Genomic DNA, 288,358 nt, shown 5'->3' on the forward strand with positions numbered 1-288,358 from the left:
ATAATGAAAATTTAATGGTCATAATAATATTTGTATATGAAGTTAACTTTTATTTTATTATTAGGATTGACTTAGCTAGTTTTGAAACCAACCCTCCTTTGAATAGGATATACTTATGATCCTTATAATAAACTAAGAAACTTGAAGTAGTTTACACTAATAGATTTGAAATTTAGATCTCATTATCACCTAATAAAAGAATTGAATCGTACCTCAATTGATATGTTTTATTGGAGGCTTTTCATTTATCAAACATTTATTTATTGTCATAGTGGTAATAACATATTTTATTCATGAACTATTTATAATTATATATTTGCAAATTACATGGATAAGTTTGAATTGATCCAATGATTATTATTATTACATTGCCTCCTTTTGTTCTTAGTAATTAAGAGTTTTTATAGGTTCCTAAAGTTTGCATGGATAAAAATTGAAGATACTAGGTACAAGGATATAACCCCTAAAACTTTTCTTACTATCACTTGTATTAATTGGCCCTTATTCTCTCATAGTTTATATTATATTATAGAAGCCTATGAGTTGATATTGAAACTTAGTTTATTACCATCTTGATAATTTACTTGTCATCCCTAGTGTTTAAGCCTCAATTTAATGGCTCTATTGTAATTTTAGTTTTGACATAATTGAATTTTTTGGCTACATGCTTGATATTTGTCTACGATAACATGTAAGAGTGTTAATCGCATGTAACGTAATTTTAGTTTGGACATAATTGATTTTATTTTCTAATTTTATCTTTTGACAATGGATCTCAAGTTTGAATTAGAGAGACATTAGCATGCACAACTTTATATTTCATGGGATTGCAAGGGAAACTAAAGCATGCACAACATGATTACACATGACTATTTACAATGCACACCATACAAGATTAGCATGTATGACACCTTCTAGATTTTTAGCAAGAATTCTCATTTTTTGGTACTTTGTACATTTTTTCTTCACACAGTTCTTGTCTTTTGTGTACTAAATATTGTCTCCCTTACATTATGTTTGGTGATGGGTGTCACTGGTTTGAGAAATCTTATTTTTTTCTTTCCTTATGTAAGCTTTGTAATTTTAAGGATATTTTGGAAATAATTAAATGCCTTGCATGGTCACTCAAGGATTTTCTCTAAAATAGAATCATTTTCATACTAAGTAGTCGGTTTGCATTAAAAAATTAGATAACATGAACGAAGGTTCTTTTTTCTCTCCCAATATGAACATCATATGCACATAAGATACATAATATTTTTATTAGTTAAAGGGCACTAGCTCAATGGAAGAGTGCCTGCTTGACAAGTAGGAGGATGGTGGTTTGATTCCATCGTGCCCTAATATGGATAAATTAATGATTAAATAAACTACCAAATATACTACCAAATATAATAACCAATATATTACCAAATATACTAACAAATATACTATCAAATATACTGACAAATATACTACCAAATAAACTACCAAACAAACCACCAAATTAACTACCAAAATTATCAAATAAACTACTAGGTAACAACAATAAACAACCAAATCAATGATTAAAATAGTTTAGTCATAAATTTGGTTGGGAGATAAATGTTTGGAAATAAACTACCTTTGGTCACATGATCAAAATTAGTCATATATCTATGATTTGTAGTAGTTTATTTAATCATATATTGTTATTTTTGTACTAGTGTGTACAATCATGTTGAACTAGAGTATGAGCAATATCACATGTTGTTTTATTGTCACAATATACTTGAATTGGTCACCTAGGTAGACAACCCAAATCTCTCAAGAGAAGTCTTAGCCACAACGCTTCACATACTCTAAGTGTCGTAACTTTAAACTCTGCCTCCACACTTGATCGTGCAACAACATTCTATTTTTTGCTTCTCCATGTAATGAGATTACCTCCTACAAAGGTGAAATAACCTGAAGTAGAACACTTGTCATCTACTGCTCCAGCCCAATCAACATCAATATATACATCCACACTTTGATAATCTGCATTTTTAGTGAATAAAATTCCTTTTCTTGGAGCAGACTTCAGATACCTCAAAATACGCATAACTGCATTCATATGTTGCTCTCCAAGATTGTGCATAACTTGGCTAACAATACTTAATGCATAGGCAAGGTTTGGCCTTGTCTGTGCTAAATACATCAATCTTCCTATGAGTCTCTGGTATCTTCCTTTATCAACTGGTACCTAATTAGACTCAAAATATAACTTCAATCCTTCTTCCATGGTTGTATCAGTGGGTTGACATGCTGACATATCGATTTCCCATAACAATTCAAAGGCATACTTTCTTTGAGACAAAATGATCCCTTTATCAGATTGAGACACTTTGATCCCAAAGAAATATTTCAAGGTACCAAGGTCTTTCATTTCTAATTCTCTGAACAAGTAATCCTATAGAGCCCTCCTTTCTTCAGGATTATTTCCTGTAACCACATACACAATAAGTGTAGTGATCTTACCCTATTGATTCTTTATGAATAAAGTATGGTCTAAATTTCTCTGATGGTAACCAAAGGCTTTCATGGACTTTGTGAATCTTTTGAACCATGCCCTCGGAGAATATTTCAACCCATATAGTGACTTCTTTAATCTACACACCTTCAAACTATGTTTGGGTGGAAGTTCCATGTAGACTTCTTCGGATAACTCTCCATGTAGAAAGGCATTCTTCACATCAAACTATTATAATGGCCAATCCAAATTCGTAGCTATAGACAACAAGACTCGTATTGTATTAATTTTAGCTATAGGTGCAAATGCCTCTATATAATCAATCCCATAGGTTTGGATGTACCCTTTTGCCACCAGTCTCACCTTGAAGCATTCAATTGTACCATTTTCTTTGTACTTATAGTATAAACCCATTGACATCCAACTGGTTTCTTTCTTGGTGGACGGTCAACAAGTTCCCAGGTATTATTTTCGTGTAATGATTTCATCTCCTCATTCATATCGACTTTCCACCTTGGATTAGCTAAGACTTCCAACACGTTGTTAGGAATAGATACAATAGATAATTGATTTACAAATGACTGATTTGATTCTGACAAACAATGGTTAGACACATAATGACTCGTAGGATATTTAACTTTACTAGAAAGTTTAGGTTCATATGTGGATTTAGGGATACCTCTAGTGAGACGCTGAGGTAGCTATTTTCTAGAGGGTTCAGGAACATCCTTGGGAAGCGATTGGTGTGGTGTGAGGGACTTGGATAGAGGTGGACCCACAACTTTAGTTTTTGGGTGTTCATCACTACTTTGATCCAAAGTTTCACCTACTTCTTGATTAACAGTTTCAAAGAGTTCCCCTTCTGAGCAGAGATATCCAAGCTACCCACATCTTCATGGATGTGAACATCCACATCTTCAATGGTGTTATCCACATCTTTAGAGATGTGATCATCATATTCTAGAATCTGAATTTCCTTCTGGCACTCCTCCTGAAGTCTGGGCTCAGAGGAAAAATACATCAAGTCTTCATGAAAAACTAAATACAATGTAATAAACATTCATTGGGTTCGAGGATCATAGCATCGTCACCTCTTTTGATAAGTAGCATATCCTAAAAAGATACATCACAACGGTCGAGGAGATAACTTGTTGTGTTGATGCTCATGGAGGTGTACAAAAGCTACACAACCAAAGACACAAGGAGGAAAATTTGGGATAGTTGGAGCAACAACCACCTCAGTGAGAGCCTGGGATGGTGTTTGGAAATCAATAGTGCTAGAGGGTACCCAGTTGATCAAATATGTTGCAAAGGTAAGTGCTTTGTCCCAATAGGATAATGGCATATGGGCTTCTATTAGAGAAGCACAGACAACCTCCAACAAGTGACAATTTTTTCTCTCGACTACCCCATTCTATTGAGGTGTATTGGAAAAAGTAGTTTGATGAATATAGTTCCATGTGCTTTTCGATATTGCTGAAATTCAGAACTCAAATGTTTGCCTCCATTGTCACTATGAAGAACTTGAACTTGTGCATTGTACTGAGTAAGAATCATGTTATAGAGTTTTTGAAATAACAAGTTCACATCACTTTTAAACTTCATTAAGCATACCCAAGTCATCCTAGTACAATCATCAATAAAAGTAACAAACCAATGTGATCCACCCAAGGTAGTGACTTTGGATGGACCTCAAACATCAAAATGTATGATCATTAACGGACTCCGAACATCAAAATGTATGATCATAAATGGAACATCATTTGCCTCGTTTGGATGTACTTAAACACACATAAATTAGGCCGAAAAATTACAATACAAAGTAAAGTAGTGGTGATTTGGGAAACACACAAAAAATTGTAATCCAAAGATGGAACCACTAAAATAGAATCTAGATTCAAAGTATTAGTGAGAGGTAAGGATCCTTCTCCAATAATTAGGGCCGGAGAGCCATTGGCAGTGGAAACAATTTTTTGTGAGGACGATTTAAGGGATGAGACCTATCTAGAATCAAACACCATATGATCCGTAGCACTGGAATCAATTATCCATGCACTATTAGAAACATGTATCAACATATTTAAAGACTTACCACCATTACCTGTCGCTACTGCTAATGCCTAGATCTATCCAACAATATTCTACTCTATCTTTGTTTCAACAAACATTGCACTAGAGGTTTTCTTGGAATTCTTCTTCTGTGAACTATAGCTACGATCCCACCATTCTAGATACCCAACAAGTTTAAAGAAGTGACTTTTGGTATTACCAGTTTGATTGCAATGGGTGCATTTGTAGGTGGATTTATTAGCACCATTAGTGATCTTAGGTAGGTTTTGAGGAGGCCCATTCTAATTAAATCAATTTCAAGTCACCATGGCTGAAGCTTCAGTCTTTTATGGTCTCCAATCATTGTTGTGCATCAAATAGATTTGTAGTGGACCAATGCATAACATGCTTCTAATTCAGGAATAGGATCGTTTCTCAAAATTTCACCATAAACTTGTTCGAAGTCACCATATAATCTAGCAAGAAAAATATGCACCCTTTTTCGCTTAACTAATTTCAATAATATTCAACATCGTTCTCACTTTCCATGATCACTTTATCACAATGATCCAACTCACCAAAAATCTCGGTTAATTCTCCATGATACACAAAGAGTGTTCTACCATTCCGTTTGGCAGAGAAAACCCTCTGATTCAAGACAAACACCTACAATTCATTTGCTCCATCATAAAAAGCGTTAGAAAGAGCTTTCCAAATATCTTGAGTAGTAGGTAAGTGAATGTATCACTTCATAATTTCTAGGGACATAGATATCAACAGCTATCTTTTGACCTTTTGATTGTTTGCATACCACTTCTCATATCCATCATCTTTCTTGGTAGGTGGCTATGAGTTACCATGAATGAAAGAGAATTTCTCCTTCTCAACAATATGCATCTCCATGATTTGAGACCACAAATCATAGTTTGTTTCATCGAGTGTAATCCTTGCCTTGAACAATGAACCTTCGGATTGAATAATAATGGGAGCAGATTTGCTCTCAAATACTTCTGAATCTAAATCAGCCATGGTTTAATGAAGGGATACAAATGATTCAAGCTTCAAAGCTTTGATATCAACTTGAAAATCAGAAATCAAGAAGAATATTTTCCATTCATATATTCACATAAAATTGTACAAGTACATATATAGTTGTGTGTCAAATGCATAAAGTTATAGGAAAGGAAACAACTACATGAAAGAAAAGAATCAATTTAGGAAAGAATAGTTTAGAAAAGAATCAGTTCAATATTAGAAACAATCCAATATTGCAACAAACCTAAATGTTATGTAGAGGAATTCGACCTTGGAAGCTGTTATTCCTCAAAGCAAGCACTCTAAGAAAGGAGAGGTTCCCAAGGAAAGGAGAGGTTCCCAAGGAAAGGAGAGATCAGTCCCATCAAAGACATATGAGTGAGATTCAAAGAGAGTACACACTCATGGCGAGAGGCACAAAAAACCCCAGTCCAATTGCAAAAGGAGTGACGAGGAGACCAATCCAGCAATGAATTGTATGGGTCGAGGGAGAGGGAGTGCTTGAAACTCAGCAATGCTTCTTCATCGGTATAATATGAAGGAGAAGAGGACGAATGGGGAAACAAAGGCATTGCAGAAAGAAAGAAGAAGAGAAGCATAGCCATAATTGTCATCTCTATTCCACTCACAAACAACTAATTTGCTGAATACCCAAGTCTCTCTCTATGTCATGTGTTGTACTCTGCAAGATGTGGTTATTATAAAGCTGTGAAGTGGTCGAAGTTAGACTGGTCAATGGTCATGAAGAAAAATGGGAGAGAAGTCGGTTTGCAACAGACAGAAACATCTTCATCCTTCACTTAATGCGCGTCAAATTGGTTTTTTGTCTCTTGTTTTTAAGTGAACAAAAATCTACGCTTGTGAATACCCAGAGATATACTGGTCAATAATCAATAAGAAAAAAGACAGAAAAAATGGGGGAAGTCGGGTTGCAATAGACTTAAATATCATCTTCTTTCGCTTAATAAGTCTATTGTTGTTTGGGCAATCAAAGTCTACGCTGGCAAATGATGAATATATTTTCGTGCACGTAAGACAAAATGTGGCGAAATTTGGTTACAAAGACACAAGATATTTATTACATCGATCTTTATATGGGAATATGAAAGAAAAGTTACAGGAAATAAAGCATGTTAATTTAGATTTACCAGCAATAACAGAGATTATGTTGTAATAATCAGGTTTTAATGGCAGGCTGGTAAATTGAGGATTAGATTTCAAAAATAAGAAAATACAATGAATTTTTTTGAAAATTTCAGCATTTGATCTTCATGATTTATGATTTGTATATTTTGTATGAAAACAACAATTTTTTTGAAAAAATTTTGCTCATATTTGACTTTTTTTTTTGTCTTTCGTGCAAAATTTATTTATATGAATATCTACATTTGTTTTTTATTGAATTGTGATATTTGTCTATATTAAAAATTAAAAACATTTTAGATTGTAAACTGGGTATTTTTAAATTAAGAATATAGATTTTAATGTTGGTAAATGAATGGTTTGTTTAAGGGGAAAAAATGGGGAATTAGTTAATATAATAGACAGAGATCTTTATCTCGAAAATGAAAAGAAAGGAAGGAGAAATTAGTAATTTAGATTAATAAGTAAATAGAATTTAAATTGTAGTTGATTTTAAGATGTTATGGAGAGCTTTCAAAGTGTTAAATTTTTTGTAGTTAATTTAAATTGTTAGAATATCTTTATATTTTTTTATTAAATTATAATATTATTCATTTATTTTTAAAGTTATTTTAGATTTACAAATCAATTCTTTTTGGGATTTGAGAATTTGAATTTTAATACTAAAAAATAATCAATAAAACATATTTTCCATTTAAAATTGTTATTAATAATATATTTAATTATAAATAGTTATGATTATTAAGAAATACTCATAGTAGTGAAAAAATCTATTAAGCTTCTTGATATGAATAATTCAAACATCTATAAACAATAAATAAATTAAGTGTGAGATGTTTTATATTTTCATGATACAATCAAAATGTTAAAGAACACTTAAATTTGTTTAGGATCACACATAACATATATAAATTATGAATAAAATAATTATGAGATATTTTCCACAAGTTAATTTTTTTGATATTACTATCAAGATTCATTTGTGTGGTGTTTTGAGTAAAACTCATTGACCCGTGTTTCATAAGTAATGGTCCAAATGAACCCGTCTCTCATGAGAATAAATGGGACACTTAGCACTCACCGCATCTAGGTGATGCTCAAAGGTGAAGCATTAGGACTTCCCAAGAGGTCACCCATCCCAGTACTACTCCAACTTGAGCACTCTTAACTATGGAGCTTCCTCTATGATTAAACCCACTCTAGTTGCAACCTCATTTGCAATACCTACAACAAGTGTTGTGCCTTACAGACCACTTAGTAGAAATCCTCTTAGGCTCATCAATTGATAAGTAGGAGATATTTCCCATAGCAAGTCAAGTTGTGATATTGCTATCAGGATTCAATTGTATAGGTTTGTGAGTCAAAGTCATTGACCCATGTGTCATGAGTAGTGGTTCACATGAACCCATCTCTCACGAGAATAAATGGAACACTTAATTGTTTATTGCATCTAGGTGGTTTCTCAGTTATTTTCTCACTCTCAACATGTTCTTCACTTTCATCATGTTCACTAATAATAGGTGTGGAAGTTGTCTCAAGTTACTTATCACTTATCCCAATACTCTTTTTGACTAGTGTGGAAGGGAGTTCCATTGATTTAACTCTGCATTTTGATTTGCTTCCTTCACCACTTCCAAACTTGGCTTCCAAATCTGAAATAATTTTCCTCTTTCTCCTTTGTATCTTAGGATTCTTATTGTCTAGGGTGATTCTTTTATATATTCTTCTTTAGAATTCCCAAATATCTTAGCATATTTATCGTTAGAAAACCTTAATTGGTAATCAAAATTCATGATTATTACATTTTCTCCTACTTCAGAACCTATTGATTGTACCCATGAGTTTCTAGGCTCTACGAAAATCTACAAGTGTTGATATGTACTAGAAAGAAAATGGTGTCTTTGTATGTTTTAACCATAGATGGGGGAATCCTAAATGTCTTATGCATTATAACTTGGAATTACTTGAAATAACTCCACATAATTGTGATAAACACTTCTCCTATATGCTCAATGAATTCATTAATCAATGCAAGTCTATTCGTATTCCAGACTACTAGACCTATGTCATGAAAGACATTTTGTACATTAAAAAATAAACATACCAGCATAGAGCTATATTTGATGTCTTGTTTATGATTGATGAGCCCCAATTTTGGCATAGTTAGGCTTATAGATAGGATACTTTTCATATACTTTCAAGAACCTTTTTAAGACCTTTTGTGCTATTAACCACACTTTATTATGAACAACATGTGGACTTTTATAATTAAGTATTATATGCTAATATGAATATGTCTTTCTATAATGCCATGGTTGAATGCTTGTTATTTTAAAGATCGTATGGAAAATATTTTGAAATCACGTGCCTAATTAGTTCATGTAGTCATTGTTATTATGAGTCCTACAACCACTATAGGAATTACTTCTTTAACTCTATTTAATGTTGAATAAATATGCGGATGGAATGATGAATCATGTTTAAGGTTTTATGTTGAGCTAACCCATAGTTGTAGGGTTATCATTTAGATCATGCAGGTACCATAAAATGAGGAGAAGATATAGTTGTCATTTAAAGAATCGTACATGATCATGCCAAATAAGGACTCTTCAACAACACATAAGAAAGTAGTTGATAGATTGGCTACCACTTCGTGGGATGCATTGAAGTTGCTAAGGAAGACTTGCAGTTCACCATGAATCTAGAAGTAGTGCTCCTTTATGGTCCATCAATCTAGGATGATGATTCATCAACTCCTCCAACTGCTCTGACTACTTCTCCTTCTCATGTTTATCATTCTTCATTATAAAGAGATAAAACTATTTGATTACTCCCCATTCCTTGGGAAGAGTTAGTTAGTTAAGATTTTATGAATAAAAGGGTCTTGTTCATTCTTAGAAGAACAACAATGATAGATTAATATGCATTGTATTTATAATTAAGTTTATGAGCAAGTTGTTGTACTGCTAAATTTCTTATCACTAAAGTTATGAAGCTTTTCTCTAAATATGTTGTGTTAATTTGAACACTACCTAAGGGGGTCCACTCAGGGAATTGTCTTCATTCATTTTTAGTAAGTAAGCTAACTATCAATATTTTCAGTTATGCTTTCTATATTGTTTTCATAAGAAACTTAGTGTGACTGCTCCTACAACCAATAGAAACAAAAAGCTATCTGTTGTTCCTGAAGACACTAGGAACATAATGATATTTGTTTTAAAAGTTGTGTAGGTTTATTCTTAGCAATATAAATTAGAATAATTTCATTATCAACATTTACAATCCAAGTATGATAGTTCTAGGTAGGATCTATGCCTAAAAAAGAAACTTATTGCATATACTCTGCTAACTCATTTTAAGTTTAACGTCCTTGGGTTGATGATTAAATGGTGTCTTCGGTTGTAATTTGACTACCAATTGAGATACACAACTCCTGAGTGAAATAATATCTATTCCTAGTCATAAACCATATCTTGGCCACTACATTTTTCGATGTTATTGCCAGGGATGGTCTTGAACTAAGAGCCTCTCTCATACATAATAGTTGCAATGTTCTTCTTAGGTTTACCTATTTTAGTTTCTTTGTTTTTAGTGTTTGTCTATGTTTTTCCTAGTTGATGCTTAATGATGGGTTGTATCTTTATGGTGATGGTTTGTTAGATAGTTTCTAGTTCTCTTCAAAACATTCTTTGCACTTTTTGAAAAATAAATGGAATATTGTAGCTAGTGATTTTACACAAAAACTCTTATCCAACTTCAATTGTTTTAGTGTACTCTTTTCCATCTCAACAATGGACATATTCTTCCTTGTTGCATTGGTTTAGAGTGAATATAGTAGTCAAATCTCTTGATTTCATTTTTTTAACAAAAAACTAAGAAACACTCACTTTGAACTCTTCGTTATATGATATTACTACTTTTAGGTAGCCTTCATTTTTTAACTAAATATCCAAGTTTAACAACTTTAACAAATATTTATTATCTATTAGGAAAACAACATGCCAAGGTTTTTTCGAATGTAACAACTTAAAAAATATTCTGTGTATTGCAATAATATATTCTTCACAAAACCTTATTTTTTTTATAAAGGACAATTGCCGACATCTATTTTAATTTTTAAACCAAAAATAAATCTCTAAAATTAAAATGCCCTTATCTTTGTTCCCATTACCATTTTTCATTCATTTTATTTAAGGCTTGGTTTCTTTGAGTAAAATAAAGGAAAAAGATTATCATGTTTGCATTTACACAACTACATTCGTGCGTGATTTTCCTCCAATTATACATGCATCTTTATAACAAATACTTGATAATTTTCTTCTATAGATTTGTTTCAAACCAAAAAACCTAGACTATTATACATATGCTTTATCTCAGCATGTTCAAAAACAACTACATTAACATCTTTTCTTTTGGTTCCACAAGACTTATTATTCCCAAACACCTTTGTGTTATTATACTTCCATAGAAATATACTTCTAAGTTGTTATAATAAGAGCACCTTGAAGCAATGAATCCCATGTTATCTTCACTAACATTTATGTTAAAGCGAGAAATGGTCAATTTTTAGTATCTTAAATTGCATAATGAGAAACTTATTTATTTCGACACTTTGATTCATAGTGAGAAATTTGTTGCAATGAAAAAACTTAAACACTTATTGTAGCTATTCTCTATGATCTCTTCTATTATTCACACTTCTTTAGTATTATAATCCCTTATTTGGTGTTGGGCCTAAATGCATATCATTTAAAATGATTATATTCTTATCCATCGTATTATAACTGTTAAGATGGTAAGTAGTGTTGCTTGAAGGAAAAGTAGTAGAGATGTATCATACCACAAAGCACGTAATTTCCCATGAGATTTATCTCTTATAAAAAGCTATTTCTATAAATGTAATTTACACATTATATAGTGACTCATTAGGTATGCCCCTATTAGAATATATGTCCATTTAGAATTGGACTTCTACTCCAAGATTAAATGATCTCAGAAAAATTGTTTTAAGAAATGTACACATTATATACCTAGAAATACATGTGTTTCCCCTAGTCTCATAGAAATACATGTGTGTCCCCTAGACATTATATACCTAGAAATACATGCACCTCCATAACCATAACCAACCTTTTTTTCCGCTACTATAAAAGGTAAGAGGATTATTACATTTGTCCAAGTTTTTTTTGTAGGTCACTCTTTTTATCATTCGAATTACTAGTATATATTATGTTATCTTAGCCCTTCTTACCACATACCTCCAAATAGTAAAATATAATTATTGAATATCAAACTATCCTCACTTCTACTGAAATCCCATAAGCATGGTTTCACTCCTCTAGAATAATTATCTCAATATCTAGTTTTTTATTCTATGTAAGCACAAGCTTAGCATTTTTTAAACGTGTTTGATTGATCACTACTTGATTTAGATTTCACATGTTACTTTGGAAAAATAACATTTGTATCATTGCCATTCTTTCTTTCCTTCTTGAAACCTAAAAGATGTCTTACATAGATGTCCACTTTAACATTTGGCACTTTCTTCTATCCTAGCTATGTCATTTACTACTACTATTGTTCTCTCTATTGATACCTCACCATGTAATACAAAATTCCACTTTTGTTTTCATATTTCTTTGTGCTTATCATTTTTTGTATTTCTACTTAATGCAAACTTTATCACAATCTCAAATACCATATACTGTCATAAGCTAAACAAATCTAACAAATTTAACAAAGTTATTCTTGCAAAAATATGTATTTAATACTAACACAAAGGCTCTAAATTATAACATAATGAATAGCTAATAGACTCACTATACAAATTTGGCTTCTAAGGAAATCCTAGTGAATATAGAGTAGGGAGATCTTACATCTTGTTAAATGTTGGTGATTTTGAATGCCTTGATAATATGAATAATGATTCACACCAGGGGCTATTCCTTTTGTTTCCAAGAGACCAAGCCAATAGTTGACACATCTAGAGATTTCATCGCAATGGCCAAAGCAATATCTAAGTAATCCACTCCTTATTACTATCAAACCATATTAGTTAAGTGATCACACGTCCACCTTTATTCCAAACCTCGCTAAATTAGGAGGCATGCATAGTTGCTACTCAATTAGAGGACATATATAGTTGCTTCCTAACTAAATATTGAAACACATTATTCCAAACATAAGCATTCCCAATTTAAAAAGACTCAAACTTAACAAATCATTGTGTCTTACTTGGTACTATAATAAAAAGGGTTGTTGACCTAAATGAACATTACCGTTGCAAATTGGAAACTTCACTGCTCATTTTTTAGTACGTTAAATCTTTCAAATTTATATATATCAAAAGTTACAATAAATGAAATTGCAAATGTTAGTTACCTACCTAATAAAATGTGCACAACAAAGGTCAAGCCTATCTTACAATGTCAAACTTGAGCCACTTCAGATTGATCCATATAAATTTTTATATCTATTATGATGATTGCACGACACATCGAGAGCATCACTTTTTAGGCTATAGTAAATTAATTATTTGCATATCTAGCAATCACAATCCTTCATGTGATTGAGATTAATTATACCATTTTAATTTTTCAAATATTTATAAATTGATTTAGCTAATATCCTCAATAAAATTTGGGTCAAATGTGTTAAAAGCATTAGCTGAATTAATCTAGATTTTATGTAAATAACATTTTATTCTTTTTCCTTCAAATAAAATTACAATTTTATTTATTGATTTTGTACAATAAAATATAATATGAACCATTACTTGTTGAAAAGTTTGATCAATAGAAAAAGAGTTGTAAGATGAAAGTTCAAAATAATTAATAATATTTAATGTTTTCTTATACTAATAAATAATTTAAAATCCCTAAATGTAAAATGAGTTTCATCGTACTTGTTACCAATATAAATAAAGAAAATTTGACTTAAATATATTCAATGCTTATTAAAATTACCTTAAAAAACAGAACATTCACACAATTTAAATTCCACAATAATAACATACAATGAAAACCTTGCCTACGAGAACTTTATATAGAGAAATATTATCTTGTTAATAAATTTACGTTCTTATAGACAAAAATAAGCGTGGCACTGGAACATGCACATAATTTAATTTACCTTTGATACAAGGAATTCCAAAAGCAACGATTGATAAAGATGTCAATGTATACCATGAACGAAAACTCTCTTAAACAAAATATAGAAATCATGAACATTCGGGAATATTACAAATTAATAAATATATTCCAAATATATAATCTATGTGTCCTTCAAGTTTTCTCACAATAATGATCTAGCTTTCGAACCTTTTTGTACACGAAAATAACTGTTAAGATTTCAACATTCTTGTACACCAAAATATTCCTGACACTGCACCATGTACATAATTCATATAGCTTTGGTACAAGGAATACCATAAGCAGCGACTGATAAAGATGCCAATATATCTGATGAATATAAACTCTCTTCATAATATAAATTATGAATGTTCAGGGAATATTGCAAATTACAAAATTTAATTAAACGTTGAAATAGCCTTTTTTCCCGCATCCTAAATTTGCTATGGTTGAGACCTTCGAGTTTGCTCACAAACATGATTTAGTTTTTGAGCGTGATGCACGCTATGGTGTTGAGTTCTACAGCCATGTCCCCACCAACAGTTCTCTCTTCCTGCTGCATCTGGGGGAAGCTCCTGAATGTTAAGAGCAATAAACATAGATCACAAAGATCCTTTTCATGCCCCTTGTTGGATTGAATATAAAAATAGCATTTGAATATCTCAACGTGAAAAAATACCCGAATAAAGCAAAAATCAGTCCATCACTTACACTTTTTGGCACTGAGAGTCGAAACCAGTGCAAAATATGAGCACTCACCACTTTGGTACATGAACTGTGTACACTTCAAGATATTAGAACATTGAATTTTCATAGCATCTCATACCAGAAAACACAGATCCTTAGCTGGGCCATTATTTTGCAACTTTGCTTTCATCTTATGTACTTGAATTAGGATTTACGTCTCTTTTCACATTAAACAAGAGTGCTACATTTTATTTGATCATACTAACCCATTCTTATATGAGCAATTTTGAAAAACATCAGCACATATGACATACACCAACATAAAGCTTTGTCAAACACACGAAAAGCTTACGTTTTAGAATAATGGATATTGGATGGTATTGTTATAAGTCTGGAGGTCTGGTATGTTTTGTTTTGTTGTTTCTTAACAGTAAAGTCTCTACTCCAAGGGATTGAGCTTAATTTGTTAAAGCCCAAATCCTAACAGATATCTAATACGGAATTCTAAATTGTAACTCTCGGTCTTCTAAATTGGCTTATAATGTGGATTTCTAAGTTGACTCTTGGTCTTCCATAGGTAGTTTGCCATATGGTTGCTCGAAAAGAACAAATCATATCATTGCGTGCTCGCAAGAGCAAAGTTTATTAAACAATTAGAATAGCCAAGTCTCCAGACTATTTCATCAAGAGATTAGAACTATACCCTTCTCCCTTTCTGCACATTTTTTATATATACACATATAGTACAGGTTTACTCATGGTGCATGGATGCTCTTGAAATTATGTAGAGCAGATGTCATTAGAGTGAATGCTAAAAAGTGAAATATTTCTGTAACTTTACAAAATAAAACACATATTTATGCAAATAAAATCAACAAGGACTTGACCTTATATGTTTTATTTTTCAAATAGCTATGTTAATTGTATGGTATATCCATAACAGCTGGCTATAATTAAACAGCAAAGACTAGAAAACCATGAATGCGATGAATAGAGCAGTGATGAACAATGAACGGGAATGATGCTCTGTGGATCCTCAACACAGCGCATAAAATGTGCAGGCTAAAAAATCTCTCTAGATAGATTGAGAGGAGAGAAAGGAAATTTAGTTTTATAAGAACAACTGAAATCTCAATGAGAAACTAACAGCTTCCATGTAACTGATGAATGATGAATATTGAAGCAGTATCTGATGAATGGTGAATATTGAAGCAGTATTGTCATTGGTGTCAAAGAGGTTCATGAGCAAGAAGCTATGAAGAAGTCCTCATTTAAATAATGACGGACATAAGATTTGACACTATACTGAAGAGAAATAAAAGACAAGTGATAAAAATATACTCATACATAGATGATGAATGAATGATTAAAAGAACAAAAACAAGCGTAAATAATTGGCAAACTGGAAAAGATCATAAAGCGGTACATTAAAGACATGCTGGAGTCAGTAATATAAGCAAAGGCATATATAACCGATGTCAAGAGTTTCCATGTCATTAAACAGAGATAGAAACTGTGAAGTTATTTAAAAGAAAGCGGCAATGATATGGAGTTTAAAGCAACAAATATCCTAGACATGTCAGCATGAAAGAAATGACGGGTCAAATTAATGGTGACTATGGTGAAGGTTTCAATCAGCGATAACAGCTAATATAAAGCAATTGAAGGACATGTTCGACAGTGTAACTTATCCATGGGCAATCAAATGCCAACAAAGACTATGCAGCGATCAATATATGTACTATAGCGATATTATTCAGAATGGTTTATGGTTTTGAAGAAGAGCCATCGGGTTTTAAATAATAAACACTATAGCGGTAAAGTCACACAATGATCAGATTGATTGAAGGCAATGATGTTTTATAATATCCAGGTCAGCGACAACAAGGATCTGAAGCACGATGAAAGGAAGACACAGGTGCTGTCGGTTCGGTCACGACAAATCTATCGGGAGTTTCAGTCTGCGTGAGCAAAAAGAAAGAAATGATTGCAAGGATTACAGTACACTCGAACAGTACTCAGAGCAGCGATTAGAAGCAGCCACGTTATATTGGAAAAGTACGTATGAGAAAAATTGTCATCGATAATAACAATACAAAGCCAGCGGATATAATACAAGGGTGCGATTATTTTGAGACCAAGGCAAACGCTAGACCAAACAGCATAAGAAAAATTGTCATCGATAAGAACAATACAAAGCCAGCGGATATAATACAAGGGTGCGATTATTTTGAGACCAAGGCACACGCTAGACAAATTAGTTAATAAAGGTTGCATTGATCTTTTGGAATAGTGCGATGTTTCATATTGAAGGGTCAAATGGAAGATATACAATTGAAAAAGTCAATTTTCAAAATATGAGTAGAGATGTATGAATAATAAGAAAAAAATCAGTAGTGCTGAGCAGAGGAAAGGATAAAAGATAATGAAGAAAGAATGAAGATATATATATATATATTGATAAAGAACAAATAGAAGATATATGAGAGGGTGAAGTATTGAGAATTAGCAAGTGGAGCAAAAAAAAAAGTTGTGAATAGAGATATCCTAATAAAAGAAAATATATCAGAATATTAAGTTGAAATATATAAATAAAGAGTATTAAGTTGTGAATAAAAATCAGATAAGGAAAGGTGTGAATGTGGAAAGAAGAATAGATATTATTGGTGATTAATTCAGACTAACAATGTATGATTATGATGATAGCATTGATTTTATTCATCTTCTCCTTGACAAAGGTGACTCTTCTTTAGTTGTTGTGAGGGAACCTTCTGGCCCTCTTCTTCCTTCTCTACATAGTCATTCTTCACAGATTGATATGAGTTTGGATACATTTGCACAACATTTTGAGGAGATCTATTTGCCTTTTGAGGTGAAAAATGTGTTTTTTGATTATGTTCTACAACAGTTTCTAAAAGATTATAGCCATTTTAAGATCTATACAGAGACCATGGAGCAGTTGTTAGAGGCATCATACATTTTGAGATTTCTTCCTACATATTCCTTTAAGGATTGGGGAGACTTCATTCATACATCTTCAGTTATGTTTCTTCGTAAAGGGAAGAATGTTGTTCGAAGATCATGGACCACCTTCTGCACACAGTGTCGAGCATCTACCATTCATTACACACCATGAAGGCATCTATCTTCTCTTCCATTTCACTCTCTTGGAGATCTTGGGGTCAAAGAAATTGTAGAATGGTAGTTTTATTGCTTTATTAGCATCTATTTTGAGGGGGGATTTATTCCTACTGGGTTTTTCCTCTTTCCTCTTCTTAGATTTTTTTTTCTCCTTAGTTAGAATTAAGGGGGGGTGTTGGTGATTAATTCAAACTAACAACTCATTAATTCAAACTAACAACTCATTACATTTGTTGGTGATTAATTCAAACTAACAGCTCATACTCCTCTAAATCTTAATTTCTAGTTTGGACGGTGAAACTGAACTATTTCCATGCTGCATTATGTTAGTTGGAGATAAAACTTACGTGTGTCGATTATTGCTGGGTATTTGACCGTGATTTTCTATTCTATGGGGTGATTGGTTTTGCATAAATACTCACATATTGTAATTGATACACAATGAATGAATTATAGAATTTCATTATTAACCAGCTTCATTTTTCTTCTATTTTTGTAATTTTTTGCTTTTATCTTTCGGCAAGATCATGCTTTAAATTTCAGATTTAGTATGAGTAGAGAACTCTACAAACAACTCATTACATCTGTTGGTGATTAATTCAAACTAACAGCTCATACTCCTCTAAATCTTAACTTCTAGTTTGGACGGTGAAATTGGACTATTTTCATGCTGCATTATGTTAGTTGGAGATAAAACTTACATGTGTCAGTTATTGCTAGGTATTTGACCCCGATTTCCTATTCTATGGGGTGATTGGTTTTGCATAAATGCTCATGTTTTGTAATTGATACACAATGAATGAATAATAGAATTTCTTTATTAACCAGCTCTATTTTTCTTCTATTTCTGTAATGTTTTTATTTTATCTTTCAACAAGATCGTTCTTTAAATTTCAGATTTAGCATGAGTAGAAAATTCTACATGGTATCAGAGCCTAGTTGGCTGGAAGAAGAAGTATTATTTTTGTTGCAGGTATTGCAGATTAGAGCTTGTTTAAAATGAAAAATTTTCATTACATTGGGGGTTGCTAATGTGTTTCTATTTGTAATTTGGAATTGAGAAAAAGTTCCATTTTGGGGGAGATCAATGATGTCTAGTATGTATTTTCATCCATCTGTTCTCAAGCTAACCTTAGAAAAATATTTGTCTTGGAAAAAAGGGATAAAGGATCATTGCATTGAGCAAGATCTAATGCCCTATCTCCTTGGACATATTTCTAAGCCAAGTGAGTATGAACAGAAAATTGCATGGTTTAACAGTAATGATATTGTCTATGGACTAATTTGTCTTACTATTTTTGAGGATATTTTATATCATATAGAGCACACAGAGTGCCTTTCATTGCTTGGACCATCATCCAGTAGTTGTATGGAGACGTTGATTCTTCATCTGAAAGTGATGATTCCTTGGATAACCAGAATTCTATGGGTGATACTAAGATTTCAAGTGCCTCATCTTGTGTGAACACATCATTTGTGGATGATCAGTTTATTGATGACCTTGGTGCCTCTGTTGTTTCTTTAGAGATTACAGTTGCTTCATCGAAAGCATCCATTGTTTCTTTGCAACAGGATCATTTGTGTCTTCCGGATCCAGTTCATTGGGATAAATTTCTACCAGAAATATCATTCTTATTTGTAGAATCCCTCATTTTGGATCTAGATGATAGCATTGATTTTATTCATCTTCTATTTGACGAAGGTGACACTTCTTTAGTTGTTGTGAGGGAGCCTCCTAGCCCTCTTCTTCCTTCTCTACATAGTCATTCTTCACAGATTGGTACGAGTTTGGATACATTTGCACAACATTCTGAGGAGATCTATTTGCCTTTTGAGGTGAAAAATGAGTCTTTTGATTATGTTCTACAACAATTTCTAAAAGATTATAACAATTTTAAGATCTATACAGAGACCATGGAGCAGTTGTTAGAGGCATCATACATCTTGAGATTTCTTCCTACATATTCCTTTCAGGATTGGGGAGATTTCATTCATACATCTTCAGTTATGTTTCTTCCTAAAGGGAAGAATGTTCTTCGAAGATCATGGACCACCTTATGCACAGTGTCGAGCATCTACCTTTCACTACACACCATGGAGGCATCTATCTTCTCTTCCATTTCACTTTCTTGGAGATCTTCTTGGGGTCAGAGAAATTGTAGTATGGTAGTTTTATTGCTTTATTAGCATCTATTTTGAGAGGGGGTTTTATTCCAACTAGGTTTTTCCTCTTTCCTCTTCTTAGATTTTTCTTTTCTCCTTAGCTAGAATTAAGGGGGGTGTTGGTGATTAATTCAAACTAACAACTCATTACATCTATTGGCGATTAATTCAAACTAAAAGTTCATACTCCTCTAAATCTTAACTTCTAGTTTGGATGGTGAAACTGGACTATTTCCATGCTGCATTATGTTAGTTGGAGATAAAACTTACATATGTCAATTATTGTTGGGTATTTGACCGTCATTTCCTATTCTATGGGATGATTGGTTTTGCATAAATGCTCACGTTTTGTAATTGATACACAATGAATGAATAATAGAATTTCATTATTAACCAGCTCTGTTTTTCTTCTATTTCTGTAATTTTTTGCTTTTATCTTTCAGCAAGATCGTTCGTTAAATTTCAGATTTAGCATGAGTAGAAAATTCTATAGATATAAGGCAGATTGGTCAACAATTGAATTGCATCGATTTACTATATATATATATATATATATATATATATGTTGGAGCACTGACATATTAAAAAGGAAGGTTACTGCTTTATTGTGAAAGATACAAAGGAAGGTAGCTGTTTTGTTGACACAGTTATAAGCACATATATATATTAGATTGAAGAAAAGTGAAAAAGATATTAAAAGCAAAGAAGAACAGTTGGAGTTTCCAGTAGGTGGGAACCTATAAAGTGTGGGAGTTCGATCTTCCAGTGAGTTGGTGCTCATAAACATAGGGGTTGGAGTCTCTAGTAGGTCGAAACCTACAATTCATTGTAAAAGAATAAAGTTCATATAAAAGTATTTATTGTCGTGGTTTTCTCCTGCATTAGGTTTCCACGTAAATCTTTTTGTTATTGTGTTCATGTGCATTACTGTCCATTTCAGCATTTGAAGTTAATTGTTTGGATAAAAATTTATATATTGGCAAAGTTGTTATTATACTGATTCACCGCGCCCCCCTCCTCCTCTGTATAGTTGGGAGCCTTTCATTAACTATCAACTAATAACAAACTATTAAGTATAAGAAAAAAATAAAACCACCCCATAATGAACATTGGGAAGAATTTTAAAACAATCTTCAAATTTCTTGAAACCAATCACAATGTCAATGTAAGGGGCTTTGTGAAAATATTGACCCTCTGATAATTTGTAAGGCATTAAACAATCTCAGCAAATTCTAGTTAAACTAACTCTTTGATATAGTGATGCCAAATTTCCATCTGCTCAGCCCTGCTACAAAACACTGGTTTCTTATAAATATGTATAGTACTTTGGGTATCACCATATAATATTGTGGGGACATCGTGCATTGAGTACATATCCTCTAAACATTTTCCTTAGGCATACTTCCCAATTGACAATTTCCTTAGTCATACTTCCTAATTGACAATTTCCTTAGTCATACTGCCCAATAGGGACCATTAGGCATTTAGTTCTAGTTTTGATGAAATATTCAAGGTCCTCTTATAGTTGATTTAGATTGGAGTGGTTCTTGACTAAGATACTGGGTTTGCTGGTCCCGGCCCCTAGTGGCAGTCCCATTCACACTGTGTCTCCGTCCTGGACCGATCCGCCTGTGGGTACAGCCAAGGTCCATTCCGAGGGTGAGCAGTTCATCTAAGGCAAACTTGGGTTGGACCCAAGCAAATCCAGATGGACCAACGACAAATCAGGCAGAAAAAGTCAACTGACAATTTTTTGGCAATTTAATTGTTTTTAGGAGTCCTAATACCTACAAAGATTATGCTGAAAGACTACAGTTCAGTTTTATTTTGGCTCATTTGTTGTGCAAATAGCTTGTTTTCTCTTGAGGTAGAGTAAAAATTTCTTTTCATTGGTAGTTGAGCAAAAGGGAGTTAGAAGATCAATTTTTGAAGCTTGATAAGTGTTTGACCTTCAATCCCACTCCTTTGCAAACTTCTATTGACTGAAACAGGTTTCTTTTTCATTTTATTTTGTTTTCATTTAATTTTGTCTTCATTTCTCTTTAATCATCCATAAGACCTACCTATTTACATTTTATCCATTTTCTTGTTTTTGCTTTCAATGTGTATAGAATTTCCTGGCATAAGAACTCAAATGGCATCAACCTCTTCCTGCCTGGAACAAGTGAACAATGCAAAACAAATCCAAATTTTGATTCTCCTACATCAAAAAAATGCTGATAATATAAAGTGCTCCCAAGAGGAGGGGGTTTCCATTGGAAATGTTTGGAATGTGATGTAGATCAGAATAGTTCATATTCTTTGATTGTAAGCCATTTGTGTGTATTTCTAGGACAAGAAGTCAAAAAATGCCCTACAAAGAAAACTTCTCGCATAGCAAATGATATAATTTTAAATATATTATGGAGCATGACGAGGCTGGAGAGAGAAAAGCACATAAACAAAATTTTCTCACCAATATCAAAGGAAATGAAAGCCCCTTCTTTGAATATTGAGGTAGAAGAATGCCAACTTTTACTACCACAGCTGAGCTTGAAACTATAAGTGAAGCACCCATTCCATGCAAAAGAAAGCTACCTTTGGAAACTTCATTTCAAAATGATAGTAGAGACATTGTCAACCTGAATATGGAAACATGCATATATGCAAATTGGTTGTCTTTCATTGTTGTTCCCTCCCCATACTAGAAAAAGATGTCGAAAAGTGTCAATAAAGCGCCAAGAGGGTATAAGGCCCCGATTATGGAAACTTCACTTGAAAATGATAGTAGAGACATTGTCAATCTGGATATAAAAAACATGCATATGTGCAAATTGGTTGTTTCTCAATGTTGTTCCCTCCCCATACTAGAAGCAGATGTTGAAAAGAGTCAATGAAGCTCCAAGAGGGTATAAGGCCCGGATTATAAGAAGACACTCAACACCGGGGTGGAGGATGCATTTCAGTCCATAACGGATTCATGGATTGAGACATGCATATCCATTGTTTCAAATAGGTGAAAAGATTCAAGAAATCGTCCCTTGATCAATGTCATAGCTGTGACCCCTAAAGGAACAATGTTTTTAAAAGCCATTGATTGTGAGAAGCAAGTAAAAGAAGGGTAATTTATGTTGATTCTCTCAAATGTGTAACAAGTATATTTAAGAGGAAGATTTGATCTTCTTTTAAATATATTGGCAGTGGCCGTTTACAAAGGGACACCACTCTTGTCTATTAATTAATTTAATTATTATAATAAATATATTATTATAAAAATAGTTATCATTAGTATAATTATATCACAATAATATTATAATTATATTATCTTAATGATTATACTATTAATATAATACATATAATATAATATTAATATAGTTATTATATTATCAATAATTATATTCACACAACCTTTATGTTAACTATGTTGGCCTAAAGGAATCTAACCATAACTACAATAACATTACCACTCCCTCTTAGCTAGGGAGGCTTCCATATTAGGTTGAGTCATAATGAACATATCATTATGATTCACCATAAACATCAAAATGAATTTTAGATATCTCCATGTAACATATCATCAGATATCACCTCATGCGATAAGGTCATTTTGGATATATCTATAATATGGTACGTCCTTAGATATCACCTTATTGTTGGCCCTGACCGCTACTGAGAGGGGGAGTGAATCAATTTGCACTTCTCAACCAGTTACAACAGCAACCTTCTCTATAAACCTTGTTACAAGTCCTTTAATAATCAACCCAATAATCAATGCAATAAAGTAGAACCATAAAAGATCACATATAAAAGCACACATCAATATCATAGATATTGTTATGTGGAAACCCCCACTGTGAGAGTGAAAACCACAATGGGAGTAATAAACCCACTAGCCTTTCCTTACAAGTAAAAGGGTGCCCTATTAAAAGCTTACATCTGTTCCTTCTAAGAATCATCCTGTTAGGAGTGAACATAGTTTGTTAGGATTACAACAGCTTGTTAAGGCAACCTTTTTAGAGAATTTTAATCCATTTCTGAGACACACCTTGTTAGAGGATTTCAAGACTTATTACAAGTCCGCCCTATTAAAGGCTTACAATAGTTGTAATGGTACAAAAGCAAACTAAAGATTAGATATGAAGACGTGGCACAACTTGCCTTGTAGATCCACTGTGATACTCCACGAAGATTCTTCGATCTCCTTCCTCTATTCTAGCTTTGTTGAATGAACAACCTCTGTTCACTACTTTTTTCATGTGCTTGAGCATGGGTCTGCTTTTACTTAGTATTCTCTTTGATCTTGTCTACCTCCCACATATCTCTAACCATAAAACTATTAATAACAGCAACTTCAAAATGAAGGAGTGTCCTTAGATCCACTCGACCAATCTTGGTGTCAAAATGCTAAAATTATCCCGCTCAAATCATCTATTCAAAATTTGAAATACGTAAGCAAGCATAGTCACAAAATACATATGACTCCCTATACGTAGGTGCCTATTCCTGTAGGCTTGTTTGTTTGTTTGTGAGTCTACATCTAGACTTGTGTCCTTGTTTTCTTTTGTTGCTTCGGCCACTTTTCTCTATGAGCATGTCGCATAGCTATCAGACTCTCTCATAGTCTTGTCACATCAATGGTGACTCAATTGTGACCATCTAACATCTACACCTGTCTACTTCTTGTTGGTGTAAATAAGTATTTACTATTTACACTTTACTTAAGTTTACTTAGGTTAATGCATTATTTTGTCATTTATTAGTTTGACACCTAGGAGTATGCGTACTCATATGAGTTGTCTTGTTGACAACACAGGAGTTAGCAACTCTTTTACGCACATTGTGTCTACAACACAGGAGTTAGCATCTAATTTAAGCACATGGTGTCGACAACATCTCTATAAGGGATACACCTTGTCATACTTATCCTCACATTGATACATGTATATTCCTGCACAATAGAGAATAATCCACTTCTGGTGGATGTGTGCTTAGTTGTTGAGCTTATCTCTTCACTAACTCCTAGACATTCTAGAAGCATTCTAGAGGCCTATATATACAGGCACCTCTAGTGTGTATGGACATTATTCATTTTCACATCGATATTATGATCATACATCATTTGGTCCATATTGTGCTATGTCTTGCGCTTCTTGATCTTGGCATCATTTTGCCCTAAGGCAACTTCTTTCACGGTATTAGAGCTATACCAAATTCTTCACTTGTTATAGGCTTGGCTGCATCTTTTATTTTGTTGTGACTGGTATGCCAATCTAGCGTTGGTTGTACTACCTTGCAACGCTTTAGTTTTCTTATTAACCAGTTGCTAATCAATGACAACACTACTATACTTAATGCTTGAGTCCTTGTGATGCTACAACTTAGTCATCACCATTTTGTCGGTCAAACAAGTCGTTCTGATTAGTTAAGTCCAACAATCTCCCCCTTTGGCATTGATGGGAAAACCTCTTTATTAAGAATAAATGTTTGGTTAAGAAGATGTATATCTTTGTACAAGTTAAGCATTCCTGTCTCTTTGCTCATAAGTCTCCATTATGCCTATCTATGGCCTTAGACTTTATTTGAGCTCCTTGTTTTGTACCTTTATATTTCATTTTTTGCATGAACAATCTCCCCCTCTCTCTTTTGATTTTTTATTATGTCCCCCCCTTTCTATATGCTCTCAATGGTTCATTTTCTCTCTCACAATACTCTCCTCTATTAAGAACCTTTTCCTTTCTCTTATTGTTCTCCCCCTTATAGTATTCCTTGTTGCATGACTCTCCCCCTTTACATTACTCTCCCCTTTTATTATTAATTTCCACCTTTTTGTCATCAAGGACAAAGTGTATATAGGGCTTATTCTCCCTATTTTACATTGCTCTCCCCCATTGAACACATTAAGCTAACAAAAGGTATGGGGTTTAAGGGGCTAACAGCTTCTCAAAGATGCCCTAGTAATGCTTCCTTGTTGTTTTCAATTGAGTCTCCATGACTCCTTTAGGTGAATGAAAGTGAGTGTTTCACTCCTGAGCTCTACTAGTTGCCTATCAATACCTTCTTGCATTTTTGTAGGTGGCTTGGCTATTTGAGATTTTATATCCTTAAGATGTTCACTGACGATCCCTATCAGTGGGGATAAGAGACATTGAAGTTCGATTAGTCGATTTTCTCTTTTATCTTCTTCTTCTCTCGATTGATGTACCAAGTACATGGTATTCTGAATCTTTATTGTGTTTTCAAATAAGCCTCCATGACTCCTTTAGATGAATGAAAGTGTGTGCTTTGCTCTTGAGCTCTGTCAGTTTCCTCTCAATACCTTGTTTTGTTTCTACTGATGGCTTGGCTATTTTAGCTTCTGCATCCTTTAGATATTCATAGGTGATCCCTATAAGTGGAGATAAGCGACATTTAAGTTCCATCAATCGATTTGCTCTTCTCTTCTTCTCCTCTTAGCTAATAACCAAGTAAATGGAATTTTGAATCTTTGTTGCATGCTTTGAGGCTGGTCTTGTTAATAGATTGTAAGTCTAGGCAACTTCATCAAGCTCCTATTGAGCTTTCTCTCTTCTCTACTCCAAATCTCTTGTTATGGAGTGTGATGTGCATGGCTTCTGAAATACAAGGGTTATGTCTTTCAATGTTTTTGACATTTCATCCTTTAGAGATGCTAGTTCCCCTTTCTCGTCTTGAATAAGACTTATTTGCTTTTCTATGTTTGTCATTGAAACTCGTTGTTCCAAGGCTTGTGTTATCTTGTCTACCTTATCATAGAGATGATCTACAAAAACTTTGATCTAGCTTATCAGATCATCTTCCTTATTGTATGTGACTTCTACTGCCAGTGCCTTCACCACTGTGCTCACCATCTCATATGTCTCTTGCTAGATAATTTCATTATCTTGTATTTTTCCACGAAATCAGTATATTTTGATAATTCTTTATTACTGAGCTTACTGAGACGCTTTCCCATCGCATCTACCTTTTCAGAGAGAATTTTCATTTTCTCTGCTTCTTCTACATTTGCATCCTATAATTCTCCCTTATCCTCTAATGTGGATTATAAGATTTGTTCTGGGGATTCATATCTCCCTCTACTCTTCTTCTTCTTGTCTGATTCTCCTAAATCTCACTTTCTTTTGTCTTCCCCTTTCTTTGGCTTCCTTATGCTCCTCTATCCTTTCAACTGTGTCCCAGACGGTCAGGTCTTTATAGGAGTCTTTTCCTTCTAAGACGATGGCGAATCAAGTTGCCTCTATTCTTGCTCAGTTTCTCTTGTCGATTCTTCCTCTTGTGTGGCATGTTCCATTGTGTTTTCAAGGATCTCTATTATAGGCATTTGTTGTTCTTCATCCACAACATCTGTCTCCTTTTATTTGGCCTTCTCTCCTTCCTCCTCGCCTTCATGTACTCCTTTTGAGGCACTAGTCACATCATGACCTTTCTCCTTTTTTGAATCTTTCAAACTTGAGTCCATCATAGTGACATCAATAATTTATGGCTGACTTCCATCTATATGTGGGCTATCTTCATGCTATGCTTCCACCTTTGGTGGTGCTGTTGTAAATTGTTCCTGTTGAACTTCGTGCTTTCCTTGGGTTCCTTATTCAAGTCTTGTGTCATTTGAGTCCTTTGCTTGGCTGGTGCATTGGGCTATCCTATTGACATCTTCTTCAAACCTTGTGGTTCTGCAGTCTTGGCTACTTCTTTCTTCTTTGCCTTCTCCTATGGTGCTTGTTTTAGGTCAAGCTTCTATTTCAAGATAGGTTCCTCTTGACTTTACATTTTCTACCAAAATTTCTTTGCATTAAAAAATGCCTCTCTTTTCAGACTTGTTATTATCAGTGCTAAATTTGTTGGCATATCAAAATTCTTTTTGCATGAGTCGACTAGTTCGACTCTTTAATCATCATATGGGTTAGGTCTTATTTTGGCTAAAGCATCATTTAGCATGTTCTTGCACTCGAGTATACCTTTCGTCTATATTTCTCCAATCATTGTATAAAGCTTACTAGGTACTAGTGCTTTGATCGACACTGGTGTTCTATTGAACACTCTTAGACTTACCAACACATCATTTTTACAAATTTATCCTTGTTTGCCTTGGTGAACTTTGAAAATTTCTTTAATGTATTGTAGTTACCATTTATTTTACTATCATCAAGAATATTCTTAAAAGTAAGTTTCTCACCATCTTTCGATGATTTGAGACTCTCTGTCTATGTTTCCTCTTCAAATTCTTCTTCCTCCGGTGGTGTTGGAGGCTTTTTCTTGTCCTTCTCCAAGGGTTTCATTTTATACGTTTCTACTATTGGAGGTTTGATGGTCGTGGGGATTTTCTTACTTGTGAACTTTAAAAATCTATTCTTTAATGTATTGTAGTTACCATTTATTTAAATATCATCAAGAATATTCTTCAAAATAAGTTTCTCACCATCTTTCAATGATTTGAGACTCTCTGTCTCTGTTTCCTCTTCAAATTCTTCTTCCTCTAGTGGAGTTGCAGGCTTTTTCTTGTCCTTCTCCAAGGGTTTCCTTTTATACGTTTCTACTGTAGGAGGTTTGATGGTTGTGGGGATCTTCTTACTCGTGGCCTCCTCTTCCAACTCTAGCTCTCCTCATCTTCTTGCACTCTTTCTATTTCAGCCGGTTGAATAGTTTGATGTGTGCTCTTTCTTCTTTGGCCTTTTTTCTCCAATAACTACTTCTTGTTGCTACTTAAGCTCTTTCATCTTCTCCTTGGTTGTTTCGAACCTTCATTTTTCTTGATCGATTGGCATTGCTAGTAGCCATTCAATATGATTTCTTGTTGATTCTTCATCAACTTCATAGGGTAGTTCAGTCAACCATTGGGTTCATGGTTGACCCGTTTGTACTATTCACCAACCTATGCTTGCTAAGAAACAAATGTCTCTTTTGTAATCCATAATCAAATTTAGGGATATGCTCCTATGCATCTCTGACTGAAATTTATTGAAATATTTATCAAGTGAGTCATGGGTGCTGCTACCCAGTGTATTGTACATGTTTATGATTTGTGTTATACTGTGGTTCTTTGACTTTCAATGGAATTTCACCAATTTGGAAAATTCAACCTTAAGTAAAAGAATATACTAATCAATATTGCACCATATTTGAATGTGTGTACTATTGTCCCTCTTGATTTTTCACAGATTCTCCATCATCTGGATGTGTAGCCACCCACTTAGGTTAAGTGTGATGTGCTCAGCTATTATTTGGTGCGCTACATACACTATTGCTCCTACTCAAGTGACAAAGCCGGTGAGAAATCACCATTGCTGCAAATTTTACCTTTTCATTTTTTATGTCTTTCAGCAAACACATTATGTCCTCATGATGGCATCCACTAAGTTCTGCCACTTCAATTGGCTTGTATTTCTTTATGGTTAGATTTGCTCCAATTCTGTTGAACCCTAGAACTCTTTCAATCACCTGCTTTGTGATCTTAGAGGGTTTTTCAAGCCATATGTACTTGTCGTGCACCTTGCTGACTACGAATTTAACCCATTCATCCTTGAAGAAATTTGGGACATCAACTGCACGGGATAGGGTTGTGTCTTCCAGATCTTCAAAGCCTAATTTCCATTGATTGTCATGACAGAACTCATATTTTACCTGGATTTCCCTGTCACCTAACTTCGTTACCTTTTCCTTTAGATAGGTGCTCACATCTTCAACAAGTAATATATTGCCAAGGAGTGAGCATAGGGCTCCCGTCGTCTCTCTCATGTGCACTCTTCATGATAGGTTCATAGACTAGTGCATCATTCTCCTTTCCATCTACCAATTCAACATTATGCAGCTCGAAATATTGTTCCTTTGCCATTGTTGAATTGTAATGTTGATCTGACTCCTTTTGCACACTTAGCTTCTCTTGTCTGGTTCTAGGGTTGCTTAACACTTCTCGCTCAAATTCGCACAAAAGCCGCTCTTTTGATAGCTAGGGTTTCACGAATATGAAAGCTCTTGAGATCTTAGGTTTGCAAAGTGATATTCACTAAACGATGTGCCCATTTATAGATTTGGCAAAAAAAGTAACATTGAGGTTCTAATGGTAAACTCATCCCGTACCTACCTCTTGCTTTGTGCAATAAATGCTTTCTAACGAATGTGTCCAACGGTCAAGTTTTTGGGACAATCTATCCAATCTTCATAGGTTAAGCATTTTGCACCGATGACCACATTTCAGTCTTCTATAGGCATCACTCTTTGTGACCTACTAGTTTGAATGCGATGACCGGTGCAAGGCTTACTTTTCTTGCGTAAGCCCTTAAGCTTTTTTTGGCTTAACTTGATGGGGAAGTCTCACCATTCACTAGTGAGCTTACGACCACTCCAAGTATCGCTTTGATATCTTCTTATTTCTTTTTGGTCCATACCTTGGCAAAGTCTTTGCTGACTTGCTCAATATCAATGGCCTTTTTTTTCTTTTATTGCCACTGTGTTGTTGCTTGGGTTTTCGTTTGACCCAACAATTCTTGCCGACGTGACCAATCCTATGACATCTATAGCATGTCATACCTATATTTTTCCATGGTCCAGTTTTGTTCGTATGCCTTGTCCATAGCTTGCAGTGGAATACAGTATGACCACTGTTTCCATAGGTAGAGCAAACCTGTGTTCTACTTTTGATGTACCCAATGTATCTCTTTGTCTTTCGAGATGGCTGATATGATCGAACTTTTGATCTACACTACTTGATTTGTTATAATGGTAACAATAACCTTCTACTCTTTCCTCATTTGCAAGATCCCTGCATTCATGTGCTACCGGTGACAAATATTACAGTAGTCTCAATAGGTATGTTGAGTACCAGGCACTGTTTTCCTGTGCCAACAAACATTTGGTGGTGTCCTATTTCGCCACAACAATAACAAGTAGGCTTGTTGGATGGCATATCTCTTTGGTGTCTTCTTGTCCATTATGGTATTCAAGTCTTTCGTTCTTGAACATTCTCCTTTCTCAATTGTGCTAATTCCTTTGAATCCTAGAACGGTTGTGCTTGCAGTCTTTCTTTGAGACTTGAGTTGCTCCTCCAGCTTCTTGCTGCTTTCATTAGATTTCACCAATCTCTCATTTTTATCTTTTGTGTCTTTTCAATTCATCCATCAGTTGACAAACTCAATCTTCCAACTTCTTGGCTTCTGCATTTAGAACTTCTGATTGCTCAACTTTGTCATGATAGTGCTCTTGTAAGATATTGTTTTCTTGCTTGATATATCGGTGTTCTTCCATCATGGCCATTTCTTCTTTGTTAATTTCCAGCAATTCTTCAACTTGATGTTTTGCTTCCTGAGCTATTCTGAGTTCTTCATAAGCTTGATCTCTTTCAAGGATGGCATTTGCTTTCTCGTTCTGTGTTTTGCTCATTCTTACTGGTACATGTTCTTGTTCCTTTTTCATTGTCCTGATCCTTCTAGTTAACTTTTCATTTTCATCCATGAGTTCTTTGGTTCTCACTGTCTTTGGGTTCGGATTGATCATCATATTGATAGTGGGGAGTGAATCTATATGCTTTGTACTTTAAGGGAGGTGGAGAATAAGACTCATTATCTTTTTCGAGGAAGATTCTTCTATCTGTTCTGGGAGTGCTTTTCTCTCTATGATTTTTTCAGCTATTATGAGCAGAGATGCCTTGCACTTTATCTTTGTGAGGCTACCACGCTCCAAGATAGCATGATCCAGTCACTGCTTCCTCACTGGCACTCGGTGTAAAAAGGCCTTCCAACTCTATTCAATCTAACGGGCTTTCCAGATGTGTCAGATCTCGTTTTGGCTATTTGCACCAGCGGCACTCCTCTGTGAGTGGCCAGAGACAGTACAATGCCTCTACACATCGCCATGTGTATCATTCAGTGATTGATTTCTTTTCGTCCAAGAAAGACTCCTAGCACTTTCTCTGTCTTTGTTCTTTGTTTGTTGTTATTGTTTTGGTTGTATTCATTTATTTTTGGACACCTTTGTGTACTCCTATTGGTGTCAGCCTAACTGTTGTAATCATTCAGTCCCATAGACCTCTTTTTGGTCTTTTGTTGGACATTAATATCACTATCTTATCTTATCTTATCTAAGATTGCTTCCTCTGATTCTTCTCATCCACTTTTCTCTTGTAGCTTCTCTATTATCTCTTAGGTTTCACCTAACTTCTTCATCAGTTTCTTTGTTTTTCCTAGGGATTCCCTCAACTTGTCTTTCAAGTCTTCAACAACATCCAGGGCTTTGTTAAGATGACTCTGAAGTCTAGTGGTTTTCATTTGATCTTCCCTCAAGCTGCCAAGCTTACCAATACCAGGGAGTGTGCTCTAATAACAATTGTTGGTCCTGACCAGTACAGAGAGGGTGGGAGGTGAATCAATATGCACTTTTCAACCACTTACACAACAACCTTCTCTATAAACCTTGTTACTATTCCTTTAATAATCAACACAATAATGAATGCAATATAGTAGAACCATAAAAGATTACACAGAAAAGCATACATCAATAACACAAGTAGTTTTACATGGGAACCGTTAGGGTGAAACCACGGTGGGAGTATTATACCCACTAGTCTTTCTTTGCAAGTAATAGGGTATCTTGTTAAAGGCCTACATTTGTTCCTTCTGAGAACTCATCCTCTTAGGAATGAACATAATCTATTAGGATTACAACAGCATGTTAAGGCTACCTCGTTACAAAATATTGATCCCATTCTGAGAAATACCTTGTTACAGAATTTCAAAGACTTTTTACAAGTCTGCCCTGTTAGAGGCTTAAAATAGTTGCAATGGTAAGAATGAAAACTAATGATTAGATCTAAAGATGTGGCACAACTTGCCTTGTAGATCCACTATGATACTCCATGAAGATTCTCCAATCTCCTTCCTTTGTTTTGGCTTTGTTCAGTGAATGACCTCTGTTCACTACTTTCACGTGCTTGAGCACCAGTCTGCTGTTACTCAGTCTTCTCTATGTTCTTGTCTACCTCCCACATATCTTTGATCATGAAACCCATAACAACAACTTTAAAATGAAGTTTGAGTGTCTTTAAATCCACTTGACCAATCTGGTTGTCGAAACGCTAAAATTATCCCGCTCAAATCATCTATTCAAAATTTGAAATACATAAGCAAGCATAGTCACAAACTACCCGTAACTCCTTATTCGTAGGTGCATATTCATGTAGGTATGTCTGTCTGCCTGTAAGTCTACATCTAGACTCGTGTCCTTGCTTTCTTTTGTCACTTTGATCGCTTTTCTCTGTGACCATGTCAAATCACTATCAAACTCTCTCATATTCTTGTCACACCAGTGGTGACTCAGCTGCGTCCATCTAACATCTACACCTGTCTGCCTATCAAAGGCTTGGCTGCATTTTTTCTTCTATTGTGACCAGTGCACTACCTTGCAATGCTTTAGTCTTCTTGTTAACCAGTTGCCAAGCAATGACAACACTGCGATACTTACTCAATGCTGAAGTCCTTGTGATGCTACAACGTAGTCATTGTCATTTTGCCGGTCAAACATATCGTTGTGATTACTTAATTCCAACACTTATGTGATATCTACCATAGTGGACTTGGAAGATTACCTTTATGACATATCCTCAGATAACACCAAATGCACTATGCACCATAAAGGATTTTAAGATATCTACTATAATATCCTTAGATACCACCACATGTGTTATCATCAATACTGGATCTTGGATATCAACAATTATGGCATGTCCTTGGGTACCAATACATGTGTTACCCACCATAATGGAATTTAGAAAATTACCTTTATGGCATGTCCTCGGATACCATCACATGTGCTATTTACTATAAAGGATTTTAAGATATCTAGCATTATGTCCTTGGATACCACCACAAGCGCTATCCTCCATACTAGATTTAGGATGTCTACGATTATAGCATGTCCTAGGTACCACCAAATGCACTACCCACCATAATGGATTTTAGAAAATTACCTTTATGGCATGTCCTCGAATAACACCACATGTACTATCCACCATTAAGGATTTTAAGATATCTACCATTATGTCCTTGGATATCACCACATGCGCTATCCTTCATAATGGATTTATGATATCTACCATTATGGTGTGTCCTTGGGTACCACCTCATGCACTACCCACCACAATGGATTTTAAAATATTATTGTGTAATGAATATCCATTACTTTATGGGATATCAACCATCATTATGAGATCATCACTTCACAATGAAGGTAGTAGTGTAGAAGTGTCTTATCATTGGGAGCTAATCACCTCACAAAGATATTCATATCACGAGTGCAAGGAAATTCTCCACAAATTCTTTCATGTGATGTGGTCATGATGTCACACACATGACATCCACCATGAACCATATCAGAGAGTGGATCCACCAAAGCTACCGTAAGAAGGTACAAGTGATATCACCTAGAGCTTCTCCCTCATAGAGAGGAACTCATTAACGAGGGATTGCACCTCAAACTTCCTCAAAGAGAATCATTAAGAAGATATCAACCTTTTGACGTCCTTGTCCAAGGTTACTTCTGATAAACTATCAAACTCCCTTTGAATGGAAGACTCCCTCTCAACAAGGGCAGCATTCTCACTGCTTGACTATCATAACAAAATAGAGCTGATTCCAAAGTTGGCCAGGCAAGGAGCTAGATGAACTACATTGTCAAACAAGCTTGTGATATTAAACACAAGGATTTGACACTCTCCCTCTATTGCTCAAGATCCCACTAATTGTCCTATCCCCCTCTCGAAAGAAATTTATCACAATATAAATCATCTTGACATGGTCTACTCCCTCTAAGCCAATATGACCATAATCTACTAACTTATTGAAAACCAAAATATCATCTTAATGCACAATAATCCCATAAATTCCTCCAATACCTCATTCATGAGCTGCATAAAGGTGCTCGGTGCATTGGTTAGCCCAAAGGGCATGACTAACCGATCATATAGACCTTGATTTTGAATGTAGTCTTCCATTTATCATAACTTAGCTTAATTAGACCATGTTGTCTATTATATCTTTTAGTATTTGTAGATTCCAGTGATCCTGTTATGAATCTTTCACAAGATAGCCACCATGACTCTTCAATCAAACTCTTATCTTCTTATGTCTCTGAGTGATCCCAATCAGTCATATCTCATTAACTCATCACCTCCTAATGTATCAATGACTCATGTTTTATGGTTCTTGTACACAGAGTGGATAGCACTCATGCACCAAATATTGCCCCGACCCATTGCTAATCACTCCGAAGGTCTTATGTCCAGAATTTTCATATAGTCTTGCAATCAGATAGAAAAGATAGGACCTCATGTAAAATTGCTTTTGAATTTGTATTGTCCTTAGTTGCAACTCTAAATTTTCACTTCTAATTCTAGCGCAATCAAATTTTCTCTTTCCATTTTCAATTTCATCAATAAAAGAGTACATCTAGTTCTCGAATTTCATACCTTGAGCAACACCCATGATTCAGCTAAGAAGCACAATAAGGTCGTCGTATTTCGATTTGAAATCCAACTTGGTGAGCTTTGATGACTTGGTAACTCCCTTCTTGCCTTTGTGTAACCAGTTTTGCTTTAAATGAATGAAGTAGGCCTCCTGATTATCCTAAAAGAACTTGGTTGTTTGATCCATCATTACCACTGTCATGCTTTTATGCTGGGGAATATTGAATACTTCTTCAACCACTTGTCCATTGATGTTAGTCAACACTCTCTTCCCTTCATCAAAAATGATGGACTTGGTCACAATATCAAAGCGGGATACACTCCATTACCAATTCCGGAGAAGGCAAGGTAGGAGGGAAAGCCACCACGTGTACAATTTCGCTCTTATAGATCTTCGTCATTGGGGATTTTGCTTCCTTCAATCTATCCTTCAACTGTACCACATTCACAATGTTGATATTGGTGTCACTTATTCACTTCACTTTCGAGAAAAAGGTGGTCTTAGGCATCATGTCTTCCTTATCTTTTTTGGTATTTGTACCCTTTGGATTCTTGCTTGTACTAACATCCACCATCCTAAACACTTATTTATGCCTCTTCATTCTAAATGATATGGACTACACTTATCAATCTCCAAACTTCTTTCTATCAATGGAATCTAGCTTATTTCTACCTCTCCAAATCCTATCTCTACACTTATCAATCTCCAAACTTTTATCCTAGGGCTGGGACTACCACTTTTTTTTGCCTCTTTGTTACTCTAGGATGGACCACTTATATCTCCCAACTTAAATCCTAGGGTGGTCTAGCTTATTTCTACCTCTCCAAGTGTCCTATCATGAAATCTACACTTATATCTCCCAACTTCAGCCTATCAATGGAAATGATGAAGTGGTGGATGAAAAGTGCAAAAAGAAGATAAGGGAAATGAACCAAGCAAGAACAAGGAATAAAATCCGCCTTTAAAACCAATCTTCACCTCAAGATAAATAAAAATCTTACCTTAAATCTGCCTTCTACCAACAATAGGGCCCCTTCAAATTCAAATCTGATCTCAAAAACTTCAGTCCTCCAAAATATGATGCCCTAGCAAATGAATTATTTGCAAACATCTGCTCCTTTCACTAAATTTCGACCACCTTGCCAAAATCGCCCAACTCGAAGGAAAATTGCGGCCCTAGTGCAAAAAATTCTGTTCCAAATCAGAATTTCGACTTACTAACTTCGCCCACAATTGCAAAATATCAGATCTCAAATCACCTTGCCTCTCCACCAAACAAAATCGCTATAGCTGGAGAAAAAAATCGCTGCCCTAGGAGGAAAATCAGACCTCCAAAATCACTAAATTCTTGTAAAAATCAGATCTTCACCTCCAAATTCGCCTTATGGAAAAAATCACCCATGATTTTAGGAAGAAATCGCTGCCTTAGGAGGAAAATCAAACCCTCAAAAATCGTAGCCAAGGAGAAACTCGCCCAGCTGGAGGAAAAAATCGCTCAACCAAGCAAGAGGGGTGGAAATGAATGAGAAAATAAGAGAGGGGAAGCCCCTTCTTAAATCCTCCTATTGACCTCTAGAGTGGGCCAACTTGCCTAGAGGGAAACAAAAACTTAAGTTAAACCCCCAAAGATGGCCCAGTTTTAAAGAAAACACTAAAATAATTAAGCCTCAGTGAAATTGACCCTTTCAATTGCCAATCTGACCCGGAATTGCAAAATAGAAATAAGGTAAGTCTAGGAGGTGTCAAAATTTTCATTTAACAACAATTTGGCAATTAAAATATCATTAAAATCGAATCTAGCAAACCAAAATCAATTTTCAATTCCAAATTACCAATTCCTTTAACATTTATAAAATCTTCTAAGCAAAATTTCAACCAAATTAATGAGATTTTGCAATTTAATCCAATTTCAATTTTGCAATACACATTCAATTTTTTAACAAAATAAATCCTTTTCTTGGCAATCGAAATTCAAACTCTAAATTCAATTTCACTATCAAAATTTCTTTTCACTGAAAAATTTTCAAGATTTTCCATAACGACTAAGTCCACAAATTCATTTTGAAAATGCTCAAGCTTATACAATTATATCAAATTTTCAAAAATCCATCTAAGTCCAAAATTTGCAAATTTGTCCTACCAAATATTATTTTAACCATCGAAAAAAATTGTTGAATTTTGCTTGGCCTAAGAAAAAAATACATGCTCCAGAAAAACAAGTTTCACACGGGTTAAAACAAATCAAATCCCCTCCTAGCCCGAAGGCATCCAAGGTGTAAAATCACCAATTCAAAAACCTCTGGACAGCTCCAAATTTTGCTAAGTCAACCGAAAAATTTCCAAAATCCACAAAAATTCCCAACGCTTGCCCGAAAAAGGGGTTCCCAAAAAATTTTAGGGTGATGGTGTGAAAACCTCACAACAATATGTCCCATATCCAACAACTCCTTAACATCTTTTTCTATTTCATCTCTAAAAGCCTTAGGATGTCTATATGAAGTAGTGAAAATTGGCTTAGCCCCTTCTTCTAGTTCAATAGTATGTTCAAACCTTCTATTAGGAGGTACTCGAGGAGGTATATGACTAAAAACCAAACTATGTGAATCTAAAATCTGCAATAAATCATCTTGATAATGTTCAGATTCAAAACATGTTACCTTAATGGAGATAAAACATTGCGTTGACCAGGTAGCATCACCATGACGAAAAATAGCCTACATCCTGTTAGCAGAGACAATCCTAGGTCCAACATTTGACATGCCCCTAAGAATTACCTTTTTCGCATCAACCCTAAAAGAAAACTCCATGCACTTGAAACTCTACAAATACTTATCCAAAGTCTCCATCCATTGAATTCCCAAAATAACATTAGTATTAGCCAAATCAACCACATAAAAATCATCTGTTGCTGTATAATTATCAAGAGCAATACTTAATTAAGGAACCTTGTGTGCTTACTAAATTAGTACCACCTGCTACTCGAACATCAAATCCTTAATGTTTCTTTGTATGTAAGCCACATTTTTTAACAAAAATCAATGAAATTATGTGTAGCTCCACTATGTAGCATAATAATTACCCGTTGTCCCTATAAAACCCCTCTTAGTCTAAAAATCTTGTAATGCGGAGTCCCTGCATAGATGCTATTTCACCTTTCCCGCCTTTATGTTCCTGAACTTGTTCTGCAACTTTATAACTTTGTTCTTGGTTTGGATCTATATTTTTCTCATCTTCACTATCTAATACTACCTCAATGTAATGAATTTTCCCTTTTCCCAAATATCCATGACCCGATGCACATGCCTCTTTACAACTGAAACATGGCTTTTTCCTTCTAAGTTCATCATGCTCCTCTTCATCCAACTTGATTCTAGGAGACATGTCTTTGCTGAAAGGTTTTTTGTTGTTATCTGGTTTTGGTAGTGGTCCTTTAAAGGTTTTCCCTTTCGAAGAAGGTTCCAATTTCCTTTCTTTTTTAATGGTTTTCTATGAGGAAGCAGGATTTAGGGATTCGACCCAACCTTTGAAAGCATCAGATAACCCGTCTATAAATATAACAATATCCTGTCTCTTAGTAATCTCGGTTACTAGTAATAGTAACTTCTCAAATTCATAAATGTATTGTTCCACTATCCCTGTTTGTTTAAGTTGAGATAAATCTTTAAGATGAAGTTCAGGGACCTTAGAATGAAACCTGTATATGAGTCTCTTGGTGAAAGTAGCATATGTACTAATCTGGTTATGAACCAAGGTTATTTTCCCATGGTGCCACCATTCGTGTGCCACCCCTTCTAAATGCAAAGCTACATATTTGATTGCTTCATCTTCCATCATAGGATTTAATTGAAAGTAAGTGTCAAGTCTTTCTACCCAAGCTTTGGCAATTGCTTTTCCTAATCCATCAAAATAAAGGATAGACATCTTACCAATTTTTCTCTGTAATTCATTGTTGTAACCCTGTTGTCCTTTAGGCCTATGTTTCATCTTGACATCGAAGTATTCTCTGAAAGTCTTCGATTATCTAAATTCGTCCCTTGACTATAACCAATCCTAGTATATTTCTTCTTGCAATTCTATAATAAAGGGTTCTCTTTCAGGCTGTGGTTTCCTAGGGGTGAAGGTAGGCATAGAAGGACTTGAGGTTGTAGAACCCTCAGGTTGGTTATTTACTGAATGATCCTCTCGACCACCATTTCTCCTTGCATTATTTTGATTTTGATTAAGATTGTGGGCTATAAACTGAGTCATCAAATTATCATACGATTAACATTGTTCTACATATCATGTTGACTCCTAAGAAATACTGCTATAAGATCCCTAGTGTCATCTGCTTCCTCCATGTTATTATTTTGTTCAAAAATTATTTCTTTGTTTGATTTTGTATGACTATCTTCGATATCAACCTGTATGGACGAACTAGTGACTCTATTGGAATGTCATTATCCTTAATTTATCTGACTTGGGTATTACGAATATTAAAGAGCCCTTGTTGCATATGTCTGATCTATGATAATTTCCAACTGGCTGGCTGGCAGAATGGCTCCGATACCAGTGTAAAATTCCAGGTTTATACAATCTAATTCTGAATGTAAATTCTTGAATTTATCCCAACAGTTACAAAATTTGAACACAGATTTGATTCAATTGTAAACAATTTATGAACACAATATATGCTGAATTTATTATACACAGAATACTAGTAATTAATTATTATAAATAAATGTGCACTTGGGATACGTCTAGATAACTTCTTTAATCCTAACTTTAATTACAACCGTTTGGTTTCTTGTCAGATCTGCAACCAATGTTCAGAATTATTATAAAATGAAAGCAATAATTCAAGGAATTGCTCCACGATGGCACAACACTTGTTTTGCCTTCACACGAATGAGTTCTAATCCTGAGACTCTTATAGTGGCTCAATGCTTTCTTTGTCTTCACACGACTAGACTCTAACGTGTCTATGATTTCCTCCTTTACTGGATTTAAACGTCAACACTGCTGGAAGTATTATGAAGGCCTGTTGTCTTTTCTGCTGCTAACTATAATCAATATCATTCATACTCTGTCGTCGTACACAAACAAAAATCGAACCTTTGTCTTTTCCAATAACATGTCCATACAATATTTTGTCAGCGTTTATGTTTTCAATCCACGGTCTCGAGCCTCCTTTGATAATTGCCTTCCAATCATATGCTCAGTCAAATAAAATAATTTGAGTTCCAGATAATTTCATAGCCACCCACCAAAGGTTATACCAATCTCCAGTAGTTCTACCCAATGGAAAGATTTATGCTGCGTTAGTCCTGACATGGCTCTTCAGGGAAAATATTTAATGTTATTTATGTGATGTGATTCCTTCTACGCCGACAATCTTGTCCCTTGCCTGACTAGGGTTGCCACATTCCAGTAGACTTGTCTTATTGTGCCCATGTTATGAACCCCTCTACATCCGCAGTGATTGGATTTGATTCTTGAATTTGGTGTCGTTTACAAACACAGGCAGCTGCTATTGTGAATGAGACAATCACTTCTAGACCACATAATGACAAACAAGTCTACATTTTATTCTCCCGGCTATCTCCAATAGGCCAGTCACCAAGAACTGACAAAAGGACAATGCTCCTCCTTCGTTATGTAATAAATTACTTGATAAAATGATTATTTCCCCTTGTCTCTTCATCAAAGCAAACACTAATTCAAAGGTTCCAATTCTTCCTGTGCACAACTTATTTTTAATTAAGAAACTTATTTTTAATTAATACTTTTATCAACTATTAATATTTTATTTTCACTAAGTCTTTATTTAATATGAGCTTATAGAAGAAAATATTAAATAATTACTACTTTATTATAGATATTTATATTGTGTTTAAAAAGACAAACCTAGAGAATATGGAGGAACATTACAAATACTTAGGTATACTGCTAAAAGGCAACAAGAATTAGTAAATTATGGGGTCCGGTTGATCATAAGTTAGATAAGATGGAAAGCTAGAAGATTAAGTGGTTCACTAATGCTGGTAGGACCACAATGATTAAAGCAATTTTAATACCAATTCCTTCTTATTAGATGTTTTGTATCCCACTCTCACAAGTGGTCTTAAATAATATAAATAGTAAACTTTGGAAAAAAAATTGCAAAGTTTTTCAAAAATCAAGAATTTGGCACCAATAAAATGAGACAATATATGTAAACCAAAAAAGGAAGGGAGATTGGCTATTAAAAATTTGCACTAGCAGAATAAGGTGTTGGGTGCCAAACTAGTGTAGCACATGTTCTATGAGCCAGATAGAAAGTGGGCTAAAATTCTTTTCCATAAATACCTTAATAGCACAAATCCTCTTCAGCTATTCAAAGTTAGAAATCCTCTAAGGGGATCAAGAATCTATGATTTCATGTTGGACCTCTAATTTCAGATATGCTAACTTGGGATATTGGGGATGGGCAAAAAGCATTGTTCTGGCAAGATTCTTGAGATAGATTACCATCAATAGATAGTCACAAACTATCACCAAGAATCAAGGAAGTTTTTATAAGCTCTCGGGGGGAATATGTTAATGACTACATATCCTCTAAAATTAACAATATTGAGAATGGTTGGCGATGGAAGTCCTTAGAAGAATCTGCCCTTTCAAAATCAGAAAAGAGGGAAATGCATGAGGTTTTAGAGTCTAGATACATTGATTTTGAGAAAAGACAAGATAGATTGATTTGGGGTGGGTCAAAATCTGGCATATATAGTGTAAAGAGTGGTTATGAAGTTCTCAATAACTCTCAAGAATGGAAAAAGGTGAATCTCCCCCCAATCTATGTTGGGATTCAGCTTGTCTACCCAAAGCCAAGATGATTTTATGGGTTGCCCTCCAAAAAAGAATTCTTATGGCTAAATGGTTTTAAAAGATAGATTTTGGAGGGCCCTCATGATGTCCTTTATGTGTGCATATGGAGAAACTGTGAATCAAAATCTGGTGTATATAGTGTAAAGAGTGGTTATTAAGTTCTCAATAACTCTCAAGAATGGAAAAAGGTGAATCTCCCCCCAATCTATGTTGGGATTCAGCTTGTCTACCCAAAGCCAAGATGTTTTTATGGGCCGCCCTCCGAAAAAGAATTCTTATGGCTGAATGGTTTAAAAAGATAGATTTTGGAGGGCCCTCATGATGTCCTTTATGTGTGCATATGGAGAAACTGTGAATCAAAATCTGGCGTACATAGTGTAAAGATTGGTTATGAAATTCTCAATAACTCTCAAGAATGGCAAAAGGTGAATCTCCCCCCAATCTATGTTGGGATTCAGCTTGTCTATCCAAAGACAAGATGTTTTTATAAGCTGCCCTCAGAAAAAGAATTTTTATGGCTGAATGGTTTAAAAAGATAGATTTCAAGGGGCCCTCATGATGTCCTTTATGTGTGCGTCATGAAGAAACTGTGAATCACATTCTCTTTACTTGCCCCTTCACAACAAGATGTTGGAAATGGATATGCAATAAACTTAACTAGCATTCATCCTTTTCTAATGACCTTCTCGATCATCTTAAAGCTTGGCCAAAAGGATCAGAAAATCTTTATAAAATCCTCTAGTCTCCTTAATAGTAGTAAGGGAATTGTGGAAGAAGCAAAACTGAAGAATTTTCCCAAACAAAAAGACGGGCACTCCGGCTCTAACAAATAAAATGGAAGCCAGTAGGGTAGAAGTTATTAATACTAGACTCAGAAGCACTAACCATACAGAAGGTATTGTTTCATCTTGGAATGTCAAGATGAGAAAGAATTGGTTTAACCTTATAATTCTTGCAAACTGTGGGGAAATTAATATGAATAAGAAACAAATGACTTTGACAGGGAATGGTTTCTGGATTTAATTTATATCATTCAATCAAGTTAAAATATATAAAGCATAAATCATAATATTTGTCTTGGATGTGGGAAGATCCTTCCTTATTTTTCTGTGCTAAATGAAACTCACTACATTGGGAGAAAAAAGATTAAATTCAGACAAAGAATTCCACTTATACTAGTTTTTAACATGAAAATGTATTAGTGAGTATTTGTTATGTCCAGCTCAAAATTAGACAACTAAAAAGAACCAAAATAAAATGCTCTTCTAAGTGCTACTTTAAGTTTTTGATCTTGTGTGCCCCTCCACTATCTCAATGTTTCCTTTTTGCTGACTATTAAGTTTGTACATTTTATTGGGCCTTTTGGAGTTTGAATGAGACAAAGGTTAATATCTGAATGGAAAAGATATTCTATAACATTATTCTTGTTTAGAAGAGGAAAGAGTGGGGCAATGCAACAAACTTGCAAAGTGGAGTTGCTGATGTAATTTGGTCCGTTGGATTTGCTGGTAGTCTTGGTTGATCTGCAGTCAGGTAGAAAACAAACTTTCATATTTCCAAATCACTTTAGCAGAATGCATTGTTTTCCTAATTACATTGCAAGCTTTGAAATTAAAATACAAACCATTGAAATAAAGGAAATTTTGGTCTTTGTTGCATTTTATATGCAAATTAAATTTCCTGCATTTTTCCTACAAAGGTCAAAAATCTATGCTTTTGAGCATGAACGTCATAGTCTGTGAGTGTCTACATTTAAGAAAAGATTTGATAAAGAAATAAGTATGCAAGGAATATTAAATTTTGTCAGAGCAATATCATTAACACATTATCATTCAATTTTAACACAGAAAGAAACACAATCAAATAAATTGATTATTAGAAAAATCATGGCTCTTTGTACTTATATGTTTTTCACCTTTTCTATTCTTTTTCAATTCTCCTATATGGGTCTCATTACAAATTTAGAACATCCTTGTAATTGAAAAATATCAGATAGCTTTTTAAGGAAATTTATAGCAATATATATTCTACACATTTGATCTATATGATAAATAGATAAGATACGATAAGCTAATACTATTAATGTTCAACAAAAAAAACCCATAACGGGTCTATGGTACCGAGCATACAAGACAGCCGAAAAGAGTAGGAGCACCAAATGATGTCCGAGAAGAAACAATACAATAAGCAAGAGTGGAAAAGTGAAGGCAAGAACTAGGGGTCCTTCCTTGGCAAAAAGAAATCGATCATAGAAGGGTATAACTACAGATGATCAATAGTCCTAGATCGTCGTTGAGAACCATTGAAGAGTGTCGCTGCCTAGAAAGACTAGTGAAATGTCTGACCGATCTAAAGTCAGTGATACTAGATGACCTTTTCATGCTCTGTGGTGGAGATAGGTGGGAGAAAAAGGCAATGATGAGCTGATTAGAGGTATGACACTGAAGTAGCAGTGACTGCAAGGTATGATCGCGCTGTTGGGTGGCCTCCTGAAAGTAAAGTGCAAGGCATTGTTGGTTAATGTAACTAAAGAATACTGAAAGAGAGAAGCAATCTTTGAATAGGCAATTGAATCTCCCTCTAATCACATAGTAGATGAGACAACAGAAAATAAAGGGAGTCTCAATCTTAACCTCCACCAAAATACACAGCCAGCAAATCCGGTCATCTCTATCCATATGGTGGTCAGTCTGGACCTGAAGATGGTGGGAGCCAACTCTAAAAGAGCCCAGAGAGAAACACAAGGCACGACTCCAACGCCAAGATAAATAGGCAAGGCAAACAATAATCCCTTCATGGGTCTCGAGAAAATGCTCACAATAGAAGGCCATCCTCGGACGTAATCCTACGGGAAGATTACACCAGGTAGTGGTAATGTATTGTGTGTAAATATCTAGTCTAACATACTCATTCAACTCCTAACATGAGGGAAGGTCATGAGTTAGAGCATCCAGCAAGAACTAATAAGGATGAAGGCGATCAATCTCAATCCCAATCGAACTAAAAGACAGGTAGCCTAGGCATACCAATAGTGAGATCTAGTGCTAGTATTGAATCTCATAACTGTAACAGAGGAACAATAGGCCAGGTAAGAATATCTGTGTCGATTGCCAGTAGAATCCGCAAAACCACGAAGGTGATGGAGAAACCAAATCAAATCAAATATGGCCACAAGTTTCAAGAGGTGAGCACCAAACTCGGCTAAGATAATGCTATGGGGGGTGAGTCTGTGACTTGTGATGATACATCATAGAAGCAAGGTCTGAACACACTCAATAGAGGCCCAATCCAGGACAAGAAGAGAAGGTCCCCAAACCACAGAACCATAAAGGATGATCGGCTGAACCAAGGAGTCTAGGAGGTATAGCTTGGATGAGATGCCCTGAAAACTAAAGTTGGGCCCCGAGAACTTCACCTTGAGATACATATAAGAAGTGATCTCAATCTCCTTTCCCTAAAAAAGAAATGAAGATGAGAGGTCTTTAAGCATTTAAAGATCATAACCCGAGTCTTACTCAAATTGACCACAAGCTGATGCTGATCACAAAAAGAAGCCAAACCATCTAGGAGTCTCTGTAAACTGTCAGGGGAAGAGGCCAGCAGGACCATATCATCTGCGAAAAGGAGAATGGAGATCAAAACTTGATGTAAATAGCGCCCATCACCAAGGTGCGAGGAGTTCATGAGGAAGTCCTCGAGCTCATCGATATATAGACCAAACAGAGTGGGCGAGAGGGGGTAACTTTGTTTGACCCCAATGATGCTTTGGATCAGAACAAAGAAGCCCTTAGGAGTCCTGAATCTACCAACCATAGATTCATAAAGTCTCATAATAGCAGTCAACAACATATCCAAAATCCCAATCTCACTATGCCTCTGGAATAGGATCATCCTAGGAATGAATCAAAAGCCTTCCGAAAGTCTACAAAATAATAGTAGACTTTCTTCGAACAATGCCTAGCCTCCTCGATAATAGCCCATAACATCAAGATGTGATCCATAGTCTAGTAGTCAGCACGAAAACCAGCCTGGCCCCTTGCTCTATAGCCTCTCCTGTCAAGCTCATTGGATAACATAGTATTCAGAGAAAGCATAAAGTTTGGCAAATGTATGCTCGATCATGATGGTCCTGTAGTTGTCGAGGTCAGACACAAGCCCGGACTTATGAATAGAATAAATCACATGCCTTGACCAATGATTAGGAAAACCAGTACAGACCAATCTATTAAAGAGTGTAGGGAGGTAGGAGCCAAGAACTAAGGCACCAAGCTTGAAAATTTTGGACTGGAAACCTTCCTTGTCAGCCACTTTGCTACATCTCATGGATCTAATGGACTCGTAAGCACTCGAGGGGGTGAGCAGATGGCAATAAGGAGGCGGAATGGGATAAAGAGATGGCTGATTGGGAATGTCATAAAGTGTAATGGTGTGAGAGGTCAGAGAGTTAAAATCAAGGATGGAGGAAGGGGGAAAACACCAAGGGAATAAGTTACGCCAAAAGATCTGGGGATTGTGAATAAGCTTGGACCAAAGGGATCTACACTGAGAAGAAGCAAAAGAACGTTTCCTACAATGAAGAAAACAGACGTAAGAATAATGCAGATGGGTGAAAGCAGGAGAATGAGTCTCAAAAGTGGAGCAAATGGAGCAATGGAAAGGTTTGCAGTCGACGTTGAACCATTGGTTCATAGAGCATGTATCCGAACGCATGGATCTGTAACAAAGGGGAAAGCGATGGGGAATAAAAAGGATAATGGACTCTCAAAAGGCATCAGCAAGTAAATCAAACATGGAGGAGGCCTCACACAAATCACTGAATCAAGCAAGTGTCAAGAGTCTCCTAAGATGGAAGGAAAAGAGCTCACCATCACCCTTGGGGAAGCAGAAGCAAGTAGTGGGGCGGGCAATGATAGACGAGATGCCAGGAGACTGGGAGAAGGCAATAGGTAGGGGGAAATGTGGAAAACAATGCTAAGAAGAGCATGGTCGACAAAGGGGAGACATGAAATGGTAAAGTTGTGAAAGGAAGGAATGAAGAAGGAAAAAGTGAGGTCATAGTCCACAACACTCGCGCCACCACCATTGAGCCAATAGGTAAAGAGCTCGGGCCCAGGGAAGGAAGTTAGATCGTTCAGAATCAACAAGCCAAAGGACTCACAAAGTTGGAGGAGGTAGCGACCATAACAAGAAAGCGGCCCAAGAGCATCATCTGAGGTATGCTGAAGTCCCAGACTAGTCGTCTCTATCTCTGAAGTGTAGATCGAATCAGAACCACGGTCATGTATAGGAGTCTAGAGATTCCTAGTTCGTGCATTGAAGTCCCCGAGAATGATGATGTCACCCAAAGCAGCAAACTTTCGGATACACACTCCTAAAGGTCATTGAATGAGTCCACATCTTCAGCCCCATGTATGGTATACAAAGAAGAGGTCAATGGATAATAGCACACAACAATAAAGATGTCCCTTTGTCAATGATTCCTACGACCAATATGGACCCACATGAATCTGGCAAAGGCGTTAGAGTGGACCACCGAGGTAGAACTGAAAATATCATCCTTAATCAAATAGGCAACACCCCCAGAACTACAGACACCACCAAAAGTACAAACCTCCTCTCGACATACTGACAGCCACTGGTACCCAGCATATCCAAGAAGAGGGCGCATCGGACTCTCGTGGGTCTCAGTGACAGCCAAAATATCAGTGGACCCCACCACATCATGAAAGAGACCAAGTAATGACCATAAAGAACCACTACCATTCCAGCAGTTGACAAGAATAGAGCAAGTAGAGGGTTCCTCTTGTCTACCCAACTGGCTCTCTAGTAGTGGCCCAATCCTAGCGCATCTTTGCAATCTCCACTCTTGGCCATCCGTGCTCCTCAAAACAGACTGAAAAGGTCGTTGGTCACACTACCTTCATGAAGGATACAACATGCTCCAGCTCCTTTACCACTGAATCCAAGCCAAGCGTCTATGCAAAGCCCACCACTTGGCGAGCACAAGTCGCTACATCAACGAGAAATATCTCGACAACCTTTCCCATCGCTGTCTGTCGCCCCTATATAGGCTGCTCGATACCCATGGCTGCCTTCACTACTTCCATCTGCTTAGTAGAGCTCTCCGTGGAGAACTATGGTATCCCATTGCTTTGTATAGGGCAACTCTCCTCCACTTGTGTCTGTAGAGGATCCCTTCTAGGGCTACTTCCCGCATAGGTGTGAAAATGCTTGTTGCTCGTGGGGCTAGTATACGGTTAAACCATGTACTCAAATACATGCTCAACCTTTGAGCTCTATTTTCTCTGTCTGACTCCTCAGGCGTTGCTAGCAATGTTGCATCTACCCTAACCACCGCGTCCGAGCCCACTACATCCAAATGAACATCGGAATCCTCAAACCCTCGCCTACCGCTATCTCCATCACCTCCTCCAGAGTGTCCATCTCCTCAACCAGTATAAGTATCTCAGCCCCTACCTCTGGTACGGCTAGCAAAGTCTCTCCGACAACCCCTTCAGGTAACCCCATGGCTACCTTCGATAAGGTTGTATCGACTAAAGCTCGGTAGTCGTTGAAGGTGCTAATACTATTGGCCATGTTGATGGCTGCGGTTCTGGTCATGCTACTAGTCCAGCTGCTATGGTGACCGGCGTCATGACAACAGGTTGCCTAAACTATCTGAACCTAGGAATGTGAATGCCTACGGGGACTAAGTGCGAGTAGGAGGTAGCTATAAGGGTCCTCGGAAATAGTAGTGGCGGTGTTGTAATAACTTCGACTTCCTCCTCATCATCCCTGTCCTCCACTTTCTCCTCTAAGTCGTCAGCATCCTCAAAAGATGTGTGTTGTCTCCCACAATTCGTGTTCCCGTGCAAAGGACTTTCTACCTCCTGTCATATCCTTTTCTGTCCAATGGCCTTCTGCCCTCCAGGAGTATCAAGATGCTTCCATTACATAATCAATAGCTCCTGTAGTTCTCTCAGACCTGGTTTGATCTCCAACCTATCGTTGGGTATCATCTATGCGGTAGCATCGAGGAATAGGCCGATGGCTTTAGTGTGGCATGTAAAAGGTTTTGTGTTGCAGTGACATGAACTCTTACATGCGCTCAGCGTTAAACTGCCAACTGCATGCTCAACCTTTGAGCTCTACTTTCTCTGTCCGACTCCTCAGGCATTGCTAGCAATGCTACATCTACCCTAACCACCGCGTCCAAGCCCACTACATCCAAATGAACACTAGGCGTCCTCAAACCCTCGCCTACAACTATCTCTATCACTCCCTCTTGAGTGTCCATCTCCTCATCCGGTATAAGTATCTCAGCCCCTACCTCTAGTACGGCTAGCAAAGTCTCTCCGACAACCCCTTCAGGTAACCCCATGGCTACCTCCAATAAGGCTGTATCAAGTACTGTTGTATCAACTGAACGCTCAGTAGTCCCTAAAGGTGCTAATACTGTTGGTCGTGTTGATCGTTGGGGTTCTTGCCGTACTGTTGGTCCGCCTGCTATGGTGACTGGTGTTATGACAACAAGTTGCCTAAACTGTCTGAACCTAGGAATGTGAATGCCTGCGGGGACTAAGTGCGAGTAGGAGGTAGTTGCAAGGGTCCTCGAAAATAGTAGTGGCGGTGTAATAACTTTGACTTCCTCCTCATCATCCCCGTCCTCCACTTCCTCTAAGTTGTCACTGTCCTTGAAAGATGTGCGTTGTCTCTCACAGTTCATGTTCTTGAGCGAAGGACTTTCTACCTCCTGCCATATCCTTTTCTGTCCAATGGCTATGTACCCTCCGGGAGTATCAAGATGCCTCCACTACATAATTGGTGACTTCCCTAGTTCCATTGGACCTGGCTTGATCTCCAACCTATTGTTGGGTATCATCCATGCAGTAGCATCGTGGAATAGGCCAATGACATAGTGTGGCATGTAAAAGCTTTTGTGTTGCAGCGACATGAACTCCTGCATGCACTCAGCCAGCATGGATGCCCAGTCATACACTATGCCACTCATGATACTGTTCATCATCGTCACCTACAAAAATGAAATAGCCTGCCCTACTCGAACTAGTGAGTCTTCTCTTCACTAAGTCCATCAGACAGCACCAATGTCCTTCCAGCACATCAGATTTCTTCAATCCCATTGCCTTCGATGAATCCATTAATGCTTCGCTTTCTGCCCCCAGTCGTTTCCCACATACTAATTCTACCAACTGCTTCTTGGTTCTCTGATCGAGTTTCTTTGGCTTATTATTGATTTTCCTTCCTCCCTATACATGACCTAGTATGCTGAATACGCCAGTGTAGTCTGCGGCTCTAAAAGATATCACCAAACTCTATCCCAAATAAGGAAATGATGTTTGCGAGAATGGTGTGAAGAAACCCCTCGAAGTCGTGAATGTAGATTACTATCCATTCCACCTATGCCCTCTGTATGTTGTCCTTTGCAAACTAATCATTCGAAATCTCCTGCCACCATTTCCTACACTCCAATATGTTCAAACCCTCAAATGCCACATTTTGAGGTGTGGGATGTGTTGTTACAGCCGGCTATGCCCTTGCTTTCTTTTTGCCTATATTGCCTACAATACATAAACTTGATGGTAAAGACAGAACATTCTTGTTCATTGTGCTACCTAATGAATCCTCTTCTAGTTTCTTCTTCCACGCTCTCTTTCTGCCTAAATGCATACTATTACTTGTGTTGTCCTTTTGCTTGTCAAAAAATGGTTGAAATGATTGCAACTGGTGAACTGGTTTCACAACTACTGTCTACTAATCTTTTGCCTGAGTCCAACCGTACATCGGTGATCCGTACTCCTGCTATGATGCTCTTTTCTATTTACTGCTATACATTTTAGACTTCCTGCAATGCTTTGCTTACTGCAAAACTGTGCTACTGTTTTCCAATTAACAAACACTATTTATTCTTCTAAGTCGTACGATACACACCTTGGCCTTCAAGTCTATACAGAATTTTTTGCTTATGGTTGTCTTATGACCTCTATGAAGGTCGTATGTCGATATTGTTTCCCGAATTTCCCCTCTTCATTTGGTAGCCTATGTCGTACTTAATTTTAATATGCTTATGATTGTACAACGATCTTTGCTTCCCATATTGGTGGTTGTATGGTGTGGTATGTGCTCCCTTTTCAACGCATGGTATCTTTAAACAATAAAACTAGAAGGTCGTACGGTGTACGGTGATAACATCTCCTTGATCTGTGCTCCCTTTGTCATATGGTAGTCACAAGTGGCTGTCTTTTGTCGTATGGTATATCTCTAATATGGTGTTCTCCCCAAGCTATACAGTGTCATCCCACTCAACAAACCGTACAATACTTCCTTTTGTCTGTACATTAATCTCAGATGACGTATGGTCTCTTTGGTTCTAAAGTTTCTCAGCCGTACAACAACCCAATGTATGATCCAATGCAAGAGGGTCGTACAGTAGTCCGTACAGTATCTATTCTGTCTGCAAGTAATCCTCTTTCGTATGGTGTGTTCTCCTCTGCTCAGCCTTCTGTACAATGTATATGTTTGTGTTCTTTACCAGCTTCCATGGTCATACGATAGTTTTCCTGCTGACAACCTCTTACCTATATGGTATACCCTTCAAGTTTCTTAGCTCTCTGTATCTTTGTGGTTATGGTCGTACGGCAGTACGGACCCTCTTAGCCGTATGGTGTATATTCTCCTGCTTACTATTCCAAGTCGTAGGGTATTAACAATAGGTGTTCTTTCTTGATACTGTATAGTAGTAATTACTCTCCTACTTCATGGTTCATCTTTTCTTGAAACTGTACGGTATTAATCACTCACATTTACAGTTGGTGTTCTCTCAATACTGTACGGTATTAAATACTCTCTTGCTTGCTATGATTTTGTCAATGCTCTATTATAATTTTCCCTTTTGACTTATTATTTTATTATAATTATTTATATTTACATATATACATCACTACTTTTTCTCATTTTATAGTCTCTAAAGTGTTAGTCCGCAGAGGCGCGTTATTTCTTTCATGACAGACTTTTAGTTTCGACCCATTCACTGCATCGGGCACTTCCTTTCCATTGAGTGTCCATAGTTTTATTGCTTCATTATTGCCAACTTCACAAATCTTGTATGGTCCTACCCATTTCACCTTGAATTTGCTTGGTCTGATCTCGTTGCACTTATTATACTTCAAAACTAATTGGCCTAGTTGAAATTTGTTCAATTTTAAATGCTTGTCATGTCATGCCTTACGCCTGTACTGTGTAACTTTTGTGGCCCATTGTCCATGCAATTGTCACTCATCAAGTATATTTAAACTATACAATCTTTCCCTCAGGCTTTCCATATCTCTTAGTTTGTTTTCAATCACGATCCTTAAACTTGGTACCATGAATTCCGTTAGTACCACGGCCTCCTATCTATAAATCAACTAAAACAAAGTGTGTCCCATAGTTACCTTGCATGAAGTATGGTATGCCCATAATGCTGATGGTAGCGTTTCTTCCCAATCCTCTCCTTCAACTGTGCAGGATTTATATATTACTCTGACTAAGATTTTATTAGTAGCTTCTGCTTGCCCATTGGCTCTTTGATAATACGGGCTCAATAGGGAATGGTATATCTTGAACTTTGTGGTGAGTAGTTCGATGACGTGATTGACGAAATGTCCCCCACGGTCGCTTGTCAACTATAGTGAGATTCTATACCTTCTAATGTTCTGTTCGTAAATGAATTTGGTCATGCTAACTACAGAGTTGTCTAGTATGGCACGCGCCTCTACCACTTGGTAAGGTACTGCATCGCTACCATAATGTACTTGCATCTCCTAGTTTTACTTACCTTGAGAGGTCCGACAAAGTCCAGCCCCCATCGTTCAAATAATTTCTATGTGTGTGAAGGGTTGAGAGGCATGAAATCCCTCTTCAATGGTTTCCCAGCTCTCTAACATGTATCGCACGCAATGACCTAGTCCCTAGTGTCATTGCGCACAGTTGGCCAACATAACCCTGCCAAAAGTATCTTCCGCATAGTTGTATCCGGCCCCATGTGTCCTCCTGCTCGTCCTTCACGTGCTTCCTTCAAGACCTTTGGTATTTCCTCTTCTAGAACACAGCGTCTTATAATTTTGTTGGGTCCCATCTTATACAACAACCCATTGATCAACTAAAATGTTTTCCTTCTTAGCACCAATTTCCTCCTCTCATTCAGTGGCATTTCCCTACGAAATTGTCCTGTTGAAAGATATTCCTCGATTCTTGCTTATCAAGATGGTAGTACAACAATCTAGAACAATTGTGCGTCAAGAAAATCGTCACTGACTCCTTCCGCTGGTTCTCCTATTTTGATCCTTGATAAATTGTCCGTGCTCATACTAGCTTTTCTCCTAGGCATCCATACTGTTGTAACTGCATCAAAAGTTTTGCTTCCCGGAAGATGGACCACTTTTCGAGAACTGCCTATTTCCACACGTACTTCTAATTTGAATTTCAAATCCTCTATTTTGGCACCCCACCACCAAATTCCTAATGTAAATTTCATTCTTCGCTTGAAACCTAAAACAACCTATTTAAGGCCCGTCTTGGCAATGAAAAGCTAATTTTGGGAGGGGGAACTGTGAAAAGGGTTTTTTCTCCAGAATCTGATAACATTGTAGCCCACAGGGGATGTAGTTGAGTTTGTTTAGATTGTAATGAATGTAATATTTTCTCATTTCAGATAATTGAAGTTTCCTTTACTGTTGTGTTCATTTGTGTCTGGAGTTGTGCCCTCATCAACTCTAAAGATCAATGACAACTCTCTTAAATACCTGAACTCATTTCAGCTAGCATTAATTCCTTTTGCAGAGTTATCCGTTTTTTGGTCACTTTGTCCCAACCATTAGGCTGAACCCCAGTTTACTTGTCATACTGTCCAAATTTAGGAGATCATCTTTGGATATCAATCTTGCATAGAAACTGTATCTTGATAATGCAAAACGAGTTTGTGTAGAAAAGGCCATTATCTCCTTTGCTGGGTTCAATTCAATAAACAAGTCAAATCTGAGTTTAATTTTGGATTAAAAGTACACACAGAATGATGCAGAAAGATTAAGCTTCACAAACAACAAATGAAAAACAAATAACAGCCATTTAAACATACAAAGCATCCTAGATTCCAACATTTATTTTAAACCTTATTCTACTACAATTTTGGAAATGAGATATGCTCCATCTGTGTAAAAAATTCTAAAGAAATTAGCATGGAAACCAAGCATAAAGTTTGTTATCTGCCTTACCAATTTCACCAGCATCAAGTTTCCGATTCCATTCTTGTACAACTTCGGATACTGTCTTACCTTGATCATGAATACACCTCCTTGTTATCTTCAGAAACAAATTGAAATCATCAATTTTCAATATCAATAATTGACAGAAAAACTAAGATGTGATTAATAGAAAGTCAGAAGATAATTCAAAACTGTTGAAATTACATCTTGTTCAACGGTATTGCCTCCATGGGTTTCTTCAGGAATGTCTGAAAATGTACGCCTTAAGATCTAGACAAAGAGGGAAGGTATATTAGAAAGTTCAAGGAATGTATTTTAAGCCAGAAAATGAAAACCCATTAGAACACTGATTATTTCACTCGTCCATTAACAATATACAAACAATACCATATTGAGCAAATAAAAGCCATTTTACATGATTCCCAAAAATATATATCAGTATTTTCAAAGACTCTATAGGAAACACTTTTGTTGAAAATATAAACTATAGAAAAGAAAATCGAACTCCAAAAGGAATCTTTTGAATTATTCAACACAAGCATATCTTGTTCATAAAAATTTCTGGATTTGATTATGTAAAAAAGTTATCATCAACGTTTCGCATCACACTACATGATCCTTCATCAGGTTGCAAGGAAGCATAAGAAGAAGAAAAATTGGAGATTGTAGAACTAGAAAAGTATAAGATGGGTAGTGGAGGGAAGGAGAGCAAGAGGGGAAATATCATGCAATCCAAGGTTGATAAGACCCCAAAGAACACACAGAAACTAAAAATAAAACACCTCAAAAATAAAAATAAAAATTCAAACCCAAAATCTAAAAAACAAAACACCTAAAAAAAACACAGGAAAGGCAAGGAAATAAGACTAAAAAATTATACAACCTAGGAGAAAAAGACAAAACACAAAAAAATAAAAAATGTATATTAATATCTAAAAATAAATATAAATATATATCTAAAATTAAGCATATATATAGAGACAAATGAAATACAAGAAATTATAAATATTTTAAAAACAAAAGAATTAGCCTATAAATTATATCTAATATATGAACACAGATAAATTATATATAGATTACAAATTAATATATAAAAAATATTATATATTATAAATAAATATATATTACAAATTATTATATATATATATATATATATATATATATATATATATATATATATATGAATACACATACAAACACCCATAAAAATATATGTGCAAAATTATACATAAAATATTATAAATACTGAAATAAATATACGCTCCCAATATTAAAACACAAAAATAAATAATTAACAGGAGAAGAAGAAAAAACATATAGAAAAAGGCAAAAAAGAGAGCAAGGAAAAGCAAGGCAAAAACTAAAAATCAAAAGAGCACAACAAACATAAAACTAAAAGAACCACAAACACAAATGAAAAGAAAAACCAAGAGCAAAAGTAAGGGAATGGGAAGGGATGAAGGGATAGGGCAGGGGCAGAAAGAGAGAACCCAAGAAAGGAAAACAAGCAAGAAAAAAGAAGACAACAACCATAGGAAGGCAAAAAAGAGCAAAGACATGCGCACAAGAACAAGGAAGTGAAGGAGCAATCCCAAAGGCAAAAAGACCGACAAAGAAAAGGGCATGGAGGAAAACGATAGGAAGGAGAGTGCAAAAGAGAATCAAAACACCAAAAAGGCACAAGAGCCTCAAAAAAGGCAAACAAGAAGCAAAAAGAAAGAGACAACACCACGAGAGAAAGAGACAACGAAAAACAACCGCATCCAAAGAGTAATATTCTTAGTCGTAATCTCCTATGGTTATGGGACATTTTACTCCAACTTCAACTGTCAGTCTTGTTGATGCGAGTTTTGTACCGCTTACATAACATATTAGGATTTGAATATTTGATACAGGATATCAAACATACAACTCTCTTGAAAAGTTAATGCTCATGAGACATGAGTATAACTCCAATGTTCCTTACACCGTTGGATACTCGCTCAGTTTTATCGATGTGATTTGTTGGTAATCACGTAGGCAGCCTTAACGCTATTCATTTACGGATGACTTGGACTTTGGTGGAATGAAAGTGATGGTGACTCGGTTTGTGAAATGTGCGGAGGCAGATAATGTTGATGGTCACGATGATGGAGGGTGTGTCTGCTGATGATGATGTTGATGGGAAAGCGATGGTTGTGGAAGGTGAATGGATGAGTTCTATCACTTGATCTACACTAACTTGCTTCTCTAAGCTTTGACTACCCAGCTACTTACTATTCTACTCCTACTCCTATGAATGGAAGGTTAGCAAATGGACGGGGATTGAACCTGATGAGAGCTGACCAGCGGCCTCACTTCCACAGGTGCAATGGTTCAAAGGAATAATAGACTAGTTTACCACACAAAGCTTCCCAACCAGCCGCTACGATGCTAGTGGCCTAGTATTGACCCCTATCAAACATTTACCAATGCTACCATACAACTATCCATCTACTCTACTCTTGCTTAAACAACTTGAAATGAAACAAATTTTAACAACTTGAAAGGAAATCTAACTAAGTGGAAGTAGAGAACATGCAATAACACCCAATGTTCTTGATCAACATGCCAATCGCAACAATGAAAAAGAGAGCAATTTTGGTATTATTTTCGCAACAATTTCTTCGACACTTTACAAATGAGAGCAAATGGCTTTTTATAGGGGCCAAAAATACAACGGACGATGGAGATTAAAACAAGATCAACGATCCAGATTAGATCCTCAAAACCCTAATTAGGGTTGCCACCCCATCGGCCACTGAGAAGCTGCCACCTCATCAATGGAACAATGAAAAAAGTGCAAAAAGTGGCAACCAATGAGAAGGCACCAAAATGGTGGCCAATCAAAAATAGACACTTGTCCTATTCTAGAAGAAAGGGAAATTGCCACTTGGGCTTACATCAAATGATCTTCTAATATAAATCTTCCCTTTTTTTTCATTTTCTTAGCTAAGGCAATGAACTTAGCTAGCCTTTCATTAACTTCTTCCATAGGAGGACAAGGTGTGTGCTTCGCCTTGAGTTCCGTTGTCTTTGCCACGCTGTTCGCTGCTTGTAGTATTTTTTCACGATCCTTCTCATATTCCTTTGCAAATCCAATAAAAGCGCTGAGAGAGGAAAGGGTGCCCAAATGCTTTTTCTTGATGGCAACCTTTCCCAACTCATCCAACCTCGATCCAAAATCTGTTTCATTGACATCCTCTTCTCTGATATCTTCAAAATCAAGGGCTACGCCGTTGTCGCTCATCATGGTCACAGTGGAAGTGTCGATGCCTAGGCCGTGATGTGCAACTGCCTTTTATATATCCTTTTATTGTACCACCATTGGTATTGGTTATTCACCTCATTTTCGAGAAGAAGGGAGTTTTGGGCATCATATCCTCTTTGTCTTTCTTAGTGTTCGCCCACTTGAGATTCTTACTTGCACCATCATCCTCCATGCTCGTCGCCCTATTACGGGATGGTAGAGTGGTGGACCAAAAGGCAAGAAGAATCAAGCGGAGCAATCCTTAGCCTAGAACGAAAGATGGATATCTCAGCTTAAGCACTCCTTGCAACTCTAGATGATGAAAATTCACCTTAACCGATAAACAAGGGGGATTGTCCTTCCTTCAGTCTGTCCCTCATCCGTATCATGTCCGCTATACAAATATTGGTGTCGCTTATTCACTTCATTTTCGAGAAGAAGGAAGTATTGGGCGTCATATCCTCTTTGTCTTTCTTAGTGTTCGCCCGCTTGGGATTCTTACTTGCACTATCATCCTCCATGCTCGTCGCCCTATTACGGGATGGTAGAGTGGTGGACCAAAAGGCAAGAAGAACCAAGCGGAGCAATCCTTAGCCTAGAACGAAAGATGGACATCTCAGCTTAAGCACTCCTTGCAACTCTAGATGATGAAAATTCACCTTAACCGATAAACTTACAGCGACTTTTTGGAACCTAGGATATGACTTTCAAGAAGTTCAAATCCCTTTGCAAATCAGGAATTTACCATGCAATTCACCTCCAAATAAAATTACCCAACCTAGGGCAAAAATTGCAGCCTCTTGAAAAAAATCAGAATTTTATCTTCCACAAATTTCGGCTCCCACAAAATTCGGCCCCACAAATTTCGCCTTCCACAAAATTCGGCTCCCACAAATTTCGCCCAAGTCTGGAAAAAATCTACTCCTCCACAAAATTCGCCCACATGGAGAAGAAGAAATGATTTGTGAAAATGAAATGGGGAGGAGACTCCCTTTATAGCCAATTTTCTTTCTCCATAAAGCTGGCCTACATGGCCTAGGAGAAAACAAAAAACAAAAATTAAATTCAAGTTAAGGCCCACAATTAAATACTTAGCTTTAAAAAATTAATTTTGCCAAAAGAAAATTGCACTTTTAAATTTACCAATTAGCTCCAATTGCAAAACAAAATTAAATGGCCTTGAGGGTGTTAAATATTTCTATTTAATGAGGGTTTAGTAATTAATACGTCATTAAATTTGGATTTTGGCTAACCAAAAGCCATTTTTTCAATATTAAATTACCAAATTCATTAAAAACTTAAAAGTTTTCCAGGCAATTAATCCGATTAACGCTAATTTTTTGTAATTTTCTACCAAATTGATTTTGCCAAGCTAAAATAAAAATAAAAAAATAAAATTGCATTTAGAACCAAAAATCGATTTTTTGCAATTTTCCACATTTCAACAAAATTAAAAATTTTCACCAAAGAAAAATTTGAGATTTTCCAAAAACTTAAGTCTAAAAGATTTCTCTTTTGAAAATTATCCAAATTTACAAAGTTAAAACCAAATTTTCAAAAGAAAACATCTAAGTACAAATTTCACAACTTTATCCTGCCAAGTTGAAATTAACTTAGAAAATTATTTGGCCTAGGGATAAAATTGATAGCTCTGGAAAATCAAGTTATGAAAACCGGGTGAAAATAAGCTAAGCCTCCCATATTTGTCCTGAAGGTGCCAAGGCGTGACATTTTCGAAACTCAAAAATTTTTGGGCAATCCAAAAATTTGCCAAGGTGATTAGAAAAAAGGGGGTCCCCAAAAATTTTGGGGCGATGGTGTGAAAACCTCACAACAAGTCTTTCTACAACCTTAACTTTTAAATTTTGAATAGCAACAATATGTCATTTGCAATATTTGAATTAATATCGCAATGACAATAGAAAGATCTTGGATTTGCAATGATTAATCTTGTATCCCATTGCCTTACCAAGCCTTGCCAAAATGTGATGGGAGTTTAAACTAGATATTTATTAATATGCAAAATCATCGAATGTATTATACTAATATTAGTGTGTTGCTCATGTATGAATCACTTTGATATATTTTTACTAAGTTTTTTATCTGAAGTATATGAACTCCTATAATCTGATTATGAGTCTCACGAGAGGGTCAGTGACTTTTATAACAAACACTTGTCATGACTCATTACTTCGACATGTTTTTATTAGGACTTAGTATGTTGTTTGACTTTTTGACTAAGACTATGTATGACTCAACTTGAGTCGAGTATCTTTATATTTTTGTGTAGACTTTACTAGTCGATGATATTAGATGGATAAATTTTACTTGTTGTCAATATGTGATGTTGTTTTATGTTCGATTTTATGGTTTGCGACATAATGGTTAAAAATTTTGGTATCATTGACATGTTTATATTTGATGATGTATGAATAATGTTTAAAAATTCATATTTAAGATGTTATTTATTTGTCATGATGATGACATTACTGACTCAATGGATGATGTAGAGTTTGTGAGTGTGCATGTACTGAAGGCGGAAGGGTGCTTGGGGTAGAGGAGTTTAGCTCCTCGGCAGGGTTGGTCCGGAATTTGTAGTGTAGTCACACACACACTTAGATAGTTTTATTTGAATTTAAAACATTTCTTTTAAATTTTAATTTATCAAGATGGATTAAAATCTTTGTTATAGTTATAGAAGTAGAATAATGAACGAAAGTAGTAGTTTTGTCTATTTGTGTTTGAGTTATTACAAGTTAGATTTTTAAAATAAAATACTTTGCTCTTAATTTATCAATTACTAATTATATGTTCAATTTGAAATGATGTTTGTTAAAAATGAAATTTATTACTATTAAATAAACTGGAGTGTGTAATTTATTATTATTAAATAAACTGAAGTGTGTAATTCCTAAGTGAAGTCAGCACTCCAAAACCGGTGGAGATTTATTTATTAACCAACAAACTCATTTAATATTTCCCCAATGTTCATTAGCGGATGGGAGAGAATCGACTGTATAAAATATAGCTTTCTTTTTGGAAAAAAAGGGAAGAATGGCATTGTTCAGCGGGAGGAGAAAAAGATTTTTAAAAGAAAAAAAAGGGTTTGGAGAAGAAGGAATGCAGACCTGGAGCAGGTGGACTTTAGAAGTGGTATTGTGAGTTTTTGGCTACAGTGTTTTCAGCCGGAAAGAACAGCCTCTGGTGATTCTTTTGGAGAATTTGGAGAGCAACAGCATTTGGAAGAAGAAGAAGAAGCGGCTTACAGAAACAACAAGACTTAAATCAGGTTTTTGCTATGCATTTTAAAGTAGACAGAACAGCCAGCTTGCTTAAATCATTCTAAAAGGGATTTTTCAAAAAAGTATTACTTGCTAAATTTTCCTGTGATTTTATAAACAAGAGTTGAGTTTAGATATGGTGTATATGTTTAAAGTGTATAAATATTGAATGCTGTATTAGGTGAATTATTGTGTCTGTACATCCATTCTTGTTTATCTATGGAAAATTTTAAATTAGTAACATAGATGTGACCAAGTAGAAGTTTCCTGATAAATTTTACTGAAGAGAGACCACTTATTCTTAGCATGTAGCTGAATGCCACTCTGCATTACAAGAGATTTTTAAAATATATTAGAAGGGAGAAGCCATGGAAAAGAGGGACATGTTTTCAAATGGGAGGAAGGAACAACATTTATGGAAGTTTTGTGGATTAATTGTTTATCTCTGCATTAACCTCTTAGATTGTGAATCTGAATGAGTTTAACATTCTAGAAATCAAACATAGAAAGTCATGATTGGAAAATTAAGTTATTTTACCGAATTAGACTTCAGTTTTCTGGGTGAACTGCAACACTTTGCTGCCAATTAGTCATTTATTGTGCACGTCCTCTGCCTCCTTTGAATAAATTCACACTTTCTTTTAAGTTTCCTTCTTTCGTTGGCTATTTAAGCCCAATAAAAGAATGCCAACTAGTTTATTTATAATTCCTAGTTGTTGAAATATTAGTTCTGTTACAACCGAATAAGTGATAAAAAGAATGTTGTGTGTGCCATCAAATAATGCTGCTGTTTTGTATGTATTTCCAGGTGCTGTTTTGTAGATATTAGTTGTATAGCTACTGTCAACAGCGGTTCAGTATGTATTGTCTAAAGAATGTTGTGTGTGCCATCAAATAATGCTGCTGTTTTGTATGTATTTCCGGCTGCTGTTTTGTAGTTATTAGTTGTATAGTTACTGTCAACAGTGGTTGAGTTAAATTCACTTTGTCTTTCTTACATTTTCTATCTAATTTGTGAAAAATGTGACATGATCATTAGGACCTCACTCATTTATTTCAAAACAATACCGTTCCTGAATCTTCAATTAAAGTTTATAGTTTAAATAAAAACCTTCTCATACAGTAACAATCTGGCACTTATACATGTTTCTAAATTAAGAACTTTTCATTTCATGAAAAGTTGTAATATGGTTTTTATTTACTTGCCGTAATAGAGTTTTAAGCATAAAATTTAGTAGGTATATTGTTAGTTTAATGTGAATGTAACCTTTACTTTACTTTTGTATAATATTTTGATAAGAGAGATATAGGGTGTTTTGGAAGTATTGTTCTAATCTTGTTAATTTCCTCGTACTTGAGATCATTGAAGTATAAAGCTCCTTGGGAGTAATTAAGTTTTTATTTAATTGTCTTTAGTCACTCGTGAATATAAAAGATGTGTTAAGTATATGAAGCTTTATAGTCATCATATTATCAAGTTTTTTTTTTAAGAAGTTTCCTTTTGAGAAACATGTTTAATGGAGTAGATGACGTTGTTTTAGGAATTAAATTTTTTTCATGTTTGGGACGGGTGCTGAATGTGGGATAAAAGAGGAGGGTAATTACGGAAACTTGTGTTAGTTTTCCTTGTATTACCTACCAGTCTTTTACACTAATTGGTTCATGAAGCTTGGCCAAGCTCGGTAAAACTTTTGTGCATATGATTGAAATGCATTTGGTTATTTTTACATTGTTTTCCCTTTTCCACATGCTTGTGTATGTTTCCACTAGACATATGTGTAAGTAGATTAGGCACAAAGGCTGCACTAAATCTTTCCAATCCAATTGTGCCGAGTTGCTAGCCTTCACGTGTCAGGTTTGGGTAGTTCTCCTTAACCGGAGAACCTCGGAGAGCTAACCACTCCATGGTTGGGCGGTAAAAGCGCTTGGACCACTCTTCCATCTCATGATAGCTGATGGACATTGTTTTGATGGCTCAGAGACAAGATTACATGCAAATGGACACTAACGTTCGATGGCATGTTATTTTATATGTTTTATGTTATATATGCTTTATATCGTATGATGTACTAAAGATACATTCATGTTCGACATGCAGCTCGACATAGTTTTGACAAAAGATGTCATTTTCATATGATTCATTTCCAAGATTTGTACTTTGCTTTGTAAATGGTATCAATATGTGGATCGACTTTGCATTATCAAGTGTATTTAGAGAAATTTGTCATATGTAATAATGATTGGGATTCCAATTATTCTTGACTATTTGTCGATGTGTATAGACTTTCCTTCTAGAAATGGACATTGAATTATATAGTTATGTGAATAAACCGACTTTTGACTTTTCAAATTTTATATATTTCCACATCTTGAGGTTGTTTGCATATGTGGCAAATGTTGTGGATTTCAGTCTTTACAACACTTATCTCCTTTTCCTCAAGCCTGGAAAATTTGATTTAATAAAAGTCCACCCCCAATTCTGGACACATGTAATTGATATATTCTTTACTTCACACATTCCCCCTATACCAATTTGGTGATATATATCAACTGGTTGAAATGCAAGTGAAATTTTTCCATGATCCATTTGAATGAATTTGATCTTCCTTTTATGCAATGCTAGATAGAAGGGTTGCATCTCTTTGTTAATGAAAGGGCATATTCTTCCAAATTATATTTCTTCACAACTCAAACAAATCGCATGTCTTCTTACATTTAGTCAATCTTATCTAATCACACCTTTCCATAGTATTAGTTTAATCATTTCATAATCATCCATTAGTCTACTTACTAATTTTCGTCTTTCTAATAATTGGTCATTGTCATTAACAATATAGACCGTTCTGTATCCATTCAATGACAATTATTAATTGATCTCATTAATATCTTTATGTCATTATCAGCACTTTAGCAATAACAACAATTGCTGACTATAATGGTGCTGTGATGACCTCATTGCTATGGCCATATGAATGTAATTATCTGTTTTTATATATTTTAAGGTTTTACGTAAGATTTCTCTAATGCATAATGAAATGGCAAGGGCTTTTAATTTCATATCCCCAAGATTAAAGGAAAGAAGCATTTCACAGCGATGTGATACTTTCTTTCATTACTGAGCCATTTTATATTGATCGTTAAGAATTCTAATCACACTATTTCTTTAATGATGAAATTGTTCTCTACAATATACTATATTCTTGTTAGGATGGTTGAATGGTTTATGAACACCAATCTTCATTTCCCTTGGCCTGAATGATGCTCGCTCGGAAGACAGTAAGAACTTTATACATGATATACACTGTACATTATATAATTAGTCATCAACTACTAGGGTGGAGTTGAGGCTTTTAGGGTTGGGGACTCTCCACCCACTTGGAAGGGAATAAATTCCACTAAGTTTATGATATGTCCACAAGAAGCTAGCTCATCCAGTGGGTCGACAATAGTCAATGATTGCTTCTAGCTTTTAATTAAAAATATTAATAACATATACTATTGATGAATATATATTAGTTTATCCAATTTTAATTAGTTTATTGTAATGTCCCCTTTCTAGTGTTCACAACACAATGTTGTTGTTAGCCTATTTTCCCTTGGTCCCTTAGGCCACAAAGGGCAAAGAAGGGACTTAAGGCCAAATGGGCTAGGAAATTTTGGTTGCAAGTCATTTTGAGCTGATGTGAGGCAGTTTGTGGACACTTTCTATTTCTAGTAAGTCATTATGGGCATGTTGGACTTCTAGTTGCAATGGCACGTCAATGGCAAATTCGTCATATCACCAAGGCCATTTATTTATCATTAATATAATTTATTAAGCATTAATAAAGTTTATAAATAACTTTATTAATGCATAATAAATTATATTATTTAGCTTTATTAATGCATAGACTATAGTTTGTGGAAAATATTTAATTAAATGGCCCTCTTATTCTATAATACATTACAAACATAAATAAAAGTTATTGGGATCTTAAGTGAAGGCAAATCATGTTACATAGCATTGAAATATTTTTAAAAAGCAATCAAGATAAAATAGGGGTCAAAAAAGAAGCCACAAAAAAATACATGCGAAAAAGGGAAAAAATTGAAATTATAGGAAAGAGCAAAAAAGTGAGTTTGTTTATCCCACATTGTCAAGATGAGAAGTTGAGCTCTTAGAAAGCACTATAAAAGAGATGCAAGTGCCTGTTACAAATGTAAATGGTGGAATACTTGAATGAATTAATCAGAGATCAAACTGATCCATATATACAAAGAGGAGAGTCGAATAGAATAAAAACATTCTATTCTAGACTACACCTAAATATTATAAACATTCTAATATTTGCAGAGATATAATAAGATGCAATAGTGAGCATTAAAAAGAAACATGAAGGTTATTTATTTTAATACCCCCCCTTAATGCTCAATCTATTTACTACACCAATAGATCCCCTAAATTTAACAAACTTGTCAGGACCAAGGGGTTTTGTGAAAATATCTGCTAATTGCTCTGAGGTAGGGACATAGCATAACTAAATAGATCCATCTTCTACTAATTGTCAGATGTAATGGCAATGAAGCTCTATGTGCTTGGTTCGTTCATGAAACACTGGGTTCTTGGCAAGTTTGAGTACGCCTTGATTGTCTGAAAACAAAGAAGTCGGACCTGCTTGAGGAATATGCATATCTGCAAGCATCTGCCGGAGCCAAACTGCTTCACAAGTTGCCTTGACAGCTCCTCTATATTCTGCTTATGTAGAGGAGAGTGCATGTTCCTGTTGCTTCTTACTAGTCCAAGTAACTACTGCAGATCCAATACTAAACACATAGCCAGAAGTAGATTTCTTGTCATCAACTGAGCCGGCCCAATCAGAATCGATGAATCCACTGAGCTGAGGAGTAGTACTCCTTTTGTAAAGAAGACCATAATCTGAAGTACCATGTACATAGCATAACACACGTTTTGCTGCAATCCAATGATCAGTCTTGGGGTTTGTCATGAACCGTGAGATGTAGCTGATTGCAAAACTGAGATCAGGTCTAGTAGTAGTAAGGTAGATGAGACTACCTACTAGCTGCCTGAAGAGTGTTTCATCTACAGGAGGAGAAACAGATTGTGCGGACAATTTCAGACCAGTCTCCATAGGAGTGGAGGCAAATTTGCAATCCTGCATTCGAAACCTATCCAGAAAACTTCTGGCATACTTGGACTGAGACAAAAAAATACTGTTGTCAGTCTGCCAAACCTTAGTACCTAAACAATAATGAAGCAATCCGAGATCTGTCATATCAAAAGTTCTGCATAGATCCTATTTGATTTCTGAAATCAAATGTTCTGAATTTCCAGTAATGATCAAATCATCCACATAGAGAACAAGAAAAAGAATGTCATTACTAGAGTGTTTAATATACAGATTACTGTCTGATGGACTACGCTAAAATCCTTGAGCAACCAAGTAATGATCAATCTTTATGTACCAAGCCCTAGGGGCCTGTTTAAGACCATAGAGGGCCTTCTGGAGTCTACATACTTTGTGTTCTGAACCGGCAACCTTAAAACCTGGGGGCTGCGTCATGTAGACTTCTTCCTGTAATTCACCATTGAGAAAGGCGCTCTTCACATCCATCTGATGAACTTTCCAACCATACTGAGCTGCAATTGCAAGAAGAATGCGAATAGTGCTCATCTTGGCTTTCAGAGCAAATGTCTCCTCATAATCAATGCCTTCGCGTTGGGTGAATCCTCAAGCAACAAGTCTAGCTTTGTATTTGTCCAAGGTACCATCTGCATGGTACTTGACCTTATAGACCCATTTACAACTAATGGGTTTCTTCCTAGGAGGGAGATCTGAAAGAACTCAGGTGTGGTTCTTTTGAAGACTCTTAAGCTCAGCATCCATTGCTTGTTCCCATTCTGGAATTCCTTTGGCCTCTGCATATATCTGGGGCTCAAGGATACTATGGATGTTGGCCATAAGAGCTATATTAACTGTGTTGTGTTGAAGGCTCTTATTTCTAGAGGTTCTACCCTCAATGAGTTCATCAGAACGAAGATCACTAATCGTTTGAGCCCACCATTTTGGCCGAAGAGTCGAGGAGCCAATATCAGATGCTGTCGGAATAGCTGGATGAGAAGCCGGAGCAGGAGTTGTATTATCTAGAAGTGACTGAGGTGGTGTATCAGTAGCATCAAATGACTCATATAAAATAGAAGAACCCAAGTCAGAGATTGCTGAAGACTGAATCTCGAAATGTGGTGGGGAGTCAGAGAGCGGAAATGGTCCGAGTTCCTCATCAAACACAACATCACGACTGAAGATTAAACGATCAGTATTTACATCAATCAATCTGTAGGCCTTATGTGTGTGACTGTATCCTGTAAACATAAGTTTCTAGCTTTTGGAATCCAACTTAGTGCGTTTGGCATCAAGAATCCATACATATGCCAAAGAGCCAAAAACTTTCAAATGGTTGATCCTAGGTTTGCAACCAGACCAGGCTTCCTCAAGAGTCTTATGATTAACTGCAAGGGTGGGTGACCGGTTAAGAAGGTGGACAGTTGTGGATACTGCTTCTGCCCAATATTTTTTGGGAACATTTCTATGTTCTAGCATAGCCCTAGCCATTTCTGTGATGGTATGGTTTTGACGCTCTACAACACCATTTTGCTGAGGGGTGTGAGGTGTGGTGAACTGACATCTAATGCCATGAGTAGTACAGAAGGCAGAGAAAGCAGAAGAACAGAATTCCCCCCAATTATCAGTCCTAAGAGTACGGATGGAGGAACCAGACTCTTTTTCTACTAGAGCTTTAAACTGCTGAAATACAAGAAAGGCATCTGATTTTTGCTTAAGAAAATATACCCACATTTTGCGACTGAAATCATCCACAAAGAGTAAAAAATACCTATTCCCAGTAATAGGAGTATTCATAGGACCACATACATCAGCATGGACCAACTGGAGTACTCTAGATGCCCGCTATGATTCACCATTCTTAAATGGTGTCCTATGTTGCTTCCCTGCTTGGCAAGCTTCACAAACACGATGATTCTGGGTCTGAATATTAGGTAGGCCATGGACTAAATTATCCCGAGCAAGTTGTGCTAGATATTGAATGTTCAGATGACCGTATCGCTAATGCTAGAGACTGCTGAGAGCAGATGATTCGGCGATGAAGGCATGCTCAAGGGAATCGCCTGAATCTACAAGCCTATAAATACCATGATCCTCAAGACCGAAAGCAAGGGTAGTGCAAGAAGCATGATCAATAATCGAACACTTATTTCCACTGAAAATGACATCCAACTGAGGAGAGTGCTTCATAATCTGACTAACAGACAAAAGATTATGTTTCATGCCAGGAACATAACATACATTGAGAAACATGAGTTTTCTTCCTCCAGACTGAATCTGAACATTGCCCTTGCTGACAATATTGTATTCTTCGCCGCCTCCAAAGATTACTGAGTCAGAATAGGGAGTGAATTCAACAAACCAATCACGCCTATGAGTGAAATGTCGGGAGGCACCAGAATCGATGTACCAAGCAGAAGATTTCACATGATTTGCAAGTATGCTAGCCATAAAGGCATGGTAGATAGATTCTTTCTGCTCTGAGTGTTGGGCAGCATTGGCTTGCTGTTTAATTGAGTCTGACTTCTGATGCTGCTGATACAGATGCTTATAATATGTGAATATTTCAAATGGCACAAACTTCAAGGTGAGAAAATGAAAGACCCATAAAAATTGGAGTACCCAAAAAAGAGCTCGAAAAACCCAGAAATAAAATGTTGTCGCAATCCGGATCCGATGGCTCAAAAATTGAGGCACAAAAAACAAGGCACCCACAAAAATTTGATGAAGACCCATTTGAGATTTCGAAAAACCCATCAAGAATATGTGATCAAAAAAAATTTCTGAAGTCAAAAAACTAGGGTTTCGAGCAGAATAACGGTCGGCGGCCAAAGAGGTCAAAAAAGGCAGAAATATGATGTTTGCAGGTAAAAAAAACAACAAAACCCAGCAACAGAAACGCGAGCAGAATATCCAACAGGGATAGACAGTCCCGTTAATGAAAAAAAAACCAAAAAATCCCACTTTTTGAGATCTGGGTGTGAACAGATTTGAAAAAACGACCTCCACAGTTGAAAAAAATGACCTTCAGATTTGTGATTTACAGACTAAGCCACGGGTTTCCAAGAAAAAAAATTGGCAGAAAACAACTCCACGATTTTCCAAGAACGCCAGTAGCTGAAGACAATTTTTCAGTCGATTTGCACATAGGGTTTAAATCCTAGCTCTGATACCAATGTTACAAATGTAAATGGCGGAATACTTGAATGAATTAATCAAAGCTCAAACTGGTCTATATATACAAAGAGGAGAGTCGAATAGAATAGAAACATTCTATTCTAGACTACACCTAAATATTAGAAACATTCTAATATTTACAGAGATATAATAAGATACAATAGTGAGCATTAAAAAGAAACATGAAGGTTATTTATTTTAATAGTGCCTTCTTCTAGCATGCTTGAATAATATATGAAAATTGGTGGCATTGTGGAGATCGTCTCTCTAGGTGTTGAGGGCAAAATCACTTTATGCTGGCATTCTTCTCATTGTTGCAAGACACGGTCAGGAGAGTGTGTGATTGAGTTCCAAAGTTAAAAAAATTCCTCTATTGGTCAACTTTGTTATTACTAGGAAGGGTTCAATTTGTAGTTTGGAAGTTGGAAGTGATGTGCCAAGTGATAAATCTGATCTGCTGTTAGATTTTTGAGTCATTAGTAATTCTAAGGCTACTGTCCATGTTCATAATCACTGAGGAAGCTTTCATGTGAAGAACCATATCTGCCGAAAGTATTAGACAGGTCTAGAGCAGGTCATGCAAGCTCGAAGTTGCTGTTCACAATCAAGTTCTGGCAGTGTATACATAACTGAAGTTGTGTCACCAATCATTGCAAGCTATGTACCATCTATAATGGTAGTGTCACTTTCCAAGTTCATTGTGTATCACTTAGAAGATTGTTGAATGTAATTTAAGGTCGTCAATAGCTGGTATTATCTGCTACAGGAAGTCATCTTATATAAGCGTTTAAGTCTAATTGTCACATAATTGGCAGAGCAACAGCTACTTCAACGGGCAGAACTTGTCTTTTCAGGTCACCAACGGTGATGGGAAGACAATTACCTCCTACAATATCGCTTCAAACGGATGGAAATTTGGCCAGAGTTTTAGCAGCACCCAGATTCACTAATTAGTGCTGCAGCTTCAAATTTTACTGGAATCGCCATTCTCTAGTATTTATTCACTCACCCATGCAGCCAAGTAGGCAGCCAAAATAGGTTTAGGCCTTTTTATATGTAGGTAATGTTGATTTATTGGTGTGCTGGTTATGGAAGGCAGCGGCAGCAGTAGCAGTTGGTCTCATGGGACCATTGCTATGATTTAGGTAGTGTATTTACTATTGGGCTTAAGCCCCTGGCAGAGGTGGACTAGTGAGTCGCTGACACCTACCCTTCTGCAAGGTAATTTTATATAATTGCAACCTTCCTCTGTATTTCCACAGAATTAGTTAGAATAGGGGCATTCCTTATCATAGTCTTCACATTGTAAATATCTCCAACTATTCAGTGTTGACATCTATATCTATATATATGTAAGTAATAATTGCCCATTTTGAACTTCTAGTGCCACACTTTACATTCTTCCATTATTGTGGGTGCTGTAAAAAGTAGGTATATGATATGTCGACAAAATTGTACGATGGGCCATTCAGATTACCTTGCAAGCTTATTATTATGAAATTAGACAAATGATTGCTTTAGTTCTTCACTGTTGCAAAGCATGAAGGAAAGGGGAAAAGTGAAAACCAGAATATATTCTTTATTGCGGTGAACTTCCCTGAACCTTTTTTTCTTTCCGACTGTCAATAGATGTAGATATTTGTCTTGTTGTCGAAGGCTTCCTCTTCCTAATTTAACATTTGGCAGCGAATGGTGAGTAGGTATTCCAAGTGCCGAAGAAAAGATGTGTAAGAATTTACAACAAATCATTTTATAAAGCAAAATGATTATACACTGCCAAATAAGAAAAATGGGTTTAAAGAGGGCTAGTGTGATAATGGATTACATGCGTATAGAGGAGACACAAGTTCATATTGCCACACAATGTTGAGATTGCATACAGCCCAGAGGCCACCATCAAAGCCATGACTAATAATGCGACCAATGTAAATGCAACTTGCACACACCTAAAAATGGGACCCATGTATGTGTCCCTGGCCTATGCAAGATTTCCAGAGTTACAAACCAAAAAAGAAATTACTACTGAATAATACTGGTGAAGTGAAATAAGTATAAGATATTTAGTTTACAAACCATGTACACAATTTCAATAGTTCAGTAGCAAACTGAAAGGAAAATAGCATACCTCGAGTTAAAATTAATCAAGATGAATAAACACCTAAATTGGAATTACAAAGGAACAAAGATATATACCGGCAGAAGTGCATCGTTGTTGCACTGAATATTAAATTGAGATCCATTATTTCCAGCTTTTTGCGACTCCCAATAGGCGTTACAGAGTACTTTCCCACACCCTAAACCTGTCAATGTTAAAAAATTAAGGCTTTCAAATTTCTCCTAGAGATTAAATTTATAAGGACAAAAAAATTAAAAGATTTCCACAATCCATACAAATGTTCATAAGCACTTTCGGATTCGATTGTGTAAAGTATTTTACCATCAACGTTTTGAATCACACTACACGATCCATCATCTTTTCTTTCCTTGTACTCTCTTGCACCCTAACGATGGATCATGTAGTGTGATTTGGAATGCTGATGGTAAAAAAAAAAATTACATAATCATATCCAGAAACTCTTATGAACAAAAAAAATCATAACTGCTTCATACTAGTTGATTTTATATCATCTGAAAAGAAAACTACATCAGACCCTATTTCCCATGTTCTCCGAAATGAGTTGAATCTTTAACAATGAAAAATTAAACTCTAGATGGCAATCACAATATTGGTACAAGGATAGTGACATGTAATCTTATTATTTAATTCAGCCAATCTTCCTGTAGGAAAAAGAAATGACAAATATCAGATTTTCTTCCACAGATTTGTCAACAAGAATGATTGTGTTCAATAAAAGAAACTATTAAGGTATGTTTTGCACAGAGGTATTTCCTGGATTCATATTCAACTTGTTATTAAATATTCAACTTAATTATGCAAAGTTTAAACACACAAAGAAAATATAAACCATTATCATTTATCTCTCCCGTGACTTCCAAGAATTCTCTCTATTCTCAACCATTTAATAAATTAACATTTTACAGTTATAAATTTATAATTAAGAACTTCAAATTTTACAACTAAACTTATTCCACCATATTATTCTGTTTGATAATGGAATCCAACTAGTATCTACTCATATATTTGGAACAATGTTTCCAAGTCTTATCTTCACAATATCAGTAAACGGTGCTTTTCATTTTTCCATGTAATTATATCTTAAAAACTAGCATTTCCAATCACAGATACATAGATTTTCATTCCTAACTATTGTTAATATAAAAGCACAACTTGTATTTAACCTCTTTGAGAACCCCCTGTCTCAATTTACAAATACTTAAATCAAAATTACAGAAGACATTTGATGTATGTTCTTTCATTATCCATAAAAATCCATTTTCATTTTTACTAACGATGGCACATCACCAATATTAGTGTTCTACATCAGAAGGCCACCTTGATTGTTGTAATGAGATTCAACGAAACTAATATTTCAGCTAACTAGTTCTAATGCTCCAAGCAGCTCAATTCACACATACTTGCACATGAAAGAAATACACCTAGATGATTGTGTGTGCTAGTGTCCTAACAAAAATTTAGGACTTTTTTATCTGATGAGGTTAAAACAAGAGAATTTTTCGTAAGCCCCAATCCATTATGCTTCAAAATTTAGCCCATAATGTCCCCTTTTTGGCATGACCACGATAAGAATGGATTTAGCCTATTAATAGGCCCTTGTCGAGTAATACTAGTGATTAGAGGACACTGTTGAGAATTATGGCTCCCTTTGGTAGCGCTTAATATTTATAGTAAGTCAATGGATGGTTCTGATGACGTTAGATGAGTTAGAGGAGTTGAATATGCTCTCAGTTTTAATTTTGGCTTCAAGTTTGGGCTACAAGAATCTTGGAGGGAGTGTCTATTTTTAGTAAGTCACCCCGTCAAGTTCATTCAATGTCTTTTGTCTTCAAGATCATTCATGTGTTGTCAAATTTTGATTCTGATGCTTTTCCAGTCCTTTTTGCAAGATAGGTAAATTATGATTGTTATTTAATTAAATACGTTGAGGTTGTTATTTTTGTTGGTATTGTATATTGGTCACCTTAGTGCCATAGCTCGTTGGAACTAGGTTGAAGAGTTTTAAATCTTGGGCACAAGAAACAATGACCTTGTGTGTCACAGCATCATAATATTGTTGAAAAGAACATTTTTGGAGCCAAAGGGGGTTAAGAAATTATATTATTCAAATATGTGCCTAAGTATAAAGCAATAGGATTCTAAGTGAAAGGTGCATCTAAGAAGCTACATGGCATTTGGTGTGATGGTGTTTGGCTTTTAAATGTTATTAAAAAGCACTCCATGAGTAGGAATTCATTATTCATGTTGCTTATGCTTTTTAATAAGTTTGTTTGGAGAAGAGTTTGAAACAAGGATTTCAGCAATGTTGGAGAATTGTGAATTCTTCACTATTTGAGCACTTTGAAATTGTGAAGCACCAGGTGAATTGTATTTTGTCTACTAAGCATTTGATTTGCATTCTTTTTGATAACTGAATGGTGTTCATGTATATCATTCAATCATATCTACTGTTGCATTGGAGGTAGAAGGGTTTTAATTCAGCATGGGTATTTATCTACAAACATACCATAATTTTGGTGTTCTTTTGAAGAGCTTTGCTAACACAGGGCTAGATGTAGAATTTGGGCTCGAGGTACACCTAACTGTCCAACTACCTTGTTGAATAAACACAACTAAAACAAAACACAGAGAACAACACCAAGGAGAGAGAGAGAGAAAGAGAGAGACAACAATATCTTATTGATTCATCAAATAATCTACAAACATGCTCGGTTGTGAGGCCTTCTAGGTTATGGACAATACAATGATCAGAATTGCATCAAAATGCATCCAACATGATATAGCTACGACCAGATATCCCGATTCTAAATCGCTAATTATACAATTCTTCTACTTAATCTCATTCTTTTTCACACCCTCTAAACCTAAACCTGAACTCGTCACTTATACTTGCTAAAACGACATACAGAAGATTCTAGATCTTTACATAAGAGAAGGCCAACCTTTTAACCGTCTACATGCATCCCAATGCACAATTATTACATTAAATTCATAGCTCAAATTAAATGAACAAATTCTCTCACTAGGAACCAATCACAGGAAAACTCAGTCAAAGAAGGCTCTGAGTACCAAAAGAAAAAACCACCAAGCTCACTCGGCACATGAAGGAACTTGGCGATCACAGGAGCTAGGCGATACCGGAGCTCAACAATACTGGCACTCGACAACAACTACAACTCGGCAACAACTAACAGGATGAAAAAAGATGAGCAAGAAAGAAAGGTAACCTAGGATGGTCCTGCGTTAGACAACCAGGGTTGAAAGAAATGATTCTCCTAAATCATGAAGGTATCAAAACCCGAGCTGAATCCAACTCGGATTGAGAAATCCAAGTAGCATCATCAATTGGTTTGTGCTTCCATCTCACCAAATATTCATAGTAATTTTTTCCTTTTGTGCTCTTACCAACTCTCTGATCCAATACTATTCAATCCACTTTTTAGGATAATCACTTGGTGCAACAACTTCATATTCTAACTCATGATGCTCATACAAATCAGCAACATTGAATATAGGAGATATATCCATGTCATCAGGTAACTCAACTTCATAAGCATTACCACTGTCAAACTTTCTCAAGATTCTACAAGGGCCAAACTTCTTCATTTTCAGCTTACTGTATTTTCCAATACGAAATCAACCTTTCTTCAAATTAACCATCACCTCGTCACCAACTTCGAAAACATGGTATCTTCTAGACTTGTCTGCATTCTCCTTATACTTCTAATTACTTTGTTCCAACCTCAACTTCATTTCCTCGTACAAAGACTTCATAACATCAGCAAATACTTCACCTTCAGCACATCTCTTCTCTTCACCAGCAATATCCCTTAACTTTGATATACTTCTAGGCTGCATTCCAATAACAATCTCAAATGATGTTTTCCCAATACTCCTATTTACAAAATTATTATATGCAAACTTAGATTGTGCCAATACCATCTCCCAATTACTCAGCTTATCTATATCTAAACATCTCAACAAATTACCCAAGCTTCTATTCAAAATCTCTTTCTGTGCATCTGTCTATGGATGGAATGTAAAACTAAACTTCAATTCAATATCCATCTCCTTCAACAAAGTCTTCCAAAAATAGCCAAGAAACTCATTGTCTCGGCCAAAGATAATACTCCTCGGCAACCCATGCAATCTAACAATCTCTTTAAAGAAAAGCTCCACAACATGCACTACATCAGATGTCTTCTTGCATGGTATGAAATGTGTCATCTTAGAAAATCTATCCACAACAACAAATATAGAATCATACCCTCTTGTTGTCTTAGGTAAGCCAAGAACAAAATCCATACTAATGTCACTCCAAGATTTCTTAGGAACAAAAATAGGTGTATACAATCCAATATTTTGACTTACTCCTTTTGCAGCTTGACAAATTCCACAACTACTTACAAACTTCTAAACATCCTTACACATCTATGGCCAATAATACTTGTCTTTAAGCAAACTTAATGTCTTATCAATTCCAAAGTGTCCAACCAATCCACCACAATCTTTTTCCTTATTTAAATTAACTCTCATAGAACCTCTTGGTATACACAATTGAATCCCTTTGAACAACATACCTTCTTGAATGAAATAATCATCATACTTACTTGATTGATCTGATAGATTCGGTGCTCTGCACTCTCTCCACGCCTTAGAAAAATTAGGGTCAATGTCATCCAACTCCATCTCATCAAAGCCAAGAACTTCAATTTTCATCTCGATCAACAAAGAACGTCTTCTGCTCAACTCCATGTGTCCACTTGAAATCCTCTTTATCTCCTCTCATTGATTCAATCATGGCATTACAAACAGAACTGAAATTCCTTAAAATTAGCAAAACCGTGAAATGATCTGTAATGTCCCCATTTCCAAAATTAATCTAATAATAATAATAAAACACTATGATATCATAATATTTATCTCTAAATTGAATATTGATTCAGTCAATACATAACGAATAAACATCAAATATCCAGTAACACCATCAAGCATATTCATCGTCAAACTCTATCAATCAATTATAATAAGTCAATAATTATCAATAGAGTTGACTTCATAATACATTGGAAATATCTTGCAGATATAATACAAAAATAAAGGAATTGATAGAATCAATATCAATAAATGATGAGTCTATCATCCCTTCAAATTGATAGCAAATAATAATACGAGGAACTTATGACAAGGTTCTGATTAATTAATGAGATTAAGACAATGAATTCTACATCGATAGAATTATGGCAACATATGTAATCTAACTTAGATCATTCGACTCAACATCATCGCCCAGCGTTGTTCGTTGCACACATACTTGTCATGACGGAAATCCAATGTCTTCCAAATGATAGATATTATAGAGTGATTAAAAATAATCAATGATGGTTATGAAGAAGTGTGAACAAAGAGAAGAGACATATCTCTCAAATCACACCCACTACCATCGCACGAGATATAAGGCAAACCAATCCCACTGTATTGGAAGGGACGAGGAACAATCAATGCAAGTCAGCGAAAAATAAACGATATCAAGTAGGGAAAAGGAAGCATGCACATTTGAAATCTACAGGGAAAAGGAGTTCGAGTTAGCTTTGTTACAAGCTAGAGTTGTCGTTGCACCAAAAGATCGACCTGTTGATGCCTGATACAACCACTAGACTTATGGAACACAGGAGGCAGTTAAGCCATGTCACGAATCCCGAAGGGGAAGGCTGGCAGTTAGTCCAACAAGGTTGTCACTTTATTCAAAGTTATTCAAATAGGGAACATTACATGATCTTAACTCAGCCAAATTCTCAAGTGTAGGCCACTCCAAAATTGCTTTAACCTTCTTAAGGTCCATTTTCAAACCATCAGCTGAAATCACAAATCCCAAATACACAATCTCCTCTTACATAAAAGAACACTTCTTTAAATTAATCAGCAACTTCTCTTTTAGCCTTATCTTTGTTGCCCTATCTTTTATGAATTCAGAGGGAGATTTTATTGTCTGCTCTGGGACTATTTTTCTCTTTCAGCTTTCTTCAGTTTTAGTGATCAGCCGTGTCTCGTGCTTTATCTTCAAGAGGCCACCTTGCTCTACAATAGTATTTTACAGTCACTACTTCCTTACCGACATACCTCTGATCAGCTCATTACTGCCTTTTTCTAACCCTTATCTCCTTTACATGGTGAGAAAAGGTCGTTCAGTTCTATCGGCCATTCTAGGTCTGTCAGACTCCACAACAGTTTCTTACGTTAGCGACACTATTCCAGGAGCTCACAGACACGAATCAGGGCTCATGTCCACCCGCAGTCTTATCCTTCTATGACTGATTTCTTTTCGCCATTGAAGGACTCCTAGTCTTTGTCTTGGCCTTTCTCTATGCCTTTCTTTCCCTCTTCTTGCTTCTTGTTGTTCACTTTCTCGGAGATCGTTTGGTGCTCATGTTGTTGTCTTGTTGTAAACTCTCAATCCCATAGACCTTTTGTGGTCTTTTGTTGGACATTAATATTAGTATCTTATCTTTCAGCCTCTGCAACACTTGCCTAATATGCTCAAGATGTTCTTCCTTAGGCTTACTAAATACTAAATATCATCCAAGTATACATTTACAAATTTACCCAAGAACTTCTTTAGGACTTCAATCATCAACTTCATGAAAGTACTCGGTGCATTAGTCAAACCAAAAGGCATTACCAACCATTCATAAAAACCATCCTTTGTTTTGAAACCAGTCTTCCACTCATCACCCTCTCTGATTCTGATCGGATGATAGCCACTCTTCAAATCAATCTCGGTAAAGTATTTTTCTCCACTCAAACAATCCATGACATCATCCATCATCAGCATCGAAAACCTATATTTTACTGTTATCATGTTAATAGCTCTGGAATCAGTTCACATTCTCCATTCTCCACTCTTCTTAGGTGCCAATACACCAGGTATAGCACATGGACTCAAGCTTTCTCTGATCAAGCCTTTTTGCAACAACTCCTACACTTGTTTGTTAAGTTCTTCATATGGTGCTTATTCAGAAAACTAGCTCCAGGAATCAAATCCATACAATGACTTATACTTCTTACTAGTGGTAAACCATCAAGTATATCTTCTGTGACAATCGCCTTGTATTTACTAAGCAAATTTTCAATTTTTGCTAGTACTCGGCTATTACTGTCATCTTTTGCAATCACTCAACCTCTACTATCTTCTATCACTCAGCCATTTCTAATTTCTGTCACTCGGCCATTACTATCACAACTCGGTCCTCTAGCAATCACAACAAAAAAGACTTGGTTCTTCTTCATGTTCTCAAATTGTTTCCCGTTAACCATACTAACTCTAACAGTAGTACAATTTACCTCATCTAGAACTTCAACCAAAGGCAACAACATTTTCCTCACTTCATTCACCAAAAGATTATATTGATTCAATCTATCATCATGCACAACATGCCTATCATACTACCAAGGTCTACCTAATGGAATATGACAACAACCCATAGGCATAATATCACAGAAGACTTCATCAAAGTAGTTTCCAATCTTGAATTTCACAACGCATTGCTCACTTACCAACAACTTATGCTCATCCTTCATCCATGATACATGATAGGGTTTACAATGTTTCAACCTTAGCAACTGCAACTTTGTAACCAGCTCCTCTAATGCCAAATTTGCTAAACTGCCACTGTCAACAATCACTTTGCGACATTTTTCTGCCATCTTACATTTGGTTTTGAAAAGACTTTTCCTCGGGACAGATTCTTCATCAACTCTTTCACTACACAAAGTTCTTACCATCAGGTTTTCTCCAACCTCAAGTTCAGTCAGTGAACCCTCAAGGTTTTCTTCAATCACAGCATTTCAGCCACTACTACCTTCATTCTTCCTTCTAGAATGTTTACATTCAAAGGCTCAATGTCTTTCTTCACCGCATTTAAAGCAGTTACCACTAAATCCTCATCCATAACTGCCTTGGTAATAATTACCTCTTCCTCGGTAAGAACTACTACCTTTCCACTCGGTCTTGCCTTTCTCATCACTTTCCCATTCAAATTTGCCTTTATCTGGGACTATATTGTCAGATCTGCCACTCTCTCCATTAGATCTACCTCTGCCTCTATGAAATCTACCACCTCTACCTCTTTGTCTTTGTTCATGCTTCTTTGTCAAGATCTTCTCAGCTTTCAAGGCATATTGATATGCCTCTTCCACATTATCCAATTTCACAAAACTTATTTCATCTTGAATTCTAGATCTCAATCCATTTAGGTATCTTGTAACTTTCTCAACCTCATCAACAACATGTCCTGATCTAATGTCCAATCTATAGAATTCCTTGGTGTACTCCTTCACAGTCATTTCCTCGTCTCAAATTTTGCATCTCCATCAACAAGCTAACTTGGTAATCGGTAGGAAGGAACTTCTTCTTCACCTTGTTCATCATTTTCAATTAGGTTCTAATCTTTTCTTTTCTTCTTTGTCTATCAGTTTGCAAATGCTCCCATCACAGTGAGGCATGACCTTTCAACCTAGTGACTGCAATTCTCACCTTCCTATTATCAAGAGTGCTTTCAAACTCAAAGAACTTCTCCATATCAGATATCCAATCCAACACAACATTGGTGTCCAATTTGCCATCATAACGAACAACTTTGACAGTAGGCTTTGAAAGTGCCTTACACAAAACTTTCAATAGTCTTTCCTCATCTTGATCTTCCTCAAGCTCAGGAGTAAGGTTTGGTGCCTTTGCTTCATCATCACTCACATCATCAAGATGCGCTCCTCTCTTCTAGGTTGTCTCCATAGCATCTAATCTGGTTGCAATCTATCTCAACATGTCCATTATGGCATTATCAGCATTTCCTCTTCCTCGAACCATCTTGATAAACAGGTTCCCACAAGATCATAACCCTCTGCAAGCTATAGGTCAAATCCTCAAATTTGTCATCCTACAACCAAGATCTAGGGTTCCACATGATCCAATCCCACAAACAACTGTGCTCTGATACCACCTAATGCAAGGATGGATGGAGAATTAGGGCTAGAGGAAAACCTATCTGTCCAACCACCTTGTTAAGTAAACACAATGGAAGAAAAACACATAGAACAACACCAAGGAGAGAGAGAGAGAGAGAGAGAGAGAGAGAGAGAGAGAGAGAGAAACAACAATATCTTATTGGTTCATCAAATGATCTGCAAACATGCTTGACTGTGAGACCTTCCAGGTTATGGCCAATACAATGACCAGATATACATCAAAATGCATCCAAGATGATACAACTGCAATCAGATATCCTAGTTCTAGCTCGCTAATTCTACAATTCTTCTACTTGATCTCATTCTTTTACATGCCTCTTAATTTGAACCTAGACTCGCTACTTATACTTGCCAAAACACTTACAAAAGATTCTAGATCTTTACATAAGCGAAGGCCAACCTCATAACGGTTTGCACGCATCCCAATGCATGATCATTACATTAAATTCACAGCTCAAATTAAATGAACAAGTCAGCTCTCACTAAGAACCAATCACAAGCAAACTCAGTCAAAGAAGGAACCTAATATCAAAAGAAACTACGAAGCTCACTCGGCAAATGAAGGAACTCGGTGATCATAGCAGCTCAACCATCATAGGAACTCGGATGATACCAGAGCACGGTAATACTGGCACTTGGCAACAACTGCAACTCGGCAACAACTGAAAGGATAAACAAAGATGAGTAGGAAAGAAAGGCAATCCAGGATGCTCTTGCATCATTTGCAGTGGCAGCGATCTGCAATAAATAGTTGTGATTTCATACCTTGGACCTACGTTCCAAGTCTATCTATTGTGTTTGGGTTTGCTGGCAACGTTCATCATTTACTGGTTGCATATTTCCTATTGTTGTAGCAACATTTCATGCATTGGATCTGAATTCTTCACAATAAGGAGGACATGCTATATTCTGAGGCCATGGTTAATAATGTCGGAGTGACATTACAGCTGGAGACTATATTAATTATTGCAAATCATTTCCAGCCTTCAAGTTGAATCTCCTATGTCATCCAAGTTCTCTAAATAATTAATGTATGAGCCTTGTCAAAATTTGTTGATGATCAATTGCAAATTAAAGTTTGGAAACATTGTTATCAGTTTCTTCCATTCACATTTATGTATTTATCTTTATTTGAAAAAATAAAACAATTGCAAATTTCAAAACCTCAAAACACAACAAAATCGATTCTTCAGCATAAATTTGAAGTGAGCCAGCAGGGCTGATGACCCAGCCCTATGCTGTCATTTGATGATGACTTATTACAGCAGATTGCCCTTATCTTCAGTTATAACATCAGCCTGTTCTATCATTGAAACAATCGGCCCCTATTTTGTAATACATTATGGTATAGAAGGTTACTTTATTCCAAATGTCCCTAAATCTTAAATTTAGTAACACAAGTGATATAAATTTCCACATACTATTTGAATTTTTAGGTTATGTCAGGTCCCACTTAGTTTTCCTTCTCCTGGAGAAGGTCCACAAGAGCTAAATTACTTATAAATTCTATGTTTATTTTATTCCCAAATACACGTAGTTGAACTCAATTGAATTCCCAAAATTAAATTTTCTTGCTCAAGAAATATTACATAACATTCAAATTTATACATTAACCAAAGTGTATGTAAGTATGTATATATGTATGCGTATAGTATTTCAAGAATTATTTTTTCTCGTAGAAGAGATTTCAAAGCATTTACATTTAGGCATTCGACAAAAAATATATCAAGAAGCTTTTATGCAACTGGCATCAAGTGCGGTCCAAATGGTCACTGCTTCTGTTTGGAAGTTAGTTGGCTCTATAAAATGATTTTCTGAGACTTTGTATCGCACTTTGTTGCAGAACAGAAGATCTTCCCTATTCTATGATCACAATTTCGGTGGCTCACAACCACCCTATTGGCCTGGTTTTTCACATGTTAAAAATCCCTTAAAATTATGTTGTGAAAATTCCAGTTATCCTTGCATAAGTAGGGTTTTTTTCTTTTGATTAATTTGTGCCCTAGAAAATCCCTAATTCCATTGCCCTAGTATCAATTGTGCCCTAGGTTCTTTTTAAAAAAATTGTTAACATTGTTCGCATTTTCAAATGTGCACGGGATTCTAATTAGAACCTTAATACCCTTCAAAGAATTTCTTGTTGTACGGTTTTTATGCAATCTTTTGAAATTTTTCACTAGGTCTCAGTTTAACTGCAACACGTAACTCTTCCTTAATCCAAGGTCATCTTGTGGTTAGCTCGTGTATTATTTTTGCCTTGTTCAAGACCTTTTCGATGAGTTACTTCAAGATCTTTCGTGATCGTTGGTCATATTAAGATCGACGATCGTCGCTTTCTCGCATTTACAAGATGCATGGAGTTTAGCCAAAGCGAGAATGAGATATCTTGACACCTATCCCTAGGGGGCCCCCTTTTTGTTTTCAAACAATATATAAACAAGCATCTTTCGTGATCATTGATCAAGTGAAGATCGACGATCGTCGCTTTCTCGCATTTGATGTTGCTTGAACTTTAGCCAAAGCGAGAAAGCAACAAGCTAACATGTGGAATTTGTGGGGCCAGACTAATTTGCAAGCAACAAAAGGATGTTCCCAGTGTACTTTTCCAAATGGCATACTTTAATTGGCCATAGATGCTAACTGTTAAGGATATTCATTTCTAGAAGCCATTAGATCTTGTTTGATCGATGGTTGTCGCATTCTCGCATTATGAAGTGTGAAGTTTAGCCAAAGCGAGAACGCGAGGAGCCACATGTCCATGTGGGCCACACAATATATACTACCACAAGCAAAAATCTTAATCGTCTATTTAATAAGGATCAACGGATGTTGCTTTCTAGCTTTATGAAGTTGCATGATGTTTAGCCAAAGCGAGAATACGATGTGTTGACATGTCTCAGTGGGCCCAAATTTTAAAAGGAATGTAGTGACAACTAGGATATTTCGTGATCGTTGATCAAATGAAGATCGACGATCGTCGCTTTCTTGCATTTTGAAGTTGCTTGAACTTTAGCCAAAGCGAGAGAACGACGAATTGACACATATCCAACTTGCCAAAAAGGTAACAAAATCAATAAAGTTTAAAACAGCACCATTCGATCGTGCCAAGATCGATGGCCAAATTTCAAATTTTTGGCATAACATTCATGATTTGACTCTTGGAGCATTGACAGTGAATCAAGGCAAATTTGCGCGGGGCAAATTTGCATAAAAATTATAATTCAATGCAGAATCAATTACAAAGTGAACGGGAATTCAAGTGCAGAGAACCAAAGCTCAAAGTGCGATTTTCTTGAACAATGAATTGTTGCGAACTGAGTTTTCAATTGAAGAAACTTGTGGCAAGTACCAAAAAACTTATGATCATCAAAGGAATTGCAGTTTGAATTGAATTTTATAGATAAAATGCCTCCACGAAGAGATTTCTTTGGAAAAGTGAATTACCAGCAAAGGAATGTGCACGACGATTTCCTAGAACAATTGCCCTTTTCCACCAATGAGACAACCAAAGGGAAGGAGTTAGTCCCCAAAAACCCTAGATTGTTGGTTAGCGAAGATTCTTACGATAAGGCAAACTGACTGAGAGATGCTAAGACATCTACTGGTGGTTTGGAGTTGTTTCGAAAATGGTTTTCTGAGAGAAAGTATGATACTCCTTTGAGCAATGTGTGGCAATTTGACATTGGAAAATTGATTGTTCATGGTGTCTTCTTTGACGATAATTTATTAACAATAATAGCAAAGAGGTACGATCCAGTGCTGAGGGTAGTCAAGAATCATGCAGGAGAAAACCTCTTTAGGGTCACACTTGAGGTAATTAGGGAAGTCTTCATGCTAAACCCTAACCATCCATTGCATGAAAAGATTGACCTAAATGACTTATAGGCACAGTATGATGCTCAGAGGGTATACCTAAGGAGAGGGCCACTGCAAGAGCATTTTGTGAAGATAGGTCACCTACCATTAGTAACAGCTAATACCCCAAAGCCATTATTGAGAAAATATTTCAATCCAAGGGTACAGGAACTTTACTTCTCCATCTACAGATGTTTTGGGATGGATGAGCAAGATCACATCCAAGGATCCCTAGTTTTCATTATTGCTCAGACCCTGCACTATTATATGAGTTCCATTTTTGACTTTGCAACATACCTTGCAGAGGAAATCCATAATGGATTAATCGGCACCAACAAGGCCAAAGTTGAGAAACACTTTTGTTGGTATTCACTGCTGATGTACATATGTTTGAACAGAGTGGATTCTACTTTCTCTAAGGAGATGAAGCTGGAGTTGGACAAGGATGAAGAGAAGCTACCTATTCAGCTGTGGAGTGATGACATGACATGGGAGGTAACTGATACCAGCTTTGTTAGATTTGATAGGCATGTTGCCTCAAAGTTGAGGATTCTGTTAACTTGAAACAACCCTAGAATACCCCAACCCTTGCTAGAATTGATCAGGCCCAAAGATCATGCCAAGGGACTAAAAGTAAGCCATAACTCAGGAGACATCATCCCATACTCTGTCTCTACTGTCTTCAAAGTGTATGGTTTCCAAAGGAAGCCCCATGTCCTTCCATATCAAGTGCCACTGAAAGTTGGAATTGCAGAATTCTTATGGCAGATAGAACTAGAAGAGAAGGGGCTGATGGGCAGATCTAAAGGTACAATTTCACTCATTTCACTGTCATCCACAAGTTTGTATTCACTAAGGGAGGATGGAGGCATTTAGGTAAGTTTTTGGATAGATACCAGATGGCCCAATCTCATTCACGTTTCATTGATCCTGAGGGTTTTTATGATATTTTTAGATAGGATTAAAGGAAAATTGTATGAGCATTTTGTTTATTTTCCTAAGGATATAATTAGGAATGAGTTTTCATTACAAGAGCAGGAAGTTAGAAAAGAGAAATGGAAATTTTACAGTAGAGTTCTTGAGTTTATTAATGCATTAGATAAAAAGTATGATACTCTAGCTGATATAAAATATTGGGGAGACAAATTTAATAAACTTATGAACAATTTTGTTGGGTTTATGCAAACCCCAAATGAGAAGAATGCAATTTTGATACAAGCCTACCCAAACCAGGACGATGAAAGTGAGATAAGATTGGCAAGCAGAGTAATCATAAGCCCGGGTCAGTATACATTGCAGAAGAAGGCAAGGTATGTTGTGGCAAAAAATATAAATATACAACCTATGCCTCTGTATAAAAGACAACTTTTAGAAAGCCCTCCTTCAACACCTACTGCTAAGAGGCAGAAGTTAGAACAAGGATCATCATCTAGAGAGCTGAGGAGTACTCCCCCTCACAGACCCCCATTTGCATTGATGATGAAAACTCCTTTAGGGAGCAGCTAAAACAAATGGGAGGCCAAGGGGATATTATGATAACTGCAGCAGAGGTGCAAGGAGGAGCACTTGAGCCCTCAATGCCACTCCTAGCCCTCACAATAGAGGATCTCAAAGGGAAGGAAATTGATCCTATGGTAGAGCAGGCAACAAAAAAGTTCCTAGATGATGAAAATTTTGTATAATCTAGGGCATTTACTCAACTTTTGTGGAGGAGAAAGAATGAGAGTTTTGAGACAAAGTGCAAGAAAATAAAAGCTAAGCAACCTTCTAGACAGGACTCAGATATTGAAGAAGAGGTTAAAGCCAACCTCATGGAAGAGTTTAATCAAATAACCCCTGTAGGGGGGAGATAGCTTTTGAAAGATTCAGGAGTCGTGATATTGTCCGAGTGGGAAATTGCTAATGCAATGATTTTTGATGCAGTGAGAAAGGAGAAAGACACTAAATTCGGGAATGAAAAGGAAGTGATACAAGCCCATAAAGGGGTAAAGTACAGTGATGACCATAAAGCCCTAGTTATGTGGTCCATACAAAAAAGAGATAAAGCCAGAATCCAGGAGGTTTCAGATTCTGAGCACACAGGGAGCCTCGTGGTGTACAGAGTAGAGAAAGTAGACAGTGAAAAGGTGGCTCTGATAAATAAGGAAGTAGCAGATTTTGGGGTGGTGATTGCTGCTAAATATAAAAATAAATTCTTAGAATTGAATGAGAAATTTGAAAAGGTGTTGGAGGCCTCTGATGAAAGGGGCAGGAAAATTTACCAATTGGAGAACAAAATTGCATATATGGAGAAACAATTTGGGAAAAGAAAAGTAGGTAGGCAGTCTAGCCAGCTTAGAATTACAGCTGGTCCTGTCCCCTTGCCACCTTTTAGTCCTGGTCCTATTGTGGAAATTCCGAGCACTCCTCAACAACCAGAGTTCTATACAATTGATGAGCTAAATGAGGAAAAGGTCAAAATCTGGTCATTACATGTGAAATTAGGCATCCAGCATGAACATGGGATCAGAGACACAATTTTGCATTTAGTGGATAGGTAGGCCGGTCCCTATTCTACCGAGAATTATCAAAGTTGGTGGAAATATGGAAGAAATTAAATAATAATGAAACCACCTTAAGGCCAATTTTGAATAAATGAATCAACAGAGATGATGCCATCACTGCTCTCTGTTGCTCTGTCATAGACAATTCTTATGATCAAATTGAAAAAACTTTTGACCAAACACAAAATTTGCTAACTGTTGATCATAAGAGGGATGTACCACGGAGAGGATTGAAAGTTTGCCTCTTAAGATATCTTAGCAAAGATTTTGATTAATTTCCCCATGCTCTAAAAAGCCTAGATTGTATAAAAGACAAAGAGGAATGGAGTAATGAGCTGAAGTTGCTATTAAGTGTTAGGATGGATGAAGTAGTGAACAAAGAGAACTATATCTGGTTTGTAAGAACCACAGAAGAAATAGTTCACACCCAATTATTCTTTGATTCTTTCAAGTAGGATTTTGTTGAGCAAAAGAAATTGGGAAAAGAAGTTTTTAAGAGGGAGAAAGAAATTTTGAGTTTTAACTGGTCAGATGACACACTTTTCAATAAGTGGATGGTAGACTACTCTCCAGCAATACAGCTATTGCAGATGGCAGCTGAAGAGAAAGTCGTGGACAAGGAAACTATCACAGAAGAAGTATAATTGGTTGATGAAGCAGTTCAAAGAGATAATAGAGAGAAAAATCAACAAACTGCAATAGTGGATATAGCCACCCAAACTGATGATTTGGCAGATAACCAACCAGTCACAATGAATATCCAGATATCAAACCCTGGCACAACAAACGAAGAGAATGTGGTCCCACAACCTGAAGAAAAGAAAAAGGAGCAAGATCAATCATCGGGTGCAGTGGATGTGCAAGAAACTGCTACAACAGAATTGGCCCCACCATAAAGCGACCAATGAAGAAGCCATTTTGTTAACAAGATAAAAGATCATGAGTTTTTGTCTCCTCTCGTGCAAGTTTTGTGACAGTTTTCTCCTTTTGTAAATCTTTTTGTTCTCAGGACAGCTTTCCTTTTCCCTCCATGCTTAAAGCTTGTTCCAACTCGCACTATATAACTAAGTTTCCAAGGCTAGAGGATGGTCCGAATTTCTTTCATTGCATGAGTCTTTGTAATTTTTGAGTCAGTCCATGCATACTATAAAGCAGTTCCAAAATTGAATATAAAAGTTACAGTTGCTGGTCTATTTGTGTTATTTTTCTAATAGAGATGATCAATTGTATACACTTGCAAAGAAATTAATATAAATATAGAGAGTTGATTTCATCCCAGATCTTGTCTCTTTTCTTATTTCTATATTGTTTTCTGAGATTTAATAGCAAAGTTTATTAAAGTTTCAGTTGTAATTCGTTCTGAATTATATTTCAATTTGCTTTTGCTAATAATCTAATGGATTATAAATGGTTAATGTGAATTGGAAGAACAATATGGTTTAAGCAAAGATATGATAAGTATGAGATCTGAAAATGAATACAAATAAATCCTAACACAGTGTGTTAAGGTAGGATCCAGAAGTGACTGTGTGATCTCTGAGTTATAGCCCAAATGGATAAGGCACTGGCCATCCTTGTAAATTGATCTGATTGGAATGTTTTGCACAATGCAGAAAACTTATAATCAATCAATCTTTTAAACGTTTTGATGTTTGAGTAATGATTGTCAGACAGTAATTAAATCATGGTGTCTAGGGTTTGGTAAAATAGCTAGTTATCATCTCTTTATTACCACTGAATTAGAAGAGAGAAAGCTAAATAATCTGTTATTCCTGGAATTCATGTTGTAAACATTAATTTTGAAGTAAGTATGATTGAATTCCCAAGGTAAACCCACATAAATCTTGCAGAGTTCAAAGTGGACAATACTCAAATGTCTTATTAGTTGGTCCTTTTATTATGTTTTCAGAACACCCACCTTGGTTTCTAGCTAATTCCTAGGTTTTCTGATATCTTAAAAGGTAGTTTAAATTCTGTCAAATCAGGAGCCAACATATCATAGTCTGTTGTTAGAAATTTCATTCCAATATTTAACATTGTGCATCAAGTTTGGGAAAGTCTTCATTTGAAGATAGATCTGCATTTGCTCAGCTCTTGTCCAATATTATTGTAATCTAAACTGCTATCATTATTAATACAAGGTTCCTTTGAAAGATGTATTTTCTATTCATATTTAGATTATTTAATGTTCTTGGCAATCTAATTTCAATTGCATCTGTACAACGACATAGTCTTCAAATGATGGAGGGAGTTGTTGCTGCACAACAAAGTTTTACATCTAAGGATTGTCACCATACGAACTTGGTCATACGACATCTAAACGAACAACACTGAAGCCAATTCATGACAATAGCATCGTACAACCATACATGGAGAGCAATGCATCCATATGACGTTGAGGAAGGAGGGCTTGTATGCTATGTAGGAGTGACATACGGATGGGGGGTCGATCCACTGTACATAGGGCTAATACCACCACCGGCTTACCAAAACCACCATTAGTAACAACAATTTGACCATACGCTCACTATTGGGCACAATATTCAATCTCGGCATAGGGATGTGCAATTGACTCTGTCAACCAGTACATCACACAATCGCCCAAATAGATTCTTATTTTTGTGCTGCAGAACACAAGAGTTACTTCCTTGATTGCAGAGGCTCCTTTTTACCAAGAAATATCCACAGTAAATCGATCATGCAAGGATGCAAGTGTTTACCATTTCTGACTGGCAATATGGATATCAATGGTGGACCAAAGATACAGATATTTACGAATAGAAACTATAAACAATACAGAAACTCCATGTTGTTATTCCCTAAAGGAAACCTCTCGTTCCCTCTCTTCCTGAATACTAACAATCTCTTAGAAAGTCCAACTGAAGAATCTCTGTGTTTCCTCCAAGACATCTAGAGAAGATCTCTCACTGCTGAATGTGGAACTCTCAGACACATCCCAGAAACAATTTTTGAGATACTTCCCAAATCAAACTGAAGATAATATTAAATCACATTAAATAACATTGACTTCAGTTCACTTGTTAAATACTTCAATTATTTTCCTAAAGTGACGTAAATTGTTTAATATTTACATATTTGGAAATAATATTAAACAATTAACTTAAATCCTTTCTTTTGATTTATTATAATATTGAGGAATTGAATAATATTTTGATTGTCAAAATTGGCACATTACATAGAAGGGCAGAAGTGCATAAAGAGCAAGCTCAATATTGCAGAGTCCAGATCTGCATACGCTATATTAAGGATATCAAGCTAGTCAACCTGGTGTTTATCGCTTGTTATGAGCTAGCAGTCATCGTGCCTCCCCTTCTCATCAACAACATGAAAGAAACCTGATATCCCTCATTTATTTTATGTTCTCCAAATATTTTGTTGGCAGGAGTTGCATAATGACTAATATGCTTGGACAACCACTCTATAGCAATATCAAATTAAGTGGCATCAACCCATACATTCTATGTGTCATAAATCTGCAAGCTCTTCAGTTGTTTAGACAGTCACATCTTCGTTGAAGAGATCAACGTAAGTTGTAACAATAAAGAAGTGGGCAGCCTGTCCAAGGCTTTTCTCTTTTGCAATGGATTAGAACTGGATGATTCCTTCTGTCAAGAAAAAATTTTAGGTTTTAGAGGAATATACGTACAATTACCAGCAACTCAAAATCACATTCCCTCTTTTCTGCTCTAATACCATGTAAAAAGATTGTACAGAATAATATAAGCAAATGATATTGCGCTTCTATACATTTTTCGTTCAATAAATATTACATATATAGGACTGTTAAATCCTATATTATGGGAGGATTGTTAGAACTCCAATAGCCACCCCTCTATATTTATGAGTTGTTTTAAACTCTAATTAATATTTATTTTGCTACAGGAATGATATACTAATCCCGGCACTCCTCTAGAATCTGTCATTTGTCTTAAACTCTGAACCAAGAACTGTATGAAACCCAGCTTCCAACTTAGTTGTCTATAGATAAGCCCATTTCCCAACTGAAGGATGGCAATTAACGTCACAATACATATGGGGCAAAGAATATCATGCTCATGCTATGTACTATACCTTCCGACCTTCCACAATTCTATATTCATGCATTTATCGAGGATTGAGTCATTTGGGTTTTTGCAATAGCTACAGATTCTGCATGTTATTGAATAAAGGAATGGAGAAATTTTAATAATGTCCCCAAGACCAGAAGTTTGAGCATTTTATTGTAACTCAAGGTTGAGAAGAAGAACTGTAGCTGGAATGATACATGATGGATGTCAGATATTACTTACCAAATCTGTGTAAACAAGCAGGACTAAATGAACATTTATCCAAATATATTTAAAGAGAAACAAAAGCATAGCAGTTTCAATCGAGTTCAATGAGCATAAATAAATAATCCATATCTAAAGCTATAGAGGATGAAGATTATTACACATCTGAGGAACAGATATATCAGTTCTCAAAGGCATCAGACCCCAGCATGACTGGCAAGTCAAATGACCACTCTCCCGCACACAATGAAAACCTTCTCCAACAGAACCTACAGTTGTAACATGACCACATTAAATACACTATTTCAATACTACAGCCAAAGCTAGTTTAAATTTGAGATCTTAATCCAATCTCGACTTCATGTTTGATCCTTCCATCCTCAGGCTGTTTATCAAAAAACTATTCAAAGCAGTTTTGAGTACAAAATTTCATCATACAGATACATAAACCTAACTGGCATTATGGCTTATTTCTCATTATGAAAAATTCAAACAGTTGTATGAGCAAGAGACACTTTCTGCTGCATGCTTTATAATACAATGATATAAGAAATTTGAGCTTTAGTTGTATGGTAAGAGAGTTTCATAAATGCTCCTGAGAAATCTGGATATGAATCTATCTTTAATAAACATCAATACAAAGAGAATTCCTGGCCTATTTTATGTGCTGGAATATGTAACTCTGACTCTCCATTTAGTTGGAATCCGGAACTGCTATTGTAAAAGATGATTCCAGACAACCAAAATTTTGACCCGAAATGCAGAAAAAAGTGGACCAAACATGTTAATCTTTGCTGAAGACGAAAACAAATAAATGTGCTCCAATTGCTCAATAAGATTTGAAAATAAATTGAGTGAATAATCAACAGTGTGAGTTCATGAGCAGGGTTCCATAAACTAGAGAAAATGAAAATATGCAGTGTTTCTCCAAGTTTCCGGGAGAGGAATACGGAGATGTGGGACCACAGGGGTCATGTTTTCAGGAACAACCAAATTTTTTTTTTCAAATATTGGGAATGGCAATTTAAATATAACTTAAAGTCTTAAACAAAATAGAAGCAGCTAAAATTCCTAAAAGCAATACTAATCTGTTCAATTTGCAAAGATTATCCTTCCCCTATTACCTTTTCAGGGAGTTCGACCAGTTTTTTTCCTTAAAGTTCCTCTATTCCTATTTAAATGCACCAAACTGAGCAGGCTGTCCAATTCTCAAAGCAGGAGGGCATCCGCTCAAATTTCTCAAGGACCTAGGACATCAGTTGTACCCCCAAGGACATGTCCCCATATAAGTGGCAATGAAGAAAGTCTTCTTTTAATAAAGTCATCATTACATGGTGGGAGTCTGCAAACATGGACAGCTCACATACATTCTCAACTACCTCTCTAGCAAACTCAGAGGAGGAAGATGTAATGTCCCCTTCCTTATCAATTTGGGTTAGCCTATTTTATTGATTTCCATAGGCTAATGAATTGGGGTTAGGGATTTGCAGTGGCACTTGATACAGTGGGTTGTCAATAATGTGTGTTTTTGAGTTCTGGTATTTATGGCGAATGTAATGCCCCTTTTTGGAGTCATTTTTGGGTATATTCTTGTTTATCGTACAGGGTAAACGGTTTATTAATGCATTCAAACAATAGACAAGAACATGTAACACAAAAGTATTCCTTTTATTATTCACATGTATACAGGAGATACTACAATTTTCAATATGATTGGTTGATTGCCATCATTATTCCAAAGTCCCTTCCAGATGGTGTACACTTACTTTCCCGAAGGGGTGACTCAAACGTCACGCGCCCGTTCGGATACTATTCTACCCATCGGTTACAATATAGAATTTGCCGACAACATCATCCCCCCAAAAGAAAAGTCATCTCCCGACGACAATTACAAAATCTTCGAGATAGATTAAAAAAATATAATTCACTAACTATGACTAACTGTAACAGGATAAATCTTTTTCTGTCACACCACTTTCACATTCGTCCTGTACCTGTACCAAACTGGTCTCCAAACACGTTGCATCTGTAGCCTCTGCTAACACAATATTGTTTCCTTAGCCAAGTTGACCTTGATAGCCACCCACGCCGCCTTCTTTGCTTCCACTCCTCGGTATGCTAAGCCAAGTGTCGCTCTATTGCCTCCAACTAGATGATCAGCTCCTCTCGAGCTCTCTATGCATCCACCAAGACAGCCTCACATCCAACATCTACTCCGAGTGCCTCAAAGCGTAGCATCCTTCTCGAAAAGCTTGCTCTAGTGCTCTCTCCACCTCTGGCAGAGAGACACTCTATGCCTATAGCAGTTTCAAGTCTCATCAATTGATTACACTTCCCATGACTGATAACTGCACTAACTAGGGGTCTAGGGGGCAACACCACCAGCAGGGTCTAAGGGTAGCGCCCCTGTCACCAAGACCAAATTAGCACTCTCAAACCCACACAAAAGTCCATTGGACACACCATTTTTTGTGATTTTCTTCTAATCCCATTCTCTCTCTACCAATTGCTTATGTTTTACTGCCTATTTATGTCTTTCCCTTCCCTTCGGTATCACATGTTCTTTATTATGGATTGTTTTGATTTATCATCATTTTTTTTTTTACTGCTCTTGCTTCTTGAAGAGTACGGCTCCTTCCTTTGTTAAGTACGGTCCTTACTTCCAACAACTCCTATCCAATTGATATAGCTTGTCCTTTCACCAACTGTACTTACTCGTCCATACGGCTGTACTTTCACATCTCATACTACCTCTATGCCTCTAGGTCGTACATCATCTTAGGAAGCCGTACGGTTTCCAGTTTCCTCTTTATGAAGGTCGTACGGACTTCACTTGTTATCACTGGCAATATGGACTTCACCTATTATTAGTGTCATACATGTTGGTCACACGGTATCAGCTCTGTCAGTTAGCAACCGCACTTCCTTTTGCCGTACGATTTGAGCTCGTTTTTACTGTTAGTATGGTCTACTTTGCTATTCGTACAATCTTGTTCCCATTATACCCTTTTCTACGACAATTGGATGCCCTCCTGATGTGAGGGCTAGCAACATTGGGTCTATTGCGCTTGTTTAGCTTTCCTTCTCCTTCCTATGTTCTTGTAGTTTAGCAGCTGAAGCCATGTTTGTGAGTGTCGTTCATAGTTGGGGAATTGTGAGGATCAGATCATTTAATTTTACTGGCACTTCAATTTGTAATCTCTACCTTATGATGTTCTGTTCTGTGTAGTTCCTCATTGAGGTACCCGCAGTGTCCCCCTTCTCCGTTTTTGATTTCTCTGTCTGCATCCCCCTTTCAATTTTTTCCCATGCGTCTTCCAATCTCTTCTTTTCTTCTGTCAAGTCTGGATACAATTTTGCCTGTTTACGTGTAATTGCCAGGACTTCTTCTTCATCTGTTCCTAATTTTTTGTTGATCAAATTCACTCCTAATTTCGATTTCGGGCACTCGGCATCTTCATGGTTTCCAGGACCACACCATTTGCATAACAACTGCGGTGTGTTCGTCGTTGTACAGTTTCATGCAAAGTGGCCCCACAAGTTGCTTGCCGACATTGAACCATCGATTGACCATTCGCATCATACTGAATCCGATTGCGGCCCCCATTATTATTGTTATTATTGTTGTTGTTGGTGTTGTTGATTTGTCCCCTTCTATTGTTTCTGTACCCACCCGCGGTGGCACCGTCATTGTTTGTGTTTCCATTCCCTCCTAGTGTGGATGCTTCCTGTGTCAAGAGCACTTGTTAATGCCCACTTGTTTTCATATTGAACGGGTATTCCTTTGTGGAATGTCTCGCAATTTGGTAGATATCACAGAACTGATTCTTCAGATAGGATCCCTTAATATGACCTTTTCTCTTGCATTCTGTGCACCATAGCTCCTTTCTTTGGTCTGGCTATTCCCTTTCTGCATATTCTTAAACTCTTTCATCATCCTAATCATATCCTTCTGGAGGGCTCGGACCTTCTTACTACTCTTTCCATCACTATTGCTATCCTTAGAAGTAGATTCATCCGAGTCGGATGATCTACTTTTCTTCTTCTTTTTTGTTTTCTGTTCACTATCTAAGTCCATCGCTTGATTGTATGCTTCAGTGTACGATGATGGCGATACAATCTTCATTTTCCTTTTTAACTCCAGGCGTAGTCCTTCTATGAACCACCTTTTTTTCAGCCCGACTGTTGGCTTACTTTCCATTTTATTTACTAATTCTTTTAGTTTTCTGGCATATACACGGGCTGTTTCATTTTTTCCTTGTTTTGTGTTGTAGATTTCTGCTACTATCTTGTTGTCGTCTCATAACAGTTGAAACTCTGTAATAAATTCCTTCTTTATGTTTTCCCATGTGGTTAGCTTTGTTGGATTGGTGTTTGAAAACCAACCGATTGCTACACCTCATAAGGTAGCTGGAAATTGTCTTGCCTATTCGTCATGGTCATTTTCTCCATTCGCTGTCCAAATCGTTTCGCAAGTTTTGCAATGTCTAATTGGATTAGCCATGCCATTCCCGTTGAACTTTGGTAACTTTTCCTTTGGACTGGCCATCGGTACCCTTTCTTTCATTTGTTGTGCATTGTTGTCGGTACCTGCGTTGTTCTGTACTCCCGTACCACTCTGCACACCCACATTACGGACACCTACATTCTCTAGTGGTGTGAAGGCTTCCTCAAGGACTTGGTTGTTTCGACCAAACTATATTTTCCCGTCAAGTGTATGAAGGACGAAGAGTTCAACCCACGCTCGCATTCCATCAACACTCTAAGCTGTGCTGGTCCTTTCCCTTCCGTCCGAATTCCCCCTTGGCGTACACCAGTTTGCCAATGCTTCCTTTGTTTCTTCAATCACCCTTCGCCTTTCTCGGGCTTCTTCTATCAACCTCTCCCTTGATCGACTTGGAGACTGCACTCTATTCGTCAAAACTCCCATGATACCGTGGTCACCTATGACACCACTGCCATACCCTTCGGTGAGTTGTTGGAGTTTGTGCCTCCGGTCACTTTGCTATGTGCGGTTTAATATTTCCCATGCCACACGTATGTTATCTTCTAGATTCTTATTTCTATCTTTATTCAATGTGTTTGGCATTCATAGCACCCGGTCTTTATGGGCAACGGCGCCAAATGTTTACTGTACAGGGTAAACAGTTTATTAATGCATTTAGACAATAGACAAGAACATGTAACACAGAAGTATTTCTTTTATTATGCACATGTATACAGAAGATACTACAATTTTCGATATGATTGATTGATTACCATCATTATTCCAAAGTCCCTTCCAGATGGTGTACACTTACTTCCCGAAGGGGTGACTCAACTATCACGTACTATTCTACCTGTCGGCTACAATATAGAATTTACCAACAACAATTCTCCCATACTATTTTTCAGCAAGTCATATAGCAGCATTTCTGCTTTTAGTACTGTAAATAGATTCAGTTTTGATGATTATCTCAATATTTTATAGTCTAGTGGTTTTAAATAGAATAATGATAAGTTTTAATTAAGCTTTAAATTTATTTATTAAATGAAAGGACCGTAGAGACCAATTATTCAATTATAGGTGATTTATTTTAAGAGATGGGCCTGCATTGAGAGATTAAAGATGAGATCAAATAAGATCTATTAATATCCAACAAATCACCAAAAATGGGTCAAAGGGACTGGGAAGACAAGAGTTCTGAAACCCAACAGCAGGAGCACCAAACCGTGACCAGAAACAACAAGAAAAGAGAGAAGGAACGAAGCAAAGACTCCAAAAGGCTAGGGGGTGGAAGGGGCGAGAAGGCAACCCCTCGACACCAACAAAACTAAACTAGGGAGTTGAGGAGATAGAGAAAAGTCCCTGAACAGAAGGATAATCCATAGATCTGGTAGTGGGGCGATCTCGATGTCGATGGAGCAGCTGCCTCTGTTTCTGGATGTGTCTCATACTAGATGAGGTGATAGAGTTGGAAATGGATCTCTGTGAATAGGATCTCCTAGGCCTAATGGATCTAGGTAAGGAAGGCGGATCAAAGTGCCTTTTGGTGCCAAGGACCATCCAGGAGAAGAAAGAGGAAATGAGTTGATCTAACAAGGGGCACAGGGGGCACTGAAAGGTATGGCCTCATAAGCAAGTAGCCTCCTAAAGATAGAGGGCCACATAGTGCTGATCCGTGTATCCTCAATTTTGATAGTTATGACTACATGATAATTTGGGATCCTTGTAACGACATGTTTAGTGCATTAATTCAATGGGATTTTGATGATAAATTTCACAATTCCAAGCAAGGTGTTATAAATATCAGAGCAGCACAGTGGATTGGCGAAGCAATATTCTTGAGGTTGATATGGGATCTGAGCGTTTGGTTACAACATGCAAATACAGAACACTTGAGAAAAAGCAATCTCAAAGAAGGTTAGACTGTAGTGTCCCCTTTTGGGAACATTAGAAGTCAATTAAATAATTAAATTTAAAGTTTGTCAAATTATATAAAATTAAATGACAATTTAGTTTAATCATTTCATAAACTACTAAAATGACTTTATGGAGTCTATTAAAAAATTAATAAAGTCATTTTAAGTTAAAAAGGGAAAATAAAGATGCAAGAAAAACAATATGAAGAGACACAAGTTGTCTTTTAAAAGAACATTTAGAGGCTCATTATCGAGATGCTTGGTATATGTTTGGTTATAATTTCTCTTATGATGAATCCTGGGAACCTTTCGCTTTCAGTGGGTTTCAGTGTGGAAAAACTCAAGCTTGGAAGTAGTGGATGGAAACCCATTGTTTATTGGAGATATCACTCAAGCGTCGCACTTTGTGCTTCAAAATAATAATTCTAGTTATCCATTCTGAATATAAGTTTTGTGGATATGATTCGATGCTTTTTACTGTTGTTCTACTAAAGATTTTAAGGCAATATTTGTATATCATTTCAAAATGTTTGTTTCAGTTGATATTTTATAATCATCAGTATAATGTGCTAGATAAATTGAAACCAATTGCGTGCAAAATATTTGTATTATTTTCTATGGTAAAATCTGGAACAAATATCCTGGGGGATACTACCAAGTGCATAAAGAACAAAGAGTTTTGCTACCAATAAAGCATCCGAGCCATCTAGCCAAGTGATATTCCTCTAAGCTTCATTCCCATAAAAAATATGTAGAAAGTTGCACACAACCCTTCACTTGATACCAAAATACAAAAGTCATGAAAACCTACTCAGCAGGACTTGTGAATTTAAGTGTAAAGAGACTATCAAAGATGCAAAAGGACTTGGGAGAAATTTATTACAACGAATCATATACATGGAAACCAATTTACAGAAAGTTCTATCCATTTTCATATTTTTATGAGAAAACATATACCATGTAGTGCACCTAAATTACATGCTATATCTATAAGTATATGCAGACTGACAACAAGATTTTAAATGCAATATAGATTCCATTGATCATTATCTAAACTTAATTATTGTCTTCCAATAGCACAAAAGTAACAGCAAGAAACTTTGATTTCAGAAAACACCTTGAGAAGGAACACACTGTGGACATTGAGCTCCTATCCCATAATCGAAACTCTCGTCATCACTTTCACTACTTTCAAAGAACTCTGATAGATTCAAATGAAAGCCAACCCTGCGACCAATTATCGTCTGAAACACAAGAAACTTGAGTTATGTATTGCCAAAAATGAATCTTCTAAATCGCAGTAAACTCGACGTACCATTTAAATGTAGGCACATTAAATCATTATGACATACACATGCTCACTACTAAAGTAACATTGTGACACACACGAAACATCTGATCAAGCTACTTGGCACACGAATTCAAAACTCGGAGCACAACAAATATAAATTTGCACACAGAAATTTAACTAGAAAATAAATAACCTCAGAAATTCGTTGGCAGCAAACACAAAGCAAAACAAGTCTTTTATGGAAAACAAAATGTCATATGCTAAATTTGTTTAAATCTAGTCAACTTAAAGAACATTGACTTAGGTTTCAAATTTGAGCCCCCAACTAAAATTACATCTCTATGGAATCAAAACCAAGCACATAGAATCAAATAACACAATAAAATAGTAGATAGAATCAACCTATTGATTAACTTATCATACTGAGACAACTTTTTAGCAGTGCTATTATATATTTTACTTCTTTGTAGATTTTAAGAAGGCCTTCAACTATGTTCCAATAATCTTGTGTTCTAAACATTGCATGCTATTTATTGGTATCATAGTGTCTTTATTACTATCTCCATGATGCTCCATATGTATACAATGGTGTTGGTGTGCGTTTTATAATCCACCGGGCATAGAATAGAATATCTCGGGGCACTCTACTCTCTTGAACAAAATCACTTTGTGCTAAGATTGCATGAAGAAAACACAGCGACTCCGAGGTTTATATGTGCAAACAAGCAACTTTGTGTTGGATAGCTTCCTTGATAATGTTTGTTGAAACATGCAAGGGACTTATGCTCAACTGATATGATTCACAAGCTAGGAGTTAGACTTGCCAATAAATTTCGTTCTTTAGGGGCACTTTTCAAATTTTGAACCTCAAAGAACACACAAAGGGAGAAGGGTTTGAGAAGTAAATGAAATGCCAATATCAATCCAAGAACAACGATCAAGATTTATAACATAACAACCCTAATTAGGGTTTCCCAAAATAACAATAAGAGCAAATGGATGGAAGACAAGTGGCAAAAGGAGCTATCTTCTAGGAAGTTGCATCTTCAGTCTTTTCTATAGCAGAATGTTTAATGAACATGGACACAAGAAGGGTGACCTCTTCCATCACAACATTTGGCAGCATATTCAACTTGAGTTCAACTCTATCCAAATCATACACGCACATGGCAAAAGAATTATCCCACTCTGATGTACAAAAAAAAGGCATCTCGAATGCACAAGAAATTCAATGCCTTAGTAGTCAAATTTTGTTTCAGGATTGTTAGTGATGGAAAATGTTCATCGTACGGCTCTATACGGCCCTCACTCTATGTTTCGTGTACAGCTTCTTCCTTGCCATTTCTATCTACTGTACGGCTGTAGTCTTTTCTCCTTCTGAGATTGTACAGATGTTGATTTCTCTTGAAATTTTAAGTGTTTCAGAGAACACAAGGTCTGGTACTCTCCTCCTATAATCCTCTTAGCCGTACAGGCAATTGAAGATGTGGCTCCCTGTTTTGGCATCTAGAATGGCTTCCTTTCCTGTTCTGAGTTCTCCAATTGCTGATGTTATATGTTCCCTATTCTGTTTCTTCCAAGCCATACCGCCTCCTTGCTACCTATTACTGTACGGTATGGTGCTTGCAGTCACCCAACCTCTAACCTCCGGGCAATCTGACCGTACATTCGTGCTATGTACTTGCGGGCCTCTCCCTCTGGCTTCCATTGTACAGCGTGTACTGATTAATGTTTATGCCTTGCGTATGCTTCCTCAATGCTGTACAGCACTTTCCTCTACTTTCTACTAGTCGTATGGTGCCTCTTCCAATCCTCTCTTGCCATACTATTGTCCATACAGTGTATTGATGCTTTCCCAATGTCGTACACCATATTCTTGCCTTTTATAAGTGCTTTGATGGGTCGTACAGTGTTCTAAATGGGTCATACAACATTCTCCAAGGCCACCGTACAGTGCTAACTTCCCTCCTTGACCATATGTCATACGGTATTTAGATTTCACTTTCCCCAATTTGTATGGTGTAGTTTTAACAATCCTTTGTTTGTAATTGCTCACCGTACAGTGTTATCTCCCCTTGGTCGTACGATAGTGAATTCTATGCTTGCTTCCTCTAAGCCGTGCAGTCAAATATTTCTCCCTTTAGTGGTCGTATGGTTCCTTAATTGACTACTCCATTTAATTTAATAAGCTTGTTCTTCATTTATTACTTTCGCACTCCTTTATTTTAATAATCCAATCTCTTGTTACTTTATTATTGTCTTTTATTTCTTTATTACTTCCACACTCAGAAAATATGTTCCACTTTGCATTTTATCTATATCTACTTATCTTACATATATACAATGTTTCCTATCGTTCTTCTCTCAATTGTTCGTCGGCAAGGGAACACTTCTTTCATGATATATTTTTAACTTCGACCCATCACCGCATCTGGTACTTCTTTCTCGTCTAGCGTCCATAACTTGAGTGCCCCATTATTGCCAACTTCTCGTATCTTGTATGGTCTAACCCATTTAACTTTGAACTTCCTTGGCCTGATCTCATTCCTCCTGTTATACTTCAAAACTACCTGACTTGGTTGAAACTTATTTAATTTTAAATGCTTATCATGCCATGCCTTCTGCCTGTTTTGTGTGGCTTCCATGGCCCACTGTTCCTGCAGTCGCCACTCATCCAGTTTGTTTAGGTTGTACAATCTCTCCCTTAGGCTTTCCATGTCGCTTAGCTTGTTCTCGATTGCTATCCTCAAACTTGCTACCATGAATTCTATCGGCACCACTGCCTCTTGTCCATACATCAACTAGAACGAAGTATGTCCAATAGTTACTTTATATGACATACAGTACGCCCATAAAGCTGATGGTAACTTTTCTTCCCAATCTTCTCCCTCAACTGCATAGAATTTATAAATTACTCTAACCAGGATCTTGTTTGTGGCTTCGGCTTGTCCATTGGCTCTCGGATAGTACGAGCTCGACAATGAATGATAGATTTTAAATTCAGTAGTGAGCAGTCGGATGACATGATTAACAAAGTGTCCTCCCCAGTCACTTGTCAACTGCAATGGAATCCTGTACCTAGTGATGATTTGCTCATATATAAATCTTGTTGTGCTCACCACCGAGTTCTCTGGTATTTCGTGTGCCTCCACCCACTTGGTCAGGTACTTTGTCGCTACCACGATGTATCGGCACCTTTCGGTTTTGCTTAGCTTCAGGGGTTTGACAAAGTCCAATCCCCATCTTTCAGAAAGCCCCTGTGCATGCGAAGGATTCAGAGACATAAAGTCCCTCTTCAATGGTTTTCCAACTCGCTGACATGTATCACATGCAATGACCCACTCTCTGGCGTCGTCGTGTAGGGTCGGCCACCATAATCCTGACAACAGTATCTTTCATGCAGTTGTGTCTGGCCCCATGTGTCCTCTTGCTGGTCCTTCATGCGGTTCCTTTAGTACTTTTAGAATTTCCTCCTCTAGGATGCACCGCCTTAGAATCTAATCAGGTCGGATTTTGTATAGTAGCCCATTGATTAATTGAAACATCCGACTCCTCAGCACCAATTTCCTTCTCTCATTGGTGGCATCTCACTCGAGAACTGTCCCATAGATAGATATTCTCCAATATGTACATACCAGGGTTGTAGTACTATGACGTGAAATAGTTGCGCGTCAGGAATATCATCATTAACTCCCTCCAGTGGTTCCCTTGATTTTATTCTCAACAAATGGTTTGCATTTACATGACTTTTCCCTAGCCGCACCACAATCTTAAATGTGAACTCCTGCAATAATAGTAACCATTAACTTATCCTTCCTTGAATAATCAGCTTATTCACCAAGTATAGCAGTGCGTGATGATCTATATAGAATACAAATGACGTCGCCAACAAATAATGTCTGAATTTTTGTACTGCGTACACCATCCCTAGTGCCTCTTGCTCCGTCGTACTATAGTTTTTCTCTGCCTTAGATAACAATCTACTTGCAAAATACACCAAATGGTCCAATCCATGGTCACCTGTCTGTCCCAGTGTTGCTCCAATGGCATAATTTGATGCATCTACATGAACATGAAATCCTTTGTCCCTGTTCGTATAGGCTAGAACCAGTGTCGTGGCCAGCCTTGTCTTCAATCCCTTGAAAGCTTCATTCTGTTCGGCTTCCTATTTGTAAGGTTCACCCTTGCAGATGAGTTTGTCCAGTGGATAGGACACCTTCGCAAAGTTCTTAATGAATCTCCGGTAATACCCGATGTGCCCTTGAAATGACTTCACTTCAGAGACAGCCATCGATGGTGGCATCTCCAAGCTTTCCCTGTGGCACCATTAATCTGCATTTCTTCAGATTTAGTGTCAATCTTGCTTGTCTGCACCTCTCCATGCATTCTCTACATGTCGTTATGTGTTTATCCTTTGTGCTAAAGATTGACCAGTCATCTAGGAATGCTTTAAAACTTCCGATAGACATTTTATAAAATATTTGCAGGATAATCCTCTGGAATGGCGTCGGGGAATTGCACAGTCCGAACAACATCCTGTTGTATGTGTATACTCCATCTTCCACAATGAATGTTCCTTTTAATTTGTCTTCTTTAACGATGGATATTTGGTTGTACTCCAAAAATCCGTCCATGAATGAATAAATCTCATGCCCCGTTGCTTCCTCCAGGATGCTATCCGTAAATGGTATCAGTAACGGATCTTTAATCGTTACCGCGTTTAGGCATCGGAAATCTATGAATATTCTTATCTGTGTGGTGTCCTTTTTCAAAGATATCACGATTGGTGATACCCGCTCACTCGTCTGCACTTTAAAAATAATTCTTGCTACGAGCATTCAATCGATTTCTTCCGTGACCCATGCCGCAAAATTTTTATTCATTCAGTACGGCCACTTCCGTACGGGTATTGCGCCTTCAATCAACGGTATTCGGTGGACACAACTCCGGTGGCACTCCATTAAATCTTTAAACGTCCAAGCGAAGACGTCCTTGTACTCCATAAATATTTTGAATGTTGTTGCCTTCAAAACTGGGTTCCAATCATCTCCTACAAGAATATTTTTCAGATTTGCCTCATCTCCCAAGTTCATTGTTTTCACCGTAGGCTCTTCATACTTTATCGGTTTATCCTCACTGAATGTATGGGCCGCTGTCTCATCCACCTGCACTTCTCCCTCCTTTATTTCACTGTACTTCTTCGAAAACTCGTTTCCTTCTTTTTCTTCCTCGACACCCAACATGTTGCAGCTTGGAAAGAGCTCGTAATCCTCCATCTACCACTATAATAGTCTATTCACCGAGTCTAGGTCGTCATCAGTCAACTCTCCTGCTAATCTCAATACCCGTTCCTCTGGTTCCATTCTCTTTCCTCCATCATCACTCTCGCCTTCACCTTCTAAGTCTGACGATGCTACCTCTTCCCCTACCATTTGTGTATGTAAGTCAATTATGGATCTTTTGCCTCCGCATTCCATGGATAGAGTGTTTCGTTTCCAGTCATGTTTTACTTTTGCTTGCACCAACCAACCCCATACAAGGATAGCATCATACCCTCTTCTTTTTAGTGGAATGACCACAAAATCTAGAAAAAATGGTTGCGTTCCAATGGTTGCCAGCTGAGCCATCAAAGTTACCAATGGTTTGAGCCCGTGTTAATCCACCGTGAGTAACTGAAATGTAGGTGGCCACAACGTGGGTTGTCCATAACCTTTTCCATATATCTTCCAATAACACATTCATGCTTGACCCTCTGTCCACAATTGTGTTTGTCAGTACAGTTCCTAGCATGCCCATCTCGAATATTGTCAGATGCCTTCCTGTAGTAAGTGTCAGTAGCATGGGGTTTGTTGTCGTTGTTCCACTACCATCCCTTCCAATTTCCTCCATCACTCTTGAGAGTGGTGTCATATGTCCGCAACTATGGCATTGTTAGAAGGTCATTTAATTTAATAGGAACTTTTGTTTGCATTATCTGCCTCGTCACTTTTTGTTCAGCGAAGTTCCTTTTTGAGGTATCAGCAATGTCTTTTACTTGTAACTTCCCTGTTATCATTTGTCTTTCCAGCTCTATTCGTACTTGTTATAACCTTTCCTTTTCTTCTTCTACATCAGGGTATTTTGCCTTCTTCGCTTGCTCACGTGTAATGGCTAGTACCTTCTCATCACACGTTTCAATGCTTAATAGATTTACCCCTTGCTTCGAGCATTTTTGAATCTTCGTGATCTCCCGGACCACACCATCTGCATAGTAGCTGCGACGTCTTCTTCATGGTACAATCTCTGGCAAAGTGGCCCCAGAGATTGCACACACGAAACTGTATCATTGGTCGTCTACTCACGTCATACTGTATCCAACTTCGGCCTCCATTGTTATTATTGTTATTATTGCCCACCCCTTCTGCGTCGATTATTGTTGCAATATCCTCCTAAAGTTGCATCATTGTTTGTGCTTGTTCTGACAGACACTTCCTGCGTTAGTCATACTTGCTGGTGTCCTTTTGACTTCATGTTAAACGGGCACTCCTTTATGGAATGTCCCACCACCTAGCAAATATCACATAACAGTTTCTTCAGGCATGTGCCCTTTGTGTGGTCATCTTCTTTACAGTTCGTGCACCACAATTCTCCCTTCACTGAGTTCCAATTCTTTTTGAAATTCTTAAACTCTTTCATCATTCGTGGTATATCTTTCTGTAACGCTCAAACTTTCTTGTTTGATTCTTCGTCACTACTACTACTTTCGGACAATGAATCGTCTAAATTTGACAATTTATGCTTCTTCTTCTTACTTGTTTTCTGTTCGCTTTCCAGATCCATCGTGCGATTATATGCATCTACATACGATGTTGGTGGTACAATCTTCATCATTTTTTTTTGAGTCGGTCGTAGCCCCTCAACAAACCATTGTTTCTTCAATCGTCAGCTAGTTGACTCTCCATCTTCCCAACCAGCTCTTTTAGCCGTCTTGCATAAGCACGGATTCCTTCATTCTTTCCTTACTTTGTGTTGTATATCTCTGCTACAATTTCATTATCATCTCGTAGCAGTCGGAACTCCACTATAAACTCCTTTCTGACATCCACCTATGTAGTCAATTTCTGAGGGTTGACATCCGCAAACCAATCAATTGCCACACTCCATAGGGTTGCTGGAAATTGCCAAACCCAATCATCTTTATCTGTTACACCGTTTTCTGTCCATATTGTTTCACATGTCTTGCATTGTTTGATCGGTCGTTCCATCACCATTAAACTTTGGCAATTTCTGCTTGGGTCCTACCATCGCTACTTTCTTTTGATTCTATAGCACTTGTGTACTTGTGTTGTTCTGAGCACCCGTGCCGTTTTGAGCACCTGCATTGTTCTACATAGCCGCGTTGTTTCAGACAACCACTACTTCCGACAACTACATTACCTGGTGAAAGAAGATCTTCCTCAAGTGAAGTTGTTCGATTCTTTGCCTGTATCCATTCGTCAGGTGTATCGAGAACGAAGAGTTCACTCCGTGCTTGTGCTCCCTCGGCACTTCAAGCCGTGCAAGTTGCTTCTCTTTCGTTCGGATGCTCTACCCTCAGCGTATACAAGTTAAGGAACTCCTCCCTTGTTTCTTCCACTAAATTCAATCACTATTGAGTCTCTTCCAACAATTCCTCGGCACTCTTTGCCTTGCTAGGTGAATGCACTCCCACCGTCTATGCCCCTTCACCCCCTCGGTGTCTATCGTCAATCTGCTGAAGCTTTTTTCTGCACTCCGCCTACTATGCTAAAATTAAAACTTCTTGTGTTGTCTATATTTCATCCTTATCTTTTATCTTATTTCTATCCTTGTTAAGAAAATTCGGCATTAATCTTCATAACATTTCCTTGGTTTGACTAGCAATGGCGCTAGATGCTTACCGTACAGGGTAAATGATACTTAACGCATGTAGTATAGCAAGATATAACACAGAACAGATACTTTATTCATATATGCAATATGTGCTCAATGCTTACAATCCGATTACAATGATGATGCGTACAAAGTCCATTTGGGACGGTGTACATATAACTTCCCGAAGGGGTGACTCAACAGTCACACGCCCGTTTGGATACAATTCTACCCGTCGGCTACAATATAGATTTTACCGACAACGGCGAGTTCTATGATTTAGATTTTCCACTTGCATATCATTTTCTTAAATAGTCTCTTTCCCAAGTCTATGAATAGCTATAAGGAGAATGCTGTTCTAAACCTATCCAATTCGCTACTCAACTTTGATACTATCAGCCTTCACCTTTTCCAAGACCTCACCTCATGTAATTAATGCCCAATAACATGTGTTGAAATCATAGATAGACCCTACTACAATCACTCTCCTAATATCATGATCTTCCCATTTTTTTGACATGTTTGCAATTTTGAAGAGCAAAGAAGAAGTTTGGCCATATGTCAACATCAACTTTTCCACAAATGTGGCAGCTTGTTCACTGTTACCTACCATCCATTCATTGGCTTTTCTTGTAGTTACCTTTCCATCCTTAAAAACTCCAATTGCTTCCTATCAAATATTCAAAAGTGGTGGAGCTTTTTGTGTAGGAGAAAATAATGCACCCCCTAAAGACCAATTAAAGTCTCAAACGGATACACGACTCCCTTCTAAACACCTCACTTAGCCGACCAAGAGTGTCGAGAAGATACAATTGAACGTTGATGTTTAGAGTGCATGTATGTGATGTCAATTAACCAACCGTGAAATTAGATTAATTTATTTACACAAACTATGTGAAGGTTAATTGATGAGTGATTAAAATGCCTAAGTGGTGTGAGTGTAGTTTTAGTTTGTTTCAGTGTATAACTATGAATTTAAGGCACTACTGGACAAATAGTAATATTCTAATCATAGAGGACGAAAAGTCAAGCTTAAGGGATTAAACCCTGAAACTGGTTAGCTCTTTGTTGTAGACAAAAGCACGAGTCCAAAAGACTATAGTGCATCTCGAGGACACTAGCATGAGACATTAGCATCCCATACAGATAGTGTTCTTAAGTCACAGATGGAGATCGGAAAACAAGGAGAGTAAGCCCAGAATGCTAAAACAACACAAAAAGTAATCAATTACTGAGACAACAAAATAAAATAACACTACCAAGATGATATATAAATGATGAAATTAATAGTTGTGGATTTGTTAAGATAATCTAGTGAAAAAGATGAAACTAATGAAAAGGATAAGAAGCATACACTTGGTTCGACGGATGATAATGAAATCCTCATGATTAGTCAAGAAAGCCGAAAGGACTCAAACATGTACACAAGCAAGAAAGGAAAATTGTTGGGGTCATTTGAGAGGCTTGGCTCAGTCAAACCCCCATTTTGGTGTTTCCACCTTTGCGGATGGCCAAAGAGATATGGGTATGATAACCAGTGATACATGACCAGATTAAAAATGACACAAACACTAAATGTAAATGCTCTAATGTGAAGAGAAATGATATGACAGTATGATATGGTCAAACACAGTTAGATGTGCAAAAAGGAAGATAGAGAGACAGAGGGAGGGAGAGAGACAGAGAGAGAGGGAGAAAGAGTGAGAGTCGGCAAATGCCAAGGAGGGCGTGGATACGAGGCATGGTGAATCCAAATGGAGAGCTTGGGCATACATAATGAAGTTGAACCTACAATAAACAGGTTTATTGAGTGCAAAGATGCCTATGGAATGAGAGAGATTGTAAATGGAGCTCAATAAATGAAAGGTTCATGAGTGATTTTACAACTAGAGAACTTGAAATTGAACAAATAGAGCACTAAAATGATCTCCATCAAGCGTTTTTATCAAACCCCGAATGGAATCTGTGCAGGAAGCCATCATTTGGGCATTACGAACTACAGGGTGACAGGTTTGTAATGCTTACTCAAATCTCTGCATATCTGTAGATTCATGGACACAAGCTTGCTGCACGAATGTCTCCGTGGCACGCATGTGTCCATGGTCGCCAGGGCTTGCTTACGTGGATTTTTGGCTAATGTTCGCATTAACTTATGGCATAAATTGATAAATGCTTTGAAATTGGGTCTTAGGCTAAAGGGGAACATGATGTGTAAATGGCCCACCCATGGAGGTGTAGATTTTAAGCCATTACACTACCGCATCATAATGATCAAGAGGTTGTAGAATATACTTCTTCAAGAACTCAATTTCTTTCTTGTATTCTTGTTTCTTCCTATCTCTTTTCCTAGTCTCACCTTGATGGAAGAGACTCAATTGTTCAAGTCTTCAACCTCTTGACCCTTGGTGCTCCAACTAATGTTGATCGTCATAATTTCATACTCCTGAGGTATAATGTCCTCTTTTTCCCTATCAACTTTTGACACATCAATCTAAACTAAACGGCAACCCATTTCATCCCTCTAAATTGTGGCAAACCTTTTGGTTGTCTTCGTTATTGCCACCTTGTCTAATGTAGCCAAAAAAACAGTTGTGTCATCTTCTTCCTAAACTGCCATAGGCACTTTCACCATCATTCTTTCTTTTAACCAATCAGGAACTATAGGTTGTTCAATATTGTCTTCTTCCTGCTTACTTTCTTCAAATGGAAAATCCTAGGATCCCCTAAGAGCTAAACAATTACTCACATGAAATTCCTCGTCCAAGATATCCATCTTATTCTCTAATTTCAATTAGCTTTGTGTTTGAAGGAGATGAGGGCTCTAGATCCTCCTTCTAAATTGATTTAATATTCTCCTCATTGATTTGAGAAGGAACCCTTACCTCAGCTAGTGATTCTCCACAAGAATCAATATGTTATCCTATATCCTATGTGTAGCAGAATGGGAGGGGCCTAATTTTTGCCTCTCTTTAGTAGGTTCTTCAATCACACTTTTTTTCGCATTTTACCTTGTAGAGTCATCAACTACTCCCTTCCTTTTCCTTGAATTGATTCTTTCAATTGGCTCGATACTTTGGGACACTCCCTCGTTAGAAGAATCTGATTCTATTATGCCCATCAAGTTATAAGTGAAAGTCATATTCTTTTGCTTCAACTCTTGGACACGTTGCTTAACCCACCACTATTAATACTTAAAAATCGGGTGCACCAAGGTGGTTAAATCAAGGACCTCTAATTTTGACCATTTCACAGGAGAGTTTTTTATTCTTATAAAAGCACAGCTGAGCATATTCTTCATCATCTTCTAGAGGGTCAAATATATGGAAAAGCCTAGTTGTTATGACCAAACATACACAGAACTCAGACTAAAGTCTTTTCCTAACATCAAATTCATCCACAGTATTTTACCAAAAGTCCTCAAGGTCTACTCTATAATTGTACTTTTCTCCATTCATTTATCCAAATACAGTTGTGAGGATCAAAATCAGCCTTGGACCACTAAAATATGAATGGATACCACTACATCTTTAGCCTAGGCCTATGTCGACAGGCAAGTTTCAATCATGTTTCCAATGAAAAATGGAAAGGAAATGGTCATTTTTTCCTTACTCTTTGGAAGTACTCATATCTTTCCAATCGCCTTAACTTCGAGCAATATCATTCCATTGGTAGGATAAATTTGAAGTCGATAAGGACATCTGGTAAATCTATGAACTCTTCTATATGTGAATCTCGGATACTGGATGAAAAAAGATACATACTTTCTTTTCAAGCTCTTTGCTTCTAGAGTGAGCCTCTGATGAGTTTGTCTTGTATTGTCCTAGTGATGTACATAAAAAATGCACTCCTCACTCCTTTGAAATGGGAATTTGCATGAAGTTGCATCTATGGGTAATGGTCACATTCCTTGAAATCATTCTCACCATTGCCTACCACACCTTTGCAAATCAGTCGTGTGTATTTGTAATTTACAGCAATTTTGAAAAATAAGAAATACTCACTCTCATATTACCAGCGATTGAAGTTTTAATATATACATTCAACAAGGATTGAAGTTTTTATACAGCAATGAGGAGCATAAGGAAGATGTTAAGAAGTTGGGCAATAAGACAAAAAGGTCACACGCATAGAGACAAATGCTGATTCCACAATTTATAGGGAGCAAATGGGCCCATCACAAACAGCGATACGAAGCCAGAGATGTTACCGTCAATGATAATGTTAAAGTTATACAAGTCAAATTAACAATTACAAATGTGCGGTCTAAGAAGATGTAGCGGTTGGATAGTTAAAAATAATTAATATTGATTATAGTTAAAAGAATTGTAATTTATTTTTGAAGAGAAGTATCTCTTCAAATTGAAGAGTCACATCTCCCTACTACCAAATTATAAACATGGAAATATATTATTTGAAGAAGCAAGTTAGCATGTAAAAAATAAGAAAGGAAGAAGAGTAATAAAAAGAAATATATTATCAGATTTTTTATCTGATTTATATATTTATTGAAGAGAAATAGAAAGTGTGAATTCTAAAAGGAGAGGAATATATACATCTAGCAGAGTAAAAGTGTGGACAAAAGAATTTATGTAATCAGATTTTTACCTGATATACAAATAGATCTTTACGTAAAGGAGAGTGAAGAGTGTAAAGTTGACTGTTATTGGTTGACTTCAAGAAGAGAGAAGAGTATATAAATTTATATAAAGATAAGAAAAGAATAGTGCGCAATATAAGTATCCATCATCAGTTGAAGATAGCAACATTGATAAGGTGGAAAAATAGATTGTGTGCAGTGGGTTAGTGCTCACAAAGACAGAAGTGGGAGTTGGTGCTTCCAATAGGTCAATACCTGCAAATTGTGGGAGTTGGAGCTTCCAGTGAGTCTGTGCTCATAAACACAGGGGTTGGAGCCTACAAATCATTGTAAAAGAACAAGTTTAAATAAAAGCAATTATTTGTTGAGGTTTTTTCCTGCATTGGGTTTCCAAATAAAAGCGGTCTTTGTGTTCATGTAGATAATTGTTGATTTCAGCATTTAAAGTTATTATAGCAATTGTTTAGATTAAAAGTTTTAAATTGACAAAGTTGAAAATTATACTGAATCACCTCCCCTCTTACTATAATCGTGTGCTCTTCAAGGGATTCAAACTTTTCAAGAAAACATTATCAAACTCCTAAAAATCCCCAACCACTTGTAATCTCCAAAAATCCTCTACATGGGTGAAATCTAGAAATTCCTTGCTCATGCTAAATATCCCAAAACTCCTATGTTTGAAAAGTCCTCGACTATAGAAAAAGTTTGAAGTTCCTTGAAGAGCCTAATCGCCAAAACGTATCACAAAGGGAATAAAATCCATGAATTAGGAAAATCCCTGACTTAGTCCAAAGACCAAAATTCTAAAACTCAAATTCCACAACTTGGGCAAACCATCAACGCCATAAAAACTTTGAATTTCCTTGACTTGGTAGGATTTCCAAAAATCCTCTACCTAGTAATATCTTTGAAACGTAAATAATTAAAACTTTCGAAAGTTTTTCCTTGCCAAGGTCAAAACTCCAAAAATCCGAAAGGACCTTTTCCAAAGGCTTCATTAATTCACCAACTTCCCAGTGATAATTTCCAAAATCCCTGTTGGGTCCAAAATTCCAAAATTTCCCAAAAAGCCTAGAAACACCAAAATGTTACAAACTTGTGAATTCCCCATAATCATGATTTTTGCAAAAATTAGTTAAAGTGCTAAAATAAAACATCTGCGCACAGAAATAAAGTCACAATGAAGTGAGTGTATTTTATTTTGGTATCCATTAGAGTTGTTTTCATCCAACATTAGAAAAGAGAAGCACGGTAAGACAAGAGAAGAATGAGAATGGTAAGACTCACAAGCACGTCAAAGCCTCTTGTTGGCAAGATAAAAATTATTCTCAAATCTTTAACAAAAATGCAAATCGACATTCTCTGGTGAAGCTCAGTGTAGGTTGGGGAATTTCTCGACATTTCTAAGTTTAAGTTGCAATTTGTCCCTAGAATTTTAGCACTAGGGTTGAATTTTTTTGTTTTTGCTCCAAAATTTTCAGAGCAATCGTGAGCACATTCTAGGCACTATGATTTAATCAAAGACATCAAAAATAATTAAAATCTCCAAACTATTCAAATGTAGGTCATAATAAAACAATAATGTAATTAAAGATAGATAGTAGTGGGTTTGGGTAGTTAGGTAGCGAGAAGATGTGTCTGTTGGTCTCCCTAACCAATTGAGCACTATTTAAGAACAATTAAACATGAATGATGTATTTGTTTTTTTTGGTAATGAATAAAAGGATACTATTTCCCCTCACACATATTTGCTAGGAATATCATTGGTAATAATTGCATATATTGATAATGGTAATATTGAATTCATGTTTTGATATATTGTACTAAAACCATTCTATATTTTGGCGTTGTTGCCTAAGTTCAAACCTAGAGGTCATATCATAAACGAGATGGATTAATGAGCAAACCATTCCTGCCACAAGTACGAATCACAAACAATGATGAGGAAGAGGAAGAAATAACAAGTGAAGATCAAGTAACAAAAGGTTTGGTGGAGGCATGGGAAGTCTCAGTTGCCCAGTACGTGCAAAAGGAAGCCCAGGAGAGAGCAATTCCTGAGAGCACGGTATGTGATGAGATTTTAGTTCCACAAGTTCTGTATGATCTTCTTGGACAGACATTCCGGTCGCTAGCAAGAAGCTTGGTGCGAGTGGAGGAAGAACGAGCTGAAGTGCAAAGCGAGCAAAGAAGGCAACAAGTACTCCAGCAGTTTGCAGAAAGAGGCAAATGTGAACTCCAAGTAAGGGACAATCGAAGGACACCCATACAAAAAACTAATCCATGCCCCTAATTCCAAATAAGAAAACGAGGTGAGTAACAAAAGAACAAACTGAGGGGTAAACTACCCTACAGCGGATTCTACGCAATAGGGAGCAGGAAGAAAGACATCGTCATCTAAGAGGGTTAATTAACCAATCCCAAGTGCCAGACCAAATAGAAGAGAATTTGTTTGAAAACACCATAAGGGGAATAGCCAATTTGGCAATCTCAGAAGGCCCGAGAAGGAAGGAGGGGTGGAGAAACCCCGAAAACCCAGCACGGAGAGAGCATCGTCCTATCCAATAACAGAACTCTAATCACACAGAGGGGGAACTACAAGGAGAAGGACAAGTAACTAAGCTAGGGACCAGTGCTCAAGGAGTAATCCTGCCAAAGACCAATACTCAAGGAGCAATCTTGTCAGGAATTGATACTTAAGAAGTAATCTCGTCAAGAACAAACACTCAAGGGAAGAGTGGGAGAACCAAGATGTCTACAGACAAGTAAAGACTTCTTTAATTCATAGGAGACCGATTAGACGATCCAGCACGATACAGTAAAAGGTTCATAAACATATGGCAAGCAAACGGGGAGAACAATGAGGATGAGTGGTTAATGGCTACCCTAAGGGGGATTGCCATTGACCGATACACAGATTTAGAGGCCGAGAAGACAGCTACATGGAAGGATCTCCACACAAGTTTTGAGCAAGAATTTAGACTCTTACAAAATGATGATGAGATAACAACAAAAATACAAGACAAGGGAAGAATGAATCTATAAGAGCCTATAGTAGAAGGATGAAAGAATTAATCAAGAAATTAGAAAATAAACCCCCAAGTGGTTTAAAGAAAAGATGGTTTATTGAGGGCTAAACATTCTCCCTACGTAGGAAAATGAAAGTAGTACTACCATCCATAGTTTAAAATATTGGCGATTAATCACAAAAAACGCAATATTTCGTGAAACACCATAAATACTGGCCCTGAAATTTCCAAAAAAATGCAGCGATTCTTAGTCAAGAAATTGCCACTATCCGCGGGTTTTGGGGCGAAAAAACATTAAACAACGTTGATTTTTTGTATCAAATCTATATTCAAAATTTCCATTTGCATTTTAGGGCACTTAGGGCTTTCAGTCACTCATTGTTTTTGATGTGCTCGAATCTCTGCATTCAACCTTCCAGTTATGACATTCAGACTTTTCGTTTTTTCCAAACTTCCAGTTGGATTATAAGGTATGTTGATGTTCATTGTTTTTTGTAAAATTTTAAGTAAATTTGATTATAACTTTATGTAAATCTGAATATAATTATATATTTAATTTCATCAATAAATTTTGTTAAAAAATTAATTTATTTGTTTTGATAAAAGATTAAAATTTACATTACAGTATTATTAAAAAATTTAAATTTAAAAGATTTACATTAAATTTAATTTTCTTTAAGTTTTAAATATAGTAAATTTAATGTATTTATTTAAATTTAAAATAGTAAATAGTAATACAGTAAATTTAAAGTATTTACAGTTTTAAACACGAAAGTAATTTATGTTTACTGTAATTTAAATTTAAAATATACATTAATATTGTTTTATTTTCATTTTTAAAAACTAATAATTTGTAGTAGGCTAGTAGCGATATATTTTACAGATAATTATTAAATAATAGATTTATATTATGATATATAATATATTAGTAGATTTATAATAGATTTAAATAGATTTATAGTAGATTTTAGACTTTAGTAGATTCATAATAATTGCTAAGAATATTTCAAGAAATTGTATATTTTCAAATGTTTGATAAAAGTGCCAATTTTTTGCCAATTCCGAGTTTTCCAAAAAAATTGGGCAGGCCCAAATATTGCCGATATTGAGTTTTTAAACTATGCCACCATCATCCTTCGCGGATGCCTGCACATGTACTATGGATGTAGAAAGTGAAGGCAAAACCACAAAAGGGAGGAGGCAAAGAAGCAAGAGCGAGAGCTTAGAAGGAAGCCAAGATGAATCCAAAACAATCTAGGCACTATGGAAGGATATGATGAGGATGATGAAAGAAATGGCCACCAACAAGGAAGGACAAAAAGAGGGGAAGGACTTATCGTGTACGGACAGTGAGAAAGGACACACCACAACCAGTTGCCCAAGAAAACCATTTTGTGATATGTGCTAGGTGTTAGGACATTCCATTAAGAAATGTCCTTATAACCTAAAGGGACGGAGCACTCATGTATTTTCTACACATGGAGAACCATCCACTCCACCTTCTACACGCCACAGAACACAAACATGGAGGCATCATCGGGTGGATACAGTAATAACAGAAGGGGGAACATTAACAATACACCTCGGAACCAAATCCAATATGACAGAAAAGGACGTCCCATGATACAATGCAAAAGGTGCAATGAAAGGGGACATTTTGCTTGGGATTGTCAAAGCAGAGGACAAAATGAAGGAATACTTTGTAAGTGTTGTGGACCTAGTAACCACAAGGATGCCAACTATCCCAGATAGAAAAGTGTGAACATGCTGGAAATTTCAGAACCACCAAATGAAGTCCTAGACATCACAAGGATGCAAGTCAGGAAACTCACATACCCTAATGCAAGCGTGGAGGAGATGTTTGAGGAAGCTAGGAGAGACATCCAAGATGCCATAGAAAAGGAAGGACAAGTGCCCCCTTCCCTTAGGTCAATATCCGAAACTAACATTATGCACCAAGTACTAGAGGCCACCGTACCAGTGAGGGTTGTCAATTTTTCAGAAACATTACCTCAGCTAAGGGTGGCTATAACACAAGGCGGAAGTTCCAAGGAAGAAAAACCCAAGGAAGATGGAAGGAGGACGCAAAGGTAGGGAAGGACACCAATACTTTATTTACAATAGGGGTAGGAAGAACACCTGTTGTGATGGAAATGGAGATAATGGGATGTAAGTTGACAAATACTATTGTGGATGGAGGCTCAAGTGTTAATGTCCTCCCTAAAAAAACTTGGAAGGCTCTAGAGAAGCCAACTCTCTTGTCACCCACATTCCAGCTAGTAAGAGTGGATCAACAACGAATCAAGCCCATTGGGACATTGATGGGACAAAAAGTAGTTATCGGCATACAACAGTTCTTCGTGGATTTTGTAGTGATTACCTTGGAAAAGAAAGGGTATGACGTACACTTGAGAAGAGGATGGTAGGTTACAGCCAAGGGAAATCACAATTGGGAAAAGAATATTCTTTCCAAAGTATGTAATTGACCTTTGAAACCATTCTACATCAGATCCTTACTTGCATAGGGAGACAATTGTAGCTAAAACACCAGGATACCCATACTTAAAAATGTCAAGTTGAACTCCTTTTAAAAAATTACAACAGATCAAATGCATATATCTTGAAACAATGGTGAAATTTCTAAACCCTATAGAATACTGCAAAGTATCAAAACCTAGTTAGAGATCTCTGCAGTTTGGAAACAAAACACTCAAGGAAAACCACAACACCCAAAATCCCCGACAGGATATGAATTCTTCTTTAGAAGAGAAAATTGGAGAACGCAATAGGCACTAGAAATCCTAGACAGACCTAAAATTCCCAAATTCCTTGACAAGTCTAGATTTTTAAAACCCTAACATGCCAAAAGATCCCAAAATTCACAGGATGAATAGAATCTCCAAAATTCCTAATTGACTAAAAAGTTTTGAAATTCCTTGATATGGTAATACTTTTGAAATTCCCCAACACGATTCAACTTTTGAAATTGTTTAGAAGAGGAAAAACTATAAGAAACCCTAGAAGGCTTAAATCCATAAAATTTCTATGAAGATGACAAAATTCCAAAAGTTCAATGGCTTCACGAAAGTCCCGCAAGTCCTTGTCTTTGAAGTGTTAATTAGTGATTCCAATAGTGGTATGTTATGATGGTTAAATTGACATCATGATGTTTTCCCTATCAAGGTTCAAATCCCATTGGAATGAGGTACCCCATTTGTGGCCTCACCGGTTGATAGCTCTAGGTCAAAGCGTTAAACCATCTTTAAAAGAAAATGTGTTAATGAGTGATGAAATAGGAAAGAGACGAGATCAAGGAAAATCCAAATAATCCTTATTGAAATCCATGATTGGCTTATGTCTCTAAAATCCAAAATTGAAATATTCTCCTAAAATCAAAAATTGATCAAAAGTCTTGAGTCTTGATCAATTTGAACTTCTGAAAATCCAAAGGTGGGCTAATTTCCAAAATCACATGGAGATTTAGATTTCAATATGAGATGAATATATAATTCAAATTTAAAATCATATTCTTTTAGAAGGGTGGTGCTAAATGCTTATATGTCATGGACTTTAGGACAAGCATTCATTACGTATGTTAATTACTGATGAGATAAGTTGTTTCCACCTTTTGGGTTAAATGCAGCCTGCTAAAGTGGGAAATTTGTCAAGGATTGCCAAAATGAAGTATGACTGTAAAGGTATGGTCCCACAATCAAAGATTGCCTCACGTTGGATGATGGTTGGAGACACCAACCTTGGATAGATTGATGGCAATGAAAATGGTAAATAATAGATTTGTGCAAGCAGCAGGTTGCCTTTTTCTGTCCAACACTACGAATTTGTGGTGGATGTGCTAAAGTGGGAAATTTGTCAAGGATTGCCAAAATGAAGTATGACTGCAAAAGTACGCTCCCAAAATCAAAGATTGCCTCGTGTTGGATGATGGTTGGAGACACCAACCTTGGATAGATTGATGGCAATGAAAATGGTAAATAATGGAATTGTGCAAGCAGCAGGTTGCCTTTTTCTGTCCAACACTATGAATTTGTGGTGGATGTGCTAAGCTATATATACCTGATCAGAGAATAATGGCCCCAGATTAGAGAATTTTGATGAATCTGATTGAGGAGGCAACCCCTTTCAACATTCCAGCTTGCTAGGTCATGTCCTATGTTCAAAAGAATCAAGCCAAAAAGATATATCATTAGTGACCTAACTAGTGTTTAGAGGTCATGAATGCTCATTAGCAAGCTAAGCCAAGACCCCATTACTCAAAAATGCCTAAAACACTCCATAGGTCTGATTTTTACAATGAATATGGAGACCTTGTCACCTTCTGAGTGGTGAAATGGACTGCCCACAAGCATCTACTTTTGAAGAGTATATGTTCTATCGTATAGAAGGGATCTCTATAGGAAAGAAGATGATTCATTAGGCGAGGATAACCAGTGACAACTTAGATGCTGAATTGAAGAACTTAGAGAAAACCTGCAGATTCACCATGATCTCATATCTTGTGTATATGCTGGCCAAAAGTTTCAGATATAAACATTGACATGTCTTCAAGCTGTTGACAATCAAGAAGAGCAGTACAAGGTCTATGAATGCTATCCTTAGTTGCACCTTCATAACACTATTCATTTTAAGAGGGTGAAAGATGCTTTTATGATGCATATAACCAGAGTTGGTGTTTCGAAGAGGGTTGATGCTCTCTGTGAGTTGGTGTTCACATACGTAATCTGGGTTGGTGCCCATTTTGTTATTGAAAGTTACTGCATGCCATGGTTTTTTGCCATAAGGGTTTTCCATGAGAAGTTTGGTGTCTGTGTCTTAATGGTTGCTCTTTTTCTGTTTTATGCACTTAAAATTTTAAAAAATCTGAAATACTGATTCACACCCACCACCACCCACTATTTCCCCGTGTGCTCTTCAGTCTCTGCACGGTGGCTGTGAAATTTCCTATTGTGCTAGTGGAGCTTGATTTTGTATTTTGGAAGCCATTATGTTCCTCCTAAAGAATATTATAGTATCCTTGGATTTTCTTTCTTTTCTGGTTCCTGGACATAAACTGGATTATATATAGCAAAAAAGAAACTTCTTTTATTTTATATGTTTATTCACATTTGCCCCTTTTGTCAATCACTGTTATGGCAATTTCTGTTGTAACCTTTCAAGTAGTGCATCAATCCTAGCCCACATATATGTCAAATGCCAACAAAAGAGTCAGAAAAAACCACAGTTTACTAGCACGTATATTTATCTGATGAATAATTTATTGATACAGTTTTGCCAATTGAATGGATTTGTTTTGGGTTTAACCAACAGGATTTTGCAGATGCATGAGGAACGACAGAAAGACAGAATACTCATTCAAAAACAGTAATATATATGGCCACTGCATCAAAGTCCCCCATAAATAAGATATATGTTACAGTTGACTATAAAACAAGTGATTCCTGAAATATTTCAACACTAAAATACATTAATACTAATAAATTATATGTATTGCATTTTCTTTTTCAATTATTCAAGAGGGATTTCTCTATCTGCAAACTCATTACACCTATTGATGGTGCCAGTGTTAGTTATCATATTTTTAAGCAATATAAAATGTGATTCTCGAAAAGTGATTAGAATGAACTGCTTACATTGTTTGATTGGAAAATTGCATGTTTATCCAGCTGACTGCTTTCTTCTGCTGAGCACTGTGATGATGAATAGTCTTTCAGGATATCCTGTTTCAAACACTAAAATCCATACCATTGTCATCCCTACATGAATGCATGTTTAACATTCTGCAAGCTACTAACAATTATAAAAGTAATTTATGTAGTCAAGGAAATAACAGTTCACTTCCTAATAGAAAATGCAACTAAAGGAATCCCAGGTAGGTAGATAAGATGAGAGAAGAAAAATATAAATTTAGTAGTGTCCAACAAAAGACCACAAAGATGGTCCAAGGGACTGAAAACAAGTAGCAGAAAGCCAGCCAACAACAGGAACAACAAACGGTGCCCGAGGAAAGAGAACAAGAAAACCAAAACAAGAAGCAGAAGCAAACAAGTAGAATATTTTGAGAAATCAATAAAATATCAAATGTATGAAAAGCATGAAGTGGGAACTGATATATAATATACTAAAAGGGAACAATGAGGGAGAGGTATAGTTAATGACGACAAATACAGATAACATGTATAATCAAGCTAAATACTTTCTTTCTTTTGTGTATCCTAATTAGGTCCGTGTGTTCTTTTCTATAATTGATATGAATCCTTACACTAAAATGAGAGTTTTTTTTTCTAATTTCTGTTCAGCATAGCAACAACAATATCCCATGTAATTTAGCCTCTACAATAATGAAAATATACAACTTGCATGTCAAACTCTGTCTAATGCAATCTATATATTTTATGACTAAGTGTGAAAAAAAATCTACCTCAACAATATTTCGTAAAGAATGGTTACAGCCCACAGAATAAATATCTGATCGGCATTGAGGACAAATGCATTTTATTCCCTTTTGTTCAGATCTTTTATACCATGCAGAAAGGCATGTATTACTGGAAGTGAGTTCAATAGTTAGTCACGGTTTCAATAAGATACAAATTACAAGAAACCCTTAAATTAATATGTCAAGCAGCATATGCCAAAGAACACTTACCAGAAATTATGCAGGCATGGTGTGATAGATACAACATCACACCATATGTTTAAGCAAATACCACACTTCATGTTGTCAACAAGTGATGATACCTGACCACAAGCAATAAGACGCAATGTTATAATAATATTGTCATTGATACCATCCAAAACTTGATATGCATATCATTAGTCATACAAGTTACCTTTTCACTTTTTCCCTGCTGATCTCCACGAGTTAAATTAAAATGGTAAGTGGGACGACCTGAAAAAGGCCAAGATAAGAATCTCCTTTACATCAGTATGACATAAATAAAAATTTGTGCTCTATATTATTTTTCCAATTCTACCCTACTATGAGCATGCTCACAGACTACAAATTGTTCACCATTTATATATAATAGAGATTCGCACAAAATATCTCCTTAAATGATTATGGATGGTCACTGATGAACTCTTATCATTTTTAACAAAACAGGAAGCAATTTCCACTGTCCACTTTGCATGCAAACACATAATGATGAAGGAAAAGTTATCCAAGGATGAAGGTAAGCAAATGTAAGAATCAACTTCAATAATTTTTCGTGAAGCGTAAACTCATTGATGGATCTGCTGGTTCAATCTTCACAAACAAACTTTATTAAGACGATTTTGGGCTTCAGATATGGTGTATCAAGATAACCAAAATGATATTAAAAGTTTCATTTCATATAAAATTAGATTTTCAGAAGTGTAATCCTGTGGAGCAACATATGGGGCTCAAGTAATCCTACACACCAAAATCATCATCCAGTCAGTTCTGCTTTTCTTCCAATTTTGTTGTGTGTTTGCAGAACCTGTTTCATTTCTTAGATTCTCCTAGCTATGTGTGGAATCTTTGAGGGGCATAAATAAAGTGATCATTTAAATTGATGACTAGGCAAAACTGTGACCACCCCTTCCTGGTGCTTATGTTATGTGGCAGAAGCTGTAAACTTTCTATGATTGATTTTTGCTGAGAGCACCAACTTAAGTTAGTTTCAGGAACAGGAAGAACAAAATTGGTTCCTTTTGTTGGGAATTGGTTTTCCTGATGAATCCCACTCAGTCAAATGTTTTCTACTGCCTATTTTTTATCTGTGACCCACTTATTTTATGTGCTAGAAAAAGAAAATTGCTTCTGCTGGGTGTTGAAAGTCAGAAAATGTTGCTCAAAATTGGCATGTGCCTGTGTGCCTTTTTATTATGTTCTCTATTTTGTTTCCTCTTGGTTATGCATATCTGTTTGGTCCAGCCAAGCCTTTCTATTTTTTTTATGTTTATCCACTAAGTTGACGGTTCGGGTTCTGGTTCGGATTCAGGTTCGACATTCGAGTTCAAAATTCACTCAAATATTTTTTTGGACTGGGTTCGGATTCGTTTTGGGTTTGTCTATACAAGATTTTTTTTTTTTTTTTTTTAAATTATATATATGTAAAAATATGCTGCAGCAAATTAGTTCCTACACCACTATGATAATATTAAAGTAAGTTAGCAAAATACACCACCACATAGATTAACGATTTAGTTCGAATGGCATGACAAAATGTCAAAATACACCACCATAGCAATGTTTCAGTTAAAAAACAGTAATGTCAACATTATTAATCAGTTATATGTAATCAAATATCATCAAAAATCATAAAGAAGTCGTCATCATGAGGCAGTTGCTCCTAATGCCCGGATAAAAGCTTCTAATGCCTGTGCTTTTGTCTGGTGTTTCTGAGAAACAACTCCAATGATTGCCATCATTTCTGTAAGTGCCTGAGCTTTGCCTGCCAAAACTTGAGCCTGCAGACTTCTGTGGGTCATTTTTCAGAGTTTACTAAGCCCGCATCATCTTTTGCTGAGCCTGCTGTGTATTTTTCAATGTCATATTTTTTAGTTTAGGTTTAACATTTAAAACTTTAAGACAAAAAACATATTAAAACTTGGTGACTTTAGGTTGGGTGACCAAAGAAAATATTAAAAAACTTTACTAGAAATCGCGTCACCATCATGGGAAAGTCGGTCAACATTTGCTAAAAATCAGAGAAAATCATTTCCAACTCTGTCGGATTAATCTAAATTAGGTCAAATTCACTTCCCATTCGAGCAGGGTCCTGCACATCACTTTTTCAGAGAATCTATCAGTAAAAAACAAATCTGCTATGAATTCAAACCGAATTCGAATGTCGAGCGAATCGATTTTCATTTTTGGTGGTCCAACAGCGAATACAGTAACTTAGTATATCCATGTTGACGAATCACAGCTTATAGATTGTGGATCAACCTTCTTCCGTCAGTCTTTTAGGAGGCATGGACAATAAACTCCTTCGCTAGTGGCTATGGTTTTGAGTGGGCTAATTCCACTCTAAAGTTCATTACAGGTATCACAACTAACAGGTCAAGGATGTTTTTTCCTTGTGGATTTTATGAAAAACTTACTGATATCTGCATATTCCTATGCAATAGCTATCAATCTTCTAGTCTTCTAATCATCATATTACTACCAACATGTGTAATCTCCCTATTCAATTCCTAAAGCCAGATGATCAAGGATAATGCAATCATCCCAAGGCATGGAAAACATGGTCATTACAAACATTAAATAGAAAAGATCGAGGTTATCACTGTCCAAGATGAAGGAAATAAGATTGACCAAGAGTTGTGTTATTGCTATCAGGATTTAACTGTGTATTTTTTGAGTCAAACTCATTGACTCATGTTTCATGAGTTGTGATTCACAAGAATCCATCTCTCATGACAATAAAAGGAACACTTAAGCACCGGATGAAGCTCGCAGAGGTGAAGCACCGGATGAAGCTCATAGAGGTGAAGCACCGAGACCTCCTGGGAGGTCACCCATCCCAATACTACCCCAGCTCAAGCGCACTTAACTCCAGAGTTTCCTTCATGGTTGAACCCACTCTGCTTACAATCCCATTTGCAAACCTTGACCAAGAGTTGTTCCTTATAAACCATTCATTAGGAAAGCCACTTAAGCTCATCAATTGATAAGTAGGAGATATTTTTCCATCTCAAGTCAAATTGTGATATTCCTATCAAGATTTAACTATGTAGTTTTTGAGTCAAACACATTGACTCACGTTTCATGAGTAGTGATTTACAATAATCCATCCCTCATGACAATAAATGGAACACTTAGCACTGATCTAGGTGATGCTCACAGAGGTGAAGCACCGGGACATCCTGGGAGGTCACCATCCCAATACTACCCCAGCTCAAGCGCGCTTAACTATGGAGTGATGATCAAGAGTTATTAATTCATTAAATGATGGTGTGAGTAAACAAGGATGTGGTTCAATCAATGACATAATTAAATATTTGCAAGAAACATGGCTGTTGTGAGATACTGTCCCCTTTTCGCTAACTTGGAAAGGAGGGGCAATTAAATAACTTCTCCTTTTTACTCTGTCAAATGATTGCAATTGAGCCAAGTAATGGAAGTTATCAACTGCTATTTCTAATATAAAGATACAGAAGTACACAAGGTGACATAGAATCAATAGCAATAAGTGATTTACAAATATGAAATATGCTATGAATGAAATTACTTTAACACTTACAGTGATAATATCACGATGCTATACCTGACATAAATATTAGATTTATGCAATCAGTTTATATTGCTTTCAGCAATGGTTTGCTATATCTGATATATCAATTTGATTATGCAAATATATAGCTATCATTATAAGCGAAATGTTGCTGTTTTAGACTGCTATTTGAGTACTTAAAACCTGATACTGGATGTTGTTCCTGATTTGCAATCTTTAATACTTGCAATCCCTTGATGCCATCTCTGATTTGTACTACTATTGCTTGCAAACAATAATGCCAATGGCCCTTGCTCTTACAGAGCAGGTCCATATCTTGATTAATAAAGAGAAATAAATGTCTAGTGATGTTTCAATGAGAGGGATTGACTCGCTTATTATGCTTTGTTCGATAAAATGATGCTTCTTAAGACATGTCAATGTCTCTTCAAAAAAACCCTTCCCTTCAATTGCAGCCTTCCATAACAGTAATTGATTTCATGATCATTGTCATTCTTAGAGTTTGTTTGATGAAGTGATGCTTCTGAAGAGACATGTCATCGTCTCTTTATAACAACCTCTCCCTTCAACTGCGCCCTTCCACAACACAATCAGTTTTATCATGGTAGTAACAACTGCCACTAAATCATGCCTCATATTCGATTTAGAATTATAAAATAATATTGATTATGGTTTTGGTAATCAATGGTTAGTAATGTCAATATTATGGTTGACCATTTTATTAAGAGATGTTATGCTGTTAACGTACAAGCTATGATCCACTACATGACATTGTTCTTCTCTCTTAATAAATGCTTATTAGATTGACTTAGTCAAGCTACTTGAAAGGATATTTATTTTCTGTATAACATCATCTTTGATAAGGAGTCTCCTTACACCATCAATATTGTCCATAATTGATATTCACAGTATTTGCTGTTCATTATTATCAATCGATGCTTACTAGATTACATTGATATCACTGCTTCCTTTTACCGTATATGCCTTAATAATTCACTGATCATGTTACATCCCCTATTTATGTTGATTTTGAAAATTTATTTAACCGTTGATATTTCGAGCTACTTTATTTTGTGATTGCAGATGTAGAATCCTGAGGATACTTTAGATTTTGTGATTGCAGATATAGAATCCTGAGGATATTCACGAGTGTTTGTTGGAACCACACACGTTTGGGAAATTGATAAAGGAAGTTATTGGATTCTGATGATTGGCAAAGGAAGCTGTGAAGAACAGTGGAGAACAATCAGTTAGATTTTTGATTGGTGATATGAAGTCTGTTTGTGGAATTGATCGGTATTGAAAGGATAAATGATGTGTCAAAACTGACATGGAAAGTTAGTGTTGATGCGAGTTTTGTATCACTTACATAACATATTAGCAATTGAACATTTGATACGAAGTATAAAACATACAATTCCTCTCTTGAAAAGTTATTGCTCATGGGATATCAGAATAACTCCAATGTTCCTTACTCTTGTAGATACTCGTTCAGTTTTATCAATGTGATTTGCTGATAATCACGTAGGCGGCCTTACGCTATTCATTCGAGGATGATTTGGACTTTGGTGGAATGATGGAGATGATGATGGGTTTGTGAAATATGCAAGTGGCAGATAATGTTGATGGTGGTGGTGATGAAGGATGTGTCTGCCAGGGATGATGTTGATGGGAAAGCGATGGTTATGGAAGGTGAATGGATTTGCTCTAATACTTAACTTACTCCTCTAACTTGCTTCTCTAAGCTTCGACTACCCAGCTACTTACTATTCTACTCCTACTCCTATGAATGGAAGGTTAGCAAATGGATGGGGATCGAAACTAATGAGAGCTGACCAGCGGCCTCACTTCCACAAGTGCAATGATTCAAAGGAACAATAAACTAGCTTACCACACAAAGCTTCCCAACTAGCTGCTAGGATGCTAGTGGTCTAGTATTGATTCCTATCAAACATTTACCAATGCTACCATACAACTATCCATCTACTTCACTCCTACTTAGCAACTTGAAATGAAACCAACTTTAACAACTTGAAAGGAAATCTAAGTGGGAGTAGAAAACATGCAATAATACCCAATGTTCTTAATCAACATGCAAATCGCAACAATGAAAAAGAGAGCAATTTTGGTATTATCTTTGCAACAATTTCTCCAACCACTTTACAAATGAGAGCAAATGGCCTTTTATAGGGGCTAGAAATACAACGGAGGGTGGAGATCAAAACAAGATGAATGATCCAGATTGGATCCTCAAAACCCTAATTAGGGTTGCCACCCCATCGGCCAATGAGAAGCTGCCATCTCATCAATGGACCAATGAAAAATGTGCAAAAAGTGGCAACCAATGAGAAGGCACCAAAATGGTGGCCAATCAGAAATAGACACTTGTCCTATTCTAGAAGAAAGGGAGAAATTGCCACTTGGGCTTACATCAAATGATCTTCTAATATAACTCTTCCCTTTTCTTTCATTTTCTTAGCCAAGGCAATGCACTTAGCTAGCCTTTCATTAACTTCTTCCATAGGAGGACAAAGTGTGTGCTTTGCCCTGAGTTCCGCTGACTTCACCACGCTGCTTGTAGCATCTTTTCAGTATCCTTCTCATATTCCTTCACAAATCCGATAAAAGCACTGAGAAAGGAAAGGGTGCCCAAATGCTTCTTCCTGATGGCAACCTTTCCCAGCTCATCCAATCTCGATCCAAAATCTGTCTCATTGATATCCTCTTTGCCAAGGGGGATTGTCCTTCCTTCAGTCTTTCCCTCATCCATATCATGTCCACTGTACCAATATTGGTGTCGGTTATTCTCTTCATTTTTGAGAAAAAGAGAGTTTTGGGCATCATATCCTCTTTGTCTTTTTTAGTGTTTGCCCACTTGGGATTCTTACTTGCACTAACATCCTCCATGCTCGTCGCCCTATTACGGGATGGTAGAGTGGTGGACCAGAAGGCAAGAAGAACCAAGAGGAGCAATCCTTAGACTAGAATGAAAGAAGGATGTCAGCTTAAGGACCCCTTGCAACTCTAGATGATGAAAATTCACCTTAACCAATAATCTTACAGCGAATTTTCGGAATTAGGACTTGACCTTAAGAACTTCAAATCCCTTGCAAATCAGAAATTTATCATGCAGTTCACCTCCAAATAAAATTACCCAACCTAGGGAAAAAATAGCAGCCTCTTGAAAAAATCAGAATTTTATCTTCCACAAATTTCGGCTCTCACAAATTTCGTCCTCCACAAAATTCAGCTCCCACAAATTTCGCCAAGCAAGAAGAGTGCAAATATGCTCTTGCAAAATCACCAACACCTTGAGAAGGAGAAGTGAGAAGTGAGGAAGAAATGGGAGAGAGGCCTCCTCTTATACCCAACTTTCTTATTCCCCCCAAGTTGGCCGACTTGGACCCTGGGAGAAAGAAAAACAATAATTAATGCAAAATTATGACCCACAATTAAATACTTAGCTAAATATTAATTTTGCCAAAATGAAAATTGCCTTTTGAAATTGCTAATTAGTTCTAAATTGCAAAAAGAAATTAAATGGTGCCTTGGAGATGTTAAATATTTTCATTTAATGAGGATTTAGTAATCAATACGTCATTAAAATTAGATTTTGGCTAACCAAAAGCCATTTTTCAATATTAAATTACCAATTTCATTAAAGGCAAAAAGTTTTCAAGGCAATTTTAATCTATTAAAGCCATTTTTTTGCAATTTTTAACCAAATCGATTTTGCTATGCCAAAAAAAAAGAATTTCTTCTAGAGCCAAAAATTGATTTTGCAATTTTATTTCACCACCACAAAAATTAATTTTCTTCACCCAAAAAAATAATCAAGATTTTCCAAAAGACCAAATTTAACAAAATTTTCATTTTTGAAAATTATCCAAATTTTCAAAAGAAAATGTCTAAGTACAAAATTTACAATTTTATCCCGCCATGTTGGGATTAACTTTGAAATTTGTTCGGCCTAAGGATAGAATTGGTGGTTTTGGAAAATCAAGCAAAAAGAAAATCGAGTGAAAATAAACTAAGTCTCTCCCATTGGCCCAAAAGTGTCCAAGGCTCAAAATTTTCGAAAAATCAAAATTGTTGTACAATCCAAAAATTTGTCGAGGCGATCAAAAAAAAGGGGGGTCCCCAAAATTTTGGGGCGATGGTGTGAAAACCTCACAACAGTTAGGTATCACTTGTTTTGGTTGAGCTGATCTAAGATTCAAGAAGAGGTGCATGAACTTAGGGAAATGTAGCACGTTTTGACTTTCTTGTCAAATCGATGTGCGATTGGATTGTATTGTTAATGCAATCTGGAGATCGTTTCAAGCTTGTTTGGAGGACTTGTAAGGAGGGAAATTTGAATTTATTACGAATTGTTAAGACAGTGGAAAACCCTAATTAAGGGAATATATTAACAGCAGTTTGTGCATGGAAGAAAAAAGATAGAGGATAGAAAAGAGAAATAGAGAAATCTTGTGTGCAATAGAGATAGATTGGAATCAAGGAGTGTGGTTCAAGACAAGAATCAGTTTGCATGTGACGAGGCAGTGTGAGCCTAATTGGATCTGTTCAAGTAGAGTAATCCCGCTATTTTTCAAATCATTCTACTTGTTTTATCCTAACAATTGCAGGAACGTAGATCCTTTAATAGGGTCATACTTAACAGTATGAGCAGGATCTTTAACAAGATTTGAGGATCAAATCCTTTAACACGGTGACACATTTACTTGTGTTGTAAATCTCTTAGCAGAGTAGTTGTCAATACGACTTTCTAGCTCCTAATAGAGCTAGGATACTCCTAATAGGGTATGCTTTTAAAAAGGTGATTGTAATTGGTCCTAACAGGTCATATTTTATAGAGTTCAATGAAATATTGTGGGTTCCATCCCCATCATGGTTTTTCCCTCTAATCAGGGTTTCCACAATACCAAAATCTTGGTGTCCTGTGTCAAATTGTATGGATGTTGGATGTTGGAATGTTCTATTTATTTTCGGTTTTGCATGTTGGTTATTTTGAAAGCTCATAAGTTCACTAATAAGTTTTGTTGTTGCACAAATTCATCCTTGCCTTCAGCGCATATTCAACCTAACATAGAGTATGGTAGGGAGCCTCTCTTTCTACACTTCTTGTTCTACTCTACATGTCTTGTACAAAATAGACACTAACACTTTATTTGTTGATTCAACTTGCTCATTCACTCTTGGGTAGTATAAACTTGACAAGTTGTAGAATATCCTAAACTCTAATGTCGTCGTTCAAATCACTTGGTTTACAAAATGCAACCCTCAGTCAATTATGATTTGGATTGGTACACCGAATCAGGTCACAATTTGTTCACGCAAGACCCTCGTAGTACTAAGTGCAATATTATCAAGTATTCTCCTTGCATCTATCCATTCTGTGAGGTACTTCGTAGCCACCACAATATGCAAACATCAATGCACGTTGGCTGCCTTTAATGGTCCTATAAATCAAGACCCCATCTCTCGAATAGTTCTTGTTGTTGTGAAGGAAATAAGGGAAGGAAATTATGTTTTTAAGGGTTTGCATGCCCTCTGGGAGGTATTGCAACCTAGTGCCCACTCGTGGGCATCTGTGTGCAAGTTCAGCCACCAAAGTATTGCCAGTAGTACCTTGCATGTAGTGTCATTTGGCCCCATGTGGCCTCCTACCAACCCTTCGGGTTATTCCTTCATCACACTCGATATCTTTTCCTTTTTTACACATCTTCAAAGAAGTTGGTTCGGCCACATCTTGTACAACATGTTGATGAGTTGGAAAGTCCTGCTTTTCAGGACTAGCTTCCTACTTTCGCTTGATAGTATGTGTTACATCCCAATCTTTGACCTAATTTAAAATGTTCATACAGTCGTTGAGGTTAACTTGAAGTCAATTGACAGTTAAATCTGTTATAATCCTACGAAATGATAAGGTGGTTGGTCATTATAATTTCATATAAAGATAACATGCTAGTTGATTATTTATCACGAATTCATGGAATTGAAAAGGCGGTTAGCCGTGATGATTAATTATGATTGATAACTTGTTATGGTAATATGATTTAACTGCGGAATTTCCTTGTAGAGAGCACGTCAAAGGGGTGGAAACATTGTCAAAAAAGAATTGGGCACAGGAGCATCACCATCACTGGGAAAATGGGTATGAATCGTGAATCAACATGGTTGAGGACCTAGTGACTACATAATAGAATACACACATTAGGCACGCATGAGCTATTAAATAAACATTTCAAATATTAGTTTTTTTTAAATTAAAAATAATGCGTACCTCAAATGGCTTTTGATTGACTTTTCCACCACATCATTATAATGCATATTTATGTACATACACAGATATAAATTAAAGGTGACATCATAGTATTATTTTTATACAAGATTTTATCTATTTAATACGTACATTTAAATGCATGTACACAAAGACAAAATAAATCTTCTAAGATGAAACATGTATTTAGAAATACATATTTAAAAGGTACAACCTTGGATAAACAATTACCATGTGCCATCTTAATAATATATATTCACATGCAAGTAAATAAATATGTTTATAATATTCTTTCGACTTGTAACCTTCAAATCTTTTTCCATATTTATTCAATTTCTTGCTAGAAACCGAAATGTACACTTGGCATATTATATTGGTGCTCAAGAAGCCAAGTCATTTCTTTATGAGTTACGGCTTCTTGGAAGCCATGAAGTTTATCGAATACCTCTTTAAATATTTGGAAGCCGTGAGAAACCAAAGATATGTTTTGTTTTTTTTATGAATTGTATCCTTCTTCACGATTTTATTTTTCTGAACATTTGGTCACATTTTTCCCTCTCTTTACCTCTATTGGAAGTCGAGATTGTTACTCACTCCAAGATTGCGCTCAAGATATCTCACGAGTAGGGATTGGTTGATGGCGTCCAACAAAAGCTCATCCTTCTCAAAAGATAATCAGGTCATGTGGTCAGCGTACCATTTCCGATTGAAACATTGTATTCTTTTCTAAATTACCATGCGTGTATTTACAGCAATAAGGATTCTTTCCATAGGATGTTGTACATCATCATTGTTATCTGTTATTGAATAGTTCCTTAGAGAATCTGAACTTTCCAAACCAAGTCAAGAACATTGATCATGATATATTTTACATCTTTATTTTACTCTTGTACAGCAGAATCGAATGAGATTCTTTTGCAAGCCTTAAGTTTATTTTCCTCAAGTGATATAAATTGTGATATATTGAAATATAAAATATTATTACACCAAATGTGGAAATAGCAGAATGAGTTGGTTAAACTCTGAGAATTAAACACCTGGGACTCACCCGGCTGAATGGCCATGGAAGAGGTGAAGAGGTGAGAAAGAAATCTACAAGTAACATGGAAGCAAAAATCAGATGTGACATAACAATTATTTATTATTTTAAAAGGAATAATTTGATAGCTCATGCATGTCCAAATTCATTCTTTGTTGTCAAATCGAGTGGTGTGATTAAGTACCAGGATGCTTAGTGACTGACAAGGTGTTCCATGTCTATTCCGGGTAGGAAGGGCCTTTCTAGTTAGAAAAAGTGCAGAAATAAATTTGAGGTCCGTGGTTGGGAGATTAAGCCCCTAACAATGTTTCCCCTCTCCATTAGATGTCAGGACCTGTATCAGATAAAGATGAGCATTCAAACATTTATTGGTAACAAGTATTTTACTTTTATATTATTTATACAAGTAGAAGATATGATGGATTAATTTATATCGTTGAATTCAGTTATTTCCTTTAATGAAAGCAACCTTTCTGGTCAATGTAATTGGTAACCATTTAGATCGGCTAATGTTCTAACTGAATATGGATTATATCTATAAGATTGTTATTTCAGTCTTTCATTTATAAGAATAATGATTATGAGCATATCTTTTAATCTTATGTAATTGCCACAGTTAGCAATAGGAAGAAAAGGGATGAATCAGAGGTATCTGACGCCCCAAATGATACAGTGGTATCTGATGTCCTAAATGATATAGTGGTATCTGATGCCCTAAATGATATAGTGGTACCTAAAGCCCCAAATGATACAATGGTATCTAATGCCCTAGATGATCCAATGGTAATTGATGCCCTAATAAACACGGTGGTACGTGGTGCCCTAAATGATCCAATCATAATAAATACCCTGATTGATACAACAGTATGTGATGCCCTAATTGATATAGTGGTATTTGATAGTAATTGTCATTTGAAATTGTTTTAGTGGTATTTGATGGTAATTGTCATTTGATATTAATATAGTGGTATTTGATGGTAATTGTCATTTGGTCCCAAGTGGTATTTGTGGACTAACCTGGGTGTTTGCAGAAGCATCCCTAGATTGATTTTCGGTTCAAATTTCATGGTATGTAGATTTTAATTCCCATAGTAAATTCATTGATGGTGTTTTCAATTTTTAATTATGAAATTTTGTTTAACTGATTGTAATCGTTAATTTCATTCCCATGAACGAAACTGATATAATTGTCTTCCTATGAAAATGAAGTAATAACTGTATTTCTTTGATATGTTAGTTGTTAGTTAAGACCCAAGAAAAAATGGTTGTTACAGTATGTCCTAAGAGAATGTGGAAATGGACAAGCATTAGCCAATAATTTTCAACAAGGGGGTAAGGCGGCAATTTAGAACATTAGCGTCTAGGAAGTCCTCATTTACTCCTAATAGTAGCTCCCCAAATTTTATCCTCGATTGGTCTATAATGACATGGCTCTTCCCAAATTGTACCACAATAGTGGGAGTGAGCTCTTGGAGTAAGAGTAATCAACAACTCACCCTACCTTGTATAATTGGCTTATTTACCATCTAAATCAATTCTTCGTGATTCACATGAAATCTTAAGGGTGTGGCAAGTAGGTAATGCCGAAATTTTTGTGCGGCATACACCATGTCGATTGCTTTCCTTTGTTGTGTTGGAATTTCTTTCAGCCCTTGCCAGCAACCAACCAGAAAAGAATATGGGATGGTTCAACCCCCCTACACCGGCTTGTACCAATGTGGAGTAGTTAGAAGCAACCAAGTGCAAATGGAATTCCTTGTCCCAATTGGGGTAAGCCAAGATAGGTGCACTTACTCGTCTAGACTTCAGCTCCTTCAATGCCTCCACAAGTTTTGTTCCCCATACGAACGATTCACCCTTCCTCATTAGCTTGTCTTATGGAAAAGATATTTGGGAAAACGCTATGATGAACCATTTGTAGTAGCCCACATGTCCTAAGAAGGATTTTACCCCAATCACGTCTTTGGGGCTTTCTATTTAGATGATGACATTTATCTCGTTAGAGTCGGTCATCAATCCCTCCTTGCATACTATATGATTGAGCAACTTACCTAGTGGTAACATAAACTGACACTTCTTCGAATTGAGCATCAGTCGTGCCCACCAACATCATTCCATGCACTCCTTTAGTGTGGTGAGATGAGTGGATCCCACTATATATAGACTAAATGTCAAGGAAGGCCTTCAACTTTCCAAATGACATTTTGTCAAATATATGTAGTATTATTCTCTGAAATGTGGCGGTGGCATTGCACAACCTAAAGAGCATCCTATTATACATGTACACCATGTCTTCAACCATAAACATGGTATTTAATGTATCTTCCTCAACAATGTTGATTCCATTGTAGCCAAAAAAAGGCCCATGAACTAGTAAATCACATGCCCTTCCACTTCTAATATGTTGTCAGTGAAAGGGATGGGAAAGGGGTCTTTAATGGTGATTCAAGAATCTCAGATCCACACAAATCCGGATTTGATTCGCTTCTTTCTTCAAGGACATGACAATGGCAACACTCATTCTCTTCTATGTACCTTAAAATGATGCCTACCTCCAACATCTTTTCTATTTCTAATTGTTCCTTGGTGGCATAGTTCTCGTTCAAATGGTACGACCTCTTCAATACGAGTAATGCGCGTGATGCAAGAGGAATCTGATGGACACACAACACTAGTGGTACACCTTTCAAATACTTGCAAGTCCAAGAAAAAACATCTTTATATTCCAAGAGTATTCTAAATATCACTATCTTGAGTACAGGATCCCATACATCCCCAACCAAGATGACCTTTGGATCATGTTCTTTGCCCAAGTTTTTACCTTCTATAAGTTTGGTTCTTACTTCCTTGTTACTCTCAAGATGGTAGACCAATGTGTCATCCACCCTTGCCACGCCATTCTTGTACCTATCGTACTCAAAAGAGTCAAATCTCTAACCCTACTTCAATTCGAGGACTTCATAGTCTTCCATTTTCCGATGAAACAGCTTGCTAAGGGAACTAATCTCGTCCATTGAACAATTTCCCAATTCCAATATTCACTTGTTATTGTGTTCCATTCCTTCTACTTCCACGTAAAATCCACCTCCTTCAAACTCTGACTCTAATGCCCATTCCTAGTTGTCTGCATGGTTCCACAAGTGCATTGCGTACTTCCTTCCATCACTCTCAACAGTTTGTTCTTCAAGTTATGGTTCACCTTTGTTTTGATCAGCCAACCCCTTCCATGAAGGCCATCCTATGCCTTCCATGAAGGGCATCCTATGCCTTCTTCTCCATCGAGATGACCATGAAATCTAGGAAAAATTGCTAGGTACCAATAATTACCTTTTGGGCCATGTATATCCCAACTAATTTGATGCCATGTTGGTCAACATCCACCAAATGGAAGGTTGGCAACCAAAGTGTTGGATTGCCAAGGACTTACCATGTCTCCTCCGACGAGACATTTACACCAGATCCTTCATCCACAATAGTATTTGTTAGTTTCCCTCGCATTATTTCCATTTCTCCCATAATCGGTGTCCTCCCAACGCTAACTACTAGTAGCATTGGATCTATTATGGGACCGTCTCCCTATTCCTCTATTGGCTTGCCATTGTTCTAGTCACTTAGTTTGTTACCAACTACATTGGTAATGGCCACCTTTAATTGTGGCATGGTCTTCAAAAGGTTGGACAACCATACTGATATAGTGGCTTGCAACATCTACCAAACAATGTTCAATCGTGATTCTGACCACAGGGAAGTGTTCGTAGTGTCATGTGATGTTCTTTATTCCTCCTTCATTGCTCATTGGATATCAGTTTTTTCTTTCTTCATCCTTTCCTCCTCTGTACAAAGATCAAGGTATGTCGCCTTCTTGGCTTGGAGCATGGTGTTGCCAACACCTCCTCCTCTGGGTTTGTGATGTCTAGTATGTTCATCTTGGGATAGTTAGTGTCCTCATGGTTGCTTGGAACACACCATTTGTAGTGCAAACTTTCACCTCCTTTCCAACATTGATGGTCTTGTCCAAAGTGGCCCAACTTATCCCATCTCCAACATTGTAACTAAAGAGCACACAGAAATATTGAGGGGGGAAGGGAGGAGTTGAATCAGTATATTAACAAATTTGCCAATTTAAATTTTTATCCAAACAATTAACTTCAAATGCTGAAATGAACAATTATGGACATGAACACAATAACACAAGATTTACGTGGAAACCCAATGTGGGAGAAAACAACGACAAATAATTGTTTTTTATATATAAAATTGATCTTTTACAAATTGGTTTGTAGGCTCCAACCTACTAGAGGCTACAACCTCTATGTTTATGAGCACCGACTCACTGGAAGCTCCAACTCCCACACTTCACAGGCTCTGGCCTACTGGAAGCAGCAACTGCCCACTGTTGTCTTCGTGAGCACCAACCCACTGCACAAAAACTTATTTTCCACCTCAACAATGTTGCTTACTTAACTGATGACGGATATATCATATATTTGTTGCACAATTTTCTCTTATCTCTTTATAAAATTTATATACTCTTCATTCTTGAAGTCAGCCAATAAGTTAATAACTCTATACTTTACTTTTCAATCTTCCCTATACACACGAATATATATTTATATATCAGATAAAATTCTGATTATATAATATCCTTCATTCTCTCTTTTCACTCTAATCACTCTACTGTATATATATATATATATATATATATCCAGGGTTCCCTAGATTTGGATGCTATCACTTGGTAAGTTTCCATACCAAGGCTCAAAAAATTTAAGTTCATAGCGTCTACCGATTCGCCATATCCCCTTCTTGTAGAACAAAATCATAAAACAATAATTGCATCCCATCAATCATTTCATTTGCATGAGCATTATATTCTTTCTAGCGCAAAAAATGATCCCTAAGGTCAATACCAAAAGGAATGTATAAACCAATGCTTCCATAAATTTGATCGTAGTTTATAATTAATAGAGATAGCTTTCGTACTAATTACAACATTTTGAAAAAGGTGAAATCAAAAGCAAAAGATTTTTCCTGAGATGCAAATTCTCAATATTGCATTAACAAGCGGAGCAATACCATATTATACCACTTGTCTTTTAGTAGTTGGATCTCCCAATTTTTGGAATGCCCCAAATTCTACTTGAGCATATATATATCAGATTAAAATCTGAATGCACATGGATATTTTATTCTCCCTTAATATATTGCACATCTTCTTAACTCCGACTTCGATCTTAGATATATTCTGCCCTACTTCAATACACCTTTCTTCACTTACTTATTCTTCTTTTTATCCACTGCAGACTTCTTTCTTTGCCGATTATTTGTCTTATATTTATATTGTTTTACTTATGACTTTCAAGGGACGCATATTTATACACTATGTATCTTTTCATTCAAACCTTTTCATAACTTTTATTTGATATAATTTATCGATAAGGTAATCATCTGTTTTAATCTTATTGCATGAAACTTCACCATAGTATTTAATATCTCACCTTTCGCTGAATGTTGTTTCGGCATATAAGTCAAGTCGTTAATCCTTTTTAATAAAACCTTCTAATATATTTATCGATGCCTTTGTCTTATGTCTGAAAAACACTGCTCTATCTTGTATTATAAGGATTTCTGCCTTAATATTTCTTTGTCCATCACAAATATGAATGTCTTTGCTATCACATACGACACACACACACACACACACACACACACATATTTATTCCTGAGTTTGAACGTCAGCTCTTCTTTCACCGACGGCTTGTGTCTTTGCTATCAAAAAAAATATCCCTGCACATAGGTTTGAACTTATTCATATTCAATGGTGATGTGGCATATGAATTTCACATGACTTGTGTTGATGTATTTTTCTGCGTGGCTGTATAACTCTGATCGTCTCTGCAGTATTTTTAATTATTTCCCAGTGATAACTTTAAAAGACATTGTCTATTTCTATAGAAACCAGTTATTCTTTCATCGGGTCCTTGTATATTGTTTAGATCATTTTCAATATACTTTTTGTTTGCTCACAACAGTGTATATTGTTAGGATGACTTATGAATATGTTTTTTTGTTTTCTTTGATATACCATTTCATGATATATGCTTTGGTGTCTTCTCGCAACCAACAAAAACTTGCCACTGCACACTGACAGAATGCTCTATTCATTTGAAGGTATTGTGGAGCTAATACAAATATTCAAAGCAATATCTTGTATTACAAATGTTTCAATTCTTTTCTAATCAAAGTTCTTGTCATTGACATTTTGCCTCAAATGAAATAAATTACTTATTCTTTTTCTCCTCTTAATTCCGAATATGTCAAACTAAGCTTTTCGTTTTATCCTCCTCGTTAACTTCTGAATAATTAGCATCAAATGGTACTATCGGTATCTTCTCCGCCTATTTTACTGATTAAATGGTTTATTGACCAGTTAGAATCTGCGTGCATCTATTCTATCGGGCCATTGCCACAATATGTAAATATATCTTTTGCTTTATGTATTTTCTCCCGATATGCTGTGTTGTAGTATCATAATCGCTGCCTAGCCACTATCAACATGAATTTCCAAACTGTGTCTCGTTCCGGGGTTTTGTTATCTTTCAACAATACTACTGTTCATCTATATATAATATTTTCACTATATGCTTTTGATCAAATCATAAGTCTGACCTCTATTGCTGCTTTGTTAAAGTTGACTATTTCATTATTATCTTTTTATCACAGTCCTGCATATGGTTCACTGATCTGTCCACATGTAATTTGCAGTGTATGTTGTTATTCTGAATGACATCCCTTCTTTGTCGGATATGCAGCATAAGATTGCCAAAATATAAGCTCTGAGATTTATCTTCTTCTGCTACTGCGGATGTATTGGTCTTGGTGTGTAGCATTATTGTTTTTAGAAGTGGTTCTATTTTCTGACATGGCTCTTGCTATTTTGTGATATTCAGAACTGTTGTTGCATAAAAACCATCATTAATCTCAAGATTTGTTGTGACACATCACAGAATATTGTGGATAGGTACTATTCACTATAGTCTCAACTTGTTCGAGTTTCTTTAATTATGTGAAAATAAATCTTCACCCACAATGTCTGTCTTTCAATACAACCTTGAATTTGATATCATGATTCTACTTAAGTTGGTTCCATATTCATCCTGACTCTTCTGCTCTGGTCTGTCCAAAGTATGTATCGCATTTTTTATGCATATCCTTGTTTTTGACTTTAATCCAGTTATGTATATGATAAACCTCTTTGACATTGATGATGTTAACACTTTTAGTTATGTTGATGCACATGAAATACTTTGACATCAATGACAATATGTTCATCAGTATCGCCCCTTCACATTATACTAGATTCAACTTCTAGGTGTATAGTTATTGCTATTATTGTTGTTCCCTCATTGGTTGTTGCAATATCCACCTCGCAAGGCATTAGAGTTTGTGTATGGCCAAGGTGGTGTGGTCAGAGTTGCCTGCTCTCCTTGGGTGAAGAGCACTTGGATGCTCCTGGCTTTCAACTTGTATGGGCGCTCCTTTATAGAGTGCCCCAATTCTTGCCAAATGTTGTAGTACATCTTTTGAAAATTTGCATTTATGTGGCCCTCAACCTTACCGTTGGTACTCTACAATTTGTTGCAGTGCCTTCTTTTTTGGCTATCATCTACATCATGTCCCTTCTAAGGGTCTATATGATCTTAGATTTTTTGTTAGTGCTTTTGTCTGTATTGTTATCATCGTTGGCCTTTTTCTTTCCTCAGGATGTCTTGTTCTCACTCTCAATATCCATTGCCCGATTTCAGGTGTCAACATACTACTTTCATTTTCCTCTACAAAGGAATGAGTTATTCGATAAACAACCTTTATTTTCAGCCCATCGGCTAGCTAGTTTTCCAACTTAGCAAGTAGTTCTCTCAACCTATGACTGTAAGCTCATAGAGTCTCATTCTTTCCTTGTCTCATGTTATAGATTTCTTCTACCACCTCGTCATCATCACATAGCAGCTTAAATTCATTTTAAATGCCCTCTTCAAGTCATTCTATGTTGTTTTGTATGCTCTCAACAAATTTTTGTACCAATCAATGGCAATTCTCTATAGAGTGATAAAGAATGCCTTCAACCAACAGTCGTGATCACTCTCGCAAGTGGCCTTCCATATGGTCACACACGTCTTACAATGCTAGGAAGGGTCCTCTAATCCATTCCCTCTAAATTAAAGGATCTTTTGCTTCTCCAACATGTTTAGTATCTTTCTAGTTCGATGGGCATTATGTGTCAAACCCATGTGGAGTGGCTCTTCCTCTGCATACTTGTACTTCACTTGCGCACTCAACCACGTACAAGCTCTCAATCTTATCCATTGACATCATTCACACCTATAATGTTCCTTAGTATGGAGGGCTGGATAATTGACAGAGAAGAGCTCAGGAAACCCGTACAGTGTGGGTAGATCATCCGTACAGTGTAGTTGAAGGGGGATCCGTATGGTGGAAGAATGAGAAGTACGGATTGCTGCCAAGAATGTCGTACAGTGCCAGAGGAAAGGTCGTACGGTGTCAAGGAATGTCATACAGTGAAAAGGGGCAAAACACAAGAGTCGTACGGTGGTGGTGGAGATGGTCGTACGGGAGAGTGAAGATGACCGTATGGAGGGTTGGTGACTAGGAAGGTCGTACAGTAGGCCGTACGTGGAGTACAAAGGGCAGTCTATACGGTTTTCTAGGGGCCTTATAGTAGTGATAGGTTGTTGTATGATTGTCTTGGGGATTGTTGCCTGAAAGAGGGTCGTATGGTGGCGAGGTATGAGATCATGGGTGTATGGTTGTGCAAACCAAACGATCTAAGGGAGTGTATAGATAGTGATCAATATGTGTAATGTCCCCTTTCTAGCATTCATAGCATGATGTTGTCGTTAACCTATTTCCCCACAGTCTCGTAGGCTAACTAGGACATTAAAGGGGCTTAGAGGCCATTTGGCCTAGACAGTTTCAGTTGCAGGTCTTTCTGAGGGGTTCTGAGGCAACTTTGGGCATACTTACTATTTATAGTAAGTCATCTTGGACATGGCCGGACATTCAGTCACAGTGGTATGTTGATGGTAATTGTTTAAAATCGACAGGAAAACTTATTTATCATTGATAAGATTTGTTACGCATTGATAAAGCCATTTTATAAAGTTAAATTTAAATATTTAACTTTATTAATGCATAGACTATAGTTTGTGGGAAATATTTAAATTAAAACAGTTCCCTTTATTTTTATAACACATTGGAGACATAAGGTACATAAAGGGAGTTATATTTTATCCCACATTGAGAAAACGAAGGATTGAGCTCTTGTGAGAACACTATAAAAGAAATGGAAGAGCTTTTTTTTTTGTATGCTTGGATGAAGATTAATGTTATGTTGCTGGATATCTGATTATCGGGCTTGGAGGACGGAATCCCTCTTTGCTAGCATTCTCGTCGCTGTTGGAAGACACAGTCAGGAGGATCAAGGGTGTTTTCACTTTAGGAAACACACTGGGTTTCATTTGGGGCGTTCGCATAAAGAAATTTACAAGGGTTTGAGGTGCAGATCTGAAGTTAGTTATTGCTATAGTGCCGCATGAACAGTATTTTGCTACAGTCGGCATGAACAGTATTTTGCTACAGTACGGCGTGAACAGTGTTGATATCAAGTTTACTTGTTTTTCCGGCTGATTAGAAGTTTGGAAGGCTGCCGACTACATCGGAAAAATACTACGACAACTAATTTCAGGTTTCTTCTGTCAAATTTTGATACTTTGCATAATAATTGTTGAATACAAGTCTGAATAGTTGTTGCAGCCTTTAAGGCAGCTGTAAGTGCACATCTACATTTAAAAATCACCCTTTATCGGCAGATTGAAAGAGTTTCCAGATTTTTCATATACTGTTGAATGTGTGCCAAGTGTTTGTGAAAATGTTATGATGTGTATTATGCATTTTAATGTCACTTCATAGTTGTTCGTAAATCTACTCATTGGAAAGCAATTTATTGAGGAAATCAGCTTTATGAGTTTGCATACAAAGTGTTTGACAATATTCCTTAAGTTAAATTTCTACAAGTCAAAGTTCAAATCAGGGGAGGATATTACAGTGGTATCAGAGCTATAAGTCCTGCCATCCTATGGAGGTCTTATAGGAAATTTGGAACTGGCGGATAGAGGGGAAAGTGTTTGATGAAATGTCAAAACACTAAAATTAGAGCATTTATGTTTGAGCATGCGACAGGGGCCTTATAATTTCTGCAATACCAGAGCAAGACAAAGTAGGAGTTCAGACCTACAAAGCAAACAGTCTAGTTCATCCGTACAGGGGGGTATAGAATCCAGTCATACAAACACAGCAGAGGTATTCTTTGATCAAGACAGCAATATGGGTGACCGAGATGACAGGAATACAAGATTAGGTGGAGGCGGGAATGCCGGTCCAGAGCCTGGAGAGGAAAGATTCTTACAGTTATTAGAGACCTTGGTACAGGGTCAGCAAGTAGCAGAACAAAGGGTACAGGAACAGAATCAGAGATTGGATCTTATGATGCAGATGATGGCTCGTCAAATGGGGTTGAATGCTAACATGGGTGGAGGAAATAATCAGAATGGTAACAATCAGAATGGAAATGATCAAGATGGGACACATAATGGAGATGAACAAGTTGGGAACAATTTCAGTCATGCACCCCAGCGAGCTAGGACAGTGAGTTCAAGGCCCATGATTCCTACATTTCCTCCTAGAGCTCCAGAGTAGCTCGTACCAGAGCCCCAGATTACTGATATACAGGACCAGTTGAGGAGAGATTGGAAAGCCGGAGGGCCAGATTTTACTGCTGCAATTACCTTTAGGGAGTATATGGATGTGCGGATGAAACATATGCCACGTGGACATGACAAGAACCAGAGCTATGAGCTACGGAAGAAAGTAGGGAGACTTGAGTTACCATATTATGATGGCTCAGGAAAGTCTACAGCAAGAACTTGGGTTCAAAAGCTTGACACATACTTTCAATTGAACCCTATGCCCGAGGAAGAAGCTATTAAGTACGCAACAATTCATCTGGATGGGTTAGCCCACGAGTGGTGGCATCATGGTATGGTCACTATGGGACATGCATACATTACCTCGTATGTGGAGTTTACAGAGAGGCTGATTGAACGTTTTGATAGGAAGGATCCAGAACTCCATTTGAAGGAGTTAGCTCAGCTTAAACAGTGGGGATCATTGGAAACATACATTTCAAAGTTTCAGAAACTTGCAGTGTTAGTAACAGATGTATCTGAGCGGAGGATACTAGTTCTATTTATGGATGGGTTAGCTGATCCGTTGAGAGGGTGGATTAAAGCTCTCAACCCTCCCACTTTGCAGGAAGCCATTAAGAAAGCTCGTGACATGGATTCCTCTTCATCTTCAAAAAATAAATTCCAGGCAAAGAGTTTCCCTTCAAGGAAAGATAAGGACAGGAAACCTTTTCATAAAGAGGTTCAGCCAGCTAAGGAGGAAAGTAAGAGGTTGGACAATGAAACACTTAATGATCTCAGGAAGAAGAAGCTTTGTTTTCATTGCAGGGAGCCTTGGGATTTGTCACATAAGTGTCCATTGAAAGCAAAAGCTAAGCAGATGGAGTACTTTTCAGCCAAAGAGTCAGGAGATGGAGATTCAGAGCAGTCATCCGAATCAGATGGAGATGATGATAGTTCTTCACAGGAGGAAGCACGCGGTGATAGCACGATAGCTCAGTTGTCAAGTATACAGGGGGCCGTCACTTTCAGAGTTAGGGGAACCTTGGATGGACAGAGAGTTGTGGCACTCATTGATACAGGGGCGACACATAACTTCATTGATGAGAAGTTTGTGACACGCAGAGGGCTACATACAGAGGAGCATAGGGGATTTAAGGTGATGGTTGCCGATGGCTTCAAAATTGAATGTACCAAGAAAATCTCCAACTTGCAGCTTCGTTTGGGAGATTATGACATGACAGAAGATTTCTTTGTGGTCAACATTGGTGATCAGGATATGGTGCTTGGGATGAACTGGATGAAGTCTCTGGTAGAGTTTACATTTAACCTTGAGAAAATGGAAATGAGGTTTGAGGCAAATGGTAAGAAGATAGTGCTCAGAGGTTTGTCAGATGGGAGACTTCGAGTGGTGTCACTCAAGCGGATGCAGAGTTTCTTTAAACATGATCAGGTGCAGTAGGCAGCAGAGTTTAGAGTAATGCCTGAGATGACAGAGCAGCATAAACAAGAGTATCCACCTAATGTACAAAAAATAATAACCAAACATGCTAAGGTGTTTGGTGAGATACCTCCAGGGAGACCCCCGGATAGGGGAATCAAGCATGTTATTGAATTAGAGGAAGGGGCTAAGCCAATTATCATCACACCTTACCGCCATCTGAAGAGATGTAAGGATGAAATAGAAAAGGCAATTAAGGAGTTGATTGACATGGGGCACATACAGCCAAGCAAAAGTCCTTTCGCTTCTTCAGTAGTATTGGTGAAGAAGAAGGATGGTACAATGAGGATGTGCATTGATTATAGGGAGCTAAACAAGAAGACAATCAAGAACCGATACCCTATCCCGCGCATCGATGAGCTTATTGATGAATTGCATGGTGCATGCTACTTCTCCAAGATTGATTTGAGATCCGGTTACCATCAGATACGGGTTAGAGAGGTGGATGTGGAGAAGACAGCTTTTAGATGCCACTATGGACATTTTGAGTTCTTAGTCATGTCCTTTGGGTTGACAAATGCCCCTGCCACTTTCCAGTCCTGTATGAATAGAGTGTTCAGAGATCAGTTGAGGAAGTTTGTGTTGATATTTTTTGATGATATACTAATATACAGCCGTACTTGGGAGGAACATTTGAAGCATATTGATACAGTGCTCAGTATTCTAGAGAGGGAGTCATTATATGCCACGATGAGTAAATGTGAGTTTGGGATGACAGAGTTGCTCTATCTAGGGCATATTATTAGTGCAGGAAGTGTTCGGGTTGACCCAGACAAGATCAGGGCCATTCTGGATTGGCCACCACCGAGGAACACTTCACAACTCAAGGGATTTTCCGGGCTTTGTGGGTTCTACCGCAGATTTGTGAAGGGATTTTCACAGATAGCAGCACCACTTACAGATTTGACACGGAAAGATAGTTTCAAGTGGTCAGAGAGGGCTCAGGATTGTTTTGACAGGTTTAAGGAGCTGATGAGTACATGTCCTGTTTTAGCCATTCCAGATTTCACCAGGCCCTTTGAGTTGCAGTGTGATGCCTCGGGAGAGGGCATAGGAGTTGTTCTCATGCAAGACAAACATCCCATCGCATATGAGAGTAGAAAATTACGAGGTGTGGAGAGAACCTACAACATCTACGACAAAGAGATGCTAGCAATCATGCACGTGCTAGCTAAGTTCAGGCAGTACTTAGTGGGAAGCCGGTTCACAGTAAAAACAGATCACAATAGCTTGAAACATTTCCTTGGACAGGACCTTAATGACAGGCAACAGAAATGGGTGAGTAAATTACAGGCCTATGATTTCGACATAGACTATGTCAAAGGGAAGAAAAATATTGTTGCAGATGCTTTATCTAGAAGGCCTCATTTGCTTGCTGTTGGGATAGTCATGGATGATTGGAGAGAGATGATCTTGGCAGAATATGCTAAGGATAGTTGGGCATCTAGCATTATTGAGGGAGCTATTCAAGATAGTCGATACACTGTCGTAAATGATCTGATCATCTACAAGGAAAGGATTTATTTAGTACCCGGGTCTGTTATGAAGCAGAAGATTTTGAGGGCATATCATGATTCACCAATGGCAGGACATCCCGGATTCTTTAAGACATATCGACAGGTGAGAGAGCGCTTCACTTGGAAAGGACTCAAATCAGAGGTGCTTCAGTTTGTGAGGAAATGCCCTGTGTGTCAGCAGAACAAACAAGAACATTCTTTTCCGGGTGGTTTACTACAGCCCCTACCCATACCAAAGAAGAAGTGGGATAGCATTTCCATGGATTTTATCACAGGCCTCCCCAAGGCACAGGGTCGGGATTGTATCTTTGTTGTGGTAGGCAGATTGACGAAATTTGCACATTTCTTTGCAATTTCGTCTACATATTCAGCAGCACAAACAGCAGAACTATTTTTTCGAGAGGTATTCAGACTACATGGGATACCACGGAGCATAGTCAGTGACAGAGACAGCAGATTTATGAGCCACTTTTGGCAGGAGTTGTTCAGGTTATGTGGAACAGAGCTCACTCCAAGTACCAGCTACCACCCCCAAACTAATGGGCAGACAGAGATAGTGAACAAATGGGTTGAGGGGTACCTTCGAAACTACATTGCAGGAGAGCAGAAGGCTTGGGTGAAGTGGCTACATCTAGGGGAATACTGCTATAATACCTCTTTCCATATGTCTATTCAAATGTCCCCTTTTATGGCACTGTACGGGTATGATGCTCCTAATTTTTTGGATTTGTTATTTGGGGACAGCAGGGTGCCTAAGGCCAACGATACTTTGCAGGAGTGTCAGGACATTATGCGATCCTTAAAGGAAAATTTGCAAAAAGCACAAAATCAACAGAAGCAATATGCTGATCAGCACAGGGTTGAGAGGTCTTTTGAGGTGGGAGATATGGTGTACCTCATGTTACAGCCGTATAGACAGTCCTCTCTCAAGAAGAGTGGAGCAGAGAAATTGAAACCACGCTACTATGGACCGTTCAAAGTAATCAGGAGAGTGGGCAAAGTAGCTTATGAGTTGGAGTTGCCTGCAGACAGTAAAGTGCATAATGTGTTCCATGTGTCACGCCTTAAGAAGGCATTGGGTCACAATGTGGTGCCTTCAGTAGTATTGCCACCTCTTGATGATGAGGGAAAGCTTATCTTGGTTCCCGAGGCCATACTTGACTCCAGGGAGAGGGTGCTTCGCAGGAGGACTATCAGGGAGTATCTAGTGAAGTGGAGGAACCTACCTGTCGAGGATGCTACTTGGGAAAATGAGCAGATATTGCAGCATCCAAAGTTGAAATTGCTTGAGGACAAGCAATTTTGGGAAGGGCGGACTGTAATGTCCCCTTTCTAGCATTCATAGCATGATGTTGTCGTTAGCCTATTTCCCCACAGTCTCGTAGGCTAACTAGGACATTAAAGGGGCTTAGAGGCCATTTGGCCTAGACAGTTTCAGTTGCAGGTCTTTCTGAGGGGTTCTGAGGCAACTTTGGGCATACTTACTATTTATAGTAAGTCATCTTGGACATGGCTGGACATTCAGTCACAGTGGTATGTCGATGGTAATTGTTTAAAATCGACAGAAAAACTTATTTATCATTGATAAGATTTGTTATGCATTGATAAAGCCATTTTATAAAGTTAAATTTAAATATTTAACTTTATTAATGCATAGACTATAGTTTGTGGGAAATATTTAAATTAAAAGAGTTCCCTTTATTTTTATAACACATTGGAGACATAAGGTACATAAAGGGAGTTATGTTTTATCCCACATTGAGAAAACGAAGGATTGAGCTCTTGTGAGAGCACTATAAAAGAAATGGAAGAGCTTTTTTTTTTGTATGCTTGGATGAAGATTAATGTTATGTTGCTGGATATCTGATTATCGGGCTTGGAGGACGGAATCCCTCTTTGCTAGCATTCTCTTCGCTGTTGGAAGACACAGTCAGGAGGATCAAGGGTGTTTTCACTTCAAGAAACACACTGAGTTTCATTTGGGGCGTTCGCATAAAGAAATTTACAAGGGTTTGAGGTGCAGATCTGAAGTTAGTTATTGCTATAGTGCCGCATGAACAGTATTTTGCTACAGTCGGCATGAACAGTATTTTGCTACAGTACGGCGTGAACAGTGTTGATATCAAGTTTACTTATTTTTCCGGCTGATTAGAAGTTTGGAAGGCTGCCGACTACATCGGCAAAATACTACGGCAACTAATTCCAGGTTTCTTGTGTCAAATTTTGATACTTTGCATAATAATTGTTGAATACAAGTCTGAATAGTTGTTGCAGCCTTTAAGGCAGCTGTAAGTGCACATCTACATTTAAAAATCACCCTTTATCAGCAGATTGAAAGAGTTTCCAGATTTTTTATTTACTGTTGAATGTGTGCCAAGTGTTTGTGAAAATGTTATGATGTGTATTATGCATTTTAATGTCACTTCATAGTTGTTCGTAAATCTACTCATTGGAAAGCAATTTATTGAGGAAATCAGCTTTATGAGTTTGCATACAAAGTGTTTGACAATATTCCTTAAGTTAAATTTCTACAAGTCAAAGTTCAAATCAGGGGAGGATATTACAATATGGACACAGAGAGATTTAATGGAAATGAACACAAAAACGTTGCCAGAGATGTAATTTGCCCAAACACAAGAGAGTTGATCAATTGGATACACTTTATTTCTCCAATTTGCAATATGATGGTGTTCCGATTTGCCAGATTTGAGTGAAGTATTACATGCAACAATGGAATAGGGTGAGGGTTGAATCCCACCGAAACCGCACGGGCCGAATAGGGAAGATCTTTCACTTCTGAAATGGTGAACAATCCAAAACTCCAATAGGAATTCACAGTACATAGAAACAATCCAAAAGCATGCCTACTACTACCTACAAGTCCTTAAATACCCGTCGGGAAAAACCTTCCAAGGGTGTACAAAGATAGCTTACAACCCAAACTACCTTTAGAAACAAATAAAAACAAAATAGGCCCGAGATATATTAAATCAATTAGCCCAATAACAAGGTTTAATTAATTACATTTATTTTATGACGGGGATATTACAACACCTTAGATACCTCCTTCCTATAAGTACTCATTTCTCCCCAAAGCTTTTGATTTTGGCCCCCCTTTCCTTGGTTCCCTAATATGACCAAGTTCTCAATGCCCAATAAATTGTTTTCAAATAATTTTGCTACTTCCCTCTGGATGTTTCTTTCTTTGTTGTCTTTGTCTCGTGCAAAGGGCAGAGACAATTTGCTCCTTATAGAATCAGACTTTGAACTCTCCTCGTCGATCACTACTTGTACTTAAGGATTGCTCTCCTGGTTGGAAAGGTCCTCTCTTACCTCGTCAAGGAGTGGTAGGTTTATCGCAATTTACTCTCACTCTTGCCTTCTAGGTTGTGTTCTCCCTTATCTACCAGTCGGTCTCCGCCTCCCACCAATCTAACTTCAGTTAACACTCCACTTCTACTTCATAGTGGACTTCGAGAGTCCTCGACGAATCTCTACAACCATCATCGCCTATCATTCTACTCTCTGTTTGTAGAGGTCTTTTAACGGATGCTTCCCCATATTTCTCTTCTTCTATCTCTCTCCTAGTATGTTTCCTTTTGTCCTTATTTGGCAGAAGTGACATTAATTATTAGAATTATAGATGTACTACTGACAGAGTACTCTTTGAGTTGCAAAAACTGACCAAATTTTTGGCTGGGCAAGTTTTTATAACTTTCACTAGTGCCAGAAAATTGTCAATTTTTTGGCAAAAACTCATCAAGTACTTGCCTTCCAAAAATTGAGCATTTTTTTGTTAAAAACCTGGTTGTAGTTTTATAACAGCAAATGAAGGCAAAGAACAACCCAAAGTAATTGCATTTCTCATTTCTTCATTTGCATTTTGCTAAGAGGGGGAAAATAATCTTCCAAACACTTGCAAGATGATTTTTATCGATTTGAAGCAGATTTGAGGCGAGTAGAGGATGACATCAATGATTTGGAGAGGTTGTGGAGGAGGGGGTGGATTCGGTTTCACACTAGATGACATTAAGTTGAATGAGTAATTATTTCTAGTGCTAGGAGAAGCTAGAGGCAGAGATACATCTAGGATGGAGGATGAGCCACAGATTAAGACATACCAAGCGAGAAGGCATAGTCATGACCAATGCAGACTACTAGGACTAGACCCTCTAGTTCTACCTCTCCCTTAGTTTTTAACTAGATTTGGGAAGAGGAAGATGTAATTGGTATAATGCATTTACTTTTCGATTTACATAAATTATTTACTAGTTTTCTTCTAGCCATCACCTCAAGAGAACGTAATTTTTTATCCACTTTGTGTTTAACTATATCTAGACTAAGCTTGTTTCATTTGTCTTCTCATATATTGACTCATTTGATGCATCTTCTCATTGAATTTTACAAAAAAATGCATTTCTAATTAAATTGAAGCAATTTTTTAGTTCCTGAGTTTTTTGCTGAGTTTTTTGCCAAAAATGGCCAAGTTTTCCCTAAATTTATTTTTCAGGCCTTGGTGAGTTCTTGGCTTTGGCGAGTTTTCCAACTATGAGATTCATAATTAGCACTATGACATCTAATTGTGTCACCCTCCTCCCTCTACTTCCTGTCCTCATACCATTGTAGTATTTGTTGTTTGCGTTGTTACAGCTGCCTCATCTCACACCGTTCTTGGGATTTGATCAAGTTGCTAGCAAACAATCTTGGAAGGAATCCCAGAAGATCATACAATTGAGTGTTCATTGTGAGTTTGGCATGTACCCTGACAACTACAACCGCTCTCTCCCAAGCCCGCACTACACGTACTGGTCAAGCAAGATTTCCACACCTGAACCAAATTCTCTATCAACTGATTTTCTCAAGTCTCTTCCCTGTTGTCCTCAACATCACTATCAATCACTAGTATTTGTTGATTAAAGTGCATCCCATTATTCCAACATACCACCTAATTTGCCTTTCCTCAAACATTCAAATTCAATCTGGCAACGATACCAATTTGTTTACTCCCTATAGGGATATGTTTTCACACAAAGTAAGTGGATAGGTTCAAAACACTCGATCGTTGGTAGAGCATGCCAACTATCGATTCCTACTTCCTGTAATTGCCTAAGAACCATTCGTAATTACATTGCCATGAAAAAAAAAACACAAAGTATTATTCTGAATGACTAAAGCATAGCTAACAGAGACCAAAAGTAACAACTTAAACAATTATCTTTAAGGCCATCCCAATATCATTGGGCAGCGATGAAGTATTATACTATCAAAGATTCAAATATCATTATTATTAAAAATATATATATTATATGATATATCAAATGTATTCATAAATTTGTAGCAAACCCAATCCCCCCCCCCAACACATGCACACAGTACATTACAGTTGTATCCAACCACAATGTACCCAAGGAAAACAGTTGTACCAGCATACCAAAACCCCATACAATTGAGTGTTCACTGTGACTTTGGCATGTACCCTGACAACTAGGACCTCTCTCTCCCAAGCCCCCACTACACATACTGATCAAGCAAGATTTCCATGCCTGAACCAAATTCTCTATCAACTGATCTTCTCAAGTCTCTTCCCTTGTAATAATCCAACTTAAAATTTTAATCAGAAGCTGAATGTGTAGCTAAGAGTAATTTCGTTAAACAGTTCTCAGATAACCCTTTTATGATTTACAATCACTGTAGTAACCTCCACCCATTCTGAAAAATTAACTAAAACTGAGCATAGAGGCATTATAACAAACAGTTTTCATGAAAACTATAGATTTCTATTCAGAACTTATGCATTCAGTTCACAAACTCAAGAAAGCAATGGTTACTATGCTCAACTTGACCCAAGGTAAATAATAAATTTAAATAGTAAGAGTTACGCCCAAACAATCTTTACAACATAGACTTACGTGCCATGTTCTATGTATGTAACAGTCCACCCACGTTGGTAAGGTTGAGTAACACAAATGTTCTAAGCAAGGTGTACAGACCCGTGCAATGGAAATGCTACCTGTTCTTGGTCTGCTCTCGCACATGACCTTACAATCTCCTTATTCCTGCTCAACTACTATCAACAACATCTAAACTTCTAACTCGTGAGTTGGTAATGGCGACGGCTCCACCCGTGGAGTGCTAACTCAGCCGCACGTCTGCGATTTCATATCAATGTCGAGTTCACCACGTGAGACCCAGCTCCTACTGCCTTGGTCGTTCAACTGTTGCTTCTGACTGTCAACGGCCTCCTTCCTTACTTCTCCAAGTTTATTGTAGGTCTGCCATGGAAAGACTTTCAGCCCGTTTTTGAAAAATTTGACCATATAGTATTCAACTAAGGTAAAGAGTGTAGCAGACTAGTAAGTTCCACCTACAGCTTCATGACTGAATTTATATTCACTACCGACTATACACTGCTCAAGTCCTTATACTCTAAATACTGCAATGTAAGTTCACTGTAGAAGAAACCAACTTACTTGTAGTCCCTCTTCATTAGCTGACTTCTGCCTGTAGAGTGTTTTTCTTCAAAGACAAGATTGCGGTGACTTCCAATCTTCCCTGCAACTAAACACGAAGGGTTTCGTCCTCAGAGTTCAGACCAGTCACATTAAAGCAACCAGAATATGAAGTGTATTGATTTCATAAACTTCTTGTGTGTCCAAATCCCAATGTAAGCTCTTCTTTTATAACCTCGTTGTGAGGGAAAAACAATGAAGCAAGTAATGTGGGATAAAACACAATTTCCGTCCTGTAGTCACTTAAGTCACTTTTATAAAGATAATAACTTAATAACATAAAGTGACTTATCCACACACTTTAATAAAATACTGAAGTATATAAAATAAAACCTCTGATGTGATTGGTAGGCATCCTGTTAGCTAATGTCATTAATCTATCCAAATGTGGAGATAGATTAAACTAGCGCCAAAACACTAAAGCTGAGAAGGGGATATGACATCCCTATTGTCCTCAACATTGTTGCCAATCACTAGTATTTGTTGATTAAAGTGCAGCCCATTATTCCAACATGCCACCTATTTTGCCTTACCTCAAACATTTAGATTCAATCTGGCAATGACACCAAATTGTTTACTCCCTATAGGGATATGTTTTCACACGAAGTGGATAGGTACACTCGATGGTTGGTTGAGCATACCAACTGTCAATTCCTACAACTTCCTGTAATTGCCTAAGAACCATTCGTAATTACATTGCCATGAAAAACAAAACACGAAGTATTATTCTAAATGACTAAAGTGTGGCTAACAAATACCAAAAGTAACAACTTAAACAATTATCTTTAAGGCCATCCCAATATCATTGGGCAGCAATGAAGTATTATACTATCAAAGATTCAAATAGCATTATTATTAAATATATTTATTATATGATATATCAAATGTATTCATGAATTTGTAGCACACCCAATCCCCCCCAACACATGCACACACTACATTACAGCTGTACCCAACCACAATGTACCCAAGGAAAACAATCGTAACAACGTAACAAATCCCCATACCTGTACCCATGCCAGCCCCCATACCAAAACCAACAACTTAGTTTGTGATGAAAGATGGTTTTGTTTGGAATGTATACAGTTAAAGATTTTTACATGTTCATTTGTTCAATTTAAATGCAATGCCTTTGTTGTCTACAGCTATTATTTTTGCATGCATATATGTTGCCAAGTTGATCGAAAAGGAAGATAAGGGCTATTATTAGTGGTACCACAAAACTGTTAGCATGAATGCTGATGGTATTCCTTTGGGGGAGTACCTAAGCATTGCTAGAACAATTGAGAGATTGTTAGCATGATTAACATGTTGCATTCATGACTGTGCTTGTCATTGATGTCAAAAATAGCATTGTTTCTATGAGACTAGCATTATAAAAAATAAAGAACAAGGTCGTATGGACTGTGTGTTGATGATCAGGTCAAGTGCAGTTAAGGATGTGTTGTACATTGTATGCTAATGGCATGGATAAGTGCACATACAGAGAGTTGAAGACATGCAGAAGATACATTTGATTTACAGAAGACAGTAAGCAGACAGAGTATCTGATAAGTGGTTTCTAATGATTGATTTTGTATCTCTTAATAGGGATAGAATCATGATAAGCGAAGTTAGACAGTGACAGTAGACAGCCTTATGATGACATCAACGAGTGCGCAAGGTATGAGGTCGTACATGTGAGAAGTTGTAAAGACTGTGAGCCGACAATAATTTGTAATTGCGAAAAGATGCAATGTTTTGTAATATCTTAATGAGGTCCGATTATAATTAATTGAGAAAGCCTCAAGGCCGACTCAAAGAATTATTTTGAGGATAAGGTATAAAGGAAGGTTATTTTTCTTTTGTTGAAGTGTGAATTTGTGAAGTGATATGCAAAGTATTTGGTAAATGTGAGTAAGCGATCCAAGGAATTATTGGATGCGAAGTTGGTGATCTTGTATCGAGATCAGAAGAGGAGAAGTTTGGTCAAAGGACAAAGAAGCTATACATTTCTATTATTCTGGAAGGAATAATACAGAGACCAACTAGACAGTGAGTTTGGTGGTCTTGCCCCTGAAGCTATTTGGACAGTGGGTTCATCTGCCTTCTACAAATCCTAATAGGGTTAGAATCTCTTAATAGGGATTCAAACTCTCCTAACAGGGACTGATATCTACTAAATGTATTTCAGTGGCTCCTAATAGAGTCCATCCTCTAACAAGGAACTTTTATATTAGTACATCATTTTGTGGGTACCATCCCTACCAGGGTTTTCTCTCTAATCAAGGGTTTCCCTAGTTAACATATCTTGTATTATTGTGTATAAGTATCTTCTTATGGTTGCTGATTATATTGATCACATGCTTAAGGATTAATAAGGTTGATAAATGTTTTAATAGTTGGATAGCTAATTCAACCCCCCCTCGCCCGCCCCCTCCCCCAGTTATCTTGGTGGACTTTACTTTCTAACAAAAACACAATCTCATGCTCTTGCATGACATGCAAGCAAATTCCATGGTCTTCCATAATGCAAAATGATCTCAACTGGATTAAGTAATGCCCATCTCAACTCCCTAACACCAAACCATGTTCTATGGCTTATAGTATCACCAAACTAAATTCCACAAAATCTCCAAATCAGTAATTAACAGTATCAAAACCAACCGTGCTACCTAATAATGCCCAACTTAATTCCATGGTCTTTCCTTCCTTCCTTCCTTCTATGTGACGAACAAACAAACACAAGCAGACCTATTAATACCCTTTATTTTGATGACACTATTCAATATCATCAGCAATCTTCAACTTTTACTAGGTAATGATAACCAGGTTCATTACTAGAAGTGTACCCAGCTATCCTTATGTCTTCTAATGTTTAAACATTTATACGTTAGTGAAAAAACAAAATAAGAAACCAAAACTATGAGCTTGCGGCTGTTTGATTAATTAAAAAATCAACACAATTCTGACAATAGGAAGAGCAGATATGATTAAATAAGTTCAAATCAGAACCACGCTCTTCCATTAAAATTCCCCTAGTAACCTTCCCTTAATAACCACAACATTCACTGGAACACACCTTATATCATTTTTGAGCACCTATATCAAAATCATGCGGACAGAACTTAGAAGGCATGCAAAAATACACTACAATAACAGGAGTTGTAAAACTACAATTAGAGCTCAAGAAATTTTATGTAGACAAAGACTTAATACATGAATATTAGTACCAGCTCCAAACAACGAAGGCAATTTCTATCTACCATATTAGATCTATGAGAAAATAATCTGTGTTCAGAACCTTCTAATTAAATCCAAATTGATAGTAGCATTTGTAATATTGTTCCCAGAACAAAATTTCTTCTACATTTAACTTTTAGCTCATCAGTAGTATTTCATGTTATATAAAGAAATGATATGTTCCTTGTTATTGTTGTTACAGGTCAACAGAGATTGTGTTCATCAAAAGCACTGCTACACCCTAAAGCCATTATAATATATGTAAAGCATATTTACCATTTCTTTCAGAGCCAAAAATGATTTCGTTTCCATTTTCAAGGGAAATTTGTTCATCCTTTCCCAGCAAATGTCCATTAATCAGCATCCCACAAGAACTGTAACATTCAAATCAAAAGGAAACTAGAAATTAAATGATGCATACTTCAAAAGAGAAAAGGATTTACCAATTTGAGACGAATAATTTAACTGCATGGAAATGTGAGATTGAAATAATGTACAATGTGATGTAATCGTACCAAGTTCAAGATAACATCAATACACACACGTACACATCCATTCATATTAAACTACAAACAATATTAGGATGTTCACATTGACAAGAAGGAAATAGGAAAAATAATTTAATATTCAATGAAAGAAAACTTTCTGCAAATATCTTCTCATATCATGCCAAATGGAGAGATACAATAACAATAACTCAATAGAGCATATCATACTATCCCCAAATAACACTGGATATCCTCAAACAAATCATATCAAACAGGAGGAAGATCTCGATGTCAAGGTTGACCACAAGAGCAAGGTAAACAAAAGAATATATGCACTGGAGAAAAATTATTACATACAAAGGTCAGTTCCATCATGCATAGAAAAAATATGGCATTTCTTTATTCACTCACCTGTTAATATTATGGTACACACAAGCATGACCAATTTACAATTTGTGACTATAATCCATTCTATGCTTGAGGAAAAATTGAGCATGCCATCTCATTGAAGATCGTTTGAAGGGAAAAGCAGGGGAATCTACACCATATTTGATGAATTACGCTTAGAGAACTTCATACTAGAGATCTCCAAAATCTCAAACAATAATCTCATAGCATATTGGCATATAGATTGATTTTCATAGAAAACTTTTAGTGATCAACAAGGAATATTAAAATAGTAGTAAATCTCCAAGAGAGGACATCTAAATGAGTATTAAAGATAAAGATCAGAATAAAGACAAAAATACATGTCAGCTTTAAGTTAGAAACCAATGAAGTAGAGCAATACTGCATACTTTCAGCTGGCAGGCCTGATCTGAGCTATAAAAGAATGGGGATATGTAAAAGTAAGCATGGCCCAAATCTAAAAGTAAGCCAGCTACAAGAATGTAGCTGGCTTGTCCCAGTTCACACAAGATAAGCAGAGGAAACAGATTGCATTGTTAGCTATGGCATAATGTGCGTAAAAGAAGAACACTGTTGATCACATGCTCTGCCAATGTGGGCTCTCCAGCCATCAGTGGTGTAATTCACTTGCTAATCCAAGCATTTCCAGCCAAATAACTGATAGAAATAAAAGCTGTGTTAGAATGGAAAACAGCACAACTTCTGCATTAAAATAAAGGTTAAGCCAGGAAGTTTGTAAAGCCTTTATTCCTTCACTGATTTGAACATAATAAAATAAAGGAATCTTCCTAGAGAAAGTAAAATGCTATCTTTTATGAAGCCAATATTTCATTTCTAGAGATGAAACTCTTGGGATTCTTCAAAGGGAAGATGGTGAGGAGGAGAGAAGAGGATATTAAAAAATGAGATACACAAATACCTCAAACAGTGGGAAACCAAACAAAGCTGGATAATTCAACTTTGACATCACTTTTATAGGAAATCATTGTCCAGCAAGATTGGTGGAGTCTGAGAAGATAAGGTTAACTTTGTTTTCCACTATGCTAAGGCTCTGGGGAAGGAAACAAGTAAAAATTAAATTTGATGGCCTTCATGGACCGCAAATACTTGAGGAGAAATTCTAGACAGTGTTGAGATTAAACAGGATAACACCATGTAAAAATATAAACTGTATTATTAGATGCTGAAGGCCATGCTTTAGGATGCCTTTACGCTCTTCATTGAGGAATATATCACTTTAGAATCTCTACTCAGAACACAATTGCTTGTGAAGTGGCTGATATAAGGGAAGATCTACAAGTTTACGACTGACCAGATTTTGACAGCTCTCCTCAACTTCATAATAACAGAGGGATTGAGTAGGAAAGGATGCCAAAGCCTGCGATACTAATCTCTACTTCCTATAGACAGTTCCATGCTCTGTTGTTTTCTAGTATAGTCCTTTTATGTTACTGTGCATAGCCATGTCAATTTAATGTGTAAATGAATAATGTTACAGCAGATTTTTTGGGGTCTTTTGGTACAATAGGGACAGCTTCAAAGTCAATTTTAGAGCATAGTTCTGCAGTAGCATGCACCCTGATAGGAAGTGTAAGTTGTATCCTGCCTGTTTCCATTGCCATGATGACTATAATTTTTTTCTATGTTCCAAGGGGACACATCCCCAGAGTTTTTTGACCTACTATTTGTGGTACACTACGGGGACACAGGGACGTCAATTTGCCATCCCCACCATAACTTTTTTTGCAAAATTTGGAGATAGTCCTTGTTGTGAGGTTTTCACACCATCGCCCCAAAATCTTTGGGGACCCCCTTTTTAGGGCAAGCCTTGGTAATTTTCACAGGTGTTGGGAATTTTTCGGTTGCCGTAGCAAAATCTGGAGTTATCTCAAGGTTTTTGAATTGGCGATTTTACACCTTGGACGCCTTCGAGCCAAGAGCGGATTTGATTTGTTTTCATCTGGTGCGAAACTAGATTTTCCAAAACATGTAATTTCGTCCTTAGGCCTAACAGATTTCAACAGCAACAATTTTTTTCGATGGCTAAAACAATATCTAGCAAGATAAAATTGCAAATTTTGGACTTAGACAGATTTTGAAAATTTGATTTAATTGAACAAGCTTGAACATTTTCAAAATGAATTTTAGATTTAATCATTTTCAAAAATCTTTAAATTTTTCGGTGAAAAGAAATTTTGATAGTGAAACTGAATTTAGAGTTTGAATTTCGATTACTAGGAAAAGGATTTATTTTGTTAAAAAAAATTGAAATTGTATTGCAAAATTGAAATTGGATTAAATTGCAAAATCTCATTAATTTGGTTGAAATTTTGCCTAGTGGATTTTAGAAATGTTAAAGGAAATTGGTAGTTTGGAATTGAAAATTGATTTTGGCTTGCTAGATTCAATGTTAATAATATTTTAATTGCCAAAATGTTGTTAAAGGAAAATTTTGACATCTCCTAGACTTACTTTTTTTCTATTTTGCAATTCTGGGTCAAACTGGCAAAATTAAAAGGGTCAATTTCACTATGGGGCTTACTTATTTTCGTGTTTTATTTAAAATTGGGCCATTTTGGGGGGTTTAACTTAAGTTTTTGTTTCCCTCCAAGCAGGTCAGCCCACTCTAGAGGTCAACAGGAGGATATAAGAAGGGGCTTCCCCCCTCTTATTTCCTCATTCCATTTCCACTCGTCTTGCTTGGTGTTGAGCGATTTCTTCTAGCTAGGCGAATTTCTCCTTTGGCAGCAATTTTGGCTTGAGGATTTCCATTTTTTGGCAGCGAATTTCTTCCTAGAGGCTGGGCAATTTCTGTCCTAAGGAAAATTTGTGGGGGGCGATCTGATTTTAGGCAAGATTGGATGATTTTTTATGTATGATTTTCCTCCTAGGGCAGCAACTTTTTTCTCTCACCTGGGGCAATTTTGTTTGGTGGAGAGACAAGTTACTTTGAGGTCTGATTTTTGCAAGTGTGGCAAATTTAGAAGGGCAAAATTCTGATTTGGAGCAGACTTTCTGCCCTAGGGCAGCGATTTTCCTTCTAGTTGGGCAATTTTGGCAAGGAGGTCGAAATTTGGTGAAAGGAGCAGATTTTTGCAAGTAATCCATTTGCTAGGGCATCACATTTTGGAGGGGGAATGAAATTTCTGAGATCAGATCTGAATTTGAAAAGGCCCGATTGTTGGTAGAAGGCTGATTTAAGTTAAGATTTGCGTTCATCTTTAGAGGTGAAGATGGTTTTAAAGGCGGATTTTATTCCTTATTCTTGCTTGGTTCGTTTCCCTTATCTTCTTCTTACACTATTCATCCACCACTTCATCGTCTCCATTGATACGCTGAAGTTGGGAGATATAAGTGTAGATTTCATGATAGGACACTTGGAGAGGCAGAAATAAGCTAGACCACCCTAGGATTGAAGTTGGGAGATGTAAGTGTAGTCCATCCTAAGGTAACAAAGAGACAGAAATAAGTGGTGGTCCCACCCAAAGTAACGAGAATCGGAATCGTATCGGAATCGGCATGGCCGAATCGAATCGTGAATCGGGGGTGAATCGCCGGTGAATCAGCAATGAATCGGCAAATTTGAAAAAACCCTTCAAATGTAGAGATTTTAACAATTTAAGACTTATTTCATGCACCCTTTATTGAATATAACTTAAACACACTATAACATCATCAAATAGAAGTTAAAACTTAACATACATAAACATGAAACATAAAATCCATCACATATGTAACTATGTTATCATTATGTACTAAAATGTAAATTGTAGGCTAGCTGAAGTAAATAAAAATCAAATGATCATAATGATTCAAATCATAGAATGTATGTAAGATGAAATCATGAAGATCTATAAGACATCAAATCATAAATGTATGTATAAATCTAAGATGAAGATCCATGAAAGTTTGAAACGTATGTCTATCAATGATTCAATATCACTATCAATATCTATATAGTGCAAACAAAATATAAAAACAAGGCTCCAGCTCAAGCCTCTTCTTCTCTCTCACTTTTCCTCTCTTCTACTCATGCTTAACAAATAGAAGGCCCTTTAGGGTTATAACAAAGAGAATAGGTCAAAAAGAAAGTTAAAAAAACAAATTATTTTTTTTAAATTTACAACTACATACTTTTTTGGCCGCGGGCGATTTCTTGCCGATTTTTCATCCAATTCATGCAATTTTTTTGATGAATTGCCGATACCGGCGATTCATGCAATTCATCCAAAAAAATCGAGTGTGGCAATTCTCGACTCCAAAAAAAACCACCCACCTTGAATCTTATCGCTAAATCGCCGATTCACGCGATTTTCGAGCGATTCTCGTTACTATGGTCCCACCCCTAGGCTGGAGAGGTGATTATAAGTCTAGAGATAGGATTTGGGGAGACAGAAATAAGCTAGATTCCATCGATAGAAAGAAGTTAGGAGATTTATAAGTGTAGTCCATATCATTTAGAACGAAGAGGCAGAAATAAGTGTTTAGGATGGTGGATGTTAGTACAAGCAAGAACCCAAAGGGAACAAATACCAAAAAAGATAAAGAAGACATGATACTTAAGACCACCTTCTTGTCAAAAATGACACGAATAAGTGACACCAATATCGACACGGTGAACATGGAACAGTCGAAGGATAGATTGAAGGAAGGAAAATCCCCCATGGCAAAGAAGATCTACAAGAGTGGAATTGTACACGCGGCGAATTTCCCTCCTACCTTGCCTTGTCTAGAATTGGTAATGGAATGTGCACCTCGGTCGGATATTGTGACCAAATCCATCATTTTTGATGAAGGGATGAGAGTGTTGGCTAACATCAGTAGACAAGTGATTGAAGAAGTATTCAATATTCCTCAACATAAAGGCATGACAATGGTAATGATGGATCAAACAACCAAGTTCTTTCAGGATAATCAAGATGCCTACTTCATTCATCTAAAGTAGAATTGGTTACACAAGGGCAAGAAAGGAGTTACCAAGTCGTCAAAGCTCACCAGGTCAGAATTCAAATCAGAGTATGGTGACCTTATTGTGCTTCTCAACGGAATCATGGGCGTGACTCAAGGTATGCAATTCGAGAACTAAATGTACTATTTTATTGATGAAATTGAAAATGTAAAGAGAAAGTTTGATTGGGCTAGAATTATAAGTGAAAATTTAGTGTTGCAACTAAGGACAATACAAATTCAAAAGAAATTCTACATGGGGTCCTACCTTTTCTATTTGATTGCGAGACCATATGAACATCCTGGACTTGAGGCCTTAGGAGTGATTGGCAATGGGTCGAGGCAATGTTTGGTGCATGAGTGCTATCCACAGCTTCATCTTCCACAGCACCAAAGATTATAAGTTGTTTTATGATGCCTTTGGCATGAAGATGGTAAGAATATTACAAGGGACACCTACTAGGAGGCTCTCAACAGAAGCAGAAACCAAAGTTAAGAAGTATGGGAGTTGGTTCATCCAATTTCCACAATTCATATATATCAAAGTAGCAGGAAGTACAGTTTGTCCCAAGAGACTTCCAAGGTACCCACTCGACAGAATAGTTTTGGAGTTGACCGGGCAACTTGAGCATTATGACAAGATGATGAAACTTAAAGGTGAGACAGGGATTACTTTCTTATTTGGAATAGGTAATGACACTTGCTCCAATCCTGTCACCTTTGCAGCTACTACGAAGGAGTTAGAATGATATCATCTAGGATGGTCTAGAGCAAGACAAGGATTTGATCCTAATGGTCTTATCAAGGCATCTCACGAGAACACATTCAAACATATTCCTACTATAGAAGATTTTTGGGGCCAATACACAGGATGACTTTCATGTGAGGAAGCTAGCTTTCTCAAGATTGTCAGCGGGCGTAATGAGGTCAATCAAATGGAGAGGCCTTGATATTCTCGATCAGCTGGAAGATGATGAAAATGTGCTAAGAGAAGATTATGATACAGTGGATGGAACAGAATTGGGTTGAGTGGATTGTGTTGGTGTTTTATTTTGATGTTAACAGTGCTAAAACTACTAGGCGACAAAAGGCTTAGTACCTAGATATCAGTACATACACAACCTAAAGAATAGCCAATTCTCATTATCACTTGCATATGCAAAGTACTAGGGCCCAACTCCAACAAAACCTTAGACGGTTTTCTACTCTTTTGGCTCTGTAAAAACCAGGGCGGGTGCACCCGGGGATGGTTCAAAGATGGAATAATTGTATGAGAATTATTCTTAGTTTCATTTTGATTCTCATCTCTAAATCCTCAAACATATATGTAAATAACTGATAAACACATCCCTTGAACAGATATGGCCAAGAAATCTTCTATAGCTCTGCAGATGTTTCCAACAACAATGGCTAAATGAAGCTAAAACAATCCATGCAGGCAAGTGCTGGCCAACTTTGAAAATCTTACAGGAAAGATAATTGAAAATTGATTTTATGATGTATTTTGAAAAAAGCTAGTTATAATATACTTCTCTTTTGGCTGAAATACTTTCGATTAGTGCCTAATCCATTGGGAATTCAGAGTCAAGTAAATTCTTAGATCTAATTTGTTGCCTTGCAACGAATTTTCATCAGCAATTCTTACCAGAATTTATCATTCAAAAATCCTTATTAACACCCAAGCAACCTCATCACATTCATCAGAGCCTTTACTTAATCCATTGAATTAACAGCAATAACAAATGGATGTACAATCTTACTAAATTGCAATCAATTGCATAAGCTTTTACTCACACAACATCAAGGTAGCTAAGTATTAAAAAAGGAGACAAAATTCAGAGAAGAACAGATATGGGGACAGTTCATAATTTGTATTCATTTCCTTTGAAAATGGTATATCCTTTACAAAAGACCCAGAAAAACCTTTAGAGAAGAAGCGCAGTTCTTTCTACATTCATCCATATCTCAGAAATTTTGACAGAAAAAGTATACTATAAATTTCTTTCCCAAAATGTTTGGACCAAAAACAGAACTAAGCATAATACTTAGTGAAAACCAAATTCGGACCCATCTTTAGCCTTGGGATCTCACTTAAATAATGTGAGATGCAACAAGCTTCAGGCTACAGAAGGTGACAGGTGTCCTTCTTTTGAAAAACAAAAACAAGAATAACAGAAAGGTTGATTACAACAGCACTTCTTGGCGGGTCCCTTTCTGTTATGCTTCTTGGTTGTTATGATCTGCTATCACAATCATTCCTCATCTTCAGAGTACATACCCATAAGGTCTGTAAGTGATGTATCATCTTCTGTTACATGCAAACTCACTTTAACCTGGGGATTTTCTATGTCATCATTGCTGACTACAAAAGTAACTATTACTCTTACATCTTCCTCGTCATCATCTCCTGACATCTGTTCACTAAACTGATCTTTCCATTTGTTAAAAGTATCATCATCTGGCCAATCAAAACTTAGGGTTTCTCTTTGTATCTTTATTAAAGAATTGGCATTTTCTTCTAAATCATCGAATTCTTTTCTTATATCAGCATAATATAATTGTATTTTTACCAGCTCTTCATTTGTCTTTGCCCAAAACCAATGGCCAGTCTCACTGATGATGTTTGTTATTCTATTATCGAATAATTCATCCATTTCCTTTTTCCATTTGTCTTTTTCCTTTACTGTATCAACAGATTCTAAGGCACAAGGAAATAAGGTGAATTTTTTAGCAAGATATTTTGAAAAACAGAGTATCAATTTCCTCTGTAAAGAATCTCTTTTATTTTCAAAATTATCTAATTGATTCAATAAATCAAAAATCCTTTCAACCTAATGATAAGGCATTTGAACTGTAGATATACAAATAATTGTAACATCATTATTTCTCTGTCTCCACTTCTGTGCAAGAGAATCTAGTCCATTCTTTTCTTTATTTAACTCATCCATGAGGGTTACAATCCTTGTCAACTGATCATAAAAAGTTGACCATTGTATTTTATCCCTCAAATATGTCACACCCTGCCTCCATTTCTCTTCCTGCTGATTTCTAAATTCTATCTGCCACTCATGTAATTTGGTTTTTTCTGCTTCAAATTCCTCTGCAGTATAGAATTGGGGTCTTTCAGGGGTGTCAGGTATCTCAATAATAGGGGTTAATCCCACAGATGACTGTGGGGGATATGCAATTCTTAGTGTACTGGATTCTCCCACTTTTCTCTTTCCAAGTACCTTTTCTAATTGAGATACCCTATTTTCTAACTCAATTCTCCTTTTTACCTCTTGGTTATAGGCTTCCACCACTATTTCATATTTATTATGCATATCAGTCATTTCCCTCTCTCCTCTTTCAGCAGTAGCCAGGGCAAATTTAGAATAATCCACATTCATGTGGGCTGCCTGTACATTTGAAGTGTCAGCAACTCTTCTTACAATGATACTCCCTGTTAATCCTGAATCATCAGGCTGTGATGAAGTAATTCTGGATCCTCTTCTCAGGGACCACATAACAAGGGCAGCTTGATCATTGCTGAACGCTGTACCCAAGAATTCCTCTTTATTTGGATCCTGGAGTCCTAAATTATTTGAAACAGAATTAAAAATTAATGCGTTAGCAATGTCCCAATTGGGCAATAATAAAACATTAGCATTTTTTACCATCTGTCTTCCCTCATTAGGGGTTATATTTTGGAACTCTTGCACCATTTGTTCCTTTATTAGATTTTGAATGGAGGTCTCATCCATTTCTGGATGTTCTGCTCTCATATTATTGCACCTTTGCTCAAAAATGTGCATGTTTACTCTCCACGCAAACTGATGGAAAGCCCTAGATCTTACAAAATTGTTATCAGACAAAAAATGCTGACTGGCTTGTTCCAAAACAGGGTCCAATTCCCTTCCTCTGAAATCTGCTGTAGTTAATTCAAAACTTGGTACAGGGGGTTCCTGAGGGTTCCCTTCATCAATCTCTGCTTGTGTAACAAAAATTTCTCCTTGTGACCCCATTTGTTCGAATTGCTCATTGGTGAGCTGTTCTTCCTCAATTCTTATTGGGGTTTGAGAAGGTGAGCCACTTTCATCAGGGGATTCTTCCTCCCTAATTATTCTCCTTCTTTTGGGGGAAGGTTTAGGGGGTCTTTCTTCTAGGACAGTGTTGGTGGATTCAACTATCTGTTTTTCTTTATGCACAACGGGCACCTGCTGTCGGACAATAGTATATCCTGTTTTCTTCCGTACCACCAGTGGACCTATTCCAATGTTGGGGGTAAAACCCAATTTTCTCATAATTTCTCTGGCTTTATCTGGAAAAGAATTAATAAAATGTTGTTTTTTCTCATTCATTACTTCCATTATCTCAGAGAAAGTACTCATGAGCTTATGTATTTTATCTGCAATGTTTGCAGCATTACTAAGAGGACTGAAATCTTTGTCAAAACAATTAATGAATTCCAAAACTTTTGAATAGACTCTCCATTTTTCTTTCTTTATTTCTTGCTCATGGAGAGAGTATTCATTTCTTATTATATCTTCAGGAAAATAGAATTCATGCTGAACTGGACGAAGCTTGATTCTCAATCTAAGGGCAGAGTTGAAGAAACCTTCTGTATCACAAAAACGAGAGTGAGACACTGCCATTTTATATTGATCCAAAATTTTATGGAGAAAGACCCACCCTTCTTTAGTTATCACAAACTGGTGGGCTATAGTACAAGTAGGAAAAATTGATCCTGTCCCCCTTTTGTGCAAAAAGGCCTCCTCCACTCCTCCCAACTGCCACAAAAATTCAGCTATCCCTACCTTTAAAGGTACCTGATAGGGTAACACATGGGGTGTTCCTTTGAATCCATAGACCCTGATGACCGTCGAGACTGAATATGGGATAATATCTCCCCAATTATGTGAGACTTTTAGATTATGGGTTTTGTCCATAGGCCTGACAAGGTGCATTAATGCCTTAGGGATTCTGGGATTGTCACTCAATATGAGGCACCTTAGTTTGGAGGCAAAGTGCCTATCAAATCTAACGAAGCTAGCATTTTCTGCTTCCCAGGTCATGTCTGCACTCCATAATTGGACTGGCAGTGCTTCCCCTTCTTGTTCTCTATTCAAAACCATTTCTTTACCAAAATAAGTGGCCCCTTTAAAAAGAAACATATGCATCAGTAAGGAATACTAACCCCAAACCTTTTCCACCTTGCCCTGTGCAATCCCCACCAATCCATGATGAATCTCATTTGCCAAGTAAGATGCAAAATCAAAAATTATTTCCACACCAAAAGAAGAGATTTGGGTGATCATATACATGAAGCTCACCGGAATAAAATCTTCTTCGCCCTCTCCGAAGACTCTGCACAGGGTCCTATATATCTCCACTGCCCTGGCATTAAAACATGATTTCTTGAAGGGTTCTTTAGAAGATGATGTTATGGTTGGAAGGCCTCCAATCCGGCCTATGTGGGCTTTCAGTGCACCCTGTCTAACTACATCCCTCTTGGATATATATTCTTTTTCTAAATCTATCAGATTAATGGGCACATGATACATGGTGAGGGGTCCCAGACTGAAAACCTTCCTAATCTCCTCGGGACTGATGGTAACTAAAGCCTCACCATCTATTCTTCTCACTACCTTAGTGGCTTGGTCATAGTTTTTTGCTATAGCTTCAAGCAGGTCAAAATCCATAAACACGCTGGGGACAACAAGCTTCCCAAGATCAAAATTCCATATATTGGCATGAGGGGCATATAACTTCCTTTCCGCAAACCATTTTTTGAATAAACTCAAACCAGTTTGAGAAGTTTGAGCATCCCGGACCCAATTACCCTTATCATACAATCCATCAGCTACCCTAAGCCTAGGGTTGAGTGAGGTTAACCTCTTAACTTGCACCGTTTCTACAGTAGATTCAGGAAGTAACTCAAGCAAATCATCATGCACATTTCTATCCAGGTAGTTTACTGCACCTGTAAATCCCTTCTTAGGAGGCATCTTGGGCTATCCTTTTTAAAACTTAAAAGCTCACGAAGATGATGGCAGTTTTACTTACTTGAATTCTGTCTCAATTCTCCTTTGTATTCCTGCAAAATTTCCGTGAACAGATAACTTGACAATTTTTTATCAACCTTGGCACGCTTTTCTTTCAGTAATGGCTTCTGCACAAGAATGGCTTCAAATCTTTTCTCGCGTGAAATGAAACTGATGCAATCTCTCTGTATTATACTCTGTTTTTCCTCACGGACGAAGCTTTCTTGTCTAATTAATACAGAGAGTGGCACTACATTTTTTATTTAAAACTGCGCCGTTGATCTTCAAGGATCCTACGATCATGCGGTACAAAGAGAACAACTAGGAGTTATATTTGCCATGTCAGTTATTTTACCCAATGAGAGCTTGCCACGTACAGAATTCTTTCTTTTGATGGCGCTTACATTTAGACCTACTGACGACGGAGAACACGTGTCAGCATGTCGCTACTTCGTTATGCATAAAGAACAAGCACCTTGCCATGACGAGGCGGCGACAACCGTTGATCGGATCAAGAAATGATCGAAAGATATGCTACAGGACTTCTTAAGAAAGAAGGCGGCGGGCCCAACTCGCTATGTCGCTGTAATTATCTTCCTTGCAACTCTTCATAGCGAGGTAGCGAGCTCCGTTGATCCACTTCAAACTGACGTTCAAGATTTCTTGTACATTTAGTTAGATGGGTATTAATGAGAATCGGATCTTTGCATAGCTGGCACATGTCAAAATTTATCACAGTCATCTGTCATTACACGTCATCAAAGATCTTGCCGATCTTTTGCCATTTTACGGGGCCTCGCTAACTCGCTAACGGTGAAGCGCCTCAATTTTCCGATAGCGAGGTAGCGAGCTTCGGCACTTAAAAGGATTCCGTGCCGGAAAATGCAAGGGTTACCCAGTAATTACTTATGTTAATTAAAACTGATTCTGACAACGGTATTTATGACTGGTCATGCCACTTGGTGTAATTATGATACAAGCAAGATGCAATGTCATCATTTTTAGATTTTCACGTGGCCTCGCTACTTTGCTAACGGTGAAGTGCCTGAATTTTCCGATAGCGAGGTGGCGGAACTTCCGGAAAAAACAACATTCCGGCTCTGATGTCAGATATTCTAGTGGGTCCCTCTCCCCCCTTTTTTATGGCGAATTGCAAAGTGTACCTGCACAATAAAACATTTAATAAGCAAATCTCCGATCGCCGCATCTTCACTTCATGGTCCCACCGCTTAAAAAAAACTCAATACTCGCTATCTCGCTATACTTAATGAGCATGCAACTCTCAATAGCGAGGTAACGCCAGCGGTAGATCTAATCGGATCCGACGGTTGGGACAAATAGGAAGAAAGGTAACCCGGGAGAAAGGAAAAGGAATATGAAAGCATATTCGCCTCTTTTGAAATTTGAAAATTTCGCCCCCGACCATTTATGAATAGGGATGAATATAGGGCTTATATGGCGATTATTTCTTATAGATGGTTTATCCAAAACCCTATGCTTCACTTAGACATAGAACATCTGACTTTTCTATGGTTTAACTGAAAAATTTTTACTGCAGAAAAAGTCAGACCAACAGATTGGAATGATCATCAAGATTCTTCCTTAGAGGCAGTTACAAGGACAATTGATCTACACACTGAGTAATGGTACAATGAGAAGTTAAGGCAATTAGAAAGTCGAAAGGTACGCCTTACTTATGGGATGATGAAACCGGAGAAAGAAGGTCCAACAAAATCAGTCGGACAGAAAGATGGGGGCGGTAGCTAGCAACAAAGAGCAATTAAGAGCAAGAAGAGAAATTTGGAGGTTGAGAAAAGTAAAGAGCATCAGGAGCCTCCAGCAAAGACACAGAATGCAGCACCGTCAAGGGAGAGCATAATTGAGGCTAGGAGCCAAGAGGTTTATACAAGTGGACAAAGGGTCTCAGTAGAGGTGAGCTCTGATTCAGAATCAATTAGTTATAGTGACAATACCGAATACTCTCCGCTCTCGGAGAACCAACATGGAGATGATATGACAGTCAATAGTGAAGAAGAGGATAGGCCAATTGATATCGAGGAAATAAGCCAGGCGCCTGAGGCCGTTGGTGATGCATTGCTAGTCGAACCAAATCCAGATTTGGGGAGATGCACTGCACTACTATGGTTAAGGCAAATGCTTATGCCAAGAGGCGATGTGGTGACTGTCCGAACAGTTGAAGATATTCAAGGGTTAATGGAAAAGGAAGATAGTGAGAAACTGAAAGAAACTACAAAAATGGTGACAAAAGTAATCAAGAGCAATGACGAGGGTCACTAAAAAGTTCAAATCGCTATACCAAAGGTTAGGAAGGCAGTGGATGAGATTGTAGCCCAAGAAAATGAGATAGTAGAGAATAACTTGGGAAGAATCATGGATGACATAGAGTGTGAGGAGATCCAAGAAGGCATGGTTTCAATTAAAGAAAGGTCGAGGAAGACAAACAAGAGAATTGTAAAGTTGGAGGCCAAAAACAAGCATTGAAGAGATTGACAGAATATCCAACAGTTGCATCAAGGAGCTCTTCCACAAGACAACAGGAGCAACATAGAAGAGATATCGGCTCAGCTGTACGAAATCAAAGATTGGGTCAATGATATAATTCAAGATGGGTGAAATTTCTTTCTTTTATCTTGGCAATCAAGTCATTAGTGGTTATTAGAGACAAATTCAAAACATTTGAAAGGGAGTGGAAGGATTTCCTTCCAATCAAGGACTTAGCCATTCCCAGGCTACGGGTAGTTATTGGGCTACCTGAGAGATATTTCAAGAGAACCAAGTTGGTGGATGAAGGAAGAATGAGTACAGTGGAGTCTTGGTATGTTGCCTTGACCATCAGATTGAGGATACTTGAAGAGATACGGAAAGAGATTGCACAGCACAACCCAGGCATTAACACTTCCATTTCAACCATGATAAGCAATGTTGAGGTTGCACTTGATTTTGAAGATATCAAAGAGGAGAACGTCAATGAGACATAGTTTGGATCGAGATTGGATGAATTGGGGAAGGTTGCCATCAGGAAGAAGCATTTGGGTACCCTTGCCTCCCTTAATGCCTTTATCGGATATGCAAAAGAATATGAGAAGGATCATGAGAAGACACTGCAAGCAGCGAGCAACGTGATGAATTCAACTAAGCTCAAGATGAAGTGCATGCCTTGCACTCCCATGAAGGAAGTCAATGACAGGCTACCAAAGTTCATTGCCTTGGCTAAGAAGATGAAAGAAAAGGGTAGAATTATATTAGAGGATCATTTGATATAAGCCCAAGTGGCAAATTCTCCTTTATTCTTGTGTAGGACTAGTGTCTAATTCTGATTGGCTACCATTTTGGTGCCTTCTCATTGGTTGCCACTTCTCTTTTTTTCCATTGGTGCATTAATGAGGTGGCGTCTTCTCATTGGCCTATGGGGTGGCAACCCTAGTTAAGGTTTCTGGGATTTGATTTGGATCATTGATTTTGCTTCTTAATCTCTAACATTGGTTGTATTTTTGACCCCTATATAAGACCATTTACCCTCATTTGTAAAGGGCTGAAGAAAATTGTTTCTTATATAATACCAAAATTGTTTCTCTTATCATTGTTGTGTCTTGCATGGTGATTAAGAACACTTAGTGTTATTGCATGGTTTCTACTTCCAATAGTTAAAGTTCAATTCCATTGAAGTTGTTAAAGTAGATTTATTTCAAGAAAGTTGTTAAGCAAGAGTAAGAATAGATGGAAAGTTGTGTTGGTTCCCAAAACTGCAAATTGGAATCCCACGAGCCTTGCCTGCTCGATGTTGGGACATCCAACCAATTAAGGCCAACTTGACAGGATTGATCGATGTGATCCAAAATCCCCTGCACTTCTGACTCTGCAAAACCAAGGGGGGTGCACCTGATCGTGGACAAAACACTTAGATCCAAGACACTTATAGAAGATTGATTAGAACACGAATGTATTGAAAGTTTTCCTAATGACAAGAATTATAGCAAACTTCAAATTTGCAATTTATGAATTAAGAATAAAAGTAAATGATAATGTTTTAAATAATGAATGAACACAACAAATCAATATATTAATTCCTCAATGGAAAGAAATGAAACAGTTGCCAACATATGGATTATGAATCAAGAGCAATTTAAAGACTAATGCCAAGAGTCATTATTATAAGTTTAAAACATACAACTTTATAAAATTCTACGTACATTAAGTATAAAAAATTTAGTAATCAAGATGCAACAGATCAAATATATGTACGCAATTTTGAAATAGTCAGGAATGTATTTTAACTCCTATGGTTCAGAGACAGACCAAACATTGATTCAGAAACAATTAAATATTTCTCAATATCTATGATGTTCGATTTTAAAATACTATAATTGATCCTGTCCACTTATCTATCATATAAATTATTTATAAAATTAAAATAATAATTATAAAGGACGAAACTATATAATATCTTAATTCTAAAGCTTTAAGCAAATAAAATAAATATTTCTTACTGATCATGCCGGAAATAAAAAATTGCACTAGAGACACTCCTTATGAATGATCCATCTACTGCAAAAAATTTTGGACCGCATAAAGTTCACCCAATAATTCAAATCCACAAGCTTTGTTCAATCTCTCAATCCTTTACCAATGAAAGAATATAGTATATCAAAGTGTGCATAGGATATCTAAATATTTTACTATGAATATGAATTGTATCCTGTGTTTATACATCCTTATTTATAAATTTTAGAAGGGTGTCGGTTGCTTTCGAAGCATTACACCTCTTCATAACAAATTATTGAATATAAAACTTTAATATAATTTTTACATAAGATAATCGGTAATTTGACAATTTTATTTCCTTGTGCCCTCAAAAATAATTAGGATCGGTATAAAATATAAAAATTGCCAAGGTCTTCTATTCTCCAAATCCACGCAAGCTTTCCACCAACAAGCATGTCTTGATATTGAAACAGATTTCCAACTTCATACTTGGATTGCCTCTCTCTACATATCCCTAACTTGCATCAAAAAAAAATATTCATTAGATATATTGATAAAAGTAAATTTTATCCTTTGAAAAATTTACCCTTTACAAAATGCTAGATCTTTTTCTTGTGTGGGATGCTAAGGAGCGGTGAATAAAACATTGTATGGAGATGTGCAATTTATCCTTTTATATGCCGCACCTCAAATTTTCATTGTGAGAAATCATTTCTTCACTTGAATGTTTATCGCATAAGTTAATTAAGAAACGCACACAGACAAAGAATACGAACATGCACAGCAACCAACGGAACTCTTATTATTATTCACATATGCCCACAGTACATTATACTCAATGGTATGATATGATGATAAGATGAATACAATGCTTCCCGAAGGGGTTATAAATACTTTCCGAAGAACTTTCCCGAAGGAGTCCGTCGGCTACATACATGTCGTTACATAAAAACCTTTCCGAAGGGATCCGTCGGCTGATACACAATTTCCTTCCCGAAGGGACCCGTCGGTCAATACACAATTTCCTTCCCGAAGGGACCCGTCGATCAATACACAATTTCCTTCCCGAAGGGACCCGTCGGCTGATACACAATTTCCTTCCCGAAGGGACCCGTCGGCTGATATACAATTTCTACCGACGACATCATCCCCCCCAAAAAGAAAAGTCGTCTCCTAATGACTACAGAACAAAACTCAAACAACTAATACAATAATATTGATCTGCCATATCACTTTCACATTCATCCCGTTGCATCTATAGCCTTTGCTAACACAATACTGACTCCTCAAGCTGACCTTGATAGCCACCTGTGCTGCTTCCTCTGTTTCCAACTCCTCAGTACCTTGAGCCAAGTGTCGCTGCACTGCCTCCAACTGGATGATCAACTCCTCCCGAGCTCTCTACGCATCCACCAAGACAGCCTCACGGCCAACACCTGCTCTCAGTGCCTCTGATACACAAACACTCCATGCCTGCAGCAGCTCCAAGTCACCAAATTAGCACTTTGAAACCCACACAAAACTGCACGGAACACACCATTTCTGTCATTTTCTGGCAATTCTACACTCTTTCTGGCAACCACGGATGCGTCCCCTTCCCTTTGGCATCATCTGTCACTCATTCTGAACAACTTGATTCTGTCGTCGTTTTTTTTTTTTTTATTTTAGAAAACCTCTTGTCACCCTTCTGTGATGAAATCCGTACGGCTTCAATCTTGACACTGTCTGCTGATTGCATATGGATGCCTCCTTCCTGCACACGGGTTTTGATGAAACAAATCTGAAGGCGTCTTCACTATTTCAATCTTCTGGAAAAGCCGTACTGCAATATCCTCCGAAGTCTTCAAAATCCGTACGATGGAAATTAACAAATTCTGGCTCCAAATTCCGTATGTTAACCTTATGAGGCTATCAAAATCTGTACCAAATTCCGTACGTTAACCTTCTGAGGCTATCAAAATCCGTACGGTGGTTTCAGTGCAACTTTTAAAAACTGTACAGTGCAAGAAAAAACTGTACCACAACAAAACCGTACGCCAACTTTGAAGATGGAAACCGTACATTGTCTTTAAAAACTGTACGTACTGCAAGCATGAAATCCGTACGTTGTCTTTAAAAACCGTACTGCAACATGAAATCCGTACGTTCTTAGAAAACCGTACTACAGCCATGAAATCCGTACATTCATTAAAAACCGTACTACAACCTAAAATCCGTACATTCTTTAAACAAACCGTACTACAATTGTCTGGAAAACAGTACGCCTTAAGTCAGATATGGAAACCCGTACGGTGCTTTACAAAACCCGTACGGTGCTTCTTAGAAACCGTACAGTGCTTTCCAGAAACCGTACGGTGCTGTACTTTTTTTTTTTTTTTTTTTTTGAACAATGAGTTTACCCTTTTTCTGACGCAGAAGTCTTCCACTCATGATATATCTTCAACTTCGACCCATTCACCGCCTGAGGCACTTCGTGTCCATCCAAAGTCCATAATTTGATTGCTCCATTATCCCCTACTTCCCGAATCTGATACGGCCCGACCCACTTAACCTTGAACTTGCCCGGTTTGATCTCATTCCGGTCGTCGTACTTTAATACCCACTGTCCGGGCTGAAACCTATTTAGCTTCAGGTGCTTATCGTGCCATGCCTTTCGCCTATTCTGCGTTACTTCAGTTGCCCACTGTGCTAATAATCGCTTCTCCTCTAACCTGTTCAGTTTATACAGCCGCTCCCTTAAGCTTTCCATGTCGCCCAACTTGTTTTCTAGTGCTATCCGCCAGCTTGGTATCATAAATTTCACTGGTACTATGGCCTCCTGTCCAAACATCAGTTGAAACGGCGTGTGTCCTGTTGAGACTTTGTACGCCGTGCGGTAAGCCCACAGAGAAAAAGGTAATTTCTCCTCCCAATCCTCCCCTTCGACGGCGCAGGATTTTGTTGGTAGCTTTGGCCTATCCGTTTGCCCTTGGGTAGTACAGACTTGATAGCGAATGGTAAATTTTGAACTCTCGTTCAGTTGTACTATAATTTTGTTCAGCTTTTGATAGCAAACGACTAGCGAAGTAGATCGGATGATCCAACCCATGGCTTCCCGTCTGTGCGAGAGTTGCTCCGATTGCATAGTTTGATGCATCCACATGGACATGAAACTCCTCCTTCCAATCCGGGTATGCCAAAATAGGTGCTGTAGCCAGTCGTACCTTGAGTCCTTCGAATGCTCCATCCTGTTCCTTGTCCCATCGGGACGATTCTATCTTGGAAGTTAACCTATCCAACGGATATGCTATCTTAGCAAAATTTTTGATAAAACGCTTGTAATACCCTATATGCCCAAGGAAAGATTTTACCTCTGTCACATTGGTGGACAGCTGCATCTCCAATATGACCCGCACTTTGTCCGGATCTGTCTTCAGTCCTTCCTTACAGACTGTGTCCGAGCAACCTTCCGTGTGGAACCATAAATCTGCACTTCTTCGGGTTCAGGGCCAAACACGCGCGACGGCACCTTTCCATACACTCACCTAAGGCTACCAGATGTTTGTCCTCCGCACTGAACACTGACCAATCATCCAAAAATGCCTTGAAGTTTCCGATGGACATCTTGTCAAAGATGTGTAGTATGATCCGCTGAAATGTCGCAGGTGCATTGCACAGATCGAACGGCATCCGATTATAGGCATAGACCCCATCTTCTATGACAAATGTCGTCTTCAATTTATCCTCCTCTGCAATTGAGATCTGATTGTAGCCGGAAAAACCATCCATAAATGAGTAGATCTCATGTCCTACCACCTCCTCGAGGATGCTATCCGTGAATGGGATCGAGAACGGATCCTTGATGGTGACCGCATTCAAGCATCGAAAATCAACACATATTCGGACTTGAATGGAGTCCTTCTTCAGGGAGATCACAATCGGGGATACCCATTCACTAGTCTGTACCTTGAAAATAATTCCAGCTTCTAGCATCCGATTGATTTCTTCCGTAACCCAGGCCGCATAATTTTTGTTCATTTTGTAGGGCCTTTTCCGTATGGGTATTGCTCCTTCGATCAATGGAATGCGGTGCACACACAATTCAGGTGGTACGCCCTTCAGGTCCTTGTACGTCCATGCAAAGACATCCTTATATTCTAAAAATATCTTAAATGCTGCTGCCTTTACTACTAGGTCCCAATTGTCCCCTACCAGTATGTTCCGTGGTTCTGCTTCGTCTCCCAAATTCATGGTCTGCAACGCGACTTCATTGTATTTGATGGGTTCTTCTTTAGTGAACTGATGTGCCGGGGTTACATCAAGTGACGCATCCCCTTCCGTTATTTCAGTGAACTCCTTTGGAAATGCATCGGTATTGTTTTCTTCTATTGTCAGTACATTGCAGGTTGGAAACAATTCATAATCCTCTATCTGCCAATGGTACAGACCATTTACTGAATCCAAATCGTCATCTCCTTCCAATCGTAAAACTCCCTCCTGATCCGGTTCCATAATTTGTCCCTTTTCATGCTCTTCTCCCTCAGAATCTGACGAGAGGGCTTCGTTCCCGACCATCTGAGTGTGCAGATCAATGACATACTTCCGACCTTTGCTTTCGAGTGATAAAGTATTTTTCTTCCAATCGTGCTTTGCTTTTGCTTGTATCAGCCACCCCCGACCCAAAATAGCATCGTACCCTTTCCGCCTGAGAGGAATCACAACGAAGTCCAATAGGAATGGTTGTGTTCCAATTGTCACTGGTTGCGCTGTGAGTATTCCCAATGGCTTGATTCCATGTTGATCGGCCGTTAGCAGCTGGAAGGTAGGTGGCCATAATGTCGGTCGTCCCAACTTTTTCCAAGTATCCTCTGGTAGCACATTGACACCGGATCCTCCATCGACGATCGTATCCGTTAGCACAGTCCTGAGAATGCCCATTTCAACAACCGCCGGATAGTGTCCCGAGGAAAGAGCTAACAACATCGGATCTTCTGCACTTGGACCCCCTTGTTTGTCGTTGTCTTGCTCTACGGGTTGCTTAGCACTTGGGACTATATTTGTGAGGGCCGTACGGAGTTGAGGCATCGTGAGCAACAGATCATTTATCTTGACGGGTATCTCAGCTTGCAATATTTGTCGTACAATGTTTTGTTCTGCACAGTTCCGGACTGAGGTACTTGGCGGGTCCTTCAAGTGTGTCATTTTTGCCTGTGTTGCTTTCTGGATCTCTGCCCTTGCTTCCTCCAGTCTCTTTTTTTCTTCCGCTAGGTCAAGGTATAGCTTCGCCTGCTTCCGAATGATTGCCAAAACTTCTTCTTCGTCTGTCCCTACGGTAATCAAGTTTACTCCGGACTTCGGACACTTAGTATCATCATGATCTCCAAGTCCACACCATCGGCATAGCAACTTCAGTGTGTTCGTCGTTGTGCACTCTCGGGCGAAGTGACCCCACAGATTGCATGCGCGGCATTGAACAATTGGCCGACCATTCGCATCGTACTGAATTCGACTCCTTCCTCCATTGTTATTGTTACCACCATTGTTGTTATTGTTGTTGTTGTTTGGACCGCGCAGGTTGTTTCTATATCCACCTGATGTGGCACCTTCCATACTGGTGTTCCCGTTCCCTCCTGACGGGGATGCCTCCTATGACAGGAACACTTGTTGCGGTGTCCTTGTTTTTAAATTGAAAGGGCATTCCTTTACCGAGTGTCCGAGGATCTGGCAGATTTCACAAAATTGATCTTTCAGGCAGAATCCCTTCGTATGGCCTTCTTTCTTACATTCCATGCACCATAGATCATTACCCTTAGTCTCCTTGTTCATGTTTTTGAATTCCTTCATCATCCGCATCATGTCCTTCTGGAGGGCACGGACCTTCTTGTTGCTGCCGTCGTCATCGTCGCTGCTATCTTCTCCTGAAGGGTCATCATTATCTGAATCTGATGAGCTGGTCTTCTTTTTCTTCTTTGTCTTCTGGTCACTTTCGAGGTTCATTGCCCGATTGTATGCTTCAATGTATGTCCATGGTGGCACGATCTTCATCTTTTTCCGCAGCTTCGGGTGAAGGCCTTCAATGAACCATCTTTTCTGGAGCCCATCTGCCAGTTTATTCTCCATTTTACTGATTAAGTCCTTCAACCTCCTGGCAAAGACCCGTACTGTTTCATTCTTCTTTTGCTTGATATTGAATATCTCTGCGACAATTTCATTATCATCACACAAAAGTTGAAATTTTGCGATGAACTCCTCCTTAATGTTATCCCAACTATTTAATTTCTGTGGATCAGCATCAGTAAACCAATCAATCGCAACACCCCGTAGGGTAGCGGGAAATTGTCGGATCCATTCGTTTGTATCTGTTATGCCATTTGCCCTCCAGATCATTTCACATATTTTACAATGTCGAATGGGATCAGCTGCTTCATCACCATCAAATTTAGGCAATTTTTCCTTCGGACCTGTCGTTATCACTGTATGTCGAGGGTTTTGTTGTGTACCTACGCTGTTTTGTACTCCCGCACTGTTTTGAACACCCGCGCTGTTCTGCACACCCGCGCTGTTTTCTACACCCGCGCTGTTTTCTGCTTCCGCGCTGTTCTCAATACCCGCTCTATTTTCTGCTTCTGCGTTGTTTGGTGAAGAAGAGGGTTCGTCAACCGAAGCCGTTCGTTCCGGAAGTATATCTCGGACGAAGAGGTCACTCCACGCTCGTGCTCCGTCGGCACTCCGAGCCGTGCGAATCGATCTCCTTCCGTCAAGATTCTCTTGCCATGGCGTATGCAGGTTCAAAAACTCCTCCCTCGCTTCTTCCACCAACTCAAGCCGTTGTGGAGTCTCCTTCAACAATCCTTCGGCACTCCTGTTCCCGTCAGCAATCTTCTGGAATCTCCTTCGGCGCTCTATCTACTGAGCCAAAACTAAATTTTCCTGCGCAACGCGTATGTCATCTTTTTCCTTCAGTGTATTCTTATCTTTGTTCAACTGATTCGGCATTTAATTCATATCCGCCTGCCTGCGTACCAGGTCCATCGGGCAATGGCGCCAAATGTTTACCGTATGGATTAATTAAGAAACGCACATAGACAAAGAATACGAACATGAACAGCAACCAGCAGAACTCTTATTATTATTTGCATATGCCCACAGTACATTATACTCGATGGTATGATATGATGATAAGATGAATACAATGCTTCCCGAAGGGGTTACAAATACTTTCCGAAGAACTTTCCCGAAGGAGTCCGTCGGCCACATACATGTCGTTACATAAAAACCTTTCCGAAGGGATCCGTCGGCTGATACACAATTTCCTTCCCGAAGGGACCCGTCGGCTGATACACAATTTCCTTCCCGAAGGGACCCATCGGTCGATACACAATTTCCTTCCCGAAGGGACCCGTCGGCTGATACACAATTTCCTTCCCGAAGAGACCCGTCGGCTGATACACAATTTCTACCGACGACATTGAAAATCCTCAAATTTCTAATATTCAAATTTGTATGCACTCTATTTGGTATTGTCGCTTCTGGATGGATTCTTTTAATTCTTCTTACTTTTGATATCATGTGTTGTTGCTGACTTCTCTGAATATATGGTAGTCTCTTAGATTTCATTGGCTCTTATCATCCATTGGAGATTAGTACCGTCATTGCTATATTTATCCAGTAGGGACAATGTCACGGTGAGTTTCTAGATTCACCTGCAATACTCTTCCATCATTCTTTTTCATTTCCAATGTTTCTATTATTTTTGTTTGGTTTGGACTGGCATAATATATCTGTTTCTTTCATGTCTTTCACATGGATTGCTATGTACGTCTTGTTTAGTGGATGATTACCATGACCACGACACTTCCTAGAATGTCTTTGCAGTGTGAGACACCTGATTCCTTCATGTTTCCTGATATCCTCCTATTGAAACCTCTTATACCATATTTTCATTAATCATATGTAGGAACTAGGACAGGCTTGAGGTCTTGTTCAGTCACATACTAGATCTATAACTATTGAAAAGGCGGCACTAACATATTGACTAGAGACAAGTGTATCTTCTTAACTCATTTCTCATCAGCTTTGCATGCTTTTTCAAACCTTCATTCATATGATGACTATGTGCACCCATATATCATAGTTGTTAGATAAGCATTATTATGGTAATTTGAATATTTTTGTATAAACCCGATCATAATCTATTATATTCATTTGTATGCTAACACCAACAGTTGAATCTGGAACATGGTCTGTAGGGAAATTTTATAAGCGAACATACCTCTCTTTTTACCATCCTTGCAAAACTCATGACTCCATAATAGTCCTTCTACGTCATTGAAAAGGTCCTTTTGAAATGGTGCTGCTGATTCATTATTGATGTATTTCCATGATTAGGTCCAGGTATATGGAAGGATATATGAAATCAATAACATCTTGTCATAAAACTATCTTTGTCCAGCAAGTCCTGCATATGAACATAAATCTTTCAATCCCTTCTTTCTCCAAATTCACATTTACTTCACTCTTCAAGATAAAAAAATGGAGACTAGAATTTGGGCTCCATCAATGGCTCTTATTGGTGACATATGCCCCATGCTGGCATAATGAGATTCCAGCTATCTTTGGAAGAGCAAACCGAGCATCCATACTTAACAAGATGCATGGTGAAATTAGGTGGCCCTCACCCCCCCCAAAAAGTGAACATCACTTCTTTCCTCTATCAAACACCTTATTCTGATCATTCAACACTTTGGATTTCCTGAATATGATATCATATTGCTGAATAGTGAAATCCGATCCGTTAGTACATATAAAACAATCATCACATGACATGTGCTTGCCTTGTTCAAGATTAGAATTTACATTTGTCTTGCCAATAGGATCATTTGAGAAGAAATAAATTTCATCATCTTTAAATCCAAACATCTAATCTCTTACCTCATTGATTTGATTAGTATACATAAAAGAACAATCCTCAAAAGAAGTATTTGAAAGCAATTCTTTAAGCATATTATTAACAAATGTTATCATAGAGTCTTCAAAGCTACTTACCTCTGTAGGCTGCTCATACTTCATACCTGTATCAAATGCATCATCCATTTGGGCGATTCTTACACAATCTTTGGTATCTGACTCATGCTTAACCTCCGAGAGGTTATCAAGCGCAATATGGTCTTTGTTGATTGAAGAATCCTTATGATCATGCATTTGACCGATTATACAAGCATCTAGATTAATCTTTTCTGCACAATTTGCTTGCTCTCCATACGCTAGATGTTGCTCTTCACAACAAAGAGGCTTTGGAAACTGCTCACATTCAGAAACTACTACTCCTCTTTTATCGAAAATCTGGTCAGATATGACAGTTGGAGAATTTTCAGAATCACTCTCGTATGATTGTACATGCTGATCATAAGATGAACCTATACACATTTCATCTCCTACTTGCACATAATGAGTTTTATCCACTTCAAAACTGTCGTCAAGCCTGCTATCCTCATTATAATGCTGATATACTTGATTTCGTAAAAGACCTTCAAATAATGAATTCAAGAAAGTAGCAACCTCGGGAATATCTTTACGGGAAGTTTTATCTGAAACCTCTTCATGTTCATATATCACATGCTGTTCTACTTCATCTTCACAAGATATTATGTTCAGATTCTCTATTGTTTCATTGCATAAAAGATCTGAAATGATTTGAAGGTCCCCTTTGGATGCATCTTCTTCTTCTTCCGGAATGCTCACATTTTCCTCAAGATCCAAAAGTGTATAAATGTTAATTTCTTTATTTTGCTCTACTAGTTCATCATGTACGGGATATGAAAATTCTTTGAAGTTGTATCCACATAAATCTCTTTCTATACTTAGACCACAATGCACGTCTTCAACAAGTATATCCTCATGAGAACTATATGCCCCTTGCAATCCATTGGTTTCTTCCTCATGAAATTGATATGGATTTGTAGAGATGAACAGATTTTCTTGTTTATTAACAGATTTTCTTGTTTATTAAATGTTTCATAAAACACATCAATTTGTTTCTCCTTATGTATGGGTAGAAAAATTTGATCACCCTTTTCAACATACTTTTGATATTCCATATTTAACAAAGTCAAAATCTCATCCACACTAAGAGAATCCTCTTCATCATTTCCATTTTTTTCACAATCTAATTCCTTACCGGTTTCATCATAATTGGATTCTTCTTTGATTTCTTCTCCATTTGAATCTGAAACATCATTATGTTCATGTATTACTTTAGTATCTTTTGTTTCATCTTTAATAGCTTGATACCATATTTGAATAAGAAGTTTCATATCAAGGTCCTTTGGCAAGATTCTCAACTCAAAAATTTTGTTTAGAAGTTGCTTGTCAGGAGGCTTAAAACTTGATGGAATCTCATGATAAGTGTTCATCATTCTCAAAAACAAATGTGCTGAAGTCTCGCTTTCATATCTTTCTATATTGAACAAGGCATCAAGTGGAGACATGTAATGATCCTCTTCCATGTTGCAGCTTTGATTTTCATCTTGTTCATAACACACGTCATCTTCCTCACTTGTATCATGAAATTCATATAGGAACCATTGTTTGAATTGTTTCCAGGATGAGATGCATTGTGTAGGTAATGATTCATATGCTTGTCTCACATCGTTCTTTAATGTTCTAGCAAACAACTTCATCACTTGATCTTCCAAACAGATCTCATAATCTTCCATAAATGTGTAGAATGCATCCAAAAGTCGAATTGTCGATTCATCCAATTCTCCATGGAACTTTGGTACTAGTTGTGAAAGCTTTGGAGATGACTTGCTAGGTTCATAATCAAAATTGTTGAGATCCAATGGCCTGATGTCATCTGGAACAAAAGGCTTTCTTTCAAATGATCGATACATTTGAAAGACCATCTACCATTTCCCTCTAAGTCCTCTCCCTCGGCAGAGTCACTGATGATCTAGGCACTCCTTTTGTTAAAGTACCAATCAAAATACAATAGAGTCGCCACCTCCAAATGGAGGAAATGAATAATCTTCAAGAATCTGAGTTCTTCCTTCCAGCAGAGTACAACTCACCAAAGATCGAATCCACAAAAAAAAGCTTTAAAAAAATATAGAATGCTTCTACAAGATCAAACCCTTGTAAGTCGGATTAGAATTTGTAAATAATTACGAGAGATTGAAATCTTCAAGGAAATTAAATGCACTGTAAAAAACTTATCGATTTAGAATTTCAAATATATCAAAATGTTTTAACAAATTAAATAGAATCTAACTCTTACTAGTCTACAATCAGACACTCTTAGGGTTTGTTTTCCAACTCCCCACTAGAGTCGCTAATCTGTTGGTTCCCAAAACAGCAGATTGGAATCCTATGAGCCTTGCCTGCTCGATGTTGGGATATCCAACCGATTAAGGCCAACTTGACAGGATTGATCGATGTGATCCAAATGCCCTACACTTCTAGCTCTGCAAAACCAAAGCGGGTGTACCTCATCCTCGACAAAACACTTAGATCCAATATGCTTATAGAAGATTGATTAGAACCCGAATGTATTGAAAGTTTTCCTAACATCAAGAGTTATAGAAAACTTCAAATTTGCGATTTATGAATTAAGATTAAAAGTAAATGATAATGTTTTAAATAATGAACACAACAAATCAATATATTAATTTCTCAATGGAAAGAAAGGAAACAGTTGCCAACATATGGATTATGAATCAATAGCAATATAAAGACCAGTGCCAAAGGGCAATGGAGTCAGTATTATAAGTTTAAAACATACTACTTTCTTAAATTCTACGTACATTAATTATAAACAATTTAGTAATCAAGATGCAATGGGTCATATATATGGACGCAATTTTAAAACAGTCTGGAATGTATTTTAACTCCTCTGGTTCGAAGACAAACCAAACATAGATTCGGAAACAATTAAATATTTCTCAATATCTATAATTGATCTTGTCCACTTATCTATGATATAAATTATTTATAAAATTAAAATAATAATTATAAAGAACGAAACTATATAATATCTTAGCTCTAAAGCTTTAAGCAAATAAAATAAATATTTCTTACTAATCATGCTGGAAATAAAATTGCACTAGAGACACTCCTTACGGATGATCCATCTACTACAAATTTATCCAGACCGCATAAAGTTCACCCAATAATTCAAATCCACGAGCTTTATTCAATCGCTCGATCCTTTACCAATGAAAGAATATAGTATATCAAAGTGTGCATAGGATATGTAAAAATTTTAATATGAATATGAATTGTATCCTGTGTCTTTTACATCCTTATTTATAAATTTTAGAAGGGTGTTGGTTGCTTTTGAAGCATTACACCTCTTCATAACAAATTATTGAATATAAAACTTTAATATAATTTTTACATAAGATAATCGGTAATTTGAAAATTTTATTTCCTTGTGCCCTCGGAAATTATTAGGATCGGTATAAAATATAAAAATTGCCAAGGTCTTCTATTCTCCAAATCCATGCAAGCTTTCCACTAGCAAGCATGTCTTGATATTGAAACAAATTTCAAACTTCATACTTGGATTGCCTCTCTCTGCATATCCCTAACCTACATCAAAAACAAAATATTCATTAGATATATTGATAAAAGTAAATTTTATCCTTCGAAAAATTTACCCTTTACAAAATGCTAGATCTTTTTTCTTATGTGAGATGCTATGGAGCGGTGAATAAAACCATTGTATGGAGATGTGCAATTTCTCCTTTGATATGCCGCACCTCAGATTTTCATTGTGAGAAATCATTTCTTCACTTGAAAATCCTCAGATTTCTAAACGGAGCTAATATATACTTCATATAATTGTCCTTTTCCATCAATTTTATTGAAATTTGTATGCATTCTATTTGGAATTGTCGCTTTTGGATGGATTCTTTTAATTCTTCTTACTTACGATATCATGTGTTGCTGCTGACGTCTCTGAATATATAGTAGTCTCTGAGATTTCATTGCCTCTTATCATCCATTGGAGTTTAGTACCGTCATTGCTATATTTATCCAGTAGGGCCAATGTCACGGTGAGTTTCTAGATTCACCTATGATACTCTCCATCATTCCTTTTAATTTCCAATGTTTCTATTATTTTTGTTTGGTTTGGATTGGCATAATATATCTGTTTGTTTCATGTCTTTCACATGGATTGCTATGTACGTCTTGTTTAGTGGCTGATTACCATGACCACGACACTTCCTAGAATGTCTTTGCAGCATGAGACACCTAATTCCTTCATGTTTCCTGATATCCTCCTATTTAAACCTCTTATACCATATTTTCATTAATCATACGAAGGAACCAAGACAAGTTTGAGGTCTTGTTCAGTCATATACTGGATCTATAAGTATTGAAAAGGCGGCACTAACATATTTGACTAGACACAAGTGTATCTTGTTAACTCATTTCTCATTAGCTTTGCATGCTTTCTCAAACCTTCATTCATATGATGACTATGTGCACCCATATATCATAGTAGTTAGATAAGCATTATTATGGTAATTTGAATATTTTTGTATAAACCCGATCATACTCTATTATATTCATTTGTATGCTAACACCAATAGTTGACTCTAGAACATGGTCTCCAGGGAAATTCGATAAGCGAACAGACCTCTCTTTTTACCATCCTTGCAAAACTCATGACTCCATAATAGTCCTTTTGCATCATTGAAAAGGTCCTTTTGAAATGGTGTTGCTGATCCATTATTGATGGATCTGTATGTAAAGTGCCTTGACAATTTTTGAAGTTTTATCCCTATTTTTCTGCCTCAGGAATTTTGTCAAACACTTCCCTTGCAACCTTAGTTTCCTGATGTTTGTTGTTTTGCTATGATTTTTGAATGCCAATGATATTGATGAATACAAATGATTGCAAAACAACTAATTGGAAATCAAAGTGATATGCAACTTCTTTTTATTATTTTCCAAATGCAAGTACATGAAATTCTGATGTAAAATGCACACCTACAGCCAAGAGGTATTTTCACAAACACTTGGCATGCATCCTATGAATGACTATGCAATGAGACGTTTTTACAAACATTTGGCATACAGACTGAACAGCTGAATTAAGTTGATTTCCCTTCAATACTTCAATGTTTACAATGACTGAATACTTTGGTAACAAAAAGACATATTATTTGTCAAATGTATCCACTTACAATTGCCAAATGTAAATACCAAAAAAACTTGGAATAAGTAGCTAAGATGACATGCTTTTTGGCTTTGCTTTTTTCGGATTTGCTTTTTTGGACTGCTTTTTCGGTTTGCTTTTTGCCTTTGCTTTTTCGGACTTCTTTTTTGGATCTGCTTTTTCGGACTGCTTTTTCGGATCCGCTGCGAAAACTGAAACCTTTCTCCTTGCCAACTGATGTCAAAAATTATATGCACGGGCTGAACAAAAATCACTAAATATTATCTCCCAATTAATCACAAATGAATTGGCTGAATACCAATTCCTCCACTCCCAACTAGGGTTGATATCTCACAACCGAAATTGGCACCTTAGAGTCTTCAAACCCTCAGGCAAGTATGCAAGCACTAAGGCTCTCAGCACAATAGATGAATATGCAACTCAAGATGTGTAAAATGACACCTCAAAGGCTCCTTATAAAGATTTCACAAGCAACTCCAAGAAGCTTCTAGAGGAATCCAGCACTTTATTCTTTTAAGTGACTTTTGATATTTTATCATGTTAGTCACTTTAATATTAAATCAATTAAATATAAAGTTACTTTTTAATATTTCATTGTTTAGTAACCTTGTAAGTAATTAATTTAATATATATTTTCCCCCTTATTTCTTCCTTTTTAGCCTCCGGGGAAAATAAAGGCTAAAATAAAATAAGTAGTCGGTGCCTGTCAAAAAGGGGACATTACAATCCTCCCTTCCCGAAATTGCTTGTCCTCAAGCAATTGCAAACTCGGGTGCTGTAAAATCTACTCATTCTCCCATGTGGCGTCCTCTGCAAACAAATCCTTCCATCTCACCAAGTACTCCTTAATCACTCTATTCCGCAATTTCCTCTCTCTGACATCAATGATCTCTTTAGGCACCAAGACCAAATGTCCCTCCTCATCAAGTGGTGGAAGATCCGTGGAAGAGATAACCTGCTGACCTAATGCCTTCTTGAGGCATGAAACATGAAATACATTATGAATCTTGCTGCTTGCAAGCAGCTCTAACTCATATGCTACCTCCCCAATCCTCCTGGTAACCCTGTATGGACCATAGAACCTCGGTCTTAGTTTCTCTACTCCACTCTTTTTAAGAGAGGACCGTCTATAGGGCTGCAATCGTAGATATACCATATCACCAATCTCAAAGCTGCGCTCAACCCTATGTTTATCTACATAAGTCTTTTGTTGATTCTATGCCATTACCAGATTATCCTTGAGTGCCTTCAACATATCTTGGCTTTCCTGAATCCAATCTTTTGCTTTAAGTGCCCTACTCTCACCAAAAGCCATCTCCACGAATGAAGGTGCATCATACCCGTACAAGGCTCTGAAAGGACTCTTTCCAATGGACATATGCTGTGTGGTATTGTAACAATACTCTCCTAAATGCAACCACCTGATCCAAGCCCGCTGTTGTCCTACCACATAATTACGCAAGTACCCCTCAACCCACTTATTAACAATTTTTGTTTGCCCATCAGTTTGAGGGTGATAACTGGTACTGGGTGTCAACTCAGTACCTGTCAATCTAAACAGTTGCTGCCAAAAAGCACTCATAAACCTGCTATCCCTGTCGCTAACTATGTTCTTAGGTAGCCCATGCAATCTAAAGATCTCCCTGAAAAATAGCTCAGCCACCTGTGAAGCCCTGTACTCTGTCGGAATAGGAAAGTAATGTGCGTATTTTGTGAGCTGGTCTACCACAACAAAGATGCTGTCTCTCCCCTGTACCTTGGGTAGGCCTGTGATGAAGTCCATCGAAATGCTCTCCCACTTCCGCTCAGGAATGGGCAAAGGCTGAAGTAACCCAGCTGGACGTGTATGCTCGGACTTATTCTGCTGGCAAGTCACGCACTCCTTCACATGCTTCAACACATCATCCTTGAGGCCTTTCCATGAAAACCTCTCTCTAATCTATCTATAAGTTTTGAAGTAGCCCTAATGGCCTACTAGGGGTGTATCATGGCAAGATTGTAGTATTTTCTCCTTCAATTTTGATTCCGGTACTAGGTAGATCCTATCCTTGTAGTAAATCACATCATCAACTATCCTGTACTTATCATCCCGAATCAATCCATCCATCAACTCACAAGCAAATGTATTCTTGGAGTACTCCACCAGTAAGATGGATTTCCAATCTGCCGAAATCTCAGAGAGTGAGCAAGCTAAAAGCCTCTTGGAGAGGGCATCTACAACAATGTTCTTCTTCCCCTTGACATACTCTATGTCGAAATCATATGCCTATATCCTGCTAACCCACTTCTACTATCTCTCGTTCAAGTCCTTCTGCTCTAAGAAGTATCTGAGACTGTTATGATCTGTCCTCACCACAAATTTTCCCCCAACTAGATACTGTCTGAACTTCGCCAAGGCATGCATAATGGCAAGCATCTCCTTATCATAGATGGAGTATAGTCTCTCAGCTCCCCTCAACTTACGGCTCTCAAAGGCGATAGGGTGTCGATTCTGCATCAATACTGCACCAATACCTTCCCCTGATGCATCACACTCTAGAATGAAAGGCTGCGTGAAATCAGGAAGTGCCAACACTGGACAACTGCTCATCACCTCCTTGAGCTTATCAAAAGCTCGATGCGCCTCTGCTGTCCAACAAAATGCACCCTTCTTGGTCAAATCTGTCAAAGGTGCCCCCAACTGTGAAAACCCCTTAATAAAACGCCTGTAGTAACTGCACAGTCCGAAGAAGCCCCGTAGCTCTATAAGTGACCATGGTGTGGGCCAATCTAGAATAGCCTGTATTTTCTCTTGGTGCACTTGGAGAACCTCTGCACTGATCACGTGTCCCAAATAAAGAATCTCTCTAAGGCCGAACTCACATTTCGAAGCCTTAGCATACAAGGACTGCTCCTCCATGATGGTAAGGATCTCATCAAGCTACTGCAAGTGTTCTTCCCAAGTTTTGTTGTATATGAGCAAATCATCAAAGAATACCAAGAGGAACTTACGCAACTATTTGTTGAAGATATGATTCATACAAGACTGAAATGTGGCAAGTGCGTTAGTTAATCCAAATGGCATCACCAAGAACTCATAGTGCCCATAGTGGCATCAGAAAGCAGTCTTATGCACATCTTGTTCCCTCACTCTAATCTGATGGTAACCCGATCGAAGATCAATCTTTGAAAAATATACTGCTCCATGTAACTCATCCAATAACTCATCGATCCTGGGTATCGGGTACCTGTTCTTGATTGTTTTCTTATTGAGGGCTCAGTAATCTATACACATTCTCATGGTCCCATCTTTCTTCTTCACCAGGACCACTGAAGAAGTGAAAGGGCTAGAGCTAGGAGGAATGTGTCCCATATCAAGCAATTCCTTGATTGCTTTCTCGATCTCATCCTTAAATTTCTTAGGATGGTGATAAGGGGTAGTAATCACTGGCTTGGCCCCTTCTTCCAACTCAATAGTATGCTCGAAGCCTCTGTCTAGTGGCCTCCCTGGGGGTATCTTACCAAAAACCTTGTCATATTTGCCCAATAGCTCCTTGATGTCAATGTGGACTGGCTGTCCTGAATCTGTAGATTCCTTAGGAGTGATCACACACTCTGCTGCCCAAACTATGTCATCATGCCTGAAAATACTCTTCATACATCTAGCTGAAACTATCTTAGGTGCTTTAGATGCCATACCTCTAAGCACCACTCTACGCCCATCAGCATCTTTGAACTTGAGTTCCATGGTTTGGAAGTTTTGTGAGTACTTCCCTAATGACTGCAACCATTGGACCCCAAGTATAGCATGGATATCACCCAAGTCAACCACATAGAAATCATTTGTAACTGTGTGGTTGCCCATCATAATAGACAACTATGGAATCCACTGAGTACAAGCTATCTTACGCCCATCAGCCACCATCACACTGAATCCCTCAAAATCCTCTAGAGGAATTTGTCGCTTGTTCACCAATGATGCATCAATGAAGTTATGAGTAGCTCCACTGTCAATCAATACTACTATCTGATGACCTTGTAGGACCCCACGAACTTTGAAAGAGTTGAACTTAGGAGCATTGGAGATAGAAGCAATGATCTCATCATGATTTTCCCCATCTGAACCGTTATTGTCTTCCCTTTGAGCTTCCTCTTCCTCAGAACTGCTCTCATCATCTGATATCACCTCAATTAAGTGAGTCTTGCCTTTCCCTAGGCAACGGTGTCCACTAGACCATTTCTCCTTGCAATGATAACAAATTCCCTTAAGCCGACACTCCTGTCTATAGGCTTTATCAAAGTTCTCCTTATTACTTTTTTTCTGGAATGGCTTCTTCCCCTTATCCTTATGGGATGTAAAAGGCTTGCTAGGAGCCCTAATGCTAGATGTAAAATATTCCATGTCTCTAGTCTTCATGATAGCATCTTGGAGAGAATCTAGTTTGAAGGCCCTAACCCAACCACGAAGAGGCTCTGTCAATCCCTCAATGAAGAGCATAACCAACCGTTGTTCTGAAATATCTGTCACCATAACTACCAACCGTTGAAACTCTATGATGTAAGCATCCACTGAATTAGTCTGCCTAAGTTGTGCTCACTCCTTAAAGTGGAGTTCAGGATCCTTACGATCAAACCTGTCAATGAGCTTCTGTGTGAATTCCAAATATGAAGTAATGTTGGCATGCCCCAAGGTGACAAGTCCATGGTACCACCATTCATGTGCTTCACCTTCCAAATGGAGTGTGGCGTACTAGATAGCCTCTGTTTCCAACGTAGGATTGAGCTGCAAATATGTGTCGAACTTCTGAACCCAAGCTCTAGCTATACCTTTGTTACTTCTATCAAATGATGGTAAGGTTAGTTTTCCCACCTTATGCTACAAGTCTTGATTTTGCACTCTCAGTTGATTGTTTCTTGGTCTATTTCTCAATTTAAGACCACAAAAGTGTACTAGTGACATGGCAGCCTTGAAATCATCACCTAGAGAGTTGTACTCCCTCAAGTAATCACCATATCCCTCTTCTCTTACTTGCTGGTCATGATTTGCAACACCCTGTTCTCTCAAAAATGTAGGCATAAGAGGCCTAGGAGTAGCTCTACTTGCTGTTCTAGCACTACTTTGAGCTATGTCATTGTTTTCTTGACCCCCATTGTGTCCATTCTGCCCATTAGTCCTGTTATGGTTCCTATCATTTCCATTGTTTCTGTTATTTACCAGCTGTCCAAGGATAAGTGACAGTTCTTCTCTTCCTCTTGCCATTTCATCTCTCAACTCCTGTTGCCCTCTTGCAAGAGCATTAAGCATTTGCTGCATACTGCTTTCTTCCATGAGTTCTAAAAGACTTAAGCCCTTTCTTGCCCTGTTATAGAATTTATCCAAAGGATTTATGAATGGAACATTTGGAAACTCTTCACTCATAACCCGTACAAGATGGCAGGAACTTTAGCTCTAATACCACTATAAAGTGCCTTGACAATTTTTGAAGTTTTATCACTGTTTTTCTGCTTTAGAAATTTTCTCAAACACTTCTCTTGCAGCCTCAGTTTGCTGATGTTTGTTGTTTTGCTATGATTTTTGAATGCCAATGATATTGATGAATACAAATGACTGCAAAACAACTAATTGGAAATCAAAGTGATATGCAACTTCTTTTTATTATTTTCCAAATGCAAGTACATGAAATTCTGATGTAAAATGCACACCTACAGCCAAGAGGTATTTTCACAAACACTTGGCATGCATCCTATGAATGACTATGCAATGACACGTTTTTACAAACATCTGGCATACAAACTGAACAGCTGAATTAAGTTGATTTCCCTTCAATACTTCAATGTTTACAATGACTGAATACTTTAGTAACAAAAAGACATTATTTGTCAAATGTATCCATCTACAATTGCCAAATGTAAATACCAAAAGAACCTGGAATAAGTAGCTGAGATGACATGCTTTTTGGCTTTGCTTTTTTCGGATTTTCTTTTTCGGATCTACTTTTTCGGACTGCTTTTTCGGCTCTACTTTTTCGGATCCACTGCGAAAACTGAAACCTTTCTCCTTGCCAACTGATGTCAAAAAATAGATGCACGGGCTGAACAAAAATCACTGAATATTATCTCCCAATTAATCACAAATGAATTGGCTGAATACCAATTCCTCCACTCCCAACTAGGGTTGATATCTCACAACCGAAATTGGCAGCTTAGAGTCTTCAAACCCTTAGGCAAATATGCAAGCACTAAGGCTCTCAGCACAATAGATGAATATGCAACTCAAGATGTGTAAAATGACCCCCCAAAGGCACCTTATAAAGATTTCACAAGCAACTCCAAAAAGCTTCTAGAGGAATCCAGCACTTTATTCTTTTAAGTGACTTCTGATATTTTATTATGTTAGTCACTTTAATATTAAATCAATTAAATATAAAGTTACTTTTTAATATTTCATTGTTTAGTAACCTTATAAGTAATTAATTTAATATATCTTTTCTCCTTTATTTCTTCCTTTTTAGCCTCCGGGGAAAATAAAGGCTAAAATAAAATAAGTAGCTAGTGCCTGTCAAAAAGGGGACATTACATTGTATTTCCATGATTAGGTCCAAGTTTATGGAAGGATATATGAAATCAATAACATCTTGTCATAAAACTATCTCTGTCCAGCAACCCTTGCATATGAACATAAATCTTTCAATCCCTTTTTTCTCCAAATTCATATTTACTTCACTCTTCAAGAAAAAAAAAATGGAGACTAGAATTTTGGACTCCAATTTGTATGGTGATATTAGTGAATGTTTGATAGGGATCCATAAACTAGGCCACTAGCATCCTAGCGGCTTGTTAGGAAGCCTTGCGTGGTAATCTAGTCTTTTTCCCCTTGAATCATTGCATCTATGGAGGTAGCGCAGCTGGCAAGCTTTCATCAAATTTGATCCCCGTCCATCTGCTAATCTTTCCATTCATAGGAGTAGAAGTAAAGCAGCAAGTAGTTTAGTAGTTGGAGTTTTGAAGAGCAAAGCTGGAAGTGAGATAAATTGGAAAAGTAAATTGAGAAAGTCAAGTCAATATACGTTGCAAAGCTAGATTTCATCACCATCACAGCAAAGGTTCAACATCCTTGAAAGAACAACATAAGTCCGCCTACATGATTAACCAACAAAACACATTAATATAATTGAGTTAGTATCCACAAGTGTAAGGAACCTTGGAGTGTTCTCGTGTTCTTCATGAGTATTTACTTTTCAAGAGAGGGTTAAGTGTTTGGTATTCTATATCAAGTATTCGATTGCTATATGTTATGTAGTGGTATAAAACTAACATCAACAGTCCCCAAAATCGCTCAAAGAGTCGTCAAGGACGTAGGTGATGGCGAGAAGTTCTCAAGATGGCTAGGGGACCCCTAAGGGAAGGCTAGAAGACTCCTAGGAGTACCTTGGCTATCTCAGGAACTTGTGGCCGTCCCCTATGGCCCAAGCCATTTTTGGACTAGTTTTAAAAAAAACCTAAAAAGTCGAGTTAGGAACCTAGAGCTTAGGTCGAGTCCAGATTCGCGCTCAAGTTCGAGCAGGATCCCTGTTGGGGACTATGGGTCCACCCAGGTCTACGCTCACAGTCTCCAACAGGGACCCTACCCGAACCCACAGTGGACCTAGAAGAATCTAGGAGGACCCACGTGAATCCAAAAGGACCCACGTGAAACCAAAAGGACCCAAGGTCCGTGAGGCCAAATATGTCACTTAAAAAACATTAAAAATGATTTTTGTATTTTATTTTGTTTCTAAACCTAAAGAAGCCCAATAAAAACATTTCATTCCTTTAATCCCTCATTTTCTTTCTCATTTTGGTGTGGGCATTTTGCAAGTTTGAAGAGAAGTTGGAAGAGATTGTTTGAACTTTGTGGAGTCTCAAATCCTTCCAAGAATCAATGTTTGAGTGTTCCAGGTATGCACTTGATCCTTCCGTATGCTTCTTTGATAGTTTTTTTTTCAGTTTTTTTATTGTTCCAAAATTTTATCAAGTTCTTGTATAAGTTTTCAAATATTTTCTTTTATTTTCATTATAGATTGAAAGAATGAGTAGTCAAAGTTCAGTGGGGGGAGGGATCCCAAAGATTTAAAATTGATTAAAGTTCCCCTTTGTGGAAGTATACAACAAGAATTGAGCAATGTGTTGGAGGGGGAAGGCATATATGGAAATGCAATTTTTGCCAAGCCCAATATATAAGCTCATATTACTGACTTAAACATCATTTCATAGGCCCAGCATATCAAGGGATTAGCATGTGTGAGGGGCCCCCAAATGGAGGTAGAAAGGGCTTGTCGGCTTCTCAAATAGCAGGCATGTTAAAAGAACAACAAGAGGCTAATAGGTTAGTGTCAAAGGGAGAAAAAGATAAAACAGAGCAAAAACCACCAACATCACCCTCTCAAACAGCCACTAGGCAACATCCCTTCCTACCTACTGTTTCTACGGATGAAGAAGAAATAGAGACCCCCATCCCGCAACAGAGGCCCATTAGATAAGGCATTTCAAAATGAATTGAGAGAAACTGATAACTTAAAGCTTGGGCATTGCCTCTTTACAAATGGTGTTCCATTCAATCTAGTGAGATCAGCCTATTGGAGAGAGATGGTGCAAGCAATAAATGAAGCATGTCATGGTTACTGAGGCCTTAGATATGAAAAGTTGAAAACCACCATATTGCATAAGGAAAGAAAGAATGTAGACACCCCCATCAAACCAATTAAAGATTCTTGGATCCAAACGGTGTAGAGTACTATCTCTGATGGATGGAAAGATTGCAAAAACCGTCTATTAATTAATGTGATTGATGTCTCCCCAAGGGGGCAATGTTTTTGAGGGAGGTTGATTGTGAAGGTCAGATAAAGGATGCAAATTTTGTTATTGAGCTTCTCATTGAATCCATAGATTCTGTGGGAGTTGATAATGTTGTCCAAGTAAAAACGGTAATAACGGACAATGCTAAACTTCGTAGAGCTGCAAGTGCTTTGGTAGAAGCACATTATGATCATATCTTTTGGATACCATGCACCGTCCACTCCTTGAACTTGGTGATGAAAGCAATTGGCACCCAAACTGAATGGGGGAAAAAGTGTATGACGACGGTGAGATCCAAATGTTTGCAACAAACCAACATATGTCACAAGCAATTTTCAGAAATTTCTCCAGCTTAGAATTATTGAAGGTAATTTTATTTAGTTGCATTCATTATTTTGTGTCATACTTTACATAATTGAATAAAATATTTTTTGTGTTGTTTACATATTTCAAATGTGTTATTAACTTACAATTTGAATTAACATGGTAATAGGTTGTTGAAACAAGGTTTGCTTCACACACGATTGTCCTTAGGTGACTTGTGAGGGTGAGACAAGCATTGTATCAAAGGGTTATTAGCAACCAATGGGGTGGATGGAAGCAAGGTGAACAGAAAGGGCAAAAAATGTAAAGGTTTGTAAAGGTTTTGATCTTGAGTGATGATTTTTTGAATAGGGTGGAATATGTATTAAGATTCACCGAGCCCATCATGTCTATGCTTCAGTTTGCCGACACTGATGAGCCTTGTTTGGGGGACATATATGATGCCATGGACTCCATGCTAGAGAGAGTGAAAATGATAAGTTTAAATTTGTATACAATACTTTATCCTTGTTAGTTGAAAGAATTTGATTTTTAATTCTAATTAACACTACATCAAGATAACTTACATGAACATCATTTGACATCCCAGGTCATTTAGAGGGGATCGAAAACCTTCTACGAACAGGTGGAGAAAATTGCTCTACATCGCTGGAACAAGATGACTCCACCTTTACACCTCCTAGCATATGCACTTTCTCCCAAATATTATAGTGGTGAGATACTTTCTATTCCTCATAGAGTAGCACCATAAAAGATCCTGAAGTTGCTAGTGGGTATAAGAGGGCATTAAGTAGGTTCTTTAGCAATCCTGAGGTGGCATCGAATATTAGAAGAGAGTTTGTAGACTTTGTCTCAAAAAAAAACACAGACCCTGATGCAATCAATGACAAAGTAGAATAGTGTAATGATCCCATGTTTTAGCCTTCACGTTCTCCAAAGTCTAAGTGGAGGATAAGAAGAAACTAAATTAATTTCTTATAAAGTCATTCAATTTAAAGGTGACTTTGTATTTAATTAATTTAATTATTAATTACAAGGGAGTAGCTTCTAGGGTATGTATTAATTATTGGAAGGACGGAAGCCTCTCATCATTTAATTAATTATTGCTAGGGAGGGATTTCTAGAGAATGCATTAATTATTGGAAGGAGGAAGCTTCTAGCTCTTGCAATTAATTAATGTTTTAGTTCCTTCTAGAAGGATGAAGAAAAGGATAAATAGGGCTGAAAGTCTCATTGTTGAGCATCGGATTATTGTATCGGATGATTATAACTTGCATTTGATAAGAGCTTGGATGTGTGAATCACACTCTTTTTTGGCAATAGGGGACGTTTATTCTCTGTTGTAACATTCTAGACGTCATTCCCTTAGGGTTTGGCCTTTGGAATACATCTCTTTGTAATTGATTGCAACATTTTCAGCATTAATATAATTTCAGCAATTGATTCAGCTTTTGGGCATTCCTGGGTGTCCATTACAGTGGTATCAGAGCTTGCTTGCAAAGTGTTTGACGAAATGTCAAACCACTGAAGTATAAAGATTTTTGGTGTTTGAAGAAGTTACAACCTATTGGGGCCATTACAGTGGTATCAGAGCTATAAGTCCTGCCATCCTGTGGAGATCATATAGATAGCCGAATAAACGGAAAAGTGTTTGAAAAAATGTATATTAGTCCAGATCAAGGTGTGATGTTCAGACAGTTATTGGGTACATTAGAGAAGGGGCAACGTATGCAACAGGAGCAAAATAGGTGAATGGATATGATGTTGCAGCTTATGGCTAGACAGATGGGCATCAACATTGACGATTTGTATGTTGCTCCAGAGCAGAAGGTAGTTGATTCCTCAAGTGGGATCGAGACACGTATAGAGCCAGCCAGCTACGAAGTTGGTGATGTGGGCATTTTGGCAGAGTCAGTAGAGACATGCGTGCAAAATCAGGAGACTGCATATGAAGCCTTGTCAGGGGATGATGATGTAGCAATAGTGGAATTAGGAGAATGCAAGGGAACTGTCATATCAACAACCACTTCTATGTCAGTTGAACCATCCAATGAGGAGTTTGGCAGTATGCATGTAGTTTTAGATGTGTGCTCTGATGATAGTACACTTGTTATTGCTAATGAGGTGAGCAATATAGTGACAGAGTCATATTATACTATCGATCAACAAAGTGTTAATGTTCACTCTTGGGATAGTACTATGTTCAACATGGATACAACATTGTCTTATGACAATCTGATGTTTGAGGCTGATGTTGATCATTCACCTGAGCGGAGTTGGGCTCAGTTTTCACCATCTACAAAGATTCAGTTTTGTGTTGTAGTAGTTGGGAGGAAGAGGTTTCATAGATCTTCTATGGAGCTGCCTTCTGGTGACATTCAGACTTATACTTCTTCAGCACAAGTTTTGGGAGCTAACTTGCAAGACATGTGGTTGATCTTAATGATGTTCATTTTTAGTTTGTTTAATGTCCATATGGATATCACATATTACTTCAATTGGGATCCAGGTGGAGGTTGGAGTTCATTATGTTACTTAATTGCTTGAGGACAAGCAATTTCAAGGAGGGCAGATTTGTAATGATCCCATGTTTTAGCCTTCACGTTCTCCAAAGTCTAAGTGGAGGATAAGAAAAAATTAAATTAATTTCTTATAAAGTCATTCAATTTAAAGGTGACTTTGTATTTAATTAATTTAATTATTAATTACAAGGGAGTAGCTTCTAGGGTATGTATTAATTATTGGAAGGATGGAAGACTCTCATCATTTAATTAATTATTGCTAGGGAGGGATTTCTAGAGAATGCATTAATTATTGGAAGGAGGAAGCTTCTAGCTCTTGCAATTAATTAATGTTTTAGTTCCTTCTAAAAGGATGAAGAAAAGGATAAATAGGGCTGAAAGTCTTATTGTTGAGCATTGGATTATTGTATCGAATGATTATAATTTGCATTTGATAAGAGCTTGGATGTGTGAATCACACTCTTTTTTGACAATAGGGGACGTTTATTCTCTGTTGTAACATTCTAGACGTCATTCCCTTAGGGTTTGGCCTTTGGAATACATCTCTTTGTAATTGATTGCAACATTTTCAGCATTAATATAATTTCAGCAATTGATTCAGCTTTTGGGCATTCCTGGGTGTCCATTACAAATAGATGCCAATGGATGCTGGTTCTTACATGGGCAAGGTTACATGTACCTCCAACCTCTTTCCATTAAGATCCTGTAAAAGTAAGTATTTAAGTTTCTTTTTTTTTCTCCTTTTTTATGGCCAATTAGCTTGTAGAATTAGCACTCTTAAATTCCTATTGTATTATGATTTACAATTTCTAATTTTTTAAAATCTTGTTGGTTGTCTCTCTAGGTTGCAAGCTCTTCTGTTGCTAAGCACAATTGAGTACATACTCTTTTATCCATTCAGTGAAGCGTAACCAGTTGGGTTCCAAGAAAGCAGGACTTGGTGTGTGTGTGTGTGTATATATATATATATATATATTCACAACAACTAGCACCTCCTATCACACAAGGATCCAAAATACAAGAAGGGGCTAGAGAAGCTGTGGAATGTATTACCCGAGAATACTAACTTGGAGATGACCGTCCAGGATCTAGCTAGAATTGCCTTGCTAGATGTTGAGAAGGACCAAGAGCATGTGACAGCATTTGGGCTAGTGGAACTGATTTGGGTTCCAATGATGAGGATGTAGATATAGTTGGGGATGAAGCCATTGATCCCTCATTTATTGATGACCCATTTGACCCTTGAAGGGCATTTGCATCTTTGATACTATGAGCTTATGATCATTGATAAACTATTAAACATTTGTCATATATCCTCATGTTTCAAACTTTATTATATGTCAATATGATGAACTAGTTTATGTTTTGAAATTTCATTTTGCAATTTAGTAATTCAATGTATGATTTTCTTTACAATCATGAACATAGATTAATGAAGAAGTATTTAATGTTTATCTTTGACATTTGGCATTGATCAACGATCAAGTAACATTAATATTTCAATTTTACAATTATGCATGTTTCTCTTCTTTTTTTGCATATATATATATATATATATATATATATATATATATATATATATATATATATATATATATATATATATATATATATATATATATATGTATGTATATATATATGTATGTATGTATGTATATCCTCACGAAGCCACCCATGAACCCAAATGGAAAAAAAATTGCCCAAACCCAAGAACTCATCCAGGAACCCGAGTCCGCAACTTAGAAAATAACACATTTAAATTTGAAAAAAGGGTTGGCTGGCCCACAAGGCCACACAAACCACATTGAACAACGTCAAAACTTAATCTAAACATACAATAACCAAAAAGAAAAAAAACAAGTTCATTTTCACATTCGCAAAGGAGAAGAGCAAAAAGAGGAGCAATTGGTCAAGAAATGAACAAAAGTTGAGAGAGGAGGTTAGGGGATCAAATCTACTTGGTTTAGACTCTTAGACCTACCATCTACTAATTATGGACAATTGTATGCTGTTAAGGACTTCTATGTTTATTGTTTAGTAGTTTAGCTATAGTATTTACACTTTAATATGAACATTTTATGTCATTTTATTCTTCAAACTTGGAACCTTTGGACATTTTGCTATATGTATGCCATATATTGACAATGAACACATTTAAATTTAGTTAATTTTCTTATCAATTTACATGTGAATGTAGAACGGTTATCAATGTAAAATATTCAGAACAATATTGCATGAATTCAACTGTACCAACATAACATTCATTATTAGTACCAAAATACCAAAATGGCGAGGAAATGTTCTTACTTCATTGATTACCAAAAACATGAGTGCATTCAAATCCAAAGTTCTTATATAATGATCGGTTGGTTGGAAAAACTAACAGACACATCCCCTCGCTACCTAAGCACCCTTTCCTTACAAAGCTTAACTAGCTTTAACTACAACAATAATTTATTCTGTACTATATTCATCCACCCCACAAAAGAAGTCGTCTTCCAAACGACTACCCAACAAAACTAAAAAGAAAATCAAACTTTAAGAAGTAGGTTGTGAAGACATCCCTTGACTCGGTGCTCCACGAAGGCGTAGAAGATCAGCAGCCTTCTGCTTAGCACGAACTCCTTGCAATAAATGCAATGCATCCATTGTTTTCGCCTCTATTGTTGTGAATTTCTCTTCTAGGAAAGATCTCTATCTTCCACTGTTCTTCCAACACAACTTGTTCTGCCTTCCACTTTTCTTCTAGAGAAACTTTTTCTACCTTCCACCTGTCTTCTAGGGAAGCCTTTTCTACCTTCCATTCTCTTGTCTGTTCCTTTTCTTGTCGAAGTTCCAAGTATGTCCTTCTAAATGCTACCTTCATTTTTGCAAGTGTGTGAATGAGAGATGGTTGTTCCTTGGCTAGAGGTATGGTGTATCAGCTTGTCCTCCCTTCGACTATTTCCTCCTGTTTGTACCTGCCTTGTTGAAGTAACCTCCAAACTATATGGCAGTCCTTCACGAATGTTGCCAAGGATTCAATTGCTCAAGCAATGGGTCACAGATTCTAATCTCTAGCCTACTTTATAATTTCCTAGGTATTATGTTCCATATCTTGCAACTCCTTGAGAAACTTTTTTGTTTTATCCTCTAATGAGTATGTCGCATTTTGTATTTCAGTTTTGTCTTCCCTTGCTACCCCACAAGGGACCGGTGAGGGTGAAGGTACCATCCCCTCCTCTTCAAGGAGTTTATCTGCTTCCTCTAAGACTGTATCCTCAACTGCTATGTCCTCTTCAACTGGTGTGTTTTCATCTTAATTCTAGTTTCTTCCACCTGCGCCTTATTTTGTGCATCCATTTTTCCTCTAGGTTGCACCACCAAAGCAACAAGATGGACTACTTCCATACACAGAGGTGTTTGTAGTCTTACCTTGTGCCCACACTTTTTCTGACAACTGAGATTTATCACCTTAGTGCAAGTCTACTGATCTGTAGGAACCAAATTTGCCACTCCTGGTAAGGAAAGTTTGGTTGCCCCCATTGAGAAATCTACTGGTGTCCGCATTTTCCCTCTATACTTTGGCTTTTCTGAATGGTACGGACATACGCACTTTCCTCCGTACTAGGCCTAGTATGGATGTCTTCTGTAGTAGTGGTGGTACTTGCCTCCAGCATACTAGGCATAGTACAAGCGTCTTCCCTTATACTCTTATCTTCAGCATTCCTGATCTCAAGCTAGTGAATTTGGTAATGCTCCTTTTGTTGTTGGTGAAAAGGTGATACCTCTAGGCGTGCCCTTCAAGTGACTCGGACGGATTTTTGCCTCCCGCAAGTCTAAAGATGTGTCTATGTTCGTCGCATCCTTTGAACTGTCCTCTCCAATCTCGTCCTTGGAGGGTACCCTTTTTATATTTGCTCCTTGTATTATTGTTACCCACAATTGAGGTAGTGTTTCTAATAGATCCGCAATTTTCACGGGAATGGTGATCTCCAATACTTGTTCATGATGTTTGGTACCGGCCAGTTGTTTGGGAGTTTAGCCATACTTGCTTCCCCTTCCTCTGTCATGTCCTTCCTAGCTTCTTGAAATCTTTCTTTCTCTATAGCTACATCTGGGTATACAATTTTCCTGGCTTGCTTTCTTGTGATGGCTACTGCTTCACTGTTTGGTCTACAATGCAAATGATGTTCACCCCTTTTTGTCTAGGGAAATTGGCATCCTCGTGATTACCCGGTCCACACCATTTACACAACATTCCTCCATTCTGTCCTCCACCATTCTGGCAGTCCTGTGCAAAATGCCCCCATTCATTGCATCGCCTACATTGACATTGAATCATGAGTCTTCCTTTACAATCATACTGGATTGCTCTCTTGGGTGTGTTATTATTGCTTTCCTGACTATTTTTCCTATACCCTCTAGTTGAGGCTTATGTATTTGTGTTTTGTGGAGGGGTGGAAGGCTGTGTGGATTATTCTCCTTGGATGAAAAATACTTGCACATTTTGTGCCTTTAGATTGTAGGAACAGTCCTTAATTGTGTGGCCCAACACTTGACAAATGTCATAAAAGGCTTTGTGTGGGCATGTCCCTTTTGTATGTCCTTTTTCGCAATCCATGCACCATGATTCCCTTCCTTCTCTTTCGTTCTCCTTACTTCCTATTAGTTCATTAGCCTCATCATGTCTTTCCTCAAGGCTTGGATGGTCTCTTATGAACATTCACTCCTACTTCCATGTCTCTTGGCTTTGAAGATTTTATTCTCACTTTCTATATCCAGTGCTTGGCCACACACATCGGCAAAGGATAATGGTGGTACATTTTTCTTCTTAAGGACGGGGTTAATCCTTCAATGAACCCCCTCTTCTTCAATCCATTGGCAGGTTTTTTGTCCAACTTCCCTATCAATTCCTTGAGTCTCCTACTATACGCTCTGAGAGATTCATTTTTCACTTGCCATGTGTTATAGATTTTTGTGACCATCTCATCATTGTCACGTAGAAGTCTAAATTCCTCCTCAAAGGCAGTATGAAGGTCTTTCCATGTGGTCTTCTTTGCAGTCTCCAAGTTTGTATACCAATCAATAGCTATTCCTCTCAGCGTGGCTGGGAATGCTTTCAACCATTCATCAACATCATTTTCTCCATTGGTCTGCCATATAGTTATACATGTTTTATAATGACGTGCGGGATCCTTTAATCCTTCCCCACTAAAGCTAGGGAGTTTTTGTTTGTCTAACGCCATTCTCCAACCACTCCTCCCTCATGTCGAGACATTCCCTCCTACCGAGACACTCCCTCCTACCGGGCTAAATTCCTGAGTTCTTGGTCCAATAATATCTCCTTCGTCTTGTGATTCTCCTTCCCCTTCTGTGTGGCTTAAGCTTTGTTCCTATTGATGCTCTCTTCATGCGGGGATTTTAGGATTCTGCCACCCTTCCTTCGCAGTGCTTCCAAAATAGAAAAATTGGCTACACCTTCTATTGTGTTCTCAACTAGCCTTTCTTAGATCTGGTTTGTACTTCGAGAGTGGTTCACCAGTCCCCTTAAGTTGCGACATCTTTGCTCCTGCTAGTTGAGACAAAGATTTTGTAGGATGGCTTCCTTCTCAACTCCTCCTAGCACTCGCCTGGTAAATTTATTTGGAAGCAAGGACAAGAATTGTTTGTGTCCAGTTATCTTCCTTGAATTGTCACGCTCCTCCAGTTCCTGTGTGTCGTCGTAGATATTGTGTAGCCAAAAGGGTGTGTATCAAGATGTATGTCGTCGGTATTGAGAAGGTTCTTATTATGTAGCCGACATATTGTATGTGGCCGACGGACACCTTCGGGAAGGTTCCTCGAGATGTATATATACCCCTTTCGGAATCATTGTATTCATCATATCAGAAGCATAATGTAATATCTTTGGCATATGCAAATAATAGAAGGAATTCTGCTATTTTTATCCATTATCTATATGCGTTGATTCATTTACCCAGTATGGTAAACATTTGGCGTCGTTGCCCGATGGACCTGGAAAGGCAGGAGAATGAAGACTAATGCCAAATCAGCTGAACAAGAATAAGAACAAGCTAAAGGAAAAGGACGAAATATGCACAACACAAGGAAATCTAATTTTGGCACAGCAAGCCGAACTCAAAAGGAGGTTCCAGAAGATTGCCAACAGACACAGAAGCGCGGAGGAATTGTTGAAGGAGACTCGACAACGGGTGGAGTTGGTGGAAGAAGCAAGGGAGGATTTTTTGAATTTGTATTCGCCGAGGGAAGAGAATCCAGACGGAAGAGAATTCACTCGCACAGCTCGGAGTGCCGAGGGAGCAAGAGCGTGGAGTGAACTCTTCGTCCATGATACAGTTCCAAAACAGACAGATTCGCTTAACGGAGTCCCTTCTTCACCAACGAGCACAGCTACCGGAATACAAAGCGTTGGTGCCAAAGTACAAAGCATCGATGTCAGGACACAAATCGTCGGTGTCGAGATACAAAGCGTCGATGTTGGGACACAAAGCGTCGGTGTCAAGATACAAAGCGTCGGTGTCGGGACACAAAGCGTCGATGTTGGGAGCGTCGGTGTCAGGATACAAAGCATCGATATGGTAGGACCAAATGAGAAGTTGCCTAAATTTGATGGTGATGGAGCAGCCGATCCCATCCGACATTGTAAAACATGCGAAACGATTTGGAGGGCGAACGGCATAACGAATACAAATGAATGGGTCCGGCAATTTCCGACCACCCTACGGGGTGTTGCGATTGATTGGTTCGCCAATACGGATCCCCAGAAGTTAAACAGTTGGGACAACATCAAAAAGGAGTTCATTACGGAATTTCAACTGTTGCGCAATGACAACGAAATTGTAGTGGAGATATACAACACCAAACAAGGGAAGAATGAAATAGTCCAAGCCTTCGCCAGGAAGTTGAAAGACTTGATCAATAAAATGGAGAATAAGCTGGTTGATGGGCTACAAAAAAGATGGTTCATTGAAGGCCTTCACCCGAAGCTGCGAAAGAAGATGAAGATCATGCCACCATCGTCATACACTGAAGCATACACTCAAGCAATGAACTTGAAAAGTGAGCAAAAAACGAAGAAGAAGAAGAAGAGTAGCTCGTCTGATTCAAATGATGACGCATCTTCGAAAGAAGAGAGCGTTGAGGACAAAAAGGGCAACAAGAAGGTCCGCGCCCTACAAAAAGATATAATTCAGATGATGAAGGAATTCAAGAACATGCACAAGGAGACCAAGGGAAATGAGCTATGGTGCACCGAGCGCAAGAAAGGCCATACGAAGGGATCCTGTCCAAAAGACGAGTTTTGCGAGATTTGCTAGATCACGAGACATTCAACAAAGGAATGCCCTTTCAATCTGAAAACAAGAGCACTGCAACAAGTGCTCTTGACACATGAGTTGTCCGCATCAAGAGGGAGCGAGAACACCAGTACGAAGGGTGCCACATCGAGAGGATACAGAAATAATCGGCGCAGTCAAAACAACAACAATAATGGCAACAGGAGTCGAATTCAGTACGATGCGAATGGCCGACCGATAGTTCAATGTCGTGCATACAATTTGTGGGGCCACTTCGCCCAAGACTGTACAACGGCGAACACACCGAAATTGTTATGTAGATGGTGCGGACCCAACAATCATGAAGATGCTAACTGCTCGAAATCGAGAGTAAATTTTATCACTGTCGAGACGAACGAAGAGGAAGTTCTGGCCATCACACGGAAGTAAGCGAAAGTATACCCCGACCCGACAGAGGAAAAGAAGAGACTGGAGGAAGCACGGGCATAAATCCAGAAAGTAACGCAAGCAAAGAAGGCACACTTGAACGACACTACTGGTATCTTCGCACGGAACTATGCAAAATAGAACATTGTACGACAAATATTACAAACCGAGGTACCCGTCAAAATAACGATCTGTTGTTCATTATGTCTCAACTCCGTATAGCACTCACGAACATAGCTCCAATTGCTAAGTTACCAGCAAAGCAAGGAAGGGAGAAAGAAAGTGGCGCAAGTGCAAAAGATCCGATGCTATAGGAATTCTCAGAATTGTGTTGATGGACACGATTGTGGACAGAGGGTCCGGTGTGAATGTGTTACCGGAGGATACCTAGAAGAAGTTGGGACAGCCGACTTTATGGCCACCTACGTTCCAATTATTAATGGTAGACCAGCATGGGATCAAATCGTTGGGAGTCCTGATGGCACAGCCTGTGACTGTTGGAACACAACGATTCGTGCTCGACTTCATCGTCATTCCGCTAAAGAGAAGAGGATATGACGCCATTCTAGGCCGAGGATGGCTCATACAAGCAAAGGTTAAGCATGACTGGAAGAAGAATACCCTATCAATGGAGCGCGAAGGCAGAAGATTCATAGTTGACCTGCACACACATATAGTAGGTGAGGAGGCAGCGTCGTCGGATTCCGAAGGCGCAGGTGGAGGGGATGACAAGGGGAAGAAGAGAATGGAGCCTGATAAAGAGGGAGCATTGAGATTGGAAGGAGGGTCGAGTGAGGACAATCTAGACTCATTGAACGGCCTTTTTCACTAGCAAATGGAGGATTACAAGCTCTTTCCAAGCTATAATATGTTAAGGGTCGATGAAGGTAAGAAAGAAGGAAATGAATGTCCAAAGGAATACAGAGAAGCGGAAGAAGGAAAGTAGTTATGGCTGAAGCTGAAGGGAAGAACATACAGTATGAACCCAGAAGAAGGAAAGATTCCACCGTACGACTGCGCAAAAAGAAAAGGTTATGTCGAACCACGGATACAGCAGAAAGGTGTCGGCAGCAAGGAAGACACATCATACAGTCTGCACAACAAACGAAAAGGAAGGGTTTAATAAAAGTTGCAGCAGTACGGAGTGAAGGTTCTAAAATCAAGAATACAGTTATTGACGGCAAGGAGTGGCAACTAATGGAATTCATAATACCGAGTGTCGAAAACAAACTAGGCGATATGGAACACCTAAGGGAGAGATCGTGTAACTTAAATAAACTTCGACAATCACAGGTACAGTGGGTTAAAGAGGTGACATAGAAAAGGCACAGAGCATGGCACGATAAGCACTTAAAACTGAATAGGTTTCAACCCGGACAGTGGGTGTTGAAGTATGACGGACGGAATGAAATCAAACCAAGAAAGTTTAAGGTCAGATGGGTCAGGCCATATCAGATTCGAGAAGTAGGCGACAACGGAGCAATCAAGTTATGGACACTCGACGGGAAGGAAGTACCAGACACTATGAATCGGTCAAAGTTAAAAATCTATCATGAAGGGAATAGTCCCCCATCGATGAACAATTGAAGTAAGAAAATTTTTAGGAAGAAAATTTTTTTTTAAAAAAGAAAAATTTTGAAAAAAAAAAGAAACAAAGTGAAGAAGCATCGTACGGTCAAGTGACCATACGGCATCATGGAGGAACTGTACGATGAGTAATGAACACCATATGGCTTGGAAGTGATCATCGTACAGCTTGGCAATGCATTACCGTATGGCTTGAGTGCATCGCCATACGGTATGAAGGTGTCACCATACTATGCAGCATCAGAATGTATCACCGTACAGCGGGAGAACGTATCACCTTAAGGTTTATACCGTACGGACTGTGGAGTGACAGAATAGCATAAGCTGTACGGCATTTTAGAGCAACTGAATGCATTCCTTTGACTCGGTACGGTTAAATCAAATAATTGGAGACACTTTACAGCTCTGTGAAGTTCTCCAAACAGACACCATACCGACTTTGTACAGGTTCTTTTTGATGCGTCCGTATGAAAATTTCCTTAAGGAAATTGATGCATTTGTATGGCAAGGAAATTGATGCGTTTGTATGGCAATCCATGGTGTAGCTGTACATTGGCAGCGTAGAAGAAGGGTGACAGGGGTTTTCTAAAAAAAAAAAAAAAAAAACCGTCGACGAATCAAGGATACTTAGAATGAGTAACGGATGATGCCAAAGGGAAGGGGAAACATCAACGGTTCCTAGAAAGAGTGTGGGATCATAAGAAAATCACAAAAATAGTGTGTTTCATGCATTGTTGTGTGGGTTTCGAAGTGCTAATTTGGTCTTGGCGGCCCACCCTATATCGCAAGGACGCTACCCCAGGACCCCGCAAGGGCGCTGCCCCTAGACCCACAGCTATTGTGGTTATCAATCGTCGAAAGTCTGACCAATTGATGAGACCTACACCTGCTGCAGGCATAGTGTGCCAGAGGTGGAAAGATCAACGGAGCAAGCCTTTCAAGAGGGGTGATATGCTTTGAGGCACTTGGAGTAGGTGTTGGACGTGAAGCTGTCTTGGTGGATGCATAGAGAGCTCAGGAGGAGCTGATCATCCAGTTGAAGGCAGTACAGTGACACTTGGCTTAGTGTACCCAAAGTTGGAAGCAGAAAAAGCGGCGCGAGTGGCTATCAAGGAGACAGTGTGTTTTGGAAACCAGTTTGGTGCAGGTACGGGATGAATGTGAGAGTTAGATGATAGAAACAAATCTATCTTGTTGTAGTAGTCAGTTAATGTATTTCGTTTGTTAATTTGTCTTTGATATTTTGTAATTGTCGTCCGGAGATGACTTTTTCTTTTGGGGGGGATGATGTCGTCATAGATATCATGTAGCCAACAGGGTGTGTATCAAGATGTATGTCGTCGATATCGGGAAGGTTCTTATTATGTAGCCGACATGTTGTATGTGGCCGACGAACACCTTTGGGAAGGTTCCTCGAGATGTATATATACCCCCTTCGGGATCATTGTATTCATCATATCAAAAGCATAATGTAATATCTTTGGCATATGTGAATAATAGTTCTACTATTTTTATCTATTGTCTATATGCGTTGATTCATTTACCCAGTACGGTAAACACCGTGTCCTCTAGACGAATTGTTGGAGCACTTGTCTTCTTCATTCTCTTTTCATTTCTGCTCTTTCTTCCTCCATGCATACCAAATTTCTTGCCAATAGTCGAGGGATTTGTCCAAGTAGATCGTACACTGCTGGTGATACCGAAAAACTCGTCATGTACCATGTTCTTTGAAACTGCTCTCTCTCAAGCTTCCCTTTGCACGTACTGGTCCACTAAAACTTCCCAGGCCACCACCAAATCTCGTATCAATTGATCTTCTCTTGTTATTTCCTCTTCTCCATCATTGTTTGTTACTTGTATATGTGTTAGGAAGGGTCTTCTTATTACTCCATCCTACCTAGTTGACAACCTCCAGGTTTGAAATTAGGCAACAATGCCAAAATGTAGAATGGTTATCAATGTACAATATTCTAAACAATATAGCATAAATTCAACAGTACCAACATAACATTCATTATTAGTACCAGAATACCAAAATGGCGAGGACATGTTCTTACTTTATTGATTACCAAAAACATGAGTACATCATTCAAATCCAAAGTTCTTATATAACGGTCAGTTGGATGGGAAAACTAACAAACGCATCCCCTCATTACCTAACTACCATTTACCAACGAAGCTTAACTAGCTTTAACTACAACAATAATTTATTTTGTACTACATGGTATCTCAGCTCAAGTCTAATGCTATGTAATAAGCTGCTTCTAAAAATGCATATGATAAAATATTTATCAATGTTATGATATGCATGTTTGAAATTTCTCTATCTATATAAAAACCCCCCTATTTATTTAATAGCCATCTCCTACCATCCCCTAGAATTGCCCTAAACCGTACTCATACCAGAAACACATCCCTCCATCCCTGTCGTCCCTGTGCTTCATGGGACATAATTTTTTTAACAAATGCATAAAATAACAGATTTTTATTTATCAGAAAAAAGAAACCAGCTTGTGTCATCAATGCGAAAAAATAAATTGCTCACCATGAGTTTAAAAATGATAACCTCGATAAAACTAAAAATACTCAAGTCAAGACCAAATTTAATAGAAAGTAACATCATTCAAACCCAATCATTAGTTAAGTTTGCAATAAAACATTACTAGAAGTAAGGCTGTCTGTTGTAAGTTTTTTATGGAAAGACTAATCATTTGTTGCTTACATAAAACATGATAGTAAGCCAGTAATTTCACATACATTAAAAATAAAAATATTAAAAAAAAATTTACAAAAAAAAAAAAAACTTGTCAAGAAGACTTACAACCTTAAATTTTGAAGCTTGACAATCCCCAAGCCCACATTTCTGTATATTTTACAAGAGTTTTGAGTGGCATTACTTTGTACAGCCATATCTGATGAATCAAAAGTAACATCATCTTCTTTAATCTCTATATCTGGATGCATGACATTGCAAGAAACTGTAATGCAAACATTATTCATTATAGTTAGTCTTGAATATTATATCTGATATCCTGTGTGTGTTCATTTAAGCAATAAACAAGAAAAATAGCAGGTAAACTGAATCTTACAGTTTAATGTTAAAATCAGCCATGAAGAGATATTTACAAAACCACCTCCTATCTAAAAGATAATTAGATAATATCCAAAAATGAAACACAATCTTATTTTCAGTCGCACCACAACAAGGTTAAATAGAGACTGCAATATTCACAATAATGCAGTGAATATAGTAGGGGAATTGCTTCCCATTCTTTTCGAGTAATAAAATAATAGAGCCATGCTCTTCTGCCATAAACTAGTAGGGGCATCACTTCCCATCCTTATTGTCCTAAAATTCTATAGGCGGGTAGGTAGAGTGCGAAGTAAAAGGTTAGCAGGGGACAGCATCATGTATACTATAGCAATTAATTGAACCAAAACTTGGTAATAAAAGTTGTACCTAATACAGTGTCATGTAATCTATGGAAAAATATTAAGTCAAGAACAAAGAAGCGCTGTACAAGCGCTAGGCTTCCGACTTGTCAACCAGTGAAGTCTTACTACTAACTACTTCCAAGAGAACAAACTTACGCAATTACAATTAGAATAGTGTTCAAAAACAGTTCAACAAGGACAATGTAATGTTCCTTCTAGCAAACTAAGTTTATAAAGAGAGATTATATTAATTATTTAACAGTATTGCTTTAAAGTGGAAAATGTAAAAATTAAATTAAATAATTAGCTAATGTGACTTTAGGACAATTATTTTGAAGTCACTGAGATTGATAACTGTGCGAGAACAGACTGAAACTGAACAATAATAATATAAGAATAGCACTGGCATTGGTGAGAGGAAGAGAATTAATAATTAGTAATTACTACTATTGTGATTTGAAGAGTTTTTCTCAATGTTATTTTTCCAGATTGGAGTTGGACAACATAATTTTCAGCAGTGCAAGATCTGTCCTAACTGGTCTTGGAAGAATGAATCAGATTCTTCAGTGGGGTTTACAATGGAGATAATGGATTTTGTAGAAACCAGAGAAGTCCTTTTGGAAGACCAGTTTCAATTATATCAGATCATTCCAGGATTTAAGAAGTTAGATCATTCCAAGATTTGGGAAGTCATTTGTTAAAGAATTAATTTATTTCCTGTACTTCTGATTTATCTCCTGTATTTCCAGATTGGAGTTAGACAAAACAATTTTTCAGCAGTGCAAGATCTGTCCTAACTGGTCTTGGAAGAATGAATCAGATTCTTTAGTGGGGTTTACAATGGAGATAATGGATTTTGTGGAAACCAGAGAAATCTTTTTGGAAGACCCATTTCAAATATATCAGATCATTCCAGGATTTGGGAAGTCATTTGTTAAAGAATTAATTTATCTCCTGTATTTCTGCATCAAATATTACTTGGAATTAGAAAGACAAGTCTATTATAAAATCTGGCAACACTATGGTCCTGGGTGGAAACTCTTAGTGGTGCCTATGAAACTCCAGTGAACTCTGAGATGTCTACAGCATTCAAGTCAACGGTCTTACAGGTAATATTGAATAATGTTCCCAACAACTCCCTTACAGGTTTTAAAAATTATTGGCATGTCAAGGCTGCTAATATGTTTCAGGTTAATCAAAGATATACCTCGTCATGAATCACATCCATGCTCATTAATATTATTTTGCAGAAACATACCCCACCTGTTGGTCCTAGCGATTAGATTACTGAGAGGGGTGTTTATCAGTAACCAGTCAAACAATCAATTTTTTCAACCTCTTTAACCTGTAACTGATAAACAACTTAATAGCAGCATATAAAAGCATCCATCACATGAAATCATTCACACATTTGACACGGATATTTTGGATATGTGGAAACCCAACTTGGATCAAAACCACGGTGGACATTAGTACCCACAAATAATTGTACTCTTCTAAGTTCTGAAGTACACCCTGTGAGGAGCTTAGCCCTATTAGGAGTTACAAAGACACTGCTAGGTGTCACCCTATTAGGGGGTTTACCTGTAGCACAGTTAGGAGCTTTACCTTGTTAGGAGTAGCCTTGTTAAAGAACTTTGAACACTCATTAAAGTGTCACCCTGTTAAAGGATTTACAACAAGGACCTGTAAGGATCCACCCAGTTAAGGGATTTCACCTATTGCAATTGTTAGGGAACAACAAAATGATCTGTGCAACAACACTACCTCTGCCTAATCATATCCACTTAAAGCTCAAACTCACTTCTCAAAACTCTTCTCTTCTTCTTGGCTAGATCACACCTTCCACTTCTTCACCACACAAACTGGACCACAATCGACAATACCAAACCTATTCATCTTTCACTTGTTTATACAAGTTTTCCTTTCCACCGACTTAACCAAACCCTAGACATATTACTGTTGTGAAATTCAAATATCCCGCTCAGATCCAACCGCCATAAGACAATATCTCATGTTACAAACCACTTTATATGAGCGCACCAACTAATTTATAGAATTTTATGCCAAACGTCAAACACGTTTTGACACGTCATATGATTCCTCTAGAATCTTCTCCACGCATTGTTCTTGATCATTGTAATGTTAGATCATCACCTCCACGTGTACATCCACAACACTAGATCATGATTGACTCATCCAGATTCACCGTAACCTCGTCACCTATCACTAATTACTAGTTACTCAAGAACTCATTCTTCTTTAACCTATCTATCACAGCATCACTGATCACCTATCCATCCTGAAATTGTTTTACCAATCACCTTTCCAACTTGGAATTGTTTTACCTGTAATGCTAATGAGTTGCTATCATAACTATATCAGCTTCCTTGTCTTGAAAACATCATCCTATGACTACTTCACTTCATTAATCATAAATATGATAAATCAATAAAATCACCTTTTGTTTGTCACTAACTGTTCTAGTGGTTGCACTATGAATTCACCGATCAGCTTACTCTTCTCTTTAGCAGTAGCAGTCAACATATACTCTTGAAAAGACAACCCCAATACTCTCTTGACAATCACACTCACTGGTCCTTACTGCAACACTCTACTCACCATAATTATGCTCGGCAACATACTAGGAACTAGGTCAATTGTTGACATCAATGACAACATAATAATTGATCATCATGCAATCAAATCATCACTCATCACAATCTCAGTTATGCCAACACCACCATGCGGAGCAGATTATTACCCAATATCAAGTCTAGGAGCATGACTCGTGAACAATACAGTGGAAGGTAAATATAATGTATGGGCTTATGGGCTGCATCCCTTTGAGCACATAAATAACATAGAAATTGCACATTCTTGAAGAAAGTACGATTTATATCTAGATAATGCCATTGAAGCACTGTGTATCTTCATTGATCTAAAGGTTACAATTTCATGAAAGTTATTGGGTTGTGATCTAGTGATACATATAAACAACACCACATATTGTGTGTTAACGTATTGATACACTTCTATGAATCATTATATCCAAGATTTCTCAAGAATGAGATCTCAAATGATGATCCATAGCTCTCTATTCATGGAGTGCAAGAGTTTGTAATGGAGGCCCTCAATTTGACCTAGTTTGAGCCCATGCAAGTACACCATGAAATGAGAGATTCAAAGAGGAAAAGCAAGAGTGCCTGTCTCCATGACCATCAAATATGCATGCAAATGAAGATGCAAGCTAATCTAAATGATAACAATGCAAAGCAATGCAAGAAAGGAAATAAAAATGCATTATTGATCTATGAGAACAAATGTGACTCTAAGATAATATGAAAACGCAAAGATGAAACCTGATGATGGAAGCCATGGATGCAAGAGAGAATGAGGCAAGAAGAGAGAAGTCGCAATGAAGCTTCAATGTTCAAACCCTAATGCTCAAACTCCTCCTCCAAAATCGCTCTCCAACCTGTAGCATAACAATAAAATCTTCTTCTATATTTCTCTATATATCTTTCTCTATATCTCTCTATATCTTTCTCTACATGAAAATGAGAAGGAGACGGCTCCTTATAAAGGAAAATGTGGAGGTGGGAGGCTTCTCACAACCAATTTGGGATAACAGAGTTTGATCCATGTGAGACAAAATTCCACCAATGAGAAAAGATGAGTGTTTGAGAAGAAAGTGGAAAGAGGAAAAAAAGAAATCCCACTTAGAAATATGTGCATTCAAGTGTAAAGAAAAAAGATTTATTTGCTTTTATTTAATTTATTTCTTTTTTTATCACAAAGAGATATTTAAGTGGAGATTTATTTATTTAATTAAATGAGGGATTTTTAATTAAAAGGGGATTTATTTTATTTAATTAAACGAGAAGTTTTCCTTTAATTAAATAAGATTTAGAATAAGATGATCAAACCTTAGGAAATATTGAAATAATTAAATTAATTACAATTTGATCAAGGAAAATGATTTGAATTGATTTAATAAGATATTGCAATGCATTAGTTTAGGCAATTGATAAATTGATTCAGAAAATTGATATATTGAAGAATGGGGGCCCATAGTCTAGGCGCCCATTTTAGGGTGCATACACATATGACCGGAACTGGCTTCTAACCTGATATTGGGATACCAACATCCAGAAAGAGTCAAAATGTTTAATAACACAGAGACAGAGTAATCATGAGAACTACCAGAAATGAAGGAGTACAGGGATAATGACTTCAGACAGAGTCATGCCGGGAAGTATATAGTAACCTGATCAATTTGCACCGAAAATCTTTTTGCATTCTTTTGATTGAAGAGTTTTAAACTGAGCAATACTTGTCGAAAAGCAATCTCATTCATGAAACAATTATTGTGCACGGTGAAACTTCTGAATAAGAACTTGCTTCTACAAACAGCAAAGCACGCTAAAGAAGCATACAAGTTATAACCCCTATTTAGAAAATTGTTTGATTAATAATGTTGATGCTAATTCATATATGAAGATCACATGAGGTTTAATGAATGAAGTAAAAGATTAATTATTACAACTGCTGCTACGTCAGAGGTGCTTAAATTTTAATTACAATCAATGCTGGAATATAAAATTATAATACTGAGAACAACTGATACAAAGTGCACAAGTTCAGACCTTTACTCTTCAATTTCACTTGTAAGCCTGTAGTAGATAATGCAGCTTCCAGAATCACAATATCCTTATGTTGCATTCCCATCATATGTGCCAGATTAAAATACTATGGCCATGATAAAATATGGTGAATCAATTTTTTACAATGTGGACTACTCTAATTAAGTTGCTTCTGTAACCAGTATCAACAATTTCGGGCCAACAACAACTTAATAGTAAATGATCAGCAGATCCTCTTCTTGGCCACACACAGCACAATTGAAAGATGCGGTGATGTTTAGTTGGTCAGTCTATAACTCGTTAGAATCTTGTTATTAATAGCCAACCATGCAAATGCTCCTGCTTTAATTAATCCTTCATACCAGCAAAGCTTAAATGGCCAGGTTTCTTGGATGTTAGGAGCCTGACTTGTGTCTTGTAATCCAATCTGACTGTATAGTTAACTGACTTTAAAGGAGCCCGAATAAGAAAATCAGGGGAAGGAGACCAGATGAAATTTCTTTAATGTAAGATTTGTTCCAAAATAATTGATCATGAGGAAACTGACTATTAGAGAAACGTTTCCAGGACACATTTGAAAACGTCCCATTTTATACATTAAAATAATCTCCAACTCTTGTAACCCTGTGAAGAGATAAGAATTCCTTAGCCTAGACCAGCTCCACTAAATTACCCAAAAGAGGATGACCATTCCATGAATTGCCCCAAAATAAGGCCCTTTCTCCATTGTGCACAGTAATGAAAATATTGTCATTGACGTCAAAGGATGAGCTAAAAGCATCATCAATGTCAAAGGAACAAACATAAAGAGGTATAGATATAAAGATCGTTTAAATTAAAGATTTAAACATTGATGTTAAGAGGACATAAGCAAAAAAAAATGTATAAGCAGCAATCATTGAGAAGTAAAACAATGAACAACACAAAGAGCATGCAGTTAACAAATGAGGATGGGAAGAATAAATGATTGTGTGTTGAACAGTGACTATTCATCAGAAGCCGCGATATGTATTAAACAAAGAACCAGGAGCAATGAGTCTCATGGTTGATAACTATTACATATTGTGCCCCCCGCCAAATATTTGAATTTCAAATACTTGCCCGCCTAACGGTCACTTTCCGGTTTAATGTTATTTTAAATATCCCAAGAATATCAAAAAAATTAAATGATTGAACCTTATGATATTCCTTATTTCCTAGGTTTATTTCTGCGGGCTCGCAGTTTCCCCATCATCAAATCAAAAGATATCTATGGTTGGCGCTATCTCGCTATGGGAAGTTGCACGGTCCTTTGCCATAGTGACAGCGCCTTTTCGCCACGTGGCAGGTGGGTCCGCAATTCGCAAGACTGAGGTTATCGTGAGAGCGGCAAAGTGACGGCACCGAAGGGCGCTATGGCACTATCGGGAGATTTGTTCTTCTCGCCGTTAGCGACATAGTGCCCGACCGGTAAAAGAACATCGTGGGACCTCAGGAAATGTGGGAAAGTGACTGCGATTGAAGGAGGACTTGATTCGTCGCCAACTGTGTAGATCTTTTGATGTCAACAGTAGCCTGGACCCACGCCCCTTTCAAACGCACGAAGATTTCTTCACCCTTGGATCAATCTGGATCATCGGTGGGTGCTATCTCGCTATGGGAAATTGCTCGGAGGATACCCATAGCGACATAGCGCCTCGGCGACGTGTGGCACAGATGACATCATGAGCCCACCCTTCTCCAAAGTAATATTACGGCTCGTCCTTGGTGGCAGTTGTCAGGCGGGTCATAGTACAACAGTGGTATTTCGTTGGTCCACTCAGCCAACTCAGTGTGCAGTCGCGCAATTTTTGATCACCATAGATCTAAGGAAAATCCATGGTGGGTGCTATCTCGATATGGAAAGCTGCGAGGATATTACACATAGCGACATAGCGCCATTGTGCCACGTGGATCAGTGGGCCTAGGTCACGCCAAGACGAAGATGCCAAGTGTTGTCAAGTGTTTCGTGGGCTCAGAATTTTGAGGAGGCAAGCACAGTATTATGAGGATCTTCTACGATCGTTGATCTCGTGGAGATCAACGATTGGCACTTTCCCGTAAGATGAAACTACGAGGACTTGTCAGATAGGTTGGCACGTGGCCAGTTTCTTATTGGTTGGTACACTGATAGGTCGGATCCATCTTGTTCGCCGCCAGATCTCGGAAAATCAACAGTGGGCGCTATCTCGCTATGGAAAGCTGCGAGGCTATTACCCATAGCGACATAGCGCCTTGGAAACGCGTGGCAGGGTGGGGCCAAGTATTATGAAACTGCCGATTGGTGCCAGTTAGGATCATGGGGTCTGGCCAGGGTATGAGCAGTTAAGGCATTGACGGTTAGCGGCCGGCGGTTAGTATAACGTCGCGGTCAAGATTTTTTAAAAGAAAAGGATGGCGCAGTTAGTAATGAAAGAGGTGGTCAGCTCGGGGAAACCTTGCGAGGTGGCGGAAAGGAAAGAAATTATTGGCCCACGTGGCTTGTTCTAAATGCAGATTTCAGTTGACTCCTTTGACTCTAATGACTCACGGCTAGAAACAAAAGAAATCAGGTTTTGCCGCGCGATTTGATCTCCGTGATCAATGCCACCCACTCTAGAATGAATGTTGAACGCAAGTAAAGCACTCCAACGCCCCCCAGTTGATCCATCTACTAATCAAGACAATCAATGGCGTCGTTTTCGTCCTCTCAAGGCATTATTTGACACAAAAGATCAAATATCATTGCATCTGGATCCGTATCCAGATCAGATTTTCTCCATGATTGTTCTCTGTAGGACTTAATGGCAGGTTGTTGCGAAGTAATTACAGTTGGAGGACATCCCAGTTATGCCTGACCTATAAAGGCAAAATTTTATGAATTTTGTAGGGTCGACCTTTCTCTATTTTCTCTGTTATTGCTCTGCAGATTCTCAGTGTAAATTCTCCTATGCCTCTGAACTACATGATTTTTTGCCTTATCTCTTTCAGCCATTGGTATGAAAGTGCAAGAACTCTTTGCCTCTTACTGGTGTTTTGTAGAGATCTATGATCTGCATGACTGTATCTCCTTGGCCTATGAATGATAATATAAGTGAATCTCTCTTTACTTGTGTCATTCATCTTGGTCTGTTGATCTGCATGTGATTATTAGATTAAAGCAAGTCTGAATGTGTATATCCTTAGTTTCATTCTGGTTCAACAGTGCATATATGGGTAGAGTTTGGTCCGAACACTCTATTTTGGAGCATCGCCTCCCTAGATTAGAATAGGTAGATTTGCTTTCCATGCATTCCTTCTCCCTTTTCCTTTCTAAGAATAGTTAGGTGCGCCCTGATAGTAAGAGGAAGCCGGCCTTTTAAGAGGAAGCCGGCCTTCTCCAGAGACTCAACCTCACAGTTCAAGTTCCACAGCTTGGAGGTTGTTTCCATGTTTCACTAGGTTGTCCTCATGCATAGCCTTTGGACAAGGGTGCAAACCTCAGTGACAACAATAACAATGAGCAAGCTTAAATTTGAATACATCTACAGAAAACACAAAGTTATTATAGGTATATATGATAGTGATGATGATATAGGATTACCTGAGACATTGAAAAATATGCTTACCACCGAGGATCAAAGCAGTTAACATGAGAAGGGAACTGTTAACACAAACCGGTGACCACTACACCAAAAGCTCAAACTGTTAGTGAGGGTGCCACCGTAGAGGTTAGCTAGAGACCGCACAGGTCCAAAGGGATGGGTCACTAAAATCCAATAGACTTCACAAGATATACCACCATCTACAATCCTTCAATCTTAACACCATAGACAAGCCAAAAAATAACATAATCATGCAAGGAATACAGCAGATTCACTCAACAGATTGGTTAATTAATATACACATAATCATATGGGATTGTAACTGCTAAAATACATCCAGGAAAATGAGGCATAACAAATTACACAAACTTATTTGGTTGAGAATGAATATGACAACAGTGATTTCTATTGAATAAGAGGCAAGAACATTTACAGAGAATATCTGCAGAAGACCCAAAAAAGAGAGATCCAAAATACTATTTGGTGTATCACCCTCTCTAGATTAGAATAGGTAGTTTGATTTTCATGCATTTCCTTCTCCCTTTTCCTCTCAAGAAGTAGTTAGATGCACCCCAATAGTAAGGAAGTTGGCCTTCTCCGGATATTCAATCTTTAATTGCAAAGTCCCAAAATTTTGAGATTATTTCCATGTTACACAAGGTCGCCTGAGGGTCGTACTTTAAGCAAGGGTGCAGACTTTTGTGTCAACAAGAACTTTGAGTATATACTTATATCTAGCAAGGAGAATACCGGTAATTGAATAAAACAATCAAGGAAGGAAATTACTTATACAGTCGACGCTATATATATGATCAAACTAAAATAGCTGAGAAAGGAGATCATGATATTAATGATAAATAAAGCAAAGTCCAGAAATTACCTCTAAAATGAAGTTCGTCGGCATATAATAAGCATTAAGGATGCAAACCTAGATACACATCATACAAATACATGGACATAATGTTGAACCATATGCAAGACTGTGATAAGAAAAATATTGAAATGGCCAACTATAACAATACAACGATGAACCTACACAAGTATGTGTGATCTGTTGGTGATGTATGTGCTCACATCACATTGTTTGTGATAATCAAGTATATCATTGTGTGAAGGGCCGAGTTTCCCGTGTGTAAGCAACTTGATGGCATGTTATATACAACAAGCAATATACAACTAATACAATTGACGAAAAGAATCAACCCAACAGAGCCTCAATCTTCAATGAAGTCATTGATAATAACATGGAGACGTCCAGACAAAACAAGTCATATATAAAGCAAACAAAAATTGTGATAACATATGCCATATGTCAACTCGATGGTTGTACACATCAAGCATTGGGGACAAACAAGGCAATGACAGGCAGTTTTCAGCGACAAGAGCTATTAAAGACAAGTCCGCAGCGATATATATAATATGCAGTCAAATGATGGTGGTGCCCCTATGATCAGGTTGGCAGTGGAAAAATACAAAAATTATAAAATTCTTCGGTATTTTTCTATGTCTCAGTAAACTGCATTTTTGAAGGCCTTCGGAGCATTTCTGGGACAATCTTCCTTCAAGGCATCTAACCTTGGTTTAATGTCCCATTTTTGGTTCTAGAGTTTTTGACCAGCTTTCCAACGAAGTAAACGATTTACAAATCGGAGCTAGGACTAGAAAGTTATGCCTTATCCAAGTGGACCTATTTTTTTTATATAGTTTTTTGATAATCTTGGTAGTTTGAATAAGTTTATTTGTATTAAACATTCAATGACTCTTCATTTTCATTTTCGAGGGGATTCGAGTGACCCTTGAGATCCTCCATATTTTTATAAACTCATATTTCGAACAGAATGGAGGGGGAGTTTTTGGTTGGCAATCTTATTGTTCATTATTATTGTTTTTCAATACCACAGGTTTCACACCAGGTATTATAATCTGAATCTTTAATTCAGATCACCCTATGGTGATTCAAGATTCATACCTATTTGCCCAGTGATGGTGGTGCCCTTGTGCCCAATTCTTTTCTAACAATGCTTCCACCCCTTTGACGTGCTCGTTACAAGGAAATTCTCCATGATTAAATCATATTCCTCAATATAGTAAAAATCACCATAACAAGTTAATAATCATAAACTATCATAACAGCTAACTGTCATTTCACTTCCATTAATTCATGATGGATAACCAACCTTCCAAGATAACATTAAGTACCATCATAACGGTTAACTAGCAAGCCAACTTCATCTGAAATTATAACGATTAACCATCTTACCATCTCACATGATCGTAACTAATTTTACCTGTCAATTGACTTCATAGGAAACTTCAGCGACTATATGAACAAATTTTAAATTGAGCCAAAAAATTGGGATGTAACATACGAAAATTGGGATGTAACATACCCTTGCCCTTGTGTTTCATCATCCTAGATGAACTTTGAATTTTTAACGAACACTATAAAGCAGCATTTAAAATTGGGATGTAACAACTGCAAAGATGCTTGACATCCTAATGAGGATTATGCTTAAGTTCCAAGGTTGCCTTGATGGAATAGACATAACACTGATCATCAGTGCCAGTGGTGAGTAAGCTCCTTATTTTGATAGGATGGATACCTATTGAACGTGAGTTCTAGATATCTAAGCCAAATGATATTGTAGTTTTGCAAATGTATTTTCCAGTACAAAGTAGATGAAAGTACCATTTTAAAGAGTAAAAGAAAGAAGAAATAAACAAGTTTTTCATCAATTTATACCCAGAACATAACACAGAAAGCCAATCAACCTCTAATATATACCATATAAGCTAAACATTAGTCTAATTTTGCAAGTAAATTTTCAACTACATAATAGATATGAATTTCCCCAATTCACAGAGAGAAAAAGCATGAAGAAATCAGCAAGCATTTACTTATTGTGATATCCAGAGAATATTTATAGAGACCTAAGCAGCAACTACTGAATTGATTCTTCTAAAAGGAGTAAAGTTAGCTGACCCAAATGCCCCAAAACGATATAAGACCTTTTTCAATATAAATAAAGGATAAAGCCGGAATTGCGAATCACTGGCAAGAAGAACTGAAGCAACCTAAAAACAGTAGCTTACTCAACTGAAAAAGAGAAATCCAAATAATATGAAGGAAAAAGCGACCAACCAACAAGCCTAAACTTCTTCTAAATTCACAACACCCAAAAATGACACAACATTTTCATTATGAAAACAAAACCCCAGAAACAAGTCAAAATAAATAAGATATAAATTGGTTAACTCACCAAGCCTTGCCCATGGTAACTTCGGCTTCATTCTAGAAGACTCCCCTTCACTGGCCATTGATTTTATACGCAAAAGTTGGTGTGAATTTGCAGCTTTCTCAGCTAATTATGTATTTCAACTGCATTGGCAACGGGGAGTTCAGAGATTTCAAATTGTTGGCCGAATTCGATTTATACTAGGCTAATCGAAAGCCTGTAGAGGAAGGCACTCCCATCATTTATTAAATTTTCCTCTGTTCCGTCGGAAAAGGTTATAAGTAAGCCTGAGATGTTCCTAACAACGTAACTTTGGATATTTTATTTTAGAACTATTGTATTTACTAATATGTTTATTTATATTTTTTATATGAAAAATAGTAATTTATTTTAGAACTATTGTATTTACAATTATATCTATATTTTTAAATTTTATTTTATTTATAATAAGCAGAAAGTTTTTAAATTGCAAAGTATCTGATATTTATGAATATAAAAAATTATCTAATGTAAATTAAAAGAAGTTTAATAAAAATATCAATTTCATGATGTTATATTTATAATATACATGAGTTATATGAATTTAGATGTTGTAAGTAAATAAATACAGATTAAAAAATAAGGATATGTATTTAGATGTTGTTTTAAATAAATAGATAGAAAAAATGTATAATAAGTAAGGTAAATAACCTAAAGAAAAAAAGGAGATTAGCATCCTATCACCTAGCACTTTAATATTTCCTATATACATGAGTTATATGTATCTAGATGTGTTAGAATGCTTAGAATAACTGAGAGGGGGGTGAATCAGTTTTCAAGGTCCAGACGTACTAATTGAACAAACAAACACTTAACCAATTTCAAATCTTAACATTCAATAGCTCAGCCTCTATAGTAAACTCTTAGTAACATAAACTAGCAGTCCATTTTCCTACACATAACAGACTTGCAGAATGTAAACATTAATAATAAATCATTAGAAATAACATCCACAAAAGTTTGACACTAGGATTTAACATGGAAACCCAATTTGGAAAAAACCACTAGTAACGTGTCACCAATATTTCGCTCTTATGAATTGAGCTTTGTTAGGAACCAAACCTGTTAAATGTTACAAAACACACTATTAAATGTGACCTTATTACAAGATTTAATCACCCTATTAGGAGTGGCATTGTTAGAGAACTTTAGAACATTCCATCAGAAAGTCACCTTGATTAAAAGATTTACATATGATTGTTACATCAACCTTGATAAATGATTTTAAAATTGATACAATGGTTAGAAAGTAACATCAGGTCTTGATCTGACATATACAACTCACTTTGCAAATATAGATCTTAGTTTGGCTTAAAAGTTGATCCATTGATAGACCTTCATTGTCATCTCAGTCTCTAATTTACTTGGCAACCCTTTAAGCAATTAAATTTCTCCTCTTCTCAACTCTTCTCAATGTTCTTCTTAAGTTCATCAATCAGTAGCATCAACAACTTCTCTAACCTTCAAAAACTCACAAAGGTTTGCCCTTGTACCTCCTTAAATAGGTAATTTTGATCTTTTTTCACTTAAACAACACTGTAGATCTTAGGGTTTCTATTAGATTCAACACATACAATGAATTTGTCCACCTTTTTGTTCATCCTTTTCTTTTTTAGAAACTTCTCTAAACTTCTTCATGAGTCCCTACATAGAAATGTGCAAACACAGTTTCCCTTGATTTAAATGTTTCAAGTGAAGCATCCTTATCTTCAACATATTTTCCATATTCCAAGAAATCAACTCTATTGGCTGGAAATTACGATTTCTCATAAACTGTCAAAATGTTGTCCCTCGGCCAACACTGTATTCTAACACTCGGTCATCACTGGGTTATTCAGTTGCTACTAATTTTTCTTGTTCGATACATAAATTGATGCTCGATCGATATAGATGATCAGTCAACACTATTTCTACTCGGCTTATAATATGGCTCGGTCAATACTAGCATCACTCAACACAAACTTCAAGTTCCTTAATCTTCTACTTTGTTGCTCAGTTAAGCCTATGCATTTGGTCATTCTTTGATCACTTCTTCGAGGCTTTAGCACAATTTTCTTCTTCACTTGTAACATGATTTAAATAATCACTTTATCTTGTCAAAGTCTAACTAATCAAGTGTCCATTGTAGTTTCTTCTTCATAACTCAAGCTTTCCTCTAGGTGCTTTTGTTATGACTAACTTTTCAAGTCCTCTTCATCAATCATTTAGATATGACACTCAAATTAGATAGCAAATTATCTCACCAATAAGGTGTGACATCAATGACAACATAACAATAGTTTCAATTGTAGTTTTCGACAAGTTGTTGCTTCAATTAAATCAATTTCATGGTTTTATATTTATAATATAAATGGGTTATATGTATTTGGATTTTTTTGTTTTTTATTGGTAAAAGGCCTAAGCCCTATATATTGTATATTTAAAAATAAAAAATAATTTTTTTTACACTGTATTTGTTTAAGCAAGCACTGGTAGGAAAGAACAGAGAAGAAAAACTCCAATCTTTCTTGGGACATAAGTCTTATACATTAGTAATATTACAAGATTAAAAGGGGCATATCCAAGTTTCAAAATTTTATAAGATTATTTTACGTTTTCTAGGTGCCCAATATTCGGTTTTAAAGATTAATGAAAATTTATTTATTTGCTTTTTATTGACACTCATCAAGGTCTTTTTTTTTCAGAATTCCTCTAATCACTCTTTCCCATGGCAATCTGCAAAATGTCTTAATCTAGCTAAGATCAATGCTAGTAGATTTCATATTGTGACAGATTTAAATTCTACAAGGGAAATTTAGCAAATGTCTTTAGAAAATTTAGCAAACATCCTTGAAAATTAGTAAGCCATTAGACCTCACATCCATACCTACATTGATCCACATATCCATGCGGCCTTGAATTTTCTTGATTGTAAACTCTTCTAGCAATAAAGATAGTTGAATGTTAACCAATAGATTAGCGATAACTAGGCAAATTCATTCATTTATTATTTTTTGCTAAATATCTCACTACAATTTGATTTCCAAATAATTCTAGCTTTATATAATTTATTGATTTGAGTGTTCATTGATTTTCAAATAAAGGTTTTCTAAGTTAAGCCTGACTATTTACAATAATCTTGGAATTTTATTTATCTCATAAACCATATGGTGTCGAGTATGTATTCCTAAATAGATATCTCAAATTATAGAGATATTCATTACTCAATATTTGTTAAATCACCCATATTCATGCTTAAAACAACAAAGTGTATTATACATGTTTTGAACACCATCACACCCGCCATCTTGTTAGAGAAATTTGAGGAACCTAGCCAAAGCATAGAGAAAGTCTAAGAAGACACTAGAAATTCAAGCCTAACAAGCATAAAAGAAGAACCAAAACAAATGAAATGAAGAAAGAGAGGAACAAAGGCTAAACAACAAATAAAGAGCAGAGAAGAACCAATGGGAAGGAAAAGAAAGATAGAGAAATGAGAAGGGAATAGGGGAAGACCTAAAAAAAACAAAGATCACGAAAAATCAACCTAGAGGCTAGAGAAGGAAGGAATTAAAGAAGAGCAGGCGAAAAGAAGAAGGAAGGCAATAACCTCACAATGCAAGGAGGAAAAGTGAAACCAAACAAGGAAAACACCAACACTAGGAGAAGCCGGGAGAACAAATAAGGAGAGGGAGATGTAGAAATGGGATATAATCGATGAGTTGTATTGTAACATTGTGATAATATTTCATATAATTATTTAATATTGGAAAAAATAATTAAATGTCCAATATTAAATGTGGGGTTAGTGGGTTAGGTAGCACATGGTTTATGTAATACCACTTGGTCATTTTTTGAAACTTGCTACTATATAAGTAGCCATAAGGGTAGTTGTTGGTGTATGAAAGAAGATACAAGACAAAAGGGAAAGAGTCGAGTGAGACAAGGCTTGATAGGTTAGCCAAGAGAGCATTTGTGAAGGTTGGAAGCATGACATGGGATGTGTGGATTCATGCATGTTCACATAGATTGCTTGACGGTGGCTATAGCCTTGAAGGCTTCCATGGTTGTATTGCAATGGTATTTTTTCTGAATAATACATGGTGATGGATGCTTTTGGAGACTGGGTTTTTCCCTCAATGAGGGTTTTCCAAGGTACATCTTGTGTCATAATTTTATGGGTATGTTGTCTATTCTCTTGCATGTGGATTTTAATTGAATATTTAATTCAGATCTATTATGGGTTATGTCATAATTGCCAATAGTGGCATGTTGTGATGGTTAAGTTGTTGTGTTGTTATCCTTGCCATCAAGGTTCAAATCTCATGGGGATGAGGTCCCCCATTTGTGGCCTCACTGGTTCATAGCTCCAAGTCAAAGTGTTTACCTCTATTTAAAATAAAAAATAAAAAAAATATGGCTTATGTCGAAATGGTTATATTATTTCTTGAAATTTTCCTTACAAGTGGTATCAAAGCCAAGTTTTATTATTGTAACCTTAGATTGAATCCATGGAATGCATGACAAGATAAAAGAGAGGGCAAGATATATGAGTTGTTTATTGCAGATCTGAGGGTTTTGGGTTTGCTATTATGATGAGATGTCGATAGATTTTGGGCATGTGAAATTATTGGGCAAAAGAGTTTTTTGGATGTTTTATTTAAATGAAGGTTTTAGGGGGTAGTTTGCAGAAATAACCTCCTGAGTAAAAATAGACCTCACCATTGGATCTGAGTCAACATTTCCATAAATTTTGATATATAATATGCCCTAGTTTGACCATGTTCAGAGGAAATGAAAGAGTTTTTTAGTTTCAGTTCGTGATGGCCATCAAATTTAATCCTGTCAGAATTTTCGTCACAAAAAAAAAAAAAAAACAGTAAAAATTTTAAAAAGACTATCTTAGTAAAATGACCATAACTTTCTCTCAATATATCAGATTTTAGACTTCTTATAAGCATCAAAAAGAAAATTCAAAGTACTACAACTTGGTGTAGGTTTGGTTCTGTGATTTTGACATTTTGCCAAGTTTTAAAAGCCCAAAAGTCAAATTTTTTAATCTGGAGCACAAATTAGGGCATAACTTGGGCATATAGAGTCAAATTTTGGACTTCAAGTAGTCAACAGCAAGCTCTTGGAGAGCTCTACACATTGGTTTACATTTGGTGAAGGTTTGGTATGGATTATTTGGTGATATATTAATCTAAATAGTTTGTGGTATATATTGACTATGGTAACATTGTGAGTTTATGACATTGTATATTTTAGAGATTTAAAATTTGATGTCATTGTATATTTAGTTCATATTTTAGATTAGTCTCATGATGATATGGTTATCAGTGTTTGGTTTGAATATGTATGATGACTTGTTGGGTCTACAAGTTATGCAGTTTTGTAAGCAGTCTATACTTATAGGTTGTATTTATAGCTTGGATATGGGTTGTCTTTTCCCATTGATCTTTCATTATTGGTGCATATTCATATTGGTGGCTTGGATTTGGGTTGTCTATGCCCTAAGTCACATGATTTACTAATTTTTCTTCATGTAGAAGGGATGAGATGTTGTTACCACGTATAGTCATGGTGGAGGATTGTGGTTAACTATTTTATCCTGACAGATTGGACATACGTAGAGCTAGATGCTCAGTTCATGGATGTGATCATGGTGTCATAGATTTTGGCATGGCATGATTGGATATATAGGTACATCCTTGTTGCTCATTAGTTTGGATTTCTGATTTGGTTATGGTGGTATATCTTCTTGGCTGAGGATCATGGTTATTTGGTTTCTCTTGAGGAGTTAATGATGTGCACTTTGAGTTCTTTGATGGTTTGATGCCTTGATTGATTCTCATGTTTAGAGGATGGATTTTTCATCATGATTCATGGATAGCTTGGATACATGGTTTAGTGGCAACTTGTGATAGTGACGAGGTGATAGAGTAGGGTTATTTCTTGGTTTGGTTTGTATCTTCTTGGTTTGGAGATCTTGGTTTCAATTGGTATTGACACTTTGGTTGTGTTAGTGTAGACCTAGAAGATCTTCATGTAGGAGATGGATTTTATGATGTCATGGGTGACTTGGTACTATGGTTGAGTGGAAATTTTTGACATTGATATATTTATTGAATGTTTGTAGATGTTGGAAGTTTATCTTAGATCATGTTGTTGCAAAAATGTTTTTGACATTTGCATAGTGCACTTGTTATCTTTATGGTGTGTGAAGATGGTTAGATCTTGAAGACTCATGGAGTTCTTGGTTATCTTCATGGTGTGTGGAGATGGTTCTTCATGGTATGTGGAGATAGTTTTCTTCATAGTGTGTAGAGATGGTTGCATCTTGAGGACTCACATGGTTCTTTGTAAAGGTGTGGTTTATGCTTTCATTTGGCAAGTTATCCTTGGTGTGAGGATGGTTTCATTATTATGTCATGATATACTCTTGATACACATTTATATTTTTGACATGTTATAGTATGTTCATATGAAGCATGTTATCTCTTTGGTTGAGATGATTTACAACATGTTGTCATGTTTATGTTCTTGAGGCCATGGCTGGAACTTTGACATTGATCTTGGTTTAGTTTCTTGGTATTGACTATATTGATCATAAGTTGGATACATCATGATATTGTTATGTTGCATTTGGAGTTGGCATGGATTGATTGGTTATAGGTGCTCATGAATACTTAGAGATAGTGTTGATGTTGATTTCTCTTAGATTAGAGAATTATTTGTTGAGATGGTTGATGGTTTCAGTAGTAAGTCCAAGGGGCATTCACCTGTATGGACTTGAGAGGAGATTGTTCTTAGATGAGTCTTGGTTGGATACTTGGGTATCTTGATGATCATTCTCATTCCCTACTCTTGGTATACTCAGTGGTTTGCTACTTGAGAGGTATAGCCCATTGTTTTTCTCAGGTGCATTATATTTATGCTTGTCTTTCATAGATATGGATCTTGAGCTACGATACATGAGTTAGTTCTGGAAGGTTCATTTGAGAGATGGTTTAGCATTAGTTTTCTCCTTTTGCATATGTTGTTACATTGTGGAGAGCTTGGGAGACTCTTGGAGACTAGTTATGAGAGTTATTCTTGCAGGTTATTGGTTTATGTGTTATGGATGTCCTTAAGACTACATGGATTCACTTCTTTTAGATGTTGTGAGTGGATTGGTTATAGTTTTGACATTATCTTTTGTAGTGAGAGCTTCTTAGTATATATGTGGTAGGTATTGCTCTTAAGGCTTGTGATTGCAGGTTATAGATTATATATGTTGATGGTTGTGAGATTCACTTGGTATACCTTTGGAGGTATGGATAGTTGAATGGGTTTGACACTTGTTGTGGGTATTATTTTAGCTATGGATATTTTGACAACTATAGATACATGTGATTACCTTTGGATCAGGTTTTTGTGCTTGACATTTCAGTTAGTACAAGATTTTACGATCTTCTAATGTGATAGGTTGGGCGACTTTCTCTTTGGATAGCTTCTATGTATGTTCGGTGGAAGTGGCATAATGGGAGGTGAGATCATTAATGTTCAAGATGTATATTTTAATTTTGTTTCAGGTACCAAGATGGAGCACATGGTGCACTTTGATTCATGATGGCAAATGTGTTGGGAGGGATTATTCCTTTGTTCATTTAGATGGCTATAGATTGACCCTATGCAATGTATACAACAAGTGGGAGATTGTTGAGATAATGGGTGTTACACACATTGCATAATATTGTTATATTATAATTTTTATTTTATTATGTAATGGTGCACCTAGATGGATGTGTAACATGTAAAGATTCCCAAGGGATATACTCGATGAGTTGTATTATAACATCATGATAATATTTCATGTAATTATTTAATATTAGGGAAAATAATTAAATGTCCAATATTAAATGTGGGGTCAATGGATTAGGTAGCACATGGTTTATGTAATACCACTTGTTGGTTTTGTGGGACTTTCTACTATGTAAGCATCCACAAGGGTAGTTATTGGTGTTAGAAAGAAGATAGAAGACAAAAGGGAAAGAGTCGAGCGGAACAAGGCTTGACAAGTTAGCCAAGGGAGCATTTGTGAAGGTTGGAAGCATGGCATGGGATGTGTGGATTCATGCTTGTTCACATAGATTGCTCAGTGGTGGCTATGGCCTTGAAGGATTCCATAGTTGTATTGCAATGGTATTTTTTTTGAATAATACATAGTGACAGATGCTTTTGGAGGATGGGTTTTTCTCTCAATGAGGGTTTCCAAAGGTATATCTTGTGTCACAATTTTGTGGGTATGTTGGTATTCTCTTGCATGTGAATTTTAATTGTATATTTGTTTCAGATCTATTATGGGTTATGTGGAAATGGTTGTATTATTTCTTGCAAGTTTTCTTACACTACAATGGTCCCCCCTTTAGATACATTCTTTGTGCATCATACCTAGCTTGGAGGTATTCTATGTATATTTTTTCATGAATAACATGGTTAGGGTTCAGCTTAAAAACTTCTCTAATCAATTCAGGTGAAACCCTAAAGAGATTATCACCTACATGATTCTTTATAATTCTAGTAATTGGATCATACTTTTTTGCCATTCTTGTCAGTAAATCATCATCGAAGAAAACTCCTGGGACAATCAATTTACCTATATTGAATTCTCATACATTGTTTACTAGGGTATCTAATTTCCTTTCTGCAAACCATTTCTAAAAAATCTCTAACCCTCCAATAGACACTTTTGCATCCCTTAACCAATTTTCTTTGTCATAGAAACCCTCACCAACCAATAAGTTAGGGCTTTTTGGAATAAGTCCTCTTCCCCTAGCTAAGTCATTCATAGATTGTGACATTTGTTCTAGGAAATCTTTAAGTAATCAAATTTTCTCAAAAAATCCTTTTGTGGAGGCATTTTTAAAAATCTACCATAATGCAATTACAATTTCTCAATTTTCCAAAAGTTTAGATGACTTACCCACTTTTTCGTGCCTTTTCTTCTTTGGAAATTACTCAGCAATGTGTTGAAACCCTTAAAAAAAATTACCATTAGCTCTAGAAATCACTACGCTATGAGATTTTTGGATTCCTTCAACTCAATAATGGAGGATTGGAAATTTTATTATAGCATTAAGCTCACACAAGAAATCATTGATAAAACTTAATGCTTCAACAGTTAAATTTTGCGTCGTGTCGTGAAGTTTGAAAGTCAATTATCGATCATGAAGAATTGGACAACTTGATTTGAACTCAAAATGGCTGCATTAACCTTTTTTGGAAATTTCCACGTGTCAACAGGGGGCATTCCTATATTTCATAATATTCAAGCACTTTCATGAAGCAGTGAAGCATCGATCGTTGATCTTGCAAAGATCAACAATCATGAAAGTCCTATATTTATAATTCTAACTTCAAAATCACAAGCCCATTGGTACAATCACTTTCCAACTGAGTGAACACATAGACTGTCCCACCAATAATTGTGTACCCTATCAATATGCTTTCCATCTTAGTGTGACTATGTTAACCTCTGAGTAACTGGCCCCACTTGTCCACATGGAAAACAGGCACTTCCCCACATTAGTTAAAGTGTTGAGATAATGGGTATTGCACACATTGCATAATATTGTTATATTGTATTATTTTATTTTATTATATAATTTTGCATCTAGATAGGCGTGCAACATATTGTTGGAATATTCAAATATGGAAAGAGTACTTATGAGAGGGGGGGTGAATCATAAGTATCATATTTTATCCAATAAAAATTTTAACTGAAAGTAAATTGCATACATGTAAATACATCAAATAAACATGTAACAAAACACATGCATCAATAACACTTAACACTGAAATTTGGTAACCTAGAAACCCTCTAGGAATAAGAAGGTAAAACTGGGGTGGGGATGATACCCACAAAAATTACTATAGCAATATTGTTCAACCACTTCTGATGGTTTGCCTTGTTAAAGGCCTACCCTATTAAAGGCTTTACACTATGTCAATAGTGACCTGGTTAGAGGCTTTCAAACACTTAACATGAAGTGTTACCCTGTTAAAGGATTTCATCACCTAGTTAAAGGATTTATCGAAATAGTTGTTAAGCTAACCTATCACCATAGGATTTTTCATTCTAATACAATTGCTAGAGAGTATTAGGTACAATAAACCTAACTAATTACAATCCTTGATTGCTGATTGCAGGCACTTGTTCTGCTTTCTCTGATCTGGATCCTCTTGTGATTTGATAATCCTCACTTCTGAAAATAGAATTCCTTGCGAACCCTTGTATGTCTTCTCATACCTCTCATTTCTTACACTTTACAATGAAGTTTCGTCTTCCTTATAAAGACATTTGAAGATTTAGGGTTAGGTATGGATCTACGATCCACATTCAATCTTCATTTTCCGCTCAATACTTATCTTTTGCTGATTGGTTGCATGCCTTTAGCATTTTTCTTATTGGCTGCATGCAAATTGCATAGGAAAGATAAAATATTCGATCTCATCATTAAATCCTTCAAGATTTACCTTATGTCAGCTGTAAAAACTGTTTACATCATAGTTTGTGCAATTAAAAACTCTTATGCTGATCTACTGAGTTACTCGGCTCCTAAAGTATTGCTGATGCTTGGCACATGTTTCCTAGATAGCTCGACACCTTAACAAAATTGTATTACTCGACACCTTATGTTACTCGGCACTTGTTAACACTTAGCACTTGTTAACACTCGGCACTTGAAAATTACTCGACACATGCAGATCACTCGGTATGCATGATGTGCTCGGCATCCAATGTGGAATATGATTAAGTGTGTTGGCACTCAAGTGTCAAAAACATTATGATGTTAACAATCTCCCCCTTTGACATGAGTGACAAAAACACTTAACTGACCTTATAACTACATTTACTAATCTGATTGGTATGTACATATTGAGAACTTTGATCAAAATTTGTGACTTACAATCTTACAATATATACCTCAAAAATTTTGTAACTCCTCCTGAGTTGATTGTGCCTTATCTGTATATCAATGCTCCTCCTTTGTATATGTTCTCCCCTATTAATTCATTTCATAATATCTATATCTCCCCCTATTAATATCTCCTCCTTCTATATCTCCCCCTTTTTGACACTTATGTCAAAGAGTGTTTAAGGGTTAAGACCATATTTAGCCAAAAATGTGCTATTTATCTCCATAATCATTCTGAGAGTTGCATCCCAATTATTCAAAGCGATTTCTAGTGACTTATGTTGGATAGCAGTCTCGGCAGCAAGATGAATAAGTCCATCTAATGTAGAAAGATTTGGATCTTTCTTGAGTACATTTTCAGCATATACTTGCTCTTTATGGAGTATCTCTAAATGTGGGGTAATGGAGGACTGGAGCTGTATTAATTTGGCCTTAATATTAGCCTCATCTACTGTTAAGACAGCTATTTCTTTGTGAGTGTGAAGCGATTGAGCAAAATGCTTCTCACTTTGAGCTGGATCACTTGGTAGCTACATGCTTGAAATGTTTAAATTTCTTTCCAAGCTCAGTATCTTTTGGCTTGTTTCTTGTGTGAAGTATGAAAAATCACACAACTTTTTGTACAATGAGAATATATTCTCAAGTACCTTCTTCACCTTATCAATAAGCTTTGCCAATTCTACTTGTGAAAGTGCGATTTGTTTTGATATTTTCTCATTCACTTTCCCTTGAAATTTTCTTTCTGACCATTCCATAAGTTTTGCATTGGTTTCTAGGTCTTCATTTGTCACCTGGTCAACAATATCTGTTAGTTGCTCTATGATATGCTTTGACTCATCCGGTGATTGCAAACTGAAGGCATCCATAAAGATGTCCTTGATCTCATAAAGTGTTTGCTTATTTTTATACTCTTTCCTGAGTATTACCTGTCTTTTTCTTCTATTTAGTGCATCCTGCACCTCATTGATTTGATCAATGGTTATTTATTTTGAGTCATAGCTCGGTATGACTATCTCTTCATCTAATTCAGGGTCTCCATAGTGAAGCACCCTTGCAACTTTGGTAGTACTAGATGATGGTATTGAAATCTACAATGGCTGGTGTGAAGGAGTTCCTGAGGTAGGCAAATTTATTAATGTTTGAATTGCTTCCTATTCTTTAGGGGTTTTTACTATTTCCTCCTCCTCATGTCTATCATGATCAATTATTGTTATCTGTGGAAGTGCACCTTGTGTTTGTGTTGTAGGATCAGATGTAATAGTTTGTCCTGTTTGTTCTGTTCCTTTTTCTACAACTGCACTTTGCTTTTGTCTTGCAACATCAATTATACTTGTTGGTATTTCAAATTGACTACTAGTAGTTGTGATAGAAGGTGGTTCTTGTGTTTTCACCTTATTTTTAACTGTATTTTCTACTAGTTTCTGTAACTCATCTATACTGACCAATACTGGATCTGTACATAATATTGCTTGTTGTGTTGATTGGTCAAGAATTCTTTTCAGATCTTCTGTAGTTAATGGATTGATATTTTGACCAAAAGTATTAGGAACATCAGTAATTGTTATAGTATCTCTAGGTGGGATGGATGCTTGTGGAGGGCTATGGGGTGGCAATTGTGTGTCTTGCACACTCTGATCTGGTTGCTCTTCTAGCTCAACTGTTGCCATTGTATCCTATTTTTGTGCCTCTTTCTCCTTTTCATCTTTCTTTTCTTCATCTCTTTTATTTTCTTCTTCTTCTTTTCTTTTTCTCCTCTCTTCTATTGGTATAGCTGCTTCTTCCTTGTATTCTTCCTCAAGAAAATCTTCAATCTTTTTGTACAAGTTCTTCCACAATTTCATTGTTACAATCTCTTCTATTCTATTTTGAAGTATAAAGAATGCCCTGTATTTGGGTGTAAACCTATTTTTATGCCTTTTGATTGCTTTACTAATTTGTTCCCTGGTCAAATCTGGCAATACACTGGCTAAGGTTGATTCCCTCATCTCCTTCTCCATTTTTAAGCAAAAATGCCATCTGTCTTCTATAATTTTTTACAGCTCCTTTGGCAATTGACCATCTAGTCCAAGTGGAGTGTACTTGAACTGTGCCATCATTCCATACACCATTTCTTCTATCTTATTTTGTTCTTCTTTTGTAAATTTACTAAAATCAACTTTATTTAAATTATTCAAGTCACCACTTGCAATCTTTTTACATAGGGTATCAACTGATGAATTGCTTACCTTTTCTGTTTGCTCTTCTTCATCAGTGTTAGGTTGAGCTACATACCTTCTTCTTTTCCTCGGCTCTTCTTGTGATTCCTTGACTTGTTTCTTCTTGGTAACTTCCTCTTTAGCCTTTTGAGTAGAGGCTCTTGTTGATGCTCGTGTTGTTGGCCTTTGAGGTGATGGAGTGGCAGCTTTCTTTGATCTGGGCTTGGCTGAAGGCTGTGTTGCCTTTCTCTTCTTTGGCTCGACTTCAGTTAGTGCTTCCTTGGCTTCTTCTTCCTCTGCACCTTCCTCCTTGTCTTCTCCAAGACCTTGAGTTAGTTCCATTGGCCCTTGTTCCTGCTCATCTTCATCCTCGCTGTCATCTTCTTCTTCTGCCTCAACCTCAATTTCTTTGCCAAACTTCTTCTTGATCTTCTTGATTAATTTATCTTTCTTCTTCAATGTAGAAGCATTTTTTAATTCCATGTTTATTTTTTATCTTACCACATCATAAGTGCCAAAATGTGGTTCATTTTTATCTGCTTCCTCTGCCAATAATGCAGTTATTGCTGTTGATGCCTCATCAATATTGATTTCGTATCCAAATGGCCTTAGCCATCTTATCCTTCGTATTACTGCTTGAATGTAAGTAAAATCTATGTCAACTAAGAAACATATGTCATTTGTATGCTTTTCTACTAAGGAAGCTGGTATCCTTGATCTTTTCTTCATGGATTTCTTGAAATCCTCAAAATAGCTTGTCATCAAGGTATCAAAATTTTCTCCCATTTTCTCTATGTATTCATTAATTTGTGCAATGATAGTTCTTTCATTCCTCCATGCTACTTTACCAAAAGAAGAAAATTCATTCTGTATATAAAAGAATATGCAAACTAGGATTGCTCCAAGTTTGCATTGTGTGTCCTTTGTTCTTCTTATGGCACCTAGGTTTTCATTGATCTATTGCAATTGCAGTTCTGCAAGGTCATAAGTATGATCCTTTTTCACCAATTTGTAACCTACATCTACTACAATGCATGGTACATTGTTAAGTCTACTGGATTGATAGAATTTCTGAGCAATGACTCTAACAACAAATTCTACTAGTGGATCCTATATGGTATGAATTGTCATTCCTCTTTTGTTCCATTGTGCACCAGTATTCCTTTCAATGACCTCCTTCAATTCACTTCTCAGAGTTTTGTATCGATCTAGGGTTGGGTACCCTGTTACTCTATTTACAATTTTCTTTGTCAATTTGATGGGCATATCTTCTAACCACAAGTTTCCACCATGGATTCTGCTCAATACAAGTCTAATCCATTCAGTTTTGAATACGGTGGGAAAACTTAAAACTCAGGTCAAACCTTTCCTTTCAACGATTTTAAATTCTTCTTTTAGTACTCCATCTACACATAGTTTATCATAAGCTTGTCTAATTTCCATGTCTCCTAGAGCTCCTATCTTGCAATTGTAACATTTCCTCACATCTTGAACCATTACAACTATTGGGGGAATGTGGGAGAGCGCTCCGGTTGGGTCATTTTTGTAGGAAACTTCGAGAATAGGGCAGAAATCAGGTTGCTTCACCTCATTTGAAACTAACTAGACTTCAAATGACTCTTTTTCCTGGGTTTTCTTTGAACTTGTCGCCATTTTTGTAAACTAGGGTTTATACAACAAATGGGTATGAAACTACGTAGCTCGGCACAAACAAAAATACCTTTAGATCAATGAAAAACATGTTGAATGAGGTTGCAATCTACTTGAAATACTGGATTCTTGCTATGAAGTCGCTCAGCTCTCTTTCTTCTCCTTTGCTTCTTGATCGCGATGCAAAAAATTGATTGAAATCATGATAATATACCCTAATTTCATCGCATTGAATGCTCAACTGCCAACTCGGCTTCTAAAGAAATTTTGACCTAACTCGGCTTCCATTATTTCTATTTTACTCAGCTTTCATTGGAGTTATCCAACTCGGCATCAGTTATCAACTTGGTCGCTGTTGGGAGCTCGACATCTGTTTTAACTCGGCATCCAAAGGCAGCTTGGCATCAACATTTAGTTTTTGTCTTGACATCTTGTTTCATGTAGGTTTATACTTTTCTTAGCTTCTTTGTCTTGGGACTGATGTATGATATAGCTTTGTATATCAGTCCTGTGTACTTCTTGTGCTTAGTTTGATGAAGTATGATCACTTGACCCATTAGGTAAAGTGATCCCTCCACTTGATGTGTTGCACTCTTCCTTCTTTTTCCAAGTCTTATTCATTTTCCCTCTTATCTTTTCAACATCAATCTTTTATTTTCCTTTGTTATCTTCAGTCGTGGGTGCCTTTGATCTTGTAGGACAGTTTCTGTTGATATGACCAGTTTTCAAATGTTAGAAATGGAAAAAGAAATCTGTAAATAAACAATACCAGGAAAGAATCTAAGTGAGTAAATGCATGAAAAGATATTACCATAAAATAGGAGAGAGAAAGCTTCAAACTCCAACACCATGAGACAAGATATTTGGAGAGGGGAAAGCAAAGAAAACCCCTTGTGACATTATGAATGAGGCATGAAAAGCCTAAGAAGGAAGAGAGAGAGAGATAGAGAGCAATGCTCATACAATAATAGAGAAGAGGAAGAAACCTTATTGTTGAATGCGAGAAGAGGGTCATCTCTTAAATAGAGATGAGAGAGAGGAGTTAGAATGTAACTCCCATGTCTATGAATGCCACCATTCATATGTGTGTGAGGCCAAGTGTGAGATTCCTCTTAAGGAGGAATAATCTAAAATTAGAAATTACAATATATATTTGTCCTCACATATTCCACTAGATGACAAAATAAGATGTAGTGGAAAAAGGACAAAAAAGAAATATATTAGGATACCTTGGCTTATATCCTAATATATTATAATAATGAATAAAGGAGATATAACCTTGGTTTATAAACACACCAAGGAAAGATTACAACTTCTAACATCAAACAACTGAAACATGTAGTTTGATTCAACCATCTTTTGTAGTTTCCTTTGAAATGTGTTCTTATACAGTTCTGTGGTATATGTCCATATTCTTGACAATAGTGACAACTGTACCTGGTGTTGTAATCCCAATGATAATGAATTCCATTCCCTTCTATTTTTGCTGGTTGATTTGATGTCCACATAGGCTTTGATCTGCATTCAAATGCCCTATGTCCATCAAATCTTTGAGTCCTTGTGACATTGGATCTGCAATTTTGTGTCATATGTCCTTGCATGTTGCACTTGTGACATAAACTTTTGGGTATGTTTGATTGATTGAAGCTTCTGCTCCTGCACACATTAGTTGTATGTCCCTTCTTATTACAATAATGACAAGTGGGTTTTGAATTCTTACCTTTGTCACTTCTTTGTTCAACACTTTTTGATGATTCTCCAACTTCAGTGCTATTGTATCCTAGTCCTGATGTATCATGGGCAGATTTTGGTAATTTCAGCAACTGTTCAAAATACTTGATGGTTTCACTTGATTTATTGAGGTTCTCTGCTACCTCTTTTTCTCTGTTCAATTCATTCTGCATTTGTACATTCTGCATCTTCAAGGTGGAGATCTCAATATCTTTTACATTGAGTTCATGATAAAGATTCATCATTTGGGCAAGTGTATCCATCTGCATGTTTGAGATCCTTGTCAGTTCAGTACATTTTTCTTCAAGTCTGTTTGCAAGATTTCTTTTATCATTTTCCAACATCACTTTATCTTCAACTGCTCTTTTCTTGTGTTCAGTAATTTCACATATCATTATGGCCTGCGATTCATGTTCCATCTTGAGAGATCTTATCTCCTCTGCTTGAATTTTGTTTTTCTCCATCGGTTCTGCTATTGCTGCATCAAACTCTTTAGTGTCTCCACTGAAAAATATGTTGGTGGTATCAATCTCCTTGTAGTGTATATCATTTTCAGCTATGGCTAGATCCTTCCTCTTTTTTAATGAGTTTCTCAACTTGTTTCTGAATTCCTCCAAGCTATGCAAAGCAAGTTGCACATCTATCACTTGATTTTCAATGATTTTTCCAAGTTTGAAAGCTTCCATCTTTAGATCTTTTCCTCCAAGTTGTTAGGCTTTTCCTTAAGAGAACCTGGATTAAGCTCTAATACCAATTGTTGGAATATTCAAATATGGGAAGAGTACTTATGAGAGGGGGGGGGGGGGGGGGGGGTGGGGGTGGGGGGGGGCGGCGGGTGTGTTGAATCATAAGTATGATATTTTATCCAATAAAACTTTTAACTAAAAGTAAATTGCATGCATGTAAATATGTCAAATAAAGATGTAACAAAACACATGCATCAATAACACTTAACACTGGAATTTGGTAACCCAAAAACCCTCCAGGAATAAGAAGGTAAAACTGGGGTGGGGGTGATACCCACAAAAATTACTGCAGCAATATTGTTCGACCACTTCTGATGGTTTGCCCTGTTAAAGGCCTTCCCTATTAAAGGCTTTACACTATGTCAATAGTGACTTGGTTAGAGGCTTTCAAAAACTTAACATGAAGTGTTACCCTATTAAAGGATTTCATCACCTAGTTAAAGGATTTATCGAAATAGCTATTAAGCTAACCTATCACCATAGGATTTTTCATTCTAATACAATTGCTAGAGAGTATTAGGTACAATAAACTTGACTGATTACAATCCTTGATTGCTGATTGCAGGCACTTGTTCTACTTTCTCTGATCTGGATCCTCTTGTGATCTGATAATCCTAACTTCTGAAAATAGAATTCCTTGTGAACCCTTTTATGTCTTCTCATACCTCTCATTTCTTACACTTTACAATGAAGTTTCGTCTTCCTTATAAAGATATTTGAAGATTTAGGGTTAGGTATGGATCTACGATCCACATTCAATCTTCATTTTTCGCTCAATACTTATCTTTTGCTGATTGGTTGCATGCCTTTAGCATTTTTCTTATTGGTTGCATGCAGATTGCATAGGAAAGATAAAAGATTTGATCTCATCATTAAATCCTTCGAGATTTACCTTATGTCGACTGTAAAAACTGTTTGCATCATAGTTTGTGCAATTACAAACTCTTATGCTAATCTATTGAGTTACTTGGCTCCTGAAGTATTGCTGATGCTCGGCACATGATGTTTCCTGGATAGCTCGACACCTTAACAAAATTGTATTACTCGGCACCTTATGTTACTCGGCACTTGTTAACACTCGGCACTTGTTAACACTTGGCACTTGTTAACACTCGACACTTGTTAACACTCGACACTTGAAAATTACTCGACACATGAAGATCACTCGGCATGCATGATGTACTCGGCATCCAATGTGAAATATGATTAAGTGTGTTGGCACTCAAGTGTCAAAAACATTATGATGTTAACACATATAATGATTCCGATGTGATATACTTGATGAGTTGTATTGTAACATTGTGATAATATTTCATATAATTATTTAACATTAGAGAAAAGAAATTAAATTCTCAATATTAAATGTGAGGTCAATGGGTTAGGTAGAACATGGTTTATGTAATACCACTTGTTAGTTTTGTGGGACTTGCTACTATATAAGAAGCCACAAGGATAGTTGTCAGTGTGAGAAGACAAAAAGGAAAGGGCAAGAGTTGAGTGGGACAAGGCTTGATAGGTTAGCCAAGGGAGCATTTGTGAAGGTTGGAAGGATGGCATGGGATGTGTGGATTCATGCTCATTTACATGGATTGCTTGGGTGTTTTTATGGCTTTGAATGCTTTCATGGTTGTATTTCAATGGTGTTTTTGCTGAATAATACATAGTGATGGATGCTTTTGGAGGCTGGGTTTTTTCCTTCAATAAGGGTTTCCCAAAGTATATCTTGTGTCACAATTTTTGTGATTATGTTGTCTATTCTCTTGCATGTGGATTTCAATTGCATATTTATTTTAGATCAATTATGGGTTGTGTGAAAATAGTTATATTCTTTCTTGCAAGTTTCCATACAACTGGTATCAGAGCTATGGTTTTATTGTTGTAATCCTAGATTGAATCCATGGGAATGCATGAGAGGATTAAAAAAAGGGCAAGATATATGAGTTTTTTTTATTGTAGCTCTAAGAGTCTTGGATTTTCTATAATGATGGGATATTGGTAGATTTTTGGAATGTGAAATTATTGGACAAAAGGGTTTTTTGGATGTTTCAGTTAAATGAGGGTTTTAGGGTGAGCTTGCAGAAATGACCTCCTGGGTATAAAAACACATCACCATTGAATCTGGATCGATGTTTTCATAAATGTGTGTGTGTGTGTGTGTGTGTGTGTGTGTAATATGTCTTAGTTTGGCTATGTTTAGAGGAAATGAAAGAGTATTTCAGTTTTAGCCCGTGATGGTTGTCAAATTTAATCCTATCAAAATTTTCATCACAATTTTTTTTTGTTAAATGCAGTGAAAATGGTAAAAACACTGTCTTAGTAAAATGGCTAAAACTTTCTCTTAGAGTATTAGATTTCAAACTTCTTATAGGTATTAGAAAGCTAATTTAGATCACTACAATTTGGTGTAAGTTTAGATTTGTGATTTTGACATTTTGTTAGGTTTTAAGAACTCAAAAGTTAGATATTGTTTATTTTAAGCATAGATTAGGGCATAACTTGGGCAAATAGAGTCAAATTTTGGACTTCAAGTAGTCAACAAAAAGATCTGGGAGACTCTACACATTGGTTCAAATTTGGTGTAGGTTTGGTATGGTTTGTTTGGTGATATATTAATCTGAATAGTTTATGGTATATATTGACTATGGTAACATTGTGAATTTAAAGCATTATATATTTTTGGAGATTTAAGATTTGATGTCATTGTATACTCAATTCATATTTCAGATTAGTCTCATGATGATATGGTATTAGTGTTTGATTTGGATATTTATGATGACTTGTTGGGTCCACAAGTTGTGTAGTTTTATAAGCAGTCTATACTTACAGGTTGCATTTATAGCTTGGATATGGGTTGTCTTTGCCCATTGATCTTTCATTATTGGTGCATATTCAGATTGGTGGCTTGGATTTGGGTTGTCTATGTCCTAAGTCACATTATTTGCTAATTCTTATTCATGTAGAAGGGATGAGATTTGTTATCAAGTACAGTCATGGCAGAGGATTATGGTTGACTATTTTATGTTGACAAGTTGGACACTTTGAGTGTTAGTTACTTGGCTCATGGATGTGATCATGGTGCCATAGATTTTGGCATGACATGATTGGATATACAAGTACATCCTTGATGTTCATTGATTTGGATTCCTAATTTGGTTATGGTGGTATATATCTTCTTGATTGAGGATTGTGGTCATTTGATTTCTTGTTTAGGAGCTCATGATGTGCACTTTGAGTTCTTTGATGGTTTGATTCCTTGGTTGATTCTTATGGTTAGAGGATGTCTTTTCATCATGATGTCATGGATAGCTTAGATACACATTTTAGTGGGAGCTTGTGATAGTGATGGGGTGACTGTGCAAGATGAGTTCCTGGTTAGATTTTTATCTTCTTGGTTTGGAGATGTTAGTTTTACTTGGTGCTAACACTTTTGTTGTGTGAGTGTAGATCCAGAGGATCTTTATGTAGGAGATGGATTTTATGATGCCATAGATGACTTGGTACCATGGTTGAGTGGGAGTTTTTTTTTTTACATTGATTTATTTATTGAGTTTGCAAATGTTGAAGGTTTGTCTTAGATCCTATTATTGCAGAAGCATCTTTGACATTTGCATGGTGCATTTTTTATCTTCATGGTGTGTGGAGATAGTTCTTCATGGTATATAGAGATGGGTTTTTCTTCATGGTGTGTAGAGATGGTTGTATCTTGAAGATTAATGGGGTTCTTGGTAAAGGTGTGGTTTATGCTTTCATTTAACATGTTATCCTTCGTGTGAGGATGGTTTTATTATTATTTCATGGTATACTCTTGATATGCATTTAGATTTTTGACATGTTATGGTATGTTCATATAGAGCATGGTATCTCTTTGGTTGAGATAGTTTAGATCATGTTGTCATGTTTATATTCCCGAGGCCATGGTTGGAACTTTGACATTGATCTTGGTTTAGTTTCTTTATATTGAGTATATTGATCATATGCTAGATACTCATGATATTTGTATGTTGCATTTGGAGTTGGCATGGATTGATTAGTTACAGGTGCTCATGGATACTTAGAGACGGTGGTGATGTTGATTTCTCTTGGATTAGAGAAGTATTTGTTGGGATAGTTATTTAGTTTCAACAAGAAGTCCAAGGGGCAATCACCTGATATGAACTTGAGAGGATATTATTCTTAAATGTGTCTTGGTTGGAGGCTTGGATATCTTGATGAGCATTCTCATTCCCCACTCTTGGTCTGGTTGATAGTTTTCTACTTGAGAGGTATAGTCCACTATTTCTCTCAAGTGCATTATGTTTATGCTTGTCTTTCATGAATATGGATCTTGAGCTATGGTACATGAGTTAGTTTGGCAGGGTTCATTTAAGATATAGTTTAGCATTGGTTATCTCCATGTGCATATGTTGTTATGCTAGTTAAGTTTGGGAGATGGTTTTATAGTGGGCATATTCCTTGGATTAGGAATGGTTATTCATTGGATTAGGAATGGTTTATGAATTTTATCTTATCATGAGAGGCTTACATCCATGATTAGTTATATGGTATGGTTTGGGTGTTGTTGAGGATTCTTGTTGGAGTTTTATTGAGTAGATCATACTTGGCACAATTTACATCTAGAGGTGTGTATAGATGGACATGATACAAGTTATGATTTGCATGGTTTCTCTTTGATCTTGGTTATCTTCCTAGATGTTTGGTTTCACTTACATTGAATCTAAGATTGGTTAGAGACTGTGATCACTAGTTTGTGCTCATGTATGTCATGTGAGAGATGACATGGTTATTCCTTTATCTCTTTCCTTTGTTGGTTGTGTAGAACTTGGGAGAGTCTTGGAGACTTGTTATGAGAGTTGTTCCTGCAGGTTATTGTTTTATGTGTTGTGGATGTCCTTGAGGCTACATGGATTTACTTCTTTGAGATATTGTGAGTGGATTGGTTATAGATTTGACATTATCTTTTGTAGTGGGAGTTTCTTGGTATATATGTTGTAGATATTGCTCTTGAAGATTGTGATTGTAGGTTGTAGATTGGATATGTTGATGATGTGAGATTCACTTGGTAGACCTTTGGAGGTATGGATAGTTGGATGAGTTTGGCACTTGTTGTGGGTGTTATTTTAGCTATGGATATTTTAACAACTATGGATACATGTGATTAACTTTGGATCAAGTTTTTTTACTTGGCATTTCAGCTAGTACAATATTTTATGATCTTCTAATGCAAAAAGTTGGGTGGCTTTCTCTTTGGATGGCTTCTATGTATGTCCAGTGGCAGTGGCATAATAGGAGGTGGGATCATCCATGTTTGAGATGTTGGATACTTTGATTTTGTGGGACTTGCTACTATATAAGCATTCACAAGGGTAGTTTTTGGTGTGAGAAGACAAAAGGAAAAAGGGAAAGAGTTGAGTGGGACAAGGCTTAATAGGTTAACCAAGGGAGCATTTGTGAAGGTTGGAAGCATGGCATGGGATGTGTACATTCATGCTTGTTCACATGGATTGATTGCGTTTTGCTATCACTTTGAATGTTTCCATGGTTGTATTGCAATGGTGTTTTTACTGAATAATACATAGTGATGGATGCTTTTGGAGGCTAGCTTTTTTTTTTCCTCAATGAGGGTTTCCTAGGGTATATCTTATGTCGCAAATTTTATGGGTATGTTGTCTATTCTCTTGCATGTGGATATTAATTGCATATTTATTTTAGATCTATTATGGGTTATGTAGAAATGGTTATATTTTTTCTTGAAAATTTCCTTACCTAAAGTTTAGTCATTTTCATATTGTGGTGAAGCACCTTCTGTTGATCTTTCAAAGATTAATAGTATCATACATCTTACCTTTTTTATAATCCAGTCAGCAAGGTCAATCAATGAAATGCATTGGATTTTTCCAACGTGTCTGACAGTTTCCAACTACTTCAACATCATTTAAACTGAGAGACATGACATCATTGAGTACATGTGGCAAGTAGGTGCTTTGCCACATTAGTTAAACTTCACACATCTCTATATAGTGGTAATACGCCTACCATGGATCTCTCAAAGATTAACAATGTCACATTTAAAATGCAAAAAAGTAACCTTACTACTTAGCTCAACCAATGAAATGGCTTGAAATCCCAATGTGCTCTAACAATTACTGACACTTTGAAACTATTCTTGCATCTTCCAGCTTTTGTAGTGCATTAAAGAGATCAACATCAAGAAACACTATGTGGCAAGTAGGTGCTTTCTTGTAATTGCTAAAGGTCGATCAAATCCATGTTGTAGGAAAGTGCTCATCTTTGACTTTGGAAAGATCAACGATTAGCCAAAGTAAATCATAGTTGTTAAAATGCTTCGTAGAGCATTAAAGAATTAACAAAAGTGAAACCATAGTTAAGGCAAGGTTTATGACAAAAAAAGTTCAAATTCCAGAAAACTATATTAAAAATAAAAATGTGAAAAAGTAAAAATAAAATCTTATCGTAACAAGTTCCTGTGTTTTTTTTTTGAAAACCTATTTTTCTGAGAATTTTGAAAAACTAGGGCACATTACAAGGGTTTCAAGAAAATCAAGGTTTCAATAAAATCTTTAATAATTTTATCTAGGGTTCTGACACACCTCAAAAATTAGATATTGGGCTACTGGTTTTCCACTATGAATGTAGCAAAATTATACAAGGTGAAAAACCAGGCCAAGAGTCTGCATTGGGAACTATTCATCCATTGAGAGTATTGATTTTGTAGGAGGTAATATACAATATCCAAGTACTAAAAATCCATGATTATTCCTTCATTTCTATCTACTTGAGACACTATCATTTTTTCTTCATTGTCATCTCTCGTCTCATTGTCATCTATCATCTTCGTCAACCCTTGTCCTCTCACTAGCTTCATTGGTTTAATTTCCGAACCAAACTCTTGTAATATAGCCATCCATTTTCCTCTTCTTTCTCCTAATTCATTCTACATCAATAATGATTTGACTTCAAGATCTAGCACAATAACATATACCTTACTCTTGACTATATAATGGAAAAATTTCTTGACTTCTTTTATCAGGGCCAATGATTATTTGTCAAGGTTGGAATAGTTTAATTTGGCATTCCTCAAAAGATAAATCATAAATATAATAGGTATCTCATCTTCTTTGCCTTTCTTTTGTGTGAGAATTCCTATATATGAGTGTTCTAAAGCAAAAGAATCAATTTTGAAAGGAAACTCGTAATTGAGACTTACAAAAATAGTGGTTGTGGAGATGGCCACTTTTATATCTTTGAAATATTTCTTGACCTTAGGAACCCGATCATTTTTTGATCCCTTATTTAGTATGTCATTTAGGAGGTGAACTATCTCACTGAAACCACTAATGAACTTGCACACAAAATTAATCTTCCCAAAGAAAGATTTAAGTTGTTTGTGACTATGAGGAGGTGACAACTTCATAATCACTTCTATCCTCTCGGGATCAATGGACATTCCCATTTTAGAAATGATGTGACCTAGTAAATTTCCTTTGGTAACCCCAAATAAACATTTCTTAAGGCTAAGAGATATACCATACTTCTGAAATCAATTGGAAACTTGTTTTAGATCAATGATATGAGTACTATGTTCTTGAAAAGATAGTTAGGTCATCCATATAGGTAACTATACATTTATTTATCTGTTGACATCTGATTGAAAAGATCATTACTGGAAGAGATTACTCAAAAAGGGAGATTGTTGAAGAAAAAAATGTGTTTCAATCATTATTTTGTCACTAATGTCAAACTTGCTATTTTTCTGGTAAGACAATTGCTTATAAGATTCAAGTACTATCACTTAGTTGATTGATGAAGAGGATTTGATCAATAAGATGTAACAATAGCACCTAGAGGAAAGGTTGAGTTATGGTTATTTAATGAAGTACAAGGATCAGGTAAGACAATTATGAAATGATGTATTGATAATCTACTTAAGGTTACAAAGGTTGGCTACACTTAGAAACTTTAGAAGATCAAGTTACATAAAGACTGTCTGCAAAGCTTGACCGAATTGATAGTAGGTGCCGAGAAAAGTTACTACAAGCCGAGCAAAAAATTAGTTGGAACCAAGTAAAAGAAAATTCTAGTGTGTTCCAAGTAAAATAGTTAATGCCAAGTAACACAGTATGTGTCAAGCATCAATAAACTTTAGTTGATGTTGAGTAAACTCATAATTGATGCTAAGCAACATAGTATGTGTCGAGCATCAGAAGAATGATAATTTTGAGCTGTTGCATTATTAGAAAAGTCAAAGATTTGTTGAATCTGAGATGAAAGTTTGTTTTTTTGAAGTCTATGAACCAAGTGGAAGATAAGCTTGATGAGTCAGTGGCACAACATTTGAGGTAAACCATTCCTAGGAGAACTCAAATGGATTCAAGGAGAAGTTTCTAGAATAAAGATGGAATATGAGGTAGATACATTGTCTCCTACCTAATCCATCCAAACCCTAAAATGGACAATGGAAAATGGAAAAGTATCTTAATTTCCTATTTATAGGAATGACTGGTCATGAAGAAAAAGAGGAGAAGGTCAAAAAGACAAGGGAAAGAATAGAGAGAAGAAGAAAGACAGGAAGTCAATGACTCTACTTCATCAAGTGACCAAATAGGTGACTACATTAGTGTACTAAGAAAGAAGGCTTAAGGAGATATATGTTTGAAGGGTGAACAAGCTATTAGAACCATAGATTTTTTAAGCCAAGAAAAATTGAGGACTGAACAATGTTCTAAAATTTGCAAGAGAAGTTGTAAGTTGAATCAATTCAAAGCTCTACTATTACTCTCTAACAATTGTATTAGTTTAGTGTAAAATCCTTTGGACTAAGGTTGAATTAAAAATCATTTGAAAATTCTTTAACTGAATGGCATTCCAAGTAAATGGCACAAAGTCCTCTAACAAGGCTCACTTTTAAAAGGGTGATTTAAATCCCTTAACCAGGTCACATTTAACAGTGTGTGTTGTAACCTTTAATAGGGTTGGCCTTTCATAGGGCATCACTTTAGAAGAGTGAAAAGGAGTAGCATGTTATTGGTTTTTTTTTTCAAATTGGGTTTCCATGTTAAATTATTTTGTCATGTGTGTTGATGAATCTTTATGTTTCATGTTTGTATTGTTGCAAGTTGATTTAATAGTAACTTGCAAGTTTTAGTGATAAGCTTGGATGCATGCACAGATATGAATGTTTACTAGGTTCACTAAGCTAAGAGAAAAATCGTATTTGTACATCTGGACCTTGAATAATTGATTCACCCCACCTCCCCGCCCCACCTTCAGTTATTCTAAGGAAATCTAACAATTGGTATCAGAGCCATCTGCTAAAGAGGACTAGTGTGAAGGTACTAGAGGCACAAAGATCAAGATGTCCAAAAAAGAAATATCCAAGCTTAACAAAGACAACTTTCCTACATGGAAAAGTATAATGAAATTACATATTGGAGGAATAGAAGATCATTCCCAATCTACCATCTTAGTGGAACATGTTGATCCTACTAGAGTTCCTACTGCTAAAGATATGAAGAATAAGAAAGAACACAATTAGGTGATGTTGGAGATTGCCTCTTCCCTAAGATATACAAAATTTGATGACATCAAAGGATGTGACACTGCAAAGAAAATGTGGGATTCCTTGCACACCATTTATGGAGGAGACACAAATGTTCAAAGAGCCAAATGTGAGAGCCTTAGAGGTAAATTTGATGATATGAGAATGGAAGAAGGTGGGAACATTTCTCAATATGTTGCTAGAATAAAAGAAGTTGTTTATGCAATAAGAGGAGCTACTGGTCATATAGAAGATGATATTGTTTTAAGAAAAGTCTTAAGAACACTACTACCTATTTATGCTATTAGAATTTCTACAATTTGAGAATTGAGATGTATTCCAAGAAATCATCTAAATCTTGAAGGTTTGGTGGGTAGACTCACTGCTTTTGAGATATCTAACTTTGACAACTACAAACTAGAGAGTCTTGAATCTTCTTTCAAGGCTAAGTTGCTATTGAAAGATTCTGATGAGAAGAAGCAGAAGAAGAAAAGAAAGATAAAATATGTGTCTAGTGATAGTGATACTGACGAAGAAGATGTTGAACAACTAGAAGCACTATTGGCAAGAAGATTCCATAGAGGCAAAGGCAAGTTCAAAGGTAAGTTACCCATCATTTGTTTTAATTGCAATGAGATTGGTCATATTACTGCTAGATGTCCATAGAAGAAATACTACAAAGTGAGTGACAAATACAAAGGTAGAAGAAATAAAGATAGCAAGGATTAGAAAGACAAAGGCAAGAAGTACGACATTGCTAAAGAGGATGATTCTGATGAACATGGCGATGAAGTAGTTTATGTTGCAATGAAGGATGAATCTGATGAAGATGAGGCAACTGCACTTGTGACTTGTGTGAATAAAAATGACAGATGGATCATTGACAGTGGATGCTTACATCACATGACAGGAGATAAAAGTAAGTTCATTACCTTAAACTATTATGATGGATATAATGTTAGATTTGGCAATCATACTCCATGTTTGATAAAAGGAAAAGGTTCCATCAAAATCACAAGAAAGATCTCATGTGACAATGCTTACTATGTTGAAGGACATAATTATAATTTTTTGAGTGTGTTACAACTAAGAAATTTGGGATGTGTAGGACCAGAAAAATGGGTTAAAATGCATAACACACTATGAGCAAATCACAAACTCAATCAACATGTATTAGCACCCACTAGCCTACCATGAAAGCCAAACTAAACAAAAGAAAGCAAACATAATCAAAAACTCCCTTTTCCATTTGTAGCTCCCATGTCCTTCTTTCTTCTCCAAATGATTGTAGCTCCAAAGTTGCCTATAGTGCACACAAGGTTGAAGCCAAAGCCTATGATGTGGATAATGCCATGAGAATACTTGAAGTGTGATTTCATGTGAGAGAGAGAATGCAACATGCAAAGAAGTAGAGACTCAAATATTCAAAGATTTGGACTTTCAAAACTTAAGCATTCGGATTCAAGGACCAAAATGAGAGAAAGAGTGTTCATTTTATAATTTTCACATAGGGTGAGAGCATTGGATTTGTCACCCACAGACATGCGATGTGGCAAGAGATTCCTATGATGCATATGATAGAATATGCCAAAAGTAAGATTCTATGACACATGAGAGTCAAATTTGGAAGAGAATCTATGACGCGTCATAAGATTCCTCAACCCACTTAAAGCCAAGAATCTATGACGAATAAGCCAAATAGGGACATGCATAAGAGGTAATAATATTTGATTATGACAAATCTAAGCCAAGTGTCAAAGGAGGATCCACGAGGTGTTACATCCAAGTGTCATGATGACGCAATATTTTATGGAATATTTGAATTAAAAATCCTCTTATTCCACAAAATAAGAATTAGTAGAAAGTGGATTTAATGATGAAAAATGGAACTTAGGAAATTAAGAATTTCCATTTTTTGCAGATAATGAATCAATTAATTAATAAAATTAATTAATTGAGGATGATAATTGGGAAGAATAATTAGAAAGAATAGGATTAAATTATGGGTTATTTAATCCTATAGAGAAAATTAGCAGATGATTGGCCAAATTGATTAAATGAATGCGACCGTATCCTTTGATGAAAATGTGACGATGATGGATATTGAATAAGATGATGAAAAGGTAGACCAAAATCATGGTCAAATTAATTGATAGATCAAAATTGATAACATGCCAAGGACACATGACATGAATGAATTGATATATAACATTTAACCGACATTGTAAATCCTTCAGGATTGAAATTGATTGATAAGGTTTGATCATAATAACACTGACGGACACTGTCAATATTATTAAAATGGTTGATGATGCCATGATCTGACATTGAAATCCTCAACAATGTCAAAGATTGAATGACATGAATGATATTTTGACCTAGTACTGAGAGCCATGACAATACTAAAGTCAGATTGATAAGATTGATAAGATTGATAGGTTTCCAAGGCACTGAAAGCCACAAAAATGCCTAGGAGTGGATAAATTATGATTGATTTGGGATGTTTGATATGTTTTGGGTTGATTAGGACTGATTTTGAGTGATTTCGGGTTGATCTGGGGTGATTTCAAGTTGATTTGGGGTGATTTTGAGTTGATTTGATATGATTCTGAGTTGATATAAAATTGATGTGAAAGAGGATACAAATGACGAAATATGGTCAATCTAGCCAAAAGATCATAGTTAGTAGAATGAGAAAATGGGACAAATTAATATGAAGAAGTGATGAAATCATAGATGCAAACCATTTTTGAGCGTCTACATTTTGCCCCTCTTCGATACAATGTGATTTAGAGCGTTGTATCAAAGAATAACTGATGAGACAGCCACAACATGCCCCAGTAGGGATGATATATATGGGTGCCCCCTCGAAAAATTGACTAAGATAAGAATATGATAAGTCAATTTATTGACAACAAGAAGACAAAACCATAGCAATTGATGAAATGAAAATCAGAGCTAAGATGTGAAAGTTATGAGGTTTAGAGTGCAAAACAGGGTCAATCAGGAGCCCGAGAGTGATTGCATGGGTTACCACTCAAGAAAAACACAAAATGACAAAAATGATATTTCATGTTTTCCAAAATGAAGATATGAATCCAATGCAATTGACAGATTGCAATTCTGAGTTAAAATGCAAAAGTTATGGGCTCCAGAGTGCAACATAGGGGCTTCGGGAGCAGTTTTGGGTATCCTTGGTCCCCAACTGCGCCCAAAACTCAACCAAGTGCATCATTGATGCACTTGGTAAGCCCAAGTGTGCCATGATAGTACCAAGTGCGTCAATGACACACTTGGGAAGCCCAAGTGGTCTCAGAAAGTGAAAAATGTGCCTGAGAAGGCTCCGGGGCCACGAATTAGCCCGATTGGACTCAGAATGACCTAAAACTGTGCGTGCATGCCCAAAATGATGGAAAGATGTCCTAACATGAGGGAAATCATCAAAAATGGTCATATTTGGTCAAATATGATGAGACAAATGTCAGACTGAGGTTGAACCAGGTGGAAAGCCATAGAAAGTTGATTGACAGTGCAGGATGATGTCGAAATGCATGAATGCAAGATGAAGATGATTTGGTGAATTAGAAGACATGATTATGGTGATGGAGAATGATATGAAAAAAGAAAGATGATATGAGGAGATGTTAGTATGATGGAAATACTTTTGCTTCTAGAAAGTGCACTATATGTCAAATGGAGCTTTACTTTGATATGGCAAAGGGAATGCAACACATCATGGCATAAAGGGCCAGAGCACAAATGCAAGCCTTTTGCGTAAACAAGCACGATGCAGACAGAGAATAACCTTGTCCTTTCTAAGGCATATGTACATGCCCCATACTCTCAAAGGTACATTGTAACAAATAGAAAGAGAAAAATATGACCATGAACCATCTTGGCCACTCTCATAGATCAATTTATATCATCGAGTAGCATAGGGACATGATCAAAGAAAAAACAAAGCAAAAATAAATCACTCACTAAATAGTGTGAGCCAACAACTATTCTTGTCCATTATTACATTCTTGTTAATGTTTTAGGTGTGTAGATAGTGTTTGACATGTTGATAATGTGATAGTTCTGGTAGTGGATTCAGTTGATAAGTTCATAGTGACTGGTTGGATTGATTGTTGGTTCATGTTGTACAGATATTGTGATTGGCATTGAAGCGTAGCGCTTTGATTTTTAGTTTGCAAAGTGCAAGTGTTTAGGCAAAAATGGGTGGTTATGCATAGTGAAAATGTACAAGGTTTATTGCAAATTTTTGACGAGTTTTATGATTTTTAGAGTTTTTGTGGAGATATTTGATTTTTTTGTGTAACTAATTTCTTTAGGTCATTTTACATTTTTTAGGTTTTTTTTAGGACATTTTATGATTTTTAGGGATTTTTTTAGGATCGTATTTGAATTTTTAGGATTTTTTTAGGATATTATGTGATTTTTAGTGATTTTCTCAGGACATTTTATGATTTTTAAGGATTTTTTCAGGATCACATAAGCATATACAAGTGTTAGCTCCAATCCATTATGCGATAGGTCTAATGGATAAAAAGCACTTAGGGATATGCCCCTAGTTCAAATTCAAACTCATGCACCATGTAGGTAATATGCCCCCAAACAAGACGTAGACTATGTACAAAGGCCAATGACAGAGTGTGTATAGACTGGTAATGCTTGGTAAGATAACAAAGAACATTAACTAGTTTGTGAGCCATGATAAGGAACCAAGGATGTCTTGCAATATGAATAATATGATCGAGGAATGATGGAGGGGGAAAAGACCATATGGAATCCTGATAGATGGAGGAGCAACATTGATTACACATGGCACATGTTTGCCAAGTTTTCACCATGGTACTTGCCCAAAGCGCCTATTTGCCAAGTTTTCACTTTTGGACAAAATTTTTCTCTTGACTCAAATTTTTGTGCCAAGATGCCTGTTTGCCAGGTTTTCATCAAGGCATCCTTTTTTTTTCATGACTTTTTTTCACTTTTTTCTTTTCTTTTTTCATGACTTTTTGCCTTTTTTTTTTCTTTTGATATTTTTTTAGGACTTTTAGATGGAATTAGGAATGTCACTGACAAATGCTGAGAAGATATCTGTTGTTGATGCTGCTAGCTGATGAGCTCTGAATCCATGACTGACCATAATTACATAGGATTTGTTCTGAGTCTGTAGCTAAAATCAAACCACTAGAAAGGCCTTGAGAGATACCATCATGTACCATATGTAAGACAATGTCTATCTCTTGCGAATCAAGGCATTTGAGGATAATTGGGTCAATAGATGTATCATGTGGGATGTCACTGATGATGACATATGCAAAGGCTTGTTGGATAAAGGATTGATTTTGGTTATTGGACAAAGTAGGTAGTTTGATTTGGGGATAAACAAAGGGATATAAGGGAGGGTTGGGAAGGTTGAGACCAATGACCTTCCACATGAACATTGATTGAGAGAGCTCCAAAAGACTTTGTGGCATGTTGAACATTGGAACACTGATATTCATGGCATCATATTTTTCATTCTGTATCCTTGGGAGCTGCTTAGCTTTTGATTTTTTATAGTCTAATGGCACCTTTTAATTTTCACCAAGAGACCTATGCTTGCTATCTTTTTCTCTTTTTTCTTTGTAGCTAGAAAGTGGAGTTGGCTCCCCAAAATATGCTAATGTGTTCTCTTTAGGAGAAACTGCTCCTTTATGATCTTCAGTCATAATGCCTTCAAATTCTATTATAAGAGTGTCATCATTGTCAAATCGATCAAAAATTGGTGGTCCACGTTGGTCCCAATCCAAAAGTTCAGGATAACTTGAGGAGATGTCATCATCAGTGTTGAATGGGCTTTGGTTGAAAGTAGATATATGGGTAACTGATTCAACTGGGTCATTGGGGTTATGCTCAGAGGCTAGGGGATTGTTGGTTTCAAGTGGGATATCCTCAGATGCCTTTTCATCATTCGAAGCATCCATAGTCTTACGTGTAGGTACCGTGGTACTAGGAGGACCTATTCGTAATGGTTTAAATCCAAGCCCCAAACTAGGAGGTTGTCCTTCTATAGTGATAGGTTCAATGATTCCTTGTTTCTGAGATCCAAGACCACTATAGCCATCATAGCCTTGTTTCTGCATGATGGTAAACCCAAGTCCATACTTGCTAGGAGATATCAAAGTGGGTTCTCATTCTGCTTTTGCTTTCTCAATACATACAGATGTATTCTCATTGATAGAAGTATCATTCTTTGTACTGATGGGAGAAAGTGGTGACTCCCTAATGTGAGAGACTTGAGACATAAAGTACTCTCCACACCCATTGTCTTCAATCTTCATCTTTTCCTTGGCTTTACTGAGCAGTATATCAGCATCCACATACTTAGAGGAATTTGTGGGTTGTGCTTCATTATTTGTTGGGATTTTGAATGTAGTAGAATCTCTTAGATTAGCACAAAATTGGAAAGGATCTGGATCACCAGGGATGGTAACCTCTATGTTGTGACAGGAAAACTTCAAACATTGATGATATGTAGAAGGGACTGCTTTCATAGCATGAAGCTAAGGGCGTCCTAGTATCATGTTGCAATTCATTTTGATGTCTAGGACATGGAACAATGTGTCTTCAGTAGCTAGACCAACTCTGATAGGTAATGTGATGATGCCCCTAGAGAAGCGTTCACCATCATCATAAGCTTTTATTGTGATTCTTTGAGAGGGATCTACATCATCTTCAGAATAACCCAAATTGTTGACAACCTTAAGAGTACAGATGTTCAATCCTGCTCCTCCATCTATTAAGACATGTCTGACTTTGGAATTATGGATGAAGACTTCGAGATAAAGGGGATCATTATGGTTAGGTTTGTCATTAGGAATATCTCGAGGGGAAAAGGTGATATGCTGTGATGCAGATAGGTTCCCAACCATGGCTTGGAACTGGGCAACATCTATGTTATCTGGGACTATTGACTCTTTAAGGGCTTGCTCCAAGATCTTTTGGTGTTGGGGGATGCATGCAGTAGGTCCAAAATGGATATTTGTGCAGGGGTTTTGCCAAGTTGTTCAACAAGGCTATAATTAGCTGAAGTAGGAGCAGTAGGTCTAGATGGTGGTACAGGTCTAGTAGAAGCAGTAGGTCTAGCTGGGGCTCTAGGTAGGGTGATCTTGCTATGGCATGTAGTAACAACATAACGAGGGTCTTCAGCCTTCAATGTGAATGTGGATATGTGAAAGTCAGACTCATTAAGGCAATTGATAGTGTAGTCATAGCCGATACATGTGTAATTCACATTATCTTGCGAGTTTGAGTTTGAACTTGAGGGTTTCTCTTTGTCATGATTACCCAAAGGATCTTTGAAAATAGTGTGATTAGAGTTGGATGCTAATAGTGATGGATAAAATGTGATGACACCATCATCAATAAGGTCTTGTATTGCATGTTTCAGTTGGAAGCATGATGAAGTTTTGTGTCCTTTGGTGCGATGGTAATCACAATACTTTTTGTCATCCCACCAATCAGCTTTAGTCAATGGTTCATCTTTGATTGGAGGTAATTGCAAGAAGTTATTACTCAGCAACTGTTGTAATGCAGTCTCAAGTGGTATTCCCAATGGTGTGAATTTTCTATCTTTGGTTCTAGGATGTCTTCGAGGTTTATCTTGTGTGGGAGTCTCAATTTTCTGTTGTGGAGCTGATGTTTGATTAGAGGTTTGTGAATTTTTATGGTTTACACCTTTCAAAGTCAATTGAGGTTGTGCTGTGCTAATCGTGCGAGCATCCACAATGCCATCATTAGTCACATTCTTGTTTTTGGAGAAAAAATTTGCCTTGTCATTAGATGAGTTGGTGTTTGTGTTTTCTTTGTTTATCTTGAGGATTCCCTTACAGATAAGAGCATCTTCAATACTAGCCCCTTTTTTCATTAGTTTAGAAATGGTGCTTGGACTCTTGATTTTGAGTTCATACATTAAGTCCGGGACTAAGTTTTCAATGCACAAGTTTACTTGTTGTTCTTCAAGAATGTCCAGTGAACATTGACTAACTAAGCTTCTCCAACGCAGTAAGAATGTGATGAATGATTCTCCTGTCTTCTGTTTAGTTGAGCACAAATTAGAAAGTGTCACCTCATTTGTAATGTTAAAGGCAAAGTGGGAGATAAACTTGTCTGCTAGTTCTAACCAAGATTTGATATTACCAGGAAGTTTGGAGTACCATTCAAGTGCGGGCCCACCTAGAGAATGAGGGAACAATCTCATAAGGTAAGTGGATTCATCATTGAGTTCAGTACATGAAGCACAAAATTCTCTGATGTGGTCAATAGGGTTGCCTTTTCCTCGGTATTTTTCAAACCTTGGAGCTTCAAAGTGTTTTGGGAATGGAGGCATATACAAGCTTTTATCGAATGGGTTAGGACGTAGGTCCCTTTTCGTATATAGAGCCTGTTTCTTTTGGACTCCCAATGCCTCAACTTGTTTGGAAAGTTGTTTGAATTGTTGTAATAGTTATTCATTGGGGTTTTGCATGATGGTCTTTCCTTCAAGTCTTTTGTGTCTATGAGTAGACCGTTTGCTGTGGCGAGAACTATGTCTACTTGGTTCTGACATTTCTGTGTCTGATGAGTCTGATGAAGTGTCGCTAGGTGGTGGAGGTATGTTGGCACCTCAAAGACAGAAAGGTCCTTGTTGTTGGGGAACTTGTTGTGGCATTTGTTGTGGGATTGACTGCGATTGTTGTACCATGTGTTGTTGTTGTGTCGTGTGTTGTGGTTGTTGTTGGGATACCTCTATTTGTTGTATGCGAGACCATGTGCGTGCTTATTGTTCTAGAGGTATTTGTTGAGGTTGTTGTGGCACATGTTGTTGTTGTAACAAATATTGCTGGTATGCAATTTGTTGCTCAAGGCATCTTTGGTATTCCAACTGTTGCTTGAGTTGCTCTTGTTGTTTAGCAAACATCATTTGTTATTGTTGGAATTGTTTTTGATAAATTGTGTGTAAGTCAAGTGGGTCCACATAGGATTGCGTGTTAGGAATGTTGGATGTTTGCCCCACTTGTGGTTGTTGTTTTTGCGTTTGATGTTGTTGTTGATATGTGGGATGTGTGTCAAGTGGATGTAGACTTGGTTGTGCCTTGGAAGTGTTGAGTCCTTGTACCATTGTAGGTTGTTGTTGTCGTGGGGGTTGACTAGGTCCTTAAGAATTAAATGTCATGTTTGTATTGTTGTTTTGGTACCTTTGTGTTTTAGATGTTCCTTCTTGCGACATCATATTGACTTGACTATGAGATACATTTCTATTGGGAATGGGTGTAATGTCAATAAGACTTTTCCTTTGTGTATCTATAGGGATGGTTGCACTTGATGTTTCACATGTTGTATTTATGAGAGGCTCCATAGTGTTTGATGTCGTAGCACTGGGTAAAGTTAGGAGCAAAGGTGTACCTTGTTGATTTGCCTCCAAAGAAGGTATGTCTGGCATCCAAGAGCACGGGTCCCTTTAGGTGCATCTTGTTGTTGCATCATGTGACTAAAATCAAGTCTTAATGTCCTTTTGGGGTGTTTAGGGATTGGTGGTATTTCATCAAACAAGGGGTTGACATTGATGTGTTCAAATGTACTTTGGAGGATTTCAATTGTTGGTTCTTGATGGGACCTTATAAGTGCCATTATTGTGTTTGAAAACTCAAAAGGTTGTTTTCCCTTGTCTAAGTCCAAATTTATCATGGGTTGGATGTTTTCAATTGTTGTGTTGGTTTGATTTTTGGACCTAGGACCTTCCAAGTTTGGGTTAAATTTGACAATTTCTTGTGTTGCCAAATATTTGAAGTTCTTGCGAAAATTTTTGTCTTGACATGCCCTAGCCATTTCTTCATCAGTGATGCCATAATTAGTGTCAGAGTCATCACTTAGGTGTACAATACCTTGTTGTATGTTTGGTGTGTTAGGTTGGCTGAATTCAAATGAATGTGATTGTTCATCTTCAGGTGAGGTTGGTACACTTCCTTCTCTTGGTGGCATTGGCACGAATATAGGTTCAAAGTCAGGACTCCATTGAACCATCCCATGTGTGGGGGAAGTGTTTGGAGGAAATCTCATGGTAGGTGCATTGTTCAAGGTTTGTTGTGCCATAGCTTGATTATGAGGATCTTGCGGATACATATTCAAAGGGTCTGATAGTAATGTTTGTGATGCCTCAATTTGGTCTTCGTCAAAGGTTTGTTGGATTTTCTTGCTCTTTCTTTGTCTTGGACAAGGTTTTGGTTGTGCTTGTGCCTCAGAAAACAAAGGTTGATAGAGTTCCTCTGGTCTCTAAGCTGCTTGTCTCCTAGTAAGTGCTGGCATGATACCTAAGAGTACAAAGAGTGGTGGGTATGCAAGATATGAGTGTTTTTGGGATTTTTTAATTGTTTAGGAATGTTATGCAATGTGAGGAAATACTGGATGAATTATGGTTTTGATGTGCAAAGTGCAAATGTCCTAGGGATGTTATGCAAATGCAAATGCAAGGTGATGTTTTGAGGTTTGACTAGAGGGAATGAAAATGACTCTAAAGTATGCAAAATGACAACTAGGGTTATGTTTTGGAATTGTTAAGGGTACTAAAGGTTGATGTACGGAAGGTATATCATGCAAAGGATGATGTTATAGGGTTCATAATGACGTTTGGGACATGCAAAATGAGGGTAAATGCTCAAGAAGGTAATTTGGTTGATGGACAATTTGATAGGGTTTGGTAGTGAAAATGATGCTAAGGATTTTGATCAATGCAATATGAAGGGGATATACCACTAGGGTAGGTCAAAATGACGTTTGGGGATGCTAGGGATATGATTAGGCTATGACAAGGGTATATGGAAAGTTTTGAACTTAGATAAAACCTTTTGAAAGTATTTTGCCTAAGAGTTTAACCTTGTGATAAAGGACTTTGGATCTTGACCAAAAACTGATAAAAGATGAAAAGATCAAATTGATAAAAGATGAAAAGGTCAAATATATCAAGAAATAGATAAATTTTGACCAAAGAAAATGATAAGCAAAGATAAAAGGAGTAGTCAAGATCCATTATCCGTCAACACTAGGAGATACTCTAAGACTTATACTTTGTCTAGATTTTTGACTAAATCCAAAGGTTTTGGGGGTTCAAAATGATGTTTAGAGGACTCAAAATGGTGGTGATGCTGAGCAGATATGTGATATGGACAATTCCTATGATGCAAAAGGGGATTTTGGGTGCTAGATGCGGTTTTGGGTCAAGTGCAGAACAGGGAGGTCTAGAGGCTCCTAGATGCAGTTTTGGGGTCCTAAAGTGCAGTTTGGAGGCCCAAAATGGTCATGCAGGTAGCCAAGTGTGCCCTAATAATGCCAAGTGCACCCTAACAGTACCAACTACATCATTGATGCACTTGGAGCCAGTTTGGGTGTAGTTGGTAAGCTAGGAAGAATGTTTGCTGATTCCGAGGGGTATGGTTACCAAACTGACATGCCAGGAAGCCAAGATGCTAGGGTTGATGTTAGGATGGGTTGGGAGATGCAAAATGAAGGTTATGATGTATAGAATGATCTCTTAAGTTAAGGTGCTGATGATTAGGTGCTGTAGAATGCAGATCTGGACAAGCTAGTGCAAGGGGAGCTAACCTGGTACCTAAGGACACTGTTGAAGACCCAAAATGTTATCTGGAACCCAAAACTAGATCTCAGGACCACCAAATGTGCCCATATAGTGTAGAATATGTAAATGATGTAGTTGGGGCCCAGTTGGATGCAGTTGGTAGTTTTTGGGCGCAGTTGGTAAACTGGGCTGAAACTAAGGCAATTCTGGGAGCTATGATTTCAGGATTGATGTCACAGAGAGGTAAATGGTAGAGGATAGTGTTAGGGCCAATTTGGATGCTCAAAATGATGATTAGGACACTCAAAATGATGGATAAAGTGGTCAAGATGATGAATAGGTATGTAAGGATGCAAGGTGGTGAATGCAAAGTGCTGATTCTGAGATGGGAATGCAAAAACTAAGGAAAGTAAAACTGAACCTAAATGGATGCAATATGAAAAGTAATAGATACTAAATGAGGACTAAAAGGTGAAATATGAAGTCTATATGATGTAAGAATGAATCCTGGACTAGGGTGAATGCAAGTGAAATCTATGCAAGTGTGAGATCTACATTTTGCCAAGCACATTTAAGAGCACAAGTCACCATGTTTTCCAAGGTTCGAGTGTGTTGAATCAATGTTTGCAAAGTTTGATAAAGGTTGAAATGTTTTGGCAATGTGTGAGGTTTTGGCAAGTTCAAATGATATCCAAGGTGTAAATTTAATAGTTTGGCTTTTATCTTGATTATGTTTTACACACACGCAAGACACATTAAGACAAGAATAGCTGTTGTAAAAAGTTAACAAACACACCACAACCTAGGCTTTTAGGACTATATCCATTGAATTCCTACTTGAATCGAGGTTCAAACATGCTTATCTAGAGTGGACAACCTAGGATCATGGCACCACAGGCTCCTCTTTACAGTGCACTCACTTCTCGGGGCTACCAAGATCTGCTTCCCAAGGGGCATGACTTCCCAAGGGATTGTTGCCTCTACTAAGGACCACAAGAATGTAGGATGTCTTCATGGGCATGGGTGACCCCTTGAGCTAGTGGATAGAAAGGATTTTGGTCACTAAAACATGGTTTTCAGTAAGGGCATTCCATTCGGCAAGTTAATGATAAACTTTCGCAGAAGGTCTCCCAGTCTCGAGAACCGAGGTTTGACACACCACAAGGGTACTAGAGGAGAGCTATCATGCAGCAGTACCACTGACACAACTTTCACTGTAATCGAGTTTTATATAGCAGCTGGAATGTTGACCTAGCTTTGGCCCGTTACCACTCTGAGGTCGTCCCCTGGCATACCCAATATCGAGTATCTTGGTCCAAGGCAGGTCTCCTATAGAAGTTACACGATTTCTCTTACACCCAAGATCCACGAATGGTGAGGGGAGAGGATACGTCCAATGCAAATCCTAGGGATCTAACACCGTAGACACACCAAGCAGAAAAGAAAAAGGTTCTTTTTAAGCACCAAACAAAATGTTATCTAATCTAGGAAATCCACACACATAGTTTTGAAAGACACACAAAGCCTTCGACAACGTCCTGAAAAGCACACATCAGTAGTTTGTTATGATCATATCTTCATCAAACGATCACCACACACTGCAAATAGACCATTAGTAACACAAAATCACCTAATATATGTCCTAGAGAGTGATAGGAACTTGAAATGCAGATTTTGATTGATGCATGTGCTTACTGTGAACCTAGGTGTGTTCCGACAGTGCAAATTGCTCCCCAGAAGGCCAAAATGGCTCTGTACATCCCCAAGTGCACCCAGACAGTGTAGACTATGTCAATGATGCAGTTGGAGCCCAGTTGGACACAGTTGGTAGTTTTAGGGCATAGTTGGGAAGTCAGGTGAGGGTGTGGGGAAATGGGTGCCTAGTCAAGACCCAGAAACTGAAATTTTCAGAGCTACACTCCCAAGTGCATCCAAACAGTGTAGACTGTGTCAATGATGTAGTTGGGGCCCAGATGGGCATAGTTGGTAAGTTGGAAACACCAGAAAGAGGCTTTGGTGTCCTAAAACTACTCCTAGGGGTCCCAAGTGCACCCTGACAGACCAGAGTGCGCCCTAGGACAGCAAGCTAACAGAATGTATGAAACAACAGCATATAATCATTTTACTAGACCCCCTAATTAATCTATGTATGAAAAGGAAGAGCAGATAGTCGTTATTCCCTTCCAAGTGAGCTCCTTCCTTGCACCTACAAGCACAAACAAGAAAACCCAAGTTAGATATGCATGTTCACGTCGGGTTCACCAAATGTAGGACCAGAAAAATGGGTTAAAAGCATAACATACTATGAGAAAATCACAAACTCAATAATCATACGTTAGCACCCACTAGTCTACCATGAAAGCCAAACTAAACAAAAGAAAACAAACATAATCAAAAACTCCCTTTTCCATTTGTAGCTCCCATGTTCTTCTTTCTTCTCCAAATGGTTGTAGCTCTAATTCGCCTATAGTGCACACAAAATTGAAGCAAAAGTCTATGATGTGGATAATGCCATGAGAATACTTGAAGTGTGATTTTATTGTGAGAGTGAGAATGCAAAATGCAAATTAGTAGAGACTCAAAAACTCAAAGATTCAAGGACTCAAGACTTAAGCATTCTAGATCTGAAATGAGAGGAAGGGTGTCCATTTTATAATTCTCATGCAGGGTGAGAGCATTGGATTTGTCACCCACAGATATGCAATGTGGCAAGAGATTCCTATGATGCATATGACAGAATATGCCAAAAGTAAGATTCTATGACACATGAGAGTCAAATTTGGAAGAGAATCTATGACGCGTCATAAGATTCCTCAACCCACTTAAAGCCAAGAATCTATGACGAATAAGCCAAATAGGGACATGTGTAAGAGGTAACAATATTTGATTATGAAAAATCTCAACCAAGTGTCAAAGGAGGATCCACGAGGTGTCACATCCAAGTGTCATGATGATGCAATATTTTATGGAATATTTCAATTAAAAATCCTCTTATTCCACAAAATAAGAATTAGTAGAAAATGGATTTAATGATGAAAAATGAAACTTAGGAAATTAAGAATTTCCATGGTTTTTAGATAATGAATCAATTAATTAATAAAATTAATTAATTGAGGATGATAATTGGAAACAATGATTAGAAAGAATAGGATTAAATTATGGGTTATTTAATCCTATAGAGAAAATTAGCAGATGATTGGCCAAATTGATTAAATGAATGCAACCGTATCCTTTGATGAAAATGTGACGATGATGGATATCGAATAAGATGATGAAAAGGTAGACCAAAACCATGGTCAAATTAATTGATAGATCAAAATTGATAACATGCCAAGGACACATGACATGAATGAATTGATATGTAACATTTAACCGACATTGTAAATGCTATAGGATTGAAATTGATTGATAAGGTTTGATCATAATAACACTGACAGGCACTGTCAATATTATTAAAATGGTTGATGATGCCATGATCTAACATTGAAAGCCTCAACAACGTCAAAGATTGAATGATATGAATGATATTTTGATCTAGTACTGAGAGCCATGACAGTACTAAGGTCAAATTGATAAGATTGATAGGTTTCCAAGGCACTGAAAGCCACATCAATGCCTAGGAGTGGATAAATGATGATTGATTTGGGATGTTTGATATGTTTCGGGTTGATTAGGACTGATTTTGAGTGATTTCAAGTTGATCTGGGGTGATTTCGAGTTGATTTGGGGTGATTTTGAGTTGATTTGATATGATTCCGAGTTGATATGAAATTGATGTGAAAGAGGATACAAATGACGAAATATGGTCAATCTGGCCAAAAGATCAGAGTTAGTAGAATGAGGAAATGGGACAAATTAATATGAAGAAGTGATGAAATCGTAGATGCGAACCATTTTTGAGCATCTATAAGATGTAAAGTTGAATTTGGAAACAAGACTGCTAAGATATATGACGCAAATGGGAAATTGATTGGAAAAGGGGATCAAACTAGAAGTAATCTATTTTACCTTGATATAGAGGATGGTACTTGTCTTGTTGTGAAAATTGATGATGTGTGGGTATGGCACAAAAGGTTATGTCATGTCAAATTTTATAACTTGATTAGTATTAGTAACATGAAGAAAGTTAGAGGATTGCCCAAGAAAAAGTCTGATAATGTGATATGCAAACACTGTCAATTAGGCAAAATGACAAAGTCAAGCTTCAAGAGAAAAACTTATATCTCTAAAGAAATACTAGAGATTGTTCATACTGACTTTTGTGGACCAATAGAAGTACAAATTTACAAGGGAGACAAGTACATAATGTTATTTGTAGATGATTATTCTGGGATGATGACAATCATGTTTCTAAAAAAAAAATCTGATGCTTTTCAAATGTTTAAATGGTTCTTGTAAAGAGTTGAGAAAGAAACAAGTAAAAAACTAAAATATTTGAGATCAGACAGAGAGGAGAATTCACATCAAATGAGTTTGACATGTTCTGTGATGATAGAAGAATCAAAAGATAGACATCTGCACCTAGAACCCCTCCACAAAATGGAATTGCTGAAAGAAGAAACAGGTCAATAATAGATTGTGCCAGGATGGAGAAGAATGTTGCTCTTAAATACTAGAGAGAAGCTATAAGCACAACTATCTATACCTTGAACCGAGTGCAAATCAAGAAAGGTACTCATTCAACACCTTTTAAATTATGGTATGGATACTCACCCAATGTAAAATACTTTAATGTATTTGGGAAAACATGTTACACTCTTAAAGATGTTAGAAATGGTAAGTTTGGTGCAAAAAGTGATGAAGGTATGTTCCTTGGCTACTCCACAAGAAGTAAATCATACAAGTGTTTGAATGCTAACACTAACAAAATTGTGCAAATTGAAAATGTGAATTTTGATCAATATATAGAAAGTTCATGATGTTGATGTTGGATTGTCTTGTTGGAAAGAATGCTTCTGAGAGGGGTGGGGGGGGGGGGGGTGAATCAGAAGAACTAGCCTTTTAACTGTTTCAAATCCTTAATAAAATATTTTTAAACATGCATGCATATAAATATTAAGAAATCATATGAAACCAATATGCATCACCACATAACACTTAAGATTTGGTAACCTAGAAACCCTCTAGGAATAAGAAGGTAAAACTGGGGCTGGGAATGATACCCACAAAATCACTCCAGTAATAATGTTTAACCACTTTTGATGGTTTGCCCTGTTAAAGGCCTGCCTTGTCAAAGGCTTTACACTGTATCAATAGTGACCTAGTTAAAGGATTTACAAACACTTTACATGAAGTGTCACCCTGTCAAAGGATTTAGTCACCTAGTTAAAGGATCTATAAAATAGTTGCTAAGCTAACCTATCATCATAGGATTTTCTCTCTAGTATAATGGTTAAAGATTATTAGGTATGATAAACCTGATGGCTTACAATCCTTCGATCGCTGAATACAAGCACTTGATCTGCTCTTCTGTGATCTTGATCCTCTATGATCTAATTCTCTTCTCTCTGATATTAGACTTCCTTAAACACTTTTTTCATGCTCTATCTGATCTCAATCTGATTTCATCTTCCTTATAAAGACACTCGAAGAATTAGGGTTAGGTATGGATCTACGATCCATATTTAATCTCTGATTTTTTCTTTTTCCTTGCACATCTCTTATTGGTTGCATGCCTTCTCCATTTTTCTTATTGGTTGCATATATATTGCATAGGAAATATAAATGATTTGATCTTATCACTTAGATCCTTCAAGATTTGTCTTATGTCAGCTATGAAAATGGTTTACATCTGAGTTTGTGAAGTTTCAAACTCATATGCTGATTCTGTGTTACTCGACACTTACTGCTTCCTGATGCTCTGCATCTTCTGTAACTCAGCTTCTATACATGCTCCTATCTTGCTTGACATCCTTTAAGACTCGGCACCTAAATGATGCTCGGCACTTGGATCATGCTCAACACCTGTACTCACTCGGTACCTAATCTTCACTCGACACCTGAAGGCTGCTCGGCACCTGAAGATTACTCAGCACTTGATGTCTTTTCTGACTTGGCTCATGTTGTGGCTTGGTATACATGATGTACTCAGCTCCAATGTAGAATGTAATTAAGTGTGTTGGCACTCAATTGTCAAAAACCATTATGAGGTTAACAATCTCCCCCTTTGACATGAGTGACAAAAAAACTTAACTGACCTTATGAGTACATGTACTAAACTTACTCGGTATATACAGAGGTTGAAAAACCTTACTCAAAATTGCAAAATGTATATCTCAAAATTGCAAAATGTATATATACCTCAAAATTTGTGTAACTCCCCCTGAGTTGATTGTGCCAGTGTCTTATGCCGTTATGCTTAATGTTCTTTTTAATATATCTTCAACATATTATCTCCCCATTTTTGATACTTATGTCAAAGGGTCCTAAATAGTAATGCCATGTTTGGCCAAAAATGTCTTGTTTACTCAAGGAGTATTTGGAGAGCTACATCCCAATTATTTAAGGCAATATCCAATGACTTCCTTTGGATGGCAAGCTCTTCTATAAGATCAACAAGTCCTTCATGTGTGTAAATATTGGGATCCTTCTTCAGGACTATTTCTACATACAATTTCTCCTTGTGCAATATTTCTAAGTGAGGAGCTATGGAGGCTTGAATTTGCATCAGCTTTTCTTTGATAGTGGCCTCTTCTGCTGATAATGCAACTAATTCCCTCTGAGTGTGTAAGGTATGAGAAAATTGTGTTGCACTCTATGTAGGATTGGAGGGTAGTTGCATGCTGGAGAGTTTTAATTTACTCTCAAGATTCAAATTTTTTTGATTTATTTCATGTGTGAACTTGGAAAAATCACACAATTTACTGTAAAGGGAGAATATGTTCCCTAATACACTTTTTACATTTTCTAATTTCTTGGCTAGGTCAACCTGTCCCAAAATTATGTTATTAGCTATTTTTTGGTTGACTTTTCCCAAAAACTTCTTTTCTGACCATTCCAATAGTATTGCATTAGTATCATGGTCTTCATTATTTACTTGATCAACTATATAAGATAATTGCTCAAGTATTGGCCTGTTTGCATCTGGATGTTGAAGACTAAAAGCATCCATGAATATATCTTTTATTTCATTCAGTGCCTACTTGTATTTGTAGTCTTTTCTCATTGCCTCTTGTCTCCTCCTTTTATCCAATGCAGTCTGTATTTCATTCATCTTTTCCTCATTGAGAGTGCTTGAATCATAATAGGGTATTTTGATTTCTTCATCAAGCTTAGGAATACCATAATGTATGGTCCTGGCTACCCTTGTAGAACTTGAACTTGGTGTACAGGCACATAAAATTATCTTTTCAGTACTCTGCTCATGACTGGGTTTTGTGGGAGTTGCTATTTTTGGTAATTCTACCAAAGTTTGTATTGTGGACTCCTCTTTATTTTAGGTTTCTTCCTTCTCCTCTTCTTCTTGCTTGTCTTCTTCTTGATGTGTTACTACTGCTGGGGGTGTACTCACTATCTGAGCTATTGTCCCTATGATAACCTCTGTTGTTGCACTCGACTCCTGATGAGTTTGAGTGCCTAATCTTGGTGGTGACAGAGGTGGTAGAAATGTAAGTCTAGTAGTTTGAGTGATTTGAGGTGGTTGTTGTGATGGCACCTTGACCTCTTTAAGTTTATCTACTGACTTTTGAAGACTATCCACACTGACCAATATGAGATTTGTACATAATTGTGCTTGTAGATTCGTTTGGTCAAGGATCTTGGTAAGATCCTCTGCAGTTAGTGGATTGATGTTTTGACAAGTGGTGTTAACAAAATCCTTAATCTTTATGATTTTTGCAGGTGTGGTAGGTGAGTGAGGCGAGCTAGGAGGTGAAGGATGTGTGTCTTGCACACTTTGTTGTTCATCAGTTCCTTTTTCTTCATCTTTCCTTTCCTCCTCTCTTTCTTTCTTATTTTCCTCTTCTTCAATCTTTTTCTCTTCTTCAATTTTCTCTTCTCTCCTCTTCCTTCTTTCTTCCAGTTTGGCAGCAACTTCTTCTTTGTATATTTCTTCAATAACATCTTCAAACGTTTTGTACAAGTTTTTCCATACTCTTGTTGTTCTCTGCACAACTTCTTCAATTTTGTTTTGCAGGATGGAGAATGCCCTATATTTGGGTGTAAATCTTTTATTATGCCTTTTGACTGCTTGAGTTACCTATTCTTTTGTCAAATCAGGCAGTAAGTTTGCTAGGGTTGATTCCCTCATTTCTTTCTCCATCGTTAGGTAGAAATGCCATCTGTCTTCTACAATTTTAGATAATTCCTTTGGCAATTGTCCATCTAGTTCAAGAGGTGTATACTTGAACTGTGCCATAAATGCATAGACTAATTCTTCTATGCTATTTTTTTCCTCTTTACTAAACTTATTATAATCAATCTTTTTCATTTCATTTATGTCTCCATTGCTAATCTTCTTACATAATATATCAATTGAAGATTTAGGAGGACTTACCTCTTCAATCTGATCTTCTTCATTAGTATCAGGTTGGGCCACATATCTTTTCCTTTTCTTTGGCTCTTCCTGTGCCTTTGTGTTTTTCTTCTTTGTGGCTTCTTCTTTAGCCTTCTAGGTAGAGGCCCTTGTTGTAGCTTTAGTTGTTGGCTTCTTTGGTGTTTGCACAACAACTTTCTTGGGTGAGGGTTGAGAGGCAGGAGAGGTCTTTGTTTTCCTTTTAATGACTTTGCCTCTAATAGGTGCTTCCTTTGTTTTTGTTTCCTCGGCACTCTCATCTTTCTCTTCACCTTGTTTTTGAGTCAGTTTAGGTGGCTCTTGTTCTGGCTCACCTTCTTCTTCTCCTTCACTAATCTCTTCTTCTTCACATGCTGCACTTGATTCTTCAACACCAAATTTCTTCTTTATCTGTTTTACCAACTTGTCCTTTTTCTTTACTGCTGAGGCTGTCTTGAGTTTTGTAACAACTCTTGATTTTACAGTGTCATATGTCCCAAATGCCTTGGCAGATTTGTCCATTTCCTCTGCAAGTAAAGCTGTGATAGCTGCAGAAGCTTGGTCAACATTAAGCTCATATCCTAATGGTCTAAGCCATCTTGTCCTAGGAAGGACTGCTTGTATGTAGGTGTAATCAATATCAACAAGAAAACATGTCATTTATATGCTTCTCTACTAGTGAGACTGGTATTCTCATTCTATTCTTCATTGCATTTTTGAAATCCTCAAAATAGATAGACATTTGATCATCAAAGCTATCTCTCATTTCTGCAATGAAATCATTAATTTGATCAACAATTGTTTTATTTTGACTCCAGTTGACTTTGCCAAATGAAGGGAATTCCTTCATTACATAGAAGAACATGCGAACCAACACTGAACCAAATTTTCACTATGCTCCCTTGGATTTTCTAATAGCTCCAAGATTTTCATTAATCTATTGCAACAGGAGTTCTACAAGATCATAAGTGTGGTCTTTCTTTAAAATTTTGTATGCCACATCAACTGCTATGAAGGGTACACTATTTAACCTACTGGATTGGTAGAACTTATGTGATATGATCCTTATAGAAAAATCTAAAAGAGGATTAGTAATAGTATCTATGGTCATTCCTCTGTTGTTCCACTTTGCACCTGTATTTTTCTGAATTGTTTCCTTCTTTTCGCTCCTCAATGTTTTTGGCCAATCTAGGGTTGGAAAACCAGTAACCCTATGAACCATTTTCTTAGTAATCTTAACTTGCCCTTGTTCTAACTAGAATGATCCATCATGGATTCTATTGAGTATAATGCGTATCCACTCATTTTTGAATATGATTGGGAAAAATAGGGCTTTGGTTAAATCCTTCTTTTCTATGATAGAAAACTCATCTTTTAGAATATCATTTTTGCAAAGTTTGTCATAGGTATTGAAGATCTCCAAATCTCCTATTGCTCCTATTTTACAGTTGTAGCATTTTCGCATATCCTGAACCATAACAACTTTTTTAGGAATGGCAAATAGGGCACTAGCGGGATCATTTTTGTATGCAACCTCTAGTATTGGTCTAAACTTAGGTTGCTTTACTTTATTGCTGAAAAGTTGTATTCCATGACTCATTTTCTCTTGGGTCATTTTTGAGCTTGTTGCCATTTGTATCTGAACTAGGGTTTTAACAATTTTAAAGCAAAACTTTTCAAACTGTAAAACTCAACACTTGTGGAAAATACCTAAATAGATACTTTGATCACTCGAGTGGATGTTGATTTGCTGCAAATCACTGGTTGAAAGCTTGAAAATTGCTCAGACTTGCTTGAAATAATCACTCTTCATTTGAATGACTCAGGAACAAATTGAATTTTACTTTTAAACAACAGAAGAAACTTTTGCATTTAATGCATTTTAGTACCTACACCTGTCACTTGGCTTCCAAATGTTCTTCAACTCGACAGTTATGCTTACTCAACATCTACTAACTTTGCTGATAACTCGACATCCAAAGTAGTTTCACTCGGCATCCAAAGATGACTCGACATCATTGTTTGAGTTTAGTCTTAGCATCTTATCTTATGCTTAATTCTTCTTTTCAGTGCTTCTTTGTCTTGGGACTGATGTATGATATAACTTTGTATATTAGTCCCATACATCTCCCTTATGTTTAGTTTGATGAAGTGTGATCACTTGACCCGTTAGGTGAAGTGATCCCTTTGCTTGATGTACTGCACTCATCCTTCTTCTTCCAAGTCTTATTCATTTGTCCTCTTATGACATCAATCTTTTCTTTTCCTTTGTTGGCATCAGTATTTGGTGCTTTGGACCTTGTTGGACAGTTTTTGCTGGTATGACCAGTTTTCAAGCAACTAAAACATGTAGTTTGACTCAACCATCTTTTATAGTTTCCCTTGAAATGTGTTATGCAATTTTGGGGTGTATGTCCATATTCCTGACAATAGTGACAACTATACCTGGTATTGTAATCCCAATAGTAGTGACTTTCATTCCCTTTTGCTGGTTGATATGATGTCCACATGGGCTTTGATCTGCATTCAAATGACCTATGTCCATATTTCTTGCAGTTATGACAATGTCCATCAAATCTTTGTGTTCTTGGGATTTTGAATATACAGTCTTGTGTCATATGTCCTTGCATTTTGCACTTGTGACAATAACTCTTGCTTTTGTTTGGCTGATTGATTCTTCTACTCCTGCAAATATTAGTAGTATGTCCCTTTTTATTACAGTAATGACAAGTGGGTTTAGAATCCTTAGCTTTGTCACTTCTTTGCTCAACACTCTTTGATGATTCACCAACCTTAGTGCTGTTGTATCCAAGTCCTGACGTATCATGAGTTGATCTTGGGAATTTCAGCAACTATTCAAAGTACTTTATGGCTTCGCTTGACTTGTTGAGATTTTTTGCTATCTCCTTTTCTCTATTCAGTTCATTCTGTAATTGTTCATTTTGTATCTTCAGAGTAGAGATCTTAATATCTTTCATATTAAGTTCATGATGAAGGTTCATCATTTGAGCAAGTGTATCCATCTACATGTTTGAGATCCTTGTTAATTTAGTACTCTTTTCTTCCAGTCTATTTGCAAGATTTCTTTTGTCATCTTCCATCATGACTTTGTCCTCAACTGCTCTTTTCTTTTGTTTAGTGATTTCACATAACATTATGGCCTGTGATTCATGTTCCATCTTGAGAGATCTTATCTCATTTGCTTGATCTTTGTTTTTCTCCATCAGTTCTGCTATTGTTGCATCAAATTCTTTAGTGTCTCCATTGGAAAACACTTGTGTGGTATCAATCTCCTTGTAGTGTATGTCATTTTCAGCTATGGCTATCTCCTTTATTCTTTTTAAAGATTTTCTTAATTCCACTCTAGCTTCCTCTACCTTTTGTAGAGCGAGATGCACATCTATCACCTGGTTTTCAATGATCTTTCCAAGTTTGAAGACTTCCATCCTTAGATCTTTTCCTCCAAGCTGTTAGGCTTCTCTTTGAGAGAAACTAAGCTCTAATACCAATTGTTGGAAAGAATGCTTCTGAGAGGGGGGGGGGAGGGGTGAATCAGAAGAACTAGCCTTTTAACTGTTTCAAATCCTTAATAACATATTTTTAAAAATGCATGCATATAAATATTAAGCAATCATAAGAAACCAATATGCATCACCACATAACACTTAAGATTTGGTAACCCAGAAACCCTCCAAGAATAAGAAGGTAAAACTAGGGTGGGGATGATACCCACAAAATCACTGTAGTAATAATGTTTAACCACTTCTGATGGTTTGCCCTGTTAAAGGCCTGCCCTGTCAAAGGCTTTACGCTGTATCAATAGTGACCTGGTTAAAGGATTTACAAACACTTTACATGAAGTGTCACCCTGTCAAAGGATTTAGTCACCTAGTTAAAGGATCTATAAAATAGTTGCTAAGCTAACCTATCATCATAGGATTTTCTCTCTAATACAATGGTTAAAGAGTATTAGGTATGATAAACCTGATGGCTTACAATCCTTCGATTGCTGAAAATAGGCACTTGATCTACTCTTCTGTGATCTTGATCCTCTATGATCTGATTCTCTTCTCTCTAATATTAGACTTCCTTAAACACTTTTTTCATGCTCTATTTGATCTCAATCTAATTTCATCTTTCTTATAAAGACACTCGAAGACTTAGGGTTAGGTATGGATCTACGATCCATATTTAATCTCTGATTTTTTCTTATTCCTTGCACATCTCTTATTGGTTGCATGCCTTCTCCATTTTTCTTATTGGCTACATGTAGATTGCATAGGAAATATAAATGATTTGATCTTATCACTTAGATCCTTCGAGATTTGTCTTATGTCAGCTATGAAAATGGTTTACATCTAAGTTTGTGAAGTTTCAAACTCATATGTTGATTCTGTGTTACTCGACACTTACTACTTCCTAATGCTTGGCATCTTCTGTAACTTGGCTTCTGTACATGCTCCTATCTTTCTCGATATCCTGTAAGACTCGGCACCTAAATGATGCTCGGCACTTGGATCATGCTTGGCACCTATACTCACTTGGCACCTGATCTTCACTCAGCACCTGAAGGCTGCTCGGCACCTGAAGATTACTCGGCACCTGATGTCTTTTCTGACTCGGTTCATGTTGTGGCTCAACATACATGATGTACTCGGCTCCAATGTAGAATGTAATTAAGTGTGTTGGCACTCAATTGTCAAAAACCATTATGAGGTTAACAGTTGAACCTATAAAAAAGCTAGAAGAATACAAATTATTTGTATACTTCTATGAAGGAATGCCTACTGAAGAAGAAACTACAAATCATGTTGGAAATCAATAGCAAGTTTTAGTAACTGCTAAGTCATAGCCTATGAATGTCAAATTAAATTTAGGAACCGAGTTGCAGTCAGATGCTGAGTTACAGAATGGATGAACTATACATTTTGATTCTAAGGTTGGTGTACATGAAAAAGATGCTAAGATACCTAACAAAAATATACATAGTGACTCTAAAGCTAAAAGACAAAATGAAGAAACAAGGGCTAAGCTAAGATTGTCCAAAAATGTTAGAAGACACCATCCTATTTGTCAAATCATTGGAAATAAAGATGCTAGACCAATAATAAGAAATAGACTAAGAAGCGAATCATGTTTCCTAAGAATGAAAGAACCCAATATAGTAAAAGATGCATTAGAATATTTTGACTGGTGCAAATTGATGGAAGAAGAGATTGAACAGATAGAGAAGAACAAAACTTGGAGTCTATTTCCTAGACTAGAAGACAAAAATGTGATTAGCACCAAGTGGGTATTTAAAAATAAATTAGATGAAAATGGTGAAATCACAAGGAACAAAGCAAGACTAGTTTGCAAAGGGTATGCACAAGAGGAAGGCATTGACTATGGAGAGACATTTGTCCTTGTTGCAAGATTGGAAGGTGTAAGAACTCTACTTGCTTATGCTGCATAAAAAGTATTCAAAGTCTATCAGATGGTTGTTAAGTTTGCATTTCTCAATGGCATACTAGAAGAAGTTTACATAGAATAACCAAAAGGATTTGTTGATGAAAAAAATAAGAATATGGTATGTAGACTGCACAAAACTTTTTATGATTTGAAACAAGCACCAAGAGTGTGGTATGAAAGACTTTATAAGTATCTTGTGAAGATTGGATTTGAAAGAACTAATGATAACAAGAATTTGTAGATAAAGATAGAAAAAGGTGAAGGTATTATGCTATCTAATTTTTTTTGATAATATAATATTTGGAGGAGAAGATGCTTTATTCAAGGATTTTGCTAATCAAATGAAACATGAATTTGAAATGTCAATGTTTGGAGAGATCAAATTCTTTGTGGGAGTGCAAGTATATCAGTTGAAGTATGGTATATTTGACACTTAGTAAAAGTACATCAAGGAAAGATTGAAAATATTTGAATTGGAAGATTCAACATGAGTAAGTACATCTAAGATAATAGGACACAAACTATCAAAGAAAGATGATTTTCTTGAAGTGAACCAAACACTGTATAGGTCTATGATTAGCAATCTACAATATGTTGTACATAGTAGACCTAATATTGCATTATCTATAGGGGTAGTTGCAAGATTCTCTGTAAATCTCAGGAAGAATCATTTAATGGTGGTGAAAAGAATAATGAGAAACTTGAAAGGACCAGAAAAGTTTGGCCTATTATACAAGAAGAATGAAAAGTTTGACTTGAGAGCCTACACTGATGCTGATCAGGCTGGTAATATAGATGACAGAAAGAACACCATTGGAGAAGAACTTTTCATAGGAAAGAGACTAGTTACATGGACTAGTAAGAAACAAAGTTGTACCTCATAGTCTATAGTTGAAGCTGAATATGTTACTACTGCTACAAATTGTTAAAACATTGTATGGATCAAATAGCTACTAAGAGGAATAAGGGAAGAAATAATAGAGCCAATGATACTTTATTGTGGTAAAACTAGTGCCATTAATATATCAAAGAATCCAGTAATGCACACTAAGATAAAGAACATTGCAATCAATTATCATTACTTGAGAGAGCTAGTTCAAGACAAAGAAGTGAAGATGGAATATATCAACTCAAAGGAACAAATTGCTGATATCTTCAAAAAACCATTACCTAAGGATGCACATGAATATATAAGAGGTAAATTAGGGGTGATACCCCTATCGAAGGCTATCTAAGTAACATGAGGGCTTCCTTGCATCAAACAAGTTGATTGCCAAATGTCACAAATTGATGCAGAGGATCTTACTTTAGGTGTTGCATGAAGTAATCAAAATGTTGAAACTCCAAAATAGTCATAAGCAAGGTGACAAAGGGAGAAACTAGAGATACTACAAAATTATATATCTACATGTTGAGATTAAAAGATGATATGTCTTTGGCATTGTTATCAAAGATGGAGAAAGAGCATTAAACTAATCATCATTCAAAAGAGGAGAAAGAGGTACAAGAGCTATTTTACTAATCATAAGGGAGAATTTATATTACAGAAAGATATCAAGAAATTGCTATTTTAGAGGGAGTTAATAGTTGGAGAACTCTTAATCTACCTAGTAAGAGGGAGTTACAAGAAGAAACTAAGAGGGAGTCATAAGAAATGATTTTGTCACTTATGGAAGTTGCTGATAGAGGGAGAAATTTTTATATCAGTTTTCTATTTGGTATTGTCTTACTGTTTTAACTTAGTAAGTTTGGTCAAACAAAATGTTTTACCAATCAGGTAACTTATTGGATCAGTTTGGTTTGCCATCAATGCCAAAGAGGGAGATTGTTAAGATCTAATTGAAAAGATCATTGTTGAAAGAGATTACTCAAAAAGGGAGATTGTTGAAGTATAAAATGTGTTTCAATCATTGTTTTGTCAATGATGTCAAACCTGCTATTTTGTTGGTACGACAATTTGTTATAAGATTCAAGTACTATCACTTAGTTGATTGATAAAAAGGATTTGATCAATAAGATGTAACAATAGTACCTAGAGGAAAGGTTGAGTTATGGTTATGTAATGAAGTACAAGGACTAGTTAAGACAATGATGAAGTGATGTATTGATAATCTACTTAAGGTTACAAAGGTTGACTACACTTAAAAACTTTAGAAGATCAAGTTACACAAAGACTATCTACAAAGCTTGATCAAGTTGATAGCAGGTACCAAGCAAAGTTAGTACAAGTTGAGCAAAAAATTAGTTGGAGCCAAGTAAAAGAAAATTCTAGTGTGTGCTGAGTAAAATAGTTGATGCCGAGCAACACAATATGTGTCGAGCATTAGTAAACTTTAGTTGATGCCAAGTAAACTCACACTTGATGCTAAGCAACATAGTATGTGTCAAGCATTAGAAGATTGGCAATGTTGAGCTATTGTATTATTAGAAAAGTCAAAGATTTGCCAAATCTAAGTCAACAAGTTTGTTTTCTTGAAGTTTGTGAGCCAGGTGGAAGATAAGGTTGATGAGTTGGTGCACATAATTTGAGGTAAATTGTTTCTAGGTGAATTCAAATATATTTATGAAAAGTTTCTAGAATAAAGATAGAATATGAGGTAGATACATTTTATCCTACCTAATCTATCCAAACCCTAAAATGGACAATGGAAAATGGAAATTTTATCTTAATTTCCTATTTATAGGAATGTCTAGTCATAAAACAAAGGAGGAGAAAGTTAGAAAGATAAGAGAAAGAACATAGAGAAGAAGAAAGAAAAGAAGTCAATGAACCTACTTCGTCAAGTAACCAAATAGGTGACTGCATTGGTGTACTAAGCAAGAAGGATTAAGGAGATATATGCTTGAAGGGTGAACAAGCTATAAGAACCAAAAAGTTTGAAAGCCAAGAAAAATTGAGGACTGAACAATGATCTAAAATCTACAAGAGAAGTTGTAAGTTGTATCAGATCAAAGCTCTATTGTTACTCTCTATCAATTGTATCAGTTTAGGGTAAAATACTTTGGACTAAGGCTGACTTAATAGTCATTTGAAAATCCTTTAACTAGGTGGAATTTCAAGTGAATGGCCTAAAGTCCACTAGCAAGGCTCACTTTTAATAGGGTGATTGAAATCCCTTAATTAGGTCACATTTAATAGTGTGTGTTGTAACCTTTAATAGGGTTGGCCTTTCATAGGGCATCACTTCAGAAGAGTGAAAAAGAGTAGCATATTACTAGTGTTTTTTCCCAAATTGGGTTTCCATGTTAAATCATTGTGTCAAGTGTGTTGATGAATCTTTATGTTTCATGTTTGTATTGCTGCAAGTTGATTTAATAGTAACTTTCAAGTTTTAGTTATAAGCTTGGATGCATGCATAGATAATGAATGTTTAATGGGTTCACTAAGCTAAGAGAAAAGTTTTATTTGTACATTTGGACCTTGAATAACTAATTCACACCCCTCCCCACCTTTAGTTTTTCTAAATAATTCTAACATTATCAACCCTTTAAATGCCTCATCCATTGCTCCTTGAAACATAACTCTTATGTTGATTAATACAAAGTGCATCTTTCTATATGAAAATGTTCTTTATTTTGTTGTGAATATAGTATTTAACCTATCTCCCTCGTCTACCATCACTTGGTTATATTTTGAATGATTATCTAGAGAAGACATCATGGTGGACCCATTTACAATCTATAGTACTTCATCAAGTGAAGGTAGATGGTAGGTACCTTTAGGGATCCTTGGTTCAAATTGAAAAACTCTACGCAAAGGAGGATCTCTCTAGTCTTTTTCCTTACTTGCACCAAGTTAGCAACACATGTAGAATGTTAGATTGGAAAGATAATCTTAGCATCAACAAACTTTTGGACATATTTGATTATTAATGGTTTGATAATGGGGTTTACTAGTCTCTGTCTCTGACAAAAAGGTTGACAATAAGGCTTAGCATCATGTTTCAACAAAATATCATGAGTGATGACGTCTAGATCATATGTATTCAGATCTTTATAACTCCATGCATGGCATCTTTGTATTTCATGAGTAACTAGAGCATACTTTCTCATTCTTGGGGATTACACGCCTTTCCAATTCTCACAAATTTAAGGTCATCTTCTATGCTTAGATTGTATGAATCACATTCTTTGATTCCTTTATCTTCAATAGTCATCTTACTATGTGTTGATTCATTTCGATCAAACATATCTTCTAATTCCACCATCCCCTTAGGACTAGTATTGGTTTTCAAATTTATGATCCCATCTTCATCTTCAATTTTACCTTCTTCAAGTTTGGCGTCTGGTGTATCATCAATTTCTTGTCCATTGAACAAACCATTGCACATAATGAACTCAAGAATATGTTAATCATCTTGGAAGACTTGGAAGTTAGTAATGTTGTCTAGAATATGTTGGTGTTTGAAAATGCTGGAGGGTTTTCAATTATCCCCATGAGAAAATGACACATCTAGGGGCAGCTAACTCCCATTGTCAACATATCATTCTAGGCACAAGGGCAACTATAAGGCATGACCCTTCTTCTACTTTAGGCTCTGCTAAACCTAGGTGGGTAGACTTGAGATTCAATTGATACCGTACTAGTGCAAAACATATCCCTAAATCTATTTAACGCAGATAAAAACCCCTATATCCCCTAATGGCCTATGAAACAACATAGATCTATAGTAGCTAGGTGCAAACCTATGATAGTCATAAGCTGAGTGAGGGTTAGTTCTATTATAGCTCTTCAACATAAAAAGTAAAGATCGTTTGATTAATGATGTTGATTCAAAAAAACCCCTAAAATGCAGCAACATGAACAAGTGATCTTGTAAACGACCAGTGTCTTATCTATTGGGAAAATCCATGAATCAAATGCATACATATGAATATCTAAGACATATGTGTATCTTCAGATATCTGATCTATCCATCTAACTTGTAAATGGAGATCTGTGCTCAATCTGAACCTCATTCTTATATGATATCCCCATCAGCAAACCTGCAATCCTGTTGATTCTCTAAAGCATTTACATAACCTCTTGGGTTATAAGCAACAATGAACTAACATAAAGCCTTAAGGAGTTGCAAATACAACCTAAACTCTTTGTTCAGAGATTGTAAAACATTGAAGATCACTAATAAGGGAGACGAGAATCAGAAAGAGACTAATGAAATTCCTGTTCCTTTGTATTAATTTCCTTGAAACAATACATTTAAAAGCATGCAATCAAAACATGAAAACACCTAACATGTCTGAACTATTTGTATTATCTTTACATTTGCTGCTCACATGAGGGAAATATGCTAAAGAATGGAGGTGGAATCACAGTTCTGGATCCAAAGAAGTGGTCTCACAGAATGGCTGCAAATTTCCTACCGACAATGGTTTCACAGTCACAAAAAATTGGAACCCTTACAAAAAAGAAAGAAAAGAAAGATATAGGAGAAGTTAATTCTCAGATCTGAATTTGTAACTGACACCTGTCAATCTAGAAAAACCTTCTCAATAGGTTAAAACATCCTTCAAATGTTTTCCCTCCACTGCTGAATCAAATCCTTTTCAGTTATGGCTCTAAAAGCCTCAAATATCTCAGAAATCTGATGATGAAAAAGTAATTAATTTTGGTGTAAAATTGAACTCGGTAAAAGTAACAAATAAGTTGAAAATGGCTTGTAAAATGCAAGAAAACTGATTAAGCTTGATTTTCTTCATATTTAGATTCCAAAAGGTCTTTAAAACTGCCCTATAATTGATCCTGATGCTCCATGCTGAATTCTTCTCATTCCACTGAGGAGGCCCTAGGAATTACAAAATTGCTTATAGCATGAACTAGTGCAGACTTGTGCAAAATCTGATCCCAAATTCAAAAAAATTACTTCCTCCTGGTTCCAATAGTATATTGAAGTGCCTATTTCAGACAAAAATTGCCCCTGATATGGCCATTTGAAATTCAGGCTCCTGGACTGAACCAGAGCATTAAAATTTAAAAATTTAAAAAGCTATATAGTATGAACTATATAAAACTTTGAAAACATATCAAATGTATCAAATTTAAAATCTCTGCGTTTAAATCATGCTTATGATTTTTTGATTTTTTAAATCATTTCCTTTTTCCTTATCTCTCTATTGCCATGTGTCACTTCTTCATTGGCTGCAACAACAATTTTTTGAAATATTTAATTAATATATTAATATATTAATTAATCCCTTTTAAAATTCATATCATCAGCTTCCCCGTATCACCATGCACCCTAAGAATTTGCTTTACGTGCATACGTTTTCATCATTTTTCGTAGCGTCGGGACCTTCTCATTTTACCTTCACGCTCACACGGGGAAAATTTCCCTTACACCCATACGAGCACTCGTATTATCGAAGGCCTCAAAAATTTTGTTTACATCCATACGGGACGCTTGCTTTCTCGTCGCATTGGGAAGCCTTCACATTTTATCCTCTGCTCATACGAGTTGAGCGTAAGATTGGGCATGCTTTGAAATCATCTTACGCTCATGCACTTGAGCATGTTCTCGGAGACCTTTGTATTTTTCCTTACGCTCCCACATGAACAAGTGAATTAAGTCAAAACTATGACTCACGAGCCGATGGGCCCCTCCATAAGATGGGTCGGCCTCAAAAGCGTGTGTGTCCTGAAGACAATACACCTCTCGTGTGTCATTGTATTTAAAATATAAGAAAGACAAGCCCCGGAAGAATGTGGGATAAAGGTTGAGAATGCTTTCTCCTCTATTCTATGCCACTGCATCTCCTTTCTTCTGTGTGGCTCTTACTGTGGCTTGATGGTGGCTTCCTGTTTCTACACTTGGCCCTTGCGGCTGACTTGCCCTGTTTGGCGCCTCTTCTATTATGATCTGGGCTTTCTTCATTGTTATTTTGCAAACTTGGAGCCTTTGTTGTAGCATGGGCAGTTTGTTTCCTTGAACGGTGGGACGTAGGTAGGATCTCCTTTTTCCTTTTTTCATGCATGGGTAAGTTTTGCTTTGGCGTAGACTTTCTCAACGTTTGGCATAGGCTTTTTCTAATGCCTGCCTCCTCTTCCTTAGACGTTGTCTATGCCTTGGCTGCTCCTTTTATCATGCAGGGGACTGTCCATAAAACTCCTCGCACTCCCTGTTAGTAGGTTTCTTTTAATGTTTTAACGACTGTGGCCTCATCTTATGCATGGCATCTTCTTTTCAAGACAACAAGTTTGGCTTTTAACGCTGGTCTTCTTGTGCATTGGATACTTCATATAAAACATCCTCATGCCACAGACAATACCATTACAAAAATAAGAGAAGATTGTAAAGTAGATTGAGGGTGCATCCAGGAGTGCAAAGCTCACCAAAATGAAATTTGGACATTTGTGCAATTTGAACATCATGCTTGGCACTTCTTGTGAATACAGTTGTAGGAGTCTAATACCATGTTTGCATAGATAACCTCAAACCCTTGCAGATTGAAGTAAGAGGATAAAGATTTATTTGTGGGTGTTGATAAAGAAGCATTGTTTGCAAGTGAAGAGAAAAAATTCTGTACATTTATTCCTTAGCCACCATTCAGTCCCCAAACATAGATATGCATGTCAAGCGATAATAACAAGATCACTATACACTTCAAAATTCATAAGCTTATCAGATGGAATTAGCCGGGCCCAAAGTGGGTCCGGCTAAAAAAAAATTCATTTTCGAACAACTGATCTGGTGAAGTGATCCATTAACTTTTTCAAACTGGCTAAAATCAAAATTTGACCACTGAGATTACTAAAACCTCATTTTATCACATATCTGCAAACTATCAAATTGGTGCCAGAAGGTCTGTTGATTGCCCTTAAAAACCGATCTGGACAACTGACCAGGCTCTAAGAATTGGCACACTGATTCACTACTCCGCACTCTTACACCTTGTCAAATCTTGCCTCATGAAGAATTCAGGGTCAAAAGATATCGACTGTCAAATTTGCCTATTTAAAAGCACCTGCAGATAAACATGTCAGAATACCACAAAATGGGTGTGGATTTGGCTTGGAAAACTGGGCAAATGAGCATGTGGAGAAATGAAAACTGGGGCATTGGTTCTCTGTCATGAGGACATTATGAATCTGCAATTTGGGCTCATGATGAATCATAGGGTGCAAATGGCGATCAACCAAAGTAGGCTACTCAGAATTTTGCAACTAGGAACACTGATAGAAAGCGATTTTGGCAAATGAAAATGACCCGAAAAAGTGTGCATATGGATTCATCAAAGCTTGAAAATTGACACACTTAAAGAATTTTCAATGGATAACACAAGGGTACAATCCATTTGGCTTGACCAATCACAGATAAGGATGTATAACATCACAAAAAGGGCTTCCAATCAATCTGCAAATACTGACACCGGCAAAAACTCAGAAATTCCATTTGGAATCATGCTTGAAAACTGATCAAATGGATTCGTCATGAGATGAAACTTGAAACATAACAAGTCTTTGATGCCTACAATGCAATGCAATAGGAATTTGAACATTTGGATCAACTGGTCAAAGGTTATTACTCGTCAAACAGGGCTTCCCAGAATTTTGAATATTTTGCAAAAACATGAAAATAGTAACTGACCAACTTTGAGGGATTCAAAACCTAGTCAAACGGATTCGAAACGACTCAAAATCTGAAACATAGGTTCTCAGATATGGACACTAGATAATCTCAAAATGGTAAGTTATGAAACATTTTTGGGTGTGAGATATTCATTGGCAAACACAACCTCCTTTCGCTGTTTGACACTAGGGCAGAATTGCAAATTTGACAAATGCTTGAAACAGGACTTTGCTAAATAGCTCAGAATGATGATTTGTCTTCATGGAACAGGTAGACGGGCTGAATGGAAGGTGTTAGAAACATTGAACACCTCTGGGGCCTTATAGGTACAACCGGGTACATTTGCATTTATGGGGCTTTCATAGGCTTGACTTGATTCAAAATTTTAAATTGACGCTCAAAATGGGAAAGCAATTTTGAGCTCCAACAGATTAGATGGGGCAACCACTAGTTCAACTGAAAACCTTTAGGATTTCATTCTTTCAATAGGTTGCAATGCATTGGCGGATATCACAAGGGCATCTGCTACTATCTTCTCCTTCTAGGAATAGACCTTATGTTTAGGGTTTCAAAATATTCCATCAAGTTCCAAACTCTTTTTTAGTAAGACAATTGTTTTCTTTCATTGCAAGATTATATCAGTTTGACATGTCTAATTACCAACTAAGAGTCTCCTTCAACTATAAGAGATTTTACATCATTCTATAATGCAAAGAGAAGTATGCAAATCAATGCTTCATATTATACAACATTGTTAGTACACCTAAATTATAAATGATATGCAACATAAAAAGACCTACCTTTGGGATTAATTAGTTCAATACCTATTTTGGCTCCTAATTTTCATATAGAACCATCAAACCTGAGTGTCTAGATTTGTTTTTCTTTCATCTTTCTTAACTTTTATTTATTTGTCTAAAGCTTCTCTTTAACTTGGGTTTTGAAGGATTGTTTCTTCGGGACCTATTGTGTTATTTCACATGTTGGAATTGATGAGTTGCTATTGTTTACCTTTGATATAGGGATTTTCCATTTACTTTGGTCATCTTCAATTTGCCCAATCCAATGTGTGATTTTATAGATTTTTGGTTTAGGTTGAATGATCACTGAGGTTTAGCCACAACCTTTCACAATGTGTCTTCTCCTTAGAACTTTAATTGGCCTTGATGGAGGGGAAGACAATGCTCCACCATCTAAAGAGGTGTCATTGTATGACTTTTTTAGATCTTCTTTTTCCTCTTCTTCATTATTCATGACTTGAAACACGTACAAAGGACTTGAATTTCCATTTGGGACTTCACTTGTAGATTGACAATTTTTTAAGTGTGTTATCTGAGTCCATACCCAAGTAATCACCTTTTGACAATGTGAGCATTCAAATTATGAATGACTCAATTTGTGAAAACTAAAAAATCCTAGTAGTAAGATGTTTTGGTTTGCTTCTTATCCTAAGCATTGTAAACTGGTGACCATACTATCTATGAATTGAGTCACAATTTCTTCCCATAGGGTAGGGTTTAGTGATTCTTCACCTGAATTTTCTGATTTCTCAATTGAAGTTATGTCAAGCACCATTACCCTATATGAGCCTAAGTCTAATTGAAGGAATTATACCTCATTCAAAGTATTGTACTCTATGATCATTGTCTTTAGCTTTGGCTCAACATCTATCTTGATTTGGTTATTCAATCCCTTCCAAGACAACCACAATTGAGTGAAATCAGTAGAGAACCATCCTCTTAGGCACTAGGTCCATTCTCGGCTTAGTAGTAGGCTACATATTTCCATAATCTCCACTACATGTATGTCAATGATATCTTGAATTTGGAGGTTTGTCAATTGTATGTAGATATCTTTTAACACTCCAATAACCTTCACTTTTGTTTTCTCGAGTTGAATCACTATTCAATTCATGGGTTGTGGGGTCACTTCCAACTTCTGAGCTATCAAAAGTGGCATGACATTACAAGAACTCCTAAATCTACAAGATAATTATGAAGGTTCCTTCTAAAAATTCTAAGACTAAGAAAGAAAGGGGGGACTTTGGCCTTGTCTTTATACATGGTAAGCATGTTAGAAATAGTTGATCGCCAATACAACTGAGGGGTGGGGGTGAATTAGTTATATATCAATCTTAAACAATTCTTAATTATTCAACCAAAGTAAACAACAATCATAAAGAAATGTGCATGCACAATTACACCAGATATGCTGACTAGAGAAACCCTTGATTAGAGGGAAAACCTCAGTGGGAATGATGCCCACAAAATAATGTACTAATCTAAATATTCCTTGTTAGAGGATGGAACTTGTTAGGAGTCTATTATAACACTGAGCACAAAGAGTCCCTATTAGGAGGCTTTGAATCCCTATTAGGAGATTCCAACCTTGTTAGGAGTTGTAGAAGTCAGTTGAACCCACTATCCAAACAACTTTAGGATCAGATCAACGAGCCCATTGTCCAATTGATCTCGGTACTATTCCTTTCAAAATAATAGATGTGTAACAATGTTATGCTTCTTCCTTTGTCCCGTACATCAGACTCCTTCAGCTTTATATCATGCAATCAAATTTGGAACTCTAAATTCATCAACAATAACCTTTAAGGTAACTTACATGCATTAACAGATTACTTTGCTCCTCTACTTGGCAACTCACAAGTCTTCATTGCTTCACAATCTCCATGATGATGTATAAAACTTGGAAAACATCTTCCTTTATACCACACTCAATATTAATTCCTTGATTCAGCTCCATAATTTATTATAAGTTAATTAAATGAAATACACTTTTAATTAATGATGTCGGCTCACAGTTATACAAAAACTTTCACACATGCGACTTTTGTGCCTTTGCACTTGCTGACATCATCAATAGTTAGTGTACTACTTCTAGTTAAGTATGCAACTCTTAATTCCAAATGCAATGCTCTATATTGGTCATATAATACAAACTATTTTTCTAGTGCTCTATTCCCATGCAATTCTTTAAAAATCATTAATATCTTTTGTACACTATCAATTCAAGTTTTGTGCACTTGCCTATGTGACAAATAAATGCTATAGTATATGCTGGTAACTGAGCATATTTAGATATGCAATGTGTTGTACTCAATACAAAAATCATAGTCTGCTACTTAGTCAGTCTTTTACAAACTTATTATTAAGTTGTCATCAATGACAAACATAGTCATAACACTATTCTGCAATGCTCCCCCATAGCATCAACATTCATGCTAAAAATCTTCCCCTTTGGCATTGATGGAAACATAGATGAAAAAAATCTAGTTCCAAGAATTCCAAAAAGTTTCTTCATCACTCAAATCTTGCTTCATGCAAATATTTCATTTCAACATTTATCCCCCATAGTACAAACTCTCTCTAATGTTTTTCATGTCATTCTCTCCCCCATTGACATAAATGTCAAAGATAGTACATAAAAGGTTTAATTTCTTGAACATACAATAATCTATTAGCACAACCACAATCCAATCTGTTGTTTTACAACTTTTGTACACAACTCTATAAACAACACAAGTGTCTAAAGACACTGTTGTGTACCAATTGTCAATAACCAAGAGTCCTTGCTAACTCTTTCATCACAAATACTCCTTCATTGAGGAAGTATCAACATTCAATCTAGTCTAATAATGGTTATACAAAAACTTTCACACATGCGACTTTTGTGCCTTTGCACTTGCTGACATCATCAATAGTTAGTGTACTACTTCTAGTTAAGTATGCAACTCTTAATTCCAAATACAATGCTCTATATTGTTCATATAATACAAACTATTTTTCTAGTGCTCTATTCCCATGCAATTCTTTAAAAATCATTAATATCTTTTGTACACTATCAATTCAAGTTTTGTGCACTTGCCTATGTGACAAATAAATGCTATAGTATATGCTGGTAACTGAGCATATTTAGATATGCAATGTGTTGTACTCAATACAAAAATCATAGTCTGCTACTTAGTCAGTCTTTTACAAACTTATTATTAAGTTGTCATCAATGACAAACATAGTCATAACACTATTCTGCAATGCTCCCCCATAGCATCAACATTTATGCTAAAAATCTTCCCCTTTGGCATTGATGGAAACATAGATGAAAAAAATCTAGTTCCAAGAATTCCAAAAAGTTTCTTCATCACTCAAATCTTGCTTCATGCAAATATTTCATTTCAACATTTATCCCCCATAGTACAAACTCTCTCTAATGTTTTTCATGTCATTCTCTCCCCCATTGACATAAATGTCAAAGATAGTACATAAAAGGTTTAATTTCTTGAACATACAATAATCTATTAGCACAACCACAATCCAATCTGTTGTTTTACAACTTTTGTACACAACTCTATAAACAACACAAGTGTCTAAAGACACTGTTGTGTACCAATTGTCAATAACCAAGAGTCCTTGCTAACTCTTTCATCACAAATACTCCTTCATTGAGGAAGTATCAACATTCAATCTAGTCTAATAATGGTTATACAAAAACTTTCACACATGCGACTTTTGTGCCTTTGCACTTGCTGACATCATCAATAGTTAGTGTACTACTTCTAGTTAAGTATGCAACTCTTAATTCCAAATACAATGCTCTATATTGGTCATATAATACAAACTATTTTTCTAGTGCTCTATTCCCATGCAATTCTTTAAAAATCATTAATATCTTTTGTACACTATCAATTCAGGTTTTGTGCACTTGCCTATGTGACAAATAAATGCTATAGTATATGCTGGTAACTGAGCATATTTAGATATGCAATGTGTTGTACTCAATACAAAAATCATAGTCTGCTACTTAGTCAGTCTTTTACAAACTTATTATTAAGTTGTCATCAATGACAAACATAGTCATAACACTATTCTGCAATGCTCCCCCATAGCATCAACATTCATGCTAAAAATCTTCCCCTTTGGCATTGATGGAAACATAGATGAAAAAAATCTAGTTCCAAGAATTCCAAAAAGTTTCTTCATCACTCAAATCTTGCTTCATGCAAATATTTCATTTCAACATTTATCCCCCATAGTACAAACTCTCTCTAATGTTTTTCATGTCATTCTCTCCCCCATTGACATAAATGTCAAAGATAGTACATAAAAGGTTTAATTTCTTGAACATACAATAATCTATTAGCACAACCACAATCCAATCTGTTGTTTTACAACTTTTGTACACAACTCTATAAACAACACAAGTGTCTAAAGACACTATTGTGTACCAATTGTCAATAACCAAGAGTCCTTGCTAACTCTTTCATCACAAATACTCCTTCATTGAGGAAGTATCAACATTCAATCTAGTCTAATAATGGTGTTATGTACCCTGGACTGATGCACTTTTGCATCTTCTACTTTGAACTAGGCAGGGGCATAACCCCAAGCATACCTCTCAGGTACTCAAAGGTATCCTTTGGTAAGGCCTTTATGAAAATGTTTGCAATCTGTTTCTTAGTGTTAATGTACTCCAGTCTGATTTCTTTTTTTGAAACTTTTTCTCTTAACACATGATACTTTATAGTAATGTGCTTAGTCTTAGAATGCAAAACAATATTCTTAGACATGTTAATAGTACTTGTGTTATCACTGGAAATGATAACAGGTTCTTCAAATGTGATTGCAATATCCTTCATCATTTTCTTCATCCATATTACTTGATTAAATTTTTTTTCTATTGCAACATTCT

General features: G+C 36.9%; 1 protein-coding gene across 3 annotated transcripts; it reads right to left on the reverse strand.

Annotated features, from left to right (window-relative positions):
* Positions 1 to 13,912: 13,912 nt before the first annotated feature.
* On the reverse strand, positions 13,913 to 222,021 carry LOC149554385 (RING/U-box superfamily protein). Of its 3 annotated transcripts, none has more exons than XM_089828460.1 (15): positions 221,718 to 222,021; positions 209,620 to 209,773; positions 155,568 to 155,665; positions 121,089 to 121,147; positions 120,905 to 120,996; positions 120,680 to 120,803; positions 119,892 to 119,990; positions 98,578 to 98,704; positions 91,220 to 91,327; positions 71,404 to 71,510; positions 54,569 to 54,634; positions 54,374 to 54,461; positions 43,567 to 43,627; positions 14,539 to 14,602; positions 13,913 to 14,402 (listed from the first exon to the last, which is right to left on the reverse strand). In XM_089828460.1, the coding sequence occupies exons 1-15, from the start codon at positions 221,773 to 221,775 to the stop codon at positions 14,271 to 14,273; spliced, it is 1,437 nt and encodes a 478-aa protein (XP_089684586.1). In that variant the 5' UTR covers positions 221,776 to 222,021; the 3' UTR covers positions 13,913 to 14,270. The 3 variants fall into 3 exon arrangements, with proteins under 3 accessions (XP_089684586.1, XP_089684588.1, XP_089684587.1); XM_089828462.1 differs by having other exon boundaries at positions 209,620 to 209,707; positions 221,718 to 221,940; XM_089828461.1 differs by having other exon boundaries at positions 119,892 to 119,978; positions 221,718 to 221,924.
* Positions 222,022 to 288,358: the final 66,337 nt, after the last annotated feature.

Source organism: Cupressus sempervirens, chromosome 5, assembly GCF_028749045.1.
Source record: "Cupressus sempervirens isolate cs-2001-9-10 chromosome 5, ASM2874904v1, whole genome shotgun sequence".
NCBI lineage: Eukaryota > Viridiplantae > Streptophyta > Pinopsida > Cupressales > Cupressaceae > Cupressus > Cupressus sempervirens.

What these genes read in the sequence shown, in the direction of transcription:
- LOC149554385 (XM_089828460.1), bottom strand. Translation starts at nt 221,775, where the DNA reads ATGGCCAGTGAAGGGGAGTCTTCTAGAATGAAGCCGAAGTTACCATGG. An exon ending in GTTACCATGGGCAAGGCTTG is followed by an intron (nt 209,774 to 221,717) that starts GTGAGTTAACCA and finishes TTTGCATTACAG; the next exon opens with TTTCTTGCAATGTCATGCAT. An exon ending in CTTTACGAAATATTGTTGAG is followed by an intron (nt 119,991 to 120,679) that starts GTAGATTTTTTT and finishes TATGGATTTTAG; the next exon opens with TGTTTGAAACAGGATATCCT.